We start from the raw sequence: 235,665 nt of genomic DNA, 5'->3' as shown, positions 1-235,665 counted from the left end.
CCGTGTTTGGCGACATCGCGGTGATCGCACATTGGAAGCGTGTATTCGTCATCGCCATACTGGCGTATCACCCGGCGTGATGGTATGGGGTGCCATTGGTTACACGTCTCGGTCACCGCTTGTTCGCATTGCCGGCACTTTGAACAGTGGACGTTACATTTCAGATGTGTTACGACCCGTGGCTCTACCCTTCATTCGGTCCCTGCGAAACCCTACATTTCAGCAGGATAATGCACGAGCGCATGTTGCAGGTCCTGTACCGGCCTTTCTGGATACAGAAAATGTTCAACTGCTGCCCTGGCTAGCACATTCTCCATATCTCTTACCAACTGAAAACGTCTGGTTAATGGTGGCAGAGCAACTGGCTCGTCACAATACGCCAGTCACTATTCTTGATGAACTGTGGTATCGTGTTGAAGCTGCATGGGCAGCTGTACCTGTACACGCCATCCAAGCTCTGTTTGACAATGGCCAGGCGTATCAAGGCCGTTATTACGGCCAGAGGTGGTTGTTCTGGGTACTGATTTCTCGGTATCTGTGCACCCAAATTGCGTGAAAATGTAATCACATGTCAGTTCTAGTATAATATATTTGTCCAATGAATGCCCGTTTATCATCTGCATTTCTTCTTGGTGTAGCAATTTTAATGGTCAGTAGTGTATATACAGAGAGAGAGAGAGAGAGAGAGAGAGAGAGAGAGAGAGAGAGAGAGAGAGAGAGAGGAGGAGGAGGAGGAGGAGGCAGAGGTTGGGGATGAGCCACTGGTGAAATCTCACGAGATTGGCTCATCAGCTGTTACGCCATTTGTTTTTTCCACACGTCTCTCTCGAATCGTTAATTCGCTGCACAGTGTAACAGCCACGACACTAGTTTTTGTTACCGCCAGCGACAGCAGCGCCGTAAGTGGCCAGGAAGCAACACTTCTGAATACGACATCGGTTGAATGCGAATACTAATGTTTGTATTTATTTGTTACACAGTTTTTACAATAGGGAGTGTAGGTAATGCCACAAAAATCGACAATAACTAAAAAAATTACACAAGATTTGTGGTTAATTAGTTTCGTAAGCGCCCTGAGAGATACGAAATTGTGAATTATAGGATAGCTTATTTACGATTTTCTTGTAACGTACACACATTTACTAAATAATGTCATTTTTCGTTAATAACAAAAAATACTAATGAAACACCAGAAGAACTGACATTTTACACAAAGACATCGTTTATCCATCCAATAAAGTACAGTTTTGTTCACTGCACTTTCGGCCAAATCAGTGAAGTGGAGCGTAGGAAACCTATATGGAATGTAACACCTACATTATTTAACGTATCAAATAAGCCACTACAACTGTAGCTTAAGAGAAAACCTCACAGGCGTGATAATAAACCGTCAAAAGCAATGAAACTGTTTTCCAACAGACGAGAAACCAATTCCACAATAGTTGCTAAATCTTGGCCACAAAAGGCAAGGATCTTCGACATATTCGCTTTTGAAGCAAAAGTTAATTCACGAAAATACTCGTGTATTAGAAAATCGAGTGAAGTACGGGGTGTTCAAAGTCTCTCCGCAGTGCCGTATGATTGTTAGCCGCGCGTAGCGTGTGATTGTTCACCTGCCTGGGTTACTTCCCTTCAAGCGGACTTTTTTATTTATTAAGTCTATGAGCGGACTCTCCCAACATTCCAATGTTTCGTTTAACTCAGCCAGCGTCAGTAGTATCGTTGGTGTGTGTCGTTACGTGTTGACGTGAACATATAAGTTTAGTTCCTTTGTTCGTTGGTCGTTTTTGTCACTGTTAAAATGCTTACCGCTGAAGAACGTGTGTTTTTAGTCGAACAAATGTTCAAAGCTGGCGGTAAATACGCATTTTCAGTTCATCAAACATTTAATTCAGTTTTCCCGGAAACAACACTCCCACATCGCGTTACTGTGCGAGATTTGGCTTAACAACTTTCGAAGTACGGGTTGATAGATGCACCGAGAAGTGGTCGTCCTAGCGTTCTGTCTGAGTATAAACTATTCGATATTTCCGATAAAATGTCCATGAGTCCGAAAAAGTCAATAAGAAAACTCGTCTAGGAAATCGATGTTGGTGCCCATATAAAGAGACAGTCGTGCAAGAACTCAAAAACACTGATCATGGCAAAACACTGCATTATTGTCAATGGTTCAAAAATTTCGTTCAACAAAATGGAAGGAATATTCTTAATGAATCGTTTTTCACTGATGAGACGTGGTTTCATTTATCCGGGTACATGAACTCGCAAAATTCTCGTATGTGGAGTATTGCAAATTCGTTGCGTATTCATGAGGAACCACTTTATTCTGTGAAAATAGGAGTTAGGATTGCAATTTCTAGACGTCGGATTGTGGGTCCCATATTTTTAAACGAAACAATAAACGCACAACGACACTGCAGTGATATTCTGTACCCATTCATAGGAGAACTTGTGAAAGTGAAATACTGAACGGTTATTTTCAACAAGATGGTGCAACCGCGCATACATCTCACGTTTCAATTTCACTTCTTGCTGATATTCACTGCGGCATACGGCACGCGAGGCTATCATACGGAACTGCGGAGATACTTTTTGATCACCCCGTATAAGAAACGGCGAATTGCTGGATTCCACAAAAAAATTTTAAATGCCATGGAAAGAGCCTGTGATAACATCAACAGACAATTACCGAAATATATGCTTCTCATGCATGAAACTGGTTTACATTCTCTTGCTTTCCGCATATGGCGTCTGTTCTTTCGGACATGTGCTTCGCAGTGCTTTCTGAAGTTGGGTTATGGTTTTGAAAACTTTAGGAAAACTGCGGTATTCTACAGGGCGAACGTTAATAAAACCGACAAACTGCATGGAGGGATTCATGACTGAAAACTGAGAAAAATGGCTCCTATGAACATGTGTCCGGGAATGCATCATTGCCACGGTAGATGGCGCTGACGAATGAGAGGTTCTCTGACCACATGCCGTGTGTTCCTTGTGTGCTGCAGGCTATGTGATTGACGCAGCATACTGTAAGCAGCAGAATGGTTCACTATTCATGTCGCGAACAATCCGAGACGGTCTTCGTGTACTGCCAAGCAGATGGAAACGGGCGAGAGGCAGCACGGCTATACCAAACAAGTATCCTCAAGGATTCCAACCACATCTCACATTTCATCAGTTTTTGGGCGATTGTGTGCTCATGGGTCCTTTCAGACAGAGCAACCTGCTAGAATGCGGCGGACTATGCATACACCACATTTAGAGGACAGGGTTCTACGGGTTATTGAGACGAACCCCAGTACATGCTTCAGGCAAATTGCCCACCAACATGGTGTAAGGCAAAGTACGATTATGTGTATCCTGCATCATAGCGGCTACTATCCGTATTGCCTGCAATCCCATGGAGGCCAATCTGAGCATCTGTTGTGGATGGGATGCTGCTCTGTAGTGTGTTCTGAGACAATTTGTTGTCGTCGCATGCACACCATCCATTTCCGGACACATGTTCATAGGGCTTTTTTTCTTCATTTCCAGTCAGGAATCAGTCCCTGCAGTTTGTCGGTTTTATTATGTTCACCACATATATATAGGGTGAGTCACCTAACGTTACCGCTGGATATATTCGTAAACCACATCAAATACTGACGAACCGATTCCACAGACCGAACGTGAGGAGAGGGGCTAGTGTAATTGTTTAATACAAACCATACAAAAATGCACGGAAGAATGTTTTTTAACACAAACCTACGTTTTATAAAATGGAACCACGTTAGTTTTGTTAGCACATCTGAACATATAAACAAATACGTAATCAGCGCCGTTTGTTGCATTGTAAAATGTTAATTACATCCGGAGATATTGTAACCTAAAGTTGACGCTTGAGCCGGCCGCGGTGGTCTCGCGGTTCTAGGCGCTCAGTCCGGAACCACGCGACTGCTACGGTCGCAGGTTCGAATCCTGCCTCGGGCATGGATGTGTGTGATGTCCTTAGGTTAGTTAGGTTTAAGTAGTTCTAAGTTCTGGGGGACTGATGACCACAGATGTTAAGTCCCATAGTGCTCAGAGCCATTTGAACCATTTTTTGACGCTTGAAACCTCCGACGTTCAGTTGCGTGTTGTAACAAACACGGGCCACGTTCGGCGAGCAGCATCTGCAGGGACATGTTTACGATGACGACCATGTTTACGAGTGTGGCTGTAGTGCACTGTTGTGGTTTGGTCTAGCTGTCGCAGTGTCCGCATGTAGCGCTTGCTGCTATTGTTATTGTGCATTCGTATCCGCACGCAGACCAACTATAGTACACCGTGTTACCAGACGTCTGTGATAGTGTAGTGTTGTAGGAACTGTGACCATGGTGTATTCGCACTCTGAAAAGGCGGAGATGATACTCATCTATGGCGAGTGTCGACGAAATGCAGCTGAAGCCTGCAGGGTGTATGCAGAACGGTACCCGGACAGAGCATCCAACGTGCCGCACATTGCAAAACATCTACCGTCAACTGTATGCAACAGGTATGGTCGTAGCACGCAAACGGGTCCGTAACAGGCCCGTCAGGAGAAGCGGGGGCAGTTGGTGTGTTAGCTGCTGTTGCCGTGAACCCACACATGAGTACACTGGACATTGCGAGAACCGGTGGACTGAGTCAAAATAGTGTCATACGCATACTGCATCGTCACCGCTTTCACCCGTTTCATGTGTCGCTACATCAGCAATTACACGGTGATGACTTTAATCATCGAGTGCAATTCTGTCAATGGGAATTAACAGAGAATGCGTTGCAGTTCTATCTGTTTACCGATGAAGCGGGTTTCACAAACCACGGGGCAGTGAATCTACGGAACATGCATTACTGGTCCGTGGACAATCCTCGCTGGCTCAGACAGGTAGAGCGACAGCGACCGTGGACTGTAATCGTATGGTGCGGAATCATTGGCGACCACCTCATTGGTCCTCACTTCATTGCAGGGCCCCAGACAGCTGCAACATACATCGCGTTTCTACAGAATGATCTGCCAACGTTGCTCGAAAATGTCCCACTGGAAACGCGTCGACGTATGTGGTATCAGCATGATGGTGCACCTGCACATTCCGCAATTAACACTAGGCTGACCCTTGACAGGATGTTCGACGGGCGTTTCATAGGACGTGGAGGACGCATAAATTGGCCAGCCCATTCTCCTGATCTTACACCTCTGGACTTCTTTCTGTGGGGTGCGTTAAAGGAGAATGTGTACTGTGATGTGCCTACAACCCCAGAGGATATGAAACAACGTATTGTGGCACCCTGCAGCGACATTACACCAGATGTACTGCGGCGTGCACGACATTCATTACGCCAGATATTGCAATTGTGTGCAGCAAATGATGGCCACCACATTGAACATCTATTGGCCTGACATGTCGGGACACACTCTACTCCACTCCGTAATTGAAAACGGAAACCACGTGTGTACGTGTACCTCACCCCTCATGGTAATGTACATGTGCATCAGTGAAAAAGACCAATAAAAAGGTGTTAGCATGTGGACGTAATGTGCTGTTCCAGTCTCTTCTGTACCTAAGGTCCATCACCGTTCCGTTTGGATCCCTACGTAATTCGGTGCTCTCCGATGCACACGATCGAACAGCGGAGGAGTGGTACTCAAGCGTCAACTTTAGGTTACAATACCTCCGGATGTAATTAACATTTTACAATGCAACAAACGGCGCTGATTACGTATTTGTTTATATGTTCAGATGTGCTAACAAAAATAGCGGGGTTCCATTTATAAAAACGTAGGTTTGTGTTAAAAAACATACTTCCGTGCATTTTTTTATGGTTTGTATTAACCCATACTTCTTTCATTCGTTCTCCATGTTTTCTTTTTCTTTCTTCTGTCCATTTTGTTCCTGGTCTCTTTAGTGCTTCCTTCTCCGACAATACATTCCACTTTTGCACCTTATTTCTAAAAGTTTTTCTATCTTTGACATCTTTAAGTTCAATATTTGCTTTTTGTAAATCTAATTTTACTTGGCTAATCCATGGTGTTGTTGATTTGACTTTTTCTATGTAAGTGAGAATTCTGTTGGTGAGTCGTGTGGGGGGAATTCTAGTGACATGTCCATAAAATTTTAATCTTCGCCTTCTTATGTCTGCTGCCAGGTTTGTTATAGTTTCTGTGGTTCTTCTTGATTGTATCCGGTATCCTTCTTCTGTTAATTTTGGACCTAAAATCTTTCTCATAATTTTTCGTTCTTCTTTTAGTATTTTTTCTAAATCACATTTTGTGTGGAGTGTGAGCGTTTCACTAGCATATAGTGCTGCTGGCTTAATTACTGCGCAGTAGTGTCTGATTTTTGTGTTCGAGGAGATGCATTTTTTATTGTATATTTCATGTGTCATACCATATGCTCTCTTCATTTTCTGTTGTCTGATCTTCTGTGCAACTTTCTCTCCTCCGGTTGGCTCCAAAATTTCACCTAGGTATTTAAAATGTTTTGCTCTTTATTTTTCCATATTTTGTGTTCAAACTGTGTATATGGAATTTTGTACAGAAAAATTCTGTCTTTTGAAACGAAATTTGTAAACCTACTTAATCCGCGCATTCCTTAAGGATCTCTATTTGTTTGGTGGCGATTTCTTCATCATCTGCAAGTATGGCCAAGTCGTCCGCGAATGCTAAACAAGATATCTCCACGTTGTCTTTGGTTCTACCAAGATGGATTGGTTTCCAGTAGGATTGATTTTTTAATTCTTTTTCCCATTCCTTAATGACTTTATCCAGGACTATATTAAACAAAAGTGGAGATAGCCCGTCACCTTGACGTACTCCAATTTTTATGAGAAAAGGTTCAGAGATTTCTCCCCTGAATTTAACTTTAGATACAGTGTCTGTCAGTGATTCTTTGATAAGCCTTAGTGTTTTGGAGTCAAGTCCAAGTTCCTCTAAAATGTTAAACAAAGATTGCCGGTCAATTGAGTCATAGGCTTTCTTAAAATCTACAAATGTACAAATTATGGGGGCATTTCTAATTGCTTTGTGTTTTAATATTGTCTTTAAATTAAATATTTGTTCTATGCATGAGCGACCGGGGCGGAAGCCTGCTTGATAGTCACCAATTTGGCATTCCAGCTGCTCTTGTGTTCTTTTCAGCAGGCATGTTGAGAGAATTTTGTAGGTGACTTGTAAAAGTGAGATTCCCCTGTAGTTATTGACATTTGTTCTGTCTCCTTTTTTATGTAACGGGTGAATAAGGGCACATTTCCACTCCTCTGGTAATTTTTCTGTTTCCCATATTTTTGTTATTATTTTTGTGAGCTCTTGCAACGTCTTTGGTCCTAGGTTTTTTAATAGCTCTGCAACAATGCCATCTTCGCCAGATGTTCTATTATTTTTTAAGTTTTTAATGTGACATTTGATTTCTTCCTGTGTTGGTGGTAATGAATCCGGTTGAGCGTTGGCACAGATTTCTTTGGGAAACCTTAAACTAGGTTCCGGGCAATTTAGTAGGTTAGAAAAATATTGAGCCAATACTTGACAGTTTTCCTGGTTTGTTAGGGCTAATTTACCATCTGGTTTTCTGAAGCATAAATTTTGAGGGATATATCCTCGTATTTTATCTGCGAAAGTTCTGTAGAAGTCTCTTGTATTATAGTTTTGGAAATTTTCTTCTATGGCATCCAGTTGTGCCTTTGTGTACTTCCTTTTTGCTTGCCTAATAGATTTTGAAACCTGTTTTCTAACCTCGTTAAATAAATGTAGACTTTCTTGTGATTTTTTACTGTTATATTCTTGAAATGCCTTTTTTCTCCTTTCCAATGCATTTTCACAGTCCGAATCCCACCAAGGGTGTTTGAATATCTTTTTCAAGGGAATAGTTTCCTTAGCTATTCGCGTGATTTTAGAATGAAATTCTTCCCATGTGTTTGCCTTTTCCTTCTCCCATTCTTCTTTTACTTTAGATTCTTTAATCTTCTTGGTGTCATATTTCTGTATTTCTGTTTTCTTCTGATGACTTCTTCGTGCTGTAAACTTGATTTTAATTCTAGTTAGGTAATGGTCTGAATCAATGTTTGCTCCTCTGCGTACTTGGACGTCGTAAATTTCTTTTTGTACTGGGTATGAAATCGCCACATGATCTATTTGAAACTCGCCAATTTGTTGTATAGGAGATCTCCATGTCTTTTGTTTTCTTGGACATTTTCTTAGAGATGTTGACATTATCTTCAGGTTATTCTGCTTACATAGTTCGACGAGCCTTGTACCATTTTTATTGGTAAATTTATGTGCAGGATATTTGCCTACGGTTTTTTGGTGGATTTTCTCTCTACCCATTTGGGCATTAAAATCGCCGAGTAGAACTTTTGTATCATCTTTTGGAATCCTGGCCATTATATTCTCCAAATTTTCCCAGAACTTTTCTGTTTCTATGGGGTTTTTCTTGTTGTCTCCGTTTGTGGGAGCATGAACATTAACCATTGTGTATGTTTTGTTGGCACATTGTAAGCGCATCGTCATTATCCTATTATTTACGGGAGTAACTTCCTTGATGGAGCTGAGCACGCTCTTGTGTATGATAAACGCCATCCCGAGATGGGGGGCTCCTCTTCCGATTCGTTTATCCGTCTTGCTCTTAAAGATGCGATAGTTGCCATAATCTGATGTTTCTTCATCTGTAAAACGTGTCTCCTGTAAAGCTAGTATTACTATCTTTTGCTTTTCAAGTTCTGTTGTAAGGTTTAGAAGTTTTCCTGGTTGGATTAATGTATTTATGTTAAAGGTTCCAATGTATGTAGGTGTTTTAAGTGGAAGTTTGCCAGAGAGCTCCGACTTTCTCTGATGTAATCGTGTAAGTCCAGGTTCCCCAGAATCCGAATTCCTGGTTGCCATCTGTTGATGGGTGGATTGGTTACCACCTGGGGTAACCCCCATTTTTATTACATATTCGTGTAGTACGTAAAGAAATATGAATGTTTTATTTGGACTACTTTTTTCGCTTTGTGATAGATGGCGCTGTTATAGTCACAAGCATGTGGCTCACACTTTTAGACGAACAGTTGGTAACAGGTAGGTTTTTTAAATTAAAGTACAGAGCGTAGGTACGTTTGAACATTTTATTTCGGTTGTTCCAATGTGACACATGTGCCTTTGTGAACTTATCATTTCTGAGAACGCATGCTGTTACAGCGTGATTACCTGTAAATACCACATTAATGCAATAAATGCTCAAAATGATGTCCGTCAACCTCAATACATTTGGCAATACGTAAGATTAGTTTTGGAAAATCAGCTACTGCGATATTGTTTTACCATGCTTTAATTCTTCAGCGCTTACAAACATCATTACGGAAGTACGTCTTCTGTGTTTTTCCGGTATAAGACGTAGTTTCTAGATCCACTCGTGCAGAGCCCCCGCGAGCACGGAGAAGTGCCGCAACACGACGTGGCATGGACTCGACTAGTGTCTGGTGTAGTGCTGGAGGGAATCGACACTACGAATCCTGCAGGACTGTCCATAAATCCGTAAGAATACGAAGGGGTGGAGACCTCTTCCGAACAGCAAGTTGCATGGCTTCCCAGATATGCTCAATAATGTTCATTTCAGAGGAGTTTGTTGGTCAGTAGAAGTGTTCAAACTCAGAAGAGTGTTCCTGGAGCCACTCTGTAGCAATTCTGGACGTAAGGGGTGTCTCATTGTCCTGCTGTAATTGCTAAAGTCCGTCGGAATGCACAGTGGACATGAATGGATGCAGGTGATCAGACAGGATGCTTACGTATGTGTCCTCAGTCAGAGTCGTATCAGGGGTCCCATATCACTCCACACGCCCCACGCCATTACAGAGCCTCCACTAGCTTGAACAGTCCACTGCTGACATGCAGGTTCCATGCATTCATGATGTTGCCTCCATACCCGTACACCTCCATGTGCTTGATACAATTTGAAACGCACACTGGACTCGCATTCGGGAGGACGACGGTTCAATCCCGTCTCCAGCCATCCTGATTTAGGTTTTCCGTGATTTCCCTAAATCGTTTCAGGCAAATGCCGGGATGGTTCCTTTGAAAGGGCACGGCCGATTTCCTTCCCAATCCTTCCCTAACCCGAGCTTGCGCTCCGTCTCTAATGACCTCGTTGTCGACGGGACGTTAAACACTAACCACCACCACCACCACAATTTGAAACGAGACTCGTCCGATCAGGCAGCATGATTCCAGACATCATCAGTCCAATGTCGGTGTTGACAGGCTCAGGTGAAGCGTAAAGCTTTATGTCATGCAGTCATCAAGGGAACACGAATGGTCCTTCGGCTCCGAAAACCCATATCGATTATGGTTCGTTGAATGGTTCGCACTCTGGCACTTTTTGATGACCCTGTAAGGTGTCAGGCAAATCCAACACCTTCCATGAAAACCCTGACATGATAAGCAAATCTGGCAGTATGTCACATAGCTCCGAATAAATCCTGACATTAAATTAACCAAAGTAATACGATCAATGAGTGAGCAAATGGAAAACCACAGACTAACACAAGAACGCCTAAATGCATGTCATACCTCCCCACCGTGAAACACACACAGTTCCGAGGGGAGAAACGAGAACAGAAGCCGAGAGCAGAATCGTGTAGACTGGGAGGCCCTACGATAAGGGTCGGACACCCACGTCGTCAGCCGACCGTCCGAACCACCCCCCAGCCCATGTTAAAAGATAGAGCCCTCCAGAAGAACACTATAGACCTTACGATAACACTAAAAGGGCCACACCAGCTGCAAGTTTTAGCGAGAGACTTTTCCGCGTCTCTGTTACGTTGCAAACGATAAAAACATTGCCCCACCACGAAAAGTATAACGTTTCTCATTGGATAGACAGAATTTTTGTAGGCGGTGCTTAAGGTTAACATTGAGACCCTGATTGGTCAGTTGAAAACACAACCAGATAGCTTTTTTTAAACCAACTTCGGTAAATTGTAGTAAGGAGAAGTTAGGAGGGAGTTGCTTCCGAGACGGCGAGCTGTATGGAGCTGTGCCGCCCGCCGTCCCCTGACACTGCCTAAACACCGACAAGGTAATGAACGCACGTAACGCCGCACTTTTGAGCACATAAGGCTTCACTCAGAACTGCAGAAGTCTCATCTGTCACATCCCCTTTTTACGTAATACTAGTGTCGATCGTCAATTAAATCTCATGGTGTTCCCCTGACACTGCCTGAACACCGGCAAGGTAATGAACACACGTGATGCCGAACTTTTGAGCGCATAAGGCTTCACTCAGAACTGCAGAAGTCTCATCTGTCACATCCCCTTTTTACGTAATACTAGTGTCGATCGTCAATTAAATCTCATGGTGTTCACATTTCCTACTTGAAGTAAAAATCTGAAACGCGATGATTTTTCTGTTATATAATTATTGAAGGTAGAAAGGTGGAAGGATTATATAGAGGGTTTATACAAGGGCGATGTACTTGAGGACTACATTACGGAAATGGAAGAGGATGTAGATGAAGACGAAATGGGAAATAAGATACTGCGTGAAGACTTTGACAGAGCACTGAAAGACCTGAGTCGAAACAAGGCCCCGGGAGTAGACAACATTCCATTAGAACTACTGATGGCCTTGGGAGAGCCAGTCATGACAAAACTCTACCATCTGGTGAGCAAGATGTATGAGACAGGCGAAATACCCACAGACTTCAAGAAGAATATAATAATTCCAATCCCAAAGAAAGCAAGTGTTGACAGATGTGAAAATTACCGAACTATCAGTTTAATAAGTCACAGCTGCAAAATACTAACGCGAATTCTTTACAGACGAATGGAAAACTGGTAGAACCGGACCTCGGGGAAGATCAGTTTGGATTCCGTAGAAATGTTGGAACATGTGAGGCAATATTAACCTTACGACTTATCTTAGAAGAAAGTTTAAGAAAAGGCAAACCTACGTTTCTAGCATTTGTAGACTTAGAGAAAGCTTTTGACAATGTTAACTGGAATACTCTCTTTCAAATTCTGAAGGTGGCAGGGGTAAAATACAGGGAGCGAAACGCTATTTACAATTTGTACAGAAACCAGATGGCAGTTATAAGAGTCGAGGGGCATGAAAGGGAAGCAGTGGTTGGGAAAGGAGTGAGACAGGGTTGTAGCCTCTCCCCGATGTTATTCAATCTGTATATTGAGCAAGCAGTAAAGGAAACAAAAGAAAAATTCGGAGTAGATATTAAAATTCGTGGAGAAGAAGTAAAAACTTTGAGGTTCGCCAATGACATTGTAATTCTGTCAGAGACAGCAAAGGACTTGGAACAGCAGTTGAACGGAATGGACAGTGTCGTGAAAGGAGGGTATAAGATGAACATCAACAAAAGCAAAACGAGGATAATGGAATGTAGTCAAATTAAATCGGGTGATGCTGAGGGAATTAGATTAGGAAATGAGACACTTAAAGTAGTAAAGGAGTTTTGCTATTTAGGGAGTAAAATAACTGATGATGGTCGAAGTAGAGAGGATATAAAATGTAGACTAGCAATGGCAAGTAAATCGTTTCTGAAGAAGAGAAATTTGTTAACATCGAGTATAGATTTAAGTGTCAGGAAGTCGTTTCTGAAAGTATTTGTATGGAGTGTAGCCATGTATGGAAGTGAAACATGGACGATAACTAGTTTGGTGAAGAAGAGAATAGAAGCTTTCGAAATGTGGTGCTACAGAAGAATGCTGAAGATAAGGTGGGTAGATCACGTAACTAATGAGGAGGTATTGAATAAGATTGGGGAGAAGAGAAGTTTGTGGCACATCTTGACTAGAAGAAGGGATCGGTTGGTAGGGCATGTTTTGAGGCATCACGGAATCACAAATTTAGCATTGGAGGGCGGCGTGGCGGGTAAAAATCGTAGAGGGAGACCAAGAGATGAATACACTAAGCAGATTCAGAAGTATGTAGGTTGCAGTAAGTACTGGGAGATGAAGAAGCTTGCACAGGATAGAGTAGCATGGAGAGCTGCATCAAACCAGTCTCAGGACTGAAGACGACAACAACAACAACAACAACAACAATTATTGAGAAGCCACATCATCCACTGTAATTTACGACAAGTTAGATAAGTAATTAAAGGTAATTGAGGGTCACTGTAGATAATTTTGATAGTTTTCTCTTTTATGAAACTTAACTTAAATCTAGATTATAGATGTGATATGGCATAGGTCATCCTTCGATCCATTGTAGAACTTGGAAACCCATTTAGGGAATATTCGTTCACATTTTTGTTGAACGCAGTTGGTTTTTATCATCCTGTATTAAAATATTTCCTTTTATCAATAGTGCAATTTATAAACAAAGTTTTGTGAGTAGAATAAAATTTCGAATGGTAAACTTAACTGCTTTTTCGACGTTATTTTACCAGCTAACTAAAAATAATAATGCCTTGAACCCCTTGCAGTAAATTTAGTTAGTATTAAGATTCTTTTACAGGGAGTGCAGTGGAGCTGACGCTGAAATCATTAAGTATTTGATTATATCATCGCTAGTCTCACTGAACTCTTCTGAACTCTACATGTCGTGTGGTCTGGCGTCTCCTTACCAGCAACAGGTCTCAGGTTCAAACTAGTCCATTCCCTAAAAAACACGCTCAGAGCGTCGTTTCCCGAAAGTGGCAGGGAGACACTACTTAGAACAGACAGACACCACGCAGAATGTTAGAGAATGGCGACCCTGCCAGGATGGTAAAATACCATGATTGAAGGTCGACCACATGCCCAACTAGGTCAGAAAAATATCCTGTTAAAAAAATTTTCGTAATAAAATTTTTTTTGAAAGGCATAAATAGTCAAAAACAGTAGCTGCAGCGATAGATAGTAAGAAAGTATTCAGTAGAAAGTGAGACATTCTAGCGGAGACAATAGCATAATAAAGTTATGAATTTTAATATTGTTAGAATTAAGTTTTCTCTCCAATGCAAGCGCACAGGTGACGGATACATCGTTGACAAGTTTGTTCTGACCCAACAAGTAAGTGAATGGATTGTCAGTCTTGGGTATAATAAGTGTCAAGTCGTGTGTACATAAAGTTTATGAAACGCGTGGGATCGTATGAGCGCATGTTGACGCGAAGTAGGGCGCGTGAATTGCTTTTAAAACAGAAAATAAGGGATTCGGAAAGATTAGCAATGGCAGATCGAGACATTGACCGAATTGAGGTAGAGACTCATCATGAAGATGGACAGAGAATAGAGGACAGTCCAACAGACGATGCAGTATCGCGAGAAATAGGACAGATAACGCACCATAACGAGGATAATGTACGCCAAGGCACAGAAAACCTAGGTCAGCATACGACAGAGGAACAGGAAAGTAGAGAGACAGCTGATGAGGATTCTAACTTGCGTCTTGAATACGTAGAACCCATAGTACAAGTAATCAGAGCTCCCTCACCACAGAGTACAAGGAATTCGAGCAGAAACGTGTCACCGCACAGTTCAATGCAATCGGTTGCAAACCAACACTTGAGCGAAAGTGCAGAGCGTAGAACGTCGGAAGAAAACGCAATAGGACCCACCAATCTGGCAGAATTATTACAACAAATGACGGTAACCATGACAAGACAAAATAAAGAAATTGCGAACCAAATTAAAATTCAGAATGCAGAAACGACGAAACAAATTGCGCAAACTATGAGACAAATGCGTGAGATTAAAGAACAAAACAAAAAAATTCAGTTACACCTAAGTCATATTGAAGACGAGGCAAAAAAATCTCGAGAAGTGATAGGAAACTTAATAACAGGTCAGAATCAATTGAGAACAGACATTGACAAGGTACAAACTGACCGCAGCGCCGTATTCTGCCTGTTTACATATCTCTCTGTACTTGAATACGCATGCCTATACCAGTTTCTCTGGCGCTTCATAGTATATTAAGGTGGGAAGGAAAGACATTCCTAAAAATTAGAGCCTACTAACTTCGTCAAATTCATGTCTTGTAATAGTCTACAGGTGGCAGTATATCCCGCTCGAATCGTGGCAAAAAATGGCGGCCGCCTGCGCGTGTTATCTGTGGTCTCAAGAGCATTGCCCTCTCTCTCTCTGTCTGTCTCTCTCTCCTCTCTCTTTGTATATAGGCTCTCTACTTGTGAGGAAACTCTTTCGTGAACGAACATGGTGTAGAAGTGTTTCTGCCTTTTCCGTGTTAATTCTGGGGAAAAAATCACGTTCTTTGTTCTGGTAACCCGGAAAAGTTTTATCGTGTAGTTACATAATTTTAGTGTTCAGGCTTCGTTTGCACATTCGCCGCTTACAGACAAAAGTCGGGGTAGTCTATCTGGTCCAGACTATCGAAAGACACAGACCGGTGGTACCCCGAAAAAAAAAAAAAAAAAAAAAAAAAAAAAACCCACAGCAGCACCAAGAGGGAGTCGTATGACATAAATGAAGGTTGGTAGGCGTGTTTCTACGTCTGAAAAATGGTGTCATTCACCCGCCAGGGTAGCCGAGAGCGCTAACGCGCTGCTTCCTCTACTCGGGTAGGCGCGCCGGCCCCGGATCGAATCGGCCCGGCGGATTAACAATGAGGGCAGGTGTGCCGGCCAGCCTGGATGTCGTTTTTAAGCGGTTTTCCACATCCCGCAAGGTGCATACCGGGCTGGTCCCCACATTCCGCCTCAGTTACACGCGTCGGTGACATTTCAAACACGTTCGCACTGTTTCACGATATACACTAGATGCAGACAGCTGGGGTACACGGATTAAATCCCTGGGGTGCGGGGTGGCGGCAGGAAGGGCATCCGGCCACCCCTAAAACTAACCTTGCCAAATCCGTTCTAACCACGCCGACCCTGCGATCGCTGGGAGACTATGGCGTAAACGAAAGAAAGAAAGATGGTGTCTTTCAGATTTCACGCCAGTCGTGTAACCTTTGAGTTTGGACGCGGTGAGTTTATGTTAGTCAAGAATGCAACACAGTTTTTAGGGCGACGCATTTATCAACCCGTCAACGAGTTTACACGAGGTCTCGTAATAGAGCTACGAGATGCTGTATGTTCCTTCTGCGATACTGCAGACCGACTTGGCAAGAATGTAGATAATGTACATGATTGCTAGCAGCGGTGCTCACGAGAATGTACAGTCGCAAGACGACCAGGTTCTGGACGGTCACGTGTCACTACAGAGAGGGAAGACCATCGTGTTCGGCGTATGGATCTGGCGCATCGCACTGCATCTGTAGCAGCAATTTGAGTAGCATTTGGCACCACAGTGACCCAACGAACTGTTGCAAATCGGTTACTTCAAGGACAGCTCCGAGCCAGACGCCTTGTAGCGCGCATTCCACTCACCCCAAATCACCGCCATCTGCGAGTTCAGTGGTGTCACGCAAAAGCTCATTGGATGGCAGGATGGAGATCTGTCGTGTTTTCTGATGAAAGCTGGTTCTGCTTCGGTGCCGGTGATGACCCTGTGTTGGTTAGAAGAAGGCAACCTGTCTACGTGCTAGACACGCTGAAACTACACCTGGAGTTATGGTCTCAGGTGTGATTTCGTATGGCAGCGTGAGCACTGTCGTTGTTATCCCACGCAACCTGACTGCAGATTTGTACGTCAGTCTGGTGATTCGACTTGTTGAACTGCTATTCATGAACAACATCCAGGGGGTGTTTTGCAACAGGATAACACTCGCCCACATACCGCTGTTGTAACCCAACATACTCTACAGGATGTCGACATGTTGCCTTGACCCGCTCGATCACCAGATCTTTCGCCTATCGAGGAAATATGGGACATCATCGGACGACAACTCCAGCGTCATCCACAGACAGCATTCACCGTCCCTGTACTGACTGACCAAGTGTAACAGGCATGGAATTCCGTCCCATAAAGTGATATCCGGCACTGCACAAAATAGTGCATTCATGTTTGCATGCTTGTATTCAACATTCTGGTGATTACACCGATTATTAATGCACCGGCATTTCGTATTTGCAATTAGCCTATCCCCGATGCTATTCAATCTCTATATTGAGCAAGCAGTAAAGGAAACAAAAGAAAAGTTCGGAGTAGGTATTAAAATCCGTGGAGAAGAAATAAAAACTTTGAGGTTACATTGTAATTCTGTCAGAGACAGCAAAGGACTTGGAAGAGCAGTTGAATGGAATGGATAGCGTCTTGAAAGGAGGATATAAGATGAACATCAACAAAAGCAAAACGAGGATAATGGAATGTAGTCGAATTAAGTCGGGTGATGTTGAGGGAATTAGATTAGGAAATGAGACACTTAAAGTAGTAAAAAGTAGTAAAGGAGTTTTGCTATTTGGGGAGCAAAATAACTGATGATGGTCGAAGTAGAGAGGATATAAAATGTAGACTGGCAATGGCAAGGAAAGCGTTTCTGAAGAAGAGAAATTTCTTAAGATCGAGTATTGATTTAAGTGTCAGGAAGTCGTTTCTGGAAGTATTTGTACGGAGTGTAGCCATGTATGGAAGTATGGACGATAAATAGTTTAGACAAGAAGAGAATAGAAGCTTTCGAAATGTGGTGTTACAGAAGAATGCTGAAGATTAGATGGGTAGATCACATAACTGATGAGGAGGTATTGAATAGGATTGGGAAGAAGAGGAGTTTGTGGCACAACTTGACCAGAAGAAGGGATCGGTTGGTAGGACATGTTCTGAGGCATCAAGGGGTCACCAGTTTAGTACTGGAGGGAAGCGTGGAGGGTAAAAATCGTAGAGGGAGACCAAGAGATGAATACACTAAACAGATTCAGAGGGATGTAGATGCAGTAGGTACTGGGAGTTGAAGAAGCTTGCTCAGGATAGAGTAGCATGGAGAGCTGCATCAACCAGTCCCAGGACTGAAGACCACAACAACAACATGGCTTATCTCGCGCAGACATTAACCTGTGGTTCTGCTATGTTAATCGCTTAAATATGCTACTTAGACGAATGTGTTCTCGAAATTTCATTACTCTCTAGTGATTATTTTTCGGTGTTTTGATTTTTTTTCCCGTCTGTGTATTTGGGAGAAATTGAACACTTGTTTTAAAATGAGACAAATGGAGCACAATTAAATTTAACTTCAAACTTTATGCAATTATCACACTGAAGATGGCCAAAGTCTCAGACAATGCTTATTTGTCGGAAGATATGTTTGTGGCAACAAATGGAAGAGCAGAATCTGATACACTGGCCCACCAACCACTTCAAAGATCGTCAAAAGACCTACTGATCCCAACCACACCGAAAGGGCAGATTTATCTGCACAAGTCAAATTCTTTCACTGACACTTCAGACTCCACATACAAATCTTTTGGAAGAAGTATCACCTGCTCCTTATACTGATTCTTAAAAAAGTGGAATTTAAGAGGGATGCAGAAACCGTATCCAAAGGGCTATCCTCTGCTGAAAATGTTAAATCTGTAAAAAAAAGTATATTTCCTGTTATGAAGTCACACGAATGTTATTCATTATTTGGCAATAAGTGGAATTGTTGTGGTGAGAGAAAGACGGGCTAATGCTTCAACACCATCAAGTCATTACGAAAGCCAATGTTCAGTCAAAATTTATAATAAACTGATAAAATTGTTTTGGACTAAAATATTTAATAACATAACTCTGTATTCGTTAGAACATATTTAAACTAAAAATACGAGACACTGATTGACTCTTTTTGTATGGTCCATCTCTCCCAGTTCATCTCACCCATACAATATATGTGTGAGATGCACCACTAATGTATATTTTCATTTTATCGTATCTCTTGTATTTTAAGTGACAGTGCCTCAGTAATATATTGCACTTAAGTTTATGTGACACACTATACGAACATGTTACACACACACACACACACACACACACACATTAACCCAAAATTTATGACCAACTGCTTAATAACTTCCTGTTTCGCTTTTACTACGCACTACTGCAGCAATTCTGGGCAGCATAGGTTCGGCAAGTCCTTGGTAGCTTTAGGGTAGTATGTGGCATCCCATGTGTACATGCAGACATGCAGTTCCCGTAAATTAAGAGCTAGTGGTTTGCTGGCTCCGAGATTACTCCTGACAGCGCCTCTTATGTGTTCCATCGGGTTCACTGTCACGTTGCTCAAACCACTGGAGCATGAGTCTGATCTTGAGACATCGACAGGTATCCTGCTGACAGCTGCCATCGACTTAGTGGAAAAAATAAGGCATGAAGAGATACAGATGGTCTGCAATAATGTTCACTTAGTCTACAGCTGTCATGGTGCTTTCGATTACTGCCACAGATCCCATGGAAGCCGAGGTGAATCTCCCCCATAAAATAATAGCACCCACTGGCTTGTGTCCATGGCACAGTGCATGTTTCTACCACCCATTCGCCTTGATGATAGCGTAATTGCAGACAGCCATAAACATGGATTAACAAGAAACGTTTACTGCCGTTCGACCACTTTTCATAGATGCCCTAGACATCAGAGTGTGATCAACTGACCAGTTCCAATGTTTCCGAGATGCTGCTTGCCAGGCTTCGGACCGTAACAACGTGGTCTTTGTCAAAATCACTTCCAATACCTAATCAAAAGTATCAGACAAATATTAGTCGACATTGATATCGGGTGTGTCCATCCTTAGCCTTTATGACGACTTGAAATAAGCCAACGAAACTTTCAGTGTGTCTGATTTGAGAAATGGCAGGCCATTCTCCATCAAGAGACGAATTTGGTGAAGATAATGATGTAGGACGCTTGGGTCTGGAGCGAATTCGACATTCATACCTGTATGTTTAATAGGATCGCTAGCACGCAAATAGTATCTGTTTTCGATATATCACAAGAAAGAGATGCAGTAAAAATATATTGAACGAAGTTAGCAGAGCTTTTATAGTTTGTAATTTTTCTCTATTGGATGGTACAGAATAACAATGACAGAATGTTTGGGTGATGGAAGTGAATGGACCATGAGGGACCCAAATCAGCTTCAGACTGCAGTACTTGTATGATGTTGCGTCTTCCTAATTTTCCCAATTATAAACACCACCACAAATGTTCGTATTGTCTTTTATACTACCTCATGTCGCAGGAGCAGGCTTCTTTTGGCGCTGACCTTACACATTGAAGCTACGACAACATGTTTCCATTTCCACCAAGTGGTCAAGTCATAGTCCTATGGTATTAACTCAGCTCACTCTGTTTCTATATGGGTTGCAGAATGTGGTAGATATAGCTCTCTCCGACTTAAGCTCAGTTCTGACTTAAACTGGGACGATCACATGCATAATGGTGCAGGGATGGTGGGGCTGAGTCTGAGGAGCAGTTACAAGATGCATAGAGACTATCTAAAACCATGCTGTAATTTTACTGTAACAGGAAGTTCGAAAAAGGTGACTCGTTTCGAGATAAGAGAGTACCACGAATATGATTCACTAGTGGTGTAATCATCAAAAGACTTCTCCATAGGATCCAACGCATGAATGTGGTTGACTGGAAAGATTTGATTCCCAATCGCAGGCAGCATTTCTACCGGAAAGCCAGTGCACATTTCTTACGACCTCAATCAACACACCATCTATTGTATGTAAACATTCTCAATGAACCATCGCCTATAACCCAGTGGATGTATCGCATTACCTCTGACATGGTATCGAGACACAATGCGTTACAAATACTGGAGAAACATCTAGCGGCGGCATGAGGGAGTTGCAAATACTGGCTTCATAACGCGTTCCTTAGCCGAATCACTGTCTAAATTCGGTGATTTTATTACGAGCTTACACTCTTGGGGACGTGTAACAGCACTGTCGGTCTGTTAATACACACTCCGTCGTTCACCGTCTACATTCAGTGCCAAGGTAATGCCATACCTTGATTTATTTGGCTTTTATAGCTTTTAACATGGATATCATTAGTGATACTTGTGAGCACCTGTAGAACCAAGACCGCATGTGACAGTAACATGCCTGTTGCAATCGTGCTTTTAACATCTGGTGGCTTGTAAGACGATTACACCTCTCTTTCTGAGACACAGTGGTACCATGTGCAAGGAAAAAACTTATCAGACATGTCCATCCATCGCTGATTTTCGCTCAGTATTGTTTCATATCGCCGGCATTCAGTTATGCTGAAGTATTGGTGAAGTATTATACTTAGTAGTAGTAGGGGATGAGTGATACAAGTATATGGATGTTCCGACATGTGCAAAGAAAATTACTATGTCCTGTCGTAAGGGAAGATAAGGACTTGACGTGGAAAACTGCGATGGCTGTAAGGAGAATGAAAGTTTTTTTTCTTTTTTTTACACTGCTTATGAGGGAACAATACAGGAACCCTCTCGTGTGATTAATAGTTTGCTGGATATGGTCTTCCTCCAGTACAGATGGCAAAATGTTGTGCAGATCTGCGCAAAGGACTTTGAGCACTGGCCTCCAGCTCCATTGAAGCAATACGGTATATGTAATATGCTCAATGACAACAAGCAGATCGTAATTGTTTTTCGATATATTGGGAGAGGGAAACATGTTAAAGTCTTATAGGGGGTACTATTACAAGGAGTGCTACAACTGGTTAAAGTCTTGAAGCAGATAGTTCTCTTAAAACTACACTGATTTTGCTCATTGAACTAGTAGGAATCGGCTGTCTCTATTCTCGTCGACTCATGACTGTTTTTTTTTTCTTTTATTATCGTCATGATTGTATGTTTAAAAAGTAGGTGTTATTTCGTACTTCATAGCCTCTAATTATAAAGCAGACACCACTTGAATTATAGCTCGTTGTGAAATCTAGAAATGATACTGTTTTTTTCTGACATGTGAGGAGGTTGCGTAAAACAGGTTGTGATGATCAAATTGCTTACAAAACTAGAACGCAAGAATCTGATGCTGTACGACAGAAACTTTGCAGACATGTTGGAAGAGGTGCGTTATGCATCAAAAATGTCAAATGTATGCATGCAGGTGGTAAATGGTTTCGATGCAACGGAAGACACGTGTGGTAAACTGTTATAGGAGGTTCTATTATAAAGCACACTCCCACGATTTGTATCATAATGGTAAAACGGAACCTGACATAGTGTACAAACCATCTACGTCCTCTTGAATTATAGCTTCTTGTTGTTGAACGTAAAATGATTGTGTTGTAATGTCTCTTTATATTCTATTAATTATCCCTGCACAATTCTATGAGTGAATTACGTTTCCTACTTGACCATCTATGTACTCGCAGAATGGATGCGAAAAGTAGTACAGTACTATTACTATTCCATGAGCGCATAATTACTCTTTGTAATATTCACTCTGGTGTGTGTTGAGAGGACTTCTAGGATCTTCTCCGTGCCGAATAGCCGCATTGAATAATTGTAATTTTGCTATCGAGATAACTGGAAGAAAGAGATTGGAAATATATTGTATGCTAATCAAGAGAATATATACTCAGCATTTACATAAAAGGTCTGTAAAGAATTTAATTGTATATGTATTCTCTAATTGGAAATTTGCACGGATGTGTCGTTTCGTTGGTAATCAGAAGGGAACTTCCGATGAATTAGAAACGAACCTGCAATTATTAGATCCAAGACCTCCATTATTTCATCGGATAATTAAACTCTATCACCGCAAACTTTCCGCTTGATCTGAGGTTTCCCGACTGACTACGCAACGCAAGAAAACCAGGAAATTTTATTTACACAGGATTGCAGATCGCTTCCAAACATCGATACTGCGGACATGGAGAGTCATCGTCCGATTCTGATTAAACAAGTAAAGCTTAATTATAACTTTCGAGAGCGACTGTGATGACTGTGATATGGCTGCTTATGAATGAGATCATTAATAAAATACTAATAACTAAATTTCCTCCTCACCAGCAACCAGTATAAACACAAAATTAATTAAAATTATAGTGTTTTTTTTCCGACATGTGAGCTAATGGCGTGAAAGATTGTATTCTCTGATGTTATTTCACGTGTCTGAAATGTTTATAATACACAGGTGATCACCTGTGATCGGTGGTGGTGCACTTCGCTGGATGTCGCAAAATAATGAGATGCGAATTGTATCCCGCAGTTGAATGTAAAAACTATACTGATTTTGCTCATAAAACTAAAAGAAAATGGACTGTGCCTATTTTTTTGGAAAGAGGACATTTATTATCGTCGCCATTGTGTTTTCATTTTCTGCTAGTTGCTTCATTATAGGAGTCACATTGATGTTAAATACAAATGTTACGGTCCAGCGCTCGGAACAGCATGGTGGACGAGTTCCCTAAGAGGTCGTGGCTGTCCCTTTAGAGAAACAACCCATGGTCTTGATAGCCCTCATTTGCCACGATTTTGTTCTGAGGGATGACGGCGTCGCGCTCTATTGTATGTGTAGTTTTTGTCGGTATCGATAACACTGACCACCCAGCAATGTGCTCGCGGGAGTGCTTTGAACTGAAGACACTGTGGTGTGAGGTTGCGGCCGCTTTAGGCGGAACGCTTCCTGTTTCACAAGCAGCCGACCTTTGAAAAATCCATGTAGAATGGTCTGCAGAGGTGCGTGTGGTGGTGCTGTTAAATTTCCGTTTTGTGTTGGCTAAGGCCGCCGCCTCAAGGCCAAGTGTGACCAGTGACCACTTGGGGTTGGCTGTTGACCGCAGAAGAACTACGAGATGCTCGGTGCAGCAGTTGGCCATTTAAAAAAGCCTGTCCCCCCCCCATAGGTGGATAGTGGGAGGGAGGGAGGGGAGGCATGAGGAAGAGGGCCTCGATTTTCGGCAGTTTGTGGACGCCTATTGATAATGCATGTTTGACTACTGCAGTCTTTTAGGAGGACGATTTTCCCTAGTACATGTGTTGCATTATGATCCATTCATCATGAGTGCTGGTCTTTTCATGACAGTTTCGAAGTGTAATTAGAGCTGTGATGCATTTTTTCCAACAGTTGTGATAGTATGTAGGCTTTGGTTACCTGGGCTGCAAGGTGGATTTTGAGCAGGCAACTGTAGAAAACTCTGACATCAAACAATGATAAATACTGTCCTCAACTGTATGCCTACAGGTAATACAGTTTTTAAACTCCTGTCTGTCCAACACCAGCATCTTGTCAGTTGAACGTATTTCCAGCCAAAAAGAATAAAGCTAGTACCTTATACCCTGCCTTTTTCCTGCCAGGTGAAGGGTAGGGTTTGAGTGTGTCTGTCACTAATTTCAAGTGGTACTGTGAAATTTTTCCCAGAACGATAACACCAGTTGTATGGTATCGTCAGTTTGAGAGCTGTATTACGATTTTAGGCACTCCTTGTGTAGCGCTACAGATGTAGTTTGTAATCAGGCCCAATCCTCATGATTAATTATGTAATTAGGACCTATCTTTACTTAATTTTCTCGATCAAAATAAATAAAGTACACTAAACCTAACTTTTTCTTCTGCATCTGGACAGTTTCATTGTGTTGGAGGGAGCACTTGGGCTTTCCATCCAGCAGAACCAGGGTTCGAGTCTCAGAAATGGCACTACCATTTTTAATTTCCCATCAATTCCAAGCACCTCTGCTGGTATAACTGTGTTATGGGGGTGCACTTGGGCTTTCCATCCAGGAGGACCAGGGTTTGAATCCCAGAAAGGGCAGCGCTAATTTTAATTTACCGCCAATTCGTGGGTGAGGGGTGGGGTGGGACGTCAGCACTGCCCTAGGACAAAGAAATTCCTACCAAAATTCGAAATTTCCACCAATAGGGTACATGGGGAAGGAGAGGGGGAGGGGGCGGGGGCCACGTGCAGCCTGAGAAAAACACGTGATGTCATCTTGGTGGTGGAGGTGGGTGTGGTTGAGGGAATTAATTTATCAGTTTCATTAATTTTCATATCAACTTGATAATTGTTAAGGTATGGTGTTGTGCCCCCCATGAACCATGGACCTTGCCGTTGGTGGGGAGGCTTGCGTGCCTCAGCGATACAGATGGCCGTACCGTAGGTGCAACCACAACGGAGGGGTATCAGTTGAGAGGCCAGACAAACATGTGGTTCCTGAAGAGGGGCAGCAGCCTTTTCAGTAGTTGCAGGGGCAACAGTCTGGATGATGGACTGATCTGGCCTTGTAACATTAACCAAAACGGCCTTGCTGTTGTGGTACTGCGAACGGCTGAAAGCAAGGGGAAACTACAGCCGTAATTTTTCCCGAGGAAATGCAGCTTTACTGTATGATTAAATGATGATGGCGTCCTCTTGGGTAAAATATTCCGGAGGTAAAATAGTCCCCCATTCGGATCTCCGGGCGGGGACTACTCAAGAGGACGTCATTATCAGGAGAAAGAAAACTGGCGTTCTACGGATCGGAGCGTGGAATGTCAGATCCCTTAATCGGGCAGGTAGGTTAGAAAATTTAAAAAGGGAAATGGATAGGTTAAAGTTAGATATAGTGGGAATTAGTGATGTTCGGTGGCAGGAGGAACAAGACTTTTGGTCAGGTGAATACAGGGTAGGGGTAATGCAGGAGTAGGTTTAATAATGAATAGGAAAATAGGAGTGCGGGTTAGCTACTACAAACAGCATAGTGAACGCATTATTGTGGCCAAGATAGACACAAAACCCATGCCTGCTACAGTAGTACAAGTTTATATGCCAACTAGCTCTGCAGATGATGAAGAAATAGATGAAATGTATGACGAGATAAAAGAAATTATTCTGGTAGTGAAGGGAGACGAAAATTTAATAGTCATGGGTGACTGGAATTCGTCAGCAGGAAAAGGGAGAGAAAGAAACATAGTAGGAGAATATGGATTGGGGGTAAGAAATGAAAGAGGAAGCCGCCTTGTAGAATTTTGCACAGAGCATGACTTAATCATAGCTAACACTTGGTTCAAGAATCATAAAAGAAGGTTGTATACCTGGAAGAATCCTGGAGATACTAAAAGGTATCAGATAGATTATATAATGGTAAGACAGAGATTTAGGAACCAGGTTTTAAATTGTAAGACATTTCCAGGGGCAGATGAGGATTCTGACCATAATCTATTGGTTATGAACTGCAGATTGAAACTGAAGAAACTGCAAAAAGGTGGGAATTTAAGGAGTTGGGACCTGGATAAACTGAAAGAACCAGAGGTTGTAGAGAGTTTCAGGGAGAGCATAAGGGAACAATTGACAGGAATGGGGGAAAGAAATACAGTAGAAGAAGAATGGGTAGCTCTGAGGGATGAAGTAGTGAAGGCAGCAGACGATCAAGTAGGTAAAAAGACGAGGGCTAATAGAAATCCTTGGGTAACAGAAGAAATATTGAATTTAATTGATGAAAGGAGAAAATATAAAAATGCAGTAAATGAAGCAGGCAAAAAGGAATACAAACGTCTCAAAAATGAGATCAACAGGAAGTGCAAAATGGCTAAGCAGGGATGGCTAGAGGACAAATGTAAGGATGTAGAGGCTTGTCTCACTAGGGGTAAGATAGACACTGCCTACAGGAAAATTAAAGAGACCTTTGGAGAGAAGAGAACCACTTGTATGAATATCAAGAACTCAGATGGAAACCCAGTTCTAAGCAAAGAAGGGAAGGCAGAAAGGTGGAAGGAGTATATAGACGGTTTATACAAGGGCGATGTGCTTGAGGACAATATTATGGAAATGGAAGAGGATGTAGATGAAGACGAAATGGGAGATAAGATACTGCGTAAAGAGTTTGACAGAGCACTGAAAGACCTGAGTCGAAACAAGGCCCCGGGAGTAGACAACATTTCATTAGAACTACTGACGGGCTTGGGAGAGCTAGTCATGACAAAACTCTACCATCTGGTGAGCAAGATGTATGAGACAGGTGAAATACCCTCAGACTTCAAGAAGAATATAATAATTCCAATCCCAAAGAAAGCAGGTGTTGACAGATGTGAAAATTACCGAACTATCAGTTTAATAAGTCACAGCTGCAAAATACTAACGCGAATTATTTACAGACGAATGGAAAAACTGGTAGAAGCGGACCTCGGGGAAGATCAGTTTGGATTCCGCAGAAATGTTGGAACACGTGAGGCAATACTAACCTTACGACTTATCTTAGAAGAATGGTTAAGGAAAGGCAAACCTACATTTCTAGATTTGTAGACTTAGAGGAAGGTTTTGACAATGTTAACTGGAATACTCTCTTTCAAATTCTGACGGTGGTAGGGATAAAATACAGGGAGCGAAAGGCTATTTACAATTTGTACAGAAACCAGATGGCAGTTACAAGAGTCGAGGGCATGAAAGGGAAGCAGTGGTTGGGAAAGGAGTGAGACAGGGTTGTAGCCTCTCCCCGATGTTATTCAATCTGTATATTGAGCAAGCAGTAAAAGAAACAAAAGAAAAATTCGGGGTAGGTATTAAAATTCATGGAGAAGAAGTAAAAACTTTGAGGTTCGCCGATGACATTGTAATTCTGTCAGAGACAGCAAAGGACTTGGAACAGCAGTTGAACGGAATGGACAGTGTCTTGAAAGGAGGGTATAAGATGAACATCAACAAAAGCAAAACGAGGATAATGGAATGTAGTCAAATTAAATCGGGTGATGCTGAGGGAATTAGATTAGGAAATGAGACACTTAGAGTATTAAAGGAGTTTTGCTATTTAGGGAGTAAAATAACTGATGATGGTCGAAGTAGAGAGGATATAAAATGTAGACTGGCAATGGCAAGGAAATCGTTTCTGAAGAAGAGAAATTTGTTAACGTCGAGTATAGACTTAAGTGTCAGGAAGTCGTTTCTGAAAGTATTTGTATGGAGTGTAGCCATGTATGGAAGTGAAACATGGACGATAACTAGTTAGGACAAGAAGAAAATAGAAGCTTTCGAAATGTGGTGCTACAGAAGAATGCTGAAGATAAGGTGGGTAGATCACGTAACTAATGAGGAGGTATTGAATAAGATTGGGGAGAAGAGAAGTTTGTGGCACAACTTGAATAGAAGAAGGGATCGGTTGGTAGGACATGTTTTGAGGCATCAAGGGATCACAAATTTAGCATTGGAGGGCAGCGTGGAGGGTAAAAATCGTAGAGGGAGTCCAAGAGATGGATACACTAAGCAGATTCAGAAGGATGTAGGTTGCAGTAGGTACTGGGAGATGAAGAAGCTTGCACAGGATAGAGTAGCATGGAGAGCTGCATCAAACCAGTCTCAGGACTGAAGACCACAACAACAACAACATGGTGTTGTGTTTCGTGGTTAGGCTGCAGTCCCCTTACTGCACTTAAGAAATTGCTAAATCCGGAAGTATATGAACACAATCTACAACACTGCATACATTGGAAGACCATTCAGAGACGATGATAGCCCATATCAGACTGACAATACACCCTGTCATGAACAGGGAATCTTTAAGGCAATGATTTGTGGACAAGAACATTCCTGAAATGATCTGGCCAGCCCAAGATCCCGCCCTGAAACCGATGGATCGCCTTTGGGATGAACAAGAATGTCGAATTCGCTCCAGACCCAAGCAGGAGCAGGTGGCCAGTGATCGACGTCGCTTGCATAGACCAGCGTAAAATTTCTTTGCCTGTTCTGTACGAGGACCATCTCCTACAGATTATCAGTCGCAAGGAAGGGTCCTTGTTTTGTTGTTTGATATACCGCTTTTTCTGCTGTAACACGCTTTGTACACTACCACACATTTTGTTTTTTCCGCCACAACTTCGACGTATGTGTCAGGCTCTAAACTGACATTAACATCTTTTGATTCATTGGCTCTCACAGAAAACTAGACATTGCACAATGTAAATCATGTTGTTGCTGCTGCTCCCACAAAACACACACACACACACACAATAAAAACACACACACACACACACACACACACACACACACACACACACACTGTGTGACTGAAATAAAAGACAGTCACAACACAATGAAACTGGAAGAGTTTTGAGGCGTTGTGGAGCATTTCCAAACTGCTGTCCGAAGGCGATTGACGACCTTTACATCTAAACTCATCATTTACGGTGACGAGATAGCTGATCGCGCTGTGTTCCGTTTGATCGACTCCACATATGGCTGCCATGTACACGATCACTGTTTCGGTGTTAGCCACCCCCCAGAAGGTATAGCCCCCTCCACCAGGACTCTTTTTCCATCTCAGACAAGCGATGTCAGTCAGTCATTATGTGGTAATCAGCAGTGTGCTTGTGGTTGGATGGGATGGAAAAGGCACCGTCAGTGTACTTCAATAATAAGCATCACAGTTGATAGTGAGATCAATTCTAGCAATTTTACCGTAATTTCAGCACCGACCCAGTTTCCCTCCTCTACTTGCGAGTACCATAGCGAATGTAAATAGAAGACTGCAGCAAGTTTATTCATTGTTAATTCTCGAACATGTACACCAAAGTATACCAGACAGCGACCTGCATATCTCGTAGTGCGTAATTTACGATCTTTCTCTATGTGGATGGGAGTCACAGGGCATTCTCACATTCTTAGGATAAAGTTAAAGACCGAAAGATCTCCTCGCACTGTCTTTGACAAACGCTCATTGCGGCACTGGTACTGATTTAATCGGCAGCTGACCAGAAGTAAACCGCTACATTCCACGTTTCATGTAGGAACAGTGCGAGCCGAGGCCCTAACTGCTGTCCCGCACCCATTCAAAGATTTCTCCAGATGCGCGAATGTCGAGGAGGTTAGCACCACTTATCGGTGTATAGTAGATATGACACTGTTGTGATGATATAACAGACAGTTAAGAACAAGAAACGGGTGGTTTTTATGCATGATGGAGCTCCAGCGGACGAAGTTTGCAGCATTTTTAGTAAACAAACTGCGCTATCGATTCTAAAGTATTGCTCTAGTGTCTAGGGTCATTACCAAGGAGGTATAGGTAGGAGAGAACACAAACACATGCACTCCTAAGGCTACAAGGTTCTGCACTTAAAACACGCTATAATGTTAGATCGTTGCAGTTTTCGACCTATTAATAGTATGGAATGCAACGCTGTTACTATCCCATTGTAAGAAATATATTTCCAGCGCATAACACACATTCTCCTTGTAGGTTTCTCTACGATAAACTATGGCGACAACCTGTAAAATGTTTGACTACATTCCTTGTGATAAATGTACAGTATAGCTTTCCAGAGGCGTAAAGCCCCTACTGTTCACATCCGATCAGGTTCAGAAATTTTACTATGCTCGCATCAGTCCCATATAAAATGATCGTTAGTAACAGAGAATGCCTCTTAAAGAGAAGAGGCAAACGCATAGCAGCGGTGTTTGACATGTGAAATTACACGTCAGGCCGCCACTAACTCTGTAAACAGGACATCTGTCAAGTAGATGTATGTATGTAAGGGGATTGTAGTACCTCACAAACACCTGTCGCAAACTTAGAATCACTGTAATTTTGAAACTGAAGACTCGATTTTATGCCCAAGATGCGGCAGGGGGATGGATTACGTCGCATAAATCTTCGTTCGTCTAGAGGAATGTGTCGAAACAGGATGGAAGTCAAAACTTCCTGGCAGATTAAAACTGTGTGCCCGACCGAGTCTCGGTCGGGCACACAGTTTTAATCTGCCAGGAAGTTTCATATCAGCGCACACTCCGCTGCAGAGCGAAAATCTCATTCAGGATGGAAGTCCTCTGATGACCGAGAGGTTTGCTGTTAATGATCGCAAGTAGACAGTGCTCTACGTCACACACAGAACAGGCAGTTGTGTGCGAGTCGAACGCAGATTATGTCTCACAACTGAAGCATCCCGACAGAACAACGGAAAAAATGGTCAAATGACCTACAGCAACATGTTCCTCTCTCTCTAGAATACGTCATCAGTCTACCATTAAATCCTATTTCATCACAATTCCATCTCAACCGATCAGTCCATTCACTGTCTGTCATCCTTTAACGCATATGGAAGTAAGTTTAGAGGCAGGTGGTTCTCTTTTTTTTCAGGAAAGCATCAAAGACAGCAGTCAACTCGCGTGTGTCACTATTACTTCAACAGGTGTACAGTAGAATGTTGCCTCGACGAAAAATAAAAGATTGTTTCCCCAGTTCCCGGTGCTTCCATTTCAACGTCTTCCCGTATTCCTCTTGCTGTCGTACACTCGTTCCCATGTACAAGAATTGTTCTGCACCAATCAGAAGACATGCAAGTACTACCTCAGTTCCCCGCATTTGGCCGTATTTTCCCTTAATTTATACGTATTTTCTGTTATTTTATCGATTTCATGTCACTTCTGTTCATGCGATCACATCACTTCCCGTTCCGTGTTCTTAAATTGATTGTAAATGTAATACAGCTGCCAAACCTAGCGCAAATGCACTATTTTTCTGGTCGGGCAGCATAGTATAGCACTGTACTCGAATGCATCCAGTCACCTCTAACCGCATATTCTACAGTTGCAGCGTGTTTGCTCTGTTTTTTGTATGTCACACACAGATGCGTGATGAGGCATACCATGAACTTCTTGCAAACAACCAACATTCTCGTGCAGTTTCTGAATGGCAAACATTTGAGCTGTTTTCGCAAGGAATTCTTCAATCTAATCGCATTTCTGTTAGGATATACTGTAAGGGAATATTTCGTTTGCTCGGTGACAATGCAAAACGGTATAGAGAGCTTCCTGGACGCCAAAAAACGGAACTCCGTTACAACTGCTTGCTGGATGTCATGAATGAACTCAACAAGTTGAACTTTACCTGGTGCTCGCAGAAGTGGTGTTGATTTCTTCGTGAGAGTATTTCTGTCTCCAGTAGTCCCTATAATGGCCATAATGTATTTTTCAGTTCCCATCGGGTAAATGAGTCTACAGTTCTGCACGTCAGTTCTGCGCCTTTCTCTGGTCACGTGGAACGATTTCTTGTTCCAGCGACCTATTGCAAACGGGGCAGTTCTGTTATTTTTATTTTATTGGTTTCAAGCCTATCACACCAGATAAAATTATTTGAAATAATGAGACGAGCGGGACATTTGTCTCCCTTTAGTATAAAATTTAAAACGAAATCACATACTGCTAAGCTAACAGTTACGTTGATAGTGACTCTGCACTGTTACAATAACAGAACCAAATTTTTGATATAAAGATTGTTTACATAATGAGAACTAAGAGGAGCTCATAAAATTTTAAGTTCACTTTTATATGAACGAATGATATGAGCAAATATGTTTTAAAATGGACCTGTTTAAAGAGCCAAGAGCTATTCTTAGAGAAAAAAATGAGTAATTTTTAAAATATTGTAAAATTTAATTGTTCTCAGGTGATCTTATTTATGACATAAAGTTAATCTTATCTTGTCATCTTCTATTTATCTGTCCATCTATCTCCTCCTCCTTCTCCTTTTTCTTCTTCTTCTTCTTTTCATCTTCTATCTATACAAATATAAACTGAAGTCTCCAGCTGCAGTTCTGTCTGTGTATTTGGGCTAATCTCGGGGCACGCCGAAGGAGGGCTGGGGAGTGAAGGGACGGGAGAGGAAAACAGCCAAGGAGGGGGTGGAGGGACTCAGGGGGAAGGAGGGAAATCCGCTCTGGGAGAAGGAGGGGAGAGGAAAAGGGGGACCCTGGGGAGCGGGTATAGACTGGTTTCAAATGGTTCAAATGGCTCTGAGCACTATGGGACTTAACATCTGTGGTCATCAGTCCCCTAGAACTTAGAACTACTTAAACCTAACTAACCTAAGGACATCACACACATCCATGTCCGAGGCAGGATTCGAACCTGCGACCGTAGCAGTCGTGCAGTTCCGCATTGAGCGCCTAGAACCGCTAGACCACCGCGGCCGGCATAGACTGGTTTATGAGGAAGATTTTAATACAGGGTGTTACAAAAAGGTACGGCCAAACTTTCAGGAAACATTCCTCACACACAAATAAAGAAAAGATGTTATGTGGACATGTGTCCGGAAACGCTCCATTTCCAGGTTAGAGCTCATTTTAGTTTCGTCCACCTACGCTCAATGGAGCGCGTTATCATGATTTCATATGGGATACTCTACCTGTACTGCTAGAACATGTGCATTTACAAGTACGACACAACATGTGGTTTATGCGCGATGGAGCTCCTGCACATTCTCAACAACAGATTCGGTGACCGATGGATTGGTAGAGGCGGACCAATTCCATGGCCTCCACGCTCTCCTGACCTCAACCCCCTTGACTTTCATTTATGGGGGCATTTGAAAGCTCTTGTCTACGCAACCCCGTTACCAAATGTAGAGACTCTTCGTGCTCTTATTGTGGACGGCTGTGATACAATACGCCATTCTCCAGGGCTGCATCAGCGCATCAGGGATTCCATGCGACGGAGGGTGGATGCATGTATCCTCGCTAACGGAGGACATTTTGAACATTTCCTGTAACAAAATGTTTGGAGTCACGCTGGTACGTTCTGTTGCTGTGTGTTTCCATTCCATGATTAATGTGATTTGAAGAGAAGTAATAAAATGAGCTCTAACATGGAAAGTAAGCGTTTCCAGACACATGTCCACATAATATATTTTCTTTCTTTGTGTGTGAGTAATGTTTCCTGGAAGTTTGGCCGTACCTTTTTGTAACACCCTGTATATCTTCTGCTTGTATCTTTGTTCTGTCTTGTCTTTACACAAGTAAACTGAAGTCCTCTACTGCAGTTTTCTCTGTGTATTCAGGCTAATCTTAGGAACAACAGTATGGATTTTAATATGGTTTTACCTAATACGTAGACTGGTTTCGTGCCAAAAGTCTGAAAGGTGATGAATTAAAAGTCCCCCACCAGTGTGAAAACGATTACACTTCCGTCTAGCGTGAATGGAAGAACACTTTGGATTCCCATTAGCTCCCATGGCCTGGTGCTGCTGTCAACTGGGTACGAACTTTACGTGGCAAAAAGTACTTTGTACCAGTTTTACGTGACAGAGGGTGCTTCATACAAATTTTGCGTAGAAGAGGATTCTCTGTACCAATGTTGCATGACAGGCGGTGCTCCCAGTTTTGCGTGGCAGAAAGTGCTTTGTACCGATGTTGCGTTTCAGAGGGTGCTGTGTAACAATGTCCTTAGGCAGAGGGCTGTTCCTACTGGTGATGCGTGGCAGAGGGTGCTTTGTAACAGTGTTTCATGAGGCATTTAATCGTATGTGATGTATATCTGTCACAGATTATAATGATTATGTTAATATTGGGATACTTGATGAGTAATACCTAAGATTACGCAATGTTGAGCAATGTGTTGCCACTGGATAGAGAGAGCGAGAGAGTAAATAAATGGAGGGACAGAGAGTTCGTCCACATCATCCCTGGTACCATAGCATTACATGAGCCATGTAAGCAGATCGCCATTGGTCGACCTCAGAAGGCAACATATATATAGCCAACAAAACGGAGGGGTCCGATTGGCCCAAAATACAAGGAAGCATTTCCTACCCTGTGTCAGGGTAACAAAGTAGCAGTCGGGAAGGGATGCTGGAGGTAATAGGTTGTGTGTTGGGTGTAGATCCTGCGAATCACGGTGGAATATGCCTCATCACTTAAACTGTGGCACTGTGCAGAGTTTGCTAAATGTAACTCTCATTGTTTTAGCGGGAGACGCGAGTGTAATTTGCTTAAAGCGCAGATGGATGATAAGTATGTAAGCGTGTTTTGTAAATCACTACAAAGGAAATTACTAGCATTAAGAATTGTGACCTTTCAGAAAACTTGCGAGCTATTATTCGACCCTGTCAGACATTACGTAATTCTAGCAGTTACAGCCATTCATCCAGATCCTGAGCCCAGCGAATCCACGACTAGCGCTTCTGCTGTGCAGTGGAGACATCATCATCTGAAAGTCGCAGGTAAGGGTATTTCAGGTACCTACAGCGAGATACTACGGCCGTGCGTGTCTCTGCCAGCAACCTCGCAGAATTCAGACGACCTATGACCAATAGGTTCTGTGACTCGTCTTGCTAACGCAAGGGGAGTGTTGAAAGATGTATGATGGAAAGTACAAAGTCTGTGTTTAGTCAGTGAACTATGTGAGAAAGATGTTAATACTTTATTTTCACAAGCTGTAATGTCGACCACATTGTGTTATGCATTAATGCTAATTGTGGTGTCACCGCCAGACACCACACTTGCTAGGTGGTAGCCTTTAAATCGGCCGCGGTCCGTTAGTATACGTCGGACCCGCGTGTCGCCACTATCAGTGATTGCAGACCGAGCGCCGCCACACGGAAGGTCTAGAGAGACTTCCTAGAACTCGCCCCAGTTGTACAGCCGACTTTGCTAGCGATGGTTCACTGACTACATACGCTCTCATTTGCCGAGACGACAGTTTAGCATAGCCTTCAGCTACGTCATTTGCTACGACCTAGCAAGGCGCCATATTCAGTTCCTATTCTGAACAGATAATATTGTGAATCATGTACCGTCAAGAGCGACGTTCATCATTAATGGATTAAAGTTAAGTATGAAACTAATTACGTCCGCTTTCTGGATTCTAATTCCTTGTCATGTTCCAGACCTCACGGCAGTATAGTCCTTCCCTCCTCACGCCAGCCTGCGTGAGCTAAACGCGTGCATTTCGGCCTCCTCTAGTAACACGGTGTTGGCTCTTCTGGCAACCCAGCACTAATATTGAGATAAATGTAATTACTGGCAATTTATGTAATCAGCATTACAGCCTTATACATAGTGATGACAGCAATGATTTTTAGAAAGAATCTAACCTTTTGTTTTTGCCCCTCAGAAAATGACATTTTACCCTCAGGGAATAAAACCCCAGGTTCGGAACCACTCAGCTAAAAGGATCGCCTCAGCGTGTGCCAAAACTCTATGTTTCGAACACTCTCAGTCGCATGGGTTCCATTGTTGTACCATTAATACGCCGCTGCTTTCGGAAGAGTGTTTCAACTTATCCTGCACATCTGTAACCCCCTCCCCCTCTCGCCCACTGACTAGCCGCACTTTTGCCGAAGCATGACGAATTTTTTCATTACCAAAATATAATTGGTGCTTTTCAAGAGCAGAACAATAACTCATTTCATTATACCAAATTTTCTCCGAACTTTTATTTCCTGGTCCCGCCGATTTTTAACCACCACCAGTTCGTAAGTCCCAATTTTCTGCAAGGTACCTGGCAGCAATACTGCGTAGGTGAGTGGGATCGAGCAGGGTAGAACGAGGTATGCTGAGCATGGTATGTCCGCTGGTGCTGTCGTGATTCTGACGGACAGCAGGGGTTTTTGGAGGCAGCTGTGGAGGTGGAAGTGAGCGCGAGTTGGTGACAGCTGTGGCGGCAACGTTGGTGATTGTTGCTACAACTGTTGGGAATGCATATGGTTCCTGCAGCACCTAGTGTCCTCTCTACTGCCCATTGAAGGCGTTACTTTATGTACATTCTTGGGACAAACATTGGAAAGCAACAAACGACAAATAATTTGTCACCTCCTTAAAAAAGCACACTCGTCCAATTGGAGGACTGTACATGGTGCAGAATAGTCCCGTGCAGTCACGTGACCCTCCAGATTATAAAAAGAAACTTTCCGAACAGGCCTTGAAGGCCCAACAGTACCGACGGGCCTCCGTGTCATCCTTAGCCTTAAGGCATTATCGGTTGCGTGTGTGTAGAGACATGTGGTACTCTCACCCATTGTCAGTTTTCATGACCAGTGACGCTCAATTGGTCTCACATGGGCTGAGTGCACCCCGCTTGCCAACCTTGTGACCCTTCACCACTGTCGTAAGTAACGGTAGTGGAGTGCTGTGTTTCTGCCAATCAGATGTATGGAATCGGCGCAGTAACATGGTCAATGTGGAGACGTGACTAAATGTCAGAGACGGGCTGTCATGTTTGGACATACCCTATATGGCTGCACACGTATGTTCCTGATTTGATGAATACTCAGGCACACTTTTGCACTCCTACATACCTACTTATTCATCCTGTTTAATCCCATAGAAAACGTCTGGGAGTATTTGGAACGGTGCATGAAAACGTAACAATCAACAGCCTTGCAATTCAGTGGCTGTACGGGATCTCATCACGAATGGACGCCTTCAGCTGGATGTGGTATACCTTTTTTGATTTGACGAAATGTGTAACTCTACATAACAGCTTTGCTCGACTTTAGATAAATAAACCAGTTCTGCACTTACAGATATTATATCCATCAATTCCAAAATATCTGAATAGGAAATTTACGTCTCTTTGTATTATTTGAGCACCAAGAACACAGTACAATACTTCTCGTGTCTGATAAATTTCGTGGTACCAAAGAAGATAAATTATAAGTAGGAATATTATACTGCAATTGTGGGCATAAAGTTTCTTCCATATGAGGTTCTTTAATGTCTAGACAATTTTACCAGCCTTGAGAATGGAAATCTGTGTTAGTTTACGATAGCTTTTATTGCAGAATGTATTTGAGTTTTAACTGGTTTTCGATATTACTTCTACTTAAATTGATTTCACCTACTGATTGTTGGTGTGTAGTAGAGTAATAATGTAACAGATAGACCACTAACCACAATACTGACAAAATTTTCTCGATTCCAAAACTTTTAAATTTCAATGTAGTTTTTGTGGTTAGACAGATGACCATGTTGACCCTAGATATATTTTTTACTTTACCAGAGTAATTTCTATAATTTTATGAAAAGACTACAGCACACGTAAAATAAATGCTATCTTTTGAAAATCGAGTAAGAAAATTTATTAATCATCTGTTGATGGGCGGGCTACAGGCGGAAGTGTGAAAAGTGTTCAAAGTTAACAGCACTCTCTCCAACTAACTAGATTCAATGAGTACATTGCACAACAGTCTCATTTGGAAATCCCTTACGTGTTAAACGTAAACTACAGATTCCCGCATTGTTTGTTTCTCGAAGTAACCACGAATTTACACGCTCATGCACCCCAGAGAGCTCTGTTCTGTACACAGACACCTTCTACAGTAAGTTTCATTGCTTGTCTGCTCTTACCTTCTTCAAGCTGTGCCTTTCTCATTTGTTACAGTTCTTACACCCGAATTTCATTCGTTTGGGAAGCAGCTCTTGTAGGTCTGCCAAGTATAAAAAAAGGGTGACAGCTAACAAAACAATAAAAATTGTGAAATTAGAAAAAGTCGAAAAAATTAAAGCAGTTTAAAAAAGCGCTGCAGATTAAACAGCGGAAACGAATAAAATTGTCTTAAGAAGAAAAAAAAATATTTTTATCTTAAATGCGAACTGTGACTGTGACTGATACTGATATTCATTGAAACAAGTTTACTGTTACCAGTCGCTGTTTATTTATTTTCACAACGCGTTTCATGGGTTTAAACCTGCCTCAGGTGGATTTATATGTGTTAATACTACCTGTGTATGTTGTATTATGACTATGTAGTAACCTGTAGGACTGTCCCCGGTGATCATGGGCTTCTTTCTCTGTCGTCACATTTTGTAAACAAAGATGGTGTCTGGAAACGGACAGTTTTTATGTGATGTATTATGACAAAGGAGCCTGTGACCACTGGAGACATTGTCACAGGTTCCCCCGAAGTCGTAACACAACACACAAGACGTATTCTTATTGTTGTTGTTGTGGCCTTCAGTCTAAAGACTGGTTTGATACGGCTCTCTATGCTACTCTATCCTGTGCAAGCCTCTTCATCTCCCAGTACCTACTGCACCCTACATCCTTCTGAATCTGCTTAGTCTATCATCCCTTGGTCTCCCTCTACGATTTTTACCCTCCACGCTGCCCTCCAATACTAAACTGGTGATCCCTTGGTGCCTCAGAACATGTCCTACCAATCGATCCCTTCTTCTAGTCAAGTTGTCCCACAAATTCCTCTTCTTCCCAATTCTATTCAGTACCCCCTCATTAGTTACGTGATATACCCATCTAATCTTCAGCATTCTTCTGCAGCACCACATTTCGAAAGCTTCTATTCCCTTCTTGTCTAAACTATTTATCGTCCATGTTTCACATCCATACATGGCTACACTCCATACAAATACTTTCAGGAACGACTTCCTGAAACTTAAATCTATACTCGATGTTAACAAATTTCTCTTCTTCAGAAACGTTTTCCTTGCCATTGCAAGTCTACATTTGATATCCTCTCTACTTCGACCATCATCAGTTATTTTGCTCCCCAAATAGCAAAACTCCTTTACTACTTTAAGTGTCTCATTTCCTAATCTAATGCCCTCAGCATCACCCGACTTAATTCGACTACATTCCATTATCCTCGTTTTGCTTTTGTTGATGTTCATCTAATATCCTCCTTTCAAGACACTGTCCATTCCGTTCAACTGCTCTTCCAAGTCCTTTGCTGTCTCTGACAGAATTACAATGTCATCGGCGAACCTCAAAGTTTTTATTTCTTCTCCCTGGATTTTAATACCTACTCCAAATTTTTCTTTTGTTTCCTTTACTGCTTGCTCAATACATAGATTGAATAACATCGGGGATAGGCTACAAACCTGTCTCACTCCCTTCCCTACCACTGCTTCCCTTTCATGCCCGCCCCCAATCTTATGGCTGCCATCTGGTTTCTGTACAAATTGTAAATAGCGTTTTGCTCTCTGTATTTGACCCCTGCCATCTTCAGAATTTGAAAGAGAGTATTCCAGTCAACATTGTCAAAAGCTTTCTCTAAGTCTACAAATGCTAGAAACGTAGGTTTGCCTTTCCTTGATCCTTCTTATATGGTATGTCGTAGGGTCATTGTCGCCTCACGTGTTTCAACGTTTCTATAGAATCTAAACTGATCTTCCCCAAGGTCGGCTTCTACCAGTTTTTCCATTCGTCTGTAAAAAATTCGTGTCAGTATTTTGCAACCGTCATATTAGTATCAACGCCTATGAATCCACCTGATAATGCAGGTTTAAACATTTGAAACGCGTTGTGGGTACAAATAAACAGTGAATGGTAACAGTAAACTTGTTGTTTCATTCGATACATATTTCTTGTCATTATGTATCAGTACATAGAATGGATCAAAGTGTACTTCTGGGTTTAATTTTCCTCTGACTCCAATAAGTTTAGTTTAATCTGCTCTATGTACTAACAAATAATGATAAAAAATAAAAAAAATAGATTATTATTTCCTTTTAGAACAAATTTAATGTTTGCATTCACTTGTTTTTTGCAAGTTAATGCTATTCGAAAAAAAAATCTTTTTTAATTCTTACTGGTAGCATCAAATATGGAAATTATCTGTATGGTGTTAAATACGTGTCATTCAAAAAGTACTTCATTATGGTTTTTGCATTGTTAGTGGGACGATCTTAGCGTGTTTTCTGTCATAGAACCTTATCAGAAAACAATACAGGAAGTCTGTGAGAGATAATGATTGTACAAAAACACTTTCATAGTCAGTTGGTATTTTTAGCTTGGTATGGAATTCATTGCAGTTTCGCTATACATTCTAACAGGTGTAAATAAAACTGCCGAATATTTACAAATACCATCATATCTTGAAACTGCCCTACTTTATTTTTTATGAACCGAATGTAGAACCTTATTTCCTGTCTGGTTACATAAACCATGTGATGAAAAGTATCCAGACACCCCCAAAAACATACGTTTTTCATATTAGGTGCATTGTGCTGCCACCTACTACCAGGTACTCCGTATCAGCAACCTCAGTAGTCATTAGACATCATGAGACAGCAGAATGGGGCGCCCCGCGGAACTCACCGACTTCGAACATGGTCAGGTGATTGGGTATCACTTGTGTCATACGTCTGTACGCGAGATTTCCACACTCCTAAACATCTATAGGTCCACTGTTTGCGATGTGACAGTGAAGTGGAAACGTGAAGGGGCACGTACAGCACAAAAGAGTACAGGCCGATCTCGTCTGTTGACCGACAGAGACCGTGGACAGTTGAAGAGGGTCGTAATGTGAAATGTTGTTGTTGTGGTCTTCAGTCCTTAGACTGGTTTGATGCAGCTCTCCACGCTAATCTATCCTGTGCAAGCTTCTTCATCTCCCAGTACCTACTGCAACCTACATTCTTCTGAATCTGCTTAGTGTATTCATCTCTTGGTCTCCCTCTACGATTTTTACCCTCCACGCTGCCCTCCAATGCTAAATTTGTGATCCCTTGATGCCTCAGGACATGTCCTACCAACCGATCCCTTCTTCTAGTCAAGTTGTGCCACAAACTTCTCTTCTCCCCATTAGTTACGTGATCTACCCACCTAATCTTCAACATTCTTCTGTAGCACCACATTTCGAAAGCTTCTATTCTCTTCTTCTCCAAACTATTTATTGTCCATGTTTCACATCCATACATGGCTACACTCCATACAAATACTTTCAGTAACGACTTCCTGACACTTAAATCTATACTCGATGTTAACAAATTTCTCTTCTTCAGAAACGTTTTCCTTGCCATTGCAAGTCTACATTTGATATCCTCTCTACTTCGACCATCATCAGTTATTTTGCTCCCCAAATAGCAAAACTCCTTTACTACTTTAAGTGTCTCATTTCCTAATCTAATTCCCTCAGCATCACCCGACTTAATTCGACTACATTCCATTATCCTCGTTTTGCTTTTGTTGATGTTCATCTTATATCCTCCTTTCAAGACACTGTCCATTCCGTTCAACTGCTCTTCCAAGTCCTTTGCTGTCTCTGACAGAATTACAATGTCATCGGCGAACCTCAAAGTTTTTATTTCTTCTCCCTGGATTTTAATACCTACTCCAAATTTTTCTTTTGTTTCCTTTACTGCTTGCTCAATATACAGATTGAATAACATCGGGGAGAGGCTACAACCCTATCTCACTCCCTTCCTAACCACTGCTTCCCTTTCATGTCCCTCGACCCTTATAACTGCCGTCTACTTTCTGAACAAATTGTAAATAGCGTTTCGCTCCCTGTATTTCACCCCTGCCATCTTTAGAATTTGAAAGAGAGTATTCCAGTCAACATTGTCAAAAGCTTTCTCTAAGTCTACAAATGCTAGAAACGTAGGTTTGCCTTTCTTTAATCTTTCTTCTAAGGTAAGTCGTAAGGTCAGTTTGCCTCACGTGTTCCGACATTTCTACGGAATCCAAACTTATCTTTCCCGAGGTCGGCTTCTACCAGTTTTTCCATTCGTCTGTAATTAATTCGCGTGTGTATTTTGCAGCTGTGACTTATTAAACTGATAGTTCGGTAATTTTCACATCTGTCAACACCTGCTTTCTTTGGGATTGGAATTATTATATTCTTCTTGAAGTCTGAGGGTATTTCGCCTGTCTCGTACATCTTGCTCACCAGATGGTAGATTTTTGTCAGGACTGGCTCTCCTAAGGCCGTCAGTAGTTCTGATGGAATGTTGTCTACTCCCGGGGCCTTGTTTCGACTCAGGTCTTTCAGTGCTCTGTCAAACTCTTCACGCAGTATCGTATCTCCCATTTCGTCTTCATCTACATCCTCTTCCATTTCCATAATATTGTCCTCAAGTACACCGCCCTTGTATAGACCCTCTATATACTCCTTCCACCTTTCTGATTTCCCCTCTTTGCTTAGATCTGGGTTTCCATCTGAGCTCTTGATATTCGTACAAGTGGCTCTCTTTTCTCCAAAGGTCTCTTTAATTTTCCTGTAGGCTGTATCTATCTTACCCCTAGTGAGATAAGCCTCTACATCCTTACATTTGTCCTCTAGCCATGCCTGCTTAGCCATTTTGCACTTCCTGTCGATCTCATTTTTGAGATGTTTGTATTCCTTTTTGCCTGCTTCATTTACTGCATTTTTATATTTTCTCCTTTCATCAATTAAATTCAATATTTCTTCTGTTACCCAAGGATTTCTAATAGCCCTCGTCTTTTTACCTACTTGATCGTCTGCTGCTTTCACAACTTCATCCCTCAGAGCTACCCATTCGTCTTCTACTGTATTTCTCTCCCCCATTCCTGTCAGTTGTTCCCTTATGCTGTCCCTGAAACTCTGTACAACCTCTGGTTTAATCAGTTTATGCAGGTCCCATCTCCTTAAATTCCCACCTTTTTGCAATTTCTTCAGTTTTAATCTACAGTTCATAACCAATAGATTGTGGTCAAAGTCCACATCTGCCCCTGGAAATGTCCTACAATTTAATGCCTGGTTCCTAAATCTCTGTCTTACCATTATATTAACTATCTGAAACCTTCTAGTATCTCCAGGCTTCTTCCATGTATACAACCTTCTTTTATGATTCTTGAACCAAGTGTTATCTATGATTAAGTTATGCTCTGTGCAAAATTCTACAAGGCGGCTTCCTCTTTCATTTCTTCCCCCCAATCCATATTCACCCACTATGTTTCCTTCTCTCCCTTTGCCTTCTGTTGAATTCCAGTCACCCATGACTATTAAATTTTCGTCTCCCTTCACTACCTGAATAATTTCTTTTATCTCATCATACATTTGTTCAATTTCTTCATCATCTGCAGAGCTAGTTGGCATATAAACTTGTACTACTGTAGTAGGCATGGGGTTCGTGTATATCTTGGCCACTATAATACGTTCACTATGCTGTTTGTAGTAGCTTACCCGCACTCCTATTTTTTTATTCATTATTAAACCTACTCCTGCATTACCCCTATTTGCTTTTGTATTTATAACCCTGTATTCACCTGACCAGAAGTCTTGTTCCTCCTGCCACCGAACTTCACTAATTCCCACTATATCTAACTTTAACCTATCCATTTCCCTTTCTAAATTTTCTAACCTACCTGCCCGATTAAGGGATCTGATATTCCACGCTCCGATCCGTAGAACGCCAGTTTTCTTTCTCCTGATAACGACGTCCTCTTGAATAGTCCCCGCCCGGAGATCCGAATGGGGGACTATTTTACCTCCGGAATATTTTACCCAAGAGGACGCCATCATCATTTAACCATACAGTAAAGCTGCATGCCCTCGGGAAAAATTACGGCTGTAGTTTCCCCTTGCTTTCAGCCGTTCGCAGTACCACAACAGCAAGGCCGTTTTGGTTAATGTTACAAGGCCAGATCAGTAAATCATCCAGACTGTTGCCCCTGCAACTACTGAAAAGGCTGCTGCCCCTCTTCAGGAACCACACGTTTGTCTGGCCTCTCAACAGATACCCCTCCGTTGTGGTTGCACCTACGGTACGGCTATCTGTATCGTTGTGGCACGCAAGCCTCCCCACCAACGGCAAGGTCCATGGTTCATGCGGGAAGAATGTGTAATAGGCAGACATATAAACTGACCATCAGACAGGAATTCCAAACTGCATCAGGATCCATTTCAAGTACTATGACATTTAGCGGGAGGTGAGAAATCTTGGTCTAGCGTCTACTCATAAGCGACACATCGCGCCGGTAAATGCCAAACGACGCCTGGCTTGGGGTAAGGAGCGTAAACATTGGACGACTGAACAGTGGAAAAATGTTGTGTGGAGTGACGAATCACGATATACAATGTGGCGGTCCGATGGCAGAGTGTGGGTGAGGCAAATGCCCGGTGAACTTCATCTGCTAGTGTGTGTAGTGCCAACAGTAAAATTCGGAGGCGGTGGTGTTATGGTGTGGTCGTATTTTTCATGGAGGGGGCTTGCACCCCATGTTGTTTTACGTGGCAGTTTCACAGCACAGGCCTACATTGATGTTTTAAGCAACTTCTTACTTCCCACTGTAGAAGAGTAATTCGGGGATGCATCTTTCAACACGGTCGAGCACCTGTTTATAATGCACGGCCTGTGGCGAAGTGGTTACACGACAGTAATATCCCTATATTGGACTGGCCTGCACAGAGTCCTGACCAGAATCCTATAGAACACCTTTAGGATGTTTTGGAACGCCGACTTCGTGCCATGTCTCGCCGACCGACATCGATACCTCTCCTCAGTGCAGCACTCCGTGAAGAAAGGGCTGCCAGTTCCCAAGAAACCTTCCAGCACCTGGTTGAACGTATGCCTGCGAGAGTGGAAGCTGTCATCAAGGCTAAGGGTGTGCCAACACCATATTGAATTCCAGTATTACAGTTGGAGGGTGCCACGAACCTGTAGTTGATTTTCAACCCGGTGTCCAGATACTTCTGATCACATAGTGTATGTGTGTGTTATTAATGAATATGGCTAATTTTAATTTTTCTCTATATTAATGTCAATCTACGAAATGTCTTTATTGTGATTCTGGTGCACAGTAGGAACAGAGTTTTATGAATGCAGTAACATTCAAAGAGAGGGAGCATATACTGATTGTTTGTCTTTCATCTCTTGGGTTAGAATTCATGTGCCAAAACTATAACAACAGAAAAGGGGGTAAGGAAACGTCTGAGTGCACAAGTAACAGATGGATCGTCTTTTCGTACAAGGAGAAAAATATGCTGGGAGGTTGTTTAAGTGTTGACGATTTCCCTCGCCGCTCCATCATCTCGTGATGAAGCGCCGGAATGACACAACCCTCGTAGCCCCCACGTATGCACTTGTTCTAGATTCTCCACCCAAAACCTCGAATAGTCCGGTTTTCCAAGTTTGTTTTAAACCGCCGGGAGAAGCTCAGCTGCGACTCTACATCTACCCAGTAATGTTTAGTGGTCAGAGTCATCTGAGCAATTCCTCGATTTTCCCTTGTCAAGCCACCTTTGTAATCTGATTTAAACTACTGTAGAGACGGTGCAAGAATATTGCTGACAGTTCGTGGCCCTGTTGGCAGCTTCAAACTGTGAAGAGCTAACCGTTGGAGGCCTGTGACAACATTGTGGCGTTGCCATAGAGACGTTTACGAAATCGCATTACGTTATTGGTAGAGACAGACCTGCGAAGCTGCCGTGCCCAGCCCATAGCAACTGTTAGGGATCAACATAACGGCCGGCCGCGGTGGTCTAGCGGTTCTAGGCGCTCAGTCCGGACCCGCGCGACTGCTACGGTCGCAGGTTCGAATCCTGCCTCGGGCATGGACGTGTGTGATGTCCTTAGGTTAGTTAGGTTTAAGTAGTTCTAAGTTCTAGGGGACTGATGACCACAGATGTTAAGTCCCATAGTGCTCAGAGCCATTTGAACCATTTTGATCAACATAACGCCATCTCAACCACACCTGTCACTTGACGTTTAAGCTCTGAAGTTCCGACGCTGTCGCGTCTGCACGCAGCCGTCACAGAACATCGCGTTCTGCGGCGATATAAAATAGCGTTAAATACCGTCTCTTCCACAAGGTCTCAAATTCACATACGACGTAGATCTCTTTAGTGTCTCCCAGCATGCCAAAAATCCGTTCTATGTTTAGTTAAGGAAAGAGTTACATAAACCTTTTTTGAAACAGATTAAATTTTGTCATTCGTAAACAGTTTCAAAGTTATCACATCAAGTCTCAAAAACTAGTGCTCTCAGACAAGTACTTTTGTTTTCGTTGATTACCAAAATATCTCGCTTGGCAGCGATTCTCTTAAAATTTTCGTACTGCATTACGTTTCATATATATGCTTCTGAAAACGGCGTTTTTGTGTAATTGTGTCGATATTTAACTCGTAGCAAGTTCGAAGTTCTACAGAAATAATGTAAAAATTCTCGAAGTTAGATACAGCATCGCACTCAATGGTAGCTCTAAGCGTGTAAAAATCTTTTCCTAGTTTCAATCAGCGCCAGTTTTACGTTGGTGATTGAAACAGAAGAAATTTTCGCACCCGGAAAAGTTTCCTTCTTATCATTGCATCTCGAAAAACCTATTACACACATCAAATAACACCTTGGAGTCTACACAAAACGAAATGTGTCTAAACTTATCATAAGGACGTTATTCCATAGGCTCACAACAAGAAAATGAAACTGATCAAAATAAAATCACAAACACAAGATATAATGGAAGTAAGGCGTTCGTTAAAGTGCAGTATCCACTATACACTACATGCCAATCAGGCAATGGGAAGACACAGCTTAATTGAGAGTCAGAACTATCGGTGACACAGCTCGTAGTGAGGGATATTAACAAGTCTTTGACGCACTGTCGTAACACACATTCATTGTTCCATGCTTCCTGTGTCACTCCTTCCTTCTGGTTTCATTTTTTCAACTGCCCCAATCAAAAGGCATTCCACTTCGGTCAACGTAATTACACTCCTGGAAATTGAAATAAGAACACCGTGAATTCATTGTCCCAGGAAGGGGAAACTTTATTGACACATTCCTGGGGTCAGATACATCACATGATCACACTGACAGAACCACAGGCACATAGACACAGGCAACAGAGCATGCACAATGTCGGCACTAGTACAGTGTATATCCACCTTACGCAGCAATGCAGGCTGCTATTCTCCCATGGAGACGATCGTAGAGATGCTGGATGTAGTCCTGTGGAACGGCTTGCCATGCCATTTCCACCTGGCGCCTCAGTTGGACCAGCGTTCGTGCTGGACGTGCAGACCGCGTGAGACGACGCTTCATCCAGTCCCAAACATGCTCAATTGGGGACAGATCCGGAGATCTTGCTGGCCAGGGTAGTTGACTTACACCTTCTAGAGCACGTTGGGTGGCACGGGATACATGCGGACGTGCATTGTCCTGTTGGAACAGCAAGTTCCCTTGCCGGTCTAGGAATGGTAGAACGATGGGTTCGATGACGGTTTGGATGTACCGTGCACTATTCAGTGTCCCCTCGACGATCACCAGTGGTGTACGGCCAGTGTAGGAGATCGCTCCCCACACCATGATGCCGGGTGTTGGCCCTGTGTGCCTCGGTCGTATGCAGTCCTGATTGTGGCGTTCACCTGCACGGCGCCAAACACGCATACGACCATCATTGGCACCAAGGCAGAAGCGACTCTCATCGCTGAAGACGACACGTCTCCATTCGTCCCTCCATTCACGCCTGTCGCGACACCACTGGAGGCGGGCTGCACGATGTTGGGGCGTGAGCGGAAGACGGCCTAACGGTGTGCGGGACCGTAGCCCAGCTTCATGGAGACGGTTGCGAATGGTCCTCGCCGATACCCCAGGAGCAACAGTGTCCCTAAATTGCTGGGAAGTGGCGGTGCGGTCTCCTACGGCACTGCGTAGGATCCTACGGTCTTGGCGTGCATCCGTGCGTCGCTGCGGTCCGGTCCCAGGTCGACGGGCACGTGCACCTTCCGCCGACCACTGGCGACAACATCGATGTACTGTGGAGACCTCACGCCCCACGTGTTGAGCAATTCGGCGGTACGTCCACCCGGCCTCCCGCATGCCCACTATACGCCCTCGCTCAAAGTCCGTCAACTGCACATACGGTTCACGTCCACGCTGTCGCGGCATGCTACCAGTGTTAAAGACTGCGATGGAGCTCCGTATGCCACGGCAAACTGGCTGACACTGACGGCGGCGGTGCACAAATGCTGCGCAGCTAGCGCCATTCGACGGCCAACACCGCGGTTCCTGGTGTGTCCGCTGTGCCGTGCGTGTGATCATTGCTTGTACAGCCCTCTCGCAGTGTCCGGAGCAAGTATGGTGGGTCTGACACACCGGTGTCAATGTGTTCTTTTTTCCATTTCCAGGAGTGTATTTTCTGCAGAAATATGACGTTTAACCTGAGCCCACCTCAGTTCAAATGAGACGGACGCCCCCCCTCCCACCCCCTCCCTCCAGCTCAGTTGCATTACGTTGAAGTGGCAACAATAAGGAGGCAATCTGAGCACTATACGCCGATATTTTTTCCGCTATTTTATCCGCCATGTAAACTGGGTTCTTTGGCTTGTATCGCGACGCAAGTTTTAACAATCCTGCTCTTGTCAAGATACTGTGAAATCGTATCTTACGTTTCTCTAGCCAGCAATCGTTTTTTTCGTTGTCTTTGTAGATGCTTTAAATTGTTTAACCGAATGATACGGTACGTTATCCATAACAATTATAGAGTCTTTCGTTGAGTTTTGAGGCACAGTGTCTTCAAACCATTACTTTCAACGGAGAAGTTGCTTGCCTGTAGCGGCTTTAATTTGTAAAGTGCTCTGTCAAACATACCAGATGTATGTTTCTCGCTGGCATTCCACATGTTTAGGATCCCTATACGTGTAAAAACTCACTGTATCATCATTAGACTATGATAGTTTTTGTCCACAATCACAAACCGGCCGCTGTGGCCGATCGGTTCTAGACGCTTCAGTCCGGAACCGCGCTACTGCTTCGGTCGCAGGTTCGAATCCTGCCTCGGGAATGATGTGTGTGATGTCCTTAGGTTAGTTAGGTTTAAGTAGTTCTAGGGCATTGATGACCTAAGATGTTAAGTCCCATAGTGCTCAGAGCCATTTGAACCATTTGAACAAGTGCAGAGGTTACAGTATGTGGTCTGCTTGGTCATATTTAGTCTGTATCTCGCTGGGCGTGCGTTTCAATATTAATATCAACTCTGACGCTATTTGACCGCGTCAGCAGTCTGTGAGGCAGGCAACGCTTACATGTGGGTGCAGTACTGTTTCAGGAGATTTCCGTTTACTTTAGTGCAGCATAACAAAGCATAATCAACACTGAAGCACATCAAAAGTGCGCATTGAACAATATAGCATATCAAATAACATACTGTATAAAATATAGAGAAAAAAATATACAGAAGACGTGCAGTAAACAGTGAAGCGTATTAGAGGACACGCAGTAAACAGCGAATTATATGGGGGGAGGGAGCGCACACAGTACATCTAAAATCTGCAGACCACGTGAGGTGTATGGCAGAGGGTACGTCCCATTGTACTAGCTATCAGGATTTCTTCTGTCCCATTCACGTATGGAGCGCGGGGAGAATGATAGTTTGAATGCCTTTTAGGGTGCAGTAATTATTCTAATCTTTTTCTTATGATCCCTACGTGAGCGATATGTTGGGGACTGTAATATGCCGTTGTGGCCGAGCGGTTCTAGACGCTTCAGTCCGGAACCGCGCGACTGCTACGGTCGCAGGTTCGAATCCTGCCTAAGGGCATGGATGTGTGTGATGTCCTTAGGTTTAAGTAGTTCAAAGTTCTAGGGGACTGATGACCTCCGATGTTAAGTCCCATTATTCCTAGAGTAATCATTTAAAGCCGGTTCTTGCAACATTATTAATAGAATTACTTTTGAATACATTATGGGCACAGCAGTGATCAATGTCTTATAGATAATTACTATTAAAAACAGTCTTGATCACGATTTATTTAACAAGGTGACCGGTTTCAACCACTACTGTGGTCATCTTCAGACCATTGAGTAGGAACCTCTTTCTGTTGAAGAATCACTACTACTAGTGATTCTTCAACAGAAAGAGGTTCCTACTCAATGGTCTGAAGATGACCACAGTAGTGGTTGAAACCGGTCACCTTGTTAAATAAATCGTGATCAAGACTGTTTTTAATAGTAATTATTATTAATAGACTTTTTCGGGATAGTTTACGTCTATCTTCAAGAGTCTTCCAGTTCATGCTCCTTCAGTATCTCTGTGACACTCTCTCAATGACTAAACAAACCTGTGCCCATTCGTGGAGCCCTTCTCTGTATACGTTCAACATCCCCTGTTAGTCCTATTTCGTAAGGGTCCCATACACTTTAGCAAAATTCTAGGATGGGTCACACGACTGATTTGTAAGCAATCTCCTTCGTAGACTCGTTGCACTTCCCCAGTATTCTACCAATAACCAGAAGTCTACCACCTGCTTTAACCACGAGTGAACCCATGTGATCGTTCCACTTCATATCCCAACAAAGTTTTTCAACCAGGTATATGTATGAGTAGGCCGATTCCAACAGTGAGTCTTTGATATTATAGTCATACTACGTTTTTCTCATTTCGTGAAAAGTGCAAAATTTTACTTTTCTGAACATTTAGAGCAAGTTGCCAATCTCTGCACCACGTTGAAATCTTATCAAGATTTGACTGAATGTTTATGCAGATTCTTTCAGATAGTACTTCATTATAGATAACTGAACCATCTACAAAAGCCCTGAGTTTACTATTAACATTATCTGCAAGGTCATTAATGTACAATATGAACAGCAAGGGTCCCAACACACTCACCTGGGGCACATCCAAAGTTACTTATACATCCAACGATGAGTGTCTTTCCTAGATAACATGCTGTGTCCTCCCTACTACAAAGTCCTCAATCCAGTCACAAATTTCACTCGATACTCCATATAATCGTGCTTTTGACAACAAGCGTAGATGTGGTACTGAGTCAAATGCTTTTCTGAAATCAAGAAACATTGCATCTACCTGGTTGCCTTGATCCAAATCTTTCAGTATGTCACGTGAGAAAAGTCCGAGTTGGGTTTCAGATGTTGGATGTTTTCGAAATCCGTATTGATTGACATTGAAAAGGTCATACTGGTCAAGATACCTGACTGTGTTTGAGATCAGAACATGTTCAAAGATTCTACGAGGATTTTGGACGGTAGTTTTGTGGATCACTTCTACTATCCTTCTTGTAGACAGGTGTGACCTGTGCCTTTTCCCAAGAAGTTGGCACGGTTACTTGTTCGAGGGATTATAGTCAGAAGAGGGGCTAACTGAGCCAAGAAGTCAGTATAGAATCTGACAAGTATTCCAGCGGGGCCTGGAGCTTTGTTCAGTTGCAACGATTTCAGCTGTTTCTCAACACCACTGACACTAATACTCATTTCATTCGTCTTTTCAGTGGTACGAAGATTAATTTGGAGCAATTATCGTCTCTTGACAGCGAATCACAACGAAGCATATTAGAGGGCGTAAGAATAAACAATGAAGCGTATCAGTGGGTGTACAGTAAACAGCGATGCATATCACAGGGTGTACAGTAAACAGTAAAACATCACAGGGCACACAGGAAAATATAAAGGTATCGGAGGGTGCATAGTAAGCAAAGGGAAGCACGTCACAAGTTGCACACTAAACAGTGGAGCGTATGAGTGGGTAGACAGTTAACAGCAAGGTATATCACAGGGTTCATAGTAAATAGCTAAGTATATCACGCAGTAATCAGTGCAAAATACTGTAACACGCTTCATAACTATTCAAAGCCTCAAAAAAAGTTCGCAAACCTTGGTCTTGTAAATACTTGCGTCTATTCCAGCATAACAATGAAAATCCACACACAGCCAAGTAAAACATTCAAAAAATAAAATATCATTTTTACTGTCGATCAAGTCTTGCGCATTAGGTTGAGCTAGCACCTAGTTATTACCATATGTTTTGACCCCTCAAATGATCACTAAGTGATAATATAATTTTATAGTTTATATTAAGTGAATAACAGTGCGTGGCGCTGTGAGTCTAAAAATGATTTTGTTGACCTAATGACTCTGTGTCTGATGCTGTAATAACATTTAATGGTGGGAACTATAAAAGACTGAAGCTTCAGGAGAAGTTAGGGGAGAGACTAGGGCAGAACACAGCTAGGGGACTGTGGGAAATGGACGTTGGCTTCGTGTACGACAAGCAGAGTTTGCTGCTTAGCAAATGACCAAAAACAGCGAGAAAGTAAAGAAGGCAAGCGTTGAGTGATTGTGGTACTGAAGAGAACACAAAATATGGGACAGGAAAATTCTAGTGCATGAAAAAGTCAGTTCTATAATTATGTATAAAAGTCTGTAATTACAAAAGTTTTAAACCTTCAGTCTCATTCCTACATTTTTGCCACAAATCACTCGTTATCTCAAAAAGTACTGGAAGGGGAAATATGAAAATTTCACTGCATGCCAAGAATAAGATTCAACACATCCTACGTTGTTTAGTTTTTATGTTCATTTAGTTACAAAATTAAGTGTTTAAGAAAAATATCATAACATGACTGATAACACAATTGTCATAATAGTTTTAGTTCAGTACATCTAAAAAAGTACATCTATTAATTATGGAAAACTGGAAGTTCGTGTCTTAAAAACCTTCCAACATAATGGCACAAAGTTTGATAATTTTACAATGGGAACATAGGACAGACAATCTCGTATTTCACAGTGAAACTACTTTTAAAAGGGACATAAATCTATCCCATAAAGATAAATACAAAAATGACATTGCAAAACCACAGAAATCATGTAGTTCAATACAAGACACAAAGCATACTGTTGGATAATACACATGAGCATATCCTCACATGAAGTACGATTTAACTTAGATTGTCCTATAATTTGCAGAAATTAAATTTGTCCTTCATCTGCTCTCACTTTATTTTAATTTCATAATATTGCTTATGTTTCGAATAATAATTTTTTCTGACAAACGTCAACAAATAACTGGAGCATTATAAAAAATTATCATGAAAAGAAAGATCTTTAATTGATTAGATAAAGTCCAGGGATGAGAAATAGTGGAAAAACATACATTTAAGGAAAATAATGTCGTGAAATTAATGTGAAAAGGATAAAGTACAAGGTGTTCCACAGCTTGCCCTCAAGCTTTACACATTGCAGTGTATCTGACTCACCATTCTCCATTGTTGCCACAACGCATGAATTATCAGATTGTTTTGACAATTAATGGATCGTACATTTTGACACAGAGAGAATTTTGTGGTAAGATTTTCCTTGTGTTCGCACTGTGTCACACTTGAGTTAAGACTCTAACTTCTGAAGGTATTAACCATGTTCTTGGTCAAGAGCTGGCCGACTGCTGTGCCTGATGTGGTCTACCTTACCTTACTACTGGAGGAATGACATCTCATAGGGTGGCGACTATATTGGCTATTACAGGAAATGGGCAGTGGAGACAAATCTCATCTCCTCTACACACTGAGGTCAGAATTGTGGAACAGAAGGGGAAAAAAGTATAGCAGGTGCCTGATGAACTGTGGGATCAGAACACGGGGCACCACTAGTAGTAGATACCAGTGTTGCAACAGAGAAAGAAAGGCTGATCAGATGCATGGATTGTGGCTGCATAAGTGGAGGTAAAGGACTTTTGTTTACTATTCATTGTGAAACCAGTGCCAGCGTATCTTGATCCACACTTTGGATATCTCATGTATATTAATTGGATGTGGAGCACGGGTTGCCCAGCTTATATTGGCACTGGAGGGAGAAACGAAATCTTCCCTGGTACCACTACTGGGCGTGGTGATAGACAACACTTTTTCATGTATTTATCACGAATGTAGGGTGGCGTCCCTGTGTAGGTGTGCCACAACGGTCACTGTGACGCAGACAGTGGGGAACTACTTGCTGTTCATTGGCGAAGGGCTAGCAGACGCAGCAGCTGTCAGGATCACGGCTGTTGTTGCAGCCAGATTCTTGGACCTCGCTTTGCACTTGGCACCCTTTGGAATTCCAAGTATCCAGTTGACGTGGTCCTCGCAGAGCTACTGCATCAAGCAGAGGTGCACCAGCACGGCCGCCACCCTCAGGCGTCCTCGTAGAAGTCGCAGCCCTCGAGCACCGACGGTATGGAGGAATGGTGGGGCGGCTTCTCGCCGGGGCTGGTCGGCGCCCCGAGAGACCGCCGCCCGTCTGACCCCACGATGTAGTCGTACAGTGGCGACGTGCGGCCGGTGCCCACGGCGTCGTCGTACGTGGGCGAGGTGGGCGACTCGGGTGCGTCGCGGCGGCGGGCCGACGCCTTGCGCCCGGCGCCGACGGCGTCGTCGTAGACGGTGGGCGGGTGCGGCGACCGGAAGGAGGCCACGTACCGGGGCCCGGACGGCCTGCGCCTTTCCCAGGCCAGCGGCCCGGCCCAGCCCACCTCCTTCGGGTTCGCCACGGGCGGCGGCTCGTACATTCCCGCGTCGTCCTGCTGCAAGTGGTTCTCCTCTCTCCTGCAACAGTGGTACCCAAAACGTCACGAGGGCTAACGCGGGGGCCTCAACACTCCACACGACTGACTCCCAACCTTTCTTAGACCATTACCCCTGGCCGGCCGTGGTGGCCTAGCGGTTCTAGGCGCTTCAGTCTGGAACCGCGCGACCGCTACGGTCGCAGGTTCGAATGCTGCCTGGGGCATGGATGTGTGTGATGTCCTTAGGTTAGTTAGGTTTAAGTAGTTTTAAGTCTAGGGGACTGACGACCTCAGATGTTAAGTCACATAGTGCTCAGAGCTATTTGAACCTTTTTTTGAACCATTACCCTGAGTGCAGTCAGACAGTAGCTAGTACCCCCACCCTGCCCCTCCTGCCATCTGTTGCCCTACCCCCTCCTCTCCCCATGAGCCGTGGAACACGTATTATGTTCGAGTATAATGACTTTTATGGAGACTAGAAATCTACTCTGTAGGAATCAGCATGGGTTTCGAAAAAGACGGTCGTGTGAAACCCAGCTCGCGCTATTCGTCCACGAGACTCGGAGGGCCATAGACACGGGTTCCCAGGTAGATGCCGTGTTTCTTCACTTCCGCAAGGCGTTCGATACAGTTCCCCACAGTCGTTTGATGAACAAAGTAAGAGCATATGGACTATCAGACCAATTGTGTGATTGGATTGAAGAGTTCCTAGATAACAGAACGCAGCATGTCATTCTCAATGGAGAGAAGTCTTCCGAAGTAAGAGTGATTTCAGGTGTGCCGCAGAGGAGTGTCATAGGACCGTTGCTATTCACAATATACATAAATGACCTTGTGGATGGCATCGGAAGTTCACTGAGGCTTTTTGCAGATGATGCTGTGGTGTATCGAGAGGTTGTAACAATGGAAAATTGTACTGAAATGCAGGAGGATCTGCAGGCAATTGACGCATGGTGCAGGGAATGGCAATTCAATCTCAATGTAGAAAAGTGTAATGTGCTGCGAATACATAGAAAGATAGATCCCTTATCATTTAGCTACAAAATAGCAGGTCAGCAACTGGAAGCAGTTAATTCCATAAATTATCTTGGAGTACGCATTAGGAGTGATTTAAAATGGAATGATCATATAAATTTGGCGTCGGTAAAGCAGATGCCAGACTGAGATTCATTAGGAGAATCCTAAGGAAATGCAATCCGAAAACAAAGGAAGTAGGTTACAGTACGCTTGTTCGCCCACTGCCTGAATACTGTTCAGCAGTGTGGGATCCGCACCAGATATGTTCAAATGTGCGTGAAATCTTATGGGACTTAACTGCTAAGGTCATCAGTCCCTAAGCTTACACACTACTTAACCTAAATTATCCTAAGGACAAACACACACACCCATGCCAGAGGGAGGACTCGAACCACCGCCGGAACCAGCCGCACAGTCCATGACTGCAGCGCCTAAGACCGCTCGGCTAATACCGCGCGGCTCCGTACCAGATAGGGTTTATAGAAGAGATAGAGAGGATCCAACGGAGAGCAGCGCGCTTCGTTACAGGATCATTTAGTAATCGCGAAAGCGTTACGGAGATGATAGATAAACTCCAGTGGAAGACTCTGCAGGAGAGACGCTCAGTAGCTCGGTACGGGCTTTTGTTAAAGTTTCGAGAACATACCTTCACCGAAGAGTCAAGCAGTATATTGGTCCCTCCTACGTATATCTCGCGAAGAGACCATGAGGATAAAATCAGAGAGATTAGAGCCCACACAGAAGCATACCGACAATCCTTCTTTCCACGAACAATACGAGACTGGAATAGAAGGGTGAACCGATAGAGGTACTCAGGGTACACTCCGCCTCACACCGTCAGGTGGCTTGCGGAGTATGGATGTAGATGTAGATGTAGATCTATCGAACGTACCGCACTCCAGGAAATTGAAATAAGAACACCGTGAATTCATTGTCCCAGGAAGGGGAAACTTTATTGACACATTCCTGGGGTCAGATACATCACATGATCACACTGACAGAACCACAGGCACATAGACACAGGCAACAGAGCATGCACAATGTCGGCACTAGTACAGTGTATATCCACCTTTCGCAGCAATGCAGGCTGCTATTCTCCCATGGAGACGATCGTAGAGATGCTGGATGTAGTCCTGTGGAACGGCTTGCCATGCCATTTCCACCTGGCGCCTCAATTGGACCAGCGTTCGTGCTGGACGTGCAGACCGCGTGAGACGACGCTTCATCCAGTCCCAAACATGCTCAATGGGGGACAGATCCGGAGATCTTGCTGGCCAGGGTAGTTGACTTACACCTTCTAGAGCACGTTGGGTGGCACGGGATACATGCGGACGTGCATTGTCCTGTTGGAACAGCAAGTTCCCTTGCCGGTCTAGGAATGGTAGAACGATGGGTTCGATGACGGTTTGGATGTACCGTGCACTATTCAGTGTCCCCTCGACGATCACCAGTGGTGTACGGCCAGTGTAGGAGATCGCTCCCCACACCATGATGCCGGGTGTTGGCCCTGTGTGCCTCGGTCGTATGCAGTCCTGATTGTGGCGCTCACCTGCACGGCGCCAAACACGCATACGACCATCATTGGCACCAAGGCAGAAGCGACTCTCATCGCTGAAGACGACACGTCTCCATTCGTCCCTCCATTCACGCCTGTCGCGACACCACTGGAGGCGGGCTGCACGATGTTGGGGCGTGAGCGGAAGACGGCCTAACGGTGTGCGGAACCGTAGCCCAGCTTCATGGAGACGGTTGCGAATGGTCCTCGCCGACACCCCAGGAGCAACAGTGTCCCTAATTTGCTGGGAAGTGGCGGTGCGGTCCCCTACGGCACTGCGTAGGATCCTACGGTCTTGGCGTGCATCCGTGCGTCGCTGCGGTCCGGTCCCAGGTCGACGGGCACGTGCACCTTCCGCCGACCACTGGCGACAACATCGATGTACTGTGGAGACCTCACGCCCCACGTGTTGAGCAATTCGGCGGTACGTCCACCCGGCCTCCCGCATGCCTACTATACGCCCTCGCTCAAAGTCCGTCAACTGCACATACGGTTCACGTCCACGCTGTCGCGGCATGCTACCAGTGTTAAAGACTGCGATGGAGCTCCGTATGCCACGGCAAACTGGCTGACACTGACGGCGGCGGTGCACAAATGCTGCGCAGCTAGCGCCATTCGACGGCCAACACCGCGGTTCCTGGTGTGTCCGCTGTGCCGTGCGTGTGATCATTGCTTGTACAGCCCTCTCGCAGTGTCCGGAGCAAGTATGGTGGGTCTGACACACCGGTGTCAATGTGTTCTTTTTTCCATTTCCAGGAGTGTATTATCGCTGTATCGCGGAGGAAAGAGAGAAGTGGCGCCCCCTCGTGGAGGAAGTCGGCGAGGCACCTGTGACAGTCGAGTAGTTGGATTTTGGAGGGCGAGCAGAAACAGTGAGATAGGCAGTAGTGCGCGGAGCGTGAAGCCGTGTCTGCCGACGCCGTGTGTGGTGGCAAGAGGAAAGTTTGCCACGTTACCTGATTGTGTTTGGGCGTTCGCGGCGGACTTGGTGGGTAGAGGCGCCGATGCTGTCGGGAACATGCTGCTTCCTTGTTTATGATGGATTTACCGTTTGCTTCTAGTGACTACATTCTCGTCTCTATGGCTCTGTGACTGATGTGATGCCATTGCGAGCACAGTTGGTTTGGATATAAGCAGCATTTTGTTCTCAGTGTCCATCGTTCTGGCGATTACTGACTGTGCTTGGCGCTGTGGTGTATTTATTGAGCAGTGTGCTTTGGACGCTTGACCTTACTATTAGGAGTCCATTGCGTAAGGCCGCGTTTATCCTGTGAGGACTTGTGTTCTGCGTTTAAAAACTTAGTTGTTGTCAGTCACTGAATTGCTGAAATGCATTCATACTTCTCTGCTTAAGTGTTATTGTTTTACGCCCCTCTGAATGGGAAAATGATAAAGGGCCTTACTATTACTGACCTTCTTGTGTGCCACTGACTTGGTTGTGTTTTTCAGCCACGTAATTTGTGCGTTTATTGTAACGAATCGACGTCTGTTTCTGATTAATGTTTCCCTGTGACATTGGGTGTTAATCTTGTAACGAACACTGTTTTAGATATTTTAATCAGCGTGTTGCAGGACATATCCTATTTGTACCTCGCAAGTGGAGAGCGGAGGCGGTTTATTGGCCATGATGATGTGTTGGTAGATCCATTTCATGAGTCCATGCCAGTCACCCGGAGATTTAGAAGTTGTATGTTGTGTTAAGTAAATACTCCTCATTTTAAGCGTAGTGCGCTCATGCAGGAAGTTTATGTGGTATTGCGCAGATTGCGCGGTATGTTTAGATGACTCTGAATGCAGTGTGTTACGTTAGTACTCCTTATCTTAACCGTAGTGTACTCATGCACAGGAAGTTTATGTGGTATTGCGCAGATTGCGCGGTATGTTTAGATGACTCTGAATTCAGTGTGTTAAGTTAGTACTCCTTATCTTAACCGTAGTGTACTCATGCACAGGAAGTTTATGTGGTTTTGCGCAGATTGCGCGGTATGTTTAGATGACTCTGAATTCACTGTGTTAAGTGGTGTCCTTTGAGGTGCTGGAAGTTGTGGATAGACAGCTCTTTTGGAAACGTTGTATATGCAAATAATTTATGTCCTTATTACGTTGGTGAGTTGCTTGCCCTTTGTGTCACAGGTGGTGCTAATTTCATTAATTTCGCCACCGGTCCTCGCAGAGGCTGCGGGAGGAACCGACCCACTGTGGCAAGCAATTACGTAGTCGCGCCCGCCCACCGTAGCGGGCGTTGTTTACTAGCCCGACGCCTTCCTGTACTTGGTGGCGGGAGCGTGTTGGCTGGTTTCTTACGGCTTGCAGTCTGGGAAACCGTGTCTCTGGTGTACACGTGGAAGATTTATGTTTTGCTTCCAGTACCTCGGAGTGGCTCTATGTGGGTAATGAGAACGACTTATGTTGTTGGTGGCTCAGACCGAAAATGGTTCATTTGCTAAACAGAAGGTCTATATGCATTTCTTTCCCATAATTCTGTAAACATGTTTAGGTGGTTGGGTTTTTTTTTTAGTCAATTGAATTGTTGTTCAGATGTTACTATGTATGGCCATTAACTTATGCAGACATTTAACAGCAAGGAAGTGTATTGAATTCTGGTTTTAAGTTGTGTTGATTATATGCGGTGGTGGTGGTTAGTGTTTAACGTCCCGTCGACAACGAGGTCATTAGAGACGGAGCTCATGCTCGGGTTAGGGAAGGATTGGGAAGGAAATCGGCCGTGCCCTTTCAAAGGAACCATCCCGGCATTTGCCTGAAGCGATTTAGGGAAATCACGGAAAACCTAAATCAGGATGGCTGGAGACGGGATTGAACCGTCGTCCTCCCGAATGCGAGTCCAGTGTGCTAACCACTGCGCCACCTCGCTCGGTGATTATATGCGGAAATTGCCTTGAACAGACATTTAATTAATTAGTAAACAACTGAATGCTATTTGTGAGTTGAAGTTTATTGTGTTCCTAAACATATTAACGATTATTTTTAGCAGTTCAGTTATGCAATTAGGCGATTTACAAGGCCTGTTGTGTTGTTTCCTTTTAAAAGTATTATCAATGTCATTAATAAAGAATGTGTTGTAAAAAAAAAAATAAACAGTGAATGAAGTGCCTCAAATCCCTTTGGTCCACACCTTCCGTCATTCACCCTTGGGTGGTATTAACAAACCGTGAAAACCCATTCCCCCCCACCACCGCCCACCACATTACCATTAAGTTTAGCACCTAACTAAAATGTAGAAAGAAAGCCTTTTCTTAGAACACTTTATTTTTAAAATGATGAAAGATGAATGATATTTACACTGCACTGTGAAATAGTCTGGATAAAGTTGTCAATCATATAAGGAGTGACCATTGTATTAGGATGATTTTATAGACCACCAGCATCCGCAGCAAACGTCGAAGGACGTTTCAGGGAGATTCTTGAGTACATAGGAAATAAATATCCAAATTATCCATTAGTTATAGATGGAGACTTTAATCTGGCATCCATTGATTGGGAGAATTACACGTTTATCACAGAGGGCAGAAGCAAAGACTTGTCTGAAGTTATTCTAGAAGCGCTCTCAATTGGTTAGAAAATCATCTCGAGATGGGAACATAATAGATATCTTGGCGACAAACAGATCTGATCCTTTTGAGGAAGTTAATCTAGAAGAAGGGACTAGCGACCATAATCTCGTTGTGGCTTCTATGTCGGTGGAAGTTGCAAAAGAAAAAAAAAACAACCAGCGTAGAGTTTTCTTCTTTGGGAAAAGCACATAAAAGTGTCTTTAATGAATATCTTCATAGTCAGCTCCAAGCATTCACCGCAGGACACATATAGAGCATCTTTGGTCGGAATTTAAAGGTATTGTCCACCACGTGCAAGAGAAGCATGTGCCTAGAAAAAACACAGGGAAGGGAGAGGTTCCATAAACAAATTAGGAAGTTGCTGAGAAAGCAGAGAATATTAAGAATATTGCACAGTCGTTTAAACGTAGTCACTGGCCCGCTGAATTCGCAGATATTATGCAAAATGAAAGCAGCTTTCAGAAGGACAATGAAAGATTCTTTTAACGAATTTGAAAGCAATATTTTATCTGCAGATTCTAAAAATAACAACAAAAAATTTGGTCGGAAGTAAAATCTATGAACGCTACAAATAATCCAATATCTTCTCTTGCTGACCGTACGGGTAATATAACGAATGATGATAAACAGAAGGCCGAAATTCAGAATCTAGCTTTCAAAAACTCGTTTATGGTAGAGGACTGCAGCACCATTTCCTCTTTCAATTATCGAACAAACGCAAGGCTGGCTAACATAGTGTTTAGTGTATCTGGGACTGTAAAACAGTTAAGATCCTTAGACGCCAGGAAGGCATCTGGACCAGACGGTATCCCCGTAAGATTTTATGTTGACTATGCTACAAATATAGCACCATTCTCATCCCTCATCTATCCGAGATAACTGGAACAGCGGAAACTTCAACGGGACTGGAAGAAGGCCCAGGTCATAGGAATCTATAAATAGGGTAGAAAATCGGATGCACATAATTACCGGCCAATTTCACTGACATCGATTTGTTGTGGAATCATGGGACGTATTTTGTGTTCAGACATAATGACTTTTCTAGACTATGAGAAGCTCATCTGCAGAAACCAGAACGGTTTTAGGAAACAGCAGTCATGCGAGTCACAGCTCGCCCTCTTTGTGCGTGATGTATAACAGGCTCTAGATACCGGCTCCCAGGTTGATTCCATAATCCTCGACTTTCGAAAGGCGTTCGACTCAGTTCCGCATTATCACTTGCTCCAAAACGTGCGCGCTTATGGTCTATCCGATGACATATGCCGTTAGATAGAAAGTTTTCTGACAGAGCAGTACGTCGTCCTGAATGGGGAGACTACAATAGAAACAAGCGTAACACGTGGTGTGACCCAGGGTAGCGTAATAGGTCCTCTGCTTTTTACGATTTAAATAAACGATCTGGCTTATGGTATTGACAGTGGCATTAGACTGTTTGCTGATGATGCTCTAGTCTACAGGAAAGCTGTGAACAAATCGGTAAGGATTTGCGGAAAATAAATGTATGGTGTAATGACTGGCAGTTATCTCTCAGTATTAATAAGTGTAACCTACTGCGTATAACAAGGCGAAAATCCCCATTAATGTACGAGTGCAAATTAAATGCCCAGTCTTTGGAAGCGGTAACATCCGTCAAGTATCTGAGTGTGACTATTCGAAATGATCTCAAATGGAACGATCAGATTACACAAGTAGCGGCAAGGCGAACACTAGATTGCGGTTTATTGGTAGAATCCTGAATCTATGCAATCCTTCAACAAAGGAAATTACTTACAACACGTTAGTTCGTCCAGTCTTAGAGTATTGTTTGTCTGTATGAGACCCTTACAGGTTGGCCTGATTCAAGAGACTGAGAAGGTCCAAAGAAGAGCGGCAAGATTCGTGACTGGTACATTTAGCCATCGAGAGAGCGTTACAAATCTCGTAGAAAGTTTGAAGTGGGACAAACTTGCAATAGACGACGCGCTAAGCGGAAGGGGTTGCTCACAAAATTCCAAAATCCGATCTTCGCCGAGGATGTCGAGCATATAGTATTACCACCAACTTTCAAATCACGCAATGATCACCATTCAAAGATAAGCGAAAGTAGAGCTCTTACTGAGGTCTTCAGACTTCCCCCGCGCGACACGCGAGTGGAACACAGGGTGGGAGGGGGGGGGGAATATGACCTTGGCGCGAATAGTACCCTCCGAGACACACCGCTTGGTGGCTAGCGAAGTTTATATGTAGATGTAGATGAGCCAAAGAAACTGGTACACCTGCCTAATATCGACTAGCCCCCCCCCCCCCCATCTCCCCCGCCCACCGCACGCAGAAGTTTGGCAATACATGGCACAGATTAGACTAATGTCTACAAATCCGTAAGAGTACAAGGGGGCAGAGACCTCTTCTGAAAAGCACGTTGCAAGGCATCCCAGATTCGCTCAGAATGTCATTGTCTAGGGAGTCTGGTGGCCAGCAGAAGTGTTTAAACTCAAAAGAGTGTTCCTGGAGCAATTCTGGATGTGTGGGGTGTCGCATTGTCCTGCTGGAATTTCCCAAGTCCATCGGAATGCACAATGGACATGAATGGATGCAGGTGATCAGACAGGATGCTTACGTGCGTGTTACCTGTCAGAGTCGTACCGAGATGTATCAGGGATCCCATATCACTCCAACTGCACATTCCCCACACCATTACAGAGCCTCCACCAGCTAGAACAGTCCCCTGCTGACATGCATGATTCATGGATTCACGAGGTTGTCTCCATACCCGCACACGTCCATCCGCTAGATAAAATTTGAAACGAGACTCGTGCGACCAGGCAACATGTTTCCAGTCATCAACAGTCCAATGTCGTGCAGTCATCACGGGTACAAGAGTGGGCCTTCGGCTCCGAAAGCCCACATCGATGATGGTTCGTACGCTGACGCTTGTTGGTGGCCCAGAATTGAAATCTACGGCAATTTGCGCAAGAGTTGCACTTCTGTCACGTTGAACTGTTCTCTTCCACCGTCGTTGGTCCCGTTCTTGCAGAATCTTTTTCCGTCCGCATAGATGTCGGAGATTTGATGTGTTAACGGATTCCTAATATTCACGGTGCACTCGTAAAATGATCGTACGATAAAATCCCGACTTCATCGCTACCTCGAAGCTGTTGCGTGCTATTGCTCAGCCGGCGGGGGTGGCCGAGCGGTTCTAGGCGCTTCAGTCCGGAACCGCGCGACTGCTACGGTCGCAGGTTCGAATCCTGCCTCGAGCACGGATGTGTATGATGTCCTTAGATTAGTTAGGTTAGGTTAGTTCTAAGTTCTAGGGGACTGATGACCTCAGATGTTAAGTCCCATAGTGTTCAGAGCCATTTGAACCATTTGAACCCATCGCTCGTGCGTCGGCTGTAGCACCACATTCATACTCACTTAAAGCTTGATAACCAGCCATATAGACGTCGTCGACTGCAGCGCCGTATTCTGCCTGCTTTTATATCTCTGTGTTTGAATACGCATAGCTATACCAGTTTCTTTGGCGCTTTAGTGTATGTCTTACACCAAGGAAAGAGACAGTATTAGGGGCAACTTTCGAGTGACGAATTATATATCAATCACTACAGTTTATCACTGAAGGAATGTTAAATAGCAAAAGAAGGAATGATAAATAGCATGGACTCGCATTCGGGAGGACGACGGTTCAATCCCGCGTCCGGCCATCCTGTTTAGGTTTTCCGTGATTTCCCTAAATCGCTCCAGGCAAATGCCGGGATGGTTCCTTTCAAAAGGGCGCGGCCGAATTCCTTCCCCGTCCTTCCCTAAGCCGATGAGACCGCTGACCTCGCTGTCTGGTCTCCTTCCCCAAAACAACCCAACCCCAACCCAGATACATAGCAAAAGGGCCATTGGAAGACGGAGAAACTCGTGGCTAAAAGAAATTAAAGATGGCACAGAAGAGCCGAGTACTGAACAATTATAAATGAAGTGCGTTAAGAGTTAGGGTTCGATGTGGACGCCGTTGCTACAATGTAACAAATAACCACAGAGACTGCGAAAATTCGTTGGCGGCTTGTACATGATAGGCGCTAATTGTTTCATAACACACAACGGCCGAACGCTCTTCGCAGCTACATCCTCTCAGGCTTACACACTGAAGCAAACTCTCAATGGTTGCCGGTGTAGGGGGCGTCAATATAGCTGATGTGTTATTCGACCCAGAACAGGTTGTGATGATGGCGCGAGCTGGTTGGCAGGGGAAGCAGGTACTGTATGTGGAACGAGGTGGAAGTCCAGCGCAAAGTCATAGAGGAAGTACAGTCATTAGTTCATTTATTCATAATGTTGTCACGCTGCAGCCAGCACACAGTCACAGGCTATCCCCAGATGGCGTAGAGGTACTTAGCTGACCACACCACTTTGAGACGTAGCCACCACACAGCATCGCTCCAATAAGCAGACGGCAGCAGAGTGGAGTAACGTTGTCAGTGCTCTGGTGACTGGAGAGCCATGTCAAGCCCCAGGTAGGAAGCGAGTACGCGACAATAATGCCCTCACAGAAGTCGGCCCACTGGTTCGCACAGATGTGCGGCTCAGTGCTGGTAACATCCGAGAGTAGAAGTGAACCGGGGATATCAGCACAGGACGCTGCGGCAGTAGCCTGCAGTAGTAGAGTGTGCCCACATGGAGCAGGTGGTGGCTCGGGAGCTAATCACACCTAGGTGCGAATCACGGACCCCTGGCTATGTGCCCTGCAGCTGGCAGTAGCTAGCCAGCAGGTGGCCTAGCACCTGGTTCAAAAATGGCTCTGAGCACTATGCGACTTAACTTCTGAGGTCAACAGTCATCTAGAACTTAGAAGTAATTAAACCTAATTAACCTAAGGACATCACACACATCCATTCCTGAGGCAGGATTCGAACCTGCGACCGTAGCGGTCGCGCGCTTCCAGACTGTAGCGCCTAGAACCGCACGGCCACTCCGACCGGCCCTAGCACATGGAAGGCACCAGTTCACCACCCAGCAGCATCCGGATTTTGTCGCAGTCCACTGTTCCACAGATAGCTGAGGCAGCATCTAGTAACAGCAGCCCAATTGATCCACATTGGGTCGATGACTGTCGTTGATTACCTCTCTGAGTTGACTGCATCCTGTGACATACGGATGCATATGTGGTAACTACACTACTGGCCATTAAAATTGCTACACCACGAAGATGACGTGCTACAGACGCGAAATTTAACCGACAGGGAGAAGATGCTGTGATATGCAAATGATTAGCTTTTCAGAGGATTCACACAAGGTTGGCGCCGGTGGCGACACCTTCAACGTGCTGACATGAGCACAGTTTCCACCCGATTTCTCATACACAAACAGCAGTTGGTCGGCGTTGCCTGATGAAACGTTGTTGTGATGCCTCATGTAAGGAGGAGAAATGTGTACCATCACGTTTCCGACTTTGATTAAGGTCGGATTGTAGCCCATTGCGATTGCGGTTTATCGTATCGCGACATTGCTGGTCGCGTTGGTCGAGATCCAATGACTGTTAGCAGAATATGGAATCGGTGGGTTCAGGAGGGTAATACGGAACGCCTTGCTGGATCCCAAGGGCCTCGTATCACTAGCAGTCGAGATGACAGGCATCTTATCCACATGGCTGTAACGGATCGTGCAGCCACGTCTCGATCCCTGAGTCAACAGATGGGGACGTTTGCAAGACAACAACCATCTGCACGAACAGTTCGACGACGTTTGAAGCAGCATGGACTCTCAGCTCGGAGACCATGGCTGCGGTTACTCTTGACGCTGCATCACAGACAGGAGCGCCTGCGATGGTGTACTCAACGACGAATCTGGGTGCACGAATGGCAAAACGTGATTTTTTCGGATGAATCCAGGTTCTGTTTACAGTATCATGATGGTCGCATCCGTGTTTGGCAACATCGCGGTGAACGCACATTGGATGCATGTATTCGTCATCGCCGTACTGGCGTATCACCCGGCGTGATGGTATGGGGTGCCATTGGTTACACGTCTCGGTCACCTCTTGTTCGCACCGACGGCACTTTGAACAGTGGACGTTACATTTCAGACGTGTTAGGACCCGTGGCTCTACCCTTCATTCGATCCCTGCGAAACCCTGCATTTCAGCATAATAATGCACGACCGCGTGTTGCAGGTCCTGTACGGGCCTTTCTGGACACAGAAAATGTTCGACTGCTGCCCTGGCGAGCACATTCTCCAGATCTCTCACCAATTGAAAACGTCTGGTCAATGGTGGCCGAGCAACTGGCTCGTCATAATACGCCAGTCACAACTCTTGACGAACTGTGGTATCGTGTTGAAGCTGCATGGGCAGCTGTACCTGAACACCCCATCCAAGCTCTGTTTGACTCAATGCCCAGGCGTATCAAGGCCGTTATTACGGCCAGAGGTGGTTGTTCTGGGTACTGATTTCTCAGGATCTCTGCACCCAAACTGCGTGAAAATGTAATCACATCTCAGTTCTAGTATAATATATTTGTAGAACGAATACCAGTTTATCATGTGCATTTCTTCTTGGTGTAGCAATTTTAATGGCCGGTAGTGTATTATATACATTGAAGGTGGAAGGAGGGGGAAGGAAAGGAAAGGAAAGGCATTATTGATGTCAGCTGCATCGGGACTTCATGCGGAATCAGCGGAAATGAGTGAAAATGTGTGCTGGACTGGACTCGAACTCAGGATCTTCTGCTTACTTGCAATTGTGTTAACCACTGCGCCATCTGTGTATAACTTCAGTCACAAATGAGTGGACTATCTGAGTACACCTACCGGACGACCTGCAATCCCACCGAGCACCAATTTGGGTGCTCGTCCATGTCCTCCATGCTCGCTACTTTAAGGTTCCCACAGGAGGTCGGACGTAATCCGCACTGAAGGTGGTGGATTCGTGGCCCATCGAGGCAAATCAATTACATGAATGTGTGGTGTCTGTTCTTTTGGAGATGTTGTGTTCATATAGTATGTTGTAATTGTTCTAATGCCATGGCAAAGCCTGCTGTCATCTCAGCTCGGCCTCTCTGTGGCTTCTTCAGTTTGACCATAGTTGTAGCTTTCTACTGACTCAGCTACGGGTTGCATACGCCAATTAAGTGATTTAACGCCGTTTATATTATTACAATGGCACCAGCAACAAAGGCTGACTTTTGAAAACATTTGTTTAAAATTGTTCACTTCTGCGCCTTTGTTAAAGTGCATGAAATGGGCAGCAGCAAAAAGTGCTAACCCTCAGTATGGTGAGGATTGGTCTTATCACGCCAATTGCGTTTATTTCGGACACACGTGCTGGTAATAATGATAACGTATGTTGCTAGGCTGGGAGCCCCACTTGCAGTGGCACAAGTCTTTTTGGTAGACGTCACTTCGGCAACTTGCTTGTTGATGAGGATGAAATGATGAAGACAACACAACACCCAGTCGCTAAGTGGAGAAAATCTATGACACGCCATGAATCGAATCCAGGCCACTCGCATGGCATTCCAACGCACTGACCGCTCAGCTATTGGGGCAGATGTAAAATGTAAATGCCGCGTGGTTAGGGCCTCCCATCGGGTAGACTGTTCGCCTGGTGCAAGTGTTTCGAAATGACGTCACTTCGGCGAATTGCATGTCGATGGGTATGAAATGATGATGATAAGGACAACACAACACCCAGTCCCTGAGCGGAGAAAATCGCCGACCCAGCCGGGAATCGAACCCGGGCCGTTAGATATGACATTCCGTCGTGCTGACCATTCAGCTACCAGGGATTGGGGCAAATGCCACATACTGATAGCAAGGTGGAGAGCGTTGCCTGGTATACGAGGGTAAGTCAATTGTTATCCGAAATTTAGTTATATTTTTGTTTATTTTGGTAGTACTGACGTTTTATGTTGATGACGCACCATTTGTTTATTTGTTTTTATATCTTTGCAGTTTTCAAGCAGCTAGGTTAGTTTCGTTATCGGTGTCGTGCTGTTAATCATCGCTGCTCCGCTGTCTATTTGCACCAACGAAGAGCAACGTTCAGTGATCCGTTTTTTATGGTTGGAAGGCGTATCAGGGGCCGAAAATCATCGGAGACTTTCGGTACTGTACGGGGGGCAGTTTTTTGCCACAACGGAGTGTCTACGAATGGATTGAAGAATTCTGAAATGGTCGCACAAGTATTACTCTCGATGAAGGACCCGGACGACCGTTTAACGCCACAAATGAAGAAATCATTGAGCGTTCACGTGAAATGATTCTCTTAGACAGACGATTAACTATTGACGAAGTGGCACATCGTCTACAAATTATCCACGGTTCTGCCTACGAAAACATCCACAACAGACTTTGGTTCCATAAAGTTTGTGCAATATGGGTCCCAAAACAACTCACACAGTTGCATAAACAAATGCTCTTGGACATCTGCAAAAAACATTTGGATCGCTGTGGTAACGAAGGCGACAACTTCTTAGACAGGATCGTTACTGGTGACGAAACATGGATCCATCATTACGAGCCGGAGAGTAAATGGCAGCGTATGGAATGGAAACATCCAAATTCGCCGTGCAAGAAAAGGTTCAAGACCCAACCGTCCGCAGGAAAACTGATGCTTACGGTGTTTTGGGACGCACAAGGTCCTGTACTGGAACATTATGGGGAAAGGGCCACAACAATAAACAGTGTACATTACAGTGAGATGCTTACTGCCAGGCTAAAGCCTGTAATTCGAATCAAACGCCGAGGATTGCTGTCAAAAGTTGTTGTGTTGTTGCACGACAATGCCCGTCCGCATACTATTGCCCGCACTGCTGAAACGCTCCAGAAACTCTAATCTGAAGTACTGGATCATCCTCCATATAGCCTCAATCTTGCCCCTTTTGTCTATCACTTGTTTGGTCCACTCAAACAGGCATTAAGGTGCCGTCGATTTGCCTCGGACGAAGCAATGAAAGAAGCGGTGCATTCTTGGCTCGCAGCTCAACCGAGAACCTTCAGGAAGCTTGTACAACGATGGACCAAGTGCGTTGAAACGCAAGGAGACTATGTAGAATGATGTTCTTGTAAGTTTCCTCTTTGACTACAATAAAATTTTATAACTACTTTGCGGATAATAATTGACTTACCAAAAGAAAATGGCTCTGAGCGCTATGGGACTTAACTTCTGAGGTCATCAGTCCCGTAGAACTTAGAACTACTTAAACCTAACTAACCTAAGGACATCACACACATCCATGCCCGAGGCAGGATTCGAACCTGCGACCGTAGCGGTCGCGCGGCTCCAGACTGTAGCGCCTAGAACCGCTCGGCCACTCCGGCCGGCAATTGACTTACCCTCGTATATTTGTTTTATTCTATGTATGTTCAGACTAAGAATGATTCTGCCTCAGTCTGCAGTTAAATGACCTTCATTTTTACTTTAAAGCAATCAATTTCCAGGCTTCTGTCCTTCTCTTCAGATGTACCTGCGAACAAGTACGTGTTAAAATAAAACCGAAGATCATTTAATTGAAATCTGGGGCAAATTCAGTCTTAACCTCAATTTTTGATATGACAGTGTCTCCATATATACATTAGCGATGGAGATATATTTATGTTCTTGTCTTTGAATTGAAACATACGCTAAACAAAAATATGCTCTTTTGGGTTAATACTTTCTTCCACCAACACCGTATTATGGCAATGCGAGGGCCACAGTAACCCCACAAGTTGTGCCTCAGGAGAAGTTTTCCATTGTGCAGTGACAGGATCAGTCGATTGCGAGCCTTCAGTGACAAACAACTGCTTGTGTGAGAGGTCGCAAGGTCAGTCTTTAGTAAGGCTCCTTTGAAAGTGTTGTGTTAACAGTTATAACAAGAAACATATTAGCTGCTAACGAATCACCATGTGCATCAGGAGGGCGAGAGAAAATGAGTGTCCGTGAGGTGCAGAGATCAACCTTCTACGGGAAGTATATATTACGCTTCAAAAATGGATATTGTCGAGATTCAAGAAATGTTCAAAGAAACCATTAACTTGCGCCATGAATACCAAATGAGAAATGGGGGCCACAGTGATCTCAAAAGTTGGCGCCATCAAGACCGAAGGTGAACTCCTTCGGAGTTACAAACCGTGCAGGTCGTTCATGGAGGTATCCACTCTTAAAGAGTGCATATAGAATCATGTTCGTGTAGCGGGCTGATGGGTACTGATGGAATGTGATGGGATGCAACCGAATGCGTTACAGTCTGTAATAAGGCTCACCGTTAAAGTGGTTATCCTTTAAGGCGTAGCTGCAGATAGTGTGATAAAATGTTCTATAGCCACGGAAAAAACAATCATACAGAGGCTGAATGTGTGCAATGGCTCCAAGTGGTATGAAATGCAATGTCACAGACTTTTCCCGGGGGAGGCGGGGTAGGGGCAAATCTGCTCACAAGGAGTATGGTTTTCATACGCGGACCAGGAATCAAGCAGGTCTCTTACGCCCACTTTCCCACTTTTGCTTGCTGTGACGTAAATATTCCCTACTGCCTTTGCAAGATCACGCGCATGAGAAATAATCGTACAGGTGAGAGCTCCTCAAAGTTCTGGCAGCACAATCAATAACTGTCCAGCCAGTTTACCTTCCAGATTAAGAGTCGGCATAATTGTATATGAATGCGCCAAGCCACTGATGTTAGCTGACCTTGATACAGCTGTCTTAGTACTTCTCATTTCCAGGCTTCCTTTCATATGCACTTCCTCTTCAAGTGCCGGTTGGTCGGAGTTGAAAACAAGTTCCTCACTGAAGGATGGAATAAGTTTGTGCAGTTTGCTGCGCATCGTTGAGTTGACGCTGTGTTTGAAATTTCGTTATCCTACGTCTTCCATTTATTTATTCATTTTTTATTTACACGTCAAGTTCCGTAGGACCAAATTGAGGAGCAAATCTCCAAGATCATGGAACGTGTCAGTACATGAAATTACAACATAAATGTAATAACAGATAAAAATAACTGTTTATGAACCCGAAAAAAGTCAGTCCATAAGTTTAAGCAAACGCAATCAACAATACAATAAGAATCAGCTTAATTTTTCAAGGAACTCCTCGACTGAAGGAGGAAACTCTTCAGTTTCGATTTGAAAGAGCGTGGATTACTGCTAAGATTTTTGAATTCGAGTGGTAGCTTATTGAAAATGGATGCAGCAGTATACTGCACACCTTTTTGCACAAGAGTTAAGGAAGTTCGATCCAAATGCAGGATTGATTTCTGCCGAATGAAAGCTGGTTATTCTTGGGAATAAGCTAATATTGTTAACAAGAAATGACAGTAAGAAATATATGTCGAAATACCCAGACTCGTGAACAGGGGTCGACAAGAGGTTCGTGAACTTACACCACTTATTGCCCGAACCTCCCATTTCTGAGCCAAAAATATCCTTTTGAATGGGAAGAGTTACCCCAAAATATAATACCATACGACATAAGCGAATGAAAATAAGCAAAGTAGACTAATATTCGTGTCGAACGATCACTCACTTCTGATACTGTCAGAATAGTGAAAATGGCAGTATTAACTCTTTGAACAAGGTCCTGAATGTGGGCTTTCCACGACAGCTTACTATCTATCTGAACATCTAGAATTTTGAACTGTTCAGTTTCACTAATCATATGCCCGTTCTGTGAAATCAAAACGTCTGGTTTTGTTGAATTGTGTGTTAGAAACTGTAAAAACTGAGTCTTACAATTATGTAGCACTGTTACAAGTTGTGCAACCATCCACTGCTTCCCTTGTAATTACTGTAATCTATGTCGCCCGCATTTTGATGTGCGTAACAGAGTAGGCCACTATGACGCACACCCTGTAAATCGTGTCGAGCATCTTCGAAACGCACACGAACACCGATTTTTGTAACAAGTCCTTCACTCAGTACCCGTCGTTTGTCTTATGCACTAAACGGTCATATTACTGCGGACTTATTCAAAATCTGTTCATATGTTGCGGATGATAGTCCAAGTACGTAACTGTGTTTAGTACCAGCTCCTTGGGCAACGACTGTCCTTTACTACGTTTCACTGGAGACGGGATTTGTGGTTCCCTGTCCAACAATGATGGTGAGTTACATGGCTCGGAGCTTTTGAAACTTTTGGTCACTGAAAACGAGGGGTCTGGTTTCGGTTTCACCGGATGAAGTGATCTTGTTGTAGAACATAGTAGAACTGTGTCGTGAAGGTGATCTTCTAAGACGGGGAGAAATATGAACAGTGCCTGTAACAAATACGTTGATTTGGTTTGGTGGAAATAAGACACGAGCTGTAACCAGCTGTACTGGTCAAGAAGCATCTGTTGCTCTGGTAGTCAGGCCCGAGAAGTGTGGTACGAATAGTACAAAGGCACGACTGGGGTGGGTAGATGTTAAGTAATTTCAAGTAAGGTTAGTTTGAACATGGTACTTTGATACAAGGTTTTCTATTCTGTTATTGTAACATTTCATTGTGTACGGTTGTATAGTACACTGGAATTTTTCTTGTTTGAGGACTGTCTGTATTAACAGAGTGTAGCAATTACCGGAAATAGTGGAGACCTCTCAGGTTAATATGCTGGTAACTGTTCTTAGTAAACTGAATTTTATAAATTACATTTCCTTTTGTTAATTAACTGTATATGATCACGTAAGAACTTAAGCTGATCATTTTCTGCGTGAGTTTTGATTAAATTATTTCTTATTAAGTACTCCCGTAAATGCTTTTGGTAGACTGATTTACCATGTGGAAATTTAATGGCAAGTGTCCTCTGGAATTTTTAGTTTATACATTATTGTAAAAGAACTGTCTTCTGGCACTGTCTGAGTTGTTTTTAATTTCAACTTAAGGAAGTTTTTAATTTCAACTTGTTCAACGGAGGTTGTTTTAAAAAATTGTTTTAATATTGTTGTTTAAATTTTTTGGAGTATTGTCTTGGCATAAGCTCTTGTAAGTGAATGTTAGAGTACAAACAAAAGGATTTCAGTGTAATATGGAACTGATTAACTAATGATTGCTGGGCCTTAAATAAAGGTAGAGACTAACACTTGTCGTTAGCAAAATAACTGAAATGGTAGGGCAAGGTATAAAAAACGTTGTTGGGCTACTGCAGATTAATAAACTTTTGTAACAAGGAGTGTTCGGCTTTCAGTGTACAACCAGTCCCCTCCACTTCCCTTCTGGAAATGAGCGTTTTGCGTCATTGGCCGGGAGGCCCCTTGCGGGGCAGTTCCGGCCGCCTTGGTGCAGGTCTCATTGCATTCGACGCCACATTGGGCGACCTGCGCACCGGGCGGGGATGAAATGACGATGAAGACAGCCCAACACCCAGTCCCTGAGCGAAGAAAACCTCCTACCCAGCCGGGAATCGAACCCGGGCCCGTAGGACGGCAATCCGTCACGCTGACCACTCAGTTATCGGGGCGGACACTGCCCTTCTGAATCCTTGTCTCTGCGTGTCACATAGGTTCCTCTCTGAAAAAATTTCAACTTCGGCAATTGTTGTTGTAGATGTAATGGAATGTTTCCTTAGTTAATCGTTGCCATTTCTCTGCTCTGAATCAACACCAATAGCACTGTAGCACTGCTGCAAGTTATTCGTTGACTATACACCGTTCATCATAAGATTAAACTTCATGTAAACATTAAGCTATGTATTCTTCCGTGTTTGCTGGAACCTCATTGGATTTCATTTCACGTGGAGCGGAAGCCAAGCTGTCCCGAGTACAGTCAAGTACGATAATGAGGGCACGTTTTATGCCGTACGCTACGCGTACATCGACTCAGCGATAATACGGGACGACAGCTTTACCGGCGCAATTTTAACTCCGAAAGCGCAGGCTATCGAACTGGTCCAACTAACATGCAGTGATGTGAACAGTTGTAATAAAGACGTAAAAAGAGACAAGCACAGAACAATGTAGCCTTAAATGTCATTTAATTTTTGAACAGAAGAAAATAATGGCAAAACTCAGGCGATACGCTTCTTACAAGGGAACCTCCCTATCGCACCCCCCTCAGATTTAGTTATAAGTTGGCACAGTGGATAGGCCTTGAAAAACTGAACACAGATCAATTGAGAAAACAGGAAGAAGTTGTGTGGAACTGTGAAAAAATAAGCAAAATATACAAACTGAGTAGTTCATGGGAAGATAGGTGACATCAAGGACTCTAAGAACGCAGGAGCGCCGTGGTCTCGTGGTAACGTGAGCAGCTGCGGAACGAGAGGTCCTTGGTTCAAATCCTCCATCGAGTGAAAAGTTTAATTTTTTTATTTTCAGTTTATGTGACAAACTACTGTGTTTTCATCACTTTTTTGGCAGTGATTATCACATCCACAAGAAAACCTAAATCGGGCAAGGTAGAAGAATCTTTTTACCCATTCGCCAAGTGTACAAGTTAGGTGGGTCGACAACATATTCCTGTCATGTGACGCACATGCCGTTACCAGTGTCGTATACAATATATCAGATGTGTTTTCCTGTGGAGGAATCGGTTGACCTATGACCTTGCGATCAAATGTTTTCGGTTCCCATTGGAGAGGCACGTCCTTTCGTCTACTAATCGCACGGTTTTGCGATGCGGTCGCAAGATACAGACACTAAACTTATTACAGTGAACAGAGACGTCAATGAACGAACGGACAGATAATAACGATGTAAAAATAAAGAAAGTAAAATCCTCACTGGAGGGAAGACTTGAACCAAGGACCTTTCGTTCTGCAGCTGCTCACGCTACCACGAGACCACGGCGCTCCTGAGCTCATATTCTCCATGATGTTGCGTATGTGGCCCATGGACTACTCAGTTTGTATATTTTGCTTATTTTTTTACAGTTCCACGCAACTCCTTCCTGTTTTCTCAATTGATCTGTGTTCAGTTTATCAAGGCCTATCCACTGTGCCAACTTATAACTAAATCTGAGGTGGGTGCGATGGGGAGGTTCCCTTGTTAGGTGATCTGCTGGAAAACATAACATGCTGTCGATCGTAGCTAACATGGTCCTGTAATTAAAAATGAGAGTGATGAAAATTCCTGACTTCAACAAGGGTAATTTTTCTACATGAAAAGCGTTCTGCTGGGATTTAGTGTTTGTTTCCGTTCCGTAGTTCTTGTGGGTTTTGTTTTCTCCAGGTTTTGTGAAGTAAGTCTTGTTTGTTTTATTCTTTCCCTCGAGGTATAGGAAGAAGGGACCGATGACCAAGTAGTTTGGTCCCTTCCCCCCCCCCCCCCTCCACTCTTTAAACCAACGAACCATCCGCTGAGAGAAGGTATAACGGTCAGTCGTCTGGTAATCAACGAACTTCTATATCGGACTCCGAGGCATGCGCTCCATGTCAGTGCTGCTACGTTGATAAAGAGACGATCAGCAGTAGAATCTCAAGCCACAAAAAGTCCATATTTCCTCCTCCTATATGACGTGCATTTCTGCATTTCGTCATCGCTCGGCAGTGTCCCACCACAAAACTTCGTGCATTAGTTCCAGTAAGTTTGGCAGCTTAAATGCCTTGTTATTTCCCATGACATGTCCCTTAACTTGCCTCCACATCGATTCTACTAGGTTCTGATTGCATTGTTAAGGGAACTACAGCGAAAATGCAGCGTTTGTACAGTGTGCTCGACTCCGTGAAAATTATTGTTTTCTGTGTTCCTACGACGCTTATCATTCTGCCTCGGCCGGCCGAAGTGGCCGTGCGGTTAAAGGCGCTGCAGTCTGGAACCGCAAGACCGCTACGGTCGCAGGTTCGAATCCTGCCTCGGGCATGGATGTTTGTGATGTCCTTAGGTTAGTTAGGTTTAACTAGTTCTAAGTTCTAGGGGACTAATGACCTCAGCAGTTGAGTCCCATAGTGCTCAGAGCCATTTGAACCATTCTGCCTCGTGTGAGGCCACATCTGTCTTATAAAACACTGGGCATATTCATACAAAGAGTGTTTTATTTTTCATTTTCCTCGGGAAATTTAACTGTGTAATGTTTTCTTGACTTCAACAGTCTTTACCAATCTTCTATAATACATCGATAATTAAGATTGTATATTTGCAACGAAAACCAGAATTCTGCATGTGATACATAATTAGAAACTGGAAGACGTTCATTTTTCTTGAAAAAATTATGGTTGAGTAAGAGTTAATTATCAATATTTGATACATTTCATCTTTAAATGATTCAGGTATTCAAACCGAACAAAAACAAATTGTAGATTACAACGGTTTACGAATCGCCGCCCACCACTCCACTCGGTTATCAACGTAAGAGGCTACGGATTACGCTAGGAATATAATTTAGATATGTTTCCATACATTTCATACATCATGTTTCTTGAAAAACGTCAAAGCCGATTTTTCTCTGTAATGGTGGGAAAATCATTAAGAACAACTTGTTTGTAGCCATTAACGGTGTTCCGCTAGCGCGTTCCACTGCGAAGCAGGAAGCAGCGTCACCGATTTTCGCGGTACGTATGAACAGCGGGACAATCAGAGCAAAAGGAGCGCTTACAGAGACTGTGACTGTACACGTTTTGCAAATAAAAATTATATAGCTAAAGTATGATTAAGAAAAAACGGGTGATGACTGTTAACACATCAGAATATCTTAAAGTTTCATTTACAGCGACATAGTAATGAGATTTCTAATACATAAGTTGGACCTAGTTCCAAGAGCGCAACAATACTAATGTACGATAGCTACGGCTGCTGACCAATCATCGCGTTTATGTTTGTTTACGTCAGGTTTATTCTTATCATGAACGGAGTATAAGCAGTTCAACTACGCTCTGGGGCCTCATGCTCTGCTCACCATTGGCTACCTCCTAATCCAACTCGCTGTTGCCACTCGCAGGCAATACTGTGGTCGCATGGGAGGTAGCATGTGTGGCGTCGAATGGCGTAAACATCATAGGGCTTTTGCTACTTCGCACTCGAGGAGTTCCTTGTGAGATAAGGTGGCAGTTGTGGCGAAACAAGCGCTTTATCATTTGAGAGACACAGAGGCGAGCGAGTGTGTCGGGACTTACCCCAGGTCACTGCTAGTAGCGCCACGTCACCATAACGCGTTGCGAGTAGCACACAAGTATTGCACCATAATTTAAGAATGGAATTAGAAGTCAAAGTTGCTTTTCCAAATTTAGTCTGTATGTGCTTTACTATCACATTGTCAAATCTCTGACTGATCAAATGAATATCTTTCCCTAAATACATGGTTTTACGAAAAATAAGTGGCGCTAAATAATAAAGCTAGGAAGCTAAAAATTAGTCCGAATGTGCAAATGTATGTCAAAATTAACTGGCACGAGTTTCAAGTTGATCGGAACAAAATTTTAGTCAGAATCCACGTTTTTCCGAAAAATAAATGGCGCCAAATAATTCAGCTAGAAAGCCAAAATTTGTATGAAGCTTCAGTTCAACATAACAATAGTAACTACGTGACGCCATTGTGCTACGTCTAATAGTTTTCGAGTAATTTACTGAAAACTAAATTTGGAAGAAAAACGTCCGCATTTGTAGTAGATAAGTATGAGTTATACTAATGCTACAATGTTCTCATTACAGGGTGTGGTTAAACCCATTAATAATAGAGCTAGAACAAGTTTCAAGACTTTGATGTAAATAATAATCAATACAAGGTCTCTTAAAGTTGTAGTTCAGAGGTCATGTTCTACTGTTAGTTCCATTCTAAAAATTCTAGACGGCAAAGTTTACATGCAGGCGAACTAAATTTTTTTCTGGGATTAAAGCCAACTTGATTCGATTCATACGAAAATTTCGAAGCTTCTAAATTAATACACAACAGTGTTATAAAATATTATGGGTCTCAGAAAGCGGCCGTTTAGGGGACAGGGGAAACCTGGTGGACAGCGAGATCCTGGACGAGGCAATCCCGAACGTGGCCGAGCGGGACGAGTACCAGATGAGTTCCTTACAAAGTCGGGAAATCATAAGAAGAAAGGCAGAAGCCCGAGAAGAACAATTCATAAGAGACAGAGAAGACAAAGAAAGAAGGACCACGAAGCCGCTCTTGCCCGCCGTGAACGCCAGCGTCAACGCTGGCAAGACGGAAAATAAAAAAGAGAAACCCAAACACAGGCAGTTCTGGCCGGGTTTTGCAGGTTTTCCTTGGCCGCTAAGGTGAATACCGAAACTGTCCCCATCAATCTCCTGCAAATAAATTCCCAATCGGGAGAATACCCTCCCATCCCTCCTTGCAAGAAAAATAAACAGAGTCAAAACAGAATAAGCTTAGATTAACCCCATGGCTGAATAGAGCAACATGCACGCTCTCAAACAGCCCGCCCACCCCCTCAGGGTGGGAATGAAAAGAGCAAAAAAAAAGTCAGACCTCACTTGTCGTCATTCCGAGCTGAGATGCCATCGCGTGCAGACCGCAGTGACGAAGTGAAGGGTGTGGCGGATCGCTGTCCGGCCGAACTCGCTCGGTCGGCGGCCCCATCCGGCCCCCCGACTACGACGACCCGGAAAATGGGCGAGGTTCACGAGCTGGCTGACGATCTCGGAATGGGCAGGCGTTATGCGGAGGTGGCACACGCCACTGAAGCGAGTGACGTGGGGGAGGGGCAGTCGTTAGAGCTTGCTCTGGCGGAGGCCGCTTCCTGTCCGCTACCTACGACTGACCTGGACCTGGGCATGGACACCGAGACTGGCAACGCTCCTACTGCGTCGGCAAGCCATTGTGCGGACCCGGCTTCGGCTGGCGAGGCGAGTGGCGCGGCGGGCACGTCCCGCCCGCCACCTACGGCAAACCGGGGCGCTTTCTGACTACCAACGACGGCCTGCCGTCGTTGACCGTAGCGCGTGTCTTGGACCTGGGAGGGCCGCAAACGTCCTCACCCACCTCCACCAAGACTACAGACGCCGCTGCCGGACGACCTGTGGTCGACACCAGCAATGGTGCCCCGAGCGACCCCAAAAATGGGGGCGCAACGGCTGCAACGGAGGCCGACAAACACCTCCAATCTCTGACGGGGCTCATCCCTGGAGCCCAAAAATCGGGAAACCAAGAAGAAAATCCGGCCCTGGAGCGCACCTGGCGGAAGCATCGTGCCGTGGGTGTCTCGAAAGGGGGCCAGGACTCAGCCTGAGACTGACGAAGACGGGTTTAGAAAGCCCACGAGGAAGCACACTGCCAGGGCAATCGTGCTAGCAGCAGCTGCAGGCGGAGTAAACACCGCCAACCGCTACAGCAGCCTCCCTGACGCAACAGAGGAGGCGACCGACACTGAGGAGCAGAAGAGGTCGCCCCCTGCCCCCTCCCCCACCGGTCGTCATCCAGTGGGAAGGCACCTTCAAAGACTTCGAGACGAAGATAAAACAGGTGGTGAAGGACTCCTTCACAACGCGGACGGCAGGTCGAGACCTGTACCGCATCATCACGCGCACCCTGGACGACTACCGCGGCGTGATGGAACTGACGAAGCGTGAGAGACTCCATTCCTTCACGTACTCGTCAGAAGCAGTGAAGACACTCAAGGTAGTTTTCTGGAAACTGCCTTTCAACATGGACCTGGCCTACGTACGAGTGCTACTCGAAGAGAAGGGTTACGTCATACGCAGCACATCGCGGATGAAATCACCCCGAGACAGCGACATGCCATTCTTCCTCGCTGTCCTGGATGACAACCCTGTTCACAGGAAGATCTTCCAGGAAAAGCGGACGTGCAGTGCTGAAGTCACTGTAGAGAAATTACGGCGCAGAAGAGGACCTCCACAGTGCTTCAACTGCCAAGGCATCGACCACATCGCAAAATATTGCCAGATGAAGCCGCGCTGCGTGAACTGCGCGGGAAATCACGCCGGCAGGGAGTGTCCGCTCCCCAGGAAGGACGCCCCGACCTGCTGCAACTGCAAGGAGGCCCATGTTGCCAACTACAGAGGCTGCCAGGCCTTCAAGACAGCAGCAACCAGGGGATGACTTGCGCCCTCCAGGCCTGTGCAAGCGGGCACAAGTTTGGCGGCGGCTGCCGCTACATCCGCGGCACCGACGACGAGATCGGCCCGGAGAGACGCCCCCCCCCCCCTCCCCGAGCTCCGTCGGACGTCCAGGGGCGCGGACGGCGGAGAGAGCAACCAGCGCCGGCTGGCGCAGCGCCAGCAGCAGAAACCACGCCAGCCAGGGCTGCAAATCGGCGCAGCAGACGCGGATGACGGCCAAACAACGCCCCCACCGCTTCGACGCCCGCCGAGCGAGCCCAGCCTCCACCGACGGAGACGACAGAGACGCCAGCTGCGCCCAGTGAAGCTGCAGAACTGCGTGTAATGCTGCGAGAATTCGAGCATCTCATACTGCAGCTTCCGCAGATGATAGTATCTGCCCTGACTGCGGCCAACCAGGCCACCGCCACACGTGCAGCCCCTGCCCCACATCATGGCTAATACGCCAGTACAGGGGCTCACCGCCTGCATTTGGAATGTGAACAACATTCGTGACCAAGCCGGCGAGTTTCGGCAGTTTCTGCGTGACGAGGCCGTGGGCGTCTGCCTCGTCACCGAAACCTGGCTGAAACCAGGAGTGCAGGTGTGGGCGCCGAACTTCCGGTGCTATCGCACCGACCGAGAGACGGCGGGCGGCGCAACGGCGGTGTATGTGAAGACATCGCTACCCCACCATCCGTTCCAGCTGCCTGAACTGACCACAGTCGAGGCCACTAGTGTTGTGGTCAACACTTCAGCGGGTCAGGTGAAGTTTGTCGCGCGTATCGACAACCAGGACGGCTGCTGCAACAGCGAGACTTCCACTCGCTGTTGTCGATGCGCGGCAACTTGTTCAAAGGCGGCGACTTCAACGCCAAACACCCGGAATGGAACTCCCGGGTGACGACCAGCAGCGGGAGGAAGCTACTGCGAGCGGCCCAGCAACACCACACGATATCCCAAACGCGGCCGCGCCGACGTCTTGGACGTCGCTATTATCAACGGTGCCACACACGACGCCATCGCGACCACACGCGTGGCGTTATCGTCCGATCACCTCCCTGTGATCTTCGATCTCGCCACTGACGGAGTCGTAGCACCGGACGGCCGCAAGCAGTACTGCGACGTCGACTGGGACCACTTCCGGGCCGGCCGGTGTGGCCGAGCGGTTCTAGGCGCTTCAGTCTGGAACCGCGCGATCGCTACGGTCGCAGATTCGAATCCTGCCTGGGGCATGGATGTGTGTGATGTCCTTAGGTTAGTTATCAGATCTAGGGGGACTGATGACCTAAGATGTTAAGTCCTATAGTGCTCAGATCCATTTGAACCTTTTTGAACCACTTCCGGGACCACCTAGAAAAGACAGTCGCTGCCATGCCTGATCCAGAGGCCGAGGGGGCCGATGCGGCCCTTGCCACATTCACGCGTCTGACGCACGAAGAGGCATCAGCAGCCACGCCGCGTGAACGAAGACGTCCACGGGAACACTCGAAGCAGCACCCACCAGACATCCTCCAGGCCATCCGGGAGAAGAACCGTCTGTTCCGAGAGTGGCAGATCACGCGACAGCCGACAACGAAGGCCACCATCAACCGCATGCGTCGCGAAATTAAGCACGCGATTACAAACCACCGCAACCGCGACTGGGCCGGCAGAATTGCCATTCTCAGGATAGAGGACGGATCAGCCTGAAGGGTGACCAAAAGTTTCCTGTAACAACGCCAGCGCCTCCCCCGCCGCTCCAGGTCGGAGGTGACGTCATCACCGAACCCGACGCGAAAGCCGGCGCGTTAGCCGACGCATTCGCCGCCAATTTCACGCCGGTGGAGGACGTCGTGGACGAAGAACACGTCCGTTTGGTAGAACAGCGCCTTCCTGCGTACCTGGCGCACAGAGAGGTGGACGACGTCATCGCGGAAATGACGGAGGATGAGGTCGCGCAACAGCTCGCTCGCCTGCAGACAAGGAAGGCAGGAGGGTGCGACATCAGCAGCGAGCTGCTGAAGATGCTGCCGCCGAGAGCCGTGCGGCAACTTACGAAGTTCTTCAACTCTGTGCTCGGGACCTGCAGCTTCCCATCTGCGTGGAAACATGCGGAAGTTGTAGCGGTCCCCAAGGCCGGAAAAGACCTGCGGCTGCCGCAAAACCACTGGCCCATCAGCCTGTTGCCCGCAGTCTCGAAGGTTTTCGAGAGGCTGTATGTTAAGAGGCTGTGGCGACACGTCGGGGAGGAAGGCCTGCTCCCTGACGAAAAGTTCGGCTTCAGGAGGGGCCACTCCACACAACAGCAGCTACTTCGACTGGTAGAGCAGGCGATGGTGGCGCTGGAACGTCGCGAGTATTTTGGGGCGGTACTTCTGGACGTTTCCAGAGCCTTCGACAGCGTATGGCACGACGGCCTTGTGTATAAACTACTTATAGAAGGACTACCGGTGCCGCACGCCCGCCTGCTCAAATCCTACTTGACTGGACGCACTTTCCACGTGCGCGCCGACGACGGGACGTTGACAGCGCGTTCCATAGCAGCTGGAGTAGCGCAAGGGTCCGTCATCGGCCCCTCGCTCTACTCACTGTACACCGCCGACGTTCCGAAGAGGCAGGGCGTGCACGTTGCGCTCTACGCGGACGATACGGCGCTCTACGGCAGAAGCATCAACGCCGAGCTGATGCCGGGCTTGCGACGACCTCGGAGCTTGGGCCACCAAATGGCGGCTCAAGTTCAACGCAGCCAAAAGTCAGGCGGTGATCTTCACTAAAAAGAAGATTCCTGCCGACCTGCAGCCACTCAGCATCACGGGAGGCCCCATCCCGTGGTCAAACACCGGACGCTACCTAGGCGTCACTCTGGACCGGCGCCTGGCGTGGAAGGCGCACATCGGGGAAGTAAGGGGTAAAGCGCGTGGCAGATTGCGCTTGTTGTACCCCTTACTCAACCCAGTGACGACCCTGCCCCCACACTGCGGCATTACTCTGTACCTGACACTCATCAGGCCAGTGTTAGAGCACGCTGCTGTGGTGTGGGACAACTCGGCCTACTCGTCAATCGCAAAGCTGCAGACGGTCCAGAACAAGGCGCTTAGGCTAGCGCTTCACCTGCCACAAGATTTCAGCACCGGAGAACACCACAGAATAGCGCTTCCACAGAGTCCCGCTGCTTACACACCGATTCCGGCAAGCGGCGCATCGTTTTTATGCTGACGTCGGAGAACGACCTCGTCCGCAACTTGGGCAACCAAGTGCACTGGCGCCGACCACAAGGTGGCCAGACCTGTTGCTGGTGTAAAGGAACGCCGCAACATTAGCAAGAAGACCCACTAGCAGCAACGGAACCGTGAGGAAGATTCAGACGAGAAGACAACACTCAACACCCCAAGGAAGAAGTAGGAAAAGCGTGATCTGCTCATCCTAAAACTCACCGGAGCATGAAGCTCCGTGAATTAGCGTAGCGTAGCCAGACTTCACTTCGCTCACCCAGCTACCGTACGGTCCGCTTCAGTCAAAAGCCGGAGTACGCGCTGCCTCGGATGACGTCACAGCGAGACTGCGACTAAACTCATGTTTTCGGTACAAATAGGAAGTGAACTCGCGAGGACTGTACACCGTCCTGGATCGCTTAAATTTCGCGGAAGTAACTGTTAGTGTGCCGCCCGTAATGATACCAGAACCGCGAGCAAATGCAATTTTCACTCGTCTGCACTTCACAATGGCTGATCAAGAGGCGAGTGACACGAGTCCGTTTACGAGGTCTTCAATGCTCACTGTTCCTACCTCAGAAGAGGGCGTGGGAGACTGAAGAAACTGTTATTGATAGACATACTAGAATTAATCAAATACTAGACTCTAGTGTTAAGAATGGGAAAATTAGGCAGGTAGCAGTCCTGGCAATCAAAAATGAACTCGCCGCCTGGGCCATCGCTACTGCGAAGACCCCTACCGGGTCAAGACATTAAAAAGGTGCAGGAGATTTTTACAACCACCGTAAACCCCGCGAAAGACAAAACTAAAATAAATAAAGTAAAGGTGACAAAAATGTAGTTATAGAGGATGTCGCCATGGAGGATGATCGGAATAAAATCTTAAATCACTCAAAATTAAACAGAGCAATAAAATGTGAACTGCCCAAGAAGCGGAACCCTTTGGTAATTCTTTGTGATGTACCTGTCACACTAAAAGAAAATGGCACTTACGAGACAATCAGTCAACAAAATTTTGAGGACATGAACCTGGGAACATTTAAAAACGAGTTTAAGCTGCGTTTTAAAAGTGGATCCCAGGAACGGGATGTCGTATATCACTTTTTAGAGGTCTCTGGGAAAATGTGGCGCAGGCTAACCACTATGGGCAAGATATACATGGGCTTTCATGCCATCAGTGTGAGGGCCAGACTTTTGGACTTAGTAGTTCTCCGATGCCACAATTGTGGCGACTTAGACCATATTCACAAGCACTGCGAACGGAAACCGGATTCCTCCAGATGTGGAGCTGCAGACCATGTAAGGAAAAACTACGGCAGAACTGGGATATGCATCCTCTGCATGCGAAGAGGGAAGAAAACCTGTAACACAACCAGAAGAAACTGCCCTACCTACAGGATGCTAGAGCAGAGGCTCATTGCCAGAACTGATTATGGCCGAGGCTACACCCAAACACAGGAAGCCTAAAAATGGCTCTGAGCACTATGGGACTTAACTTCTGAGGTCATCACTCCCCTAGAACTTAGAACTACTTAAACCTAACTAAGGACATCACACACATCCATACCCCTAGAACTTAGAACTACTTAAACCTAACTAAGGACATCACACACATCCGTACCCGGGGCAGGATTCGAACCTGCGACGATAGCGGTCGCTCGGTTCCAGACTATAGCGCCTAGAACCGCTTGGCCACTCTGGCCGGCTGAAGCCTAAACGAAAGTCCCCGCGCAAAGGGCTGAGGGATGCATTGGTAGCCAGCAGATTTAGGGAATTTATGCAAAAGCTTACCTGAACACAAATTCAAAGAGTGGTAATGAAGGATGTATGTATTCAAACAGACCCTTGTGGTCAGAAAGATGCGCCCTCTCCTTCAAGCTGGGACTAAGGTCGCCTGAAGATCATGAACGACCAAAAGGGCATCCTGTGGTAGGGAGTCTTCCAATGACAAGGCTCAATGGTATAGTCACTAAAGAGCAAGTGCAGGTTAACGTTGTGAGTAGTACAAATTTACCAATAGACCCATGTTTCCAGAGAGGTTTGGGTGTGGACCCTTTTAAGGTATACCCAATCCTAGAACGCGCTGTGCAATTAGCGCGCCTGGAGGAGCTGACTGTCCTCACTACAAATGGTTCAAATGGCTCTGAGCACTATGGGACTTAACATCTATGGTCATCAGTCCCCTAGAACTTAGAACTACTTAAACCTAACTAACCTAAGGACATCACACAACACCCAGCCATCACGAGGCAGAGAAAATCCCTGACCCCGCCGGGAATCGAACCCGGGAACCCGGGCGTGGGAAGCGAGAACGCTACCGCACGACCACGAGATGCGGGCTGTCCTCACTACAGCTATAAGGCATGTGGTGCGTATCGGCTATGAGTATGGCAGGGACGTCACCTTCTCGGTGATGGACACTGTGGATAGGATACAGCTCAAGACGATGAATCTCCCCACTGACTGTGGGGCCCTGTGAGACTTAGTCCAAAAAGTATTCGAAAGAAGAAATGAAAAATTTTATTTGGACGAGTTATACAACCAATCTGTTATTACAAATGGGAGGATAGTGCATGATTGGAGGAAGAACTGGCCGGAATCTCACATACGAACATACTCTCCATGAGTACCTTAAACATAGGATAAATAAGTGCGCACAACAGTAAACTCTCGTTCCGCAGCTGCTCACGCTAACCTCGGGACCACGGCGCTCCTGAGCTCATACTATCCTTGATGTTGCCTATCTTGTGCATGGACTATTCAGTTTGTATATTTTGCTTAATTTTTTCATAGCTCCTCACAACTTCTTCCTGTTTTCTCGATTGATCTGTGTTCAGTTGTTCAAGGCCTATCCACTGTGCCAACTTATAACTAAATCTGAGGGGGGTGCGATGGGAGGTTCCCTTGTTAGAACTACTTAACCTAACTAACCTAAGGACATCACACACAGCCATGCCCGAGGCAGGACTCGAACCTACGACTGTAGCGGTCGCGTGGTTCCAGACTGAAGCGCCTAGAACCGCTCGGCCACATCGACGCACCAGATATGACAGTAGGAATAAGAATTAGGTTAGATGTAGGATAGAATAATCCACTAGGATAGAACTGCAGCGATCCCACATATTGGGCCATCCCGGTGCCAGGGCCATGCCCACTGGGATTAGCTCGAGGGGGGGGGGGGGGCACCTGTAACGCTGCAGACAGTATAGATTAGTTTTAGATGTGAAGTAGCATATGAATAAAAATAGCAATAGTGAACTAATCTCAAGTAACACAGTAATAAAAGAAACATGTAGTAGAAGATACTAAAACTCAGTAATGCCCATAGTGGAAATAGTAGTAGCACTAACACACCTGTAGTAATAACAGGAAAAGCTGCAGTATCTGTAATACAAATATAAATTTAGGACCCAGTAAAATATTTAGGTAAGATCTTGTTGTGGTCTTCAGTTCAGAGACTGGTTTGATGCAGCTCTCCATGCTACTTTATCCTGTGCAAGCTTCTTCATCTCCAAGTAACTACTGCAACCTACATCCTTCTGAATCTGCTTAGTGTATTCATCTCTTGGTCTCCCTCTGCGATTTTTACCCTCCACGCTGCCCTCCAGTACTAAATGGGTGATCCCTTGATGCCTCACAACATGTCCTACCAAACGATCCCTTCTTCTAGTCAAGTAGTGCCACAAAATCCTCTTCTTCCCTATTCTGTTCAGTACCTCTTCATTAGTTATGTGATCTACCCATCTAATATTCAGCATTCTTCTGTAGCGCCACATTCCCAAAGCTTCTATTCTCTCCTTGTCTAAACTACTTATCGTCCATGTTTCACATCCATACATGGGTACACTCGATACAAATGCTTTTAGAAAAGACTTGCTGACACTTACGTCTATACTCGATGCTAATAAATTTCTCTTCTTCAGAAACGCTTCCTTGCCATTGCCAGTCTACATTTTATATCCGCTCTACTTCGACCATCATCACCTAAATAGCAAAACTCATTTAGTACTGTAAGTGTCTCATTTTCTGTTGTAATTCCCTCAGCATCACCTGATTTAATTTGACTACATTCCATTATCCTCGTTTTGCTTTTGTTGATATTCATCTTATATCCTCCTTTCAAGACACTGTCCATTCCGTTAAACTGCTCTTCCCAGTCCTTTCCTGTCTCTGACAGAATTACAATGTCTTCGAGAAACCTCAAAGTTTTTATTTCTTATCCATGACTTTAATTCCTACTCCAAATTTTTCTTTTGCTTCCTTTCCTGCTTGCTCAATATACAGATTGAATAACACTGGAAATAGGCTACAACCCTGTCTCACTCCCTTCCCAACCACTGTGCAGTTTCATGCCCCTCGAATCTTATAACTGTCATCTGGTTTCTGTACAAATTGTAAATAGCCTTTCGCTCCCTGTATTTTACCCCAGCCACCTTCAGAATTTGAAAGAGAGTATTCCAGTCAACGTTGTCAAAAGCTTTCTCTAAGTCTACAAATGCTAGAAACGTAGGTTTGCCTTTTCTTAATTTGTCTTCTAAGATAAGTCGTAGGGTCAGTACTGCCTCGCGTGTTCCAACATTTCTACGGAATCCAAACTGATCTTCCAGAAGGTCGGCTTCTACCAGTTTTTCCATTCTTCTGTAAACGATTCGCGTTAGTATTTTGCAGCCGTGACGTATTAAACTGTTATTCGGGAATTTTCACACCTGTCAACACCTGCTTTCTTTGGAATTGGAATTATTATATTCTTCTTGAAGTCTGAAGGTATATCGCCTGTGTCATACATATTGCTCACCAGACGGTAGAGTTTTGTAAGGGGTGGCTCTCCGAAGGCTATCAGTAGTTCTCATGGAATGTTATCTACTCCCGGGGCCTTGTTTCGCCTCAGGTCTGTCAGTGCTCTGTCAAACTCGTCACGCAGTATCATATCTATTTCATCTTCATCTACGTCCTCTTCCATTTGCAGAATATTGGCCTCCCGTACATCGCCCTTGTATAGACCGTCTATATACTCCTTCCACCTATCTGCTTTCCTCTCTTTGCCTAGAACTGCCTTTCGATCTGAGCTCTTGATATTCATATAAGTGGTTCTGCTTTCTCCAAAGCTCTCTTTAATTTACCCGTAAGCAGTATCTAATTTACCCGTAGTGATATATGCTTCTAAATCCTTACATTTATCCTCTAGCCATACATGCTTAGTCATTGTGCACTTCCTGTCGCTCTCGGATTTTAGGCGTTTGGTTCCCTTTCGCCTGCTTCATTTGCTGCATTTTTATATTTTCTCCTTTCTTCAATTAAATTCCATCTCTCTTCTGTTACCCAAGGATTTCTACTAGCCCTCGTCTTTTTACCTACTTGATCCTCTGCTGCCTTCACTATTTCATCTCTCAAAACTACCCATTCTACTTCTACTGTATTTCTTTCCCCTGTTCTTGTCAATCGTTCCCTAATGGTCTCTCTGAAACACTCTACAAACTCTGGATCTTTCAGTTTACCCTGGTCCCATCTCCTTAAATTCCTACCTTTTTGCAGTTTCCTCAGTTGTAGTCTACAGTTCGTAACCAATAAATAGTGGTCAGAGTCCATATCTGCCCCTGGAAATGTCTTGCAATTTAAAACCTGGTTCCCAAATCTCTGTCTTACCATAATATAATCTATCTGAAACCTTCCAGTGTCTCCAGGCCTCTTCCAGGTATACAACCTTCTTTCATGATTCTTAAAGCAAGTGTTAGCTATGAAACTTCCTGACAGATTAAAACTGTGTGCCGGACCGAGACTCGAACTCGAGACCTTTGCCTTTCGCGGGCAAGTGGTCAACCATCCTTTGCCAGCGAAAGGCAAAGGTCCCAGTTTTAATCTGTCAGGAAGTTTCGTACAAGTGCACACTCCGCTGCAGAGTGAAAATCTCATTCTGGAAGTGTTAGGTATGATTAAGCTATGCTCTGTGCAAAATTCTACCAGGCGGCTTCCTCTTTCATTCCTTACCCTCATTCCATATCCACATACTACTTTTCCTTCTATCTAATTATTAGTATTATCCTCAGGAATTTTACTACGTTGTGCGTGTGGAAGTTGATCAAATACATCTGTCAATTAAAACTCAAAATCTTCATTTATAATCATAGTTCCTGATCCCGCTGATTGAGCCGTGGTAAAATTTGCTGTTTTGAAGAGCGCGCCGCAGCGCGTAGTGTGAAGCAGTCGCCCGCCGTTTTCTGGTGGTTGCGCCGCTGTGGCAATCGCAGCTTTGGTGTCTCCCACTGGTGGGAAGGGGAAAGGTAGCCTGCTCACGTGCATTTAAGGAGCGCTATGAGCTCGCTAGAGGGCGAGTCTGGGCAGTTGGTCAGTCGGAGTGAGGCTGGGTCAGTCTCGCGTCACCAGTTGCTGGTCTGTCTCTCGTTTGCATTTGTGCGGCAGTTAGTGTCTGTCTGTCGTCGGTGTGCTAGTATGTCTGTCGTTTGGATCAAACTTTAAGGCCGGCAAATGAGAGTCTTGCCACTCCGCCAGTAACAGAACTCAGCTAGTGGTCGCCCGATCGGGGCTGAGTTCCTGCATCTGAGTCTGCGCGTTAGGCTGCCAGTCTGCTCGAGTTGCTCGGGCAACGGTCATTGGCGGTTGGATCGATTGGTTGGTCGGTCGCACACTGAGAGACAAGATGACTTGTCCGTCTTGAGCGTCGGCGCATGTGAGGTCCCCAGTGGGCCGCGCCGTATAGAAAAGGGTAGTGGCTTTGCGGTCGACACAAGACCAACAGCAGTCAAACCACGACATCGGGCTGGCCGGTGCGAGCTGCGACGCCGTGATACGGGAGATCGGCGCGCCTTCCTTCGTCCGTTGAAGCGGCTGGCAGCGGACGGTTTGGTGGAGGGTTGGGGGCGCTGCGGCAGGTCTTCGCCAGAAATCGCATTTTATTAGAAGTTAAGTGACTGGAGATATGTTGTTTCATTTACTTGTTAAATTCTACTTGTTTCCTTGACGAGGTCACCAGCCGCTTTGTTTTGGGGTCGTCCCACCATTCTTCTCCGTTTGTCCACCCGCGGGAAGGTGGTTATTTATGAATTGAGTGGTCCGTTTTTCCCTTGGGGAGTAGGGGCAGGTTAGAGCAATCTGCGGTTCGGGTTGTTCAGTAATCCCCCTGTCAATCTGCCATACGTTAATAGCTGCCTCTGTCATGTTTGTCGGATTCGGTGTTACCGAATTTATTGCTTAAGGTTGTAAGGTGGCATCATTTTGAGCGACATTACAACTACCAAAAAATGGTTCAAATGGTTCTGAGCACTATGGGACTTAACATCTGTGGTCATCAGTCCCCTAGAACTTAGAACTACTTAAACCTAACTAACCTAAGGACATCACACATATCCATGCCCGAGGCAGGATTCGAACCTGCGACCGTAGCAGTCGCGCGGTTCCGGACTGCGCGCCTAGAACCGCTAGACCACCGCGGCCGGCTACAACTACCACTCCGGAAGTATAAACATCGAGACATGAAACCATTAACGATACTGACATCGGCTAGGGATCTTAATTTGTAGCAGAATATCTGCACGTTGGGCGATAGTGAAGCGGACAGAGACGGGAGGCTGGCAAGAGATCGGGAAAGACACAAGCGTGGCAGGCAGGCCTGAGAGCTGAAGACAACAGCGCCCGTAAGCTACTCTGGAAACCCCAGGCGGGTGGACCGCGGCTTGGCGGGAGCCACGTGGCCGAGGACAAGGAGAAGACGCAGGGGCTCGCTCACAAAACGCGTGGCGGCGTGTGGGTGGTTTTCCCAACGGCCGGAGCGGAAGCTTCTGGAACAGTCTGGAAGCTTCGAGAAGCTTCGGTCGGTTGCAAAAATGAGATTGGTCGGCGCTCGGAAACGAACGCCTTCCAGCAACATGATTGGCCATACACATTAAAAGGGGGAAGAAAAAAGAACAGGAGCTACGAAAAAGAGTAGCGACTGAGAAACATTTGTTCCTGGAGCGTCGAGGAGAGAGGTTGGTCCTGGCGAGGTGTGCGACCTCGTTACTGGGACAGAGTACTTGTAGCGAGAGCCTGAGGATCGTCTGGTGTTCCACGGCAGCCGTGGAGGTGCTCACGGAAGCTTTTGGTGAGGCAGAATTTATTGTATCTCGCTGAGCCGAGAACGTTTGCAGCGATAAGCGTCAGATCACTGTAGTGTGTAATCTTGAATAGAGTGAATTGCAGAAGAGTAAAGAATTTGACACTACTGAGTGTATCATTTCATAGCTAGTAGTTTCCTTTGTCATTTTATTATTTCCTTATTTGTGTATTTCATGTTTGCAACCACCTGATGGAGGCAGTGTTTGCAGGTCAGCACATCTGAACATTCTAGCGTATACTGAGGATATGGTTAGAAACTAATCAGATTTGCATACGACTAGTTAACGTCACATATAGAGCAAAGGATAAGCTTACCCTTCTGGAGAGCGTGTAAGTGTCAGGGCGACAAATTAGCGTTATAAAATCCGTTGTGCAAAATTTTTCACTTATACGTTCGGCTCTCAGGCTTAACCATCAGCAGAAAAGAGCAAAACAGAAGCGGTAGCTTACAAGGTGTAAAGGCCTAATTCCTGAAATCTGTTTTTTATCTTGCCTACCATCTTGAGAGGCGGTATATGTGTAATGTAGAGCATGTTTGTACATTTTATGTAAGACTGCACTTCATGGGTTTTTATTTAAATGGTCATTTTAGTATATAAAGTTGCCATCCTTCCACCGTAAGCGTTTTCTTCTAAAAACAAGTTGCACTTACGGTGCCAAGAATTTTTTTTTAATGTGAGTGTTTTTTACCATTTCCATCCCTCCTACGGGGTGCATAGTTTCTGTGTTTGTGAGAGTTGTTAAAATTTTTACTTTAAAGTAATTTGGTGTGTTGCAGATTTGCACCAGTGTAGTCTTTCAGAGGTTGTTGTGAGCGGTCGTGACTACTGCCGTGTGAAAAGGGAGCGGCAAGGTTCTCAGCCGAAAGCTCAAAAAAAAAAAAAAAAAAAAAAAAGAAAAAAAGCTATTTCTGCCTCTGAATAAATTGTAACTTGATATTTAGAGGGGGCTTTCTGATTATAATTTTTAATTTTTTTAAAGGAAAAGGGTTTTTAGGGATAACATTTCCATTTGTTGAATGAAATTTGTTTCATCAGTTACCCACTGGCAACTACTACCAAGCTCACATAGTGTGATTAAATGTGTTAATGTTCTTGATGTATCGCTGGTAAATAAAGTAAATTCTTTAAGAAAAGATTTTGAAAGTAAATCCACGGTTCGCTGATGAAATAGAGAATAGAAATACACTCCTGGAAATGGAAAAAAGAACACATTGACACCGGTGTGTCAGACCCACCATACTTGCTCCGGACACTGCGAGAGGGCTGTACAAGCAATGATCACACGCACGGCACAGCGGACACACCAGGAACCGCGGTGTTGGCCGTCGAATGGCGCTAGCTGCGCAGCATTTGTGCACCGCCGCCGTCAGTGTCAGCCAGTTTGCCGTGGCATACGGAGCTCCATCGCAGTCTTTAACACTGGTAGCATGGCGCGACAGCGTGGACGAGAACCGTATGTGCAGTTGACGGACTTTGAGCGAGGGCGTATAGTGGGCATGCGGGAGGCCGGGTGGACGTACCGCCGAATTGCTCAACACGTGGGGCGTGAGGTCTCCACGGTACATCGATGTTGTCGCCAGTGGTCGGCGGAAGGTGCACGTGCCCGTCGACCTGGGACCGGACCGCAGCGACGCACGGATGCACGCCAAGACCGTAGGATCCTACGCAGTGCCGTAGGGGACCGCACCGCCACTTCCCAGCAAATTAGGGACACTGTTGCTCCTGGGGTATCGGCGAGGACCATTCGCAACCGTCTCCATGAAGCTGGGCTACGGTCCCGCACACCGTTAGGCCGTCTTCCGCTCACGCCCCAACATCGTGCAGCCCGCCTCCAGTGGTGTCGCGACAGGCGTGAATGGAGGGACGAATGGAGACGTGTCGTCTTCAGCGATGAGAGTCGCTTCTGCCTTGGTGCCAATGATGGTCGTATGCGTGTTTGGCGCCGTGCAGGTGAGCGCCACAATCAGGACTGCATACGACCGAGGCACACAGGGCCAACACCCGGCATCATGGTGTGGGGAGCGATCTCCTACACTGGCCGTACATCACTGGTGATCGTCGAGGGGACACTGAATAGTGCACGGTACATCCAAACCGTCATCGAACCCATCGTTCTACCATTCCTAGACCGGCAAGGGAACTTGCTGTTCCAACAGGACAATGCACGTCCGCATGTATCCCGTGCCACCCAACGTGCTCTAGAAGGTGTAAGTCAACTACCCTGGCCAGCAAGATCTCCGGATCTGTCCCCCATTGAGCATGTTTGGGACTGGATGAAGCGTCGTCTCACGCGGTCTGCACGTCCAGCACGAACGCTGGTCCAACTGAGGCGCCAGGTGGAAATGGCATGGCAAGCCGTTCCACAGGACTACATCCAGCATCTCTACGATCGTCTCCATGGGAGAATAGCGGCCTGCATTGCTGCGAAAGGTGGATATACACTGTACTAGTGCCGACATTGTGCATGCTCTGTTGCCTGTGTCTATGTGCCTGTGGTTCTGTCAGTGTGATCATGTGATGTATCTGACCCCAGGAATGTGTCAATAAAGTTTCCCCTTCCTGGGACAATGAATTCACGGTGTTCTTATTTCAATTTCCAGGAGTGTATTTCTGTCAGTGGGCTGGATAAGAATGTGGACTTGCAGAGTGGAAACTACGATAAGTATGTCCTCCACCGCTTTCTGGCTGTGGCTGATTGCAGAAATAGTTTTCAGCCTGTCCCACATATAGTGTCAGAGCGACTTTCGAGCAGCACGCATTGCTGACCACAGGCCACAACACAGAGGTGGGCTCACCTGAGCGCGCTCTGGGTGCGCCGTCGGCGCGCGGCCCTGCGGCGCCTCCTGAGCAGCAGCAGCGCGGCGGCGACGGCCAGGGCGAGCAGCAGCAGCCCCAGCAGCACGCAGCCCACCACGGCGGCCACGTCCAGCCGCTGAACGCACGTGTCGTGTCCGGCGGCGGCGGTCCACGGGCGGCCGCGCAGGCCCTCGGGCTGTGCGCAGGTGGGCAGCGGCCCCACCGACAGCTCCCTGCGGATCACCGACACGCGCCGCATCTCCACCCAGGCGCGCAGCTCCCCCACCTCGCAGCACGACACGGGGTTCCCCACCAGCGGCAGCCGCCGCAGCCCGCTCAGCGTCTCCAGGGCCTGGCCGCCAACCACACGTCAGGCTCGGGGCACGAGCAGGGCTAAACTGTACCTTGAGGACAGTTGGTATTTGATTCGATTTAACGAAATTTGCCACGCGAGAGTAGGACTCGCGTTTGGAGATTTCTGTAGAAACTGCCATGGTGACAGTTATTGAACTTGTTGTTGTTGTGGTCCTCAGTCCTGAGACTGGTTTGATGCAGCTCTCCATGCTACTCTATCCTGTGCAAGCTTCTTCATCTCCCAGTACCTACTGCTCCCTACATCCTTCTGAATCTGCTTAGTGTACTCATCTCTTGGTCTCCCTCTACGATTTTTACCCTCCACGCTGCCCTCCAATACTAAATTGGCGATTCCTTGATGCCTCAGAACATGTCCCACCAACCGATCCCTTCTTCTACTCAAGTTGTGCCACAAGCTCCTCTTCTCCCCAATTCTATTCCATACATCCTCATTAGTTATGTGATCTACCCATCTAATCTTCAGCATTCTTCTGTAGCACCACATTTCGAAAGCTTCTATTCTCTTATTGTCTAAACTATTTATCGTATACGTTTCACTTCCATACATGGCTACACTCCATACAAATACTTTCAGAAACAACTTCCTGACACTTAAATCAATACTCGATGTTAACAAACTTCTCTTCTTCAGAAACGCTTTCATTGCCATTGCCAGTCTACATTTTATATCCTCTCTACTTCGACTGTCATCAGTTATTTTGGTCCCCAAATAGCAAAACTCCTTTACTACTTTAAGTGTCTCATTTCCTAATCTAATTACCTCAGCATCACCCGACTTAATTCGACTACATTCCATTATCCTCGTTTTGCTTTTGGTGATGTTCATCTTATACCCTCCTTTCAAGACACTGTCCATTTCGTTCAACTGCTCTTCCTAGTCCTTTGCTGTTTCTGACAAAACTACAATGTCATCGGGGAACCTCAAAGTTTTTATTTCTTCTCCATGGATTTTAATAACTACTCCGAATTTTTTCTTTTGTTTCCTTCACTACTTGCTCAATATACAGATTGAATAACATCGGGGAGAGGCTACAACCCTGACTCACTCCATTCCCAACCACTGCTTCCCTTTCATACCCCTCGAATCTTATAACTGCTTTCTGTACAAATTGTAAATAGCCTTTCGCTCTCTGGATTTTACACCAGCCACCTTCAGAATTTGAAAGAGAGTATTCCAATCAACATTGTCAAAAGCTTTCTCTAAGTCCACAAATGCTAAAAACGTAGGTTTGCCTTTCCTTAAACTTTCTTCTAACATAAGTCGTAGGATCAGTATTGCATCACGTGTTCCAACATTTCTACGGAATCCAAACTGATCTTCCCCGAGGTCGGCTCTTATCAGTTTTTCCATTCGTCTCTAAAGAATTCGCGTTAGTATTTTGCAGCTGTGACTTATTAAACTGATAGTTCGGTAATTTTCACATCTGTCAACACCTGCTTTCTTTGGGATTGGAATTATTATATTCCTCTTGAAGTCTGAGGGAATTTCGCCTGTCTCATACATCCTGCTCACCAGATGGTACAGTTTTGTCAGGACTGGCTCTCCCAAGGCTGTCAGTAGTTCTGATGGAACGTTGTCTACTCCCGGGGCCGTGTTTCGACTCATGCCTTTCAGTGCTCTGTCAAACTCTTCACGCAGTATCATATCTCCCATTTCATCTTCATCTACATCCTCTTCCATTTCCATGATATTGTCCTCAAAAACATCGCCCCTGTATAGACCCTCTATATACTCCTTCCACCTTTCTGCTTTCCCTTCTTTGCTTAGAACTGGGTTTCCATCTGAGCTCTTGATATTGATGCAAGTGGTTCTCTTTTCTCCAAAGGTCTCTTTAATTTTACTGTAGGCATTATCTATCTTACCCCTCGTGAAATAAGCCTCTATATCTTTACATTTGTCCTCTAGCCATCCCTGCTTAGTTATTGAACTATATTAAATAAAATCGTCATAACTTCTGAACGGTTTCCGTTAGGGCGTTCAAACTGCACGGTTGGCCGTGGGGCGTGATGGGAATTAGTATGTGCATGCATGCATGGTCTACCGACGAAGCCCACTTTCATTTGGGTGGGTTCGTCGATAAGCAAAATTGGTGCATGTGGGGGACAAATTCCGCATTTCGCGATCGAGAACTCTCTTCACCTTCAACGGGCGACAGTGTGGCGTGCAGTGTCCAGTCACGGAATAATCGGTTCGCTGCAGCTGATAGCAGTCATTCCCTTCAATTTACACTACTGGCCATTAAAATTGCTACACCAAGAAGAAATGCAGATGATAAACGGGTATTCATTGGACAAATATACTATATTAGAATTGACGTGTGATTACATTTTCACGCAATTTGGGTGCATACATACTGAGAAATCAGTACCCAGAAGAACCACCTCTGGCCTCTGATACGTCTGGACACTGAGTCAAACAGAGCTTGGATGGCGTGTACAGGTACAGCTGCCCACGCAGCTTCAACACGATCCCATAGTTCATCAACAGTAGTGACTGGCGTATTGTGACGAGCCAGTTGCTCGACTACCATTGACCAGACGTTTTCAATTGGTGAGAAATCTGGAGAATGTGCTGGTCAGGGCAGCAGTCAAACATTTTCTGTATCCAGAAAGACCTGTACAGGACCTGCAACATGCGGTCGTCCGTTATCCTGCTGAAATGTAGGGTTTCGCAGGGTTCGAATGAAGGGTAGAGCCACGGGTCGTAACACATCTGAAATGTAACGTCCACTGTTCAAAGTGCCGTCAATGCGAACAAGAGGTGACCGAGACGTGTAACCAATGGCACCCCATACAATCACCCCGGGTGATACGCCAGTATGGCGATGACGAATCCACGCTTCCAATGTGCGTTCACCGCGATGTCGCCAAACACGGATGCTACCATCATGATGCTGTAAACAGAACCTGAATTCATCCGAAAAAGAGACGTTTTGCCATTCGTGCACCCAGGTTCGTCGTTGAGTGGACCATCGCAGGCGCTCCCATCTGTGATGCAGCGTCAAGGGTAACCGCAGCCATGGTCTCCGAGCTGATAGTCCATGCTGCTGCAAACGTCGTCGAACTGTTCGTGCAGATGGTTGTTGTCTTGCAAACGTCCTCATCTGTTGACTCAGGGATCGAGACGTGGCTGCACGATCCGTTACAGCCATGTGGATAAGATGCCTGTCATTTCGACTGCTAGTGATACGAGGCCGCTGGGATCCAGCACGGCGTTCCATATTACCCCCCTGAACCCACCGATTCCACATTCTGTTAACAGTCATTGGATCTCGACCAACTCGAGCAGCAATGTCGCGATACGATAAACCGCAATCGCGATAGGCTACAATCCGACCTTTATCAAAGTCGGAAACGTGATGGTACGCATTTCTCCTCCTCACACGACGCATCACAACTATGTTTCACGAGGCAACGCCGGTTAACTGCTGTTTGTGTATGAGAAAACGGTTGGAAACTTTCCTCATGTCAGCACGTTGTAGGTGTCGCCACCGGCGCCAACCTTGTGTGAATGCTCTGAAAAGCTACTCATTTGCATAGCAGAGTATTTTTTCCTGTCGGTTAAATTTCACGTCTGTAGCACGTCATCTTCGTGGTGTAGCAATTTTAATGGCCAGTAGTGTACATATAGTGTTTTACAGTTGTGGGATCTGCGTGGTGTCTATTAACTTTCTCCAGTGCGAATCCATAAATACGCCCGATCTCCTGTGGGCATCTTTAAGTAGCGAACAGGGACAGTGGATACGTGGCACTCAATGGCAGTGTGGATCGGCCTTGAGGCATGCCGAGATATTCCGTGTAGTTCCAATAACGCTGTGTCCTGGATGGCGCAGTGGTTACCGCACCTGCCTAGAAAGCAGGGGGTCCCAGATTCGAATGCCGGTCTGCTACACATTTTCGTTCGTCGCCGCTGATTCCTCTTGATGCACTACTGCGGCTAATAGCAGTGATCCCCCTTCAATTTACATATAATGTTTCACGGCTGCGGGATCTGCATGGTGCTTATTCTTTTGAAGAAATGGGTACTATGCATTCAAATAATCTTTTGAATGTATCTGAAAAATCTAGAATGTGAAAATTGAGGTCCAAGTAAGAAATGTTGGTTTCCAAAATCACCATTAAAACCATGCTAAAACTTCAAACCTAGAAAACCAGTCAAGTTCTGGACTTCAAAGCATGGGTTAGGTCACATCTTTACAAGATAGACAGGATTTGAAACTCAGCTCAAACCGGCAAAGTAGAAGCATAGTTAAATTTTTGGGTGGGTCTCCCCTTACGAATAATTACGAGATATTGGCTAAAGTAAGTGACGTTAGAGTGTTCTGGCTTTTTTCAGTTTGGCAATATTATAAGGGCTTGAATACCGTAAGCAATGTCTTCATTAAGCGACTTAAAAGGCTTTGGATATCTAAAGCAATGTTACAAGGCTTTGGCTGTGTTAAATGATGTCATGAGGCGTTATCTATGTTAAATAATGTTACGAAATTTTATCTACATGCAGCGATGTAATGAGACTGTGGATTTCTAAACAGTAACAACGAGGCTTTGACGATCTTAATAAATGTTACAAAGCTCGGTTACGCTAAGAGAAGTTATGAGACTTGGTTACTTACAAGACTTTGACTACTTAAGCAAATTACGAGGCTTTGGCTATTTCAAGCAATGGTATCAGTCGTTGGCTATGGTAGTCGTTGTTGTGAAGCTCTGGCTATGTTGAGTGATGTTATAAGGCTTTGGCTGTGTTAAGCGATGTCACAAGGCTATAGCTACAAACACAGGGATCTTACGAAGGTTTGGCTATATTAAGAGTAGTGAAAAGTCTTTGCTGGTCTTAAGAAAGATTGCAAAGTTTTGGTTACATTATGAGATGTTGCGAAACTGGTTACTTAAAGTGATATTGCAAGGCTATGGCTGCCTCTAGTGATATTATATATTCCATATACTGAGCAAGTTTCAAGGCATTGCCTACTTGAGACAGCAATATGAGGCTCTATTGTGTTGAAACGTCCCCTTCGAAAAATTACTGACACACAATATTTTTTAGCGCAACGCAATCTGACTTTCAATCATCCCTACAAAAGAATGGCCCTGACTAACATTAACCTATACCTTTCACAAATCACTTACCTCACAAAAATCTTCGTTACTCGAACTGCTGCAATACAGCGAGCGCCACTCCTGCTAGCTAAATAAAAGATTCAAACTACGGAAGGCACTAACTACTGATAGGCATAGTTAGCAAATGAAAGATTTTAATAGAGAACAAACAATGTGTTTACCTTAATAGTCATAATATATATAGCAGTTCATGACATCCACTCCTACAAATTTCAAAGCTCCGCCATCTCTCTCCCCACATCCACCACTGCTGGCGGCTCACCTCCAACTGCGCAACGTTACGCGCTGTTAACATCCAGCTGCCGCTGCCCAACACTACAACGGCAGACAACAATGCAAACTAGCCACCGACTGCACACAGCACAGCCAGTGATTTTCATACAGAGCGCTACGTAACGTTGCCAATAAGAAAACAAACAGCCTACTTACAGTGTTAAATAAAGTTACGAGGCTTTAACTTCACAAGGCAATGTAACAAGACTGTTTAGCTTTGTTATTAGGCTATGATTATCTTAATCGATATTGAGGCTTTAGCTGTGTTAAGTGGTGTTATGTAGCTTTGGCTATGTTAATTGACGTTAAGAGGCTTCAGCTGTGTTAGAGAATTTTACAAAGCCTTAGCTATCTTAAGAGCATCGACGAAGCTTTGGCAATCTTAACAAATGTTACGAGATAGCTATCTTACGCAGTGCTACAAGACATTATTTATGTTAAACAACTTACCAAACTTCAGCTACTTGAAGCAATTTTCCAAGACTTTGGATACATGAAGTGATATTTGAGGCTTTCGCTGCTTTAAACGATATTATGAAGCTCTGCTATCTTAACAGTAACGACAAAGCTTTGGTGACCTTAAGAAATATTCCAACGCTTTTATTACCATAAGATATGTTATGAGACTTTGAGTGAGTGATGTTACGAAGCTATGGCGACCTTTAATAGCGCTACAAGGCGTTGGCTGCTTTACACAAATTAGGAGGTTTTGGCTACCTCAGGCAAAGATATGAAGCTCTGCTATTATTACGAGACTTTAGCTACCTTAAGCAACGTAAAAAGACGTTGGCTGTGTTAAGCGTTGTCATGACGCTTGGGGTATTTTAAATGATGGCAACAGGCTTTGTCTGTGTTACGTGACGTTATGTAACTTTGGCAATGTTGGGCAATGTTGTGAAGCTTTACCTGCCTTAGGCGATGTTACAAGGCTGACTGTGTCAGGCGATGGTTTGTAGCCTCTGCCTGTGCTAACTGATCCTATAGTTGGACGTGCTGCGACATGGTTGCGGACAGAACAGTGATCCAGAACGTGTAGAATAAATTTCTTTATTTCTGTCTATGACTACAAAATTGTCAAGTCCTTAGTCTATCGGTTCAGATCGGCAATGACAATCTTCAGATCTGCTGCAAAACATGTGTATATAATATATTTCATTTACTAGATAATCTTATTAATTGACTGGTACGTTGTTTCATCCTTGTTTAAGTTCCTATGCCGCTCTATATCGGCGACGCCAACAGAGAGCGCTGATTACTTACTACAGTCTATTGTTTCGTCCATTTGGCTTCTTTTGGTATTTATTTTATTATTTTTATAGTATTCAATTAGCTCTGTAAGCTTGTTCTAAGGTATGTCATTATATTTTTATCTAAAATCCGCCACAAGAGTGTATCAGAATTATTGTCACTTAACTATTTCCTTTTTAACGACCCAACTTCAGTCGTGATTTTAATTTATTGTATTTTATTATAGTAATAACTTACACACATGATAAGCTCACTTTAGACTTTATTTTTATTCTATATTGTACACTTATATAAGTGACGAATATGTGTATGTCTACAACAGAAACATCTAACGGTCTTACGACACAAACATATACTGTGGCCTAGTATAAACCATAATCTGAATATATGCGACGATGCTACATTGATTTTGTGTTTATCTTTTGACGACCCACTATGGGTGCATTATATTAAGACATGTTTTCAAAACAGGTGTGACTTATCACATTTAAAGCGCATGCTTTCCACATGTCATTCAGTAATATTTTTAACTGTGGCTTATTTTAGTGTTTTAAGATGTAGGAAGTCCACTAGTTTTATTTGTGTTTTTTTCCCATGGTGTGCGACAGACTTGAAGATGATCATTGCTGATCGACACAATTTTGTGGTCATAGACGGAAATAAGGAAATTTATTCTACTGCATGACTGAATTGTACCATTTTGAGAAGACAGAAGGAGCGATCTGGTTTACTTGCTAAAAACACTCTAAAGCCAAGTGCGCATAAATATTTCTTTATTTAAAACAAAAGGTTTCCACAGACTTTGATGTCATTTTCAGGTCTTAAAAAATCATTTTGTTGTGGAATGTGTTCATTTTAAGTTGGACTCACACCAAGATGACATATGGATAAGAAACAACACATTATAAAAGGTCTGTCATAACTAAAATATTTAAAAACATGAACCACCTTGTGAAAATGACCATATATATATATATATATATATATCGCTCACAGATGATTGTTACGTCACAAAAACAAGCGAAGTTATTGAAGAATTAGATGATACAGATCATATAGTTTCCCTTATCGGCCATAATGGAACTCAACAGAGTAAATCACTATTACCAACGAGAAGAATATGGCTACACAATGCCATCAGAATTCCCTTGCTAAGTTAAGAGGTAGTATAACAAAATAAAAAGGAAATTCCACTAGAAAAGATGGCTTCCACTTAGATACAAGTTTTATCTTCATCATTGTGGTTTGAAAGACCATTTGACAATTATACGTAATGAGGCAAAAAGTGTGATATTGCTAGTATCCCTGCACCACAGTAACACTGTAGATGAAGAACATAAAAACAATTGAGAGAATGTTTTATTCTATAACGACTGGAAATCAGGAGTTGGTTATCTGAGCCAGATGATACGTACACACACTTGAAAGAGACATAAAGATAGTATTTTGTCTTATGGACAAACGTATTAGATGTAGTAGCAAAAAATGTTCTGTGTTTATTTTCACAGATCTGATAAAAGGAGAATTTTTCTGATATGGAGAAGTGGAAGTTCTGAAAGCCACTGCACGGTTCGCCAGCTAACGAAGATGGCGGAAACTTTAAGATCACCAAAAAGACGATGCTTCATTTACTCCACCGAGTTAGAAAACTGCTGCGGAAGCAAAGGGAACTTCACAGCAAACATAAACATAGCCAAAGTCTTGAAGACAAACAAAAATTACGCGAAGCGAAATGTAGTGTGAGGAGGGCTATGCGAGAGGCGTTCAATGAATTCGAAAGTAAAGTTCTATGTACTGACTTGGCAGAAAATCCTAAGAAATTTTGGTCTTATGACAAAGCGGTAGGTGGATCAATACAAAATGTCCAGACACTCTGTGACCAAAATGGTGCTGAAACAGGATGACAGACTTAAGGCCGAAATATTAAATGTCTTTTTCCAAAGCTGTTTCACAGGGGAAGACTGCACTGTAGTTCCTTCTCTAGATTGTCGCACAGATGACAAAATGGTAGATATCGAAATAGACGGCAGAGGGATAGAGAAACAATTAAAATCGCTCAAAAGAGGAAAGGCCGCTGGACCTGATGGGATACCAGTTCGATTTTACACAGAGTACGCACAGGAACTTGCCCCCCCCCCCCCCCCCCTCATGCAGCGCTGTACCGTAGGTCTCTAGAAGGGCGTAGCGTTCCAAAGGATTGGAAAAGAGCACAGGTCATCCCCGTTTTCAAGAAGGGACGTCGAACAGATGTGCAGAACTATAGATCGATATCTCTAACGTCGATCAGTTGTAGAATTTTGGAACACGTATTATGTTCGAGTATAATGACTTTTCTCGAGACTAGAACTCTACTCTGTAGGAATCAGCATGGGTTTCGAAAAAGACGGTCGTGTGAAACCCAGCTCGCGCTATTCGTCCACGAGACTCGGAGGGCCATAGACACGGGTTCCCAGGTAGATGCCGTGTTTCTTCACTTCCGCAAGGCGTTCGATACAGTTCCCCACAGTCGTTTGATGAACAGAGCATATGGACTATCAGACCAATTGTGTGATTGGATTGAAGAGTTCCTAGATAACAGAACGCAGCATGTCATTCTCAATGGAGAGAAGTGTTCCGAAGTGAGAGTGATTTCAGGTGTGCCGCAGGGGAGTGTCATAGGACCGTTGCTATTCACAATATACATAAATGACCTTGTGGATGACATCGGAAGTTCACTGAGGCTTTTTGCAGATGATGCTGTGGTGTATCGAGAGGTTGTAACAATGGAAAATTGAACTGAAATGCAGGAGGATCTGCAGGGAATTGACGCATGGTGCAGGGAATGGCAATTCAATCTCAATTTAGAAAAGTGTAATGTGCTGCGAATGCATAGAAAGATAGATCCCTTATCATTTAGCTACAAAATAGCAGGTCAGCAACTGGAAGCAGTTAATTCCATAAATTATCTGGGAGTACGCATTAGGAGTGATTTAAAATGGAATGATCATATAAAGTTGATCGTCGGTAAAGCAGATGCCAGACTGACATTCATTGGAAGAATTCTAAGGAAATGCAATCCGAAAACAAAGGAAGTACGTTACAGTACGCTTGTTCACCCACTGCTTGAATACTGCTCAGCAGTGTGGGATCCGTACCAGATAGGGCTGATAGAAGAGACAGAGAAGATCCAACGGAGAGCAGCGCGCTTCGTTACAGGATCATTTAGTAATCGCGAAAGCGTTACGGAGATGATAGATAAACTCCAGTGGAAGACTCTGCAGGAGAGACGCTCAGTAGCTCGGTACGAGCTTTTGTTAAAGTTTCGAGAGCATTCCTTCACCGAAGAGTCAAGCAGTATATTGCTCCCTCCTACGTATATCTAGCGAAGAGACCATAACGATAAAATCAGAGAGATTAGAGCCCACACAGAAGCATACCGACAATCCTTTCCACGAACAATACGAGACTGGAATAGAAGGGAGAACCGATAGAGGTACTCAGGGTACCCTCCGCCACACACCGTCAGGTGGCTTGCGGAGTACGGATGTAGATGTAGATGTAGATAAGACAGAAGTGGTCAAGCGTTCTACAAATGCACGAAAAAATATATTTATGAAGAGTGCTATTATTTATGAGCACATCTTCCGGTATGGACCAGTGAAATTGAAAGTTATTCAATCACAGGAAAGTTATATCGTTATTTACAATAATAATGTAAGTCAAATGTCACATTATCACAAAAACGCTGTCTTATTCATTCTGTCTCTCCGACACCTTCAAAATTTGATAATATTTTCGTTAATACCAACATTTTTTTTATTGGTTTTAAGGTAGGGGTCCAATAGGTTCCCTCTCATGCATTTTCCTGAGTACAGACACTCATGCACCGAAGGATTGCGATAAGTACAAAGCAGTTACTGTGTTAAATGGCGACAACTTACCAGAGCTGTTGGTACGACCAGTTGGTTCTCGGAGAGGTCGAGCATGACCATCTGCGGAATGCCCTTGAAAGAGTCCTTCGGCAGGCTGGAGATGCCACACCACGACAGGTTGAGCCAGTACAGGGAGGCAGAGTCCAGCATCCGGCCCCCAGTCAGGTGGATTGGGTTCCTACTCAGGTCCAGCTTCTGTAGCTTCCCGTTGGACCTGCAACATGCCGTCACACTGTCTGGCCATCCAGCACCGCGGGCTCAACAGTCACCACGCATTACCCAGACCTCGGTCTTTAGGAAACCACATTGGGGCTCCATGGCTGCATAAATACTGGAACAGACTCTGAACATCTCATAGAGACTCAGGTTTCTTCAGGTATGTCACGTCCAGCTGAAGCCACTCATTAACGATTAGATCCCGTAGAGCTGCCAGACTGCAGGGATATTGTCTCCTATGCTGCACCCACTATTTCTAGCAGCTCCAAAGATTTTCTGTGGGATTGAAGAGAGTTATTCAATGACAAGGCAGTCTGTCATAAAGCAGCATCTAAGAAGCAATGGGTTGTGGTCAATAACATTCTTGAAATGGTCTGCCTTGCTCAGAGTCTCGACCTGATCCCAATGGAACATCTTTGGGATAAGTTTCAGCCTCGACTTTGCTCCAGATCGCAGCGTCCAGCAATACGACCTCCTCTGGCTTCAGCTGTCAGGAAAGAGAGGACAGCCATTTCTCCACAGAGTTCAAGCCGCCTTAAGAACGACAGGTGGAAACAGCCCATATTATTGTCCACTAACATTTGTCCAGATACTTTTGATAAGATTGTGTATGAATACAGTGTCTTAGTCACTGTGGTATCTCGCTGAACAACATCTCCGTCGTATGACAGATAGTCTTCTTGAAGCACTGCTCGGCTGGAATTGGGAATTGGTTGTACCACAGGTTTTTTTATATGTCTTATAAAGTAACGGTCACTACACGGAGATGACAAAAGTCGTGGGACAGCAATATGCACGTCCACAGATGGCGGTAGTATGACGTACTCAAGGTATAAAAGGGCAGTGCATTGGTGGAGCTGTTGCTTGTACTCATGTGATTATGGGAAAGTGTTTCGGACGTGATTATGGGCGCACGATCGGAATTATCAGGCTTTAGTCATATTTCGGAAGTCGTTAGGTAATTCAGTACTCCAAGTTTACCAGTGTCAAAACGGTACCGACATTACCATATTCCGAGCATTTATCTCTGACCACGGATTACGCAGTGGCCGAAAGACTTCACTTCACGACCGAGAGAAAAGGCGTTCGTGTAGAGTATTAGTAGGAACAGACAAGCAACACTGCGTCAAATAACCGCAGAGACAAACGTTGGACGTTCGAAGAACTAATGCGTTAGGACAGTGCGGCGAAATTTGGCGTTAACAGGCCGACGCGAGAGCCTTTGCCAACAGGACGACACCGCCTGCAGCGCCTCTCCTGGGCTCATGACCATATCTGTTGGACCCTAGACTGGAAAATCGTGATCTGGTCAGATGAGTCCCGACTTCAGTTGGTAAGAGCTGATGGTGGAGTTCGAGTGGGTCGCAGACCTCACGAAGCCATGGACCCAAGATGTCAACGAGGCACTGTGAAAGCTGGTGAGGGCTCCATAATGGTGTGGGCTGTGCTTCATGGAATGGACTGGGTCCTCTGATCCAATTGAACCGACAATTGGCCGGAATGGTTATATTTGGCTACTTGGAGACGATCTGCAGGCATTCATGGACTTAATGTTCTGAAACAACGATGGAATTTTTATGGATGACAATTTTCCATGTCATCAGGCCACAGTTGTTCGTGATTGATTTGCAGCATATTGTGGACAATTTGAAGGAACTATTTGGCCACCAAGACGTGACTCCCACAGCACATTTATATGATATAATCGAGAAGTCATTTCGTGTATAAAATACCGCCACTGGATCACTTTCGCAATTATGGACGGCTATAGAGGCAGCATGTCTCAGTACTCCTACAGGTTCTAGGCGCTACAGTCTGGACCCGCGCGATCGCTACGGTCTCAGATTCGAATCCTGCCTCGGGCAGGGACGTGTGATGTCCTTAGGTTAGTTAGGTTTAAGTAGTTCTAAGTTCTAGGGGACTGATGACCTCAGAAGTTAAGTCCCATGGTGCTCAGAGCCATTTGAACTCCTACAGGGGACTTCAGAGGACTTGGTGAGTCCATGCCATGTCGAGTTGCTTCACTACGTCGGGTAAATGGAAGGCCAACACAGTAGTAGGAATTACCCATGACTTTAGGCCGCCCAGTTAGCCATGCGGTCTAATGCATGGCTTTCCGGATTGGGAAGGAGCGCCCGGCTGACTTGCGTCGAGGTCCGGTGAGCTGGCCAGTCTGTGGATGGTTTTTAGGCGGTTTTCCATCTGCCTCGGCGAATGCGGGCTGGTTCCCCTTATTCCACTTCAGCTACACTATGTCGGCGAAAGCTGCGCAAACAAGTTCTCCACGTACGTGTACACCACCGTTACTCTACCACGCACTCGTCTGGTGTGTGACGTTCACTGAGGGGGGCGGGCGGGGGTCGAGTTGGGGGGGGGGGGGGCTCCACCGGGGCCCAAACCGCACAATAACCCTGAAAGAGTGGTTCGGTGTGGCGCGGCGGAGGGGTGAAGTGGACTGCGATAGTCGTTGTGGGGTTGTGGACCACTGCGGCTGCGGCGGGGACGGAGCCTCTCCGTCCTTTCTAGGCCCCCGGTTAACATACAATAGGATACAATACAATACCCACCACTTTTGTCACGTCAGTGTAGTGTCACACGGAATTTCCAAGGTTTGAGAATTGCAATGCCATCAGAAAGAAACATCCAGGAAGACTTCTAGTAATATTGTAAATGAAGCTTGAAACTTTTGAATGAATATGTATTTCGTAGGCCTGCCAAAGGGACGATTATTGTTTCCAGTTTTGAAGTTATCAGTGAAAAGCATTCGTATAACTTATTGTGTGTCGCTTATAAGCGTCTTGTTTGATGCCGGTACTATGCATATGACAAGTCTGTAAATAGCTAGCTTCAAGAAGTACATGAAACTGGACTTACGTGAAGACACTGGACGGAAGAGTTGACAGCCGGTTGTTGGAGAAATCGACGACGCGCAGATTCGGCATCCCAGAAAAAGCGTCCTCGTGAACGTCGCTGATGTTGTTCTTGTCCAGGTACAGCTGCATTACCCTGTAAAGGAGAGGGCAGACAGTTTTCAAATGTACAGCACGGCCCCATCCACTACAGCAGGGAGGTGGTGAGCCAGAGCAGTCTGTAACCTTACCACACAGCCTGTTCGCTGCGCTTACACCTCGGAATGTTCTTTAGAAATCACTAATGAGCGCGTAGCGGAGGGTACCTTCTGTCATACCGTGTATGAGACTTTTTTTCTCGCCACTACCTCGAACGGGCAACGGCCTTGCCGCAGTGGTAACAGCAGTTCCTGCCAGATCACGGAGTTAAGCGGTGTCGGGCCGGACTAGCACTTGGATGAGTGACCATCCGGTTTGCCGAGCGCTGTTGGCAAGGAGGGTGCACTCAGCCCTTGTGAGGCAAACTGAGGAGCTACTTGATTGAGAAATAGCGGCTCCGGTCTCGCCAAGTGAAATACAGCCGGGAGAGGGATGTGCTGACCAATGCCCCTCCACATCCGCATCCAGTGACGCCTGTGGAGCGAGGACAGCATGGCAGCCGGTGGGTACCGTTGGGCCTTCAAGGCCTGTTCGGACAGACTTCAGTTTAATAGCATGAACGGAACATCAGAAGCCGATTTTTTTATTTATTTTTCAACTTTAGGTCACACAACTTCTGAGAGCGTGGGGTTGATCTGTTAATCTGAGATGTACCCTTTGCCCTGTGGCTCCTGCAAGATGCAATTTCCACCCCCACACTACTACAGAAGTCAGACAGACGCTCCTAACGTTCTAAAGAGAAATGCCTGAAAAACTTTCAGCAATAAATATCTTCTGGAGTTATCCGCTGTAAGGAAATGACACAAAAATTCACAAAATTTCTTACGTACTTGGGCATAGAAGTAGTGCTAGTTAGTGTAAGGAAAACATGGAACTAACGAAAGGTATTATTTATTTTGCAAAAATTCTGTGAAATCACAATGACACTTTTAGTTATGAATTGAACAAGTTATATCCTGGTTCTTTTCAGAATGTGAAGTTACCTTTCAAGTATAGGATTCGCTAATGAAATTTCTACACAAAGTTTAAGATGGTAGTTAACTTGGCAGAATGGCTGAGAGGCATACCTACTCAACTTGAATAATTATCCTTTAGAATGTTGCTACGTACGGTCGAGGCTGTCATGTGTGAAATGCAGTGAAGTGTACTGTTGTGGAGGCAATATGGGGCTCGCAATAGCTGTAGCGCACAATACCGTAAGCTGCGATGACTGCTGTCTGCGCCGCTCGCTGCTGACAAATAAGATAACTCTCGTTCTATCTGGAATGACCTTCGCCAATCAACCTCTCCCTATGCCTTGATGAAGTCAAGGATTCCTATTTGCCCCTAGTCTAACTGTTGGCATGGTACACCGGTCAGATAACCAGTCCACCGCGATGCCACTCAAAATTCTCTCGCAGGCATTTAACTATAACTCTGTCCGTTCACACCGCACAATAAGTGTGTCAGCCAACACAGTGAAAAACGCTTAATCGCAAGGACTCAATATAGAGTCGCCTTTGATTCGCTCTCGACAGAGGTGCTCTCCCAGTGAAGTACTGAGGAGAGACTTGTTCCTCGCTCTTTTGAGTACACGTACGAGCGCGCACGCTCTCATTACGTGTTCTCACTCCAAGAGCGACAACGGAACGGCGCCTCTCCATGCCAGATGTGAAGGGGTATATCTTTCAGTCTCTTCCATTATTCCTTCAGCTCAAGGCATCAGAAATATCGTCTGCCAATCAGCATTGCTCTTCTAAAACGGGAGAATGACGTTTCGTTTAAGGCGACCAAACCGGAAGCTTGTATCTTTGGCGTTTGGCGTTTGCTTTCTCCCTGTGAAAATCTCTGAAACTGTATGCTATGTGTAAAGAATGCGTAGGCCGGCCGCTCCCACACAATGTATCGGAATTTGCTTTTAAGCCGAACACGGGGTTGTTCCCCCCTTTCCACTCGAGCCCACGCTGTCCGCTACAGGTAGTCACCGGCCGACATGGGCTGGGTCGTCCTCTGAAGGGCCTGGCGTCCCGCTGTGCGGCCTCTCTCCCGAACTAAAAGCCTCTGTGACCATCGTGTCTGGAATGTATGTGAGCATGCCAGCCGCGAGTATTTCAACCACGGTGCGCTCACTTGTCAATTGCATTCGTTTACATGAATTTATACAACACTGACTTTATCTAATCGAGTTTTGGTTCGAATGAAACGTCTTGATGTGCGGAACATGACTGTGAGGTCAGAATATGCAAGCAATGAAGGTCAGGAGATCACGACGTCTTACAAACTCGGTAAAATAACCGGATTAGATTTCTTAGCAAGTCATCACCACGCGATATCAATGCGTGACACTTCAGTTTTGAGATGACCCCAAAGAGAAAAATACAGTTGATTGATGTCCTAGAAATAAACTGCTTTCAGCTGTATATGAACTTTTATTTACAGAAGCACGCCTGATTTCGCGGAATCAAATCACTTCTTAAGGTATAGGTATGGTAGTACGGCGTTGAGCTCATTATATAAGAAGAGGGGAGACTCAAACTTCACAAAATACACTACTGGCCATTAAAATTGCTACACCACGAAGATGACGTGCTACAGACGCGAAATTTAACCGACAGGAAGAAGATGCTGTGATATGCAAATGATTAGCTTTCCAGAGCATTCACACAAGGTTGGCGCCGGTGGCGACACCTACAACGTGCTGGCATGAGGAAAGTTTCCAACCGATTTCTCATACACAAACAGCAGTTGACCGGCGTTGCCTGCTGAAACGTTGTTGTGATGCCTCGTGTAAGGAGGAGAAATGCGTACCATCACGTTTCCGACTTTGACAAAGGTCGGATTGTAGCCTATCGCGATTGCGGTTTATCGTATTGCGACATTTCTGCTCGCGTTGGTCGAGATCCAATGACTGTTAGCAGAATATGGAATCGGTGCATTCAGGAGGGTAATATGGAACGCCGTGCTGTATCCCAACAGCCTCGTATCACTAGCTGTCGAGATGACAGACATCTCATCCACATGGCTGTAACGGATCGTGCAGCCACGTCTCGATCCCTGAGTCAACAGATGAGGACATTTGCAAGACAACAACCATCTGCACGAACCGTTCGACGACGTTTCCAGCAGCATGGACTACCAGCTTGGAGACCATGGCTGCGGTTACCCTTGACGCTTGTAAGTAGGCTGTTTAGGTTTTCTTATTGGTAACGCCACGTAGTGCTTTGTATGAAAATCATTGGCTGTGCTGTGTGCAGTCTGTGGCTAGTTTGCACTGTTGTCGCTATTGTAGCGTTGGGCAGTTGGCTGTTAACAGCGTGTAGCGTTGTGCAGTTGGAGGTGAGCCGCCAGCAGTGTTAGATGTGGGGAGAGAAATGTCGGAATTTTGAGAGCGGGTGATCTGGACGTGTGTCTATCAGAAACAGTACATATGTAAGAATGGAGGTCATGAACTGCTATATATATTATGACTTTTGAACACTTTTAAGGCAAATACATTGTTTGTTCTCTATCAAAATCTTTCATTTGATAACTATGCCTATCAGTAGTTAGTGCCTTCAGTAGTTTGAATCTTTTATTTAGCTAGCAGTATTGGCGCTCGCTGTATCACAGTAGTTTGAGTAACGAAGACTTTTGTGAGGTAAGTGATTTGTGAAACGTATAGGTTAATTTAGTCAGGGCCATTCACTTGCAGGGATTATTGAAAGTCAGATTACGTTGTGCTAAAAAATATTGTGTGTCAGTTTAGTGTTGATCAGAATAGGTAAAGAGCGAAATGTCTGAGTACGTTCAGTTCTCCTCTGCTGTTAGAAGATCAAATAATGTAGGAGGTTTATCAGCACAGTAATTCATAAAGTTTTCTAAGAGGACGTTTCACGCTGCATAAGAGACAGGAGCGCCTGCGATGGTGTACTCAACGACGAAACTGGGTGCACGAAAGGCAAAACGTCATTTTTTTCGGATGAATCCAGATTCTGTTTATAGCATGATGATGGTCGCATCCGTGTTTGGCGGCATCGCGGTGAACGCACATTGGAAGCGTGGATTCGTCATCGCCATAATGCCGTATCACCCGGCGTGATGGTATGGGGTACCACTGGTTACACGTCTCGGTCACCCCTTGTTCGCATTGACGGCACTTTGAACAGTGGACGTTACATTTCAGACGTGTTACGACCCGTGGCTCTACCCTTCATTCGATCCCTGTGAAACCCTACATTTCAGCAGGATAATGCACGACCGCATGTTGCAGGTCCTGTACGGGCCTTTTGGATACAGAAAATGTTCGACTGCTGCCCTGGCCAGCACATTCTCCAGATCTCTCACCAACTGAAAACGTCTGGTAAATGGTGGCCGAGCAACTGGCTCGTCACAATACGCCAGTCACTACTCTTGATGAACTGTGGTATCGTGTTGAAGCTGCATGGGCAGCTGTACCTGTACACGTCATCCAAGCTCTGTTCGACTCAATGCCCAGACGTATCAAGGCCATTATTACGGCCAGAGGAGGTTGTTCTGGGTACGGATTTCTCAGGATCTATGCACCCAAATTGCGTGAAACTGTAATCACATGTCAGTTCTAGTACAATACATTTGTCCAACGAATACCCGTTAATCGTCTGCATTTCTTCTTGGTGTAGCAATTTTAATGGCCAGTAGTGTAAAATGGTGTTACTCGCAACAAGCAGGACGTCATAGATCAAATTGTCCAGTCGAAACACTGACATGTCAAAAGCGCATTTAACTTAATACCAGGAAGATGCGGACAAACCTGCAATAGCTCCGTCGTACAGGGCCACACTGTTGGTGAACGTGTTCATGTGTGCCATGGAGGATGGCATTAGCGCACCACACACATAACGGGAAAGCTACAAACGTTTTTGCGCGTATCCAGATATCATGGGAATGACTGAGGCCCTGTCACACAACACAACCATAGAAACTGTCGGGTGCTTGAGAATTAAGGACACATTTGAATTTTGCGCCATTTTGTAATATGACGGTTGAAAGCTGCGGTTTTTTCATGTTTGTTATCTGCGATCCTAGCCTGATACCTATCATGTGGTGAGCATTGTTGTTTGATGTTTATTTTCGTCACGAAGTAGGTGACAACTGAGCAACGTATCCAAGTGATAGAACGTTGTTACAAAAACAGTGGGTGTCACACGATAACCGTTCGAGAATTGCGTGAGGTAATCGGACGAAATGCTGCTCCAACCGATCCATCAGTTCGGAAGTTGATCCGAAGTTTGAAACCACGGGCTCTGTTTCAAAGAAGAAAACGGGGCGACCGCGTTCTGTTTGAACGCAAGAAAACGGTTCGCCGACGAGCGCAACTATTGAATTTATCATCAAGTTCACTGCGTGAAATCCTTTCAAAAGATCTGAAAATGCATGCGTACAAGAATCAACTTACACAAGAGCTGAAGCCTCAAGATCATGGAGAGAGACATCGATTTGTTTAATAGGCCTCGGCTCGACAAGCGCTTAACGAGGACTTCGCAAAAAGAATTATTTTTTCAGACGAGGCGCACTTGCACCTCAGTAGGCACGTGAATAAGCAGAACTGAAGAATTTGTGGTAACAAAAATCCATCGGTGAGATGCGTCCACAACACACGACTGTGTGGTGTGAGTGCTGGGAAGGAGGAATGATCGGCCCGTACTTAACCTCAAAATAACGAGGCCACCGTTACCGAAACGTGCACTCTGATTGGTTTTTCCCTTTTATTGATAAAAATTACGAATTCTGGTTTCAACAAGATGGTGCGACATGTCACACATCCCGCGAAACGATTGCTCTGCTGAATGAAAAGTTCCCTTGCGTGGCAACCAGGAATTCCAGATCATGCGATCTTACGCCTTGTGACTTTTTTTTGGTGGGGATTTGTGAAATCAAAAATTTACTTGAACAAACGAAAAACAATACACCAACTGACGGATGAAATTAAAACGGTTATTAACGCCATCCCACCAGATGTTTGTGAGCGCGTCATCGAAAACTTCAATGAACGCATTGCTCATTGCTGCGCGGCCTTGGGTGGTAGTAAAAATTATAGAATTTTTCATACATAAATGAGAGATGACGATCAGTTTGGCTTTAGAAAAGGTAAAGGCACGATGGAGGCAATTCTGATGTTGATAATGGAAGCAAGACTAAATAGGGGTAAGCTATAGGGAGAGACGAATAATATACAATACGTATAAGAGCCGTGAGGGAATAATAAGAGTGCACGATCAAGAATGGAGTGCTCGGATTAAATGGGGTGTAAGACAGGGATGTAATCTTTCGCCTCTACTGTTCAATCTGTACATCGAAGAAGCAGTCATGGAAACAAAAGACATGCTCAAGAGTGGAGTTAAAATTCAAGGTGAAAGCATATCGTTGATACGATTCGCTGATGACGTTGCTATCCTGAGTGAAAGTGAAGAAGAATTACATTATCTGCTGAATGGAATAAACAATGTAATGAGTACAGAATATGGACTGAGAGTAAATCGAAGAAAGACGAAAAGTAATGAGAAGCAGCAGAAACGACAACAGCGAGAAACTTAACATCAGGATTGATGGTCACGAAGTAGATGTAGGTAAGAAATTCTGCTACATAGGCAGTAAAATAACCAGTGATGGACGGAGCAAGGAGGACATCAAAAACAGACTAGCACTGTCAAAAAGGGCATTCCTGGCCAAGTCTACTAGTATCAAACATGGGCCTTAATTTGAGGAAGAAATTTCTGATAATGTACGTCTGGAATACAGCATTGTAGGGTAGTGAAACATGGACTGTACGAAAAACGGAACAGAAGAGAGTCGAAGAATGTGAGATGTGGTGCTACAGATGAATGCTGAAAGTTGGTTGGACTGGTAAGATAACGACAGAGGAGGTTATACTCTCTTTCAAATTCTGAAGGTGGCAGGGGTCAAATACAGGGAGCGAAAGGCTATTTACAATTTGCACAGAAACCAGATGGCAGTTATAAGAGTCGAGGGACATGAAAGGGAAGCAGTGGTTGGGAAGGGAGTGAGACAGGGTTGTAGCCTCTCCCCGATGTTATTCAATCTGTATATTGAGCAAGCAGTAAAGGAAACAAAAGAAAAATTCGGAGAAGGTATAAAATCCATGGAGAAGAAATAAAAACTTTGAGGTTCGCCGATGACATTGTAATTCTGTCAGAGACATCAAAGGACTTGGAAGAGCAGTATCTTGACAGGAGGATATAAGATGAACATCAACAAAAGCAAAACGAGGATAATGGAATGTAGTCGAATTAAGTGTGGTGATGCTGAGGGAATTAGATTAGGAAATGAGACACTTAGAGTAGTAAAGGAGTTTTGCTATTTGGGGAGCAAAGTAACTGATGATGGTCGAAGTAGGGAGGATATAAAATGTAGACTGGCAATGGCAAGGAAAGCGTTTCTGAAGAAGAGAAATTTGTTAAGGTCGAGTATAGATTTAAGTGTCAGGAAGTAGTTTCTGAAAGTATTTGTATGAAGTGTAGCCATGTATGGAAGTGAAACATGGACGATAAATAGTTTGGACAAGAAGAGAATAGAAGCTTTCGAAATGTGGTGCTACAAAAGAATGCTGATGATTAGATGGATAGATCACACAATTAATGAGGAGGTACTGAATAGAATAGGGGAGAAGAGGAGTTTGTGGCACTACTTGACTAGAAGAAGATATCGGTTGGTAGGGGCCGGCCGCGGTGGTCTAGCGGTTCTAGGCGCTCAGTCCGGAACCGCGCGACTACTACGGTCGCAGGTTCGAATCCTGCCTCGGGCATGGATGTGTGTGATGTCCTTAGGTTAGTTAGGTTTAAGTAGTTCTAAGTTCTAGGGGACTGATGACCACAGATGTTTAGTCCCATAGTGCTCAGAGCCATTTGAACCAAAAAGTTGGTGGGACATGTTCTGAGGCATCAAGGGATCACCAACTTAGTATTGGAGGGCAGCGTGGAGGGTAAAAATCGTTGAGGGAGACCAAGAGATGAATACACTACGCAGATTCAGAAGGATGTAGGTTGCAGTAGGTACTGGGAGGTGAAGAAGCTTGCACACGATGGAGTAGCATGGAGAGCTGTATCAAACCAGTCTCAGGACTGAAGACCACAACAACAACATGCGTAGAATCGGAGTGGAAGGGAATATGTGAAAAACACTGATAAGGAGAATGGACAGGGTAATAGGACATCTGTTAAGACATGAGGGAATGACTTCCATGGTACTAGAGGGAGCTGTAGAGGGCAAAAACTGTATGAGAATGTAGGTTGTAGCTGTTGCTCTAAGATGAAAAGGTTGCCACAAGAGAGGAATTTGTGGTGGGCCGTATCAAACCAGTCAGAAGACTGATGATCTCCCACCCCCTCCCCCCTTCCCCCTTCACAAAAAATGAGAGAAGTTACTTAAAGTATTTGTAAAAAAAACATAATATTTTAATAAGTTTGGTATGTTCTATAGCACTTTAATATTCGTCCCTACTTCGCGGACGCCCTCTATGAAATATTTCACCAAAAAAGCAAAGAGGTCAAGCATGGAGGTCGACCGAGGGGGTAGACGAGTTGACTGGTTACTACAGGATACCATACTCTTGATATTCATACAGGTGGTTCTCTTTTCTTCTATCTCTTTAAATATCTTGTAGGCAGTATCTGTCCCACCCCTAGTTATATATGCCTCTACATCCTCGCATTTGTCCTCTAGCCATCCCTGCTTAGCCATTTTGCACTCCCTGTCTATTTCATTTTTGAGGCGTTTGTATTCCTTTCTTCCTGCTTCTTTTATTGCATTTTTATGTTTCCTCCTTTCATCAGTTAAATTCAATACATCTTCTGTTACCCAAGGATTTTTACTAGCTCTCGCCTTTTTACCTACTAGATCCTCTGCTGCCTTCACTATTTCATCTCTCAAATCTACCCATTCTTCTTCTACTGTATTTCTTTCCCCTATTGTTGTCAATCATTCCCTAATGCTCTCTCTGAAACTCTCTACAAACTCTGTTTATTCCAGTTTATCCAGGTCCCATCTCCTTAAACTACTACCTTTTTGCAGTAGTACATACGCCAGTAAAACATTGAGCCCACGGTATGGCCCCATAGATCAAATTCGCCAATTGAAAAACTGGTACGTTAAAAGAGCGGTAACTTCAACATGGACTGTGGGAAAACCGGAACAGAAGAGAATCGAAGCATTTGAGATGTGGTGCTATAGACGAATGTTGAAAATTAGGTGGACTGATAAGGTAAGGAATGAGGAGGTTCTACGCAGAATCGGAGAGGAAAGGAATATGTGGAAAACACTGATAAGGAGAAGGGACAGGATGATAGGACATCTGCTAAGACATGAGGGAATGACTTCCATGGTACTAGAGGGAGCTGTAGAGGGCAAAAACTGTAGAGGAAGACAGAGATTGGAATACGTCAAGCAAATAATTGAGGACGTAGGTTGCAAGTGCTACTCTGAGATGAAGAGGTTAGCATAGGAAAGGAATTCGTGGCGGGCCGCATCAAACCAGTCAGTAGACTGATGACCAAAAAAAAAAAAAAAAACTTCATACCAGCAAGTGGTGGAGAACAGCTCCAACCGCCTAGGTGTGCAGGACCACACTGTTCGCCTGTGTCGCTGCGGTGGACACTAGCGCCACCAAACTCACATAGCGTGAAAGGTACAAACATTTTCGCACGTGTCCAGATATCATTGTGTCCTTCAGAGGCAAATAAAATTAAATAGTATATCGTAATACCTTCTAAGACGTCCCTCACTAAGGAATTTATTGCTAGCGCGCTCGAGCAGATGTAACTTCGATGGATTGCTGACGTGCTGCCTGCGATATGTATGCTACAATAGAATCGCAGACCAAAGAACAGTGTCGGCAGTAGTAGTAGTTGCCGGTCGTAGTGGCCGTGCGGTTCTAGGCGCTACAGTCCGGAGCCGAGCGACCGCTACAGTCACAGATTCGAATCCTACCTCGGGCATGGATGTGTGTGATGTCCTTAGGTTAGTTAGGTTTCATTAGTTCTAAGTTCTAGGCGACTGATGACCTCAGAAGTTAAGTCGCATAGTGCTCAGAGCCATTTGAACCATTTAAGTAGTAGTAGTTGTCGTAGTAGCTCGCAGTCGGGCGGGTGGGTCAGGTCGGTCTTAGAGAGCAGTTGTCTAGTTGTATAGCTCGCAGGGAGTACTTGTGTCCTGTATGGAATTGCCAGGGCCGGTCGTGGAGAGCGATGGCGCGGTGCCTCAGCGATGTAGTATAAGCAATATTGCCGCGCGAATGTGTAATTTGCAACAAGTCCTTTTGTACGATTGTTACATGTAAATAATTTTCAATAATTTTTCAATAATAATCTTTCTTATAAAGATAACTTTTGACAATCTGAATTTAAAGTTTTTACTAATTTATCCTATCCATAGTCTTGCCAACTATCAAAAATAAAATCAATGGTTTTTCATAAATAACACAATCTAGTGGTCAGCATTGCACTGGGCTGTGCCAGAAAAATTTCTTGTAGGAGCAGATATATACGCGTTATCCGGCGACTTAATTGAGGTAAGAATTTTCAGTTTATTCAGAACGACTTTTCAGGGCCATGACGCAGCATTGCTGACGTCCAGATTTACCAGTTTAGGTTCACAGTCACTTAATTATTGAAAGGCTATATATGAGTCACAATTTTTTTGAGAGGTTAGTCACATTATTATTGCGAGGTTACGGAGATAATTTATCTATTGGGAGGTTACAATCTTATCTCGACCTGATTATTAAGGGCGGTTTGGGGTATAGCTTTAAACTCTGCGTAATTTCAACCTGTTCTAGAATGTTAAGGTCTGCCCCTTTACATCTCTGTGTAAGATGTTTAAATTATTAGCTACATTTGTTATGGAGTGCCCAGAAGCACGGACGTGGTTATTTGAAGTAGACTACGAATTCCTCACACTTTAGTGTTCTCGAACCTTAATGACAAACCCTCTGCCAGCCTGCCTCGCATACCTTGCTGAATTTGCCGCAGCTGATGCAATAGACACCATTAGCGCCGTACTTTTCAAAGACTACCCTGTCTCTGTATAAAAGTCTTTGGCCAAGATCCTGTGTAATAAAGAACGCTGGGCTCTATCTTTTTCGTCCTTAGCTTTTTGCCTACTTTTTGTGAAAGTAGACTTAGAGAAAGCTTTTGACAATGTTGATTGAAATACTTTCTTTCAAATTCTGATGGTCGCAGGAGTAAAATACAGGGAGCGAAAGGCTATTTACAATTTGTACAGAAAGCAGATGGCAGTTATGAGAGTCGAGGGGTATGAAAGTGAAGCAGTGGTTGGGAAGGGAGTGAGACAGGGTTGTAGCCTATCCCCGATGTTATTCAATCTGTATATTGAGCAAGCAGTAAAGGAAACAAAAGAAAAGTTCGGAGTAGGTATTAAAATCCATGGAGAAGAAATAAAAACTTTGAGGTTCGCCGCTGACGTAATTCTGTCAGAGACAACAAAGGACTTGGAAGAGCAATTGAACGGAATGGACAGTGTCTTGAAAAGGGGGTATAAGATGAACATCAACAAAAGCAAAACGAGGATAATGGAATGTAGTCGAATTAAGTCGGGTGATTCTGAGGGAATTAGATTAGGAAATGAGAAACTTAAATAGTAAAGGAGTTTTGCTATTTGGGGAGCAAAATAACTGATGATGGTCGAAGTAGAGAGGACATAAAATGTAAACTGGCAATGCCAAGGAAAGCGTTTCTGAATAAGAAAAATTTGTTAACATCGAGTATAGATTTAAATGTCAGGAAGTCGTTTCTGAAAGTATTTGTATGGAGCGTAGCCATGTACGGAAGTGAAACGTGGACGATAAATAGTTTAGACAAGAAGAGAATAGAAGCTTTCGAAATGTGGTGCTACAGAAGAATGCTGAAGATTAGATGGGTAGATCACATAACTAATGAGGATGTATTGAATAGAATTGGGGAGAAGAGGAGTTTGTGGCACTACTTGACTAGAAGAAGGGATCGGTTGGTAGGACATGTTCTGAGGCATCAAGGGGTCACCAATTTAGTATTGGAGGGAGGCGTGGAGAGTAAAAATCGGAGACCAAGAGATGAATACACTAAGCAGATTCAGAAGGTTGTAGGTTGCAGTACGTACTGGGACATGAAGAAGCTTGCACAGGATAGAGTAGCATGGGGAGCTGCATCAAACCAGTCTCAGGACTGAAGACCACAATAACAACAAGCCAATAAGCCATGAATATTTATTTTCTCTTTCCTGTTAAAACCGAATGCGCAGAAAAAAACTGTATATATGTGGGGACGTATAACAACTGGCTCTACACCCAAATGACATCCCTGCCCTACCGCAGCAAGACCGACTGTATCTTTGCCAGATCAGTTCTTTGTAGTACTCGCTGTATGCTTCACGCATTGTGTGTACGCTGCGAGAATAAAAGTATTCATAGTAAGTGACGGGAGTGCGAGTGATTGTATCGTCGTAATTACCACACCCGCTGTAATATCCACGCCTATATTTTATTCAGAATCACATTCGCGACAGCGTCGAGTGTGGATTGCGAATGAACATTCTCCTCATATTAATAAAAAGGACTTCATCGATACTAAAATAAAAAATAATTATTGTCAATGACATAATTTCATATCCTGTAAGAAACTATCTCTCAGACAATACCCATGAAAATCTCAGTCAATTTCATATCCTGTAAGAAACTATCTCTCAGACAATACCCATGAAAATCTCAGTCTTTTGTTATCTATGGTTCTTCTAGAACAATCCTTCTTCTTGTTCGAAATGTTGTACTGATCGGATGTGATTGATGTGTCGTAGCACAGGGGTCTGTAACAAACTGTGTTATGTTGTTAAGTAATATTTGAAAAATAGAGTTTCTGAGTCACTGAAATGAATCCACTTTGTTTGGACTTTTATTTCAGTGTGATTCTCATCCTATATTAATGTTAAGTTTTTGATCAGCTACAATGGAGCGCAGCCATTAGCGCTATTGATCTCTAGCGCGGTTTATTGGTAAATGCTGAATAATAAGCGATTAACACTGAGAAATACTTTTAAATGTTAATACATATAGTAAAGGTAAAAAAAGATTTAATACATATTATTTGTTATTAGTAAAATAGTGCCTGAATGGGAATCGATAAGTGACTATCTTATGTTAGCCGCCATCTTTGTCAAATATTGCAGTGGCTGTTTTAAATTGAATTTTTATACAGGCATTTAAAGTTCAAATGGAGTCCACGAAACACATTTGGACCTCCAATTAATTGTTGTTTATTAAACTGTCCAGCCAAATCAGTATCAATAGCCTTCAAACTGCGATACACAGGAACGCTGCGCCGCCAGCGACGACGCCATGCACGTCGCCTAGGCATTGCTGTGGCACGTTAACACAAGTGAACGTAGCAAGCCAACGCCCAGCGAGACACCCAGAGCTATGCGTCCGCACTCCTCGACGTTCGCAGAGCGAATGACGCTCCGTGCTGCGGCGCAGCTGGACCCCAGTAGCGCTTATCGCAACCGCAACTTCCGGCCTCGGCGCGCCAAGTCGGTGCCAGCGCGCCTTATCTGCGCCATTGCGCAACCGGATGTTAATTTTTCTGCAACACGGGCCTAGTAATACTAGGGCCCGTGTTGCCCGGATTCAAATGCCCGCCACGATTCGAAATGCGCGCCAGCCTCGCTGAACCCACACAGAGGTAATAAATTCCACTTAGAATGAGATTTTCACTCTGCAGCGAAACGTGCGCTGATATGAAACTTCCTGGTAGATTAAAACTATGTGCCGGACCGAACCTCGAACTCTGGACCTTTGCCTTTCGCATGCAAGTGCTCTACTAACTGAGCTACCCAAGCACGACTCACGCCCCGTCCTTTCTTATCAGCTGCACTTAGATTGTGAATAATCTTTAAATATAGTGAATTTATGTCTATGCAAACAGCATCTTACGCGATAAATATTGTTCTCTGCTGATGTATGAAGCCTGGTTACTTCGTAACAACTTTTATGAAATATTTTGACAGGAAACAATACATTAGTGTTGTGTGGTATTATGTGACCAAACTGTTTATTTTGCTTAAAGAAGTGTTGCCACCTCGAATAACAGTAGCGGGAAATTCGACAGACGATCTGCGACTAGTAATGAGATCATTGTGCAACAGCACTGAATATTTCTAAAAACATTGCTCTTGTGTAGTTGAGATTACTAATCATGCATTTAGCTTGTTTGCTGGTAGTATTGCGCATAAACTTAGTGCCATTTACACTGCTTGACAGACAACATTGCTACACGTTCCCAAGTGGAGATTTCTTTAGCAAAATAACGATCACTAGCCGGGAAAAGCAGTGATTAAATAAAACATCTTGTTAATAATAAGTAAGTGGTTTTGTTGTAGTTCTGTAGAAAACTATGCAACACAATACTCTATGACACGCCACACCGCTCCCCACTACCTACACGTATACAGGGTGTTACAAAAAGGTACGGCCAAACTTTCAGGAAACATTCCTCACAAATAAAGAAAAGATGTTATGCGGACATGTGTCCGGAAACGCTTAATTTCCATGTTAGAGCTCATTTTAGTTTCGTCAGTATGTGCTGTACTTCCTCGATTCACCGCCAGTTGGCCCAATTGAAGGAAGGTAATGTTGACTTCGGTGCTCGTGTTGACATGCGACTCCTTGCTCTACAGTACTAGCATCAAGCAGCCATTGTTGGTGATGTCTTGTTGGGCCCCATGTTCTTCCACCTACGCTCAATGGAGCACGTTATCATGGTTTCATACGGGATACTCTACCTGTGCTGCTAGAACATGTGCCTTTACAAGTACGACACAACATGTGGTACATGCAGGATGGCGCTCCTGCACATTTCAATCGAAGTGTTCGTACGCTTCTCAACAACAGATTTGATGACCGATGGATTGGTAGAGGCGGACCAATTCCATGGCCTCCACGCTCTCCTGACCTCAACCCTCTTGACTTTCATTTATGGGGGCATTTGAAAGCTCTTGTCTACGCAACCCCGGTACCAAATGAAGAGACTCTTCGTGCTCGTATTGTGGACGGCTGTAATACAATACGCCATTCTCCAGGGCTGCATCAGCGTATCAGGGATTCCATGCGACGGAGGGTGGATGCATGTATCCTCGCTAACGGAGGACATTTTGAACATTTCCTGTAACAAAGTGTTTGAAGTCACGCTGGTACGTTCTGTTGCTGCGTGTTTCCATTCCATGATTAATGTGATTTAAAGAGAAGTACTAAAATGAGCTCTAACATGGAAAGTAAGCGTTTCCGGACACATGTCCACATAACATATTTTCTTTCTTTGTGTGTGAGGAATGTTTCCTGAAAGTTTGGCCGTACCTTTTTGTAACACCCTGTATAAAGAGAGGTAATGCGTTGGGAGAAACCATTTTTCTAACAGTTTAAATGCCGTGATATAGTAGTTAAAACTGACTGTGACAAAAAAAAAGTAACTACATATCGTCATCACATCACAGAGTTTTCTTTCTCCCAGTCACGTTTAACTAAAAACCTGTACATTGTTGCTTAAAAAATATACAGCCATGTACGTCTGAATATTTAAAGTATCGTGTAAAAAACTGAAGTGAACTAGTCAAGCATTCTTCGAGACTTTTTCTGACAACAATTCAAAGATGCAAGCTATGTCCGTTCGAATGTTTATTGGAGCATCAAGTGAAAATATGAAGTAAATCGGTCAAGAAAGTTTCGACATTTCTGGTAATAACGTTGTATTTATATAGCAGTTCAGATGCATATGCCGCACTCAAGGGCAATTCAGGGTATTGTGGTTCCTTTTATTTAATACGCAAATGCCGGACTCAAGTGCCATTATTTTCATTGTGTAAAACTTAGATCACTAAATATCCCATCACAAGTTGTAGAGTACTGTAAAGAGTGTGACTATAAAGATATTGCCTTTGAAAAATATCATTATGATTAAGTAAATATTAGGCTGTCAATAGTAGACAAGCAGCAGCTATTTAGTGCAACTGAGGATATGGCAGTGTCTCTTCTGAGCAAACACACTGGATAAAACTTCAGTCGCTCCCAGCAGACATCACGCTAACAACACCGTGTGAAACACCCTCTACAGTATTGATGCTTGCCGCCCTGTGAACGCGGCTATTGACACGTCGGAGGACGGGATTGTGTCCAGCATAATCACCGTGAAGATCTGGAACAAAGGGCAACACTTGACTGCCGAGAATGTTGGACGTAGCTATCCTGGTGCGTGTTCACGGTAAGCTGAAAGTGTAAACTCAAGTCACTGTATGAAAAACACCCTTAAAAATGACAGAGCCACTTCCGGGCTAAGTCAGCCCTCCGCAAACAGCGTTTTAAATGGTTCAAATGGTTCTGAGCACTATGCGACTTAACTTCTGAGGTCATCAGTCGCCTAGAACTAATTAAACCTAACTAACCTAAGGAAATCACACACATCCATGCCCGAGGCAGGATTCGAACCTGCGACCGTAGTGGTCGCTCGGCTCCAGACTGTAGCGCCTAGAACCGCACGGCCACTCCGGCCGGCGCGTTTTAAATGCTTCGTCGAGCCTTTGGAGCTCTCGACAGCTTACATCGTTTGAAAAGAGGGAAAATCGTGACTCGTAGGATTACACGTCTCTAGTTAGCTACTGTGCAGTTTCTTTGTTGTTTGGCCCACAAAGACATGCGTGGTTACGTGTCACAGTGAGCAGCGGCCTTGGTCAATGGATGCAGTTCTCTTCGCAAAGTTCGCGCGGCAGCTGGCTGAGGCGCAATTGGCATTCAGCGACAGCAGCGGTCCCACGAGGGTTTGAAAGCGACTGTCACTGACAAGGCGTGATAACTCTTTTCCGGTCCCCGGTTGTTAGGACCTTTTTACGACCGCTCTTCTGACGCCGTGATATATACTGCGCAGACGGCACTCGCCGTAGGGGAGGGGCAGTGGTAATGTACTGGATTTACCAAGCCGCCATTTTGAATCCCAATCCGAAGACAGTGTTGTATGCGTCTCGTGACGTACGAAAGTGAATCAGCTAATTTTGCTTAATTTTATTGTTCCTCAGCGTCAAATGGTTGGGTGTTCAGTTCCTAACTGCTCAAATAATAGCAAACATTGTCGCTATAAGTTTTATCGGTTTCCTTCAGATATAGATCGGAGTAAAGGTTGCTTGCAAATTCAAGGCGCAAAGACTGGACACTGAAATCGAGTGAATACTTGTATAACGTAAGTAAGAAAAAAATCTGTTTTTCTTTGTTTTAGAAATAGACGTGCTCACAGAGCAGTGGTAATGAAATGATATAAGTAAGAAATGTGTTTATTTTAATCTTTCTGCAGATTTCGTTTACTTTTTAAATAACTTCTGACAGGTTTCTTTTACAGCTTTTGAAATAGCCAGTAAAATTGGGCTCAGTAATATACTTTGAGTACTCATGCAATTCTCTGTTGTGCCGACGTTAAATTTCTTTGCCTATGGTGTTCCACTTTAACACTGTTCCGTAATTGGATACGAATGCAACTCCTACTTACCATAAACTTAAGTAGATGTACCGTGTATAAACCAGAAAATACGCTACTAGTAAAGCATTTTAACTGTATTTGGTAAATTTTTAGAACAGCAACGTATGACTTACATGGAACGTAAGTGAACGTATCATATCTCGAAATACTCGTCGAAATCACCTACTTTAATTTGCTTGCCTCTTAACGTCAAATGTAACCCAATACATTTACAACGCTGTAATATTACCAGCGCAAGGAATGTACATTTGATGGCCTTATGACCATATTGAAAAGTGTAAGTGTTCCATAGAGTTTAAACGAGCGCCTTCAACGTGGGATTCAAAATGGCGGATTGTTGAGCTTGTACTATACAGTGATCTGGGCAATGGTAGTCATGCCGACGGAACATTGCGATGGGAAAAACCGATCTGAAAAAAGCAATACCAGTATCTTAGTTCTGAATAGCAGTTATTTTTCGGTATTTATTTGGCCTCCGTTACAACAGGTGCTTTTGTATTTTTTATTAATAATCTGGTAAAAATATCATATAGCGACAGCAGCAATGCTAAAATTTTTGGTTTTTAAATACAGAGGGGTCCAGAAAAATGTAGGCACTCTTTGACAGTCAATATTAATGGAACAAAATGTCATACCGTTGCAATTCTTATTTTGCGTGTTCAAAATGGCCCCCATTAGCAGCGAAACAACGTCGATGCTGCTGAACTGTTGATCGAACTATGGCTGTCAGTGTTGTCCGTGTGATGACCTCACAGGACGCCTCGATGGTTTCTCGTTGCTCGTTCACTGTGGCTGGCTTCTGTTGATAAACTTCATTTTCCACAGTCCCTCGTAGGTAGAAGTCAAGAGGTGTGAGGTCTGGAGACGGCGGTGGGTACTCAACAGCTCCTCTTCGATCCATCCATCGTCCTGGTAGATTTTCATCCGAGTAACCTCTGACATCGCTGTGATAGTGAGGCGGAGCGCTTTCTTGTTGTAGGTAAAATCTTCCATTTCCAAATAACTCTCGAATGGTAGGTAAAGTCGCTACTTGCAGCGTATGAAGATACACCTCACCATTTGTGGTACCTTCAAAGGAAAGCAGTGCAATCGACTGCACGATGAAAGACTACACCGCACATTAACACCCAGTAAATTAAAATGTCTGTCCACGTGAACGTGAGGATTTTCAGGAGCCCAGTAACCGCAATAGTGGCGGTTTGCAGTACAAGGTGTATAAAAAAAATCATCCGATTAAAGAAAAATCATAACCGTTATGTTATTTTACATATGTACTGTACATGAACAACGTATCGTTAGAAAGAGCAAACTCTCAAGTTTCACACGGATCCCACTAGGTGGCAGCAGCGTGTGCGCACTTCAGTTCTAGTAAAAATGGTGTCGGGGACAGAAAGCGTTTTGCGCGGTGCAGGTCAATAATAACTCTTCAGCGTGACTTTCGTACTAGGTATGGTGTGGATCCTCCAACAGCGCAGAGCGTTAGACGATGGCACGAACAATTCCGAGAAATAGGTTGTTTGTGTAAAGGCAAATCGCCGGGCAGTCCCTGAGTGTCGTGACACAGACGTCGAAAGCATCCGCCATAGTTTCACAAGGAAACCGCAGAAATCCGTTCGCCGTGCAGCACGACAGCCCTTCACGCCCCCGATATCCGTCTGGCGTGTGTTGCGTCGACGTTTACACATGAAACCGTACAAAATTCAGCTACTGCAAACTCTTCGTGAAAGTGACAAACAACTTGTGGAGACCCTTGTAATTTCGTTCTTGGCAAGATGAAGGGTGACAGTTTTCTTCCACGCTTACTGCTTAGTGACGAGGCAACAACAATCCATTTAAATGGAAAGGTGAACCGTCATAATGTGAGATTATGGGGTGCGCAACAACCACATGAACTTGAACATGAGAGGGAATCTCCAAAATTTAATGTGCTTTATGCAGTTCCACGGGAAAAGATGTATGGTCCATTTTTCTCTGTCGAGAAAACTGTTACAGGAAGCAGATATGGCGAATGCTTGAGAACTTTCTTTTCCCAGAGTTTGATTCGAACGACTTCATTTATCAACAGGATGGGGCACCGCTACACTGGCATCTGGAAGCGTGGGAATTTTTAAATCAAAGGATAACTGAACAATGGATCCATCACAATTGACCAAATGACAGCCCTACATTACTGGCCTCCAAGTTCATCGGACCTGACTGTATGTGATTATTTCTTGTGTGTGTGTGTGTGTGGGGGGGGTTATAAAAGACTATTTATGTGCCTACGTTACCAACAACAGTGAATGAACTGAGACATCGCTTAACATCATGGGTTATTTTGCTGTCTAGGTAGCAGAATTCTTTAACTTCTTCTACTTCGTTATCACCAATCCTGATGTCAAGTTTCTTGCTGTCATTCTTGCTACTTTTCAATACTCTAGTCTTTCGTCAATTAATTCTCAACCCATATTCTGTACTCATTAGACTGTTCATTCAACAGATCCTGTAATTCTTCTTCATTTTCACTGTCATCAGCGAATCTTATCACTCATATCCTTTCACCTTCAGTTTTAATTCTACTCTTGTTTAATTCTGTCATTGCTTCTTCGATGTATAGATTGAACAGGTAAGGAGAAAGACTACATAAGCGCTTATGATATTGCATACCAATACTAATTCTCATTTCAGCAGATATCGATGGCGCTTGAAATAATTAAGTTATTTCATTGAAGTAGTTACTCGTATATTTCAGTGGATCACAAAGTTTCGCAAGTTTACTATAAGACAAAATACGCCCTACTTTGCATTCGACTAAATGCCGAAAACTGCTATTGATATCTCGAACCGCTAATGGGATGCGAGTGATGTCACGAATATTTCACTTTCAATCAGTTGTTTGTTCACACTTTCAGATGTGACTGCACTACATACAATCTATCCTCTTGAGACTGACGAAACAAATAGATCTCGTCTCAAGTTTAAAGAATAATTCAATATATTTTGTACAGTTCGTATGCAGCCGTGTATGCCTTACATCCATCAAATGCAAAATCACTGCGAACTCCAGTTTTCATTGCAAACTGTTCGAATTTCGCGCAATACCTTATTTAACATAGAGATATCACAATAACTATGACCATTAGCGAAATGACACGTGGTTCATCATGAAACTGACAAATGACACTATGCGATGTGATAGAATCCTTTTTTTATTACAGAATACCTTCTTTAAAATCATTTGAGAAAGTTTGTAGTGCACCCAGAGTGCACATGCCTCCTCCGTTCCTGCAGTGTACCCACGAAGCGGGAAGAGTGTGTTTCGTTCAGAAGAGGTGAAGCACGCGCCTCAGTGCGTGACAGACAACTGAGTAAAGATCCCAGCTCTGAGGACGAAAATGCCGCGCGGGGTAGCCGTGTGGTCTAGGGCGCCTTGTCACGGTCCGCGCGGCTCCCCCCGTCGGAGGTTCGAGTCCTCCCTCGGGCATGGGTGTGTGTGTCGTGCAAGTTAGATTAAGTACTGGGTAAGCTTAGAGACCACCGATGACCTCAGCTCTTTGGTCCCATAAGGCCTTATCACAAATTTCCAGAACGAGAATGCGTTTCTGCGCAGGAGCCAAGTTGCCCTGTGCGAGCTCTACAGGATTCCTTGTAGACACGTCGGGCAGTGCATGTTGTATACAAACAAATCCGGCAACTTCATTGACTGTGTACTCACGGGCATGTAGTGATACGGTAACTCCTTTCTGCTATTCGGTGACATCCCCACGTCGACCGATCTTATAACACCGGTTCCATACGACTGACTGGCGCATACACGGGACTTCTCTGCCTTGCTTTCCGCATTTCGTGGAGCATCACGTGACTGCTTGGTATCAGTCTGCAGCACCTACAATGTTCCAAAGCCACCAGTGCGGCCCTTTAAGGGAATGACGTTCGCTGCAGATGGAAAGACGTGGCGAAATCGCACACGAAGAAATCACAAGCAGGATTTGTATGAACACTGTAGGTGCATTCAGTACAGCCAACCTAACGCCACGTGTGCTGTCGATCGAGGCACTATTGCATGTTGGCACACTGAAACGTAACAAAGTGGAGCAACCGCTCTTGTTCTGGTATTACTGCAACAGTAAATAAATATCAGGTTACCCTCCATTCAGAGGCTGTTGCACGCAGCGACTGTTATTGTCTTGAGCCGACCGAAGTGGCCGAGCGGTTCTAGGAGCTACTGTCTGGAACCGCGCGACCGCTACGGTCGCAGGTTCGAATCCTGCCTCGGGCATGGATGTGTGTGATGTCCTTAGGTTAGTTAGCTTTAAGTAGTTCTAAGTTCTAGGGGACTGATGACCTCAGCAGTTAAGTCCCGTAGTGCTCAGAGCCATTTTTTTTTTTTTTGTTATTGTCTTGTAAATAATAGATTTCAGCTATCAGTCGTCCCCTTGAAATTTTATTGGCAGATCTAGATTGCAGCTAGAAACTAGTCATTCTCAATGCACTATCATTTTTTGATCAATGTATTCACAGTTCATTGAATACAGTATTCAATGAACTGTGAATGAAGCCCGAGCAACAGGCGTTACATACATTGATCAAAAACTGATAGAGCATTGAGAATGGCTAGTTTCTAGCTGCAATCTAGATCTGTCAATAAAATTTCAAAATTACGACTGATAGCTGAAATCTATTATTTACCAGTAAATAAATACTACATTTATCCTTTTGCGCAATTCCAGACAACAGCTACTTAGTTGCTATCGAAATTAATTCAAAGGCTATGCTTTCCAAATACTTTTTATTGAGCCGTTAATGTATGTTTCACTGGTTTCTGTGGTATAGGTAACTTTTATTTTATAGAAGACTTGATATTCAAAATTCCAAAGCAACGTGTATAAAAGTTTCGAGTCCACTAATAAACTTTTATTGAAATATTTACTCCTACTTATTTAAATTGTTTCGTGTTTATAGAAATGTGTTTGATTTTATGTAATATGCAATAACTTGGAAGTATTTTTTACTCAACTATTTCAGTGGTTACATAAAAACGTGTCAACAGGTACTGCTTAAATCCAGCTTTAAAAAAGCAGGGCCCAATTAATTACTATTTAAAATCGTATATGAAATACTTAGATAAAGAAATAAATGTGTGTCAATTACAGTAAGTTGTTAATTAAACTTACGTAATTATAAGCTCTATGAAATGTCTACTTGAACAATTTTGAAGTATTTCTGTGAGTACACTCTAACTTAAGACTAAACATACAAAGCTGAACGTTAGTTTTTATCTAGCATTGTCAGTAATAGCAAGTAATTAGCACATAGCGTTTCGGAATAATGACATCACGCACGATCCAGTGAACTGTAATTTGTTAAGGATTAGCAAAGGCCTTTGTGACATGTATAGTCAGCATTCTGCATAAGTACTGCATGGCAGTAAATTAATATTTTGTATGAACTGCCAAGAATCACTACAGAACTCCTATGAAAAGATGTAAAATTAAATATTTTTCTTTGTGTTACAGACCAGTGACGACGTCTAGCACGAACAGGAAAGACATATGTGCTACACAAAAATAAAAGATTCAGTTGGCAAAAAACAGAACTTTTTCTTATCCATGTCATAAATTGTAATTGAAGTAGCAACTGAGGAAAGTGGCTTTAAATATTGACAATTTCGACTGCAACTTTGCAGCGTGCAGCGTTTCGGACAATCATCCGCCAATGGGCTTGTTATTGAATCAGTGCCAGTAATAGGCATGGACTATTGAACATTGATTTTATTATTTATGGAAATGTTTATTGTGAACCGTAAAATTTTGCGAAACAGTGAAATCCAGCAGTGATTGAATGGTGAATGAACACCTGTCACTTTCTTTTAGCCGTGAGTAGTAGGAGTAAACAACGATCTAACAAACTCGAGTTGGAGCTCGTGTGATCCTTCTCCCTGCAAATAAAAATTCGACAGACACATGTGGGAAAGACCCAACACACATTCATACGTTCACTTTTGAGCATGCGCGACTTGTCACACCAACATCCTGTGTGACTGCAAAATTGTTAAGGCTTTCGTGGCCACTTGTTGACAAACTACCTATTGGCTTCTGCCTCGGGTTCTTCGGCCGACGTTCGTCTGATGATTTTACTGACGTCTCGCCAGCACGAGTGGCTGGCATTGTCGAAGCTTCTCCCGGTGGTGAACTTGGAGGGTGAAGCTTTGAAAATGCCAGCCACTCGTTCTGGTGAAATGTTAGTAAAATCATCAGACCAACGTTGGCCAAAGAACTCGAGACAGACGCCAATAGGCGTGCGACTGTTGGATCCAAGACTGATTCAACTCCCTCTTAATTCCCTCGCTGCGCTGCCAGCTTTTCCCATATACTAGACTGAGGAAGATCTACTTCAAGCGGCTCCAAATGCCCTAGAGGTTGCTAGCTTTTCGCCTCCCATTGTGGAAGCTTTCATGCACTGTATTTAAATCCAGAATTGTTGACTATAAGTTACTTGTTTCATTATACTCATCATTTGGGTTTTATACTCTTTTACTAGCTGTGCCTGCAGATAAAATTACTGGATATAACGTCTGTCTGTTGTATAAAACACTAGTTTACCATATAGATCCAAACTTGTTTCAGCACCTTTGCGCCACCATCAGTGGGTTTTCTTTATTCAAATCTGTAAAATGTGCACGTGTTATAAGTGATAATTAATCTACAATTTTTTGTTGTTGTTGTCATGATCTTAATATTACATTATAGGTTTATGAAGGACCCATTGTGCAATACCTGTTACTGGAAGCTTGTCACGTGCAACCAGAAGATGTTAATGCGAATTTGGATGGCGAGTTAACATATCAGCTTGCATCTAAACGTAACTGAATGTTGAAGATATTTCGTGTCTAGATCTGCTGCAACTTACGTATAGCTTTGGCAAATCCTTTTTCATCTGCGTTCCCATGAGATATTGCCGGCCGCGGTGGTCTAGCGGTTCTAGGCGCTCAGTCCGGAACCGCGCGACTGCTACGGTCGCAGGTTCGAATCCTGCCTCGGGCATGGATGTGTGTGATGTCCTTGGGTTAGTTAGGTTTAAGTAGTTCTAAGTTCTAGGGGACTGATGACCACAGATGTTAAGTCCCATAGTGCTCAGAGCCATTTGAACCTTTTGAACCATGAGATATTCAGAACCACACACAAGTACTAAACACATTTTTAGAGCTCTGTTTTCAAATAACATTTCACTTTCGCGAAAACACAGTGTAAGCGGTGTTATTTTTGTGTGTCCAGTCCGAGTTGGCGTTCGCTTATTCTCAGGTGAGTTTGCTGCCAACTTTTGAGTTTTGTTTACGGTCTCCTTCTCTCTCTCTCTTTCTGTGCATATATGTGTGTGTGTGTGTGTGTGTGTGTGTGTATCTTTGGCGCCAATCTCATTTGAGAACAAGTGAACGCCAACTGGGGTTGAACACCCAACAACAACTCTTAAACTGTGTTTTGGCAAAAAGTTGTTGTTGTGGTCTTCAGTCCTGAGACTGGTTTGATGCAGCTCTCCATGCTACTATGAAATCTACGGTCAAGTATAAAAACAAAATAGCACTGACAATTACCAAAAAAGTAGATGTACGACATCTTTCTCAGCCATGTATTACGCATGGAGAGGTTATGAATAAAATCAATATTTTACGCAAACAGCGACATACAAGCGGAATGGAATGAAATAAAAGAAATCGAAGTTCTTTGGTTCTTCCACGGTCGATGTGGAATATATGTTCTCACGTTGCGGTATTTTAATGACCTGGCTTTAGATGACCAAGTGGCTGGCTCTGAGCACTATGGGACTCAACTGCTGAGGTCATTAGTCCCCGATGACCATGTGAGGGTGAAGTAACACTAAGTAACTTATTAAACGTTTCACTGTCCTCCGCAGAAAGTTGGTGTAACCATTAGTTTCTGAGTGAAACATTTTAATTAACAGGTTTCTTGTTGCATATTTCTCATTTTAAACTGTACCCTGGACCAGTGTCTTTTTTTCCTTCTTCTTCTTTAAACACAGAGCCAGAGGAAATGTTAGAAATGTTTTATCTGCGTTTGAAGCCATTCCCACTATTGCCAAAATAGGGCAAACAGGGAAAGTGTCTGCTTCAAAAGCGAGGTTAAATTGACGACCTCCTTAGTACGCGTACGAGCTTGTTTGACACATCTGTGGCTAGACAAGAGCAAACTTGACAGGCAACTTTGCTCTTTTAGGTAGGACTTAATAAGATTTAAAAATTTTCATTGTCGTTTCGAAGAAAGTCGATGTAATAATCGGATTCCGAAAGTAATATTTCCTTTAGCATATTTTCATGGGTAAACTCTTACTTTAAGCCATTCCGTGGGCCAGAATCTTCTTCTTCTTTACACAGAGCCAAAGTCAATGACAGGACTGCTTTGTCTGCATTTGTGGCCGTACTCACTACGCTCAAAATACACGCGAACACGAATTGCGTCTGTTTCAAAGTGCGGTAAAATTGACAAACGTTGTTTGAACGTGTACAAGCTTGCTTGGCAAATCCGTGGTTGGATATGAGCGATTTTGTCAAACACGTTTGATCGTTTACGGGGGCCTTTACAGCCAACAATTAGTTTCATTATATTCTTTTTTTCTTCTTCGTGTTTCTGTGCATTGATGCTTCTGAAAAGTACAAAAAAGGCAATCTGCTCAACCTTCGTGTCAGTTGCGTTACTTTTCTCTCAAGTTATTGCCAGTTTTTTGTGATTTTTTCCGTCTTTGTTCGTGCGGAAGTCGCTGCAAGGAACTGACTCAGAGAGTGAAGCTTCTGCTGCTGGTAGGAAGGATGTGTCTCCGCCAGGCTGCTTACGATGCTGCGTCTTCCTGCTTCCTTGTGGAGCCACAGGTTTCTTCACCGTGTTTCAAGAGGTGTGGTCACATTTCAACACCGAAGAAAGAGAGCCTTCATCTTCGTAGCCATAATTTTCATCGTTGTTCAATTTTCGTGTACGTAAAATCACGGGGATTTAATGTTCAAGGAGATGAAATTAAAACTTAGTGATTTGCTAATAACAAAGCAATTTTGTCAGAGACGGTAAAAGGACTCTGAAGAGCAGTTGGAGGAAGTAGGTATGTCTTGAGACAGGTTGTAAGATGAACGTCAACAAAATAAAACAAGGTCAATACCATGTAGTCGAATTTAATGAGCTGATGGTGAGGGACTTAGGTTAGTATATGAGACAGTGAAAGTAGTAGATGAATTTTGTTTGGATGGTCGTTCCGAAAGTAATGCCTCCTATTCTTTTTGTGTGGACATTTTGGATGTCCGAGCCAGATGTTACTGGTGTAGTGTTAATGCTTAAACCTTCCTCTTTCATTTGCTGGTGGTTTTGTTGTTCTGCATTAGTTGGCGCCAGCAGAGAACTGTTCCAAAATGGAGTCTTATATGGACGTGCGCATAAAACACTGCTAAAAAACTGCGCCGGTTGAAATCCATTACGCTTGTAAAGATGTATGGAGACAATAGACGTGAGCAAAGTCAGGCGATGGGTACGGAATTTTCGAGGTGGTGAAGAGAGTGCGCATGGCAAGTCACAGTCCGGTCGACCCTGCACAGCTGTCATCCCTCGCAATGAAGAGAGTCTTGATCAGCGCATTCGTGCTGATCGGCTGATAGCGACCAGAGAATTGTGTGCTAAGCCGAATGTCGGCTGTAATGCAGTGGAAATAATGTCGGAACATCCCGGTTATCGCAAGGTCTGTGCGAGATGGGTCCCGCAGATGCTTACAGAAGAACAAAAAACTCATCGAATGGAAATTTGTCAGCACCTGCTGGACCAATATGAACCTGAAGGTGACAATTTTCTGAACAGCATCGTCATCAGAGATGAGACGTGGTGTCACCACCACGAGCCGGAATCCAAAAGACAGTCCACGGAATTGTGACAGGTGAATTCTCCGCCAAAGAAGAAATTCAAGCACAGCCGTCTGCAGGCAAATTGATGGGCACAATCTTCTGGGATAGCCAGCGTGTGGTTCCTTTGGATGTCCTGGAGCCTGGGGAAACTGTCAATTCAGCACGCTACAAGACGACATTGACTAAGCTGAAAGACCGAATTTCCAGGGTAAGGCCAGAGAAGAAGACCAACTTTCACCTGCAACACGATAACGCCAGGCCCTACACCAGTTCAGCGACCACGCAATTGGTTGCAGAATTGGGCTGGACTGTCTTACCACATCCACCGTACAGTCCAGATTTAGTGCCTTCAGATTTCCATCTCTTTGGGTCTCTGAAAGATGGACTACGCAGCGAACATTTTCAATACTCAGACGCTGTTATCAAAGCTGTAAGAAAGTGGTTAGCCATAGCTGGTTCCGACTTTTACAAGCGCAGCATGCAGGCTCTGGTTCATCGTTGGTAAAAGTGCATAACGAAAGGTGCTGGCTATGTGGAAAAATGAGAGTCTGTAGCTGAAATATTGCTCTATTTATCTATACTGTTATGATTTATATACAGGGTATATAAAAAAGAATCATCCGATTTAAAATAATCATAACGATTACGTTATTTGAGATACGTGTGTGAAGAACATACTGTTGGAAAGAGCAAGCTCCCGTGTTTTACGTGGTTCCCACTAGGTAGCAGCAGTTGTGCCCACTTCAGGTCTATTAAAAATGGTGTCGGGACAAACAAAAGCGTTTTGTGTTCTATGTTTTGCGCAGTGTGGGTCACTAATGACTATTCAGCGTGACTTTCGTACTAGGTATGGTGTGGATCCTCCTACAGCATCGAGCATTAGACGGGAGCATGAACAATTCCGAGAAACAGGTTGTTTGTGTCTTTCCCGAGTGTCTGGCACTGACGTCGAACGCATCCGCCATAGTTTCACAAGCAGTCCGCAGAAATCCGTTCGCCGTGCAGCTCGACAGCTCAACATGCCCCCGATATCCGTCTGGGGTGTGTTCTGTCGACGTTTACACGTGAAACCATACAAAATTCAGCTACTGCAAGCCCTTCGTGAAGGTGACAGACAGCAACCTGTGGAGTTCTGTAATTTCGTTCTTGGTAAGCTGGAGGATGACAGTTTTCTTCCACGTTTAGTGTTTAGTGACGAGGCAACATTCCATTTAAATGGAAAGGTAAACCGTCATAATATGAAAATATGGGGTACGGAACAACCATATAAAGTTGTACAGGCCGGCCGGAGTGGTCGTGCGGTTCTAGGCGCTACAGTCTGGAACAGGGCGACCGCTATGGTCGCAGGTTCGAATCCTGCCTCGGGTATTGATGTGTGTGATGTCCTTAGGTTGGTTAGGTTTAAGTAGTTCTAAGTTCTAGGCGACTGATGACCTCAGAAGTTGAGTCCCATAGTGCTCAGAGCCATTTGAACCAAAGTTGTACAACATGAGAGGGACTCTTCAAAATTTAATGTGTCTTGTGTATTGTCCATTTCTCTTTGCCGAGGACATTGTTAAAGGAAGCACATATCTCGAGTTACTTGAGAACTTTCTTTTCCCATAGTTGGAGACTGATTCGAACGACTTCTTTACGAAAAGATTGGGGCACCGCCACACTGGCATCTGGAAGTGCGGGAATTTTTAAATCAAAGGATTACTGAACGATGGATCGGTCGCACTGGACCAAATGCTTATATTACTGGCCTCCAAGGTCACCGGACATGACCGCGTGTGATTATTTCTTGTGGGGTTTTATAAAAGTCTCTGTTTATGAGCCTCCATTACCAAAACATGAATGAACTGAGACACCACATAACAGCAGCTCTGGAAGCTGTAATTGAAGACATGCTTGCTCCAGTGTGGGAAAAATTTGAATAGCGCATTGACATATGCCGTGCATCTCAAGGGAGCATATTGAATACCTGTGAAAATGTATGGAAAAAATTTTTTTGAGTTTCCCATTCATCAAAAAACAAGATTCATTGTATATGTCTACTAGTTTCAGAAATATAGGCGTGCCTAATCGAATGATGAGTTTTGATACCGCCTGTAGCTTCTGTAGTTTCCATGAATAAAAATAGGAGACATTGCTTTCGAAACGATTGTCGTAATAACAGACGATGGCCGAAGTAGAGGGCATGTAACATGCAGAATGGTTATAGCCAGAAGAGTGTTTCTGAAAAAGAGAAGTATTTTAACACTGAATATACGCTGCCTGTTAGAAAAAGGGAAGCAACAAGAAGTGGAGGAGGAAACGGAAGAAAACTTGACGGGTTAGTGCAGGAATCACAATATCAAGTCGTATTTACAAAGAACATGGCAGTATTTGCCCATTTGTCACTATGGCGCTAAGCCCCCCTGTGGTCTGGATGCAAGCCTTGGTGTGATTGGTAATGGTATCATAAGGCCTGGGGCAAGCTGGTCCACAACAGTTTGTTAGTTCCATGTTTCATGCATCATTTTGCACGATAAATCGTAATGATGTGGAACGCGACATTTTACAAGCACATCGCAAATTAATTTGTAATTATCGTAACATGTTGAACATTTATAACTTTTTTTAATACACTGATGTGAGTTACTAATTCTTACCTCCCCGCCGGTCGAAGTGGCCGTGCGGTTAAAGGCGCTGCAGTCTGGAACCGCAAGACCGCTACGGTCGCAGGTTCGAATCCTGCCTCGGGCATGGATGTTTGTGATGTCCTTAGGTTAGTTAGGTTTACCTAGTTCTAAGTTCTAGGGGACTAATGACCTCAGCAGTTGCGTCCCATAGTGCTCAGAGCCATTTGAACCTTACCTCCCCTCCCCCCCTCCCCCGGAAAGTCTTACACATCACAATAAGAGAAATTCTTCTATGGAATGGAAGGGATTGTCAAGAAGAAACATTTTCAGCTTGTTTTGAAACTGCACTTTGCTGTTCGTTGGGTATATTATATCACTGGGTAAGTTTCCAAAAAATTTAGCTGCAAGTTGCGTACTCCTTTTTGTGCTAGACAACCCCAATGCCGTGTAATGAATGTCATTTTTCCTTCTGGTATTGTAATTATGTACATTGCTGTCCCTTTTGAACTGCGGTGGATTATTTACAACAAACTTCATGAGGGAATAAATGTACTGTGAAGCAGTAGCCAGAATGCGCAACTCCTTAAACAGATGTATGCAAGGTGACTGTGGGCAAGCACCACATATTAGTCTTATCACACGTCTGTCTTTTCTTAAAGACGAGTTTCCGCAGAGCGTTATTCTGTATGACATTACTGAACTAAAATGTACCAAATGTGTCAGTTTAGTGATTTTCTCTCCCCTCAAGATTTGCAATGATTCTAAGAGCAAATTGGCTGAACTAAGTTGTTTTAGGGGTTCCTAAATGTGCTTTTTCCAGTTTAATTCTCTTCATATGGATCCCTAAGAATTTTGAAGTTTCCACGGTATTTATTATTTCCTTACCGTGTGATACACTTATCATTAACGCAGTACCCACACAGGTGCGGAATTTGTTTTTTTATTATTATTTTTATTTTTTTAAATATCGAGTTAAACAATTCTCAGAAAACCAGTCGTTGATACTTTTAAGGACATTGTGTTTCTGTAACTACGCTTTGACTGACTGCAATACTAGTATCATCTGCAAAAAGAACTAATTCTGCCTGTTGTATACTAGGCAGAAGCCCGCATCTCGTGGTCGTGCGGTAGCGTTCTCGCTTCCCACGCCCGGGTTCCCGGGTTCGATTCCCGGCGGGGTCAGGGATTTTCTCTGCCTCGTGATGGCTGGGTGTTGTGAGCTGTCCTTAGGTTAGTTAGGTTTAAGTAGTTCTAAGTTCTAGGGGACTAATGACCATAGATGTTAAGTCCCATAGTGCTCAGAGCCATTTGAACCATTTGAACTAGGCAGAAAATCGTTTACATGTCTGAGGAACAATAGTGAACCTAAGATCGAGCTTTGGGGATTTCTCCCCAATCAGAATAATGGCCCAGGACTGCATTGGTTGAATTACGAAGTACAACTTTGTGCATTCTTTTGGTAAGAGTAAATATTATCCGTTGGTTGGCTACACAATCAGTCCCACAAAACTTCCATTTATCTAGAGGAATACCATGATTCAGACAGTCAAATGCCTTAGATAATTCACAGAAAATACTAACTGGTTTTTATTATTTGATGCTTGTAAAATCTGGTGAGTGAACAGGTAAATGGCATTCTCAGTAGAGCAACTCTTCTAAAATCTAAACCGTAATTTGCTTAAGGTACAATTCTTGCTCAGGTGAGATACCATTCTACAGTAACCCATCTTCTCAAAATTTGTGGAAAATGGGAAAATGATATCAGAAGTGAAACAGGTCGGAAATAATTGACATCTCTCCTGTCTAGCTGTTTGGCAACGGCATATTTCAGTCTCTCTGCTATAAATGGCCCTTGATATACTGGATACTACCACTGGGACAGAGCTGATGTCTGAGGTGGTCTCATACATGTTCTATTGAATGCAGATACGGGGATCTTGCTGGCCATGGGAGTATCTCAGCCACACGCAGACACTTCACAGAGGCAGGTGCAATGTATGGACGAGCGTTGTCCTGTGGAAAAATGGCATTACGATACTGTCGCATCAGAAGAAACACATGAGGACGTCCGTGACGTAACATTGTGCTGTAGAGAGTTCGAGTCTCGGTCCGGCACACAGTTTTAATCTGCCAGGAAGTTTCTCATCAGCGCACACTCCGCTGCAGAGTGAAAATCTCATTCTGGAAACATCCCCCAGGCTGTGGCTAAGCCATGTCTCCGCAGTATCCTTTCTTTCAGGAGTGCTACTTCTGCAAGGTTCGCAGGAGAGCTTCTGTAAAGTCTGGAAGGTAGGAGGCGAGGTACTGACAGAAGTAAAGCTCTGAGGACGGGGCGTGAGTCGTGCTTGGATAGCTCAGTTGGTAGAGCACTTGCCCGCGAAAGGCATAGGTTCCGAGTTCGAGTCTCAATCCGGCACACAGTTTAATCTGCCAGGAAGTTTCACATCAGCGCACACTCCGCTGCAGAGTGAAAATCTCATTCTGGATTGTGCTGTAGAGTTTGTAAGGCGTCAACTGAACTACTGACAAACGCATGTGGGTGCCAAAACGATCAATATCGGCTGGACCGACCGACTGTCAGGTCGCTCCCCACGGGCTCATATGCACTAATAAAAATTATAGCAGAGTGGATTAGGAAAAGGATGGGCCTAGCAAACAAGACATGGGTGTTGCACTTCACAACAGAGAATAAATGGGCATCATCTAACTACACTACTGGCCATTAAAATTGCTACACCACGAAGATGACGTGCTACAGACGCTAAATTTAACCGACAGGAATAAAATGCTATGATATGCAAATTATTAGCTTTTCTGAGCATTCACACAAGGTTGGCGCCGGTGGCGACACCTACAACGTGCTGGCATGAGGAAAGTTTCCAACTGATTTCTCATACACAAACAGCAGTTGACCGGCGTTGCCTGGTGGAACGTTGTTGTGATGCCTCGCGTAAGGAGGAGAAATGCGTACCATCACGTTTCCGACTTTGATTGAGGTCGGATTGTAGCCTATCGCTATTGCGGTTTATCGTTTCACGACATTGCTGCTCGCGTTGGTCGAGATCCAATGACTGTTAGCAGAATATGGAATCGATAGGTTCAGGAGGGTAATACGGAACGCCGTGCTGGATCCCAACGACTTCGTATCACTCGCAGTCGAGATGACAGGCATCTTATCCGCATGGCTGTAATGGATCGTGCAGCCACATCTCGATCCCTGAGTCAACAGATGGAGACGTTTGCAAGACAACAACCATCTGCACGAACAGTTCGACGACGTTTGCAGCAGCATGGACTATCAGCTCTGAGACAGGAGCGCCTGCGATGGTGTACTCAACGACGAAGCTGGGTGCACGAATGGGAAAACTTCATTTTTTCGGATGAATCCAGGTTCTGTTTACAGCATCATGATGGTCGCATCCGTGTTTGGTGACATCGCGGTGGACGCACATTGGAAGCCGTGTATTCGTCATCGCCATACTGGCGTATGCCCGGAGTGATGGTATGGGGTGCCATTTGTCACACGTCTCGCTCACCTCTTGTTCGCATTGACTGCACTTTGAACAGTGGACGTTACATTCCAGATGTGTTACGACCCGTGGCTGTACCCTTCATTCGATCCCTGCGAAACCCGACATTTGAGCAGGATAATGCACGACCACATGTTGCAGGTCCTGTACGGGCCTATCTGGATACAGAAAATGTTCGACTGAGGCCCTGGCCAGCACATTCTACAGATCTCTCACCAATAGAAAACGTCTGGTCAATGGTGGCCGAGCAACTGGCTCGTCACAATACGCCAGTCACTACTCTTGATGAACTGTTGTATCGTGTTGAAGCTGGATGGGCACGCCATCCAAGCTCTGTTTGACCCAATGCCCAGGCGTATCAAGGCCGTTATTACGACCAGAGGTGGTTGTTCTGGGTACTGATTTCTCAGGATCTGTGCACCAAAATTGCGTGAAAATGTAATCACATGTCAGTTCTAGTATAATATATTTGTCCAATGAATACCCGTTTATCATCTGCATTTCTTCTTGGTGTAGCAATTTTAATGGCGAGTAGTGTATCAAACGAGATAATGGTCCGAATTAAGCCCAGTTTATTATAAAGTACCCCGCTAACTCGTACATGAATAAGAATTAATCACAGGATCCGTCTGAGATTGAGAAATAAAGAGAACAGGAAAACTGACAACTACTAACATGAAATATGAGGGACGTTTAACAAGTAACACAACAAAATTTTTCTGAGATCACGTTGGTTTTATTCAGCATTGCAATACACCACATTATACCCCAAGCTTTTGGCTACAAAACCCTAATTTTTAATATAATCTCCGTCCAATGCTACGGCCTAACGCCACCTCACTGGCAGAGCCAGTACATATGTCGCATAGTACCACTCTACTGCTCGACGTCAGAGCCAACGCCTTGCCGCATCAGTAACCTCCCCGCCATCCACGTACTGATTCCCGTGGAATGCATCCTTCGCTGGACCAAACAGATGGAAGTCAGAAGATGCGATATCCGGGCTGTAGAGTGGATGAGGAAGAACAGTTCAATTAAGTTTTGTGAGCTGGTCTCGGATTCGCAGACCTGTCATGGAGAAGAAGATCGTTTGCATTTTTGTGGCGATGAAAATGTGAGGTCGTTTCTTCAATTTCTGAGGGCAGCACAATACACTTCAAAGTTGATCGCTGCACAGTGACGGAGGACATCAAACAGAATAACACCTTCACAGGCCCAGAAGATCGTCGCCCTGACTTTCCGGCTGAAGGTGTGGCTCTGAACTTTTCTTTGGAGGGGAGGTGTGTGGCGCCACTCCATGGATTGCCGTTTTGTTTCAGGTTCGAAGTGATGAAACCACGTTTCATCATCTGTGACGATGTTCGGCAAAAAACAGTGACGAACAGCCTCGTAACGCGCAAGCAATTCCGCACAGATGGTCCTTCGTTGCTCTACATGGAGGAGGAATACAGCGGGCACACAATTTTCAAACCCGCAACTGATGGACGAATGTGTCAGAGAGACCTACAGATGTGCAGTGAGGCGTTTGATTGTGATCCGTGGAGCACCTGGAATGAGAGTGTCCGCACGTTCCAACGTTGCAGGAGGAACAGGAGCTTGTGATCGGCCGGCACGCAAGAGAACGGACGGATTTGCGCGACGTTGTTACGATGATGACAGACTCCTCGCCCAATGACTCACCATACTTTTTGTCACTGCTGGGTCTCCGCCGACATTCTGCAAGCGCCTGTGAATATCTGCGATGCTCTGGTTTTCCACCAAAAGGAACTCAATGCGATACTCTGCTTAGAACGCGCCTCTGTTACAGGCGCCATTTTGAAAGCTACATATAGTGCCACTACCTATCAGAACATCATGAAACTATATCGACTGAAGCGGAAATATGGCATGGTGTTCCACAGCAAGTTTCGCATTTCTCCAACCGAAATTGGCCGAGAAAAAAAATGATTCAAATGGTTCTGAGCACTATGGGACTTAACATCTGAGGTCATCAGTCCCCTAGAACTTAGAACTACTTAAACCTAACTAACCTAAGGACATCACACACATCCATGCCCGAGGCAGGATTCGAACCTGCGACCGTAGCAGTTGCGCGGTTCCGGACTGATGCGCCTAGAACCGCTTGGCCACTACGGCCGTCCCCGAGAAAAAAAAAATGTTGCGTTATTTATTGCACGCTCGTCGTAGTTCTAATCTAACACGTAATGACCAGGCATAGACCGGACAGGTTAGGTGAATGGGACAGACTAGAACCTTAAAAATGTACAGCGAAGAGCCAAAGAAACTGGTACACCTGCCAAATACTGTGTAGGCGCCCCCACGAGCACGCATGAAGTCGACTAATATCTGAACTAGTGCTGGAGAGAACTGACACAATGAATCGTGCGGGGCTGTCCATAAATCCGTAAGAGTACGAGGAGGTGGAGATCTCTTATGAACAGCACGTTGCAAGGCAGCCGAGATATGCTCAATAATGTTCATGCCTGGGGAGTCTGGTGGCCAGCGAAAGTGTTTAAACTCGGAAGAGTGTTCCTGGAGCCACACTGTAGCAATTCTGGACGTATAAGGTGTCGCATTGTCCTGTTGGAATTGCCCAAATCCAGCGGAATGTACAAGGTGGACATGAATGGATGCAGGTGATGAGACAGGATGCTTATGTGGGTGTATCTGTCAGAGTCGTACCCAGATGTATCAGGGATCCCATATCACTCCAACTACACGCGCCCCACGCCATTACAGAGCCACACCAGCCTGAACAGTCCCCTGGTGATATGCAGGATGCATGGATTCATGAGGTTGTCTCCGTACCTTTACACGCCTATCCGCTCGCTACAATTTGAAACGAGACTCGTCCGACCAGGTAACATGGTTCCTGTCGTCAAAGGTCCACGTCGTCGTTTACGGGCCCAAGCGAGGCGCAAATCTTGTGCGGTTATCAAGGGTACACGAGTGTGCATTTGGCTCCGACAGCCCATATCGACGATGTTTTGTTGAATCGTTCGCACGCTGACCTTGCTGATGGCCCATAATTCAAATCTGCAGCAATTTGTGGAAGAATTGTTCAGTCATGTTGAACGATTCTTTGCAGTCGTCGTAGGTCCCGTTCTTGCAGGATCTTTTTCCGGCCGCAGCGATGTCGAAGATTTGATGTTTCACCGCATTCCTGATATTTACGCTACACTCATGTAATTGCCGTATGGGAAAATCGCCGCTTCATCGCTACCTCGGAGATGCTGCGTCCCATCGCTCTTGCGCCGACTACAACACCACTTTCAGACTCGCTTAAATCTTGATAACCCGCCATTGTAGCAGCAGTAACCGATCGAAAAACTGCGCCGTCACTTGTAGTCTTATATAGGCGTTGCCGACCACTGCGCCTCATTCTGCCTGTTAACATATCTCTGAATTTGAATACGCATGCCTATACCCGTTCCTCTGGCGCTTCAGTGTATTATGCACAGACAAATTCGCGGTGGGCACACAGTGATTGCCTTATCGCGCCAGAAGAATGGAAAACCATTACATGCAAAATGGTTCAAATGGCTCTGAGCTCTATGGAACTTAACATCTGATGTCATCAGTCCCCTAGAACTTAGAACTTCTTAAACCTAACTAACCTAAGGACATCACACACATCCATGCCCGAGGCAGGATTCGAACCTGCGACTGTAGCGGTCGCGCGGTTCCAAACTGAAGCGCTTAGAACCGCTCGGCCACACCAGCCGGCCATTATATGCAAAAACAACATCACAGGTCGAGTCATAATTGAGCCCTCTATCACTCAATACAAATATAAGATTTTCGGAACAAATTTGACCCCAAAAACGTGCATACAAACGATCGGTAACTCTTATACCCCACTCGTCTAAGCTGCAATTCCTCATAGAGTGAAAAGCTGCAATTTCCGTGGTCTGCTACTCTCTGCAACACATCACGTGTCGACTGTGGCAAAGTCTCTTCCCTCCATCTGCGGGCGAAGAGTTATTCTCAACCTCTGAGGACCAAGTTTCATTCTCAAGTATCCAGACGAAGTGTTTTATTCGGAATAACTAGCTGAAGTGCTTCACGGACAGAAGACAACTCTCTCCTGTCTACAATGATCGCGCAGTATCTTCTTGCCTATGAAAAGGCTGTGCAAAATGCTGGCCAGTGATACTATTGTTAACAAAATAACTAACTCACCACCTGGCGAAAGTTTTACAATGTTAACCAACCATCTGACACCCATGTAAACAATTCTTATACAATTGGGTGTTACACTATCTCTCTTCAGTTTTTCCACTCAATCCAGTAAGCTTGTCTCCCTGTCTCAATGTCTCGGAAACTGGCACCATGACTTCTTTTCCTCTGATTTTTTTTTTTAAGATTAGCCAGTGTAGTGCCCTCTTACAACACTTTAGACAGGGCGGTGTTCACCTCTCATGCAGTGGTGCCGGAATATCAGCCCATCGCTTTTACAAAGACAGAAAAGAATTCCAGAACAAAAATGCAGCTGCATCGCTTCTTGAGGGACACAGAGATCCATATCAGCGACTGACTTTCCATTACACTATGTTCTAGGAAGGCGAACTGTCAGTGAAAACAAAATTCTTTTGAAATTTTTTTTACCACATGGCACAGCTTGTAAAAACTAAAATTGTGCACGAGCGGCATTTAGGTTACTATTCTACCACTGTCTGTAGTGTCTCTACACGTCTTTGCTGGACATAGGGGCTCAGTTCGAAGCGGGACTCATCACTGAAGACAATGAAAGGTGGCTACACTGAGCCACAGCGCCAGAGATCGCGCTAGAGAGTATTGTTCCGCCGCCTCCACTGGCAGTGATTATTGAGAACTCGTGTGGGCAGTGCTTTGGGAGAACTCGTGGTAGTCAGTGCTGAGATGTCGTAGTGAGGAGTGTTTGTTGAGATGAGCTAGTAGGCAGTGCTTGCTGAGATGTGATACTGAAAAGTTCTTGTTGAGATGTGATGGTAGCGAGTCGGTGTGGAGAGATTGTAATGTCTAGAGTGCTTTTCATCAATATAAATTAAGGTAACAAACTACTTTTCTTTTCTTTCTCATTATTTCAATGTCCTGAATAATGCGTCATTACAGGTTCAGGCAACAAAGTATCTGGCTTGTGTTCTTGTATTAGAGTGTAATTCTGGTTTTCTTGAGTAATTATGGTATTTCTATTTTCTTTAATTAATTCAGTATAAATGATATTTAAAATTTCTTGTGTTGTTGAAGAAGAACCATGCCAGATGCGTACGTTGAGTCATACTTCCACACACAGAACAGTTACACTTGTGCTTTGGTTTCGTAGGTTTTATAGTTGCTGGGGACTTAATTAATTAATTGTGTTAATGAAAATTTCCATTTCATTCTTTGTTGTTGTTCTATGCAGTCAGATTGCGTAATAATACTAGTCAGGGCCAACCGTTACGAGACTTCGTAATCGGACAGACAGCTACTGAAGCAAAAAATTAAAATTATTTGCATTCTATTTTAATTAAGCCACCATGCACGTGGCGACCGCTGCTTCGGATCGTCCCTTGGAATTCTTCTGATTGTAAAAATAGTAGACAGTAGCATTGTTGTAGTAATTTGTAGTTTAGTAATTGTAGTCTACATTGCATGTGTAGATTGGGTAATTGACATTCTTCTAATGATATTTTGCAAAATTTCATTTCTGTTGTCTTGTCTATGGGTTGACAATTTAGTGCAATTATTTCAATTGTTCGATTAATCGTGTTTGAGGGAAACATTTCGTGTGAATGGTATTGTTGGAAATATAGTGTCATTGTGTGTAATTTTCGTATAGTGACGAGTTTTGTATATTTTGTAAATGATTACGCGATCGATGAATAAGGCAAAAATGATGGATAGTGAGAATGACGAAATTGTTAACATGGCGAACTCGCCAACAGAGGAAAACAGTATCATGAATAATGAAGTTGATAACAATTTAATAAGTCGGGAAAATAGTCCGGAACCATTTCAAAATTTTTCTCAATCAGAAAATTTTCAGAATACGAGATTAATGACAGAAGATTCTGGAATAGTATCGAACACAGATAGCTTTACAGCTATGACGAATGAAGCTGGTTTTGTGGGAAATGTTAGGGGCGAAAAGAATTTTGAAACAGTTAACAGGGAGCAGTTGATGAATGCAATATTAAATTTGGGATCTCGGTTAGACTCACAAGGATCTGAATTAAAAACACGGTTAGACTCACAGGGATCACAAATAGGAACAATTAAAACAGAGATAGGAACAATTAGAACTGAGATGGGAACAATGGAAACACGGTTAGACTCACTTGGATCACAGTTAGGATCTGAATTAAAAACAGAGATAGGAACGATTAGAACTGAGATGGGAACAATGGAAACACGGTTAGACTCACGAATAGGGACATGTTTCAAAAATATGAAGGATGAATTAAAGAAAGAAATTAGAGAAGAAGTACAACCGATTTTGAATGCTCACAATAATAGATTAATTGCGGTAGAGATTAGACAAAGGGAACAGGATAGAGAACAGGAAGAAAGAGATCGCGTGATAGTACAAAAATTTTCAGAGTTAAATTTACAATGTGCACATGATAAGGAAGAAATATTTGAGAAAATCGAGGAATCCGTACCAAATGACAGATTAAATAACCTAACACAACAATATGAACAGTTAACTACCAAATGTGTCGATACTGAAACCCGAGTCGCGACACTTACGGAAGACGTAAATAAACAGAAAGAAAAAATAGGTTACTTATCGGAAAGAGTTGAGGAGATTTCAGATAAATTGACAAGTCTTAGTTTAAATGGGGATAGAGATTCAGATGATACAGCTCCAATACCATTTGCAGAAACCGAAGAGTACCAGAACATAAATAAGCATGTTGAAAATCAGGGAAAATTTAATGAACGCGTTAAAAGGGAAGTTGAGGCATTACGAAAGCAAGTCAAACAAATTGAAGGCGAAATCGTAGGAAAAGACAGCAAAAGAAATTTGGAATCACAGTTAGCGGAGGGGTTTGAAGAAAATAATTTATTTCATTTACGGGATGCAACAAGAGAGCGCCAGGCGCGTGAATTTAACAATAATCGTCATTGTGACTGGGACAGACGCGGTAGGTCTTTGTCGCCACGAGGCGAAAACTTTGACTATAAACACTTTTTGACTGTTCGGAAATTTAAGATCTTCCGCAACTCTAAGAATGACATACATCCATGTGCATGGTTAGATCAATTTATGTATGCACTCCCACCAAATTGGCCACTAAGTCACAAACTGGAATTTATGTGTGGATATTTAGAAAACGAACCGGCGACGCGGATGCGCGCACTCATTAGAGATTGTAATAATCTGAATGATTTTTATCATGCATTTCTATCGGCATATTGGTCCGAAAACACACAAGACAGAGTCAAACATAGTCTGATTATGCAGCGTAATTTTAAACAGTCTGAGTTCCGCACGCCGGCAGAATACTTTGAAGACATGATTCGAAAGAATCAGTTCCTGTCCAACCCTTATAGCTCGACTGAATTAATTCGCATTTGTTTAACTAAGCTGCCACAATCCATACGACAAATTGCTTTAGCTGGAAGATGTAAAGACGACATTGAGACTTTTAAGACTTTGTTACAAGAACTTGAGTATGACAACGACGACGGGACTTCTTGTAACTTTTTCAGTAACAGTAATTATAATAGATTTTCAGAGAAAAGGGATAGTGATCGGAACGGGCGTTATATGGGTAATTTTGAGAATGACAGACGTAACAGACAGGACAATAGATACCAGCCTTATGACAATAACAGACGTTCTAACAGAAATTACACAGACAATTATAATAACGGTAATTCGTACCGGAATGATCAATCATACGGAAACAGTAATCGGTATCATCAAGACAGAAATTATTCATACAGTAATAGAAATTCTTACTACAGAAATAACCAGGGTAGTAGATACAACAATAATTTCAGAAGTGACAGTCGAAATTATACAAGAAGTAGCTATGTAGACAGACAGGAAAACAGAAATTTTAATAACAGACACTACCAAGAATTTGCATCTAACAGACAGGAAGGACCTAATTGGCATCCTCCGCGTGACAGAAATTCAGAGAGACAAGTGGAAATAGTAGAAATTGATCCGCGAAATGACGGGAATAATCAAAGACGTGACGCAAACAATCGACCATGACTTGCAGCTTCGGCTTCTGGCAGCAATATAGACGGTTCAGAAAGTAATGACACTACGACTTTACACTACGTACGCCTGGAAGATATGAGAGACATTTTGCTAGGCGAAAAGGAAAATAATGTAGACGCATTTTTACATCCTGTTATTGAAGTATGTGTGGGTAAGAATAAGTTCACTGCAGTTTTAGATTCTGGGAGCCCATTGAACGTCATTAGTGAATCAGTTTTTCGTATATGTGAAAGAACTATTGCCTGTCCTGTGTTACCTATTTCTAAAACTACAATTCGAGGAGCGATTTCTGGAAAAGGTGTGGAAGTTAAACAACAGACCAACCTAAATTTCATTTGTCAAGGATACGAATTGTCTGCTAATTTTATTATTGTTCCATTACTCAGTACACAGATTATATTAGATATGGAGTTTCTTAACACACATAAGGCAATTTTGAACTTTAAAGAAGGAAGTGTGAATTTGACTGTTGCCGGAATGCCGAAATGTTTGAAATTTTTCGAGTGTTTAGCAAGATCTGAATCAGATACAAAATGTTTAAGGTTTCTTACTTCTGATGTTTTCGTTGAGCATTATGACGACAGTGTGTTTATTCACGACAATGACAATAGATACAGAGACGCGATGGAGGATATAATTAGTAGCGAAGAATTAATTAATGAAAAGGTTAAAAAAGCTGAAGTGCCAGACGACGTTGCAAGAGAAGAGCTGCACCATATTTTGACTTCACATGCTACAGTGTTTAGTCATCACACAGGAACTATACAAGGCTTACAATGTTTATTTAAAGTAAAAGAACACACACCATTTCGAGGAAAAACGTACGCTATTCCTTTGGCTTACAGAGACAAGGTTAAGAATGAACTTCAATACATGTTAGATCAGGGCATTATTGAGCCAGCAGTCAGCCCTTATACCAGCCCATTACATGTCGTTCTTAAAAAGGATGGGTCAATTCGTTTGGTTCTGGACTCCAGACAGATAAATAATATTATTATTCCTGAAACTGACCGTCCACAAAATTTAGATGAACTTCTTCAACATTTCCATGGAATTAAAGTTTTATCCACGATTGATATGCGCGCAAGTTTTTGGCAAATAGAACTCCACCCTGATTGTAGAAAATATACTGCCTTTTTAGCCTTTGGTAACTGTTACCAGTTTCGGAAATTACCATTTGGACTTACTGTATCTTCAGCAGCATTCATTCGTAGCTTAAATGAAATTTTACCTGTTTATCTTCGTGACAATATTACTTCATATGTTGACAATATTCTTATTGCTAAACATTCTTGGAGTGAGCATAACAAAATTTTGGATTCATTGTTACGGATTTTTGCACGAGTTGGCATGACAGTGAACTTGGAAAAATCTGAATTTGGTCGTTCTCAGGTGAAATTTCTCGCTCACATTATTTCTACAGAAGGTATTCTTCCTGATCCAGAGAAACTAGACGCTATTCGTAATTATGCTGTTCCTTCCACAAAACGTGATGTTCGTAGTTTCCTTGGTGTCTGTAATTTTCTTAGACGCTTTGTTAGATTGGACAATTTGGCCACACCTCGTTTATGTGAACTATCTGGAAAGAATTCTAATTGGTGTTGGGATGAGGAAGCTCAGTCAGAATTTGAACAACTTCGTGATGCTTTAGTTGCTGCTCCACTTCTTTCGCATCCGGATTTATCTAAAGATTTTTGTTTGGCGACGGACTCATCATACAAAGGCCTAGGTGCACATTTATTTCAAGAGATAGAAGAAAACGGCGTTGTAGTACAGAAGCCTATTGCATTTGGAAGTCGTGTTCTCTCTAAATCCGAAAAGAATTATTCGATTACGGAACTTGAAGCTTTGGCTGTTGTTTGGGCTTTCACAAAATTTCGCACATTTTTGTTCGGTAGACATACTAAGGTTTACACTGATCATCGAGCTTTGGAATTTCTTATGTCGACAAAATTAACTCATGGCAGATTGTCACGATGGGCGTTGTACCTACAGGAATTTGATTTTAGTATTGTTTACATACAGGGATCTTCAAATATTGTTGCTGATGCTTTATCACGTGCACCTATGGGTTTGAAACAATGTGCTGAAGAGGACTGCAAAGAAAACCATTATTGTTTGATGTACATTCAAGGTGTTGCGTTTGACAACTTTATTTCGTTTTCGCTCCAGGACATCGCTAAGGAGCAAAACAAGGATCCAATCTGGAAGGACATTAAGGAGAAGTGGAGGAGAAAGGAAAGCGTAGCGATCAGACAGCATTATTTAGTTCGCAATGACATTCTTTTTAAACGGAAATCGGTCGACAACTCTGTTTGGTTAGTTTGTATTCCTGATGAGTGGGTCAATAAATTGATTTGGTACACACATTTCAGTTATGCGCACTTTGGTCCCAGAAAATGCTTTCATAAAGTACGAGAAAATTGCTACTTCAGTAATATGGAAAAACGTATTCGATCTGTTCTTGCCAAATGCAAATTATGTCAAAAGGCTAAGCCGCCAACTGTTTCTCACAGAGCACCGTTGTTTCCTATCATTCCAGCGAAATTAAAGGACATGGCTGCAGTCGATTTGTTCGGTCCAGTGGTTCGTTCTACTAATGGTTTTGCGTACATTTTCGTAGCAGTGGAATTGACATCAAAATACGTGTGTTTTACACCTTTACGCAAGGCAACAGCTCGTTCAGTATCTAATGCTTTCATCAAACATTTTCTTAAAGAAGTGGGTCATGTTGATAAGGTTATATCAGATAATGGATCACAGTTTCGCTCTAAAATTTGGCTTCGTACTCTTTGCGTCGTAAGATTAAACCAATTTTCATTTCACTTTTTCACCCTCAATCTAATGCTTCAGAGAGATGGATGAAGGAAATCAATAAATTGTGCCGACTTTATTGTCATCAGAATCACAGAACTTGGGATCAGTATCTTCATATTTTTCAAAACATTCTGAATGAACTTCCTAATGACTCAACTTCTTTACCGCCTCTATTGATATTAAAAAACAAAGCACCGTCAAATCGCATTTCTGAAATAGTTCCTTTTCCGCCTTCACGGAAACTGCGGCATTCTGAAGTTGTCAACCTGGCTGTACGAAATATTGCGTCTGCGGCTGCAAAAAGAGAGAAATCAGCTAAACGTCCTGGTCGTTTAAAAATCTTGTCAGTTGGTCAGAAGGTATTAATTAAGTCCCACCGTTTATCTCACAAAGGAAAAGGCTTATGTCGCAAATTTTTTCTGCTTTATAACGGTCCATACAGAATTCGCAAAATTATCCATGATAACACTGTTGAAGTAGAAACTCTTAAATCTCGACGCTCTAAGGGAATACATCACATATCTAACGTTAAAATTTTTGTGGAATGACATACTTGTGAGAAACAGCTACGTAAACACACGGAGAGTACAAGGATACCGCGCCGTGTTCCGGCGGCGGCAGATACTCAAAGCAACAGTGAAGTCTGCGCGCCGCACAAGGCAGTCGTTGACAATCACTTCCTACGTCACGTGCCTACAGCTGATCGAGCGCTCAGTGCGAATGCACTGACAGCCGTAAACAAATACACAGTCTAAATTCTCCGAATAAATTCTGTATAAAGCTATGGTGACTTTATAAATTATGTTATTAACGTTCAGTATTTTTCAGGATACGGTTGTGTAAAATATTTAAGACCTTCAGGTAAATTCTGTGTGTGTCCGACGTTAAGAGGACTTGCTATGGAGAAAATTTCAGGAAGAATGTAATTTCGAAAAAAAAAGAAGTAAAAAACCAAAAAGGTAACGATTAATTGAGTTTATTTTTCAGGTAACATATTTCCATTCAGGTACGTACTTTAGACGTAATTTGCTGCTCCCGATTACGTAACTCATACTTTGTGCTAAATTTCATGTTCTATGAATTTACTTGTGAAGCGACGTGCTTGTGTACATTTACTGATTTTGACAATGTTTTATTAATGAACAGTGTTATTACTTGCGTATATTATGCATCGCTTGGCTGCTATGCTTTTTCACTGATGTCATATTTTTTTATTATGTGCCTTCTGTGCTTATTTATTTAAATTGTAATTGTCAATTGATTAATTGTGCTGACTGTGGTTATGTATGTAAGTTATACTTTGTGATTTATCTGCTTGCGCCTTCATGTTTACTTATTAAGATTACATACGAACATTTATTTGCTTATGCTGAATGATGCTAATGACTTGTTTATTACGTAAGATATATGTTTGCTGCTGTGCGTATGGATTGCATATTTACACACTTCTGTTTTGTTGTCATAACTACTCTTTAATTTAGAATATAGAAATGCTGATATACTGTGTACGAACATAGAGTTTAGGTTACACTGTGGTATTAATTATAGATTGTTTGCTTGGCAGAACCTCGTTGTAGGGATTGTGCTGCATCCACTTGTTGACATTCTGTTCTCTACTGGTATATTTACTCGCTATTGCATGTTTTGCTTACGCTCAGTGCTTTATATTTTTAAGATAAGAAAATGAACTGCTATAATTCGACGAACGACATTAGTACGAGAAACTTCATAGAAGTCACATGAGCTGGAGGTTTTATGGAAGCTGTATAAATTTATGCTAATAGGAAGGAAGATAACGACATGACATACCAACACTAGGTTTAGACCATCGACAGTTATTACACTGCATTTTTCGTGAGTAATTGAAAAAGGAAGTGACACTTGACACAAGAAATACTCCACATGTTTGCTTCTGCCATGATTCTTGAAGTGGTGTACACACTGTGAAATATTATGATCATTCACACTCCGTAATCGTAATTAATTACTGAGAGTTATTCGAACTAAGTCTGTTAGAGGTCATGTACGCATTTCTTTTATTTAATGATGGACAAGGTAAACAAAATGTATCTTATAATTTATAATGAGTAGAAGATTTGGGTCAGATGGATTACACAGAGGTTGTGTGTTGACACTGTGTCTTCGGATTGCATGGGATGATGAACTGAAGTTTGCACTAGAATTTTATCTGTACTTGTTCGAGGAGACTGACTAGAGGAAAGAGTTGTTATGGAAGTGAAATGATATTGGTGATAAGGTTTATATATATCGACGTATTGAAGAGGTATGATTGAGGTATTGAGATTATGTGAAGTTGATGATTATTGGAGTTTTCGTGGACAAGAGGTAAGGTAAATGATATTGATGATCGACGTATTGAAGAGGTATTATTGAAGTATTGAGATTATGTGATGCTGATGATTATTGGAGTTTTGGTGGATAAGAGGTGAAGTAAGTGAGGAGCATATTTTTTTTGTTGGTCTATATGGAACAAGGAGGATAAAGATGGCAGACTAGAACACTCAAGTAGAAGGAAGATTGTCTACACACACACTTTGTTAAATCACTAAGCAGTATATACTTTTTTTGAAGAGAGGAAGTATTTGCATATCTTGGCTCACTGACAGTTGTTCAGCAACCGTACATTTTGATCTGGCTTGGCAAACATTGGTCTTGACATGATGACTATGACGCTGACTAACTATTATTGACAGTTATACATTGCTGCCACTACTACTTGATACACATGATGAACATAAAATTTTGACAGAATTGCATTTACACAGTTAACACTATTCAATTACACAGTAGCACTAATGTGTTTTGTGTGTTTTCCTTTTATAATCCCAGAGAAGTGATCCCAACCTATCTCCTAAATATTATTTTACTTGTTTGTTGTGGCTTGCACTGACACCCATAAATATTATAGGTTTACTGGTATTTGTGTATTGTAATAGTTAATAGGACAATTATCTGATATCATTTGTGTGTTTGTTATGATTTGTATGTTTAGTGTAAAAGCATTGTATGTGCATTCAAACTATTGTTCATGCCTGAACTGTCTGATTAGTGATGGTGCTGCACTTTTCAACATGATGTGTGACATTTAGTCATGTTTAATTTCTGCTGATGAACTGTGTGATAGGGAATATTATGGACTGTTATTTGCACTTTTTCTACATGATTGGTGCCACTAGAACATGTTTAATTTCTGCTGATGAACAGTGTGATTAGTGAAAGTGAATATTATGGACTGCGGTCTGCACCTGTTCAACATTGCTGGTGCCACTAATGGAACTGCTTATACTGAAATGGTGTTACTTGTTGGTGTCTGCACCTATTCAACATTACTGGGTGCCACTGATGGACTGCTTCTACTGAAAAGATGTCACCTGTTGATATCTGCACCTGTTCACCATTGCTGGTGCCACTGATGGAACTGCTTATACTGAAACGGTGTTACTTGTTGATGTCTGCACCTGCTCAACATTGCTGGGTGCCACTGATGGACTGCTTCTACCGAAATGATGTCACTTGTTGGTGTCGGCACCTGCTCAACATTGCTGGGTGCCACTGATGGACTGTTTCTACTGAAAAGATGTTACTTGTTGGTGTCTGCACCTGTTCAACATTGCTGGGTGCCACTGATGGACTGCTTCTATTGAAATAATGTTACTTGTTGGTATTTGCACCTGTTGACCATTGCTGGGTGCTACTGCTGGAACTGTCAACTACTTGTTTCTTGGGCTATGGAAAGCGTTTATGTGAATATTTGTATAAACTGATTTTTTGTGTATTACTGTTTGTGAAAAGTTATGAGACTCTTACCTGCACATATTCGTCATTGCTGACGCTATTGATTGAACTGTTTAACCACATAATACTTGTGTAAACTGTTATGTAAAGTCACATGTATGAAGGAATTTGTATTGCTTACTGTATTTTATATATTAGGTTATTGAAAGGTCAGTGCAAAGCCAAAATTTTATCTAGTTATATGATATTTACGCATTAATATTATCTTTTATTTTTGTCTGTATTTTTTTTGACGAATTTGGTGGTATTTTCACCACCAATGCTGGCAAAAATACCGTCAAATTCTAGCCTGTGGAGGAAGGGCATATGAAAGGTGGCTACACTGAGCCACAGCGCCAGAGATCGCGCTAGAGAGTATTGTTCCGCCGCCTCCACTGGCAGTGATTATTGAGAACTCGTGTGGGCAGTGCTTTGGGAGAACTCGTGGTAGTCAGTGCTGAGATGTCGTAGTGAGGAGTGTTTGTTGAGATGAGCTAGTAGGCAGTGCTTGCTGAGATGTGATACTGAAAAGTTCTTGTTGAGATGTGATAGTAGCGAGTCGGTGTGGAGAGATTGTAATGTCTAGAGTGCTTTTCATCAATATAAATTAAGGTAACAAACTGCTTTTCTTTTCTTTCTCATTATTTCAATGTCCTGAATAATGCATCGTTACAGGTTCAGGCAACAAAGTATCTGGCTTGTGTTCTTGTATTAGAGTGTAATTCTGGTTTTCTTGAGTAATTATGGTATTTCTATTTTCTTTAATTAATTCAGTATAAATGATATTTAAAATTTCTTGTGTTGTTGAAGAAGAACCGTGCCAGATGCGTACGTTGAGTCATACTTCCACACACAGAACAGTTACACTTGTGCTTTGGTTTCGTAGGTTTTATAGTTGCTGGGGACTTAATTAATTAATTGTGTTAATGAAAATTTCCATTTCATTCTTTGTTGTTGTTCTATGCAGTCAGATTGCGTAATAATACTAGTCAGGGCCAACCGTTACGAGACTTCGTAACCGAACAGACAGCTACTGAAGCAAAAAATTAAAAGTATTTGCATTTTATTTTAATTAAGCTCCCATGCAACAATTATTATACTTCAGTCAATGAGATTCCAGGCCGAAGGTGTGTCTGGAGACGCCCCGGAGAGCGGTGGGATTCCAACCTGACTGTCGCCGCCATACGGACTAACAATGAGGAGTCATGGTCTGGAGTGTCATTTATTTTCATAGGAGAACCTGTGACGAAGTAAGCTGGGATATTTTTACGTCCCCTGTTGTTTTGCCATCTGCCTCCTTAAAATTCATTTTTTCGTGTCTGACTAATTACCATTGACATACGTGAGTATAATCAGCATTTTAATAAAAGGGAAAGTTCGGCCCTCAGTCTTAAAGAATATACCACCAGATCTAATTTTGTGCTTAGTTTTATGTATGTAATTGATTTTCTAGTTTATTTAGACTATTCATAGTTAATATCTTTTCTTAGAGGGTGAAATCAGTAATTGTTTCGTAACTTAAATTCTTCTTCTTTCGTTTCACCCTCTTTGGGGTACGCTGGATCTATCATTTCTTTGTGCGTTGTTCTTTTCTTAGGGCCCAGTATTTCTTCATTCTTTCTGATCTTCTTTTCCTCTCTTCTTCCGAGATGAAGGGTTTGGACTTTTGAGTAGATTTGTCTTGGAACCTTATGTTTTCATCTTTACTAATTAATTTAACTGTTCGATCAATAAGTGAATTTTCTGAAATCTTTAATTCTACTAGGTCTTTCTCAGTTTCTTTAAACCTGTTGGGTTTCGTTTTGCAGTTACGGAAAAAGTCAAAGATTTGTTTAGTTAATCTGTAGGAATTCATTCTGAGAAGATGACCATAAAAATTTATTCTCCTTTTCCACAGTGTATCTGAAAGTTTTTCAATTTTCTTGTAGAGAGTTTCATTTTTGATGTATATAATCTTATTGTCTTGAAATTTTGGCCCAATGATTTTTCTTAAAATTTCTCCATTTGGCCTTTGAAATTCATGTTTAGTGTTTCTGCTGCAGACAGTGCTTCTGGCTTAATCACTGCCTTGTAATGTGTAATTTTGCACCCCCATGAAAGGGATTTTTTGTTGTATGTATATTTTGTTAGATGGAAGGCCAATTGAAGTTTATTTTTTCTGGATTCCATTGCTTTGCTTTCCCCAGCATTCCAACTAATCCGTTCTCCGATATATTTGAATTCTTTTACTATTTTAATCTTCTGTTCTTGAACTTTGCGGTATTTACATGAGTGCTTGATGTTTGTCAATATCTTAGTTTTTTCAAAGGAGATGTGAAGACCTATTTTAGCTGCTTGTTTCTTTAGTTCAAGGATTTGCTCCCTTGCTTCTTCCATTGTTTCAGCAAACAGGGCCATATCGTCTGCAAAAGTAATGCAATTTACTTTAAGGTTCTTCTTTTTGCAACCCTGTCTTATACCACTCTTAATATTTGTGTTCCATTCTCTGACTACTTTCTCAAGCGCACAATTGAACAGCAACGGTGATAGCCCATTCCTCTGTCGCACTCCCGTTCTTATTTCAAAGGGTTCCGATAATTCGCCCATAACTTTAACTTTCGAAAATGTATTTGCAAGTATCGCTTTTATAATATTAGTTGTTTTCTTATCCAAACCCATTTCTCCAAGGACTGATAATAGAGATTCTCTATCAATCGAATCATATGCTTTTTTGAAATCAATGAAGGAGATGACGTATATAAACATTTGGAAGACGAAACACCGGCATTCTTCAAGTATTTATTTCGCTCTATTGGAAAACATTTAGCAAAGCTAGTCCTTAATTAGTTCCAAAGTAATTACCAAATTTGTCAAAAGTATTGTTTGCGTAACTATATCTTAATTTCATGATTTAAATAAATAATACGGCTTAACCCTTGTAGTAGAAGAAACTGTTAAAAAGACGGAATTTTTCTATATATTCAGTTAACTGAATGAAGTATGTTTCAATTGCAATTTCTGTAACTTAAACATCAAACAGTGTATAATATCAGTGCCTATTATTGTGATGATATATAAAAGCCCGATTTTTGGTCTCGAGACAGTCAGTCCACGGCCGAGTTTCAGACTAGGAACCCGTATTTGTTAGATCAACAACAATACATCAACTTAACCGTGAAAAAAGTGTAACACAAATAGGCCATGTGTTAAAACAATGACAGTGTCTGATCAATACCTACCGTATTATTCTGCAGGAACTATGAACTGTGTGGTGCGGTTTTTACTGCTCATAGATATTCAACAGTAAACTATTGTAGCAGTATGCTGACGTATGCCTGCAAACTATTAATGAGACTTATCAAAATTTGCCAATAGTTAACTGTCCATATAACTGTGTATTATTGGAGGGTTTTTTGAACAGTGAAAGTAAAGAACTGTGAAACACAAATGTGCACCTGTCGGCTACATCATTTAAAGTAGTCAGTGTTCAAATTCCACCCCCCACTCCTCTGGGCCATTATTGTATTATGTTGTGAGACAAAAGACGCTGCTTTGCTGAATTATGTTATTGATTACAGAAGGCCTATTTCGGCGTGTTGTCATCCTCAGATTATCTGTCAAAATAACATAGTTCCGTACAATATTTCAAATTTTTCAGTAGGTAATTTAACTTATTGCAGAAGTATGCTTGCAATGTACATCATGTAGTCTTGATATCCATATGACATCGATGTCTCAGTTGCTGTCACACTACTTTATAAATTTGTTTATTTGATGCTGTTGGAGCTATAATTAAATTTTTGGTAATTTATCTGGTAATAAACATGAAGCCGGTCGCCTTTTTACGATTTCTTCGACCATGAACGTGTTTTCGAGCCACTGCAGACTCATCATCAGAGGGAGGTGTTACAAGAACGTTATGTTGTGGACCAAGCGTAGCTAGATGCTGTGCTGGCGCTGCTGGTGGAAATGACGGATGTTTAGTAATCGGTGACGAAACGCTTACGAAACGGAAAGCTTTTATGTTTTAGGTAGTTACAGTGCACTGACTTGTGGTATCCACATCAGATCTCTTCCTGTGATGTACATCATTAAGCTATATAAACAAATACGCACAGTATGCACGAATATACATAGTATACACAGTATATTTGCGTACACAGCTTAATAATGTACATCACAGGAAGAGATCTGATATGGATACCACAAATCAGTGCACTGTAAGTACCTAAAACATAAAAGCTTTCGGTTTCGTAAGCGTTTCGTCACCGATTATCAAATTTCCGTCATTTCCAGCAGCAGTATCGGCACTGCATCTAGCTACACTCGGTCCACAACATAATGTCCTTGCAACACCTCCCTCTGATGATGAGTCTGCACTGGCTCTAAAACATGTTCATGGTCGAAGAAATCGTAAAAAATTGACTGGCTGCATGTTTATTACCAGATAAATTGCCAATGTAAACCACAATCGCAGTTCCTCATCCACTATGGATATATTGAAATCAAATGTTTTGTGGAACAGTTAATTATGAAATTGTCGAATTATCAAGGTTTATTTCATGATAATATTTCGTGGCAGCTATATTGACAGCTGAGTTCTTCCATCACTTGATAACAGAATAACATACAGCAGACAACATAGAAGTTTTACATATTGCACAAAAAGGACTACTAAAGAGTATTCTTGAAGAAATCGAAATATATTCACGCAAATAAAATTACCCTCAAGAAATTCTAAGTGAACAGATCCGTTTGAAATATAAACATTACATCTGAAATTTTACTGAAATTATCCATCCAAACAGCAAATTAGTAGAAAAACAAAATCTGCGAATGCATCAGAGATCATGTTACCACGAAATTAAAAGTAAGCACTAGAAAGCATGCATTTACGCAAACTCATCAGAAAATTGTTACAATCCTCGCTCATCACAACGCTGTCTGGTGTAACCAGTTCCATAAAAACAATAGGATTAAAATACATATGATCATAGAACAACATAAACTCAAATCATGCAAGCAACATAATACAGCTGATAAGAACAACCATATAACTATATAATACCAAAGAAGCATGCTGCCTGCAACGATATAACATCCCTGACTCAACTGTCTGTATAGCTGTCAAGCAACACCATTATGCAATAAACGTTCATAATTCGACAGTTACATAAATGACTATTCCAACAAAAAAATTTAACGACTTTTATTTGCAAACTGAAGGTATGAATGAAAATTTGTACCAAGGCCGAGATTCTAACCCAGGTCCCCTGGTAACTAGACAGATACCCTAACCACTACACAACCCTGCAAGGGCTGCCCTTATCTCGAACTAGGATGCAGAGGCTCTACAACTGTATTGGAATAGGATCTCACCACCGAACGAAACAGAGGATCCTGCCTGAAACCGAGGCTTAGGTGCTTTAATCAAATGAAACTATGGTTCCAGAGACCTTACCAAGCCTCAAACATCTATGTTGTTATTTGCAGACTGCAGGTACTGCAGTACAGTTGAACAGCCTCTACAATGCTGTTAGAGTTTAGGGGAATACCAAGTGGGCAGATGGGTGAACCGGAATTTCAGTCGAGGAGGGAGACATGCTGTTGTGTAAAACAACTCCGCCAGGGTTGTGTAGTGGTTAGCGCGTCTGTCTAGTGAGCAGGAGACCCACGTTCGAATCCTGGGTTTGCTATAAATTTTCAAGGGTGAAGGTTCGAACTGTTGTCTGGTTCTCAGTTTTAACCTATCAAGCAAGCTCAAAAACATCATAGGCTGAGAAGCAGAGTAAAGGATGAAATGCGTACCTGTGGAGACCTGCCAGTGAGTCGTTGCCAAGCTGCTGCAGGCTGTTTCCAGACAGTGAGAGCCGCGTGGTGTTGGGGTGCAGCCTGGCTGGCAGCTGGTCCAGCCCAGAGCTGGAGCAGTCGACCCTGACAACCCCACTTACGGTCTCACAGGAGCAGCTGCTATCCTCTGGACACAGAGGCAGGTCCGCCTGCTGTTGCTGGGGTAGATCCTGCTGCTGGGCCCCATTTGACTGGGGTTGGTCTTGTTGTGCCCCATTTGACTGGGCTTGGTCTTGTTGTGCCCCATTTGACTGGGGTTGGTCTTGTTGTTGTGCCCCATTTGCCTGGGGTGGATCCTCTTGGTGTCCATCATGTTGGTCTCCAGTCCGGCGGTTTGTATCATCTTGGCGCACTACTCTCTTGTGATTATTCTTCTGGTGGACATCTTCTTCTTGCACGTCCACAAATAGCCTTTGCCGAAGCGCTTGCTGGCCATATGAGTGTTCGAGACCTGCAACTACCTGGTGGCAGACAACTCTCGCCTGTGAGTCCTGGTGGCAGTTAAACTGAGGAGCTGCCTCTCGTTTCACAGGAGCTGACTCGAAATTGTACTGAGCCTCTTGAAGGAGTTGTGCATCCTGCCGAATCTTACTTCTATCCACCATCCATGGAAACTGCTGGACAAGATAGGTGTTGGGAAGATGAACTCCATCTGGGGCATGCACACTGGACACCTCTCTTGCCATTCCAGAGAGGCTTTGTGTTGAGACATACGCCATCTCGTGTGAAACAGTCACCATTATAACCAGCCATGGCAGCAGCCTCTAGAAATCAAAGCAAATCCACAATCACACGCTACATACTGGTTACATGGGTGTTTAAGTGTGTTCAATAGTGTTCTTCATAAAGCATTGCGACACATACAGGGTGATACTTACTGAACTGTATGAAAAAAACGTTAATTAGTTACAAACAACGGCGTGAACACCCTTTATTCAACGTGTAAGCGTTAATAGAGATATTTGGATTTAGGTTATGAGACTTGGATATGCCTGCCATCAATGGCGATGATGTGGCGCAGACGAATGGCGAAATTCTGCATGACCTGCTGAAGTATTGGAACCTCGATGCCGTCTATGATCTCTTGAATGGCTGTTTTCAGCTCAGCAATGATTTTGGGGTCGTTGCTGTATACCTTGTCTTTAATATAGCCCCACAGAAAGGAGTCGCATGTGTTCAGATCTGCAGAATATGGTGGTCATCCGAGACCCGTGCAAATGGCCTCTAGGTATCCTAGAGCCAGAATGCGGTCCCCAACGTGCTCCTCCAGGACATCAAACACTCTCCTGCTTCGATGGGGTCTTGCATGAACCACATCTTGTCCAAATGAGGGTCGTTTTGGATAATGGGGATGAAATAATCTTCCAAAACCTTCAGGTATCGTTCGGTATTCACTGTGCCATCAAGGAATATCGCACCGATTATTCCGCGACTGGACGTTGCACACCACACAGTCACTCGATGAGGGTGAAGAGACTTCTCGATCGCCAAATGCGGATTCTCAATCCACAAAATGTGCCAATTTTGCTTATTGACCACCCCATCGAAATGAATGTGGACTTCATCGTTAAACCAACAAGGTGCATACTAATACCATCAAGCGCCACGGCCAACCATGCAGTTTGGCCGTCCTAACGCAAACGGTTCGGAAGTTACGACGGTTTTATTTCACATAGTTCGATCATTGTCACCGTGTATGTAGCATATAAACGGTGAAACAAAATTTGCACGCTCGGACGCCGCAGTACAATTCCTTAAACACCAACATTACAAAAACGTCTGTAATAAAATAAAATATCGTCCCATACATACATTCGGTACAAAATGCACGTCAAAGAAATGCAATTTGGCAACACCGTAATTATATGCGTGAGAAGTGTCTTCAGTCAATACGCCGGTAAGTTAGTGCAGAAGGTAGAGTTTTCAGTTAGAATACTCCATTCCGGCGGTTTGATACCAGATCTAGGTGTACTTTCTTTATTTTCTGATTTGAGGTTGCTTTATATGGTATCTTGTTTCTTAATCGTTGTATGGCAATTACAGTAGGTCTTATACAAAACACGTGCGATTGTTCAATACTAACAGAGAAATGAGAATACATATGTTTTTATTATTCCACTTTAAAAGCGGGACGCATCCTGCCTTGAAGTATTTCCTCTATTCTCTTCCATGCAGTTACACCCCTCCATGCATTCTGGTCCTTTGTCAGCAGCCGAGCGGTCTAGGGCGCTGCAGTCATAGACTGTGCGGCTGGTCCCGGCGGAGGTTCGAGTCCTCCCTCGGGCATGGGTGTGTGTGTTTGTCCTTAGAATAATTTAGGTTAAATAGTGTGTAAGCTTAGGGACTGATGACCTTAGCAGTTAAGTCCCATAAGATTTCACACACATTTGAACATTTTTTTGTCAGCAGATCTCCTTTTTTTACTTGTACCATTCCCCCAAACTAAAAAAAATTGTGATAAATTGTTAGCGCATTCACTTTAGCCCCATGCGACCGGTCAGTGAGGACAGATGCGGGTGTCAAGAGGTCAATAGCAAATGCAGTACAGTTTGTCGCGTCAGTTATTTCTAACATCCATAACACAAACACTTAAAAGTAGAAGTAAATTATTCACCTATATTAAGCAAGATGCTGGAACTGCCTTACTTCATTATTCAAGCATTTCTGACACCTGCGTAAAAAAATGCTCATTACACTCTGCACTTCACTCTGAGAAATGGAGGTAGTTGACGGATGATAGTGTATGTTCATCTAAAGTGTGTGGAATTGATTTGCTCACTTTCTACCGTAATTCTTCCCAGAGATAAAAAAAAAGTCGCAGCGGATTTTTCAGGGGAATGAGGAGGTCATATGTTGTAAATCGTCTTCAAGTGTTTGCCGCCGGATGACGTTGTGAAAATTCCGCAACATTTCCTCGGAGCAACTGCCCGACATCTTCATGTGGATGAAACTTGGCGATAGCTAGGTACGACTGACGGTATGTGCACGTCGACGCCCCTGTATTTAGAACACGCGTGCGAAGAATGCACAGGCGCGAAAATCACGTGTGCGCAATAATTTGCAGATAGATGGCGCCATACTCAAGCGATCTCTGGCGAAAATCGCAGAGCGGCCATGCTGCGCGTGGCTGTACGCTATGTTTATTAACAGTGCAGCCAGACGTTACTCACTAAAAAACCGTAGTAGTCCAATGTTATGACAGCTCTGTTATCGAATATACATACATAAATTGTCATCAAATCAGCGGATTATTCAGTTGTCCTTTATTTCACACAAAACAAACATATAAAACGAATCAAAAAACCATACGTGCCACACACTGTACCGTCATTCAACATGTCCGCACATTTCCTCGCTTAACCTATTCTGCCACAAGCTTGAAGAGCCAGAGGCCGAATGTTGTTAGTGATAACTCTATCTTCAAACACGTCATGAATTTCCTGTAGTGAAAAGTTGGCTACATGTGCCGTCAGAGAGTCCTGCTGAAAGATAGCGAACCCACGTCCTCTTTCAGTTAATTGATCAGAGAAAGGCCGCAAAATGCTTTCCACATATCAAATGGTTCAAATGGCTCTGAGCACTATGGGACTTAACTGCTGAGGTCATCAGTCCCCTAGAACTTAGAACTACTTAAACCTAACTAACCTAAGGACATCACACACATCCATGCCCGAGGCATGATTCGAACCTGCGAGCTTAGCGGTCGCGCGGTTCCACACTGAGGCGCCTAGAACCGCTCGGCCACACCGGCCGGCTTTCCACATATCTCTCGCTGTCAATTGTGTCCTCGAAAAAAGTGGGGCCCATTATTCTACCACTGCTAATAGCGAGCCACCCTCCTATTTTTTGATCATGCTGGGATACCTCGTGTATTATGTTATGTTTTTCAGAATTCCAATAACGGTAATTTTGTGAAGTAACGTATCCACCTGGGCTGAATCATAATTCGTCCGAAAAGAAAGTTAGGTGATGGTCAATTTTTCCGTCATGCACTCAGTGCTAAACCCATTTATAAAACAGTGACCTTTGCAGAGTCACCTAGTTTAAGATTTTCCACTGTAGCTACACTCCTGGAAATGGAAAAAAGAACACATTGACACCGGTGTGTCAGACCCACCATACTTGCTCCGGACACTGCGAGAGGGCTGTACAAGCAACGATCACACACACGGCACAGCGGACATACCAGGAACCGCGGTGTTGGCCGTCGAATGGCGCTAGCTGCGCAGCATTTGTGCACCGCCGCCGTCAGTGTCAGCCAGTTTGCCGTGGCATACGGAGCTCCATCGCAGTCTTTAACACTGGTAGCATGCCGCGACAGCGTGGACGTGAACCGTATGTGCAGTTGACGGACTTTGAGCGAGGGCGTATAGTGGGCATGCGGGAGGCCGGTTGGACGTACCGCCGAATTGCTCAACACGTGGGGCGTGAGGTCTCCACAGTACATCGATGTTGTCGCCAGTGGTCGGCGGAAGGTGCACGTGCCCGTCGACCTGGGACCGGACCGCAGCGACGCACAGATGCACGCCAAGACCGTAGGATCCTACGCAGTGCCGTAGAGGACCGCACCGCCACTTCCCAGCAAATTAGGGACACTGTTGCTCCTGGGGTATCGGCGAGGACCATTCGCAACCGTCTCCATGAAGCTGGGCTACGGTCCCGCACACCGTTAGGCCGTCTTCCGCTCACGCCGCAACATCGTGCAGCCCGCCTCCAGTGGTGTCGCGACAGGCGTGAATGGAGGGACGAATGGAGACGTGCCGTCTTCAGCGATGAGAGTCGCTTCTGCCTTGGTGCCAATGATGGTCGTATGCGTGTTTGGCGCCGTGCAGGTGAGCGCCACAATCAGGACTGCATACGACCGAGGCACACAGGGCCAACACCCGGCATCATGGTGTGGGGAGCGATCTCCTACACTGGCCGTACACCACTGGTGATCGTCGAGGGGACACTGAATAGTGCACGGTACATCCAAACCGTCATCGAACCCATCGTTCTACCATTCCTAGACCGGCAAGGGAACTTGCTGTTCCAACAGGACAATGCACGTCCGCATGTATCCCGTGCCACCCAACGTGCTCTAGAAGGTGTAAGTCAACTACCCTGGCCAGCAAGATCTCCGGATCTGTCCCCCATTGAGCATGTTTGGGACTGGATGAAGCGTTGTCTCACGCGGTCTGCACGTCCGGCACGAACGCTGGTCCAACTGAGGCGCCAGGTGGAAATGGCATGGCAAGCCGTTCCACAGGACTACATCCAGCATCTCTACGATCGTCTCCATGGGAGAATAGCAGCCTGCATTGCTGCGAAAGGTGGATATACACTGTACTAGTGCCGACATTGTGCATGCTCTGTTGCCTGTGTCTATGTGCCTGTGGTTCTGTCAGTGTGATCATGTGATGTATCTGACCCCAGGAATGTGTCAATAAAGTTTCCCCTTCCTGGGACAATGAATTCACGGTGTTCTTATTTCAATTTCCAGGAGTGTATTTTTAGGCCTGTAATTTGAATAAATAGCAGCCGTTTGAATAGAGCCACAGAAAATTTCCATTTGTTGAGAAAGACGTCAAACTGATTTTCTAGGAGACTTTTCCGGACATTCCGAATGTTATCCAGAGTTCCCTGTGTGAGTACTGTACCTGATTGTCTGTTTTTCCTGTCAAGAACACTTCCCGCTTCACGAAAGTATACTTATCGATCGGTGAATCGTATTCCAGCTAGGAAGCTTAACATCACGAAATTCTTCTTGAAATAATGTCCATACTTCATGTGCTGATTCTGTGCGTATGAATCATACACTCAGGTGACAAAAGTCATAGAATAGCGAATGCACATATACTGATGGCGTTGGTGTCGGGTACACAAGGTATAAAAGGACAGCACGTTAATGGAGTTGCCATTTGGAGACAAGTGATTCATGTGCAAAGGTTTCCGACGTGATTATGAACGCACGGCGAGAATTAACAGACTCTGGACGCGGAACAGTAATTCGAGCTAGACGAAAGGGAAATCGTTTGGGAAAACAATATTCCGAGACTCATTGCGTCAAGCGTGTGGCGGGAACACCAAATTTCAGGCATTACCTCTGGCCACGGACAGCGCTGTGGCCGACGGCCTTCACTTAACGACCGAGAGCAGGGGAGTTACGGTAAAGTTGTCAGTGCGAAACAACCATAGAAATCAATGAGGAGGGTAGGTCGGTGCGGCGATGTTGGCGTTACTGGTAAACTTGTTCGACAAGATCGCCGTTTAACAATCAGAGCAGTGTCTAACAGGAGTTGACAAGGAAAGTGTCGAACAAGTTTACCGATTTTTTCAATGTTTGCATCAGTTTTTGCTGACAATGGTCTGCCAGTGCGAGTGTCAACACTGGTGTCTTCGCGGCCATCTTTAAATCGTTTAAACCACTCAAACACTTGTGTTCGCGATAAACAATCATCGCCGTACACTTGTTGTAACATTACAAACGTTTCACTTGCAGATTTTCCTAGTTTGAAACAAAATTTAATGTTAACACGCTGTTCTTTCTGTACACTCAACATTTTCCGACGCACAGACAAAACGTCAACTACTTAAAACAGACGCTACGGGCAGACTGAGTGCAGGAGGCAGATGAAACTCGAGCAGTAGGCGGAGCGAGAGTCACGTGACAGGCCACGCGACTTTCAGCCTTATTGCATTCGTTTTATTGTTTCACCAGTACTATTCTAGCCACACCTCGTAATGCACACCAGGCGGTTGCGTTAATGTAGTAAGTACGTTTAATTTCCCTTTGTTGATTTCTATTTATTTGTAGAGTATGACAAATAATACTTCTTTAATTCATTGTGAATATGTCTGACGTGTGACCAGTAATTGGTATGCTAGGTGTTAAAACAAACTGTAACTGTAGGATATGCATAGTTTAACGAATAGTGTACTACAGCATCACTGGTCATATAAAAATTATAAAATTAAAATGAAAAATTTACATATAGACACGGAATCTAACTCGAGTAGTCTAACGCAAAACTATGCCTGCTGCACTAACCTCGCAACACACCTATAGTCTACTGACGAGGGTACAAAATTGCCTTTGTTTGACGTCTGTTCTCTACCGAATATGCGAGTATTGGAACTTTAATAGTGGCAACTATCTATTTACAGCTCGTACAAAATAGATACGTGTTTCAAAGTTTTACTCCCCTTCAAAGTAGTCGCCATTATTATGTATAAACCGTTGCTAGCGATGTGGAAGTCGTAGGATACTCTTAGCAGTGCCAGTTGTGTTGACAGTTCGAGCGGCGCGGTCTGTTGTCCGACGAATCTGTAGCAGTTCTGAAGCGAATGCCGTGAAGTGTTTCCTTCAATTTAGAAATCAAGTTGAACTTACGAGGGCTTAAGTCACGGGAATGCAGTACATGGTATAGCAATTAGCAACCCCATCAGTCAAACAAATCAGTAACAGCTTGCACTGTACGTGCTTGAAAATTGCCCTGCAAAATGATGGTCAGGTCGTGCAGAAAGTGTCATTACTTCTGTCTCTAAGCTGATCGTAGGTTGTGTTCCAAAAATGAACAGCATAGAGACAGAAGTGATGACACTTTCTGCACGACCTGACCATCATTTTGCAGGACAATGCTCAAGCACGTACAGTGCAAGCTGCTACTGATTTGTTTGACTGATGGGGCTGCTATGAGCTATACCACCTACTGCACTCCCCTGACTTAAGCCCTCGTCAGTTCAACTCGATTTCTGAACTGAACACTTCACGGCATTCGCTTCAGGACTGCTACAAATTCGTCGGGCAATAGACCGCGCCGCTCGAACTTACAACACAGCTGGCATTGCTAAGATATCCTTCCACTTCCACATCGCTGGCAACGGGCTATAAACAATGCTGGTGACTACTTTGACGGTCAGTAAAACTTTGAAACACGTGTTTCAAAGTTTTACTCACCTTCAAAGTAGTCGCCATTATTGTGTATAACCCGTGCTGTAAATAAATAGTTGCCACTATTGAAGTTCCAACTCTCGTACGTTCAGGAAAAACTTTGACTAGAGATATTTTTGCACTGTTCGTATGCAAGGAATCGCGCTGTGGTAACATAATGCGCGAATTTTGGTTCACCCTGTATATTTAAAATGCAAACTTTCAGAGTACGACTGTTAAGTCAGATCGATAATCTCTCTCTCTCTCTCTCTCTCTCTCTCTCTCACTCTCTCTCTCTCCCTCTGCCACGTAGTCATTTCTCCACAGGCACACTAAAGTTATAATCAGGAATGTAGTCCTTGTTTAAGTACAAGTGTACTACCTGAACAAAGATTAAAACAATAAGTGAAGGATATTAACTGATATCCAACTAAGTCTAAAATGCATGTATCAGCGCTGCTAGAAAATGACAACTTTCAGAAAAATTTAGACGTATTACTTAAGCCTAAATAATGTACCTCTTTCACACTATAATCATCATCGTCGTCATTATTTGGCATTTTGTATTCAGTGCTGAATAAAGACCTCTCCTCTAGACTTTTCCATCACTGTTCCACCAGCATGTTTTCTAGTGTTATTTAATCACCTCCCAGTAGGTCGCATGTCGTTGTTTTTCTTACTTTTTTGACTCTGGAAAAGTGCTTCTTTGCTCCGTGCACCCCCCACTGGTCTGACTACCTATTCCGCTTTTCTCCACTTCATTTTTTGGGTTTCTTACCTCAATCGGTAAAAAAGGAGCTATTATAGAAACACTTTGATGTCTGTCTGTTTGTCTGTTCGACTGTTAAAAGACTATTTTCTCAGGAACGGGACGGTGTATCAAGTTAACATTCAGGTCACTTACTAAGATCTACGGTGTCCCTTGGCAGTGTAACAAAATGAAGCTTCTAAACCAATGCAGTCAAAGGATAAGGCCCTTTATGTCGCATATTTTGATACGAATTCATTCCTCAAAACCTGTAGAGTCCTTCCCGCTAGCCTGCAATGCTGAAATTTTGTAAGAAGCAAGGTTTCACAGTACAAGTAGAGCAAAAAGTCCGAAATCTGTGAATTTGTAATTACATCGAACGAAGAGAAATTATTGTCATTTGTTATCCGACTATCTGTTGTCCATCTATTAAACCTTTTTCTCAACAACGAGTAGACGTATCTACTTGAAATTTGTGTCACATACTAAGGTGTAAAACACTTCTAAGTCAATCACAAGATACGCCCATATGTGTCACATAATTTCATACCCGCAAACTCACCCATTACAACCTGTAGGGTACTTTCCGTTGATGTAGAATCATGAAATTTGGCAAGAAGCAAAGAAAAAATCAACAAATTGTCAATTTGCAATTATATCGAAGGACAAATTTTTTTTGTCATTTACCATCAGAGTTCAAAATTAAATTGAATACAATGTCGAACATCTTGGAATTCCCGCGACCGATGTCTTGTCAGTAGCAATGTCGATAGCAGGCAAAAATCGTCGTCAATTCCCGGTATGGATAAATTGTCTGTACACATAATTAAATTTCTACGGAACCCTCAGTGTGCGGGTCCTATTCGCATCTAGCCAATTTTTCACACTTGACACCTCCCATCACATCCCTTTCACTTATACATGCGTTTGTTCCAGTGTCTCCGCTACTAAATTGCTAACATCCGTTCCCCATCACCTGCTGGGCAAGTCACAGGTTGTGAACGATTTTCGCATTGAAAGTTCGTGTCCCGTAAAAAATAGCCGTAACTAAAACCCGATCGCTACTTACCGTCTCAGGCACAAGCCAAGCGCAATTTTGAAAACTCTGTTTTTGTTCGCAATAGGATTTGTACTCCGCTGTTTATTTGTTTCTCTACCTCTACAGTCATCATCTTCAGCCACCCAAAATACACGACTGGCCATTAAAATTGCTACACGACGAAGATGACGTGCTACAGACGCGAAATTTAACCGACAGGAAGTAGATGCTGTGATATGCAAATGATTAGCTTTTCAGAGCATTCACACAAGGTTGGCGCCGGTGGCGACACCTACAACATACTGACATGAGCAAAGTTCCCGACAAATTTCTCATACACATACACCAGTTGACCGGCGTTGCCTGGTGAAACGTTGTTGTGATGTCTCGTATAAGGAGGAGAAATGCGTACCATCACGTTTCCGACTTTGATAAACGTCGGATTGTAGCCTATCGCGATTGCGGTTTATCGTATCGCGACATTGCTGCTCGCGTTGGTCGAGATCCAATGGCTGTTAGCAGAATATGGAATCGGTGGGTTCAGGAGGGTAATACGGAATGCCGTGCTGGATCCCGACGGCCTAGTATCACTAGCAGTCGAGATGACAAGCATCTTATCCGCATGGCTTTAACGGATCGTGCAGCCACGTCTCTATCTCTGAGTCAATACATGGGGACGTTGCAACACAACAACCATCTGTACGAACAGTTCGACGGCGTTTGCTGCAGCATGGACTATCAGCTCGGAGACCATGGCTGCGGTTACCCTTGACACTGTATCACAGACAGGAGCGCCTGCGATAGTGTACTCAACGACGAACCTGGGTGCACGAATGGCAAAAAATCATTTTTCGGATGAATCCAGGTTCTGTTTACAGCGTCATCCGTGTTTGGCGACATTGGAAGCGTGTATTCGTCATCGCCATACTGGCGTATCATCCGGTGTGTTGGTATGGGGTGCCATTGGTTACACGTCTCGGTCACCTCTTGTTCGCATTGACAGCACTTTGACCAGTGGACGTTACATTTCAGATGTATTACGACCCGTGGCTCTACCCTTCATTCGATCCCTGCGAAACCCGATATTTCAGCAGGATAATGCACGACCGCATGTTGCAGGTCCTGTTCGGGCCTTTCTGGATACAGAAAATGTTCGACTGCTGCCCTGGCTAGCACGTTCCCCAGATCTATCACCAATTGAAAACGTCTGGTCAATGGTTTCCGAGCAACTGGCTCGTCACAATACGCCAGTCACTACTCTTGATGAACTGTGGTATCGTGTTGAAGGTGCGTGGGCAGCTGTACCTGAACACGCCATTCAAGCTCTGTTTGACTCAATGCCCAGGCGCATCAAGTCCTTTATTACGGCCAGAGGTGGTTGTTCTGGGTACTGATTTCTCAGGATCTATGCACCCAAATTGCGTGAAAATGTAATCACATTTCAGTTCTCGTATAATATATTTGTCCAATGAATACCCGTTTATCATCTGCATTTCTTCTTGGTGTAGCAATTTTAATGCCCAGTAGTGTAAATAAAACTCATCAACCGACTCTACGGCTACACTTCAGTCTGCATTATTTACTTTACAATATGCTGGTTATATTTCCTATTAAACTTACTGACTCTCTGGCGTACTTTCAAACTGGCTCTATTAAGTTACTGCATTCGATGTGGTACTTTATCTACACTATAAGCAACCTTTGCAATGTCATCCCCAAAACAATGACGATTCAATCATATGATATGAACACGCTTTTCTTCATTTGCGCCATTGTCTCCTTAGATAACTCTGCGTGGGCTGCAACTATTCTAATGTTGTCTTCGTGTCCCCTATGGGAGCGATACGTAGGGGGGTGTAGTAAGTTCCCAGAGTCTTCTCTTTAAACTTTGGAAGTAGTTTTTCAAGGTGTCGGTCTTCAACCGACTACCACATCTTGCTGTTTAGCATTTCGATAACGTTCTTGCGCTAGTCAAACGAACCAGTCAGCACTCGTGCTGCTCTTCTCTGTAAACGCTCTGTATCCCCTTTGATTTCCATGTGGTATTGGTCCCAAGCATTTGAGCAGTATATGAGGATGGCTCGCACGAGAATCCAGTAACGATTTTTTTTTGTTTCGTTTCAGGGTATAAAATCAATTAAGGTCATAAGCGTCCATGTCGAAATCTTAGAACACTAACACGTAAAAGTAGTTAAAAGCGACTGTTCGTTAAGCCCAATCAACGGAATGAAAGAGAGCTAAAACAAGGGCTTCTTCGTGGAGAAAGGTCCACAAAATATGACGTAGAGACAGCGCAGGTCCCGAACCAATGACTAAATGTCCTTCGCCATATTGCTACGATAGATGTAAAATGCGGTATACAGCTCGTGCGTCGGTCGGAAAAACGGCCGATAACTGAGACGGCATACACTGCAGCGTATGCAGTTAAAAAAAGGGCAATGGGTCAGGAAATGGCGAACCGTCAAAGGTTGGTGACAATGTGCACAAAGCGGGGGAGGATCACCACTTATCAAATGGCGTCTGCTAAAAAGCAGTGTCCAATAGGCAACTAGTTAAAAAAATGGGTCTAAGCACTATGGGACTAAACATCTGAGGTAATCAGTCCTCTAGACTTAGAACTACTAAGGGCATCACACATATCCATGCCCGAGGCAGGATTCTAGCCTGCGACCGTAGCAGCAGCGCGGTTCCGGACTGAAGCACCTAGAACGGCTCGGCCATAGCGGACGGCGGCAACTAGTTAAAATGATTTACTCACGACGAGAGGGGCGAGAGGAGGTCGGCCAAGCCATTGGAAGAGGTTTAATACCCCAGAACTTGTTACCGTGAAGAGAACAGCAGTCGCGATGCCAAAGCGACACCATCTGCCAGCAGACAGCAATACGAAGATCATCCTAAGGAATAAAAGCGCTAACAAACCGAGGTAGGAGGACTACAGCGGCGTCAGCAGCCTCATTTCCCTTCAGACCGACGTGACCAGGACCCCACATGAACAACATGGCGGTTCCCTCAACAGCGAGCAACTGTAAGTGTAAGTAGGCTGCCTAGGTTTTTATCTTGGTAACGTCACGTAGCGCTCTGTATGAAAATCACTGGCTGTGCTATGTGCAGTCTGTGGCTGGTTGGCATTGTTGGAATATTCGCTATTGTAGTGTTGGGCAGTTGGATGAGAACAGCGCGTAGCGTTGCGCAGTTGGAGGTGAGCCGCCAGCAGTGGTGGATGTGGGGAGAGGGTGGCGGAGTTTTGAGTGCGGATGATCTGGACGTGTATATATATATATATATATTGAACATTATTGAGGTAAATACATTGTTTGTTCTCTATCAAAATCTTTCATCTGCATAACAATAGTTAGAATCTTTTATTTAGCTGGCAGTATTGGCGCTCGCTGTATTGGAGTAGTTCGAGTAACGAAGATTTTTGTGAGGTAAGTGATTCATGAAAGGTATAGGTTATTGTTAGTCAGGGCCATTCTTTTGTAGGGATTATTAAAATTCAGATTGCGTTGCGCCAGAAATATTGTGTGTCAGTTTAGTGTTGATCAGAATAAGTAAAGGGAGAAATGTCTGAGTACGTTCAGTTCTGCTCAGCTGTTTGAAAATCAAATAACGTAAGGGGTTAACCAGTACAGTAATTCATGAATTTTTCTAAGGGGACGTTTCAGAAGCTTACTGCACTTAGCCCACAGAGGCCCTGAATGGCACTGAGAGAAACGAGGCATTTTTTTTATTTTTCGTCAGTCTACTGACTGGTTTGATGCGGCCCGCCACGAATTCCTTTCCTGTGCTAACCTCTTCATCTCAGAGCAGCACTTGCAACCTACGTCCTCAATTATTTGCTTGACGTATTCCAATCTCTGTCTTCCTCTACAGTTTTTGCCCTCTACAGCTCCCTCTAGTACCATGGAAGTCATTCCCTCAAGTCTTAGCAGATGTCCCATCATCCTGTCCCTCCTCCTTATCAGTGTTTTCCACATATTCCTTTCCTCTCCGATTCTGCGTAGAACCTCCTCATTCCTTACCTTATCAGTTCACCTAATTTTCAATATTCGTCTATAGCACCACATCTCAAATGCTTCGATTCTCTTCTGTTCCGGTTTTCCCACAGTCCATGTTTCACTACCATACAATGCTGTACTCCAGGCGTACACCCTCAGAAATTTCTTCCTCAAATTAAGGCCGGTATTTGATATTAGTAGACTTCTCTTGGCCAGAAATGCCTTTTTTGCCATAGCGAGTCTGCTTTTGATGTCCTCCTTGCTCCGTCCGTCATTGGTTATTTTACTGCCTAGGTAGCAGAATTCCTTAACTTCATTGACTTCGTGACCATCAATCCTGATGTTAAGTTTCTCGCTGTTCTCATTTCTACTACTTCTCATTACCTTCGTCTTTCTCCGATTTACTCTCAAACCATACTGTGTACTCATTAGACTGTTCATTCCGTTCAGCAGATCATTTAATTCTTCTTCACTTTCACTCAGGATAGCAATGTCATCAGCGAATCGTATCATTGATATCCTTTCACCTTGTATTTTAATTCCACTCCTGAACCTTTCTTTTATTTCCATCATTGCTTCCTCGATGTACAGATTGAAGAGTAGGGGCGAAAGGCTACAGCCTTGTCTTACACCCTTCTTAATACGAGCACTTCGTTCTTGATCGTCCACTCTTATTATTCCCTCTTGGTTGTTGTACGAGGTGCATTCAAGTTCTAAGGCCTCCGATTTCTTTTCTAATTAACTACTCACCCGAAATCGATGAAACTGGCGTTACTTCTCGACGTAATCGCCCTGCAGACGTACACATTTTTCACAACGCTGACGCCATTATTCCATGGCAGCGGCGAAGGCTTCTTTAGGAGTCTGTTTTGGCCACTGGAAAATCGCTGAGGCAATAGCAGCACGGCTGGTGAATGTGCGGCCACAGAGAGTGTCTTTTATTGTTGGAAAAAGCCAAAAGTCACTAGGAGCCAGGTCAGGTGAGTAGGGAGCATGAGGAATCACTTCAAAGTTGTTATCACGAAGGAACTGTTGCGTAACGTTAGCTTGATGTGCGGGTGCGTTGTCTTGGTGAAACAGCACATTCGCAGCCCTTCCCGGGCGCTTTTGTTGCTGTGCAGGAAGGAATTTGTTCTTCAAAACATTTTCGTAGGATGCACGTCTTACCGTAGTGCCCTTTGGAACGCAATGGGTAAGGATTACGCCCTCGCTGTCCCAGAACATGGACAGCATCATTTTTTCAGCACTGGCGGTTACCCGAAATTTTTTTGGTGGCGGTGAATCTGTGTGCTTCCATTGAGCTGCCTGGCGCTTTGTTTCTGGATTGAAAAATGGCATCCACATCTCATCCATTGTCACAACCGACGAAAAGAAAGTCCCATTCATGCTGACATTGCGCGTCAACATTGCTTGGCAACATGCCACACGGGCAGCCATGTGGCCGTCCGTCAGCATTCGTGGCACCCACCTGGATGACACATTTCGCATTTTCAGGTCGTCATGCAGGATTGTGTGCACAGAACGCACAGAAATGCCAACTCTGGAGGCGATCTGTTCAACAGTCATTCGGCGGTCCCCCAAAACAATTCTCTCCACTTTCTCGATCATGTCGTCAGACTGGCTTGTGCGAGCCCGCGGTTGTTTCGGTTTGTTGTCACACGATGTTCTGCCTTCATTAAACTGTCACACCCACGAACGCACTTTCGACACATCCATAACTTCATCACCACATGTCTCCTTCAACTGTCGATGAATTTCAATTGGTTTCACACCACGCAAATTCAGAAAACGAATGATTGCACACTGTTCAAGTAAGGAAAACGTCGCCATTTTAAGTATTTAAAACAGTTCTCATTCTCGCCGCTGGCGGTAAAGTTCCATCTGCCATACGGTGCTGCCATCTCTGGGACGTATTGACAATGAACGTGGCCTCATTTTAAAACAATGCGCATGTTTCTATCTCTTTCCAGTCCAGAGAAAAAAAATCGGAGGCCTTAGAACTTGAATGCACCTCGTACATATTGTATATGACACGTCTCTCCCTATAGCTTACCCTTACTTTTTTCAGAATCTCGAACAGCTTGCACCATTTTATATTGTCGAACGCTTTTTCCAGGTCGACAAATCCTATGAAAGTGTCTTCATTTTTCTTTAGCCTTGCATCCATTACTAGCCGTAATGTCAGAATTGCCTCTCTCGTCCCTTTACTTTTCCTAAAGCCAAACTGATCGTCACCTAGCGCATTCTCAATTTTCTTTTCCATTCTTCTGTATATTATTCTTGTAAGCAGCTTAGATGCATGAATTGCTAAGCTGATTGTGCGATAATTCTCGCACTTGTCAGCTCTTGCCGTCTTCGAAATTGTGTGGATGATGCTTTTGCGAAAGTGAGATGGTATGTCGCCAGACTCATATACACACCAACGTGAATAGTCGTTTTGTTGCCACTTCCCCCAATAATTTTAGAAAGTCTGATGGAATGTTATCTACCCCTTCTGCCTTATTTGACCGCAAGTCCTCCAAAGCTCTTTTAAATTCCGATTCTAATACTGGATCCCCTATCTCTTCTAAATCGACTCCTGTTTCTTCTTCTATCACATCCGCCAAATCTTCACCCTCATAGAGGCTTTCAATGTATTGTTTCCACCTATCTGCTCTCTCCTCTGCATTTAACAGTGGAATTCCCGTTGCACTCTTAATGTTACCACCGTTGCTTTTAATGTCACCAAAGGTTGTTTTGACTTTCCTGAATGCTGAGTAAGTCCTTCCGACAATCATATCTTTTTCGATGTCTTCACATTTTTCCTGCAGCCATTTCGTCTTAGCTTCCCTGCACTTCCTATTTATTTCATTCCTCAGCGACTTGTATTCCTGATTTTTCCGGAACATGTTTGTACTTCCTCCTTTCATCAATCAACTGAAGTATTTCTTCTGTTACCCATGGTTTCTTCGCAGCTACCTTCTTTGTACCTGTGTTTTCCTTCCCAACTTCTGTGATGGCCCTTTTTAGAGATGTCCATTCCTCTTCAACTGTACTGCCTACTGCGCTATTCCATATTGCTGTATCTATAGCGTTAGAGAACTTCAAACGTATCTCGTCATTCCTTAGTACTTCCGTATCCCACTTCTTTGCGTATTGATTCTTCCTGACTAATGTCTTGAACTTCAGCCTACTCTTCATCACTACTACATTGTGATCTGAGTCTATATCTGCTCCTGGGTACACCTTACAATCCAGTATCTGATTTCGGAATCTCTGTCTGACCATGATGTAATCTAATTGAAATCTTCCCGTATCTCCCGGCCTTTTCCAAGTATACCTCCTCCTCTTGTGATTCTTGAACATGGTATTCGCTATTACTAGCTGAAACTTGTTACAGAACTCAATTAGTCTTTCTCCTCTTTCATTCCTTGTCCCAAGCCCATATTCTCCTGTAACCTTTTCTTCTACTCCTTCCCCTACAACTGCATTCCAGTCGCCCATGACTATTAGATTTTCGTCCCCCTTTACATACTGCATTACCCTTTCAATATCCTCATACACTTTCTCTATCTGTTAATCTTCAGCTTGCGACGTCGCTGCCATAGGTCAAACGGATAGCAACTGCGTTTTTTTTAAATAGGAACTCCCATTTTTTATTACATATTCGTGTACTACGTAAAAAAATATGAATGTTTTAGTTGGACCACTTTTTTCGCATTGTGATAGATGGCGCTGTAATAGTCACAAACATATGGCTCATAATTTTAGACAAACAGTTGGTAACAGGTGATGAGGTCCCATACTCCGAGGAGCGTAGGGGACGATGCGGGAGACCCGCAGCGCTGTATTAGGCAAGGTCCTAGTGGAGGTGGTTTGCCATTGCTTTCATCCGACCGTAAATGAGGATGAATGATGAAGATGAGACAATAACACCCAGTCATCACGAGGCAGGAAAAATCCCTGACCCCTCCGGGAATCGAACCCGGGACCCCGTGCTTGCAAACACTTTATTCAACATGCAAAAGTCACTGCAAATATTCCAATTTAGGTTATGACATGTTCGATATGCCTGCCATCATTGGCGATGATGTAGCGCAGACGAATAGCGAAATTCTGCATGGCCCGCTGAAATGTCGATGATCTTCTGAACGACTGTTTTCAGTTCAGCAATGGTTTTGGGGTCATTGCTGTACATCTTGTCTTTAATATAGCCCCGCAAAAAGGAGTCTCATGTGTTCAGATCTGGAGAATATGGCGGCCAATCGAGGCCCATTCGAGTGGCCTGTGGGTACATCAGAGCCAGAAAGTGGTCCCCAAAGTACTCCTCAAGGACAGCAACCACACCCCTGCTTCTATGGGGTCGAGCTCCGTCTTGCATGAACTACACCTTGTCGAAATCGTGGTCACTTTGGATAATGGGGATGAAATCTTCACGTACATTTCGGTATTCACTGTGCCATCAAGGAATATCGCACCGATTATTCCGTCACTGGACATCGCACACCACAGAGTCATCCGTTGGCGGCGAAGAGACTTCTCGATCACGAAATGCGGATTCTCGGTTCCCGAAATGCGCCAATTTTGCTTACTTACGAACCCATTCAAATGAAAGTGGGCAACAACAACATTGCACGTAGTGATGCGCATACTAATTCCTATCATGCCCCGCGGCGAACCGTGCAGTTTGAATCGTTCAGAAGTAATGACGATTTTATTTCATATAGTTAAATAATTGGTTCAAATGGCTCTGAGCACTATGGGACTCAACATCTGAGGTCATCAGTCCCCTAGAACGTAGAACTACTTAAGCCTAACTAACCTAAGGACATCACACACATCCATGCCCGAGGCAGGATTCGAACCTGCGACCGTAGCAGCAGCGCGGTTCCAGACTGAAGCGCCTAGAACCGCTCGGCCACTAAATTTTAGTCCTTCTGTTATAACTGCTAGAATCTGCTCGTTTGAAACATGCCTTTACTGGAAAGGGGAGTGTTGTTGTTGTGGTCTTCAGTCCAGAGACTGGTTTCATGCAGCTCTCCATGCTGCTCTATCCTGTGCAAGCTTCTTCATCTCCCAGTACCTACTGCAACTTACGTCCTTCTGAATCTGCTTAGTGTATTCATCTCTTGGTCTCCCTCTACGATTTTTACCCTCCACACTGCCCTCCAATGCTAAACTGGTGATCCCTTGATGCCTCAGAACATGTCCTACCAACCGATCCCTTCTTCTAGTTAAGTTGTCCCACAAATTTCTCCTCTCCCCAATTCTATTCAATACCTCCTCATTAGCTGTGTGATCTACCCATCTAATGGAAAGGGGGTTACAGGGAATAGAATGTGAATGACTATTGAGGAAAGTACAGCCCTTAAGGGCCAGTTGACAAGTTTTCATCTGGATCGCTAGATGGCGCACACGCTAACGCCACGCGAACGGGTGAGGATCATGTTCTTATAGTAGGAAGAGCACGAAACAGCTTGGCTTGCAATTCGGACTATAGTATTAGATATGACCTGGAAGTAATAGGAGCAGCAACAGCTCACACTCGTGTGGGGTTTGTGGGTGTTTTTGCAGCGCCATGACCACCCTGGGTTATTACGGCTGTCAACCGTGTTAACAGAGAGCTGGGATGGGAGGGGGGGCGGGGGGGGGGGGGGGAAGGGGGGGGTTGTTGTTGGCAGAAACTAAATCTGTACCTATTGATGCAATTGGGAGGTGGGGTTACACTAGTCATGGCCTGCCCCTGGATAGGAGGGGGAAGGATAGATTAGTTGATCTTCTTGCAGAAAGCCACATGCACACAAGACAAAATACCTGTGATTACTGGAGTCAGAGGGACAAATTTTTTAGGTTAGAGTCAGGTTACAGACAGAGAGTATTGAAAGAGATTAAAACAGAACAGTGCCATAATGTCTGTAGCAGTATCCAAAGAAATAAAATTTGAGTGTTTCATCAGAACATTAGAAGGTTGAAAAATAAGATAGATGAGCTTCTTGTATGCCTAGAAAATGAGGTAAATTCTGAAGGTATAGATGTTTTGTGTCTCTCTGAACACCATGTAACCGCAGGGATGGAGAAGTTAAATTTAAGGGATTACAAATTAGCATCTTATTCATGTAGAGTCAACATGGAAAAAGGAGGAGTTGCTACTTATATAAAAACTGGAAACGAAGTCAAAAATATTGAAACAAATAGTTTTTGTGTAGATCAGATCCTTGAAGCATGTTCTTGTGAGATGCTACTGCAATATACTTTTTCAGTAATTGTAGCAACTTACAGATCCCCTCAAGGTAACTTTCAGCTATCCATGAAAAACCTAGAGGCATTATAGGGCTGCCTGTCAGACAAAAAGAAGCAGTTAGTGGTTTGTGGTGATTTTAATGTAGATTTTTTAAAAGATACGGATAGGAAAAATGAGCTAGAATATTTGTTTGGTTGTTTCAGTCTAGTATCTGTTGTAAATTTTCCAACTCGTGTGCAGCAGGATAGTAGGTCACTTATCGATAACATTTTCATAGACAGTGCTCAAGCAGAAACAATTAATGTGTACCCAGTTGTTAATGGGCTAACTGATCATGATGCACAATTAATGGAAATAACACATATAGCACCTTACAGGATTCAGGCAGGTTCATACAAGGCAGAGAGACCTATTGATGCAAACAGGGTACAGAGTTTTATGAGCAGCCTCGAAGAGGTAGAATGGGACGAAGTATACACAGAAAATGATGCTGATACCAAATTAAATTTATTCCACCGTAAATTTGTCTCAATATTTGAGAGTTGCTTTCCTGAAACGTTACTCAAAAAAAGCCATTACAAAGTCAAGTAAGCCATGGATTTCTAAGGGAATTAAGATATCGTGTAAGACGAAGAGGGAAATATATGGACAGGCCAGAATAAGTCAGGATCCGACATTACTTGTTTACTACAAAAGATACTGTAATATTTTAAGGAAAGTCATTAAGAAGTCAAGAAGCTTATGTGTTTTGACAGAAATCAATAATGCGGATAATAAGATTAAAACTATATGGAATATTGTCAAATGGGAGACGGGGCAGCCAGTGCACAGCATACCATAGAAATAAAGCTAAATGACGATGTTGTGAGCGATAATTCACAAGTTGCAAGTATTTTTAACATTCACTTTCTGAATGTAGCAGCAAAAATAGGGTTGAAAGGTTCAGTTGAAGAAGCAAAAAATATGTTAAAATTGTCAGTCCCAAAGGACTTTAGGCATTTAGATATAGCACCATCATCCCCCACTGAAATCAAGGGAATTATAAATATTCTGAAAAACAAGAGCTCATGTGGTGTTGATGGAGTCTCTAATAGAATTTGGAAGTGTTGTTCTAATATAATAAGTGGAGTCCTTTGTGATATATGTAATGCTTCACTGGCACATGGAATTTTTCCAGACAGATTGAAATACGCAGTTGTCAAACCCCCTCATAAGAAAGGGGACAAGAGTGACTTAAATAGTTATAGACCAATCTCATTGCCGACTTCATTTTCTAAAATATTCGAAAAAGTGATGTATTCAAGAGTAGTTCCACATTTAAGTGAAAATAATTTACTCAGCATGCCACAGTTAAGATTCCAGAAGGGTTACTCGACTGAGAATGCTATCTACACATTTACCCATCAAATAGTACAAGCCCTAAATAACAAATTATCGCCAGTTGGTATTTTTTTGTGATCTTTCCAAGGCATTTGACTGTATGGATCATGTCACTCTTAGAAAAACTCAGGTTTTATGGAATTGAAGGCTGGTTTGAATCATACTTAACGAACATAAAGCAAAACTTTGTGCAGAATAACACAAATAATGTTGGGAGGGTGGTAAATTCTAGTGATTGGGGAGTTATCACAAAGAGAGCCCCGCAGGGTTCAATTTTGGGTCCTCTGCTGTTCCTTATTCATGTGAATGACCTCTCACTTAACGTTCAGTAAGCAGAACTAGTACTTTTTGCAGATGACACGAGTGTTATAATAAATCCCATTCCAGAAAAAGCAGCTGAAGATATTGTTAAGAAAGTCTTTCAAAGAATTATTAAGTGGTTCTCAGAAAATGGATTCTCCCTTAATTTTGAAAAAAACTCACTATATCCAGTTCTGTACACAGAATAGATTCATACCAACAATTGAAGTAGCATATGAACAGGGCTCAGTTAACAGGGTAGATTTCTCCAAATTTTTGGGTGTTCACATTGATGACAGCTTGAACTGGAAGAAGCATATTACTGAGCTTCTCAAACAGTTAAGTTCAGCTTCTTTCGCTCTTTGTACAATCGCTAGTCTTGGTAATAAACAGATGAGCCTCCTAACGTACTTCACATATTTCCACTCAATAATGCTTTATGGAATAATTTTTGGGATAACTCACCACTTAGACATAAGTATTGATTGCACAAAAAAGAGCAGTGAAAATAATTAGTGGTGTTCACGCAAGGACTCATGTAGGCCCCTATTCAAGGAGTTAGGTATTTTGACTGCACCATGAGATTACATATATTCGATAATGAAATTCGTTATAAACAACCACGTCAATTCGCGAAGAACAGTGATGTTCATACGTACAACACTAGAGGGAAAAATGACCTTTCCTATCCGTTATTGAAACTGTCAGTTGCTCAAAAAGGAGTACATTATTCAGCAATAAAAATCTTTGATCATTTGCCCAACAACATAAAGTGTCTAGCAGCAAGCAGGTCAAGTTTAAAATCTAGCTTAAAATCATTTCTTTTGGACAACTCCTTCTATTCCATGGACGAGTTTCTGTTTCAAAACTGGTAAAAAAACTTGTACCTCTAAATGTAGTTGCATGTGTACAATTAAAAATTTCAGTAATATTAATATTAGCACTATTTATGTGTGTATATATATCTTGTAATCTGACTTATTCCAAATCATATCGATAAAATAATCGTGAAAATGATCTACGGAACATGACATAACTAAACTAAACTAAAAACTAAACGGTCAACCAATAGTACACAAGACTTTGTGCAAAGGTGACGTCATTTTCACGACACACGCATTTATCGAAGCCCACAGGAACTGCTGCCGACTTTCGTTAGCGTTCAATTTGGGGTGCTTTTGAGACAGAGACATTGTATTGGATTGCGATTTTGATAGTTTTCGTATCGTAACTTGTGTGTTAATGAAAGCATGCTGTTTCAAGGAAACGCCACATTGAAGTCTTACATAAACACGTCATTTTCGTTGTGATTTGTCATAATTAAACATCACATAATGGCTTAGCAGCGGTTCTGATTTGTGACTTACAGCACGAAGGCCAAAATTCCGCATCTTTATCCTAGTGTGGAGGCAATGAGCGTGCAGTTACGAAGCAAAATAGCACAGTGGCTGGTTCGACTCCTGCCATGTCTAATTTTTTTCCGTTTCGCGTTTGTAAAAGTTTCTGGGACTCTCTTATTATTGTATTAGAAGTATGTTCTGTAATATTCAATTTTATGTACATACGAGAATGCGGCTCTCTCTCTCTCTCTCTCTCTCTCTCTCTCTCTCTCTCTCACACACACACACACACACACACAGGAGTAAGTTGCCATTATCAATCATTTACAAATGAAGCATGAAATTGGCAAATGCGAATAAATATCCAAAACACGACGATGGTCTGGTAAAACAAACTTCTTCTCGCTATAAAAATCACAGAAAAAGAATGACACGTTTGCATGAGAATTACGTAAAAGGTAGGGTAACTAAGTCTCTGCCATCTATAAGGTATAAAAGAAAATTTACGAGCTAGTTCTTTCAGGACACTTCTTTTCCAAATATGAACGTCATGAATTAAAGGACATCTTTGAAGACCAATCTTACGTTTTTCGTCAATTATTACAGCAAATTTTACCAATATCTACGCGTTTTCGAGAGAAAAAGTGTGCTGGTGTTTTCAAAGAGCGCCTCGTGATGGCTAGGTGTTGTGTGCTGTCCTTAGGTTAGTTAGGTTTAAGTAGTTCTAAGTTCTAGGGGACTTATGACCGCAGCAGTTGAGTCCCATAGTGCTCAGAGCCATTTGAACCATTTTTTCAAAGAGCATTTATTCACAGGACACAAGTTAAATGAGCTGCGGCTTTAATTCATCTGGTAGAAAGGCTAACCACTCTTTCTAATTACAGACAAACGCCTAAAACTACTTTTCAGAATCGCTAAACATAAATTTATATTGTTGAGCCACCTTAAAGAACACAGTTGAATATACAGGGTGAATATTAATAAAACCGACAAACTGCTGGGTCGGATTCCTGACTAGAAATGGAGGAAAAAATGTCCTATGAACATGCCTCCGGAAATGCATTGTTGCCGTGGTAGATGGCGCTGACGAATGAAAGCTCCTCTGACCACGTGCCGTGTGATCATCGTGTGTTGCAGGCTGTTTGACTGACCCAGCTTACTGTAGGCAGCAGAATGGCCCTCTATTCATGTCGGGAACAAGCCGAGATGGTGTCTGAATACGGCCAAGCAGATGCAAACGGTCGAGAGGCAGCACGGCTGTACCAAAATGAGTACCCTCACAGACACCAACCACATGACACAACGTTTCAAGCCCTTTTTGGCGTTTGTGTGATCGTAGGTACTTTCAGACAGATGAACCTGCTGGGAGGCGGCTGACTATGCATACACCAGATTTGGAGGACCGGGTTCTGCAGGATACTGAGACGTACCCTAGTACAAGCTCCAGGCAAGTGGCCTGCCAACATGGTGTAAGCTAAAGTACGATTGTGTGTATCCTGCATGACAACCACTACTACCTCTGCCACCTGCAATCCCATAGAGGCCACTTTGAACATCAGTTGTGACGTGGATGCGATGCAGGTCTGTACTGTGTTCCGGGACGATTTGTTGTCGTTGCACGCACACCTCCCATTCCCGGACACGTGCTCATAGGACCTTCTTTCCTCTATTTCCAGTTAGTAATCAGTCCGTGCAGTTTGCCGGTTTCATTAACGTTCACCCTGTATACATTATTGGATCCAATGCTGGCTGCCTTGGGATTGTAAACCAGCAAGTCGTCTCATTGTGGGGTTCATGAACGCATATTACGAAAAACTGTCGTGGAAAGCCCAGGATCTTGTTCAAAGACTTAATGCTGGAATTTTTACTATTCGAACGGTACCTGAAGTAAGTGATCGTTCGACACGAAAAGAAGTCTACTTTGCTTATTTTCATTCATTTATGTCATACGGTATTATATTTTGGGTAACTCTTCCCATTCGCAAAGGTTAATTTTGGCTCAGAAACGGGCAGTTCGTGCAATAAGTGGTGTAAGCTCGCGAACCTCTTGTCGACCCCTCTTCACTAGTCTGGGGACTTCGATATTGGCCCTCAATATATATACTCTTTACTGTCGTTTCTTGTTAACAATATCAGCTTAGCCGGCCGCTGTGGCCGAGCGATTCTAGGCGCTTCAGTCCGGAACCACGCGGTCGCTGCGGTCGCAGGTTCGAATCCTGCCTGGGGCATGGATGTGCTTGCTGTCCTTAGATTAGTTAGGTTTAAATAGTTCTAAGTCTAGGGGACTGATGACATGTTATTTCCCATAGTGCTTAGAGCCATTTGAACCATTTGAATATCACCTTATTCCCAAGAATCAGCAGATTTCACTCAGTTAATTCTACGCACAAATCCAATCTGCATTTGGATCGCACTTCCTTACCTCTTGTGCAGAAAGGTGTGCAGTATGCTGCTGCATCCATTTTCAATAAGCTACCGCGAGAATTCAAAAATTTTAGCAGTAATCCACGCACTTTCAAATCGAAACTGCAGAGTTTCCTCATGAGTCACTCCTTCTTTTATTTCGAGGAGTTCCTTGAAAAATTGAGCTGATTCCTAGGCTATAGTGTCGATTGCGTTTACTTAAACTTATGGTTTGGCGCTTTTTTTTATTCATAAACATTTAATTTTATCTCTTATTAGATTTCTGTTGTAGTTTCATGTACTGACACGTCCCATGACATTGGAGATTCGCTCCTCAATTTGGTCCTACGGAACTAGACGTGTGCCGGCCGGGGTGGCCGAGCGGTTCTAGGCGCTACAGTCTGGAACCGCGAGACCGCTACGGTCGCTGTTTCGAATCCTGCCTCGGGCATGGATGTGTGTGATGTCCTTAGGTTAGTTAGGTTTAAGTAGTTCTAAGTTCTAGGGGACTGATGAACTCAGAAGTTAAGTCCCATAGTACTCAGAGCCATTTTGAACTAGACGTGTAAATAAATAAATAAACAAAACTTTTTCATTAAGATTCGGGCGTAATTCTCGCAAACACTGTAATCTCTCCGTTAACCATTGCCCAGTCGACATGAAAGCGGAACTTTACAGGACTATAAACGAAGAAATTTGGGGTTAACGGACCCTGTAGTAAGGATAAACCGTACCTCCACGTCTCTCTGGTTGAAGAGGATGTTATTGTTTTGAACGTCATGTTCACGTAGCGCCCTCATCTGTTGTGAAACGAACGATCACGGGATAGTCGATAGACGGCTCCTTTCGTCTTCGATGCAGCGTGTGACGTCACAGTGACGTCACGTTTGCACGAAGTGTTGTGGACTGCAGGTTAGCCTAGAAGCTGACCGAGCAACCGCCCTCCCGCGCTGCCTGGTGCCCTTACCTGCATGTCCAGATTCCCCCGTGTAGTCAACTGTAGACGTTGCTAGACTGGCTGCCGGCTCAGGACGTAAAGTCGACAGTTACTGCAGGGTAAGAGCGCAGTCCACACCAGACGCTGCCGGCTGTTATCTGCTGTGCTGTCGCTTGTGCACACGCACCAGGAACTCTGCGGTCTGGCCGCCAGGAAGACGTGGCACAAAAATACACAACCAGGCAGCTAGCTAGCTCCGGATCCCGTTTCAGCCGCAGGGAATCTTCCTCGTTCTGACCCTCAACTTGTCACCGTGAGAGGCACTGATGTCGTATCGTCCACGCTTCTGTGATTTGATTTCGTATACTTTTCACTCCGTATATCTCTTTGAGGATATCCTCAGGCGTGTAAAACATGTCATAAAATCAACAATACATATTCACAAAGTAAAGAGATATTTCAAACACAGCATACCCATGGATACTTAGTAAGTCAAAATTTCCTTAAAATAATTACATTTACACTGAAGCGCCAAAGAAACTCGTATAGGCATGCGTATTCAAATATAAATAGGCAGAATACGGCGCTGCGGTCGGCAAGTCTATACAAGACATCAAGTGTCTGGCGCAGTTGTTAGATCGGTTATTGCTGCTACAATGGCTTGTTATCAAGATTTAAGTGAGTTTGAACACGGCACAGTAGTCGGCGCACGAACGATGGGACACAGCAAAGAAGCGGGGATTTTCCCGTACGACCGTTTCACGATTGTACCGTCAATACCAGGAATCCGGTAAAATATCAGATCTGCGACATCGCTGCGACCGGAAAAAGATCCTGCAAGAACTGGACCAACGATGACTGAAGAGAATCGTTCGACGTGACAGAAGTGCAATCCTTCCACAAATTCCTGCAGAATTTAATGCTGGGCCATCAACAAGTGTCTGCGTGTGAACCACTCAACAAAACATCATCGACATGGGCCTTCGGAGCCGAAGGCCCACTCGTGTACCCTTGATGACTGCACGAGATTAAGCTTTACGCCTCGCCTGGGCCTGTCAACACCAACGTTGGACTCTTGATGACTGCAAACATCTTGCCTCGTCGGACGATTCTCGTTTCAAATTGTATCGAGCGGACGGATATGGAGACAACCTCACGAATCCATGGACCCTGCATTTCAGTATGGACTGGTGTGGGGTGTGTACAGTTGGAGTGATATGAGACCCCTGATACGTCTAGATATGACTCTGAAGAGATGACACGTACATAGGCATTCTGTCCGATCGCTTGCATCCACTCATGTCCATTCTGCATTCCGACGGACTTAAGCACTTCCGCTGGTCACCAAACTTCACAGACGTGAACAGCATTGAGCATATCTGGGACGCCTTGCAACGTGCTGTTCAGAAGAGATCTCCGCCTCCTCGTACTCTTACAGATTTGTGGACAGCCCTGCAGTATTCATGGAGGGCCGGCCGATGTGTCCAAGCGGTTCTAGGCGCTTCAGTCTGGAACCGCGCGACCACTACAGTCGCAGGTTCGAATCCTGCCTCGGGCAGGATAACTACACGACACAAAGCTTTACATCCCGCCTGGGCCCATGAACACCGACGTTGGACTTTTGATGACTGGAAACCTGTTGCCTGATTGGACGAGTCTCGTTTCAAATTGTTTAGAGCGGAAGGACGTGTACGGGTGTGGAGACAACCTCATGAATCCATGGACTCTGCATGTCAGCAGAGGACTGTCCAAGCTAGTGGAGGCTCTGTAATGATGTGGGGTGTGTGCAGTTGGGGTGATTTGGGACCCCTGATACATCTAGATATGACTCTGACAGGTGACACGTACGTAAGCATCCTGTCTGATCACCTGCATCACTTCATGTCCATTGTGCATTCCGACGGGCAATTCCAACAGGGCAATGGGACACCCCACACGTCCAGAATTACTACAGAGTGGCTCCACTCTTCTGAGTTTAAACACTTCCACTGGCCACCAAACTCCCCAGACATGAACATTATTGAACATATTTGGGAAGCCTTGCAACTTGCTGTTCGGAAGAAATCTCCACCCTTTCGTAATCTTACGGATTTATGGACAGTCCTGCAGGATTCATAGTGTCGATTCCCTCCAGCACTACACCAGAGACTCGTCGAGTCCGTGCCACCCCGTGTTGCGGCACTTCTCCGTGCTCGCGGGGGCTCTACGCGAGTGGATCCAGGAACATTCTTCTGAGTTTAAACACTTCCACTGGCCACCAAACTCCCCAGACATGAACGTTATTAAGCATATTTGGTATGCCTTGGAACGCGATGTTCAGAAGAGATCTCCACCCTCTTGTACTCTTACGGATGTATGGACAGCCCTGCAGGATTCATGGTGTCAGTTTCCTCCAGCAATAATTCAGGCATTAGTTGAGTCCATGTCACGCCGTGTTTCGGCACTCTGCGTGCTGTCGGGTGCCCTACACGTTATTAGACAGGTGCACCAGTTTATTTAGCTCTTCAGTGTATATCTCGTCCAGGGTAGTCCGTGGTACATGCAACTGACTACCTAATTTAAAATTGTGAAAGATGGTTAATCAATGCGATAGTTCATTCCGATAGCTATTTTATCTTTCCGAGTGAACTATGTGCCTTGCTTTGTCTTACACTCAAGAGACAAGAACCCTCCAGTTCTCTGCTCAATAGATTTTCGGTGTACTAAAGTTAAAAATGGAGGTAATCCGCGCATAAATTTCGCATGACGTTTCCAAGATGCTACTCCAGGCGGGTGTAAAGATGAATGTGTGCAACGGAAAATAATAAACGCTAAAATGATGATTTGCCCCTGTCTGACTACCCCCTAAGCAGATCGTAGGATCTCTTAATTTTATAAATTACAATCTAAATATAAATGAATGATTAAGGCAACTAATACTGCTTAATGATAAACGTTGTTCCTGCTTATATATTTATTGTAGGTTAAAGAAAACCTTTTATATTACAAAGTTTATATTTCCTAAGTAAAATTACTAATAAACTGCCCAACTCTGCCCCTTATTATGAGTGCGCGATCTAATATCAATAACGCGAAATGACTGACACCATCTACGTACCAGACACTAGAAGACACTACTTTCAAAGATGATCTACGGTGGTGTGGAACCTCAGTGGAAATACACTAACGCCTCGGGCATGGATGTTTGTGATGTCCTTAGGTTAGTTAGGTTTAACTAGTTCTAAGTTCTAGGGGACTAATGACCTCAGCAGTTGAGTCCCATAGTGCTCAGAGCCATTTTTGAACTACACTAACGTGATCACAGCTGTTTAGCTTTATAGCCCTAATAAGCCGAAGCAATTAGAAATATCACCGTATGTACTGCGTCTGGTGCGTCGGCGTGCTCGTTCTCGTACACGTCTGCGACGATGGAAGAACTCCAGCCACAAATAAACTCTTTCAAACACTAGGACGGCTGAAGGCGGTCCTCTGACTAAATACTCTAATACTGTCTTCTCCTCTCTGTGTTCCACAGACGAGAAACGCGAACTCCCAGCCACAAAGACGGAGTTCAGATAACGTCTCAACGTAAGTATAGGCAGAGGAAGTGCTCTCAATTACTGAACGCTGCGTACTCAACGTCGACTTCCAGCCCGGAGGTGAATTTCAGAATCGTATAAGGTCGCAACAGCACAGTTCCCAACTGTTCTAACTATAAACTCTCCTGAGAGCAAAGACAGCAAGTCCGTCTGTACCAACAAAGTTGATATCGTGCGACTGTCACGGACGCTCACAGCAGAAGACCTCGTCTCTCCACTGCTGGCCTCGCAGCAAGGCTCAGCTACCCGCCTCGTAATTCGGCAAAAGAATCATATTCCCGAAACCACGGAATATTTTCCCTCTCTACAGATTCTTCCGAAAGCCGACCAACCATATTTTAATCTTTTGTCGTCCAGCGCAGGATTTTTGCAAGGAATAGAATTGGAGAGAAGAGGAGTTTGTGGCACAACTTGACTAGAAGAAGGGATCGGTTGGTAGTTCATGTTCTGAGACATCGAGGGATCACCAATTTAGTATTGGAGGGCAGCGCGGAGGGTAAAACTCGTAGAGGGAGACGAAGAGATGAATACATTAAGCAGATACAGAAGGATGTAGGCTGCAGTAGGTACTGGGAGATGAAGAAGCTTGCACAGGATAGAGTAGCATGGAGAGCTGCATCAAACCAGTCTCAGGACTAAAGATCACAACAACAACAACGTGACAATATCAGTCTCCTTTATATATTCATACACTCCTGGAAATTGAAATAAGAACACCGTGAATTCATTGTCCCAGGAAGGGGAAACTTTATTGACACATTCCTGGGGTCAGATACATCACATGATCACACTGACAGAACCACAGGCACATAGACACAGGCAACAGAGCATGCACAATGTCGGCACTAGTACAGTGTATATCCACCTTTCGCAGCAATGCAGGCTGCTATTCTCCCATGGAGACGATCGTAGAGATGCTGGATGTAGTCCTGTGGAACGGCTTGCCATGCCATTTCCACCTGGCGCCTCAGATGGACCAGCGTCCGTGCTGGACGTGCAGACCGCGTGAGACGACGCTTCATCCAGTCCCAAACATGCTCAATGGGGGACAGATCCGGAGATCTTGCTGGCCAGGGTAGTTGACTTACACCTTCTAGAGCACGTTGGGTGGCACGGAATACATGCGGACGTGCATTGTCCTGTTGGAACAGCAAGTTCCCTTGCCGGTCTAGGAATGGTAGAACGATGGGTTCGATGACGGTTTGGATGTACCGTGCACTATTCAGTGTCCCCTCGACGATCACCAGTGGTGTACGGCCAGTGTAGGAGATCGCTCCCCACACCATGATGCCGGGTGTTGGCCCTGTGTGCCTCGGTCGTATGCAGTCCTGATTGTGGCGCTCACCTGCACGGCGCCAAACACGCATACGACCATCATTGGCACCAAGGCAGAAGCGACTCTCATCGCTGAAGACGACACGTCTCCATTCGTCCCTCCATTCACGCCTGTCGCGACACCACTGGAGGCGGGCTGCACGATGTTGGGGCGTGAGCGGAAGACGGCCTAACGGTGTGCGGGACCGTAGCCCAGCTTCATGGAGACGGTTGCGAATGGTCCTCGCCGATACCCCAGGAGCAACAGTGTCCCTAATTTGCTGGGAAGTGGCGGTGCGGTCCCCTACGGCACTGCGTAGGATCCTACGGTCTTGGCGTGCATCCGTGCGTCGCTGCGGTCCGGTCCCAGGTCGACGGGCACGTGCACCTTCCGCCGACCACTGGCGACAACATCGATGTACTGTGGAGACCTCACGCCCCACGTGTTGAGCAATTCGGCGGTACGTCCACCCGGCCTCCCGCATGCCCACTATACGCCCTCGCGCAAAGTCCGTCAACTGCACATACGGTTCACGTCCACGCTGTCGCGGCATGCTACCAGTGTTAAAGACTGCGATGGAGCTCCGTATGCCACGGCAAACTGGCTGACACTGACGGCGGCGGTGCACAAATGCTGCGCAGCTAGCGCCATTCGACGGCCAACACCGCGGGTCCTGGTGTGTCCGCTGTGCCGTGCGTGTGATCATTGCTTGTACAGCCCTCTCGCAGTGTCCGGAGCAAGTATGGTGGGTCTGACACACCGGTGTCAATGTGTTCTTTTTTCCATTTCCAGGAGTGTATATACGATGTACAACCTATCACATGATACCTAATTGTGTTTGTAGATCACGGCAAAGTATGTGGATGGGTTCTTGGAAGATGCGAAATTATAGCCACCTTACATGTTGAATAGGAATTTTGTAAATTTGTTCAGTTTTAGCAATTTCATTTATTTTTCAATGCTATTTTTCAATGCTTGGAGTGGAGTGAAAATTCTGTGGCAGCCGCATTTCTTGATTTCCGTTCAGAATAATCATTCCAAGCCAGATGTCTGTAGTTTGACTTTCGTTTCGCCGTCGTCAGTTTCGGTTTCTCAGAAAACAGCAAGGAACTTGATCCTAATTTCTGTCTCAAAAAGCAGCCATACCGTTTGATCATCTTTCCTTAGTATTGTGATACAGATAGGCTACGACAGATATAAAAATTCTGCGAATCGCCCTTCTTTTTGCCAATAGCCTACAATTAACTGTTTCCCTATAACACGAAACTTAATCCTTTTCTTTTTGAGTGCCTACTTTTTGCCAGGAAGCGCCTCAAATTGTCAAGATAACAGTTATGGTCACCGTCATTACGATCTGTTCCGTAGGTAAATAGTCTGGTAGAGCTTGGTGCACTATCCGCTTGGTTTGGAGCTACAGTTTTGCTTTCTGATATCCAGGAACACGACGTATACGCAAGTCCACACGGCGGACAACGCCTACGGCAGACTCGCGGTGTCTCTCGCTTCCGTAGCATCGCCGCATTGCACCTCGGGACTTCCAAGAACGTAGTTAACTACTGACGTAACCCTAAGCGACGGCAGTTGCAGGAGCAACTAGGAAGTGCAGAGGACACTGCCTGTAAGTAGGCTGTTTAGGTCTTTACGTTGGTAATGCCACGTAGCGCTCTGTATGAAAATCACTGACTGTGCTGTGTGCAGTCTGTGGCTGGTTGGCATTGTTGAAATATTCGCTATTGTTGCGTTAAGCAGTTAGATGTGAACAGCACGTAGCGTTGCGCAGCTGGAGGTGAGGCGCAAGCAGTTGTGGATGTGGACAGAGAGATGCCAGAGATTTGAGAAGTTACTATAAGAGATGTGGACGTGTGTCCGCCAGAAAAAGGAAAGTTATATATATATATATATATATATATATATATATATATATATATATATATATATATATATATATATATGATGACTTTTGAACATTATTAAGGTAAATACATTGATAGTTCTCTATCAAAATCTTTCATTTGCTAACTATGCCTATCAGTAGTTAGTGCATTCAGTAGTTAGAATCTTTTATTTAGCTGGCAGTATTGGCGCTCGCTGTATTGCAGTAGTTCGAGAAACGCAGATTTTTGCGAGGTAAGTGATTCATGAAAGGTATAGGTTATTGATAGAAACCCAGTTCTAAGCAAAGAAAGGAAAGCAGAAAAGTGGAAGGAGTATATGGAGGGTCTATACAAGGGCGATATACTTGAAGACAATATTATGGAAATGGAAGAGGATGTAGATGAAGTTGAAATGGGAGATATGATACTGAGTGAAGAGTTTGACAGAGCACTGAAAGGCCTGATTCGCAACAAAGTCCCCAGAGTAGGCAACATTCCATTAGAACTACCGACAGCCTTGAGAGAGCCAGTCCTGACAAAACTCTACCATCTGTTGAGCAAGATGTATGAGACTGGCAAAATACTCTCAGACTTCAAGAAAAATATAATAATTCCAATCCCAAAGAAAGCAGGTGTTGACAGATGTGAAAATTACCGAACTATCAGTTTAATAACTCACAGCTGCAAATTACTAACGCGAATTCTTTACAGACGAATGGAAAAATTGATAGAAGCCGACCTCGGGGAAGATCAGTTTGGATTCCGTAGAAATGTTGGAACACGTGAGGCAATACTGACGCTACGACTGATCTTAGAAGAAAGATTAAGGAAAGGGAAACCTACGTTTCTAGCATTTGTAGACTTAAAGAAAGTTTTTGACAATGTTGATTGGAATACTCTCTTTCAAATTCTGAAGGCGGCAGGGGTAAAATACAGGGAGCGAAAGGCTATTTACAATTTGTACAGAAACCAGACGGCAGTCATAAGAGTCGAGGGGTATGAAAGGGAAGCAGTGGTTGGGAAGGGAGTGAGACATGGTTGTAGACTATCCCAGATGTTATTCAATCTGTATATTGAGCAAGCAGTAAAGGCAACAAAAGAAAAGTTCGGAGTAGGTATTGAAATCCATGGAGAAGAAATTAAAACTTCGAGGTTCGCCGATGACATTGTAATTCTGTCAGAGACAGAAAAGGACTTGGAAGATCAGTTGAACGGAATGGACAGTGTCTTGAAAGGAGGGTATAAGATGAGCATCAACAAAAGCAAAACGAGGATAATGGAATGTAGTCGAATTAAGTCGGGTGATGCTGAGGGAATTAGATAAAGAAATGAGATTCTTAAAGCAGTTAATGAGTTTTGCTATTTGGGGAGCAAAATAACTGATGATGGTCGAAGTAGAGAGGTTATAAAATGTAGACTGGCAATGGCAAGGAAAGTGTTTCTGAAGAAGAAAAATTTGTTACCCTCGAGTATAGATTTAAGTGCCAGGAAGTCGTTTCTGAAAGTATTTGTATGGAGTGTAGCCATGTACGGAAGTGAAACGTGGACGATAAATAGTTTAGACAAGAAGAGAATAGAAGCTTTAGAAATGTGGCGTTACAGAAGAATGCTGAAGATTAGATGGGTAGATCACATAACTAATGAGGAGGTATTGAACAGAATTGGGGAGAAGAGGAGCTTGTGGCACAACTTGACTAGAAGAAGGGATCGGTTGGTAGGACATGTTCTGAGACATCGAGGGATCACCAATTTGGTACTGGAGGGCAGCGTGGAGGGTAAAAATCGTAGAGGGAGACCAAGAGATGAGTAAACTAAGCAGATTCAGAAGGATCGAGGCTGCAGTAGGTACTGGGAGATGAAGAAGCTTGCACAGGATAGAGTAGCATGGAGAGCTACATCAAACCAGTCTCAGGACTGAAGAGCTGCATCAAACCAGTCTCAGGACTGAAGATCACAACAACAACAACATAGGTTATTGCTAGTCAGGGCCATTCTTTTGTAGGCATTATTGAAAGTCAGACTGCGTTGCGCTAAAAATATTATGTATCAGTGTAGTGATGGCCAGACTAAGTAAAGAGAGAAATGTCTGAGTACATTCAGTTTTTCTCAGCTGTTTGAAAATCAAATAATGTAAGAGTTTTACTAGCACATTCATTCATATTTTTTCTAAGGGGACGTTTCATGCCCACACAGTGTCCTTTCCTCGACAGACCTCACAAAACCTGACTCATCCACACAGGAATTTGGCGATGCATAAGTTATCAATTTGGCCCAAAAACTGCCTACAACCTTCCTCTGTAATGGAGCAAGAATATGGCGCTCTGCAAAGTCACCCTCAGGCTTGGCGACACTTCAAACAACCAGGTGTCGACTATCGTAAAAAAAAAGAAAGAAAGAAAAGCAAGGTTCAGTTCAGAAGCTCATGACGTCATGGCACCAAATTTCATCACAGTTCTAACAAGGGAAACTCCCCGTAGCATCCGCCTCATATTTAGTGGTAAGAGGACCCAGTGGACATCCCGTCAAAAACTGAACACAGATCAAGCATGAAAACAGGAAGAAGGTGCACTGAACTGCGAAAAACAAGCAAAATAGAAAAAGCGAACGTGCCAAGAACGAGTATGCAATATAGAGCTACCAGGAATAGTAATGGAGTCGTGGTTAAAAGCCATCACGGTCAGTCAGCTGGGTGGTCTCTGTAATAATAATAATAATAATAATAATAAAAACTGAGTGAAGGAATCAACATCGGACTTCAACGGATGTCATGTGACGTCCGCTTCTACTATACTCTGTTCATCACAAGAGTAAACCTCATGTAAACATTACACTGTGCACTCTTCCGCGTTTGCTGGAACTTCATTGGATTTCATTTCACGTGGAGCAGAAGCCAAGCTGTTCCGATCACAACCAAGTACGACAGTGAGGATACGTTTTATGCTGTGCATTACGCGTACATCGACTCTGCGATAATATGGGGCAACAGCTCTACCGGCGCTTTAACTTGGAAAGCAATGGCCAGCCACCTGGTCCAGTTAATCTGCAGTGATGTGAACAGTTGTAATAAAGACACAAAAAGAGGCGAGCAGAGAACAATGTAGCCTTGAATGTCATTTAATTTCTGAACAGAAGGAAATAATGGTTAAACTCCGGCGACACGCTTCTTAGGTGACCTGCAGGGAAACATAACAAGCTCTCGATCTTAGAGTACTGTAATTAAAAACAAGAGTGATGAAAATTCCTGACTTTGAACAAGGGCAATTTTTCCGCATGAGCTATATGGGGCGAAAAGCGCACTGCTGGGATTTCACCGTGTTATTAAATATTGAAGCCACTGAAGGTATTACAGTTAGTCGTCTGGTAGCTTCAGAACTTCTTCGTTATCGGGCTCCGATGAATATGGTACATGTGCTGCTACGGTGATAACTAGGCGATCAACAATAGAATCTCAAGCCACCAAAAAGTCCCCATTTCCTCCTCCTCTTTTATGATGTGTCGTTCTTCATTTCGGCATCGCTCGGCGGTGACGTGTCGCAAAGCTTCGTGCATTAGTTCCAGAAAGTTTGCCAGCCCAAATATCTTGTTATTTCTCGTGACATAACCCTTAACTTGGCTCCAGATCAATTCTATTGGGTCCAGATTCCATTGTTAAGGTGATAACTGTAAAAATGCATCATTTGTAGAGTGTGCTAGACACCGTGAAAATTAGTTTTCTATTTTTCTACGAAGCTTATCACTCCGGTTCGTGTGAGACTACATCTGTCCTATAAAACAATGGGCATATTTAGACAAAGAGTATTTGATTTTTTATCTTTCTCCAAAAAATTTAAATGTGTAATGTTTTCTTAACTTCGAAATCTTTAACAATCTTTTATAATATATCGATAATTAGGAATGTGTATTTGGAATGGAAACCAGAATTCTGCGTGTGATATGTAATTAGAAACTAGAAGACGTGCATTTCTCTTGAAAAAGTGATTGTTAAGTATGAGTTAATTACCGCATAATTCATAAATTTCATATTTAAATGATTTAGGCATTCAAACCGAACAAAAAGAAATTGGAGGTCATAACGTATTTCGAATCGCCGACCATCACTCCACTCGATTATCAGCCTACAATGCTACCGTTTACGCTACGAATGCAATTGAAATACTACGTTGTATATTTATTATGTAGTGTTTCTCAAAAAACGACAAAGCTGATTTTTCTCTGAAATGTTGAGAAAAAGATTAAGAACAGCTTGTTTCTAGCCATTAACGGTTGTCCGAGAGCGCGTATCACTGCGAAGCTGGAAGCAGCGTCATCCATTTTCGCGGTACGTGTAACAGCGGAACAATCAGGAGCACAGGTACTTACAGACACTGACTGTACACGATTTTTGAAATAAAAATTACGTAGCTAAAGTATGATTAAGAAAAACGTTGACGGCTGTTAATACATCGGAATGCCTTAAAGTTTCATTTACAGTGAAATGGTAATACGATATCTAATACATAAGTCGAACATACTTGCAAGAGCGGATGAGAGTTACGGCTGCTGACCAACCATCGCCTCTGTGTTTGTTTGCATCAGGTTTATTCTTGTGATGAACATAATGTAAATACAGCGAACAAACTGGGAAAGAAAGAAAGAAAGAAAGAAAGAAAGTGGCCACGCTGTTGGACTGCCAAGCGCGCGAGCCGTGTACAAACCTCCCTCAAGCCAATTCTTTTTAATTTTTCTTTCGATGTTCGCTTTATTTAAATTTGTGTGTCGTGATGTAACGTCCATTTGTAACAGCGAGGAGATAAGGTAGGGGCTTATAATGACAGTTGATTCTACACAATTGCTCTATTAGAGCCGAATGGGAGTGGCTTTACAATGGGAAACGCAAGCGTTTGATGACAAGGCGACAAGTCAACCGAATGTTCCACCGGAAAAGACGTCTGATGTGTCACAGCGGCATTAGCGACAGTACGTGTGTCATATGATAGGAACCTCTCATCGACTGGTGAGTGAGTCGATATAGGTGATCGTATAGATGTGGATGTGATCACTGCCAAGGAAATTATGAAAACGTAATAGTTTGTCACATAACCTGCAACAGTTTCACAATCACAATTTCTCTGCGCTCTGTCAAAACATATGTTTTTAGCGGATTTGAAGTTCCGATCCGTTTTGGAAGTCTTGACTCAATTGAATTCCTTTGTTGTAACATAGTTCGCAGCCGTTTACTTGTTGTTTTCATTTCTGTGAGACGTGTATGTGGTATCTCGCCTGCTGTCACTATTCATCACATTTACTTGCGACGGTAACGTAACCCACCAACATCAAGGTTCTGCTAGGGAGTGTGAAGGATGACCTGCACCTACAGACACCGGGTGTTTACCACGTGCCATGTGAATGTGGACGGCATCGGCCTTGCCGCAGTGGATACACCGGTTCCAGTGAGATCACCGAAGTTAAGCGCTGTTGCCATTTTTCAGGGTGCACTCAGCCTCGTGATGCCAATTGAGGAGCTACTCGACCGAATAGTAGCGGCTCCGGTCAAAGAAAACCATCATAACGACCAGGAGAGCGATGTGCTGACCACACGCCCCTCCTATCCGCATCCTCAATGAGGATGACACGGCGGTCGGATGGTCCCGATGGGCCACTTGTGGCATGAAGACGGATTGCCTGTGAAAGTGGGATGGCATACGTCGGCATGACTACCAAGACCATTGACATCAGGTGCAAAGCCACACCAGACTGAGACAGGCGACCAGGTCAGCGATTGCCGAGCATTGTTTAGAACTCAATCATTCTATGAAGTATAATGATGCCAAGATTTTAACACGAACATCGAGATACTGGGACAGCGTCATCAAAGAATCTATTGGATTAACGTTGCGGAGAATCTCATTAACCCACCAACGTAGGCAACATCCAGAGCCCAAGGGACACATGTATAAAGATGGAATTAGGGTAACAGCCCAGAACATGTAACAAAGGACGTACGTGAAACGGACAATAGACACAATATCTGAGGGCGTCCTTCCGAGTCTCGAGCGACAATTTGAGCACAATCGGCCTGAAAATGACACAGGAGCCGCTCCTGGGGGACAAGAACTTCAGACGGAACACCTAACACGGCACGTCTCAATTCACGCAAGGACTCAAATGATGACAATCGTGAGATAAAACGTCTAGCACAGCTTGGAAGCCATTCAGATCTTTATTCGGCTATATTGACAACGAATAATAGCCACAAAGTACGCGCACAGCGTTCAGAACAGCCGCGGCTAGAAGAAAACGCCACAGCCGTTGCTATTTGTCGGCGCACACCACGGACAGGGCGCCAGACGCAACGTGGACTACAGTGGGAACGCCTAGCTAGCACAACGTAGGCTTGTATTGTATTGTGTGGAACAGGGGAGCTAGAAACGACGCAGAGGCTTCGTCTCCGCCGTAGCCCTCAGTGGTACACAACCCCACAACATGCTACAGCAGGCCACTCACCCCACCGCCGCCCCACTCAGAACCCAGGCTTATTGTGCGGTTCCGCCCCCAGTGGTCCCACCCGAGAACGTCTCACACCAGACGAGTGTAACCGCACTGTTTGTGTGGTAGCGTAATTATGGTGTACTCGTACGTGGAGAAAGCGTTTGCGCAGCAATCGCCGACATAGTGTAACTGAGGCGGTATAAGGGGAAGCAGCCCGAGGCAGATGTAAAGCCGCTTTAAACACCATCCACAGACTGGCCGGCTCACCGGCCCTCGACACTAATCCGCCGGGCGGATTCGTGCCGGAGACCGGCACGCCTTCCCGCCTAGAAAGCAGTGCGTTAGACCGCACGGCTAACCGGGCGGTCTCACAACATAGCCTTAAATACCGGACTCGTTCCACACCGGAATCAGTATCGGAAAGCACCTGAAGAAGACTGCGAGTCACGCAGTTGAAATATCGTGCAGGAAAGACGCGAATAACCGGCACCCGATTAATCAACATGACTCCTATTCTACGGCCAATGTACAGTATGACAACTGTAAAGACTACAGAAAGAGAATAAACATTTCAGCGACTGAAGGGATAGCTCATAATGTTGTGAAAAAAAAGGGCCGCAGAGAGTTTTGAACACAGCTTGCCCGCTTAGCAGTCCAACACCACTACCACTTACCCACGACGCCGTTGCTGTTACAGGCTGCAGTTTATTGGACTTGTTGTTCTTGGGCTGTTCACTATTTCTATTTTGATTTTTTTTCACAGTTTTCGTGTTTGATCTGTGTTCAGTTTTTGACGGGCTGTCCACTGCGCCATCTTACCACTAAACCTGAGGTGGGTATGATGGGGCATTTCCCTTGTAAATAACGTCCTGTGCACGTGTCACACGATGGGGACGTGTCGTCACACTCGCGTTTATTAACATTTCACCCCTTCTTCTGACACCTCCGCGACGCCCAGCATTAAAATCACGCGGTTTTCTTAATACTAGCCGCGGAAATCATTTCAGACACACCGTCGCTGAGAATAGTCATGAAAATGCCGCTGGCAGTGGCATAAAGTGCGTCAGTGAAACCACCCTTTTTCTTGGGACACTGATTCAGCATATTTTGCGATCGATGAACAACAGAAAGATGTTCCTGACAACATTTTATGCTGCTGACGTCCTCGGAATTTCCAACCCTTCTCTAAGGACATTGTGGGGCACTATCCCCACTGAACGCGATGGCACCCCTTTGGAGTGAATCACGACCACAGTTTTCGCTGTCGTGTACAGGTTGGGGCCGCTCGTCACTGTTCAAAACCATTCGACGAAATTAAACGTGATCCGAAAGAGCAAAGAATGCACAAGCTTTTCCAGCCCTCCTATTTCGCACTCTCTTGTGGCCCGATCATTGCGGATTGGGACATTCAAACACGCGTGAATGAAACGGCAAAAGGTCTCTCTAAATTTGAAATGGTTATGGAAACACAGCTAAAAAGAAAGGCCTTATAGTGTGGAAGAATTCATATGTAACAGTGTAAGTAATTCAATAATTTAATTATAATGTGCAGTCAATGTTGTACATTACAAGCTGTGTAAGATACTAGTGTACATCGATATTTATGTAAATTAAATATTTAACACTATATTCTGTTGTAACATTATATTCCGTAAAAAAAAAAAAAAAAACTTATACCAAACGATGTCTCATACAGCAGCGTTTTTGTCTTCAGACAGATAAAAGGATTTGATTTGATTTGATTAAGGTGCCCGAGTTAAGCAAAACACTCGGCGGCACCCAACAACCTTTATTGACAATTTTAAAAACGAACTTCTACGAAGACAATTTTTGAAATACACTAAAGAGCCAAAGAAACCGGTACGTCTGCTTAACATCGTGTAGGGCCTCCACGAGCACGCAGAAGCGCCGCAACACGACGTGGCGTGGACTCGAATAATGTCTGAAGAGGTGCTGGAGGGAACTGTCACCATGAATCCTGCAGGGGTGTAAATCCGTAAGAGTACGAGGCGATGGAGATCTGTACTGTACAGCACTTTGCAAGGTATCCCAGATGTGCTCAATAATGTCAATGCCTGGGGGGTTTGGTGACCAGCGGAAGTGTTTAAACTCAGAAGAGTGTCCCTGAAACCACTCTGTATCAATTCTAGGCGTGTGGGGTGTCGCAGTGTCCTGCTGGAATTGCTCAAGACCGTCGGAATGCACAATGGACATGAATGGACGCAGGCGATTAGACAGGATGCTTACGCACCTGTCAGAGTCGTATCTAGACGTATCAAGGGTCCCATATCACTCCAACTGCACACGGCCCACACCATTACAGAGCCTCCTCCAGCTTGAACAGTCCCCTGCTGATATGCAGGGTCCGTGAGTTAATAAGGTTGTCTCCATACCTCTACACGTCCATCTGCACGATACAATTTGAAACGAGACTCGCCCGACCAGGCAACATACTTCCAGTCATCAGCAGTCCAATGTCAGTGTTGACGGGCCCTGGCGAGGCGTAATGTTTTCTGACGTGCAGGCATCAAGGGAACACGAGTGGGCCTTCAGCTCCAAAAGCCCATATCGATGATGTTTCGTTGAATGGTTCGCACGCTGACGCTTGTTGTTGCCCAAGCATTGAAATCTGGAGCAATTTGCGGAAGGGTTGCACTTATTTCACGTCGCACGATTCTCCTCAGTCGTCGTTGGTCCCGTTCTTGCAGGATTTTTTCCGGCCGCAGCGGAGATTTGATGTTTTACCCGGATTCTTGATCCCCACTTCATCGCTACCTCGGGGATGCTGTGTCCCATCTCTCGTGCGGCGACTATAATACCACGTTCAAACTCACTTAAATCTTGATAACCTATCATTGTAGTAGCAGTAACCGATCTAACAACTGCGTCAGACACTTGTTATCTTATATAGATGTTGCCGACTGCAGCGCTGTATTCTGCCTGTTTACATATCTCTGTATTTGAATACTCGTGCTTGTACCAGTTTGTTTGGCGCTTCAGTGTAGCTCTAAGCGCCTGAAGGCATCCAACTGGAATAGGGGTTGTGTGAAGGAGTTGCCTGCCTGCAGGCGCCTAGGACTACATTACAGGTTCATTTTTAAAATTCGCAGTAAAGGTGGGCGTGTGCCAAGGTTATGCTAAGCTGTGGGGTCTTAGAGGCACCCTTTGTCATTTCATTCAAGAAAGGTCAGTGTCACAAACCCCCCATGATCACACCACAGGAGGATGCAAAACAGAAGGGCTGAAAAATCAGAAGTACCCTTTGCTGCTTCGGATCACATTTAGGTTTCGTCGAATCGTATTGAACAGTGACTAGCAGCTCCAACATGTACATGACAGCAAAAACTGTGGTCACAATGCACGCCAAAGGGGTGTGATACGTTCAGCGAGGATGCAGCCCCACAGTGTCCTTAGAGAATGGTTGAAACATCCTGTGATGTGAACAGTGTCAAAGGTTGTAAAGAACGTCATCCTGTTGCTCGGTGTACTGCAAACTGTCGTTTTTGACCACGGGGAAGGGGGTAGTTTCATTGACGCCTTTTCGCCATCCCCTGAGATCTTTTCATGACGATTCTGAGCGATGGTGTGTCTGAAATATTTTCCACAGCCAACCATAAGAAAACGGACGGTTTCAACCCTGGGTGTCGCAGCTCTGACTTCCATCAAAAAGGTGTCCAAAGAAGGGGTGAAATTTTGACAGGGGGCTGACGACCTTCCCGTCGTGTGACACATCCACTGTGGAAAAATTTGGTGCCGGTGTGGCATCATTAACCCACCTCACAACTCACATGGACTTCTAAGGTGTGGCCTTTTTTCGCTTTTGTCGACACATCGCTATTTGAAGCGTTGTCCAGCCCGAGATTTACATCGCGGAGAGCCACGCTTTTGCGCCATAGCAGAGGAAGATTGTGGGCGCCTTTGAGCCAAGTATCAGACTTATGCTTCGCAGTGGGAGACATTTGCAGCATTTCGAGAAAGTGGTCCTTTAATTCTGTTGCTCACATTAATTTAAACTCACTGAAATGAAATAAGTGGAGTAAATGGAGAGAAAACCAGTCAAATTGCGCAGCGAATTTAATTGAACGGGAGTTCCCCCGAAAAGTAGGGGGTCTAGTTTCTGTTTCCAGTGTGACACACATTTCCACCTGTCACAAAATTTTCCTTATAAGAATAGCTCCAGCTGCGCCCAACCAGCTAATTTTTGTTTTCAGGCCATGTTCGTCACTTAAACCGAATCAGAAAGGATATTTTATTGTCCCTTTATACGAGGGTGGTTTGAAAAGTTCTCGTAATGTCCACGAGAGGTCAGCGCTAGTGCAACGAGTTATTCATTTATTGGACCGTTGCCTGTAAACACGTGCCACGTCAGTGCTCTTGCAAGAGAGCTATGGCGGTTATATGGCTCTGTTGTTCCCGCTTAGTGATTTGCGAAGATGTAAAAAATCGAGATTCGAACACTGATTAAGTACATTGTAAAGAAAAATATGAAAGCAAAGGACATTCATGCCGATTTCCAGAATACACTGGATGACTCTGCTCCTTCATATTCAAGTGTTGCCAAGTGGACAAATGAACTTAAATTTGGTCGGTGGACCTTAGATGATGATCCGCGCTGTAGTCGGCCAAGATGTGTCACTACTCCAAAAATCATTGCAAAAGTGCACAAAATGGTGAAGGGGGATCGCCGATTGAAAGAGCGTGAAATTGCTCACGGTTGCCGGATGCCATCTGAAAGGGTATATCACATTTTAACTGAAGAATTAGAAATGAAAAAATTATCTGCAAGATGGGAGCCACGACTCTTGATGCTGGATCAAAAACGCATGAGAATTGACATATCAGAACAATGTTTGGCCCATTTTAAGAGAAACGAACAAGATTTTTTGCGGCGGTTTGTGACCAAAGATGAAACTTGGGTGCACTACTATACCCCAGGGACAAAACAACAGCCAAAGCAATGGAAACATGCTGATTCTCTGCCATCAAAGAAATCAAAGACAATTCCGTCCGTCATGGCATCAGTGTTCTGGGATGTGAAGGAGATTCTGTTTGTAGATTATCTCCCCACTGGGCAAACAATTTCTAGACAATACTGTGCTAACCTCCTGGACAAATTGCAACAGAAGATACGAGAAAAAAGGCCAGGTTTAGCAAGGAAGAAAGTCAACTTCCATCAAGACAAAGCGCGCCCGCATACACGTGCCATCGCCATGGCAAAATTACACGAACTAAGGTACAAATTGTTGCCACACCTGCCTTATTCGCCTGATATGGCTCCATCAGACTTCCATCTCTTCCCAAAGCTGAAAATTTTACTCGGTGGACGAAGATTCACTTCAAACGAAGAATTGATAACCAGAGTTGACAACTATTTTGCAGGCCTGCAGGAAACTCATTTCTGAGATGGGCTCAAGGCACTGGAACATCATTGGACCAAGTGCATTAATCTACAAGGAGACTACATTGGAAAATAAAAAAAAGTTTCAATGAAGTAAGTACTTTTTTTCTATTCCGTTCCAAGAAATTTCAAACCACCGTCGTATACACAGTTAAATAACTGATTAAAAGTGCAGGGAATTCAGCGACAACATTGTTGTAGGAAGAAGGTGAGAGCGAACGTCTCATATACTTTGTTGTCATTAGAGATACAGCACTAGCTCAGTTGGACAAGTATGAGGGAAGGAAACATTCCCAACTGCAAAAACTTTTCCTATGGGGGAGCAAGACTAAAATTGGACCAGTTTCCACCAGATCACTGAAGTTAAGCAACATCAGGCATGGCTGGTACTTGAATGGGTAACTGCCTGGATACACCATGCGCTGTTGGCAGCTTTCTCTTTGCCTTTCCAGCAGAAGGGAGGAGTGTTAGTAACGTAAAGTTCCTGATTATCAGACTGTGCCAATGTCCTGGTTTAAATCCCAGATCTCTCATGGACTGAAGACATGCGACACTGTTGGTAGTGATCCATCAGTTGGATGGGAACGTTAAGCTTGGCGGCCCCTTTGGTGCTTTCCGAGAGTATTAGGCTATATGCCAGCACTGGGTTTCACGCTCGCGCTTTCCTTTTTCTATACCACACACACATGACACTACAGTACACATACACGCATTAGAGTCGCCTACATGTATCAGATACACTTAACAGACAATTCTCACAGTTTGCGGATAAATGGTGCCTGTGTGTGAAAGATAAGAAAAATTTTTCCAATCAGGTGGCTGAAGTTGAATCTTGGGGTCTACCAGCCAATTATCCCATACAGCTTCACTTTTCGTTACCCTAAAATTGCCTTTTTTATGTAACTGGGTTGGTGAGTTTGGATATGTGTCATGGCACCATACCAAAACAACTAAATTTTATTGCGCAACAGAAAACCTGTTACACCCAAATGAAATGATGTCTACCAGCGAGACTCTGGCTGTTCCAAGCATTCTGAAGATCATGCATTTTTATAGTGCACTTTCAATTAACAGAAATTTCCGTGCGCTGCACAAAGAACGCCATCTTCTCTGTTAGAAAGTGGTGTGAAGAGGTAAAACAGAAGGCACTCGATCATGGAGAGCAAGTTTCCTTCACCTGGGAGTCATTCTCGTTCCCGTGATCTTGGCGTGAATTCTGCCCAAGGTCCATTAATAACTCTGAGGCCACAGTCAGTATAGCACTATTTACTCCACTTGTGCATTTCATCCATAAAATATGACTATTTTGATAGCTTTAGTCGATTCCAGATCTGTGGTCCTGAAGTCCAAAGTTTACTTATCCTGTCGGGTTTTATAGCTGTCTGAAAGATAAATAAAATATTTCTTCTTAGTTCAGCACTTATCTTCCGAAGTGGCATATGACTGTCATAAGGCATCTTTAGACACTGTTGCCAACCTAGATCTGGCTTGATTTCACAGAAATAAAAGCACAGTAGGCCTCCCTGACCTACCTCGACTTTATCTCACTCGTCACTGACAGTTTGAGTCTACACTAAATATATTTAAGGGCATCACTCTCCCCACTAGTTTAAGGGTTGTTACGTCACAAATCTATGTACAGAAACGTATACAATAATATAATTACGCTGCCTAATGCTAGATCTTTCTTCCTTTATATTAGCATTCTGTTAGAAGATTTTTTTTATTTTTATTTAATTATTTGACATGTGTATTCTATGGATCTATACGTGTGAGTAATTCTCTCGGATATGGAACATGTCAATACAATTATAAAAATACAATTAATACTACAGAATAATAATAATAACAGCAAATCATAGTAAGTAACGATTTATCTTGTTCACTAGCTAATATTTATCTGGTATTGCAATTTGTTGTCTAACATTAATGTAGTATTGTATCTTTCATCTAATAACTGAATAACAAGATATATCTTTTTATTCAAGAAGTGCATTAGAAGTGTATGTGAGAACTTTTAATTATTTCTGGATAGAAATCATCTGAGGAGTACAGTGGATGGTCAAGCAGGTATTACTTTAACGTATGTCTGAATAGCATTTCATTTTATCTTGTGCATTTAATATAATTAGGCAGTTCATTAAAAGTCTTAATAGCTGCATACTTTACGCCTTTCTGTACAAGTGACAAATTTTTTATTTCAAAATGGAGATCATCTTTACCTCTAGTGTTATAGTTGTGGTATGAACAATTTGTTTCATACTGAGCTTTCTGTTGCATATGAGATCTGCAGGAATTTTTCTGTTGCATATAAAATCTGTAACCATACTTGAGGCCACTACTATGTCTTGAATCCTGTCTGCCATGTTATCAAAACAAAAGAAATATTTTTTTTTATATTTGGAAGGACTGAGGATATTTTGTATAAAGTGTCTCCTCTTAGAGGAATGTTCATGTTGATTCCAAATGTGCTATTATATTTTGAAAGTCTATTCCATTTTCAAACTTATAGAGAATTTAACGTTTCGACTTATTTGTTAGTACAATTACGTTGATGTCTTTGGATTTCAGTTCTGTGCGCAAATCATGATCCCACTCTGCAGTCGACATCCTAAAATGTTTTCTAACGTGACATTTGTTTGCTGTGTATGTATTATATGCATAGTATAAGAAGACTTCTGTCTGGGGGCCGTTGAGACTACTTGAATTTATAGAATTCAAATGAACTGACCGGTATTGAGTGATTGATGACCATTACTAACATGAACTAGCAGTCAATACTGCTTAGTGCACCGACATCTACAAAAGCAGAAGTGGTTCGCTGAGTTAACAGTTGCTGAAATCCGAGGGTTGAATGAAATTGGGTTTTGATGGGAACATTTTAATAAATCAAACGCTGAAATAATCCTTAGAATCAGTATCCTTAATTACCAATATTCACTTTTCCACATAATCACCAGCCAATTGGATACATTTCTGCCAACGGTGAACAAGTTTTCTGAAGCTGTCACGGAAGAAGTCGACACACTGTTTCTGCAACCACAGTCTAACAGTTTTTTCAACCTCTTCACCAGAAGCATAATGATGTCCCTAAAGATTACCTTTCATTATCGGGAACAGATGGAAGTCAGACGGTGTTAAATCTGGACTGTATGGAGGATGTCGTACGGTGGTAAGATTCAGTCTCTGTAGTTCTGCTGTGGTGGCACGTGAAGTGTGTGATTTGGCATTGTCATGCTGCAGGAAAACATTTCCCTTTTGGACCTTTGCTAGCCATCGTTTCAAAGTTCAGAGAATTTATTGTTGTTCCACAACCAAGGAAATCAATATGGATAGCACCGTCTGCGTCACAGAACACTGTGGCTATGATTTTTCCAGTCTTGAATTTCCTTTTCCGGGGCAAGTCTTTGTGGCAATATTCCATAGACTGACGTTTCGTCTCCAGGTCGTAATGGTGTACCCACGTTCGTCTCCTGTCACAACTGAATGGAGAAAGGCTTCACCTTCATTCTTGTAACATGAGAGGAGTTCCTGGCAAATTTCAAGTCTGTATGCTTTCATTTCAGGAGTCAGCAGCTGCGGTACCCATCATGCACAGATCTTCTGATAGCCAAGCTAAGCAATAATGTGACCCACACGTTCTTGTGAAATGCTCATTGTGGTTGCAATTTCTATCTGAGTGATACGACGATCGTCACGAATCAATCTGTCAACATTTTGTTTTTGAAACTCCGTGGTTGCTCTCACAGGACGTCCAACACTTTGTTTGTCACGCACGTCAGATGTTCCTGCCTCAACGTCTTTAAACTTACTTGCTCAACGATGCACAGTACTCACATCAACACAATCACCATAAACTGCTTTCATTCTCTTATGAATCTCCTTTGGGGTGACACTTCCTGCTGTCAAGAATTCAATGACTGCACGTTGGTTAAATTGCATTGACCAACCGTCTGCACAAGGTTCTATACTTTACACTGTAACAACACAACCATTCAATGCTAAGGCTTCCTGCCAAGTAGAGCTGTAGAGAGGAGCACAGAACAAGAAAAAAGAGAAACGCAAGCCCCGTGTTAAAAGTGGGAAACACAGACCGACAGCAGCGCCTCAAGTGGTAGGGAGATGAACTAAAATATGAAAACATTGCGGATTGCATCCCCCTTAGTTTACTTACATTGTAGGTTTTTATTTTTATTTTAATTCTATTACCTTATTTTCTGGGCGTGCTATGTAATTATTTTGGTTGCCATCATAACAAAATAATTGAAACACAGCTATAGCACACTGTACTACAGCAGAGAGAAATCTATTCAGTAATGTTTTCAGTCTATTTTTGACGTTTGCGTCCGACAGACAAGAAAACATGATAGGAGCAGCGACTGTCAGGCGCAAACGTCAAAAACAGACTTTTAAATTGACATGCTTATATTGTTATCTATCAATATGTAAAAGCTCCAGCATGTTTTATGGTTCATAAGAACTAGATGCAACACTTGAAACTGAGAGTAAGTCGAAACAAGCTTGTAGTGTAAATAATTGGAGCAAAAGAAAAATAACATTGTAGCAGCTAAAATGGAGTACAAATATACCTCAATAATGTCATAATTTTTACGTCATACAAGCTGCTGGATCAATGGAGGAAAAAAGCCTATTATTAAGAGAATAAGAAGCAGTTAAAGAGATTCAATTAAGAAATATTTGTCACAGTATTAATTAATGAAGATTTCTAAAATTTGTTACAACTATGTTTCAGGACTATAAGTTCTGAGTAACTGCCCAGCAAACTTGCACTACTGACCATTAATTCCTTAAAAAAGGTTCCTACATCTTACGACTGTAAATGCTTCAACACAAAAAAGAATACATCAATAACAGGTACCAAAAGCAGGAAAGGTGGGTAAAAACAGTGAAATGAAAACAAAACTTACTTTTTATTTCTCAAGCACACAAGAAAAATTTTCCTTTAACTGTTATAAAGCTTTAAACCTTTTATTGAATTTGTCTTTAACAATATCAAGTCTTTTATTTCTGATGGTGTGTTTCCAATCTTTCACATACTTGTAAAGCAATAGAGGTACACTTATCTTAAAATACACTGTTCAGAAAAATGGGCCTTGCAAAAAGTTATTTCCTCTGGAAACTTAAACAGTGAATAGAACGTATTCTCCAATTGTTCCTGGTGTCCACATTTATCTAAGAATGCATACAACTGACTATGAACATTTGGAAATACGAAAGCATCCGATCCCGCCCGTCTGCTTTGACCCATGACGTCACAAATATGGCGGAAACAACCATAAACCACGATTCCAATATGGCGCATATAAAGTCGTTACGTACACATTATGAGGACGAAAATACATCGAGAAACAAACACACACACACTTTCCACAAAAAGCCTAATAAAAGTAACGGAACAAGCGCGGGAAATGGGGTGTTTTTGGGTGGGGGCAAACTAAATATAAACAAATTTAGACACCCACCCCCATACAAAACCACACAAAACGACGAAAAAAACCGGCATCACAAAACTCCCCAAATACCACTAAACACAGTATCATCTGGAATCGGACACTACCCTTGACCTATACAGCTCAACAGCAGCTCCAGATCCCATAAATTAGGATCAAACAATTCCCTTGGCCTATATAGCTCAGAAACATCTCCCGATACCAATACCAACATACACAGCCACACATTGGTATCAAACACTTCCCTTGACCTGCGCACTGTTAATTTTATCCGTCAGATCCATTCCTGAACAAAAACAACAACCGATTAATTTTACTAAAATTACCACACGACGTACAGCGAACAACACTAAATTAACCTTCGCACAAAATCGTTAATTCACTGCAACGAATTCCACTACAAACACAGCCGACACCCGAACAATTCTGGATAATGAGCAAAAGCAAACTGAGCCCATCACACCACACAAACGAAAACCCTGAACATACCACCAGAGGGCACAACAAACAACAACACAACAACATCTACAAACACGCCACACTCACAAACCAAACTCCACACTGTCATGATGTCACACGACAACACCCTTACGTCACGGGTCAAAGCCGACGCCTGGCATCGGACACTAAAAAACGACATTAAGCTGTCACTAGCACACAATAATTTTGGGTTTAAAGCATCATATTCTTTGACACTTGTTAATAAATGCTCTGTGGGCGTTGGTGAGAACAGAGTTGTTTTACAGTCACTACAGTTGGTTTCAGGTGTTACACCCATATTTCGTAGAATGTAACCAGCTACATATGCTAGTGCTTGTCTGTCATTTCTTACATCAGCCCCACCACTACCAGCAGCAGCTTCATTATCAGCAAGGGCACAATATAAAGCACATTGATCCATAATCGAATGGTCTGTTGTGGAGTCAAGAAAGTTGTCATCACTAGCTCCCAAAAATTGCCTTAATTTGCTTAATGGCATGCATCTATAATCCTCACAATTACCTAGCGAATTTGTAGGTATGGGCATGTTATTGACTATAACTGTTTTCAATGCTGCTTTGAAGTGAAAGCAAGTTGGGTTGGTGTTTGCAACACCATGCTGCCTCACACAACAAAATACATTCTCCACTGGGTCTTGACTGAAAGCCCTCATGCTTAAAAAATTAAAGCAATTTTTTAATCTGTTCCTCATGAACATCCATGATCTTATTGTAGTTTGCCACCCACTTATGAAACTGAACATATTTGTCTTATCTCTCCCTGTGCCTAGCTCCAACACTTTCCAATTTTCCATTTCCTTTAACAGACTGTACCACATTTCAATATGTGGGGACTCTGCAGAGAGGGCACACTTATAAGACTTGCCATCTTGTGGATAACAATAGGAACTGTTCAGTGAATCAAATAAACAATCCATCTTTTCAACAAATTCTGCAGTGTATATTGCCTCAGCAGGTAAGATATTAAATGCCACATAAGTTTCAATAACTGCAGCAACTGTATGACTAAGCTGGGCTGCAGCTACCTTGACTTTCATTTTAGTAAAAGAATCCATTAATTCAAAATTATTTCTATGTAGTTTTGGCAATGTCTTAAACATCTTCTGCTGATCCAGAAGAAAAGCCCTGTGAATATATTCAAAACTGGCCTCTTTTTTAAACCCAAACTGTATTTTATTTCCTAGCAGAGCATTTCTAGTATTTTTTAATAGATGTGGGACATCAAAAATGACTGCAATAGGTTCATCTCTGACTAAAAAATAAAATGGACTGGACTCAGTAGATTTCTCACAGCAGAGTTCCTTCAGTGCTCTCTGGTTGGTTGCACCCTGGTCACAAACTGTAAAAACTACCTTTAGCCCTATTTCTTACAATTGCCTTATGACATAGGTAATAAGACTTTTTAAAGTGATACTTGAAACTGAGTTGTGAGTGAAATAATAAGCAACAACCTGCTTCCAGCATTTGTGTGTGCCTCTAACCATGAAAATGCATTATTTGCATGAACATTTGACCCCCCCCCCCCCCTAAATGCCCTAAATCTTTAAACACTGACATTTCTTGTTTGCTTGCATTATAATACAACCCTCTTTCTGAAGACATTTCATCAAACAACAAAGCATAATATTTATCACTGTTGTTCATTACTTCAACTTCTGCTTTCATTACTTTCATGACCGAAGTATTCAATCCTAGTTCAAAAGGTATAGAAGACAACAGACATTTCAGATGCCTCAAAGAAGGAAGATAAAAATGAACTGACAAAAATTTGTATACGCGGGGACTTCGTTTTTATAAGGATAACGCAAATACTTTGTCCTCGGGTGTCCATCGCCTTGCATTTGCTGATCGATGAGCATTTTGTAATTGGCTGTTTATGAAATCTTTGGTAACAGAGTTTAAAATAGATTCTGTGAAAGAGAAAGTATTGCTGTCATATAAATCTTTAAGTGCTTTCTGTTCTGATTTTTCATTATGTAGCTTTGCTTTTAGTTTTAATAGCCTTGTTAGAGTATTCCTATGAATCTTGTACATTTTTGATTTCCTCATTACCAAATGTTTCAGATAAGAATGTGTACTCACTATCTGCAGATTCATTTTGAAGGGAGATAAAAAATTTAAGAGGTGCATCACTCAATGAATTACTCTGCTCAGCACAACTAGTGCTAGGTAATTCTCTAACACCAGTTTCACCCCTGGTATTGGCACCTGTATAATAAAGATTTTCCATGGTACCACCAGTGCTTGGTAAGTCTAATTCACTATTAACACCAGTTTCACCTGATCCACTTCTGGTACAAACACCTACATGAGGACTACTTGCCACAGCACAACTAAGGCTTTGTAGTTCATTAACACCAGTTTCACTTCTGGTATTAGCAGCTGTAAAATGAACAGTTGCCATAGCACCACTAGTGCTTGGTAGGCCCAATTCACTATTAATAACAGTGTCACCTGATTCACTACCTATTTTGGCAATTTCACAAGGAACACCTGTCACATGTTTTGGAAACACACGCCTGTTTAGCCTATGCCTAGTTTTATTCATAAAATCTTCTTCGAAAAAATGATCTTCACAAACAAAATAAGAAGCACAGTTCACACCTGGTGACAGTTTACAAACACTCTTCCACTTTAGAATCAACTCTTGAGGTTGTTTTGGAAACCTGTAGAAATGCTTGTTGCAAATTTCTTCCGTTGAACCCACGTAATTGTCAGATGAACAGCTGGGGAACTTGCAGGAGTATTTCAACGTCAATCTGTTGTGTTGAATATTCTGAAAAAACATAAAAGTCTTCATTAAATAAAACTACTACAGACATGTCAAAGTTATTTAAATAAACTAACGGAAACCACACTGCCTAATTCACGATAGAAGAGAATACATTTCATTTATAGGCTACGAGATTATTTAATGAAAAATTAAATGTCTTACCTTACAATTAATTGTGGACATTTTTCAGCAGGAAATCTCTTCAATCCCACGGTGAACCTTATGAATTTAAAGGAAAAAAAATCTGTTTATAATGAAGATGAGTAGTGTGTAAATATGAAACAAATACAAAGACGACTGTAACCGAGGACCACAGACTTCAGTCCTGAGCAAGACGATAGAATATTTCAAAACAACCACCATTGTAGCACAGTCTAACATAACAGTCGCGACACTCACTGCTGTGAAAGTTGTTGCCTTTTGACAGATTGAGCGACACTAGCGCTCAAGGCGGCGGGTAAGGTGAACGTCAGACGCGTCGTAAGCATAATGTTTGTTTACATCAATTTACTATGTAATTTCCGAATTATTCGAGTTAGTTTCTTGCCTCCAAGAGTTTGTGTAGTATCAGAAGGCATATATGTTTCTAAAAACGATTCTAAAATAAGCGCAAGTATGGACAAAAACCATGAATAGAGTGGCAAGCTACAACACATTCGTGAAGAAACACTTGTGATATTTGACAGAATTGCAGCTTACCACGTTGATATCAAAAGAATATAAACACACAGATTCACATGTAAGAAGCACAGACATGTACCTCTACATGCGAAAGCGATCGACAGCTCATTTATAGTTCTGTAGGCCTACTGTGTTTGTCATTGTCGCCTGTTGCCACAAGTACATCCTTCATCTCTGTATTATTCTAAGTGGGACATGCAACTGCCAAATAGTGGAAGAAATATGCTGAAAACATTATAATGAGCTGATTACATTACATTTCACGATAAACCAAATATTTGAATAATTTTCAAACAATCTGTCTGTAGGCACTTGTCCCGTAATAGCTTCGCTCGATCTGCACATTCTGGCACTTCACACGCTTTTGTAAGACACGAACAGCTGCACAATCTAACCACTTCATCGCCAAAGCAGGTCTGTGTTGATGTTCACACGAATCTGGCACTGATACATGGAGAGTTGAACTGGCTGCTTCTGTGTCATAGGACTGTTTTACAGCTTTAGATTGACTGTCGAATCTTTGTGGCAGTTTCCTCTTCATCGTCAGTTGAGGTGGCTTATTTGGAATGTCAAACAGTGTGGGTACTGCATTCCACACGAGTTTGTTATTGTCTGCGTTCATGAACTGGTTTTGTTCGAAATGTAGCGGGCAAAACCTAATATTATTGTACAGGTAAACTTAGTCTTTCTTCATAAGGTCTTCTCGTCTGCTATTAACTAGCCATTTTCTGCTCCTAAAACGAAACATTCATCATTTATACACATATAGTTTGCAAGTGAATCCTGACGATACAGTTTAGTATCATGATGGTATATACCCCTCAGGATCCTTAGGAAACCTAAAAAAAGATAGCTGTTGTGTCTTCTTCCTGTTGTTGCTGCAATTTGTTGCGCTACAAACGCTCCCCATGGTAAAAACCATTGTATAAATCAAAATAAACAATCACTATTTACTTTCACGATCGCGCTGAAGTCACAGTTCAACCTACCGGCCGCTTGGGGCGCTGCTGGCGCTGTAGGCAACAAAATCGAGGCGAAGTGTCGCGACTGTTATGTTAGACTGTGATTGTAGTTTAGACAGCTCTCATTGGTCAATTCCGGCTCCGTTTGACCCCTAGCGCCTCTAGTGGTCTGGAATGGAACTACGTAGCTTGTTGCCTCTTCGCCCATATAGCTTTAACCCCCGTGGAGTCATCTATCGTTTGATCCTGTAGTTGAACGTGACCCGAGACACCTGGACTCGCAAAGGATCATGGTAGCTTGACGCTAGAGCCATCTATCGGAAGGTCCGGTAGTCGAGCATCCCACATTTCGCTAGCTTTAGACGCCTGTAAGGGGTAGTGATATGCACGCGAACAGAAGGCGGTAGCATCGCGTACACAAAGTGTAAGAGGGCAGTGCATTGGCGGAGATGTCAGTTGTACTAAGTTGATTATTGATTAATGTGAAAAGGTGTTCGACGTGATAATGGCAGCGCGACGGGAATTAACGGACTTTGTACGTGGAATGGTATTTGGAGCTAGATGCATCGGACATGCCATTTCGGTTGTCGTTTTGCAATTAAATATTCCGCGGTCCACAGTGTCAAAAGTGTGCTCGAGATACCAAATTTCAGGCATTACCTCTCACCACAGACAACGCAGTGTCCGCCGGCCTTCACTTTATGACTAAGAGCAACAGCTTTTGTGTAGAGTCCTCAGTGCTAACAGACAAGCAGCACTGTGGACAATATCCTCAGAAATAAATGTGGGATGTACGACGAACGTATCCGTTAGGCGAAATTTTGCATTAATGGGCAATATCAGCGGACAACCGATGCGAGTACCTTTGGCAACAGCACTACATCGCCTGGAGCGGTTGGACCTGGAAAATTGTGGCCTGATCAGGTGATTTCAGTTGTAGACGCTGAAGCTAGGGCTCATGTGTGGCACAGACCCCATGAAGTCATGGAGCCAAGTTGTCGACAAGGCACTGTGCAAGCTGGTGGTGGCTGCATAATGGTGTGCACTGTGTTTACATAGAATAAACTGGTTCCTCTGGTCCAACTGAACCGGTTATTCATTGGGAATGGTTGTATTTGGTTGCAAATGGTCTCCAAGTAGCCATTCGTGGACTTCATGTATCCAAACAATGATGGAATTTTTATGGATGAGAATGTCTCATGCCACCAATTGTTTGCAGTTGGTTTGAAGAACATTCTGAACAGTTCAAGTGAATAATTTGGCCACCCAAATCGCCTGACATGGATCCCATCAGACATTTATGCTACATAATCGAGTGGTCTGTTCGTCTACAAAATCCTGCCCCAGCAACACTTTAGCAGTTATGGACGGCTATAGAGGCACGGTGGCTCAATACTTCTGCAGGGGATTTCCAGCGAGTTGTTGAGTCCATGCCACGGCGAGTTGCTGCACTACGCTCGACAGGAGGAGGTCCGACACGATATCAGGAGGTATCTCATGATTTTTGTCAGCTTAGTGTGTAACATGAATGTGTTTTTCGAAGTTCAGCGCCGCGTCTCAGTGTAGCAATAGCAGGTATGTTGAATCGTCTGGAAAAAGATTGAGGGCTGTGTTTCAGCTCTGTTCTATAAAGATTCATATCTGAATTGAGTTTAGGTCAGTGGAAGAACGCTGCTATGGTGAAGCAACTGGTGTAGTTACCCACAAATAATGTAACAATTAAAGAAATATGAGTTTTGCCGCAGTTAATAAAACCATAGTACTAGTCATTGTGGTCCTCCACATTACGCTAGAACTGAATCATAGACCATGTTTAAAGAAGTGTTTGAGAATTCTGTAATGGACAAATAGACTGCATTCCAAATTCCAATGTAGAGAGGGGGAGCGAAGGGTACTTCCTTGTGCAACCACACTTCTCCCTCTCCCCTCCATCCCCCTCCCCCACCCCATTCCGACCTGCCCCTGTTTCTCGTAGATGCCCAAGGAAGCAAATCGCCTATTGTCTTCTTACAGGCATGAGGTAAAGCAAGTGTTAAACCTCGTAGTTAGCAAGTACAGTAAGTTGTTAGGGCAAGATCTAAAATTCTGATAAACTCAAACAGGCTTTCTATGATTGAATGTTACATAAATTGTAGTAATCGTTATCTCAGATACGTACTATTAGATAATTACTGTTTTTTTGTGTTTGTTAATTTATAGGTACACACCTACAGTCGCAGTACAAACTGGAATCCTGGTGACACTGGCCATAGCACGCCAGTAGAAGACCTAAAAGGAGCACTGCACTGATGAAGTTGAATATAATCATATGGTTTGTTATCTGAATTTGAAGGGGAACAATGCTGCAACAACTAATGCTGAGTTGGTAGAAATGTACAGTAACAGTGCACCATCATGCGGCACAGTGGTTAGTCAGCTGACACTGACGCAACCAGCGTGATCAAACGAGTCTGAATGACAGAGAAGCAATACGACATTTTGAAGACAATATAGATTGCTGGGTTCTGAGACCACTGACAGCTGGGACCTTCTGAAGCAAGACAGAGCAGAAATGTTGCAGGCGAGTCAGACCAAACCACTTTACTGCTTTAGCTAGCTAGTCACAGAGGACAAGTGCTGGGTGTATGGATGAGCATCACCACCATTAAATTATTGAGGGCAATGGCTCAGTAGACAGGGTATGGATCACAGAGGAGTCTAAACAGGGGATCCCCTTGAAAAAAGGTTTTTACAATATCAACATACCCTTAAGCACCCAACAATCTGTGAGTGTGATCTCGAGAAATGCATAGGAAAGTCTTCAGAATCATTCAATTGACTGTTAGCAGTGATGTAGTTGCTCTGCTCCATTCATTTGCACTTTAATTTTCAAAAATATTTTTTGTGGTAATTTGTTAGTTTTTTTGTCAACCTTAAAGATTTTTAAACACTTAGCAAATCATAATTAATGATTGTCATATGAAAATTGTAGCCCATTTGTCACAGGTGTGTAACTACCTTTGTTTCATAGGAGCAGTTGCCATTTATGTTACAGGCAGAGTCCTAAGTTCATACCCTTAAGTGTTCTAAGCTCTATCCTGGGAATGGATTTAATAACTGATATGCATTTTTCTTGTGATGTGTTTTACTTTTCCTGATCACAAAAGCTTGTTTCAGTTAGTAAGGTCAGCCTAAGAAAAATTCCAGAAGTTCCATTATGGCAAATCTTCTAATAATAAAGATCCACCTGAAACACATAGATGAAAGCACCAAAAATAAAAAAAAGATACAACTCAAGTTAAAGCGATCAGAGTATGGTATGAAACACAAGGTCTGTAGCTGTCTTCAAATGATGAAGGTAGATCAGATGATGAAGGCACATCACGTACTCTCATTGGATACGAGGGGGAAAAATATACAATGTTCAAAATGCTTCAAGAGGTGTCATAAGATACATTCATTGTCAATTAAAGTGAAAAGCATTGTTGTGATTTTCACCTGTGATTTACATGCCATATAAAAATACATATACATATATTTTCATCTCAATAAATTTATTGTAAGAGATCTTAACATTATTTTAACCAATTTTCTCATCAAATAAATGAGTTGATAATAACAAGGTGGAGGGGGGGGGGGGGGGGGGGAGAGACAGTATTAGAGGTCCTTTTCCGAAAAATAAAAATTTGCACTCATAAGATTCCACACATTTCCCTTTTTGGATCTGAAAGATTTATTTATTGGAATCATACTAACAGTACTGCAAGACATGTAGCTTAATTGCGTAAATAAGGTTTTATAGGCTTTTAACTTCAAACAGATATTAAATTTAGCTTAGGGGAGTGGCCTAAAATTCAGCAAGTTGTTTGTCTTACTTTTTCTTATACCACTACTGACATTGATAGTATCCTTTTTATTTCCTGATCTAATTTTGTTAATAGTACATATACAATAGTTATATAATTGTCCAATTTATTGTTCAAATATGGATTCATAAAATTCATTATCAACTGTGTAATTTTCTGATGGCAATATTATCATTAGTTCATGTGGCAACATATTTTTTGAAGAAATGTTAATGATTTACTATAGTGTATGGTGACCTAAATAAGAAACAAAATCACTTTTCTTTTTGAGCCCACCACGAATTCCTCTCTTGTGCCAACCTATCTATTTGCTGGATGTGTTTCAATGTCTGTCGTGCTCTACAGTTTTTGCCCTCTACAGCTCCCTCTAGTACCATGACAGTTAGTCCCTAATGTCTTAACAGATGTTCTGTCCTCCTGTTCCATATTCTTTTCAGTGTTTTCCACATATTCCTTTCCACTCTGATTCTGTGCAGAACCTTCTCATTCCTTGTTAGTCCACCTATTTTTCAACGTTCATCTGTCCACATCTCAAACGCTCCAATTCTCTTCTGTTCCAGTTTTCCCACAGTCCATGATTCACTACCATACATGCTGTGCACAAAACGTACATTCTCAGAAATTTCTTCTTCAAATTAAGGCCTATGTATGATACTAGTAGACTTCTGTTTGCCAGGAATGCCCTTTTTACCAGTGCTGGTCTGCTTTTTATGTCATCCTTGCTCCATCCATTACTGGTTATTTTGCTGCCTAGGTAGCACAATTCCTTCATTTCATTTACTTCACGATCACCAATCCTGATGTCAAGTTTCTCACTGTTTTCATTTCTGCTACTTCTCATTACTTTTGTCTTTCTTTGATTTACTCTCGGTCCATATTCTGTACTCATTAGACTGTTCATTCCATTCAGCAGATCATGTAATTATTCTTCACTTTCACCGAGAACAGCAATGTCATCAGCGAATTGTATCACTGTCATGCCCACATAGAATGCAAACAGTGGCATGACAACCAACAAGCTGTTTATCTGCATGAATGGCCATCAACAAACTGTGGCCAAGAAACAAGGGGACTACCCAGTTGCTGAGCATGCTACCCAACATGATGTGTTTCATTTCAATGACTGATTGCCAGTCTGTGTCATCTGGATCCTTCCCACTAACCCAGCTTTTCTGAACTGTGCAGGTGCGAACTCTGCTTGCAATATGTCCTATGTTCCTGTAACCCTCCATGCCTCAAATTTCGTTAGTCATTGTCCTTACCCATCTATCCCCTTCCCTGTTCCCATTCCAGCGCTACACGACTTTCTATTCCACCAACACATCCAATCTTTTCACTTATCTCCTTTCCACTCACCCTTCCCCCTCCCCCTCCCCCTCCCCTTCCCTGGTCCCATTCCAACACTACACAGCCTTCTATTCCACCAACATATCCAGTCTTTTCACTTATCTCATTTTTCGCTCGCCCCTTCTCCCCCCCTCCCCTCTCCCCCGTCCTCTGTCTAACCTCCCGACTGCAACTAGTTGCCCCACCCTCCACCTAATCCCTGCATGCTCCCTTCAGCACTCTACCATCCCCGACCCCTACCATCCCCACCCCAGTCTCGTCCTTGCGCAGAGCCTATTGCCTCTCCCATGGTGCCCTGCTGCTCGCAGTCTGGCTCCAGGTGCCAGAGACTGCGGTCGTGTGTGTGTGTGTGTGTGTGTGTGTGTGTGTGTGTGTGTGTGTGTGTGTGTATTGTCTAATTTTGACAAAGGCTACATTGGCTTAAAGTGACAGTCTGATTGTTGTGCCTTTCTGTCGCTCAGCATATTTGCTATATAGTGAGTAAAAATTTAAATGACATATATTCGCAATCTCTGAAACCAACATATACAAAGATTTTTCTTCCGATATCTAATGTATGATGTACATACTGTAAAATATATTTATATTAACAAAAAATACACAAAAACAAAAAGGTGGGCTCACATGAATGAGGTCTAAAAAACATGTTGTTTCCCAAATTTAGCTTGTTTTATCACTTTGTCAACCATTTTCTGTGTGTGTTCTACCCAAAAATGTTTCCATATATCAGCAGCAAGTGTAAACTGCTAAAGTAGCACAGTTGTCACTCATGAAAAGCTTCTACTTTGAGTGAAAATCTAACAGGATAATTATGTAATTGTAGTTAGCTTACTACCTATATGTTTAAGGCGCAACTGCCACTTAAAGTCCTCTGAATATAAAGCTGAACCTTGCATACCGAGCATAATTCATTCCAGAATCTTACTTGTGGTGCGAAACACTCATTAAGCGAAACAGTTTATCCCATATAAATTAATGTAAAATACAATAATGGGTTCCATGCAGAAAAAGTACTAAAAGTTTTATCTTATTCATGCCATGTATTCAAAGAAAATTATACTTACAGTATTATGTACTTTGTTATCCAAGATACATAACTAATTCTTTTTTCTAGGAAGCTATCTATAGTCACCTGCCAATGCTTCAACACTTGGTTCTTTCTGCATTCAGTAATCTGGTGCAATGTTGTACTACACCGGGAGATATTGAGCAAATTCTGAAGCTGTGAGGAGAAATTGCTGTCACTTGTTAACTCTCGCTCCAAGAAAGAAGATCAGCACTGTGCCTGCAATGAGAAGGTGCTAGTGCAACGAACATCTAATAAACAGAACTTCAGTCGAAAAAGTGTCTTTGGTAAACCAATCCTGGGTGAAAAAAATGTTGCAAGTGATTTGTTGCAACCTGACAATGAAGTGTTGGGTGTACATGTTGGCTTTGATCACACATACTCTAAGAATTAATTTATCTGTCCTACAGTTGTGTGCACATGTTTGTGTATCATGGTTTATAGTCCTACTGGGGAAACTCGCCATGTAAAAGAATAAGTAACGCATCATACTCGGTACCTCAGGGTGAGGTGGAAATCCAAGTGTTCTTAATAAAGAAAATGTCACTGTTTGTGTGTTTCTTTTGACTCATTTATCCTATTGCATGTAGTTAACAATGTAACTGAAATATCTACTAAACTATAACATTAATTCAACTATGTACACAGTCATTTCAAATGTTTTTGCTATTTTTCACAGGTAAAGTATGAGTATTCACCAGAATCCTCCAGTACGAATATTTTATAGTTGACAACTGAATGAAGTCAAAAAGCAAAATCTGCTTGGACAAGCTGAAAATTGTTTATTCAGTTCTAGTTATTATTTTTTTTATTTTAAAACAGTCCCCAAGAATTTATTTTGCAGACTTTCTTGGTCTAATTTTCTATATTTAACATGTCAGTTACAACATGCTTGGTGATTGATGTTTTGTCACCAGGCATATGGCATCAGGTGGGTGGTTTGTAGTGACAATACTGCAGTTGATGTGTTAACAGCTTTTTGGGACCATGAGCATGAAGTATATGTATCTAGAAGTCTTGTTTAAAAAGTACAGCTAAAATTCTAATGTCTAAGGAATTTTCCTTTAATGGAATGTTTTTGCCCAATAATTCAGTTAATTTCTGCTAATTACTTGACATGGTAAGTGCTGTGAGGCCAACACCAGCCACAGCAGAGCCATCTGCCATGACTGCTGGCAACTTTGTGACAGTTAAGGGATAATATACAAAAGTGGGCTGTGCAAGAGGTTCAACCTAGTTTTCTTTGGTTAAAGCAATTAAAGTCAAGCTTGTGAAGCATGTTAAAAATCACATACTCCTCACCATAATTTAAATGTTTACATTTAAATGTTTAATATAATAGAGGGAAACATTCCACGTGGGAAAAATATGTCTAAAAACAAAGATGATGTGACTTACCAAACGAAAGTGCTGGCAGGTCGATAGACACACAAACGAAGGAGAGGGAAAGACGAAAGGATGTGGGTTTTAAGGGAGAGGGTAAGGAGTCATTCCAATCCCGGGAGCGGAAAGACTTACCTTAGGGGGGAAAAAGGACAGGTATACACTCGCGCACACACACACATATCCATCCGCACATACACAGACACAAGCAGTCTGCTTGTGTCTGTGTATGTGCGGATGGATATGTGTGTGTGTGTGTGTGTGCGAGTGTATACCTGTCCTTTTTTCCCCCTAAGGTAAGTCTTTCCGCTCCCGGGATTGGAATGACTCCTTACCCTCTCCGTTAAAACCCACATCCTTTCGTCTTTCCCTCTCCTTCCCTCTTTCCTGATGAAGCAACCGTTTGTTGCGAAAGCTTGAATTTTGTGTGTATGTTTGTGTTTGTTTGTGTGTCTATCGACCTGCCAGCACTTTCGTTTGGTAAGTCACATCATCTTTGTTTTTAGATATACATTTAAATGTTTACATTGAAATGGCTCTGCCATGTGCTTAATATATGCAAATGTTATATTTTCTTGAAACCTTAAGAACCAAACCTGTCGGCTGAATTAACGTATATAAACCCATCACAATAGCACTATGTTATGCTTCAAGTAGCTGTAGTTACAGGATAAGTAAACATGTACAGAAAACTTTTCATATAAATTTTATTGTAAAACTTGCAAAAGCTATAGAAAATATGGACAACAAGATAAACTTGGGGTGCAGGCATCATTGTAAATACATTTTTACTTTAAGAAAGCTGAATAGGATAATAATCTAAAGAGTGCCTTAAATTGCATGACATATATCACCAATCAGGTATTTCCTGTTGGAGAAATAGTCTGGTTTTTCAGAATTTTTTCATTTGTTCTTGTGAAAAACCTTGTATCAAACAGCTGTTTTTCTACGATCAATCCATTATTACATGCACGTAGTTTTGGTGACCCAATGGCAGCCATCTTAAGACTGTATGCAAACCACCAGATAAACATATCTACATAGTTGGTCTGCATTGTGCAGGTCCCAGCAGTTTTTTATTAGATTCCGTGAATGTCTCCTTCAGTTCCATGTGGATGCCTCTGACATAAAAGTATTATGATACTTTTATTAAATGCTTTCTTGCTGTGTTGACCTATATCAGTGGTGACACAAGAAAATTTTTACTTGATTGGGATTTGAACCTGTCTCTCCTGCTCTCAAGGCAGTTGCACTGACTACTTCACTACCTAGACACAGTGCCCATCACGACTATGCGGATTACCTCAGCAAGTCTCCCAAAATTCCATGTTACTACTACTGCAGTAGTATCCTCACTACAGCAGTCCATCTCACTCACCGTATCCATGAGATATTCCTGCAAATGGCTCTGAGTATATGAGTGCATCTGAACTGAAGAAAGTTCCCCAATGCCAAGCTAGGCTATGTATAGATACAATTGTATGCATGGTGACTGTTCTTTTGGATGTCTGAAAGAATGGATACCTTGCATATAATTGTAGAAGTATAACTAGTTGTCTTACGACTGAGGTGCCCACGTCAGTCTGAAGAAGTCCATGGAATCTAGTAAAAAAACTGGTGGCACCTGCACAATGCAGACCAACTATGTGATATATTTATCCAGTGGTTTACATATAGCCTTGAGATTAATGGGATGCCGAAACTAGTTGCATATAGTAAAGGATTTATAAAAAGAAAAACAGTTGTTTACTACAAGGTTTTTACAAGAATTTGAAGCCTGCTGCAGTCCTATATCCAAACTCTGATGGATTCACAAAAAGAAGAAAAAAATCATTCATTGCCCTAAGAATTTCTCTGAAAATATTACCCATTACATGGAATGACCAGATGCTGCATTCAGAACAAGAATTTTGGAGACCTATGCAGTACCAGTGCCTGATAAGTACTAGATCAAAATATGACCTCTTCCAACACCTCTTCATTTTCTACCTCATTTTCTTCTTCTTCACCTAACTCTGAATTACTGTCATGGCTGCTATATAATCCGGATAAAGGCGACTCAGAGTTGTAGCTGCTTACTTTCTGCAGGAGAGGGCAAAAGAAAGGCAGAAGTCCTAAATTTTGCATTTAAGAACTCGTTCACACAGGGTGATCATGCAGACATACCTGATTTTGCCCATCACACAGACTGGCATGTGATTGAACTTGAACGTGGCATCAGCTCACTCCCCAGAATTTACAAGAACTAGGTGACTTGTGTGTGCTAATGTGGTGCCAACTCCCTCCAGTGATCTATCAACGCTTAATTGATTCCGTGCAAAAATGCATCGTCACTGTTATCCGTGCTGAAGATAGACATACCGGCTATTAGTTAGGTGGTCAAAATGGTTAATCAGTGTGTGTAGCTGTACTTAGTCAAGGATAGACTGTAGCCATTCATCGAGTTGATCACTTATTTTCATTTCTTTACGAGAATATAACATCGTTTCAATCTGTAGGAACAGGAAACAGTTCATTAGAGAAATTCCACAAGCAATATGGTGGGGTCAGTCTGGCCCCAAACTTACCTGCTCTAAACACAACCACTTGGTTTTACACTTCAGAGTGCAAAGTATGCAGACCTACAGCACTACAATTTTACAAGCATTCAGTCCAAACATAAACAACATTCCCTGGCATCCATATGACCCCACCACACTGGTTATGGGTTAGATAGGCTACACCTGATGACTTGGTAGACATTTGTAAAAGAATGAAATGAAGGAAGTTAACTGAGGTGATGGAAAAAAAAAAGAGGCAAGTGAAAGTAAAGAGTAAGTATCATTGAAGTAAACGTGCACTTGAAAATTGCATAAAGGAAGTAAATTTTGTGAATTAATTGGAATATATTTCAAAATCTTGCAGCGTACAGAAACAACTAACTTTCAATTTATTTAAATAATATTACTATTTCCCTAAATAAACACTTACATAATATTGTACATACATTTTCAATAAAAAGTTTTGGTTGCCAGCAGCTTTTCAGGAAGTAATGTATCTTATACAAATTCATTCCACCAAATACAGTAATAAATTGTAAAGTGAAAGAGTTAAAATGATTGTTTCGATAGTTTTCCATAAAGTGATCGGAATATTGGTGTTAACTCATTCTACAGAAATTCTGGAAGTGCTTCTTAGTATTTCAGCAGGTTAAATGATTAATGTTTTATGTACTTTTAAATTATTCATAATTTAAGTGAACACACTGAAAACAGAAAAATATTATAATAATTCAATTAAAAATAAATACAAACTGAAACACTAGCAGGACCATGAAACGATAAATAAAGATTGAATTTCCAGGTACAATTTACCATTATATCTGTATAGGAAGTTACTTTTATTTTTTAAAATAAATGCAAAAGGAAATAGTGTGCAAGGATTAAATTATTATGGGTAAATCACCAGAAAATGTTAAGCAAACAACAGTATATGTTTTAGCCACTTTTGACCACTAATTAGTAATGCATTTCAGACATTGCTCATCATCAGAATATCTGCCCAGAAACATAACAAAATATGTATGACACATTAAGCGTATTTAGATTCATTGGCAAATAAGTTAACATACCAGAGAAAAAAACTTAACTTCAGAGTATCATGCCAAATGTTATCTATCATAACACTGAAGCTCTCAACTCATAGCATTCTGCCATCACATAATTAGCTGTTGCAACATACCACTAATTGACTTGGTTGTAGAAGCGCTGAGTTTGTTTGTCGTATTTTGACAGATAATTAACAAAAATCAACTGAAAAACTATAAAAACAGTACATCATGCTAAATGATTTTTATGCCTTTAGGAAAACTAATAGTCGCAATTGAGAGTGCAAAGATCACATTGGAACAAAGGTACAGTATTAAGAACGTTGGTATGTGCAAGAGATGGAGGGAAGGGAAGGGACAAGGGGGATGTGGTGAGACGGTTCCAAATTAATCTCAGCTTCTGTTAATGAGAACCACCAATCTCTGGTATTAATAAACTTAAAATAGGGAATAGAAGCTTACTGTAAGTCTATTAGGTATTGCACATACACATAATAAGTTGAAGGTGAAATTTCTTTAAAGTGCATAAACAGGTTATTAAATTATTCCAGCACTTAGGTAAGAACACACAATATATTCAATATAATGTTATTAGAGCGGGGAGAAGCCATCAGCTTCTGTCAAACAGTAGTAAGTCATATATGTAGCTTTTTTGTTTGTTTTCATAGTTTAATTCTTAAGTTAGAAATGGTAGAAAGGATAGGATGTATGTTGGACACAACAGGAGCTGGCTGCAGTTCATGATTGGCTGAAGGTGCTTTTAATGGCGGTCAGCTGTCTTCAGGCTGCTGCATTCAGGTGTAGTGGTGGCAGAGAAATTGGGGCATTGCTTGGAACAGCTCAGTATCATTTGTTTCACCATAGGCTGTGCTGTTGAGGCACCTTCTAGTGTATCTGATGTGGTGGGTCTGCCCTGACCATAAGGTGAATGGCAGTCGGTAATACATTTGCATCGCTTGAGGCAAAGGGTCGACGTTGAGACAGATCATTGGGGGGTGGGGGGGTTGGATTGCATATCATAAAGTGAGAATTCATGATCAAGGAAAGATGTAAGCAGAACATGGATTAAAGGGTCGGTGGAAGGAGGGTTGGGACATGGAGGTGTACAAAATAAGAGAGGAAGAGAGGAATATCTTTGTTTGATTGTGGAACTACACTCCAGAAAATACCCTCTATATGTTTTGATGGCTATCAATGTCAACACTAATAGGTAAATTTGGATATCATCTTATAATGATTGGTATTGGCAGTCATTAGGTGTAGTATGATGGTCTTTGTGATACTAGTCTGCCCTGTGATTTTGGAATCAGCTGAAGGCATTTTTCCTTCTACACTTGTTTTGATGTATATATAAGTACAAACAATGTTGTTTTATCCTCATGATTATTATTGAATTTTTGTGTGTGTTTGCATATTCAGCAAAGCATGATATTGTTTATAATGTTTGCATTCTTTGCAGTATTAGGTATGTAATATATGTATTGGCTATCTATGCAAATTCCCAGTTGGAAGTCAGTTTGCTATTACTTCAGATAGAACACTGCTGTATAAATTGGGATCATGCCTTATGACTTGTAGTCCATAGTCTTGTCATAATGCTGTGACATAATCTCTTCTGGTTTTGTATTTATTACGACTCCATCCCCCGCCCCCTTGCCACCACCATTTAGTTACTATTTATCTTACTTATACCCTTGACCATACCTCATCACGTTCCAATAGCTCTTGCACAATCCAACCACCCCCTCTCCCTCCAAACAAACATTCTGTATATGAAATTAGGTCAAATCTGTTGAAGGAATCATCAGCCAAGTCATGAGGACTAAGACAGCATGGCTTCCATTCTGTGGTGCAATGGGTAAGTAAGAGTGTAAACAGGCAAGGAATCAGAGGAGTCTTTTTGTCACCAAGGAAAATCAAAGAAAGGTTGTGACCTGACAAACACACTCTCAGGCTCAGTGTACTAGGGATTTATGATATTCCTTGTGAGTATGGTATCAGTTGTGTGGAACAGCCTTTACAAACTACTGCTAATTGCTGTGTTGATCATCACCTCAAGCATAAAAAAATGAAAATCAGCAGTTTCTGAGAACTGTTTAGTGAGTAAATGCAAGATAGCCTTTAAGCAGATGAGGGTCTGGCCCATATTTCTAGCTGTTGGGTCTCTGTAATTACGGAAGCAGCTGGAATTAGACTGTATGATCACAACAATACACACGCTGGCTATGTAATTATCAGTTTATTTATTTGCTAATTTCTAATACAAGAACAGACTACATGTTGCACATGAGGCAGTATATATGAATATAACAATATTTTCACACAATTTCAAATTAATCAGTATAATTAACCAATGCATGGAAGCATGCACTTCGGAAAGAAAAATTACAGAGAAAAACTTCACTTAGTTCACCATCTATTACAAGTGATGGCACTGCAAGCTATGCTGGACAGCTTGCAAAAATGTGGCCTGTGGATGCAGAGGGTGTTGTTTTAGCATATGCTTTCTCTATGATGTAATTTAGCCAATTGCATTGTGTCCACTGGGCATAAGTGTGAACCTCATTAATTTTATGACAGTCAGACTTGGCTCGTGACAATGGTGATGGAGGCAGTAATCAAAATCATGGGATTCTATTCAGATTTGATTTTGAATCTTATGAGAGAAGTTTTTATCCACGTGAGTAAGATTATTGTGTAAAAGTGATAGTTTGACATCTTACAGAAGCCTCCTCATTGTCCTTGAGTTTTACACTCTCATGTCAATATATTAATGCCCTGATTTTATTTGTTGTTAATAAGAAGTGTGAATTTAGGATTATTTGTGAAATTAAATGCCATTTTATTTATTTATCTCTTGTTCCGGTGATCCATGTTGTGACACTATCACAGGATATGGAACGTGTCAATTTTACAAGCTTTTGGCCAGAATTTATAGTAATACATAAAACAAAACAAAAACAGTAAACAGTAACTTAGGTCCCACTACAAAAAAATACATTTTAGAGATATATAGAGATTACAAAACAAAAAACAGTAACTTAGGTCCCACTACAAAAATACATTTTAGAGATAGATAAAGATTACAAAATAATAAGTGTTACAGAGAAATAAATATTGCAAAATATATGTTTACAATAAAAATATTCGGTATTACAAATACAAATTTGGGCATATATTTGCAATTTACAATACAAGAAATGTTAAACACTGTAGTTGAGGAACTCTTCTAATGTATAAAATGATCCTTGCAATAGGAACTGCCTTAAGGTTTTTATAAACAGGAGATCATAATCTACCAAACACTTAATTCTTGAAGGGAGGACATTAAAAATCTTACAGCCACTGAAATGGACTCCTTTCTGCACCATACTTAGATTTGGCTGTTCATAGTGGATATCATATTTCCTTCTAGTATTGTGACTGTGATATGCACTATTCAGCTTAGAGATGGATTTTTCTTTCCTTATGAAGCACATCAACGACAATATATATTGCGCAGTGGATGTAAGTATTTCTTGTGCAGAATGTTTCTCTGCCCGGGATTCAGAATAGAAATTTACATTCTGGTGCAAAATGAGAATTTTATCTCTGATGGATGGTGCTGATCTTCATGACTGTTCCTTTATTGTTCACCCTGTAGTCTAACAGGTTACTGGCAGGCATCAGACAGAAAACTGGAAACCCCAGATATTAAATAAATGTAATTACTTTTGAAACAGTGATTTACTGCCATAAGGAGTTCTGCTCCACAGACAGGAACTGCCAATGGGTCTGAAGATGACCACAAATAAATTCAAATTTGATTGATAATGATTTAAAGTAAATTATCCAAAATAAATATAAACTAAAAGAGTATCTCATTAGCCTCCTCTCCTATGATTAATCATAATGTTAGGACTCAAGGATGCATGTACTGGATAACAGTAATGTTGATATTAAACAGATATTTAACTTTACAGTTATAAGAACAGCTGATGGTGCTCTCTAAAAATTATAAAATGGTTTGTATGAACTATTAGAGGAAACAAAAGCTGAGTCAAAAAACTATTTCTAGCTTTCTGTACTCATAATTCCTTCCTCTGGGAATATGAATACATTTGGGAAGACTGGGAATGAGAGGAGTGTCACTCAGACCACAAGTTGAGAGAAACCCATCAGTATTGACCACTGATAAATTCACTTGAATTTTTGGGATCCCCACGAGGTTAGTTTAAGGAAGAAACCAAGCAGTTCAGAAGTGGGCTTCTAGATTTCTTACTGGTAGGCTCAATCAACATGTAAGTATTATGGAGATGCTTCATGAACTCAAATGAGAAAACCCTGGACAAACATGTTCTTTACATGGAACACTATTGAGAAAATTTAGAGAAATGTCATACAAGGTATCCGTCACCACATATCGTATTGTAGCTAGCAGACTAGGCCCTATGTTCGTAATATAGAATATGGAAAAGAACTATGAGTGAATGTCTAATACATTAAAATATACGAGATCACTCTGAAACTTTGTGATTTATTTTAAATGTTTTGTTACACATTTCACTGTAACTGATAAACTGTGATTACCTGTGACCTACACCTATAACAGTCTCACGATTTGGAGATGTGAGTATTGTCTAGACCTATTAATCTATTAATATTTCCTCATTCAACTTTGTTTATCACAATGCCATATGAACATAACCCGGATTCTGAAAAACTAAATAAGGTATAGGAAGATGCAGTTCGTGCATAACATTGACATATAGTTCTTTGTTTACACAACAACGACCAAAATTGAAGCATAACACATACTTTTCCAGGAGCACAATATTGGGATTTGAGTGTGGAATAATTGTTGCAGTGACAGACGGACATATGGCATTGCCTAATATTTACATTTGCATTATATTTGAAGGTACCATATTTCTCGCAATAATACCTAAAAGAACAAGGTAACATCAGAAAATAAAGTAAATGAATAAGCATTCAAAGAATATTTTGATACATATTTTGAACAATATCATACATAAACCACAGAAAATGCAAGGAATATGTATGTAGCTTTCACTTATATTTGGTCTGCTTTTCCGCATTTGCTACAGCTGCAACCGTGTTAGTCTGTCACCGCATTCGCGATTATTCGCATTCAAACCAGGTTTTTACATTTAATTCCCATAAGTTGAGCTCCATTGAATAATCTGGACTTATTTGACATTCCAAAATGACAGCTGTGTACAGATCTACATGTAATGAATGGCTTTTTAAACAACATGTGAGTGACGTTGCTAATGTCAATGGAGCTCATTACAGTTCTTGTCACCAGGCAGGACTGCTACACACGTTCTGTCTCCCTGATGACGTCATGAGCCTCAACCAATCAGCAGACCCAATTCCTTGGCATCCCCTAGCCACAAGTTCTCTTGGTAACCCCTTCAAAAGCGTTTTTGAACATCTGGACATGGGCAACAATGCTGAAGTGATATTTCCAAAATTCTCTGAGAGTGAGATTGAGCATTGCTTTGAGTTGACTGAAGATACCAAAGAGTGCTTTAGTGTAGAGCTTCTTCAATTTAAAAATAACCCGCTGGTCCATAGGCTGGAGTAATGGAGTTGTGTTGGGAGGTAGAAATTCGATCTTTATGAATAGAAATTCTTCAAGGAGGTAGTCTTGTTGGCCTGGAGAATGGACAGGAGCATTTTCCATAACAAGTAAGGCATGGAGTACCAGATTCATCTCAAGCAAATATTTTTTGACTGAAGGACTAAACACTTCATTGATCTAATCACAAAACAGGTCATGTGTCACCCAAGCCCTGTTTGTGGACCTCCACATCACATTTAACCTGCTCTTCTGAACTTAACACTTCTTGAATGCTCATGGAGTTTCTTAATGGTAAACAAGCAGTGGTTTAATTTTGAAAATTGCCCTTGAATTGGCACAGAACAGCAGTTTGAGATGGCCTTTCATTGGCTTGTGACTGGACAATGCATTCTGCTCTGCTGTTATAAAGGTATGCTTTGGCATCTTTTTCCAGGACAGGCCCATCTCATCACAATTGAAAACCTGTTGGGGCAGATAACCCTCAGAATCTATGAGCATCTTGAAGTTGCTGATGAAGTTCTCTGCTGCCTTTGTGTTGGAGCTGGCTGCTTCACTGTGCCTAACAGTGCTGTGGAAGCCAGTTCTTCTCTTCAACTCCTTGAACCGCCCATGGCTTTCCTTAAACACTTCTTTGGCTGCTGATGATCTTGGCTGTTCTTAACATGGTCAGTGAAAATCATTCTCACCTTCT

General features: G+C 43.2%; 2 protein-coding genes across 2 annotated transcripts; both read right to left on the bottom strand.

Annotated features, from left to right (window-relative positions):
• Window positions 1-52,433: 52,433 nt before the first annotated feature.
• On the bottom strand, window positions 52,434-189,324 carry LOC126253357 (uncharacterized). Its single transcript, XM_049954630.1, has 6 exons — window positions 189,171-189,324; window positions 162,822-163,627; window positions 108,569-108,700; window positions 105,488-105,692; window positions 94,553-94,905; window positions 52,434-54,473 (listed from the first exon to the last, which is right to left on the bottom strand). Exons 1-6 carry the CDS (start codon window positions 189,174-189,176, stop codon window positions 54,062-54,064), a joined length of 1,914 nt encoding a protein of 637 aa, XP_049810587.1. The 5' UTR covers window positions 189,177-189,324; the 3' UTR covers window positions 52,434-54,061.
• Window positions 189,325-215,317: 25,993 nt separating this feature from the next.
• On the bottom strand, window positions 215,318-216,935 carry LOC126253359 (uncharacterized). Its single transcript, XM_049954632.1, has 2 exons — window positions 216,680-216,935; window positions 215,318-216,520 (listed from the first exon to the last, which is right to left on the bottom strand). The coding sequence occupies exons 1-2, from the start codon at window positions 216,698-216,700 to the stop codon at window positions 215,762-215,764; spliced, it is 780 nt and encodes a 259-aa protein (XP_049810589.1). The 5' UTR covers window positions 216,701-216,935; the 3' UTR covers window positions 215,318-215,761.
• Window positions 216,936-235,665: the final 18,730 nt, after the last annotated feature.

The sequence above is a fragment of the Schistocerca nitens genome, chromosome 4, assembly GCF_023898315.1.
Source record: "Schistocerca nitens isolate TAMUIC-IGC-003100 chromosome 4, iqSchNite1.1, whole genome shotgun sequence".
NCBI classification, from domain to species: Eukaryota; Metazoa; Arthropoda; class Insecta; order Orthoptera; family Acrididae; genus Schistocerca; species Schistocerca nitens.
This window is presented reverse-complemented; position numbering and strand designations above follow the sequence as displayed.

Excerpts from the sequence above, each read along its gene's own strand:
- LOC126253357 (XM_049954630.1), bottom strand. Across the intron at positions 94,906-105,487 it reads TGGTCGTACCAACAGCTCTG|GCCCTGGAGACGCTGAGCGG; the intron begins GTAAGTTGTCGC and ends GTTGGCGGCCAG. Across the intron at positions 54,474-94,552 it reads CGCACCCAGAGCGCGCTCAG|GAGAGAGGAGAACCACTTGC; the intron begins GTGAGCCCACCT and ends CCACTGTTGCAG.
- LOC126253359 (XM_049954632.1), bottom strand. The coding sequence starts at position 216,700 with ATGTCCACAATTAATTGTAAG. Across the intron at positions 216,521-216,679 it reads TGTCCACAATTAATTGTAAG|AATATTCAACACAACAGATT; the intron begins GTAAGACATTTA and ends ATGTTTTTTCAG.